Source organism: Lolium perenne, chromosome 6 (genome assembly GCF_019359855.2).
Source record: "Lolium perenne isolate Kyuss_39 chromosome 6, Kyuss_2.0, whole genome shotgun sequence".
NCBI classification, from domain to species: Eukaryota; Viridiplantae; Streptophyta; class Magnoliopsida; order Poales; family Poaceae; genus Lolium; species Lolium perenne.
Window position 1 is genome coordinate 143,138,983 of NC_067249.2, and position 288,358 is coordinate 143,427,340.

The 288,358-nt window shown below is 41.7% G+C and overlaps 1 protein-coding gene and 1 long non-coding RNA gene across 2 annotated transcripts; both read left to right on the forward strand.

Annotated features, from left to right (window-relative positions):
* Positions 1 to 139,936: 139,936 nt before the first annotated feature.
* Positions 139,937 to 141,932, forward strand: LOC127307374 (uncharacterized). Its single transcript, XR_007855437.2, has 2 exons — positions 139,937 to 140,805; positions 140,920 to 141,932. It is a non-coding gene; the product is annotated as an uncharacterized lncRNA (long non-coding RNA).
* Positions 141,933 to 148,388: 6,456 nt separating this feature from the next.
* Positions 148,389 to 151,007, forward strand: LOC127307372 (uncharacterized). Its single transcript, XM_071822288.1, has 4 exons — positions 148,389 to 148,594; positions 149,881 to 150,012; positions 150,097 to 150,196; positions 150,279 to 151,007. Exons 1-4 carry the CDS (start codon positions 148,389 to 148,391, stop codon positions 150,837 to 150,839), a joined length of 999 nt encoding a protein of 332 aa, XP_071678389.1. The 3' UTR covers positions 150,840 to 151,007.
* Positions 151,008 to 288,358: the final 137,351 nt, after the last annotated feature.

Sequence of the window (288,358 nt, forward strand, 5' to 3'; positions counted from 1 at the left end):
TAGGATTTCTGAAACCAAAAACAGCAGAAAACAGGAACTGGCACTTCGGCATCTCGTTAATAGGTTAGTTCCGGAAAATGCATCAAAATGATATAAAGTGTGAACAAAACATGTAGGTAATGTCATAAAACTAGCATGGAACATAAGAAATTATAGATACGTTTGAGACGTATCAAGCATCCCCAAGCTTAGTTCCTACTCGCCCTCGAGTAGGTAAACGATAACAAGGATAATTTCTTAAGTGACATGCTATTAACATGATCTTGATCAATACTATTTTAAAGCATATGAGATGAATGAAGTGATTCAAAGCAATGGTAAAGACAATGATTAAACAACTGAATCATATGGCAAAGACTTTTCATGAATATTACTTTCAAGACAAGCATCAATAAGACTTGCACAAAAGTTAACTCATAAGCAGTAAATCCAAAGTAAAAGGCATTGAAGCAACACAAAGGATGATTAAGTTTCAGCAATTGCTTTCAACTTGTAACATGTATATCTCATGGATAGTTGTCAACATAAAGCAATATAACAAGTGCAATAGGTAAACATGTAAGAATCAATGCACACAATTGACACAAGTGTTTGCTTCTAAGATAGAAAGAAGTAGGTAAACTGACTCAACATAAAGTAGAAGAATGGCCCTTCGCAGAGGGAAGCATGGATTACTATTTTTGTGCTAGAGCTTTTCATTTTCAAAACATAGAAACAATTTTGTCAACGGTAGTAATAAATCATATGTGTTATGTATAAGACATCCTATAAGTTGCAAGCCTCATGCATAGAATACTAATAGTGCTCGCAGCTTGTCCTAATTAGCTTGGATTAACACGGATTATCATTGCATAACACATGTTTCAACCAAGTGTCACAAAGGGGTACCTCTATGCCGCCTGTACAAAGGTCTAAGGAGAAAGTTCGCATTGGATTTCTCGCTTTTGATTATTCTCAACTTAGACATCCATACCGGGACAACATAGACAACAGATAATGGACTCCTCTTTAATGCATAAGTGATGACCCACAAGTATAGGGGGTGTATCGTAGTACTTTCGATAAATAAGAGTTTCGAACCCAACGAGGAGCAGAAGGTGTTGACAAGCAGTTTCGATGAAGGATTCACTGTAAATGCTCACAGACAAGTATTCAGGGGATTTTGATATAGCAGATGAATAAAGTACGAGTAAGTAAAATGCGAGAGAAATAATTGCAGCGAGTGGCCCAATCCTTTTTAGCACAAAAGACAAGCCGGTTTGTTTACTTATAATGACCAAATGTTCTTGAGGACACACGGGAATTTAGTCTAGTGCTTTCGCTTCATACAGCTAATTAATCTTCATTGTTTTGATAAGTGTTGTGTGGGTGAACCTATGCTAATGCACCGCCCTTCCTAGGACTAATACATACTTGTGATTATACCCCTTGCAAGCATCCGCAAATACAAGAAAGTAATTAAGATAAATCTAACCACAGCCTTAAACTCTGAGATCCTGCTATCCCTCCTGCATCGATATACCAACGGGGGTTTAGGTTTCTGTCACTCCGGCAACCCCGCAATTGGCAAACGAGTACAAGATGTATTCCCCTAGGCCCATAAAGGTGAAGTATCATGTAGTCGACGTTCACATGACACCACTAGAAGAATAACACCACAACTTAAATATCATAACATTGAATATTACTCAACCATAATTCACTACTAACATTTAGACTTCACCCATTTCCTCAAGAACTAAACGAACTACTCACGAGACATCATATGGAACATGATCAGAGGTGATATGATGATGAATAACAATCTGAATATAAACCTTGGTTCAATGGTTTCACTCAATAGCATCAATAACAAGTAGAAATCAACACCGAGAGAGTTTCCCCTATTAAACATTCAAGATCCAACCCAAATCGTTACAGCGGTGACGAGGTGCAGCGGTGGAGATGGCGGTGATGATGATGGAGATGATGACGATGGTGATGGAGATGATGTCCAGCTCGATGACGGTGACGATGGCGTCGATTTCCCCCTCCGGGAGGGAATTTCCCCGGCGGATTCCTGCCCGCCGGAGAGCTCTTTTCTCTCTGGTGTTTTCCGCCCCGCAGAGGCGGCTGTGACTATTCGCGACTATCCCCTGGAGCTTAGGTTTTCGGGGCGAAGAAGTACGCGAAGGAGAGGAGGCCAGAGGGGGTCGTGGGCCCCCTCCTCACAAGGTGGCGCGGCCAGGGCAGGGCCCGCGCCGGCCTATGAGGTGGGCCCATGGCGGCCCTCCTCGGCTCCCCTTTCTGGCTCCCTTCGTCTTCTAGAAAAATAGTATTTTTCGTATAATTTCCGTCAATTGTTGATCTTCCGAAATACTGCATTCTGACGGTGCTTTTTCCAGCAGAATCCTGACTCCGGTGCGCGATCCTCCAATAATCATGAAACATGCAAAATAGATGAAATAACATAAGTATCATCTCCAAATATGAAATATATCAATGAATAACAGTAAATTTTGATATAAAATAGTGATGCAAAATGGACGTATCAACTCCCCCCAAGCTTAGACTTCGCTTGTCCCCAAGCGAAACTGAACTCAGTAAACAAGACCACATGTTTATGGAGTGAAGAGTCGATAAATAAAATACAGACAAGAAGCATCATATTAATTCACACAAGACATTCTAGTGAACAACTTCCTCATATAATTCAACTTGAAACAAGTAAAAGGAAATCACAAGTAAAGGTGCATAGGAAATCATAATTGGTGATGGCAAACTTCGTTCTTGGTCAAAGAACAGTTAACAGATTATACTTATCTATCGAGCGGAGCTCTTATATTAAAGCTTATATAGCACAACTTGCATACTCAATCATAATAATCTCCTCATAATCATTAATAATCTTCAAAGCTATATTCATCAGATAAAACTTGTACTAAACAAGGAAGAATAAAAGGCATGACTAAATAAATCACAATATAGATGGTCGGATCACAACAACTCAAATGCTTGCTTAAGATGGAGGGAAATAGGTTTACTAACTCAACATAAAGTAAAAGAGAGGCCCTTCGTAGAGGGAAGCAGGGATTAAATCATGTGCTAGAGCTTTTCAAATTTTGAAATCATATAAAGAGCATAAAGGTAAAGTTTTGAGAGGTGTTTGTTGTTGTCAACGACTGGTAGCGGCTACTCTAACCCCCTTGCCAGACAAACTCTCAAAGAGCGGCTCCCATAAAGTTTTATTTTTGGTTAACACTCCTTCCAACCTCTGCTTTCACAAACCATGGCTAACCGAATCCTCGGGTGCCTGCCAGCAATCTCATACCATGAAGGAGTGTCTTTTTATTTTAGTTTTATTTAGATGACACTCCTCCCCACCTTTGCTTTCTCAAGCCATGGCTAACCGAATCCTCGGGTGCCTGCCAGCATTCACATACCATGGAGGAGTGTCTATTTGTAAAATTACGAAAGTTAATTAATTTGGGACTGGGAACCCCATTGCCAGCTCTTTTTGCAAAGTTATTGGATAAGTGGATGAAGCCACAAGTCCATTGGTTAAAGTTGCCCAACAAGATTGAAAGATAAAACACCACATACTTCCTCATGAGCTATAAAACATTGACACAAATAAGGGACGATAAATTTTGAATTGTTTAAAGGTAGCACATGAAGTATTTACTTGGAGTGGCGCAAAATACCACATAGTAGGTAGTTATGGTGGACACACATGGCATTGGTTTTGGGTTAAAGGTTTGGATGCACGAGAAGCATTCCCTCCCAGTACAGGTCTTTGGCTAGCAAGGTTAATTAGCAAGCACGAGAGTTGAGGGAAGCAAACAAATATACATGTGATAGAAACAATCATGCATCTTCCTTGTAAGCACACACAATTTTAACTTCAGAATACTAAACTCATAGCTAACAAGAAGGAAAGATAATGAAACAACATATCTACATGTATTTGTTCTCTACTTAAACTCAAAGTGTTGTTGCTATTGACCAATGCTAAGTTTGCCAAAACCAAATAGATTTACTCAATGCTCCCAAAGTGATACCAATACTAACAACAAGATCAATCACATAATAGAGATGGCAAACTAAAATAAGATGTGCAATATGTAAATGATAAAACTTCCCATTAATATTCCATAACGATAACTCACACCAAGGGATACATAGATAACCAACTAAAGAGAGATACTTCCATACCACAACACATCTTATATGATAACTTCCCTACTCATGATATGACACTACTTGATAATAAAAAGGTAAAAGATAGTGATGATGTGATACCGCGGCACTCCCCCAAGCTTGGAACAAACCAAGGGGATGCCAATACCGATGATGAATTACTCCTTCGGTGATGATGGTGATGGTCCGTTCCTGCGATCCTTAAGGATCTCCTTCAGCTTCAGCTTTTCAGTTTGGCAATTCTGCACTAAGACTCGAAGAGATTCATTCTTATCTGAAAGTGGCGGTGGCAGCCTTGTGATAGGAATCGAGTAATACTCCAGCATTCTGCGAAGTCGGTTGTTCTCCTCAAGAAGTATCTCCACTTCCCTTCTCAGAGCACGGTATTGATCACAAAAATCATCGGTAACCCGTAGTGCTTCTTCCACGCAAGGGAAAGAGTCGAGGCCAAGAGCAGGCGGTAGAGGTCCCTGCAAGTTATGAGAAAAAGAACGTCCAGTGTTAACCGATCCCACCAATATTGGCTTACTCCCCACAGTTTGCCGCTTCCTTTTCATTGATGACGTCTCCTTCACTTCCTCCTTGAATTCTTCTTTCAGCTCGAAATCTTGAATATCTTCCTCCATAGGCTCCTTGTCTTTGTTGTTGGAGACCATGATGCTTCTAGATCAAAAACAAATCCTGGCAGAAAACAGCTCGAAACAAAACACGACGAGAAAACGATATACGGACCTCCAGGGGTCCGGGGGATTATATAGCAGAAATTTTCACGACACAAGGAAAGTACCAGGTCGAACAAGAGTCGGAGAGGGACAACGAGGGGCTCCCCTCATAGGGCGGCGAGGCCAGGCTGGGGCCCGCGCCGGCCTGTGGGGGCACGCCCTCGTGCGTCTCCTCCACTCCGTTTCGATCTCGTAATTTTTCATATTTTCCAAAAGTTGCAAAAACATTGTTCAAAAAGTTAAACGCGGACTTTTTCTTACCAGAACTGTTACCTATTCAAAGTCGAACTCTGCAGAACTGTCAGTTTGACCTTTGATGAAAGCTTCCGGAGTTACCACTTGAATAACATCAACATCTTCATTATAAGAATCTCCAGAAATATAGTGCTTGAATCTTTGTCCATTCACTACTTGTGTGGCATCACCTTGCAGAGAGCTAATTTTAATTGCCCCTGAACGATACACCTCCACAATGACATATGGTCCTTCCCATTTTGAGAGCAATTTCCCTGCAAAGAATCTAAGACGAGACCGATACAATGGGACTTTATCTCCAACATTAAATTCTCTTTTGATAATTCTTCTATCATGCCATTTCTTAACTTTCTCTTTAAAGAGTTTAGCATTTTCATAAGCTTCACTTCTCCATTCATCTAGAGAACTCAATTGTAGCAATCTCTTCTTACCGGCAAGTTTGAAATCTTTATTAAGTTCCCTTACAGCCCAATAAGCTTTGTGCTCTAGTTCTAAAGGTAAATGACAAGCTTTCCCATAAACCATTTTATAAGGCGACATACCCATGGGATTTTTATAAGCAGTTCTATAAGCCCATAGTGCGTCCTTCAATTTAATAGCCCAGTTCTTTCTAGATTTATTAACAATCTTTCCCAAAATAGATTTAATCTCTCTATTTGATAATTCTACTTGCCCGCTAGTTTGAGGATGATAAGCAGAAGCAATTCTATGATTAATACCATACTTAGCAAGAGTTTTTCTAAAACCTCCATGAATAAAATTAGAACCTCCATCAGTCATAATATATCTAGGTACTCCAAATCTAGGAAAAATAATTTCTAAAAGCATTTTTAAAGAAGTCTCACCATCAGCACTTTTTGTGGGTATAGCTTCTACCCATTTATTAACATAATCAACAGCGACGAGTATATGAGTGTTACCTTCTGAAGAAGGGAAAGGACCCATGAAGTCAAATCCCCAACAATCGAATGGTTCAATAACAAGAGTATAATTCATAGGCATTTCATTGCGTCTGGAGATATTACCAACCCTTTGACATTCATCACAAGATAAAACAAACTTCCTTGCATCTTTGAAGAGAGTTGGCCAATAAAAACCTGATTGTAGAACCTTCTGTGCAGTTCTATCTCCGGCGTGATGTCCTCCATAAGCACTACCATGACACTTACTCAATATCTCTTGTTGTTCATATTCGGGAACACATCTTCGCATAATACCATCCACTCCTTCTTTATATAAGTGTGGGTCATCCCAAAAATAATGCCTCAAGTCATAAAAGAATTTCCTCCTTTGCTGAGCTGAAAAGGTTGGAGGCAAGTACTTGGAAACAATAAAGTTAGCCTAATCAGCATACTAAGGGCTATCTCGCGAGCTCACCTTTATTACAGCCAATTGTTCATTTGGAAAACTATCATTAACAGGAACAGGATCATAAGTAATATTTTCCAATCTAGATAAATTATCAGCAACGGGATTATCAGCACCTTTCCTATCTATAATATGTAAATCAAATTCTTGCAAAAGAAGTACCCATCTAATAAGCCTTGGCTTAGCATCTTTCTTTGTCATAAGGTATCTAATTGCAGCATGATCAGTATGAATCGTAACTTTTGAATCAACAATATAGGATCTAAACTTGTCACAAGCAAAGACTACAGCTAACAATTCTTTTTCAGTTGTAGCATAATTTCTTTGAGCAGCATCAAGATTTTTGCTAGCATAATGAATAACATTTAATTTTTTATCTACCCGCTGTCCAAGAACAGCGCCTACAGCAAAATCACTAGCATCACACATAATTTCAAAAGGTAAATTCCAATCAGGAGGTTCAACTACAGGAGCAGTTGTTAAGGCTTTCTTTAGAGTTTCAAAAGCTTCCTTACAATCATCATCAAAAACAAAATGTACATCTTTTTGAAGAAGATTAGTAAGAGGCTTTGAAATCTTGGAAAAATCTTTAATAAATCTCCTATAAAACCCAGCATGACCAAGAACACTACGAATACCTTTAACATCCCTCGGATAGGGCATCTTCTCAATTGCTTCAACTTTAGCTCTATCAACTTCAATACCGCTCTCAGAAATTTTATGTCCCAATACAATTCCTTCATTAACCATAAAGTGGCATTTCTCCCAATTAAGAACAAGGTTAGTTTCTTCACATCTCTGCAAAACTTTATCGAGGTTTCGCAAGCAATTATCAAAAGAATTCCCATAGACAGAAAAATCATCCATGAATACCTCTACAATACTCTCACAAAAGCCATGAAAAATAGCAGACATGCATCTTTGAAAAGTAGCAGGAGCATTACATAAACCAAAAGGCATACATCTATAAGCATAAGTTCCATAGGGACAAGTGAAAGTGGTTTTCTCTTGATCTTTAGTTTTAACAGCAATTTGTGAGAACCCAGATTAACCATCAAGAAAGCAAAAATGAGTATTTTTAGACAACCTCTCTAACATTTGATCAATAAAGGGTAAAGGGTAATGATCTTTCTTAGTAACCTTATTAACTTTTCGATAATCAATGCACATTCTGTACCCTACAACTACTCTTTGAGGGATGAGCTCATCATTATCATTAGGCACAACAGTCAATCCTCCTTTCTTAGGAACACAATGCACAAGACTAACCCATCTACTATCAGCAATAGGATATATAATACCTGCTTCAAGAAGTTTTAATACCTCATTCCTTACCACATCCTTCATCTTAGGAATCTGACGACGTTGATGTTCAACAACAGGCTTTGCATCATCTTCCATATTGATAGTATGTTGGCAAATAGAGGGAGAAATCCCCTTCAAATCATCAAGAGTGTAGCCAATAGCTCCTCGGTGTTTCTTCAATATTTCCAATAACCTTTCTTCCTCAAATTCTGAAAGCTTAGAACTAATAATAACAGGATATATTTTCTTATCATCAATATGAGCATACTTAAGATTATCAGGAAATGGTTTTAAATTAAAAACAGGATCTTCCTTTGGTGGTGGTGTTGTACCTAAATCTTCTACCGGTAAATCATGCTTAAGAATAGGTTGACGAAGGAAAATTTCATCAAGCTCATTTCTTTCTTCCCTAAAGACTTCACTCTCACTATCCTCCAAATGTTGCTGCAAACGATTATTAGGAGCAAGAGCAATAGACACACACTGTTCAACTCTAAAATCATTATTAGGCGAATCAGCTTTATAAGGGGTTTTGGAAAATTTAGAGAAATTAAACTCATAAGATTCACCAGCAAATTTAGTCAAAATTTTCTCCTTCTTGCAATCTATAACAGCTCCACAAGTATTTAGAAAAGGTCTACCAAAAATGATAGGACAATACTTACTAGCAGCAGAACCAAGTACCAAAAAGTCAGCAGGATATTTAATCTTACCACATAGAACTTCCACATCTCGAACAATACCAATTGGAGAGATAGTTTTTCTATTAGCTAGCCGAATAACCACATCAATATCTTCAAGTTCACAAGAACCAATTTCGTGCATAATCTCCTTGTAAAGCTCATAAGGAATAGCACTAATACTTGCACCAATATCACATAAACCATAATAACAATGATCACCAATTTTAACAGATAGCATAGGAACACTAGTTTTTCTAGACTTATTAGGATGCGAAACAATATTATAAGCATCTTCACAGAAAATAATATGACCATCTTCCACATTTTCAGTCACAAGATCTTTAACTATTGCAATAGCAGGTTCAACTTTTATTTGCTCTTCAGGTTCTATAGGTTTCTTTTCACTTTTATTAACCGCACTATTTATAACAGAGTACTCCATCATTTTAGCAGGGAAAGGAGTTTTTTCAATATAAGCTTCAGGAATAACATGATCAATAGTTTCAATTACAACACATTTGTTTATAGTTGAATCAATTTTATCTTTATACGGTTCATGATACTTATCAAAATTCTTCTTAGGCAATTCATAATGAGAGGCAAAAGCTCTATAAAGATTTGCAACAACTTGAGAATCAAGACCATAAGTAGCACTCATATTACGAAATTTATCAGTATCCATAAAAGCTTCAATGCATTTATAATCATAATTTATACCTGACTCTCTATCTTTGTCGTTCTCCCATCCTTCAGTATTCTCCTGAATCCGATTTAGAAGGTCCCTTTTAAACTCTTCTTTGTTGTGTGTAAATGATCCAGAACAAGAAGTATCCAGCAAGGTCTTGTCTTGAAAAGATAGTCTTGCATAGAAATTATCAATAATAACATTACCAGGAAGCTCATGAATGGGGCATTTGAGCATTAAAGACTTCAATCTCCCCCATGCTTGGGCAATACTCTCTCCATCATGAGGCCAGAAATTATATATGCGGTTCCGATCTCTGTGAATTTCACTTGGAGGATAGAATTTAGAATAAAATAAGGGCACAATGTCCTCCCAATCAAGAGAATCACCATTCTTCAGCAATTTATACCAATGCGCCGCTTTACCAGACATCGATATAGAGAATAGTTTCTTTCTAACTTCATCCATAGCAATACCTGCACATTTGAATAACCCGCATAATTCATGTAAAAACAGTAAATGATCACCAGGATGGACAGTTCCATCCCCTTCATAGCGGTTATCCATAACACGTTCAATAATTTTCATAGGTATTTTGTATGGGACTTCTTTCTCACCTGGCGCCTCATCCACTACCTTTGCAGTAGTAGTAGATTTTCCAAACAGGAATTCAAGAGAAGATCTCTCCATAATGAATTATAGCAGCAGGAAGAATTAAAATCAGCACAAACAGTAAAGGTTTTCCTTACCAATTCCACTTACCAATAGCGCTTCACTCCCCGGCAACGGCGCCAGAAAATAGTCTTGATGACCCACAAGTATAGGGGGTGTATCGTAGTACTTTCGATAAATAAGAGTGTCGAACCCAACGAGGAGCAGAAGGTGTTGACAAGCAGTTTCGATGAAGGATTCACTGTAAATGCTCACAGACAAGTATTCATGGGATTTTGATATAGCAGATGAATAAAGTACGAGTAAGTAAAATGCGAGAGAAATAATTGCAGCGAGTGGCCCAATCCTTTTTAGCACAGAAGACAAGCCGGTTTGTTTACTTATAATGACCAAACATTCTTGAGGACACACGGGAATTTAGTCTAGTGCTTTCGCTTCATACAACTAATTAATCTTCATTGTTTTGATAAGTGTTGTGTGGGTGAAACTATGCTAATGCACCGCCCTTCCTAGGACTAATACATACTTGTGATTATACCCCTTGCAAGCATCCGCAAATACAAGAAAGTAATTCAGATAAATCTAACCACATCCTTAAACTCTGAGATCCTGCTATCCCTCCTGCATCGATATACCAACGGGGGTTTAGGTTTCTGTCACTCCGGCAACCCCGCAATTGGCAAACGAGTACAAGATGTATTCCCCTAGGCCCATAAAGGTGAAGTATCATGTAGTCGACGTTCACATGACACCACTAGAAGAATAACACCACAACTTAAATATCATAACATTGAATATTAGTCAACCATAATTCACTACTAACATTTAGACTTCACCCATGTCCTCAAGAACTAAACGAACTACTCACGAGACATCATATGGAACATGATCAGAGGTGATATGATGATGAATAACAATCTGAATATAAACCTTGGTTCAATGGTTTCACTCAATAGCATCAATAATAAGTAGAAATCAACACCGGAAGAGTTTCCCCTATTAAACAATCAAGATCCAACCCAAATCGTTACAGCAGTGACGAGGTGCAGCGGTGAAGATGGCGGTGATGATGATGGAGATGATGACGATGGTGATGGAGATGATGTCCAGCTCGATGACGGTGACGATGGCATCGATTTCCCCCTCCGGTAGGGAATTTCCCCGGCGGATTCCTGCCCGCCGGAGAGCTCTTTTCTCTCTGGTGTTTTCCGCCCCGCAGAGGCGGCTGTGACTATTCGCGACTATCCCCTGGAGCTTAGGTTTTCGGGGCGAAGAAGTACGCGAAGGAGAGGAGGCCAGAGGGGGTCGTGGGCCCCCTCCTCACAAGGCGGCGCGGCCAGGGCAGGGCCCGCGCCGGCCTATGAGGTGGGCCCATGGCGGCCCTCCTCGGCTCCCCTTTCTGGCTCCCTTCGTCTTCTGGAAAAATAGGATTTTTCGTATAATTTCCGTGAATTGTTGATCTTCCGAAATACTGCATTCTGACGGCGCTTTTTCCAGCAGAATCCTGACTCCGGTGCGCGATCCTCCAATAATCATGAAACATGCAAAATAGATGAAATAACATAAGTATCATCTCCAAATATGAAATATATCAATGAATAACAGTAAATTATGATATAAAATAGTGATGCAAAATGGACGTATCAATAAGCATTCAACAACAGATAAAATTCTCATTAGAGATTGAAAATTGATGTCCAAACTGAAACTTCCACCATGATTCATGGCCTTAGTTAGCGGCCCAATGTTATTCTCTAACAATATGCATACTCAAACCATTTGATCATGAAAATCGCCCTTACTTCAGACAAGACGAACATGCATAGCAACTCACATGATATTCAACAAACATGGTTACCGCTCAACAAGCAACTTATAAGAAATAAGATACATAAGCTACATATTCAATACCACAATAGTTTTTAAGGCTATTTTCCCATGAGCTATATATTGCAAAGACAAGGAATGAAATTTTAAAGGTAGCACTCAAGTAATTTACTTTGGAATGGCAGAGAAATACCATGTAGTAGGTAGGTATGGTGGACACAAATGGCATAGTTTTTTGCTCAAGGATTTGGATGCACGAGAAGAAATCCCTCTCAATACAAGGCTTAGGCTAGCAAGGTTGTTTGAAGCAAACTCAAGTATAAACCGGTACAACAAAACTTACATAAGAACATATTGCAAGCGTTATAAGACTCTACATTGTCTTCCTTGTTGTTCAAACACCTTAACCAGAAAATATCTGGACTTAGAGAGACCAATCATGCAAACCAAATTTTAACAAGCTCTATGTAGTTCTTCATTAATAGGTGCAAAGTACATGATGCAAGAGCTTAAAAATGATCTATATGAGCACAACAATTTCCAAGTATCAAATTATTCAAGACATTATACCAATTACCACATGAAGCATTTTCTGTTTCCAACCAAATAGCAATCAACGAAGCAGTTTCAACCCTCTCCATGAACATTAAAAGTAAAAGCGAAGAACACTAGTGTTCATATGAAAAAGCGGAGCGTGTCTCTCTCCCACACAAGCATGAATTTATTCAGAGAATGAAAATAACAAAACGAAAATAAAAGCACACAGACGCTCCAGGTAAAGTACATAAGATGTGATGGAATAAAAATATAGTTTCGCTAGAGATGACCTGATAAGTTGTCGATGAAGAAGGGGATGCCTTGGGCATCCCCAAGCTTAGATGCTTGGGTCTTCTTGAAATATGCAGGGATGAACCACGGGGGCATCCCCAAGCTTAGACTTTTCACTCTTCTTGATCATAGTATATCATCCTCCTCTCTTGACCCTTGAAAACTTAATCCACACCAAACTCAAAACAAACTCATTAGAGGGTTAGTGCATAATCAAAAATTCACATGTTCAGAGGTAACACAATCATTCTTAACACTTCTGGACATTGCCCAAAGCTAGTGGAAGTTTATGGAACAAAGAAATCCATTCAACATAGCAAAAGAGGCAATGCGAAATAAAAGGCAGAATCTGTCAAAACAGAATAGTCCGTAAAGACAAATTTTTCTGGGGCACATAACTTGCTCAGATGAAAAAGCTCAAATTGAATGAAAATTGCGTACATATCTGAGGATCACGCACGTAAATTGGAAAAAATTTCTAAGTTACCTACAGAGAATTCTACTTAAATTCGTGACAGCAAGAAATCTGTTTCTGCGCAGTAATCCAAATCTAGTATCAACATTACTATCAAAGACTTTACTTGGCACAACAATGCAATAAAATAAAGATAAGGAGAGGTTGCTACAGTAGTAACAACTTCCAAGACACAACAAAACAGTAGCAAAATAAAAACATGGGTTATCTCTAAAGAAGTGCTTTCTTTATAGCCATTAAGATGGGCTCAGTAATTTTAATGATGCTCACATAAGGATGAGAGTTGAAGCAAAAAGAGAGCATCAAAAAGCAAGTACGAAACAAATTTAAGCCTAACCCACTTCATATGAAAAGGAATCTTGTAAATAAACAAGTCAATGAAGAACAAAGTGAATAGCATAGGAAGACAAAACAAGTGTAACTTCAAGATTCTCAACATAAAGAGGGGAAACTTAATATTATTAAGATGCATATAACCATGTTTCCCTCTCTCATAATAACTTTCAGTAGCATCATGAACAAACTCAACAATATAACTATCACATGAAACATTCTTATTCACATGCATAAAAGTATCATTACTCTCCACATAAGCATAGTCATTATTATTAATTGTAGTGGGAGCAAATTCAATAAGACAGCTATCATTATTATTCTCATCACCATAATCATCATATATAGGAGGCATATTGTAATCATAATTAATCTTCTCCTCAATAGTAGGTGGACTGAAAATATCGTAGTCATCATTGTAATCATCATATATAGGAGGTAAAGTATCATCAAAGTAAATTTTCTCCTCCATGCTTGGGGGACTAAAAATATCATGCTCATCAAAACCAGCTTCCCCAAGCTTAGAATTTTCCATAGCATTAGCAACAATGGTGTTCAAAGCATTCATACTAATAACATTCCCATTAGCATGCATATAAAGTTCCATGGGTTTTTTAGTTTTCTCTTCAAACACATCATGTCCTAATTCAAGATAAAGTTCATAAAGATCTCTCAATTTGTTGTTGTTTTCCATTAAGCCTAACTAGTGAAAACAAGAAACAAAAAGATATAATTGCAGGATCTAAAGGAAATATCTTCGAGCACTCACACACCGGCAACAGTGCTAGGAAATAGCTTAGTAGTCGGAGGATGTGAATACCTTTTACCTTACCTCCCCGGCAACGGCGCCAGAAAATAGCTTGATGTCTACGCACGCTTCTATTCCTGTAGACAGTGTTGGGCCTCCAAGAGCAGAGGTTTGTAGAACAGCAGCAAGTTTCCCTTAAGTGAATCACCCAAGGTTTATCGAACTCAGGGAGGTAGAGGTCAGAGATATTCCTCTCAAGCAACCCTGCAATTAAGATACAAGAAGTCTCTTGTGTCCCCAACACACCTAATACACTTGTCAGATGTATAGGTGCACTAGTTCGGCGAAGAGATAGTAAAACACAGGTGGTATAGATTGTGGTAATATTGCAGGAAGTAAAGATGCAGTAAAATAGTAAACAAGCGAGGCCAGAAAATAGCTTGCTAGCGTGGGAAGCAATTCTCTGTGGTGTAACTTTCTATTAGAAAAACAAGGCCTAGGGATCATACTTTCACTAGTGGACACTCTCAACATTGATCACATAACTGAATAAACAAATACTACTTTCTCTACACTCTCTTGTTGGATGACAAACACCATTCATTGTGTAGGGCTACAAGAGCTCCCTCAAGCCGGAGTTAACAAGCGCCACAACATTCGGTGTTCATATTTAAGTAACATTAGAGTGCATGATAGACCATTGCAATTATACCGAGTACTAACATAGCATGCACACTGTCACCGTCAGGCTATGAAAGGGGGAATAGATCGCATCAATACTATCATAGTAATAGTCAACTTCATAATCTACAAAAGATCACAATCATAGCTTATACCAAGTACTACATGATGCATACACTGTCACCATTACATCATGAAGGAGGAATGGACTACTTTAATAACATCACTAGAGTAGCACATAGATGATATTCAACTAGATCACAAAGCTCATGATCACATAAAGATCACATGGGAGAGAGAGATGAACCACATAGCTACGGTACAACCCTTAGCTTTGATGCAGAACTACTCCCTCCTCATCATAGGAGACAGAAGCGGTGATGAAGATGGCGGTGGTGTCGATGGAGATGCCTTCCGGGGGCAATTCCCCGTCCCGGCGGCATGCCGGAACAGAGACTTTTGTCCCCCGAATCTTGGCTTCGCGATGGCGGCGGCTCTGGAACTTTTCTCGTATCGTGGCTTATTCGTATCGAAGATTTAGGTCACGACGACTTATATAGGCGAAGAAACGGAGTCGGAAGGGGTCTAGGGGTCCCACACACCAGGGGGCGCGCCCCCCCTCTGGCCGCGCCGCCATACTGTGTGGGGGCCCTAGGCCTTCCCTCTGGTCCCTCTCTGGTGTTCTGGAAGCTTCATGGAAATATAAGATCGTGGGCCTTGATTTCGTCCAATTCCGAGAATATTTCCTTACTAGGATTTCTGAAACCAAAAACAGCAGAAAACAGGAACTGACACTTCGGCATCTCGTTAATAGGTTAGTTCCGGAAAATGCATCAAAACGATATAAAGTGTGGACAAAACATGTAGGTAATGTCATAAAAATAGCATGGAACATAAGAAATTATAGATACGTTTGAGACGTATCAGTTGGTTATCCCAGAGAATTGATTGGGAATTCTTTCCACTATGGAGACAAAGACAAAATTGTTTGTCGATGTTTCTTACTTATTTCCAAGAAATTGTTTCTTGCGAAGTATTTGAGTGGAAGGACAATGGAACTCAATAAGGTTTATGAACCTGAGCATGATGATCAGAGTAGCGCAGCATCGGAAATGGTTCTGGAAGCGGCCACGAAGATCATAGCTCCCATGTCTACAAAGAGTTATAGTCATGGAGATCAAAGTACCCATTGAACCTTGTAGGTATGGTTTACTTTGTGATCAAATAAATGATTTGTGGACAAAGGATTGATTTTGAACAATAATGAACCAACTACATACAAAGAAGTTATGATGGGCCCTAACTCCGTTAAAATGGCTACGCACCATGAAATCCAAGATAGGTGAATACTTTTTGAAAATAAATGGATCTATAAAATTGATGGACTTGGATGGAATATCCTTGAAAGAAGCTCGACTTGTCGAAAAATTGTTTACGACAAAGTTCAAAGAGTTGACTACGATAAGATTAGATCTTTCGTAGCAATGCTTATAGTCTATGTGGATTATTCTAGGAATCGCTACATATTTCTTTTATGAGATAGGATAGTATGATGGCAGAAATACATTCCTTACCAGAAGTGTGTATGAAGGATGTATGCTAGATACAAACCAAAAGTTTTGCTAGTCTGTGGGATACTAGATAGGTATACAAACTTCACTGGATGAAGTAAGTATCACAGAGTTGGAGTCTTCACCGGATGAAATAATCAAAGAGTTTTAATTTCATCAGAAACGATGAAGATGCTTGCATTTGCAAGAAATTAAGTGGGAGCACTGAGACATAGTTATAATATTATATGTGGATCACATATCATTGATTATAAATGATATAATTATATACTTGATGTGATTAAAAGGTTTCATTGAAAATTAACTTCAATGAAAGGATATGGACGAAAACATATTGAGTGTCAAGATCTATGAAGATAGAATGAAACACATAATAAGTTTAAGTCAAAGTACATAGAATGAATATTGAAGTAGTTCAATATAAAAATATAAGAAGGTGTTATTTTCCATGTGAAAGTTTAACAAGACTTGAGTGTATTTTACACTCAATGAGTAAGAACACATGAGTGATTTTAGATCATGAATAATATGTACACAATGAGATGTCCTGTGCTCTAAAGTGTTACGAGCATATACCGGAATGATTCATGTAATGATCATTGGACAACAGTAAGAATATCCCTGAGTACTTTAGAAGAACCAATGATATATATAGTTTTGTATGGGGTAATGACAAACAAATCACTGTAAGGTGTTGCACCGATATTAGTTTGGACACATATAAAAATGAATTTCAAATCTCAATTAGGATAAGTGTTGATTCAAAGGTAGCACAATGAGCTAGAATAAGTCTATGCTAGATTTAGATGAGTTCTAAATATTGTGACGGATTCTACAAACAAAGGCAGAGTAAGTCATTGTTTTGACAATGACCAAGAGTGTTTGAGTCGAAGAGTTCTTGGAGAACTTGGTGTAGTTCCGATAGTGTCAGAACTTTGAAGCTATATTGTGTGTGACAATATTAGTGACATATTTCAGACTGCGGAATTAAGGTTCCACTAGAAGACTGAACATAATGCCGACTCATTTAGAAAATAAGTGATGCGTGGAGATGCAAATGAATTGCAAAATATATACGTTTCTGAGCGTGTCAGATTCGTTGACTGAAACCTCTCCCGTGAGCAAAACATGATAAGCACCAGAAGGCCAAGGTGTTATATCTTTACAAATGTAAACTAGATTATTGACTCTAGTGCAAGTGGGAGACTGTTGGAGATATGCCCGAGAGGCAATAATAAATTAGTTATTGTTATATCTTAGTTTTCATGATAAATGTTTACACCCCATGCTATAATTGTATTAACGGCAAACATTAATACATGTGTGTTGTGTAAACAACCATAGTCCCTAGTAAGCCTCTCGTTTAACTAGCTTGTTGATTAATAGATGATCATGGTTTCCTGATCATGAACATTGGATGTTATTAATAACAAGATCATATCATTAGGTGAATGATGTGATGGACACACACCCATAGTAAGCATAGCATGAGATCAAGTTATCCAGTTCAACTTGCTATAAGCTTTCAGATACATAGTAACCTAATCCTTTGACCATGAGATCATGTAAATCACTTATACCGGAAGGGTACTTTGATTACATCAAACGCCACTGCGTAAATGGGTGGTTATAAAGGTGGGATTATGTATTCAGAAAGTATGAGTTGAGTCATATGGATCAAGAGTGGGATTTGTCCATCCCGATGACTGATAGATATACTCTGGGCCCTCTCGGTGGAATGACATCTAATTATCTTGCAAGTTGTAACATCCCAAATTTTCAAACAAAGAAGAAACATGAATTTCCTTTTCCAAAAATTGGAACCAACAAAAACTTTATTTGAGTTCCATAATGTGCCTAGTGCTCAAGCATAAATATTGTGAGTTTTTCCATGATGCTTATGTGAACTACTTTGAAATGTTCCTAAACCCTAAACCTTGCTCATCTTTTCACCATCCAAGATAAAACAAAGAAAAGAAATTAAAATAAAAGAAAAGGCTCATGTGAGCTTATGGATATTTTTGCAAATAATAAACTATGCCATGTTCTACCATGTTTAGATGGTTTGAAAAACCTCAACAAACCCAACCTAGTACTTACCAACTAAATCAAAGGTGAAACAAAAAATAAAATGAAAATATACATAGAGGCATATGTGCCATATAGCCATAATGGCAAATCTTGACCTATGCCCTCATACTTTACCCAAATGATTTGAAACCATTACAAAACCCAATCTAACACTAGATGAACACTAAACCATGCCTAGGTGAATCAAAGAAAAACAAATGGAAAGAAAAGAAAATTGGAATATCAACCCATATGTGCTTATGGCCATTTTTGTAAATCTTTAACCTAGGCCATTTTGAATTGTGCCAATGGTTGGGAAACATCAATGAACCAATAAAAAACACTTTTGAATCAAAGAAACCCAAATCAAATCAAAGGAAAATTAAAAAAACAAGTTACATGTGATAATGGTCACATATGGCAATTTTAACATCTTACCCTCTTTGAGTCCCTGCGTTAAGAGTTTTCTAAACCAAACCCTCTCAAATCTTTGCACCTCATCCAAGACCTCATCAAGGTGAACAACTATGGTAAAGGCCAACATAGCAAAATCTTTCTCCATTGCTTAATATAAGGATGCCAAGTGGCAACACCCAATCTGATTTAAGATCATGCCTATTTTGAATTTTCACAAACCACTTCCATTTTGCACTCCACCACCAACATTGTGTGCCAAATAATATTTGAATCAACTCCACCAAAAATCTTTGAAAAATTCAAAAACAAGTCTCTTGCGGCCATTAACACAATCACCTCGTGTGCAATATTCAGTAAAGTTAATACTCTCTAAAACCCACTGGATTTTAGACTAAACCAACCCCACTCTGATCATCATTGACCTCCTCTTACACCCAGTACACCATGCCAGGCCTTGGAGACAATGGTCAAGCCAGGGTATGATCACAACTCAACCATGCCGAGCCCCTTTTCACTCATCATGCCATTTCCATCTCCTCTCCCATCCAGCCTACGCCACCATGTCATTGACCTCCCTCTCTCCCTCCTGAACTCGATGGTACCAGCCCTAGGAAAAGACGAGCACGGCACTGGCAAGAACATGACATGCCCAGACACGCCCAGGCCATGCCGGACGCGCACGGGCACGACACTGGACGCGCCAGAGCATGCCTTCGCGCCGTTGCATCCGTCCTCCCCTCGCTCCCTCCTCTCGCACGTGCAATCACCACCGCACCAGCTAGCTCCTGGACAACCCCACTGGCTCGCGGATGCCATGTCGCCGTCGTCCTCTTCCAAAGTCTCCGCCACGGTACTGCGGAGACATGGATGTCGCCTGCACGCCTCCGTCCACCCCCTGTCGCGCCAGCACGCTCGCTTCGCTCACCATGATGCCAGCAAGCCTACGCGCCCCCTCCCTTGCCCCTTAATCTCTCCAAACGCCATCGCCACCATGCACCTGCCCGCTCCCCCTCGGCCACCTCGTGCCCCTATAAATAGAGCCTCCCCCGAGCCATTTCTTCACACCATCGCCTTCCCCTCTCCTCTCTGACTCTCCTCGACTCCTCCCCACCCCACATTGCCGCCGGTAGCCACTCAATTTCTCACCGGAGTCTGCGGAGCCGCCGCAGACGCAGCCATCAATTGGAGCCACCTCTGGCGACGCCACCTGTACCAGACGCTCTGCCGTCCTCGACAACCTCCTCCTGCATCAACGCCGATGACCGCCGGCCTCCGGTGAACTCACCAACCCCCTACCCTCGCCGCGCTAGTAGCCTCCTCTCGCCAGAGACGACGACACCTCTTGTCCGTTCGATCCTACTCTAATCCAACGCTCCCTGGCTCACGTACCGTTTCGGTGGGTTAAGACCCGCTGACAAGCGGGGGCCACTGTCAGACGGCCCGTATGCATCGTGAGCATAGCTGGGCCGGCCCAACTCCTTTCCCGCGCGCCCATTTCGTTTGAATTTCGTTTAAATGAATTTAACCCAAATTTGAATACTGGTGCTTTGCTAGAAATTGAATAACTTCAAATCTACTGAGCCAAATTTGATGAACTTTATATCATTGGAAAGCTTGTGAAATTATCTAGCAAACCCCACTAGTCTCAAATCCTAGTTCGTTATAGATAACCTGCAATAAAAATAACAAGACAGTCACTTTTCAGAATTCAAACATTTTTATAAAATGAACCATGAATTATTTTGAGATGATTCCAACTCTCAAAAATCAAATTTCATATTGTATGTTTGAATATGTAAAAATATAACATAGTTGTTTCAGATGATCATGGGTTAGAATCAAATAATGGCTATGTAGTCATTACTAGCCCATTTAAATTATTTCAAATTTAGTAATTCAAATCTATGAGGTGTAGCATCTCATTTAAATCACTTTCACAAGTAATTCAAGTGAGTAGATGACATTAGTCTTCTTGACCTCATATGTTATTACTTGAGGATATTAAATCAAAGTAGTATTTAAATTGTATGAGAGGAGTACCTCATTTAAATCATTTTCCCCAAATGATAAATATGAAATGTTGACCTTGGTCAACTTGTACTCATAATTTATTATTTGAGGAGATTAAATCTTAACAAGATTCAATGAGAGGAAATTGTTTCTCAAAAGGAAGTAAATAGAAACCCTAGTAAATATTTCAATGAGAGGAAATTACTTTTCAAAGTAAATAAAAGTAAAACCCTAGTATGGATGATTGTGATGATAATAGGTCATCTTCTGTGAACCATTATGGTTACTAGTTTACTTAAGTATTTGTTTGTTGATTGTGTATCTCGTATTCATTTATAGACGCTAGTCCCGAGTGCTACGAGGAAGAAGAAGTCTACGAGGAAGAAGAATAAAACTTTGATCACTACACCAATCAAGGCAAGCTAGACTAATGCAAGCTATACTCTTGCAAGCTACACTAATTCCAAGCTCTACAAGAGCAAGGCACCCTTACATGTTACTTTGTGTTTAATGGCCCCAACCCAAGTTTTTACCTTGCAAGTTTTTGACTTGGTTTATCAAAGTTTATTTTTGATTCATGATTCACTTGGTCTAGATATGGAGTAGTACAAGAGCATCACACTTAGCCTAGAGAGCTACAAGTTAATTTGTAGCCCTCGTGACTAGTTGCTAGTGCTAAAACTAAAAGTGCCTACTCTAGATGGGAACATGTGAAAACCAATGACTTTGAAAACCATGGAATGATGAGTCATTCTATTGAAAGATTTTTGAAGGTGAATATGACAAGAATGACATGGTGACTTCGACAAAAACTGATGATTGGGTTCGGATGCGATACCATTCCAATTTTACAAGTACCCCCACAATACCTGATTATGGGTAGGGCTTAACTGGAAGTTTATGTATTTTAGTATGGGTTCCCTCTAAACAAGCGTCATAGGGGTTATGCCGAGGCTGCCTCCGTTGAAAGTGAAATGACGTGAAATGAGGTGAATGTCCGACCCAAGCGTTGTGCAGTTCCCAGGTTGACGGTTTGTCTTCACTGGGAGGCCAAGCTCATGGGGAGAGGTGCCTATACTTGGGTATGTAGGTGAAAGGTTATGGTTGATGATCCGCATACTGAGTATGATTATTCATGGCTATCCCTGACGGATGTAATCAAAAGTTGTGGCACAAGTGTACAACCTCTACAGAGTGTAAACCTATTCGAATAGCCGTGTCCACGGTTATGGACGGTTGGAAAGGCCATACTGTTCCGTCATCAGACCATTTTCAAAAATGTGACATGTGAAGGGTGACTTGTGACTTGAACTGGAAAGGTGAATTTGAATTGATCACAACAAAGTTGTGGGAATGACACTAATGTTCCCACTTGAGTAAGTTAGGCAAATGAAGAGTCTTTTATTACTAAAGTGCTTATGAAATAAAACTGGCTTTATGCAAATGAACCTAGAGCTTAGCACCCCCTTACCATAGTTGATAGTACTTACATTAGCATTAGTTTGTGAGTACTTTAAAGTACTCATGGCTTTGTCCCTGGCTATTCAAATGGCCAGACTATGAAGAGGAGCACCAGTACCATGAAGATGGACAGCATGACGTCTATGATAACTAGGACCACTCCTGACGTCAAAAGTTGCCTGTGGAACAGATGGACCGTGACCGCTACTTCGCTTCCGCTATGTGTTTTGTAATTGGATCTCTAGATCCACTGTGTTGTAGGACTGGATCATGTGATCCCTTGATGTAAGACAATTATAAGCTGTAATGAATGATGTTCTGTGATATCAATCTATTGTGTCTCACAAAAAGAATATTCCTGGGATTGCGATGTATGGCATAATAGGCATCTGGACTTAAAAATCCGGGTGTTGACACAAGCATGTGACAAGGTCACAAGAGATGACATACCACGGTAACGAGTAAAGAGTACTTGTCAGAAACGAGGTTGAACTAGGTATGGAGATTGTCAACACCCGTATTTTTAAGTCCAGATGCCTGTTATGCCATACATCGCAATCCCAGGAATATTGTTTTTGCGAGACATAATAGTTGATATCACAGAACATCATTCATTACAAACCATAATCGTCTTACAACAAGGGATCACATGATCCAGTCTTACAACAACAGTTGATCTAATGATCAATTACAAAACACATAGAGGAAGAAACGTAGTAGCGGTCCATATGTTCCACAGGCAACGCTTGACGTCAGGAGGTGGTCCTAGTTATCATAGACGTCCTGATGTCCATCTTCCTGGTACTGGTTCTCCTCTTCATAGTCTGGCCAATTGAATAGCCAGGGACAAAGCCATGAGTACTTTTAAAGTACTCGCAAACTATCACTAATAGAAGTACTGATAGCTCTAAGCATGGTTCTAAGCTTCTAGGTTTATTTGCATAAATCCAGTTTTATTTCATTAACACTTTATAGCAAAGACTCTTTACTTACCTAGACTTACTCAAGTGGGAACATTTGTGTCATTCCCACAACTCTATTGTGATTCAAGTCAAATTCATCTTTCAATTCACCATTCATTATTAGAAAATATCTGACAACGGAACAGTATGGCCTTTCCAACTGTCCATGACCGCGGACGCGGCTATTCGAATAGTTTTACACTCTGTAGAGGTCGTACACTTGTGCCACAATAATTGAAATAATCCGTTAGGGGTAACTGGCCCTGATTTATCACACTCAGTGTGCGGACTACCAATCATAACCTTTCATTTACATACCCTAGTACATGCACCTCTCCCTATGAGTTTGGCCTCCCAGCCATGGCAAACCGCCATCCTGGGAACTGCAAAGGGCTTGGGTCAGACATTCACCTCATTTCACGTCATTTCACTTTCAACGGAGGCAGCCTCGGCATAACCCCTATGACGCTTGTTCAGAGGGAACCCGTACTAACATACATAAGTTTCCAGTTAAGCCCTACCCAGATTCAGGTATTGTGGGGGTACTTAAAGATTGGAATTTTATCGCATCCGAACCCAACCATCAGTTTTTGTCAAAGAGTCACCTTGTCATTCAAAGATCACATTCACCTTCAAAACTTTCAATAGAACGAATCATCATTCCAAGGTTTTCAAAATCCTTTGCTTCACAAGTTCCCATCTAGAGTAGTCAATTTTAGTTTAGCACTAGCAACTAATCATGAGGGGTGCGAACTAAGTGTTAACTCTCTAGGCTAAGTTTGAAGCTCTTGTAGTATTCTACCTCTAGACCAATATCAATTATAATAAAAAGCTTTGGTAAACAAGGTAAATGATTGCAAGGTAAAAACTTGGGTTTGGACAAAACTCTTAAACAAAAGAATATTGCAAGAGTATCTTGCAAAGGTATAGCTTGTAGTATGGGAGCTTGTATTGGTAATAGCTTGCCTTGAGTGGTATAGTTGTCAAAGTGTTCCTCTTCTTCTTCGTAGAAGAACTCCTCCTCCTCGTAGCCTTCGGTACTAGCGTCTATAAACGAATACGAGGTATACAATCACCAAACAAGACTTAAGTACTTAACATTCAAGTGGCTCACTCAAGATAATCTATCAACACACCATTTTTAATATTGTGGTTGGCTTTGTTTTCTTTTTAAGAAAAATAATTTCCTCTCATTGAAATATTTATTAGGGTTTCTATTTATTTCCTTTGAGAAATAATTTGCTCTCATTGAATTTTACTAAGGTTTAATATCCTCAAATAATAAGTATGAGATCATGTTGACCAAAGTCAACACTTCATATTTACCATTTGGGAAAATGATTTAAATGAGATACTACATCTCATACAATTTAAATACTACTTTGGAAAATGATTTAATATTCTCAAGTAGTAACATATGAGGTCATGCGGACTAATGTCATCACCTCACATTGAATTACTTGGCATGATGATTTAAATGAGATGCTATATCTCATAGATTTCAATTACTATTTTTGAAATAATTTAAATGAGCTAGAAATGGCCACATGGCCACTATTTGAATTTAGCCCATGATAACATGAAACAACTATGACATATTTTTGCATAATCAATTAGAGTTTTTGAAATGTGGAATATGAGAGGTGGAAACACCTCAAAATTCATTATGGTTGATTTTTAATAATTGTTTGAATTTTGAAAAGGTGCTGACTTGTTATTTTCATTGTAAGTGATCTAAAATGATCTAGGGTTTGAGACTAGTGGGGTTTGCTAGATAATTTCATAAGCTTTCCAGAAATATAAAGTTTATCAATTTTGGCTTGGTATATTTTGTTTTATTGAATTTTGAATCAAGCACCAGTATTAAAATTTGGTTTAAACAAATAAACGAAATTCAAACAGGTGGGATTTGGCGGGAAACTAAACGGGCCATAGAAGGGGAGGGGTTAGCAGGCCGGCCTAGCTACGCGTCTTGCACGCAGCAGGCCGCCTGATAGCGGGTCCCGCCCGTTAGTGGCTCATCAACACCGAATCGGTAAGTTTGAAAGGGGGCCGTAGGATTAGAAAGGGGATCGACGGCCGAGGCTCATCATCCTCGACGGCGAGAGCAAACCCTAGCAGCGGCGGACCTAGGGGGTCGGCGGCACACCTGGGATCCGGCGATGATCGGTGACGAGGTAGGTCGGGGTTGTCGACGACGGCGAGGCAGATGGTGGTCGTGGGAGAGGCTAAGGTGGACGAAATTGTCGGCTTCGTCTAGCTACTACCGCGGCGGTCTCCGATGAAATTCCAGCGAGGGAGATGGCAATGTGGAGGGGCGAGGGGTCGAGGAGGCTCAGAGAGGAGAGGAGAGGCGAGTGGTGTGCAGAAATCAGCAAGGGGACGGCTCCTTTTATAGGGTCGCGAGGTGCTGCGGCGCACGGGCATGGCGGTGGCGTCGATGATGCTACAGAGAGGGAGGAGCGTGGGCGAGGATGCGATGCTGTTCAAGGCGTCACTGCGATCATCACAGGCGTCATGGCACGGAGAATGGTGGTCTGACGCGGCGGGGAACGTGATGGAAGCTGGTAGTGCCGTGGCGGAAGTCGTCGATGAGGACGAGGACGACAGTGCTAGCGCGGGCAGGTGACCGCATCTGGGAGCTTCCTGGTGTCGTGGCGAGGCTATGGGTGAGAGGAGAGGGCAGGGGAGGGCGACAGCGATGAGGCGAGGCGACGCTCTGGCGTGTCCATGCCGATCCTGGCGCGCCTGGACGTCATTGGGCACGTGTTGGCCAGGGCTTTGCTGTGCTCTTCTTGATCGATGGCGTGCACGAGCGTGTCCAGGGAAGTGAGGTGAGTCTCCAGGACAGGCTGATGTAGGCTAGATGGGAGAGGAGAGGGAGTTAGCAAGGTGATGGCATGAGCTCACTGCGTGGCAAGGGTTTAGTCAATTTTCTCTCATGAACAGTGGTGCAAGTGCTTGGCTTTGCTCAATGGGTGCAAGGAGAAGTCAATGATGACATAAGGAAGGAGGGTTTAGTCTAAAACCCTTTGGTTAATTGCATGTATGATCATTCTAGGTTAGTGCACACCAGGTGCTCGACACAATGGCCGCATGAAAAGTATTTTTGAATTTTGCCAAACTTTTTTATGGGTGTTATTCAAATAATGTTTGGTATCTATTGGTGGCCTTGGTTTGCAATTTGAAGTTGGTTTGAGAAAATTCATGTTTGATATGATCTTAATTTTGATTCAATGTTGCAACTTTGCAAGTTTATAATAAACAATTAAAAGGAATTTGCAGGGTTGGTCAACACCAAATATGTTCACCTTGATGAGTTTTTGGATGAGGTGCAAAGAGTTGAGCAAGTTTAGTTTATAAATCTCTGAATACAGGGGCTCAAAGTGGGTAAGATGTTAAAATTGTCACATATGACCATTATCATATGTGACTTGATTTTGATACTTTTGATTTGTTTTGCATTTCTTTGATTCAAATGTTATTATTTTGAGTTTAGTAATGTTTCTAAATCATCAACACAAGATAAAATGGCCTAGGTGAAAGATTTGCAAAAGTGTCCATAGGCTCATATGTGAATTCCATTTTTTTATTTTATTTTATTTTTCTTTATTTCTCTTTGATCCAAAAGTCATTGTTTGGGGTTGCTTGAGTGTTAGGTTGAGTTGAATAATGGTTCACATCCATTTTGTTAAAGTAAATATGGCATAGGTCATTATTTGCAAAAATAGCCATAACACTACAAGAAAAGTTCTGATAGACAACGTCTCAAAATCGTCCGCTAAGGGGTATTTTTCGTCGCCTATGGGCCTAACCCGACGATATGGGTTCTGTTGTCGAAACTGCGTCAGGCAAAGTCCTACGACGATTTTTTCGGTCCGTCGCGCTTGGGCGCCCTTCCGCCACGGAAAATCGGACCGTTGCAGAAGTGTTTCCGGGAGCCCGTTGACTGCTGACGTCATGCAAACTGACACGTGGCAGACGCCGTTAACTGGCAGTTAAAGGCGTTAACCGGCTGAAACCCCGTGGTAGATGGTAGGCCCACACGAGGCCTGCCACATCTTAAGCGGGCTGGCCCATTAAGTTTGCGGGCCGGGCCAGCTGACTTAGTTTGACCGGTCAACTATATAGCTGGGCTGGTCCATTAGTTACGTGGGCCTAACCTCTAAGGTTGACTGGTCAAAACATTAATGGGACGGCCCACTAAGCATGTGGGCCGGGCCGAATGCCCTCGTTTGACCGGTCAACAGGCAAAAGGGTCGGCCCACAAGACATGTGGGACCCACTTTCATGGTATCGGGCCGGCCCATTTACCAAGTGGGGTCCACCTTAAAGCAAGTGGGCCGGCCCAAGAAGTTATTGGGCCGGCCCAATTAGCATGTGGGTCCCACTTTCCTGCTATCGGGCCGGCCCATTTAGTACGTGGGGTCCACATTAGATCAAATGGGCCGGCCCAACAAGCCAGTGGGCTGGGCCAAAAGCACAGGTGGGTCCCACTTTCCTGTTAAAGGGCCGACCCATTTAGTATGTGAGGTCCACCATATAGCAAGTGGGCCGGCCCAACAAGATAGTGGGCCGGGCCAAAAACACAGGTGGGTCCCACTTTCCAGTTAAAGGGCCGGCCCATTTAGTATGTGGGGTCCACCATATAGCAAGTGGGCCGGCCCAACAAGATAGTGGGCCGGGCCAAAAGCACAGGTGGGTCCCACTTTCCTGTTAAAGGGCCAGCCCATTTAGTATGTGGGGTCCACCATATAGCAAGTGGGCCGGCCCAACACGCTAGTGGGCCGGGCTAAAAACACAGGTGGGTCCCACTTTCCTCTTAAAGGGCCGGCCCATTTAGTATGTGGGGTCCACCATGTAGCAAGTGGGCCGGCCCAACAAGATAGTGGGCCGGGCCAAAAGCACAGGTGGGTCCCACTTTCCTGTTAAAGGGCCGGCCCATTTAGTATGTAGGGTCCACCATATAGCAAGTGGGCCGGCCCAACAAGATAGTGGCCGGGCCAAAAACACAGGTGGGTCCCACTTTCCTCTTAAAGGGCCGGCCCATTTAGTATGTAGGGTCCACCACAAAAGCAATTGGGCTGGCCCAACTAGTTAGTGGGCCGGCCCAGTAGTTGGTGGGGTCCACCTTAAAGCAAGTGGGCCGGCCCAATTAGAGTGTGGGGTCCACCGTAAATCAAGTGGGCTGGCCCAATAAGTAAGTGGGCCAGCCCGTTTAGTTGTTGTTTATATCTTTTAGGCATAATAGTGACTTTAGGATTTTGCGGGCCGGCACATATGTGATTTCGCTTAATTGGGTCGTTTAAGGGATGGGAATTCGTGATTTAGATACTGAGAATATTTACGCAGCATTGATTTCTGTCGGATAGCCTCACTTACCACAAGCACCAAAGAAAAAATGTGCGAAAGAACTATAAAAACCAACTAAATATTACATCAGCTGCAAGGCTTTGAAAAAATATTACAGAACCCGGAGAAATTGAATGGTAATTAAACCTAGCAATACAATGAAGCGATCCGGCAATCTTTTAAGTTGTCCATGCAGCACCTATATCTGAAACAAAGACATTACAAGTTAAGACAGCAACAATGGAAAGGCAAAGACACTACAATATTGTTTGCCAAAGAATTTGGAACTCATCATTTCGTCGTTATAACAAGATCATTGTAATGCGCACAATAAGCAAACAAAGAGTGCATGCCGCATACCAACATCCAATATAACAGAGCATGTTAGAATGAAACAGCAGACTTACTACTGTCGAGTCCCATGCAAAACAAAATGTTCAGGGAGTACAAAATTGGCATGAACAACATAGTAGCAGGCTATAAATTTTGTAACAAAGACTGAGCAAGATGAAGTTATGATGGCTACATCTATAGAGCAGGGAATGTAAACCAAAAATAGAAGTTACGATGGCAAAAGCTAAAGAGGAGGGAATGTGAACCAACATGTGCCAAGTGCAATTACTTCATTTTGGCCGTGAACTAAATAATACTCCTGAACTTATAGTGAAGGGGATGCAAATCAAGATGTTTCGAGATATAAACTTGTAATGAGCAACACATAGAGGATAGTTAATGCTGGAGCTTAGGATGGACCAGATACAGAATATAGTGGGATCACCTGTGAACTTCTATAAGAGGGAATGCAAACCAATATGTTCAGCATTCCATATGTGAGCGTCATGCCAAGTCAGAGAAACAAGTCAATAATGCAGCTTTTGAAGAACAAGATGGCACGCAAAATTATTATCTAGTAGTATGACAAGTTTATTTGTACTACAGGCTAGATAGCAGAGTGATAGCATGCCAAACTAAGTCCTTACTTTGTTAGCTTACAATGAACTAGATACAAAACAATGGTATCACCTGTAGTACAGGGAATGCAAGCCAACATGTTCATGGAATAAAAAATTGGCACAAACAACATAGTAGCAGGCCATAATTTTTGTAACAACGACTAGGCAAGATAAAGTTATGATGGCTAGATCTACAGAGCAGGCAATGTAAACCAAATATAGAAGTTATGATGCCAAAAGCTATAGAGCAGGGAATGCGAACCAACACACTACAAGAAAAGTTGCCATGGCCGATGAAGTTGAAGTCGCGCCGTGGTTGCTGGTGTACCATGGCCGACGATTTTTGGTCTCTCCGTTGTGCATGTCAAAACGTTTTTTTTTCTCGTTTTTGAGGCCACCTAGCCCGACGAAAACGGCCAAAACGTGGCGTATGGTGTCCCGGGACGTGGTGCATCTCGAAATCTCGGGTTCGCCGGCCGAGTGAACGCAAATCCGCACCGCCGAGGGATGTAGGGCCCAGATGGCAGCCTCTCTGGCATTGTTTTTTTTCTCGATCGCGCCATCCCGTTCAACGCTCTCCGATCGAGCCGTTTACGATGCAGGATCATGGGTCCCGCATGTCATCCTCTATGAACCAAAATTCTTTCTATTCTTGGATTTTTTTGACCCCCTGATTTCTGGCTACTTCCTTTTTCTTTTGATCCCTTGCCGCCTTGGAAACGTTGAGACCGCTGCTGCTAAATGGGACCCGCATGTCATCCTCTATGTGCAATCAACTTTCTTTTCTTGGAGTTTTTTTTGGCACCTCATATTTGGTCACTTGCCTTTTTCTTTCGATCCCCTGCCGCCTCTCAAACGGTGATACCGCTGCTGCTAAATGGGACCCACATGTCATCATCTATGTAATATAAAACTTTCTTTTCTTGAATTATTTTTGGCTCCTCATATTTGGTCACTTGCCTTTTTCTTTCGATCCCCTGCCGCCTCTCAAACGGTGATACCGCTGCTGCTAAATGGGACCCGCATGTCATCCTCTATGTACTATAAAACTTTCTTTTCTTGAATTATTTTTGGCTCCTCATATTTGGTCACTTGCCTTTTTCTTTCGATCCCCTGCCGCCTCTCAAACGGTGATACCGCTGCTGCTAAATGGGACCCGCATGTCATCCTCTATGTACTATAAAACTTTCTTTTCTTGAATTATTTTTGGCTCCTCATATTTGGTCACTTGCCTTTTTCTTTCGATCCCCTGCCGCCTCTCAAACGGTGATACCGCTGCTGCTAAATGGGACCCGCATGTCATCCTCTATGTACTATAAAACTTTCTTTTCTTGAATTATTTTTGGCTCCTCATATTTGGTCACTTGCCTTTTTCTTTCGATCCCTGCCGCCTCTCAAACGGTGATACCGCTGCTGCTAAATGGGACCCACATGTCATCCTCTATGTACTATAAAACTTTCTTTTCTTGAATTATTTTTGGCTCCTCATATTTGGTCACTTGCCTTTTTCTTTCGATCTCATGCCACGTTTGAAACGTTGAGGAACCTGCTGGCTCATGGGACCCGCATATCATCCTCTATGTGCTATAAAAGTTTATTTTCTTGGATTTTTTTTCACCCTCTGATTTTTGGTTATTTCATTTTTCTTTTGATCCCCTGCCGCCTTGGAAACGTTGAGTAAGCTGCTGACTCATGGGACCCGCATGTCATCCTCTATGTACTATAAAACTTTCTTTTCTTGAATTATTTTTGGATCCTGATATTTGGTCACTTGCCTTTTTCTTTCGATCTCATGCCACGTTTGAAACGTTGAGGAACCTGCAGGGTCATGGGACCCGCATGTCATCCTCTATGTACTATAAAAGTTCATTTCTTGGTTTTTTTTCACCCTCTGATTTTTGGCTATTTCCTTTTTCTTTTGATCCCCTGCCGCCTTTGAACGTTGAGGACTCTGCTGGCTCATAGGTCCCACATGTCAGCCTCTATGTACAATCAAGTTTCTTTTCTTGAATTATTTTTGGATCCTGATATTTCGTCACTTGCCTTTTTCTTTCGATCTCATGCCACGTTTGAAACGTTGAGGAACCTGCTGGCTCATGGGACCCGCATGTCATCCTCTATGTACAATAAAACTTTCTTTTCTTGGATTTTTTTTGGCACCTGATATTTGGTCACTTGCCTTTTTCTTTCGATCTCATGCCGCCTTTGAAACGTTGACTAAGTTTTCTTTCTTGGAGTTATTTTTGACCCCTAATTTCTGGCTATTTGCCTTTTTCTTTTGATCTCCTGCCCCCTCTGAAACGATGAGGACGCTGTTGGCAGGTCGGTCCCACATGTCATCCTCTATGAACAATAAAAGTTTCCTTTGATGGATTTATTTTGAAACCCTAATCAATTTCTGGATATTTCCTTTTTTTCTTTTGATCCCCTGCCGCCTTGAAATCGCTAAGGATGCTGCTGCCTCATTGGTCCCGCATGTCATCCTCTCAGAACGGTAAATGTTTTCTTTTCTTGGATTTTGTTGACCAAACGATTTTTGGCTTATTTTTTCTTTCGATCTCCTGCAGCCTTTAAAACGTTGAGGACGCTGCTGGCTCACGGGTCCCACATGTCAGCCTCTATGAACAATAAACGCTGAGGATGCTGCTGCCTCATGGGTCCCGCATGTCATCCTCTTAGAACGAAAATGTTTCTTTTCTTGGATTTTTTACCCACAGATTTTTGGTTTATTTTTTCTTTCCATCCCCTGCCGCCTTTAAAACGTTGATGACGCTACTGGCTCATGGGTCCCCGATGTCAGCCTCCCCGTACAACAAACATGTGATATCTTGATTATTTTGCAGACAATAAACAGTGTATTGCGCTCTGAGCTATTTCAAACGGATAAAATAAATCTTTATTTTTACATAAACAAACTTATATGTTGAATCTCCTTGTTTTTTTGTTTTTGCGAAGCATAGGACTTTCCTGTTTTTTTTAGAAAATTCCGAACTTTCCTGTTTTGGAGTGGGCTGAAATTGTACGAGTCAAAAGGCCAAGCAGGATAGTTCGAAGGCCCAGATGTCCAGATGCAGCCCAATTGAAACCTTTCTTCTTGGATTTTTTTTCACCCCCTGATTTCTGGCTACTTCATTTTTCTTTTGGTCCTGTGCCGCCTTGGAAACGTTGAGACCGCTGCTGCAAAATGGGACCCGCATGTCATCCTCTATGTACAATAAAATTTCTTTTTTTGGATTATTTTTGGCACTCATGGGTCCCGCATGTCATCCTCTATGAACCAAAATTCTTTCTATTCTTGGATTTTTTTTGACCCCCTGATTTCTGGCTACTTCCTTTTTTCTTTTGATCCCTTGCCGCCTTGGAAACGTTGAGACCGCTGCTGCTAAATGGGACCCGCATATCATCCTCTATGTGCAATCAACTTTCTTTTCTTGGAAAATTTTTTGGCACCTCATATTTGGTCACTTGCATTTTTCTTTCGATCTCGTGCAGCCTCTCAAACGGTGATACCGCTGCTGCTAAATGGGACCCGCATGTCATCCTCGATGTAAAACTTTCTTTTCTTGGATTATTTTTGGCTCCTGATATTTGGTCACTTACCTTTTTTTCTTTCGATCTCATGCCACGTTTGAAACGTTGAGGAACCTGCTGGCTCATGGGACCCGCATGTCATCCTCTATGTGCTATAAAAGTTTATTTTCTAGGGTTTTTTCACTCTCTGATTTTTGGCTATTTCCTTTTTCTTTTGATGCCCTGCCGCCTTGGAAACGTTGAATAAGCTGCTTACTCATGGGACCCGCATGTCATCCTCTATGTACAATCAATTTTCTTTTCTTGAATTATTTTAGGCTCCTGATATTTCGTCACTTGCCTTTTTCTTTCGATCTCATGCCGCCTTTGAAACGTTGAGTAAGCTGCTGGCTCATAGGTCCCGCATGTCATGCTCTACGAACAATAAAAGTTTCCTTTCTTGGAGTTATTTTTGACCCCTAATTTCCTTTTTATTTTGATCCCCTGCCCCCTTTGAAACGATGAGGACTCTGTTGGCAGGTCGGTCCCACATGTCATCCTCTATGAATAATAAAAGTTAACTTTGGTGGATTTATTTTTGACCCCTAATTAATTTCTGGCTATTTCCTTTTTTTATTTTGATCCCCTGCCGCCTTGGAAACGTTGAGGATGCTGCAGCCTCATCGGTCCCGCATGTCATCCTCTCAGAACGATAAATGTTTTCTTTTCTTGGATTTTTTACCAACTGATTTTTGGTTTTTTTTTTATTTTCGATCCCCTGCCTTTGAAACGTTGATGACGCTGCTGGCTCATGGGTCCCTGATGTCAGCCTCCCCGTACAAGAAACATGTGATATCTTGATTATTTTGCACACAATAAACAGTGTATTTCGCTCTGAGCTATTGCAAACGGATAAATTAAATCTTTATTTTTACAACTTATATCTTGAATCTCCTTGTTTTTTGTTTTTGTGAAGCATAGGACATTCCTGTTTTTTTTTTTTGAGAAAAATCCGAACTTTCATGTTCTGGAGTGGGCTGAAATTGTACGAATCAAAAGGCCCAGAAGGATAGTTCGAAGGCCCAGATGTTCAGATGCAGCCCAATTGAAATCTTTCATTTCTTGGATTTTTTTTCACCCCCTGATTTCTGGCTACTTCATTTTTCTTTTGGTCCTGTGCCGCCTTGGAAACGTTGAGACCGCTGCTGCAAAATGGGACCCGCATGTCATCCTCTATGTACAATAAAGTTTCTTTTTTTTGGATTATTTTTGGCTCCTGATATTTGGTCACTTGCCTTTTTCTTTCGATCTCATGCCATGTTTGAAATGTTGAGGAATCTGCTAGCTCATGGGACCCGCATGTCATCCTCTATGTACAATAAAAGTTTGATTTCTTGGATTTTTTTTCATCCTCTGATTTTTGGCTATTTCCTTTTTCTTTTGATCCCTTGCCGCCTTTGAAACGTTTAGTAAGCTGCTGGCTCATAGGTCCCACATGTCAGCCTGTATGAACGATAAAGCTTTCCTTTCTTGGAGTTTTTTTTGACCCCCTAATTTCTGGCTACTTTCTTTTTCTTTTGATCTCAAGCCGCATTAGAAACGTTGGGACCCGCATGTCATCCTCTATGTACAATCAACTTTCTTTTCTTCGAGTTTTTTTTTACCCCCTAATTCCTGGCTACTTTCTTTTTCTTTTGATCTCAAGCCGCATTTGAAACGTTGGGACCTCTGCTGCAAAATGGGATAGCATGTCATCCTCTATGTACAATAAAAGTTTCTTTTCTTCGATTATTTTTCACCCTCTAATTTTTGGCCACTTGCCTTTTTCTTTCGATCTCATGCCGCCTTTGAAAATGTTGCGGAACCTGCTGGCTCATGGGACCCGCACGTTATCCTCTATGTACTATAAAAGTTTCTTTTCTTGGATTTTTTTCACCCTCTGATCTTTAGCTATTTCCATTTTCTTTTGATCCCTTGCCGCCTTGGAAACGTTGAGTAAGCTGCTGACTGATGGGACCCGCATGTCATCCTCTATGTACAATCAAGTCTCTTTTCTTGGATTTTTTTTACCCCCTTATTTTTGGTCACTTGCCTTTTTCTTTCGATCTCATGCAGCCTCAGAAACATTGAGGAAGCTGCTGGCACATGGGACCCACATGTCATCCTCTATACTATAAAAGTTTCTTTTCTTGGATTTTTTACCCTCTTATTTTTGGGTATTTCCTTTTTCTTTTGATCCCCTGCCGCCTTGGAAACGTTGATTAAGCTGCTGACACAAGGGGCCCGCATGTCATCCTCTATGTACAATCAACTTGCAAGATCTTGGAGCGAAAGAGCTTGTATAAGTGGGACCCATATGTCATCCTCTATGTACAATAAAAGTTTCTTTTCTTGGATTATTTTTTGCTCCTGATATTTGGTCAGTTTCCTTTTTCTTTTGATCTCATGCCGCCTCTGAAACTTTGAGTAAGGTGCTGGCTCATGGGACCCGCATGTCATCCTCTATGTACAATAAAGTTTCTTTTCTTAGATTTTTTTACCCCCTGATTTTTGCTAACTTGCCTTTTTTCTTTTCGATCATATGCCGCCTTTGAAATTGAGGTCGCCGCTGGCTCATGGGTCCCACATGTCAGCCTCTATGAACAACAAACCTTTCTTTTGTTGGATTTATTTTTTACCCCTAATTTCTGGCTATTTGCTTTTTTTTCTTTTGATCCCCTGCGACCTTTGAAACGATGAGGACGCTGCTGGCAGGTCGGTCCCACATGTCATCCTCTATGAAGAATAAAAGTTTCCTTTTTGGATTTATTTTTGACCCCTAATTTCTGGCTATTTGCCTTTTTCTTCTGATCCCTGCCGACTTCGAAATGATGAGGATGCAGCTGGCAGATCGGTCCCACATGTCAGCCTCTATGAACTATAAATGTTTCCTTTGTAGGATTTATTTTTTACCCCTATTTTCGGGCTACTTGCTTTTTTCTTTGAAACGTTGAGGACGCTACTGTCTCATGGGTCCCACATGGCATCCTCTCTGAATGATAAACCTTCATTTCTTGTTAACGATGTGTTTATCGCATTATTTTCGCAGACTAATACAAGCTCTTTCGCTCCAAGATCTTGCAAGTTAATAGAATAAATCATGGAATTATTAGGATATGTTTTAAATTTCAAATCCACTTTATGAATTTTTGAAAATACCGTGATCTATGTTGGTATGGAGCGATCAAGGATTTTCATATTGGCCATGAGCAGTTTCAAAAATTGCAACCCAATAATTCAAAATAAATACAAACAACTTTTATGTAGAATCTCCGTGTTTTTGTTTTTTTCCCAATCATAGGATCTGTGGTTCTTTAGAAAAGGGCCAATATTGCATGAGCAGAAAGGCCCATTTGTAGTTATTGGGCTTCGACAGCCGGAGCAAGTAGGCCTATAGAAAATACCTTGTAGATGCCCGTTGGAACCCAAAAGTATTTGTTGCCTAGACTTAGATGCCAAACTCAGCCTTATTGACATGAACCTTGCTATGCACACGACAATTTCAGTCCGATCCATGTACGAAACACAAGATCCAACCCTTCGTGTGAGGAAGGAGGTGGCAGCACACCTCCAGATGCTCAATCGTACATACGCATATCATATAGGAGTTGTCGTATGTACATCAGTTCCGTATTGACATGTTTTTTTCTTTGGTTCACATGTGGGGTCCGCACAGTCACCTAGGTCGCACATCTACTTCCTTGCTCGTAGTTGATGCATGTTCGGTTTGGGGATAGGGTGGAACCGAACACACCCCCGTGCCAGTGGATGTACTTTACCCTTTAGCGGCGAAAAAAATAGGAATGGTCCTCTCATGAGTATGATCAACAAGAGGTGGCTATATTATAAAGGACGTACACACATTGTAATTATAGTGCTGAAATAAGGTCAATCCTAAAACAGCCATGCATGGGTTATAATATGAAGGCAACACGAAATACAAAAGCAGGGCAGTGTTCAAATAAACTGATTCAAACTAGTACATACTAAAAACAGTGTACTACTTCTCAACACTTCAAGCATAATAAAAAAGTGTGTCACTGTTTTTTTAAAGGTAACACCGAACGGGCAATGTTTAAAGCAGGCTTAAACCACATAGCCGCTTGTCGGACACTATCCCAACCATCCTTGGGAAGGCTGATAACTCCCACAGTCTCACCTTCATCTGGCTGGAGGTTGCAGCGCAAAATTTTAGGGTATTGATTATGACGAATATTCATATGCCGTGTAGACGCAGCTTTTCCTCATGAATGGAACCAATGTGCCATCGGGAGCTTTGGATTCACGCTTCTTCAGGTTGGCAATGATCGGGTAATTGAGTCCGAGGAACAGAGAGTGGTCGCTGAGGCTGTTAACCTGCCTCCAAAGAAAGTCCCCTGCACGTGCAGTAGATAAGGGATCCGGCTCAAAGACGTAGGTGGCAACAGGAGGATACTGCCGTAGCTGAAGCCCATTAGCAGCATAGGGAATGTCAGGAGGTACTTCAGCATTGGCAATCCCAATCTTGTTTACTGTAAGGATGATCATCAATCGCTTGCCATCAGCAGATGGAGCGAGGAACCACGCGTACTGTTGATCATCCACCACCGGTGGCGGGATTACAAACGGGAGCATCAGGTTTTTTGCAATATTAGAAATGGAGACGAATAGGGTGTTACTGGCAACCATATTCAAACAGCAGCATTGTTCATCGTTCATGCTCACAGTATAAATACGACTATGTAAGCTAAGGACATTGGTCATTCATGTGTTCAAATCGAGTGTCCAATATCAGTTATACTACATCCATCCCACGAAACTAGTCTAAACTTCGCCAAAACTAGACAATAGTTAGTGTATACACAGTTATATACTACCTCTGTCCCACCGAAAGTGTCTGAGATTTGTCCAAATTCAGATGTATCTAGACAGTGAAAGCATATAGATACATTCAAATTTTGACAAATATATATCATCTTAAGTTTAAGTCCTGTGCTGTAGTTAATTCCCTTTGTCTTAAGTGATCTATTAGAGAGCTTCCCTGCGACCACCCGAAGGGTAAGAAATGTTGAACTGTATAAGTGGATTGCCTAGACCTTTCCATCAGTTCAGACTTTTGGTTGCGTTGGCTAGTCCATGAAGCTTTACATGGTGTCAGAGCCAGGGTCTCGAGTTCGAGTCCTGGCTTTCGCAATTTATCCTAAAATTGTTGTTGCCCCCTCGGAGTCCACGTATATTCCTCTTGAGCTATACCTCTGAGTCTTTCCACATGTTGACTTGTCTCCCATCACACATGAGGGGGGTGTTGAATTGTATAAGTGGATTGCCGCCCTTGCGAGCAGTTCGGACTTTTGGTTGTGTTGGTAGTGCATGAAGCTTGATAAGAAAGAAATGCTCTTTGTAGCTAACCCCAAGTCTGGTAACATTTGCAAAATAGGTATCAGATGCAGCTATCCATTCAGTAGAAGAATTTGCATTTTAGAGTTGAAGGTTCATAATCTCTTCTCTACTATTGATAGTAAAGGGTACACATGGTATTTGTTTACCTCATTTTCACGTTCTAAAAAAGGTACGCTATATGGTTGTGCTAAGTTAAACTGATTTAAGTCTGTTCAAGTTTATCGAAAATTATACTACCAACATCTAAAACATCAATATAGGTTCATATATTACAAAAGATGTTTAGATTTTCTTTTCTCGAACACATGCCTAGTCGTGCATCATTATATAGTAGAGCATACAGGGTTGTAGCAAGGCTACGAAAAACTGAGAAAGCAAAAAGAAAGAACTATACAGGGGACTAGAGGCAGCTAACTTTGTTAGGCCTGCAGTTGCTAAATCTTATATATATATGAGGTTGTAGATATTAGTCGTAAACTTACTCAAACTTAAATATCATTGAATTAGGAAAAAGATAACCTGAGTTATTTTGAATGAGGGGACGTCACAATCACTAATGAAAGATAATTGTGGGAAACTGAAATCTATTCAAGAAAATGGGAGAAAGAATGTATCAAAAACAAAATTAATTATACCATTCTGCAGATTGTTCACCGATATAAACAAAGAACTATTTGATCTGCATGTAGGTACATCCAATCAAGGCTTTTTCCCCGATCTCTAGAAAATATACGCTACGCATGTAATTACAAACGATTTTCTTCTATTTTTCTGTTTCTACGTTAACATTTGAGATACTTGTTAATTACATCCATATTCTGCAGTTGCATAGAGTTACTAATTCAGGAATGTATTCACATACGGAGTATACTATGTTTGTTGATGACTGACTAGTACTAATTCATTGCAAGCAACGGTTCATTCATATTCAGATAAAGGATGTGATCGTTAAGTCATATACTTATGAAAGTCCTTATGCATCTCTCTGATGCAGATGGCGGGGGTCTCTCGTCCTCCTTTTGGAGGCAAAATCAATTAGTTATATATGAAATAATGGGTGTAAAAGGTTATCAAAAAGGGTGCCTTCATAGTGCTACGTTATCTTTTGAGATACTGGTTAATTACACCCATATTCTCGATGGCGTAGAGTTACTAATTCAGGAATGCAATCACATACTGAGCATACTATGTTTGTTGGTGACTAATTAGTACTACTAATTCATTGCAAGCAACGGTTCATTCATATTCAGCAAAAGGGGGTGTGATCATTAAGTCATATAAGAAAGGTAAAATATAAACAAGGTAGTTCATGAATAACTTCATTGGTTAAGGCAGTGTATCATGCAATGCAACATAAGGACTGAAAAATACCATTTGCGGTGTTCCAGAAGTACGTGGAGCCGTCAGTTTTGTCCACCGCAAAAACGTGGCCACGGAGTTCAATGGCATCACAGTAATTTGGATAATCAGGTGCAGGTGTAAGGGCCTCCAGCATTCTCCAGTCGCCACCCCCTTCAAGGTAGAAAATCAATTTGTCGAACAAGGCGATGAGCTTGTAATCTGCGTACCTCCCACCTTTTGTGGGCACTTGACAGATTACAATCTTCAACAAATAAATTGCTGGACCCCAGTTAAAAGAGTATGCAGGTCGATATGAAACAATACTATGATGAATCTTCGAAGCAGGTAGGGATGGAAGGGAGATATGTCGCTCGGTGTAGACGTTCAAGAGGCACCACCCATGATGATCGGCGGCGGCGATCCAGTAGCCGTTCGCGCCAAGCCATTTTCTGTCTTGCATGAACGGCAGGGCGACAAAACAGCGAGGATGGTCGAGGGGCACCAGGTCGTACACGGTATCATGCAGACGAGATGTTGTCGCCATGTCCCAGTGTTCATCGAACCAATAAGCAGGCGGAGGCATCAGCAGGCAGGGTTCATACCAATGGTGCATCTTACCTTCATCCTTGCTGATCTGGTCGTAGAGCTCCCTGGAACATGCGGCAAGTCGGACGGTGTAGGTAACGTCCAGATGCGTAGCGATGAGGTCGATGTTGTCGCCGGTGAGAGCCTCCAAGTGGCCATCCCCGCCGCCCCGGCAAAGCCTATAATATTCCATCACGTGAAGATGGATTTAGGTGGATGGCGGATGCAACTGCGCTTGGGGTTTTCGGGGGAGAGGGCAAGCGCTATGGAAGGAACGATGCGGCGCGCGGCCGGCTGGGGTGAGGAGAGAAAGGTATAGTACTAGTGATGCGGCGTGGTGGGGATCGAGATCCTGCGCGTGCGCGTGATTCTGGGAGGGTGAAGAAGAAGATGATAGACATGCAAGGGGCAAAAACTAGGTAGTACTCTAGGCTGCTGCTGCGACTGGGCGCCGATTTGACTGTTGGTATACTAGCACGCCACCCATCTATAAATTTGCGATGACGTTTGGTGCAGTGATGTTTCGTCACATCAGGTTGACCAGAGAGCGGTTTTTTTACAGTTTCCATTTCGATATATTTTTCGCCAATAATCGTAGTTCTCTACATGCCAGAGACACGTACCTTAACACGTGGGCAGCATGCAACCGCACGAGTACCAAAATGAAATGAGAGATGTTTTAGAGCAGAACTTCATTTTTAATGCCTTTCCTATCTTGGTTTGGAAACCGGACAGAGCTTCAGTGACTTGATGCTTCCAAGATACATTGTGACTGTGTGCCACCATCTACCATCCATTTGAGATCCAACGTTCCAAACTATCTCTTATTTCGAAGCTAAAAAGGAAAAACTATACAGAAAATTTTGAAAAAATTCAGTAATATGTAGATGCCTTGTTTTAAAATCTATGAATATTTCTTCCCATTCGGACGACTAGCTGTGATTAAATAGCTTCTTACGTATTCGAGCACTAGTTTAAACTAAATATATATTTGCTCACAAACCTATGATTCAAATCGAATGAAACTTCACCAAAATATAAATCGAAATATGCATGATTTACTGGAAGTTTTTCAAATTTTTCATGGTCCATGGGGTCCTCCAAAGTGCAAGTTTTTTTTTCTTGGTTGGTACTTCAAAATCGAGTTTGGATGGTGGCAAGACTTGCACAAAGAGGATGTCAAAATTTTGGCCTTTGTGAACTTTGCAATCAACATCAAGTGTCGGACTCTCGAGAAAAAAATAAGAGTTGGCGCCCACCTTTCTTTCAACCGTTGGTTCTCAATCCGAGGGTGGTCCAACTAGCTCACAAAATTGGCTTGGTATTCATGGTCTTGAACCAATGATTTGGCATGGCTTTCAATCGGTATGAGAGGTGATGTATGGAGGTGATTCATATGAGAGGGCAATAAAGAAATGTTTTGTTCTCCTCGCAAAGCTAGTCTAGTTGGAAAGAAATGAATAATTGTTTTTCGCAACGTTGCATGATACTAATTCATGATACTACGCATTGAAGGTGTTGTATCATAAACTAGTATCATATGTATATGATACTAGTCTACGATACTTCCCATTGTGACTAGTCTAAGTGCTTTTGCACCATGAACACTAGCTATGCACAGACCTCAAAAAACACTTCTCCATTATTCTACTATTCACACTTTCTTTTTCTAATAGAACTACCATTGTTTTTAATATAATCTTGTGACGACAATATATATTTATAAATAGTCATTTATGTTTCGCATAAGCTCAAAGAGGGGTACTTAATTATGAGAGATATCTTTCAACTAATATGTTGTAGGGGTACTTTAATTATGTGAGTTATCGTGTGAAATGCTTACTAGAATGAGTACAAAAGGTGTTTGATAACATTACAGGCCACACGCCCAGTGTAGCCTGCATTGTAGGAGCATTACATGAATTTAACAACTACGGAGGAGTAGCCTAGGTAGAGATAACAGACAAAGGAAATAGTTCAACAGATAGTACAACACAACTACGGAACGGGAGTAGCCTAGGTAGAGATAAACATGCAAATGAAATAGTTCAACAGATACAAATCTTGCATTGCAACACGAGTATTACATAAAGTACATCAGCCTTTCTTTCTGGACCTGTGACGCGAAGGCAGGTTCCATTGCCGGGCGTTGACGAAGCTTGGGATGAACCACAACGGAACCTGCCGCCATGTCCATCTAATGTTGGTTTGGAAAGCAACAGTACAGTCTTCATTCAAACTGAAGCGGCAAATTTCTGGACAAGGAGGATATACAAGGCCTACTGCATGGTGCGATGTGTAAACAGAGTTGCGTCTCGCCATATTTGGACGGTCATGTTCTGCCCCGTCTTCTACTGGAATGATAATCGGATAGTTCACTCCAAGGAAGAGAGAATATGATCCAAGGGAATTAATCCTCCTCCATGGCCTCGGTGGCATCAACTGACTGGTGTCCATGCTGTACACCTCGCGGCCAAGTAAACCCTTACCATACCCGCGAATAGTGCGACCATGACGACCCTCAGAGGTAGCAGCAGCAGGTAAATTCCGAACCAGTCCAGTATAATCCCGCCCGTCAGCAAGAACGCCCTGTATGGACCAGAAAAAGTCTAGAACCATCAGGAGATCGTGCTAACCACCAGGAGCCAAGATTGTACGGAACTTGTTCATCAAGTTCTGGCAGAATAGGTGCCGTTCTGATCAACAAAGGACCTTGCAAAGGAAAGCACAGCTTGAAGTTAGTTCAGCAAAACTTGATTAGTTGATTACATACATGAATAATGATACTAGCTAAAATACTGCCTCCGATCCAAATTAATTGACTCAACTGGATGTGTCTAGCTAGATATGCACAAATTAATTGACTCAAGTTTGTCTAGCTAGATGCACTCGCTAGACAAAGCTGAGTCAATTTGATTTGGATCGGAGGGAGTACTTTATTTTGACTCAAAGGCATATCGCTGCTGATTTTGATTGAATATAGAGGGGGAAAGGTACAGGCATGACACGGAAACTGCACAACAAAAAGAAAAAGGCTAAAGCTAAATCTGAAACTAGCAGCTAATAGAGAAAACACATCATATGAGATGAGAAAAATTACCCCAAGAAAGTTGAGTCCATGCATAAACTTCGCCTGTCTGAGTTACAGCAAATACAATACCCTTGTGGATGATTGCATTGGAGTAGCCGAACCCTAAGAACTGGTTGTCAAGAACTATCCATCTGCTAGAAGCACAGTGAAGGACTGCAATTGCCGCGTTGAAGATGGTAAGAACAGAGAAACTAGTATAATTTTAAGCAGCTGTTGGAACTCGGCAAATAGCTATCTTCAGTAGTTGAAGATGTTGATCATTAGACTCGAACACAAGTTTATCCGGGGTGGATTTAAACTCATGTATTGGTGGTAGAGGAATCCGGCGACCAGTGTACACATTGACAAGCTCCCAATTCCAGGGGAAGCCAAGAAGGGCGATCCAATCTCCATTCGCGCCTGCCCACATGCCCGTACCACCATCTGGAATCACGGCATCGGAAGAGATCCTGTCTAGTGGCGTCAGTTGGCACAAGGTACCCTTGCGCTCTTTCGCATCATGCTGCTTGTCCTTCTGCGCACCCTGCTGCTTGAACTTGTGGACGCGGGAGAAGGGATTGTGCGCGGGCGGTACCTCACTTTGGTGAGTATGAAGAACACAGGGCATGCCAAATGGCTAAGATGCAGGCAGAGCTACACTTTGTGTTGCTGAATCATGATAAAACTTGCATGAACCGACGAGGCTCGCGGCGGTGATGACATCGCATCGGGATGCGATTTCTTCAAGGGGGCCATCAGGAAACACCCAAGAACTGCCACTCTCATTGATCGAACTCGCCATTGGAAGGATGCGGTCAAGTGGGTGTGGGGGTGTGGGAGTGGGAGGCTGGCGTTTGGGTATGAGGTATTGGAGGACAGTGCGAGCGGCAGCTGGTAGAGCGATATGGATAAAAGTCCACAACTCCTACTAGTACCATCAAACAGGTGGCTCGAGATGATCCGAAAAAGGCATGGCGGCGGTGGTGCAGGGGCTGATGGTGTAGGCGGGGTCGCCAGAGAAGATGGAGATGAAGAAGACGGAGAGGCAGGCAAAAAAACAATTTGAATTGAAATCAATATACGAGTACTACGGGCGTGCCTTCTCTCTCTGGTCTCTGCTGCACTTACTGCACCTGTCGTGAAGGCGTGTGACCCGAGAAGAAGCTAATGTACTGTATAGCTATCCTTGCACGCCATGGAGCTGTATTTTGTCTCATCAAATCAGCTCTAGACAGTTTCAGCAGAGAAAAGATCCTTTGCCATCATCATGATATATTACCACGGGCCCATGGCAGTGCACATTCATCTTGTACTACCATATACTGTACTGCTCTATATGTTGCACAAACCACCACTTGGACATTTTTTTTGCAGATTCCGCCAGTGCCTCCCGCTGTCCTCGTTTTTTCGGCAAAATAGACAGAAATAACCCAAAGTCAACAAGATTGGGAAAACAAAATTTCGACATACTAGTAGCAAGATTGGGTTATTTTGTCCAAATTCTCTTTTTTTTCTCTTGGCTGCCCTACCCTTGAATCCATGTCACTTACGTGTGTTGCCCATGCGTCAGGTCCCACACTTCAGTGAGCACAAGTGACGTGCTGTACCTACGCAAACTCCCAGCGATCTTCTTTGTCAAGAGAAGACGCATCAAGATTCAAGACCCGATCGCATTTCTTGCTTTCAGCCTGGGGTCCTCCTTGTAAAAGTTAGGGATTTAGATGTAATCTCATGCTTATTTTGTGTGCTGTTGTAAACTGTTGATTTTTTTATGTCCATTTGAATCTTGGTCAAATCCTAGGTTTGACCTAGATTTAAACAAGTTTAAAACATGAAAATGAAAAAGTAAGCCTGGATCCTTCTTAGTCACTCTAAAATGAAGCTTTTGGGAGGTTCTTGAAATTTCCATGCATGTTTGAAACCCAACACCACTCTTCTTCATGCTTGACTTCATAAGACAGAGTTTAGGGTTAGGGGTAGATACATGATTTTTTGTTTTGAATATGTCTAGACCTTGTTTATCAACTTGAATGTTTACTATATGACATAATTAAGAAGGCTATGTGCTTTGGTTTTCATTCTTTAGATTTTTTGTCTGGATTTCTATGCCCATTTGAATCTTGGTCAAATCCTAGGTTTGACCAAGATTTAAATAAGTTTAAAACATGAAAATGAAAAGGTAAGCATCGATCCTTCTTAGTCGCTCTAAAATGAAGCTTTTGGGAGGTTTTTGAAATTTCCATGTTTGAAACCCAAAACAACTTCTCTTCATGCTTGACTTCATTCATAAGATAGAGTTTAGGGGTTAGGGATATAGATACATGATTTGTCTGGTTTGAATATGTCTAGACCTTGTTTATCTATTTGAATGTTTACTATATGAGATAAGAAGAGGCTATGTGCTTTGGTTTTTCATTTTTTCGATTTTTTTCTGAATTTTTATGCCCATTTGAATCTTGGTAAAATCCTAGGTTTGACCAAGATTTAAACAAGTTTAAAACATGACAATGAAAAGGTAATTAATCATGGATCCTTCTTAAGTAATCAGTCAGTCTAATTAAAATGAAGCTTTTGGGAGGTTTTTCAAATTTCCATGTTTGAAACCTAAAACCACACTTCTTTTCATGCTTGACTTCATTTATACGGCACACAGTTTAGGGTTAGGGGATACATGACTTGTTTGATTTGAATGTGTCTAGACCTTGTTTATGAACTTGAATGCTTACTATATGACATAAGAAGCTTTTGAGATGTTCTTGAAATTTCCATGTTTGAAACCCAAAACGACTTCTCTTCATGCTAGACTTCATAAGATCGACCGAGTTTAGGGTCAGGGGGTAGATACATTATTTGTTTGGTTTGAATATGTCCAAACCTTGTTTATCAACTTTTGAATGCTTACTATATGACATAAGAAGATTATGTGCTTTCGTTTTTATTTTTTTATTTTTTATTTTATGCTCATTTGAATATTGGTCAAATCCTAGGTTTGACCAAGATTTAAACAAGATTAAAACATGAAAATGAAAGGGTAAGCCTGGATCCTTCTTATGCACTCTAAAATGAAGCTTTTGGGGTTTTTTAAAATGATCCTTCTTAGTCCATGTTTGAAACCCGAAACCACTTCTCTTCATGCTTGACTTCATAAGACAGAGTTTAATTAGGGGTTAGGGGTATAGATACATGATTTGTCTGGTTTGAATATGTCTAGATCGACCTTGTTTAACAACTTGAATGCTTACTATATGACATAATAAGACTATGTACTTTGGTGTCATTTTTTCATTTTTTTAATTTTCTGCCCATTTGAATCTTGGTCAAATCCTAGGTTTGAACAAGATTTAAACAAGTTTAAAACATGAAAATAAAATGGTAAGCATGGATCCTTCTTAGTCTCCCTAAAATGAATCTTTTGGTTTTTTTTTGAAATTTCGATGTTTCAAACCCAAAATCGCCACTTCTCTTTCATGCTTGACTTCATAAGACAGAGTTTAGGGTTAGGGGTAGATATATACATGATTTTTCTGGTTTGAATATGTCTAGACCTTGTTTATCATCTTGAATGCTTACTATATGGCATAAGAATGCTATGTGCTTTGGTTTTTCATTCTTTTGATTTTTTCTGAAGAATCGTGGTCAAATCCTAGGTTTGACCAAGATTTAAACAAGTTTAAAATATGAAAATGAGAAGGGGAGCCTGTATCATCCTTTTTATTAATTAGTCACTCTAAAATGAAGCTTTTGGGAGGTTTTTGAAATTTCCATGTTTAAAACCCAAAACCACCTCTCTTCATGCTTGACTACATAAGACAAAGTTTAGGGGTTAGGGGGTAGATACATGATTTGCATAGGTTGAATATGTCTAGACATTGTTTCTCAACTTTAATGCTTAGTACTATATGACATAAGAAGCTTTTGAGATGTTCTTGAAATTTCCATGTTTGAAACCCAAAACGACTTCTCTTCATGCTAGACTTCATAAGATCGACCGAGTTTAGGGTTAGGGGGTAGAGATACATTATTTGTCTGGTTTGAATATGTCCAAACCTTGTTTATCAACTTGAATGCTTACTATATCCAAGACTATATGCTTTTGTTTTTCCTTTTTCTGAGTTTTTTTTTTGAATTTTATGCCGATTTGAATCTCTTGGTCAGATCCTAGGTTTGACAAATTAAGATTTAAACATGTTTAAAATATGAAAATGAAAAGGTAAGCATGGATCCTTCTTAGTCACTCTAAAATGACGCTTTTGGGAGGTTTTTGAAATTTCCATGTTTCAAACCGAAAACCACTTCTCTTCATGCTTGACTTCATAAGACAGAGTTTAGGGTTAGGGGGCAGATACATGATTTGTCTGGTTTGGATATATCTAGACCTTGTTTATCAACTTGAATGCTTACGATATGACATAAGAAGACTATGTGATTTGGTTTTTCATTTTTTCGGATTTTTTTTGAATTTTGTGCCCACCCATTTGTATCTTGGTCAAATCCTAGGTTTGATAATAATTTAAACAAGTTTAAAACATGAAAATGAAAAGGGAAGCATGTATCCTTCTTAGTCACTCTAAAATGAAGTTTTTGGGGGGTTTTTGAAATTTCCATGTTTGAAACCCAAAACCACTTCTCTTCATGCTTGACTTCATAAGACAGAGTTTAAGGGTTAGGGGGTAGATACATGATTTGTCTGGTTTGAATATGTCTAGCCCTTGTTTATCAACTTTAATGCTTACTATATGACATAAGAAGACTATGTGATTTAGTTTTTCATTTTTCTGTTTTTATTTTATTTTTCTGCCCATTTGAATCTTGTTGGTCAAATCCTAGGTTTGACCAAGATTTAGACAAGTTTAACACGTGAAAACGAATAAGTAAGCCTGGACCCTTCTTAGTCACTCCAAAATGTACCAACTGATAGATGTGTTAACTTTGCTTCATGGAAAAAATAATGTCATGTAATTAAATGAGTTAACTTGGATTTCCTACGCTTGAATCCATAGGAAACTTTGTTCTAATGCACTATAATAATCAACCGATTTTTTACACCAACAGGTCTGTCACTTACGTGTGGTGCCCACGCGTGAGGTCCCACACTTCAGTGAGCACAAGTCACGTGCAATAGGTACGCAAACTCCCAGCCATCTTCTTTGTCAAGAGAAGACGCATCAGGATGCGTATTGGAAGTCTCTGGGTCCTTCAGGATCCTTCGGTTGTCCCTCTCACACAAAAAAAACAAATCTCTCTCATTCTCGGCCTCGCTCAACTCGCTCGCTCACTCGCTCGCACCTCCCTGCTCACTGACAAACCCTGCACAATCGTCAACATCGTCACCCGAAAAAGGGGAGACACCATAATGCTCTCCCTTCTTCTGACCTTCCGAGGGATCCCTCTTCCTCCGAGTTTCACTAGCTAGACGGGAAAACACACATGTGATGCATAGTAATAATAAAAAGGTAGAAAAATCGATATACGAATCTATAATTAAACAGGTTAAACTAGGGTTTTGCCTAGTACTACAGATCAAGGTTCAAAAAAATCCAACTACGGGGTTCGAACAACACGATTCTAATCCAAGAATTTTTTCTACCTCATCCAAATGGCCTCAAACTATAGGGTTAGCATCTATCTAGTGCAGTATGTGTGAAAATGTATGCACTACGTGTGCTATAACTTGTATGTCTTTCAAATTTGAACCAAATTTGAATAAGTTTGAAATATTTGAAAAGGGGCTTTTGGCTTAAACGTTTGAAACCCAAAATGACTTCTCTTCATGCTAGACTTCATAAGACCGAGTTTAGGGTTAGGGGGTAGATACATGATCTGTCTGGTTTGAATATGTCTAAACCTTGTTTATCAACTTTAATGCTAACTATATGACATAAGAAGACTATGTGCTTGGGTTTTTCATTTTTCTGATTTTTTTAATTTTATGCCCATATATTTGAATCTTGGCCAAATCCTAGGTTTGACAAAGATTTAAACAAGTTTAAAACATGAAAATGAAAAGGGAAGCCTGTATCCTTCTTAATTAGTCACTCTAATATGAAGTTTTTGGGAGGTTTTTGAAATTTCCATGTTTGAAACCCAAAACCACTTCTCTTTATGCTTGACTTCATAAGAAAGAGTTTAGGGTTAGGGGGTAGATACATGATTTATATGGTTTGAATATGTCCAAACCTTGTTTATCAACTTGAATATGCTTACTATATGACGTACATAAGAAGACTATGTACTTTGGTTTTTCAGTTTTCTATTTTTTTAAATTTTCTGCCCACTTGAATCTTGGTCAAATTAATCCTAGGGTTGACCATGATTTAAACAAGTCTATAACATGAAATGAAAAGGTAAGCATGGATCCTTCTTAGTCACTCTAAAATGAAGCTTTTGGGATGTGTTCTTGAAATTTCAATGTTTGAAACCCAAAACGACTTCTCTTCATGCTAGACTTCATAAGATTGACCGAGTTTAGGGGTTAGGGTATAGATACATGATTTGTCTGGTTTGAATATGTCTAGACCTTGTTTATCAATTTGAATGCTTACTATGTGACATAAGAAGAGGCTATGTGCTTTGGTTTTTCATTCTTTTGATTTTTTTCTGAATTTTTATGCCCATTTGAATCTTGATCAAATATATCCTAGGTTTGACCAAGATTTAAACAAGTTTAAAACATGACAATGAAAAAGGTAATTAATCATGGATCCTTCTTAATTAATCAGTCAGTCTAATTAAAATGAAGCTTTTGGGAGGTTTTTCAAATTTCCATGTTTGAAACCCAAAACCACACTTCTTTTCATGCTTGACTTCATTTATAAGACACAGTGTAGGGTTAGGGGTACATGACTTGTATGATTTGAATGTGTCTAGACCTTCTTCATGAACTTTTGAATGCTTACTATATGACATAAGAAGATTATGTGCTTTCGGTTTTTTTATTATTTTATTATTTATTTTATGCTGATTTGAATATTGGTCAAATCCTAGGTTTGACCAAGATTTAAACAAGATTAAAACATCAAAATGAAAGGGTAAGCCTGGATCCTTCTTATGCACTCTAAAATGAAGCATTTGGTTTTTTTTTTCAAATGATCCTTCTTAGTCCATGTTTGAAACCCGAAACCACTTCTCTTCATGCTTGACTTCATAAGACAGAGTTTAATTAGGGGTTAGGGGTATAGATACATGATTTGTCTGGTTTGAATATATCTAGATCGACCTTGTTTAACAACTTGAATGCTTACTATATGACATAAGAAGACTATGTACTTTGGTTTTCATTTTTTTCACTTTTTTAATTTTCTGCCCATTTGAATCTTGGTCAAATCCTAGGTTTGAACAAGATTTAAACAAGTTTAAAACATGAAAATAAAATGGTAAGCATGGATCCTTCTTAGTCTCCCTAAAATGAAGCTTTTGTTTTTTTTTGAAATTTCCATGTTCCAAACACAAAACCGCCACTTCTATTTCATGCTTGACTTCATAAGACAGAGTTTAGGGTTAGGGGTAGATATATACATGATTTTTCTGGTTTGAATATGTCTAGACCTTGTTTATCATCTTGAATGCTTACTATATGACATAAGAATGCTATGTGCTTTGGTTTTTCATTCTTTTGATTTTTTCTGAAGAATCTTGGTCAAATCCTAGGTTTGACCAAGATTTAAACAAGTTTAAAACATGAAAATGAGAAGGGGAGCCTGTATCATCCTTCTTATTAATTAGTCACTCTAAAATGAAGCTTTTGGGAGGTTTTTGAAATTTCCATGTTTGAAACCCAAAACCACCTCTCTTCATGCTTGACTACATAAGACAAAGTTTAGGGGTTAGGGGGTAGATACATGATTTTCATAGGTTGAATATGTCTAGACCTTGTTTCTCAACTTTAATGCTTAGTACTATATGACATAAGAAGCTTTTGAGATGTTCTTGAAATTTCCATGTTTGAAACCCAAAACGACTTCTCTTCATGCTAGACTTCATAAGATCGACCGAGTTTAGGGTTAGGGGGTAGAGATATATTATTTGTCTGGTTTGAATATGTCCAAACCTTGTTTATCAACTTGAATGCTTACTATATGACATAAGAAGACTATATGCTTTTGTTTTTCCTTTTTCTGAGTTTTTTTTTGAATTTAATGCCGATTTGAATCTCTTGGTCAGATCCTAGGTTTGACAAATTAAGATTTAAACAAGTTTAAAATATGAAAATGAAAAGGTAAGCATGGATCCTTCTTAGTTACTCTAAAATGAAGCTTTTGGGAGGTTTTTGAAATTTCCATGTTTGAAACCGAAAACCACTTCTCTTCATGCTTGACTTCATAAGACAGAGTTTAGGGTTAGGGGGTAGATACATGATTTGTCTGGTTTGGATATATCTAGACCTTGTTTATCAACTTGAATGCTTACGATATGCCATAAGAAGACTATGTGATTTGGTTTTTAATTTTTTCTGATTTTTTTGAATTTTGTGCCCACCCATTTGTATCTTGGTCAAATCCTAGGTTTGATAATAATTTAAACAAGTTTAAAACATGAAAATGAAAAGGGAAGCATGTATCCTTCTTAGTCACTCTAAAATGAAGATTTTGGGAGGTTTTTGAAATTTCCATGTTTGAAACCCAAAACCACTTCTCTTCATGCTTGACTTCATAAGACAGAGTTTAAGGGTTAGGGGGTAGATACATGATTTGTCTGGTTTGAATATGTCTAGACCTTGTTTATCAACTTTAATGCTTACTATATGACATAAGAAGACTATGTGATTTAGTTTTTCATTTTTCTGTATTTATTTTATTTTTCTGCCCATTTGAATCTTGTTGGTCAAATCCTAGGTTTGACCAAGATTTAGACAAGTTTAACACGTGAAAACGAATAAGTAAGCCTGGATCCTTCTTAGTCACTCCAAAATGTACCAATTGATAGATGTGTTAACTTTGCTTAATGGAAAAAATAATGTCATGTAATTAAATGAGTTAACTTGGATTTCCTACGCTTGAATCCATAGGAAACTTTGTTCTAATGCACTATAATAATCAACCGAGTTTTTACACCAACTGGTCTGTCACTTACGTGTGGTGCCCACGCGTGAGGTCCCACACTTCAGTGAGCACAAGTCACGTGCAATAGGTACGAGAACTCCCACCCATCTTCTTTGTCAAGAGAAGACGCATCAGGATGCGTATTGGAAGTCTCTGGGTCCTTCAGGATCCTTCGGTTGTCCCTCTCACACAAAAAAAACAAATCTCTCTCATTCTTGGCCTCGCTTGACTCGCTCGCTCGCTCGCTCGCACCTCCCTGCTCACTGACAAACCCTGCACAATAGTCAACATCGTCACCCGAAAAAGGGGAGACACCATAATGCTCTCCCTTCTTCTGACCTTCCGAGTGATCCCTCTTCCTCCAAGTTTCACTAGCTAGACGGGAAAACACACATGTGCTGCATAGTAATAATAAAAAGGTAGAAAAATCGATATACGAATCTATAGTTAAATAGGTTAAACTAGGGTTTTGCCCAGTACTACAGATCAAGGTTCAAAAAATCCAACTACGGGGTTCGAACAACACGATTCTAATCCAAGAATTTTTTCTACCTCATCCAAATGGCCTCAAACTATAGGGTTAGCATCTATCTAGTGCAGTATGTGTGAAAATGTATGCACTATGTGTGCTATAACTTGTATGTCTTTCAAATTTGAACCAAATTTGAATAAGTTTGAAATATTTGAAAAGGGGCTTTTGGCTTAAACGTTTGAAACCCAAAATGACTTCTCTTCATGCTAGACTTCATAAGACCGAGTTTAGGGTTAGGGGGTAGATACATGATCTGTCTGGTTTGAATATGTCTAAACCTTGTTTATCAACTTTAATGCTAACTATATGACATAAGAAGACTATGTGCTTGGGTTTTTCATTTTTCTGATTTTTTTAATTTTATGCCCATATATTTGAATCTTGGCCAAATCCTAGGTTTGAGAAAGATTTAAACAAGTTTAAAACATGAAAATGAAAAGGGAAGCCTGTATCCTTCTTAATTAGTCACTCTAATATGAAGTTTTTGGGAGGTTTTTGAAATTTCCATGTTTGAAACCCAAAACCACTTCTCTTCATGCTTGACTTCATAAGAAAGAGTTTAGGGTTAGGGGGTAGATACATGATTTATATGGTTTGAATATGTCCAAACCTTGTTTATCAACTTGAATATGCTTACTATATGACGTACATAAGAAGACTATGTACTTTGGTTTTTCAGTTTTCTATTTTTTTTAAATTTTCTGCCCACTTGAATCTTGGTCAAATTAATCCTAGGGTTAACCATGATTTAAACAAGTCTATAACATGAAATGAAAAGGTAAGCATGGATCCTTCTTAGTCACTCTAAAATGAAGCTTTTGGGATGTGTGATGTCTACGGGTGCTTCTATTCTTGTAGACAGTGTTGGGCCTCCAAGAGCAGAGGTTTGTAGAACAGTAGCAAGTTTCCCTTAAGTGGATCACCCAAGGTTTATCGAACTCAGGGAGGAAGAGGTCAAAGATATCCCTCTCATGCAACCCTGCAACCACAAAGCAAGAAGTCTCTTGTGTCCCCAACACACCTAATAGGTGCACTAGTTCGGCGAAGAGATAGTGAAATACAAGTGGTATGAATGAATATGAGCAGTAGTACGGCGCCAGAAAAGTGCTTGCCGGCGTGCAGTTGATGGTAGTAATATTGCAGGAAGTAAAGATGCAGTAAAACAGTAAACAAGCAGCGATAGCAGTATTTAGGAACAAGGCCTAGGGATCATACTTTCACTAGTGGACACTCTCAACATTGATCACATAACAAAATAAATAAATAGATGCTAGACTCTACACCCTCTTGTTGGATGATGAACACCACTAACTGTGTAGGATTACACGAACCCTCAATGCCGGAGTTAACAAGCTCCACAATATTCAATGTTCATATTTAAGTAACCTTAGAGTGCATGACAGATCAACATAACCAAACCAAGTACTAACATAGCATGCACACTGTCACCATCACACTACGAAAGGAGGAATAGATCACATCAATACTATCATAGCAATAGTTAACTTCATAATCTACAAGAGATCACAATCATAGCCTACGCCAAGTACTACACGATGCACACACTGTCACCATTACACCGTGCAGGAGGAATAAACTACTTTAATAACATCACTAGAGTAGCACACAGATATATTGTGATACAAAACACATTGCAATCACAAAGAGATATAAATAAGCACTTCACTATGCCATTCATAACAGTGAATACGTATTCTGTGAAATATAGCCTAAGAGACCCACACGGTGCACACACTGTCACCTTTACACACGTGGGACAAGGAGTCTCCGGAGATCACATAAGTAAAATCCACTTGACTAGCATAATGACATCTAGATTACAAGCATCATCATATGAATCTCAATCATGTAAGGCAGCTCATGAGATTATTGTATTGAAGTACATAGGAGAGAGATGAACCACATAGCTACCAGTACAGCCCCGAGCCTCGATGGAGAACTACTCCCTCCTCATGGGAGACAGCAGCGTTGATGAAGATGGTGGTGGTGTTGATGGAGAAGCCTTCCGGGGGCACTTCCCCATCCCGGCGGCGTGCCGGAACAGAGAGTCCTGTCCCCCAGATCTTGGCTTCGCGATGGCGGCGGCTCTGGAAGGTTTTCTCTGGTTTCGTCGAACGTGATAGGGTTTTCGCGACGGAGACCTTAAGTAGGCGGAAGGGCAGGTCAGGGGGCCACACGACAGGCCGGCGCGGCCAAGACCCAGCCCGCGCCGCCCTGGTGTCTGGCCACCTCGTGGCCCCACTTCGTAAGTCCTCCGATCTTCTGGAAGCTTCGTGTAAAAATAGGCCCCTGGGCATTGATTTCGTCCAATTCCGAGAATATTTCCTTACTAGGATTTCTGAAACCAAAAACAGTAGAAAACAGGAACTGGCACTTCGGCATCTCGTCAATAGGTTAGTTCCAGAAAACGCATAAATATGACATAAAGTATGCATAAAACATGTAGATATCATCAATAATGTGGCATGGAACATAAGAAATTATCGATACGTCGGAGACGTATCAGCTTCCCCAAGCTTAGTTCCTGCTCGTCCCGAGCAGGTAAACGATAAAAAAGATAATTTCTGGAGTGACATGCCATCATAACCTTGATCATACTATTGTAAGCATATGTAATGAATGCAGCGATCAAAACAATGGTAATGACATGAGTAAACAACTGAATCATAAAGCAAAGACTTTTCATGAATAGTACTTCAAGACAAGCATCAATAAGTCTTGCATAAGAGTTAACTCATAAAGCAATAAATCAAAGTAAAGGTATTGAAACAACACAAAGGAAGATTAAGTTTCAGCGGTTGCTTTCGACCTATAACATGTATATCTCATGGATATTGTCAATGTAAAGTAATATAACAAGTGCAATATGCAAGTATGTAGGAATCAATGCACAGTTCACACAAGTGTTTGCTTCTTGAGGTGGAGAGAAATAGGTGAACTGACTCAACATAAAAGTAAAAGAAAGGCCCTTCGCAGAGGGAAGCAGGGATTAAATCATGTGCTAGAGCTTTTCAAGTTTTGAAATCATATAGAGAGCATAAAAGTAAAGTTTTGAGAGGTGTTTGTTGTTGTCAACGAATGGTAGCGGGTACTCTAACTACCTTATCAACCAGACTTTCAAGAGCGGCTCCCATGAAGGACGTTATCTCTACCAGCAAGGTAGATCATCCCTCTTCTCTTTTGTTTACACATGTACTTTAGTTTAGTTTTTATTTTTTTATTTTTTAGATGACACTCCTCCCAACCTTTGCTTTCTCTAGCCATGGCTAACCGAATGCTCGGGTGCCTTCCAACAATCACATACCATGAAGGAGTGTCTATTTGCAAAATTAAGTTGCTTACTGATGAATCAGAGCAAAACATGTGAAGAGAATTATTAATGAAAGTTAATTAATTGGGGCTGGGAACCCCATTACCAGCTCTTTTTGCAAAGTTATTGGATAAGCGGATGAAGCGACTAGTCCATTGTGAAAGTCTGTCAGAAGTAAATGACAAGATTGAAAGATAAACACCACATACTTCCTCATGAGCTATAAAACATTGACACAAATAAGAGATAATAGCTTTTGAATTGTTTAAAGGTAGCACATGAGCAATTTACTTTGGAATGGCGGCGAAATACCATGTAGTAGGTAGGTATGGTGGACACAAATGGCATAGTGGTTGGCTCAAGGATTTTGGATGCATGAGAAGTATTCCCTCTCGATACAAGGTTTAGGCTAGCAAGGTTTATTTGAAACAAACAGAAGGATGAACCGGTGCAGCAAAACTCACATAAAAGACATATTGTAAACATTATAAGAATCTACACCATCTTCCTTGTTGTTCAAACTCTTCACTAGAAATTATCTAGACTTTAGAGAGACCAAATATGCAAACCAAATTTTAGCAAGCTCTATGTATTTCTTCATTAATGGGTGCAAAGTATATGATGCAAGAGGTTAAACATGAGCACAACAATTTCCAAATATCAAATTATTCAAGACATTTTACCAATTACTACATGTAGCATTTCCCGTTTCCAACCATATAACAATTAACGAAGCAGTTTCAACCTTCGCCATGAACATTAAAGCTAAGAACACATGTGTTCATACGAACCAGCGGAGCGTGTCTCTCTCCGACACAAGCATTTATTCAAACAAAAACACAAACAAAAGCACACAGACGCTCCAAGTAAAGTACATAAGATGTGACCGAATAAAAATATAGTTTCAACAGAAGAAACCTGATAAGTTGTCGATGAAGAAGGGGATGCCTTGGGCATCCCCAAGCTTAGATGCTTGAGTCTTCTTGAAATATGCAGGGATGAACCACCGGGGCATCCCCAAGCTTAGAGCTTTCACCCTTCTTGATCAGCGTTGTATCATCCTCCTCTCTTGACCCTTGAAAACTTCCTCCACACCAAACTCAAAACAAACTCATTAGAGGGTTAGTGCATAATTAAAAATTCACATGTTCAGAGGTGACACAATCATTCTTAACACTTCTGGACATTGCCCAAAGCTACTGGAAGTCAATGGAACAAAGAAATCCATCCAACACAGCAAAAGAGGCAATGCGAAATAAAAGGCACAATCTGTCAAAACAGAACAGTCCGTAAAGACGAATTTTAAAGTGGCACCAGACTTGCTCAGATGAAAATGCTCAAATTTAATGAAAGTGGCGTACATATCTGAGGATCACTCACGTAAATTGGCATATTTTTCTGAGTTACCTACAGAGAATTAGGCCCAGATTCGTGATAGACAGAAATCTGTTTCTGCGCAGTAATCCAAATCTAGTATCAACCTTTCTATCAAAGACTTTACTTGGCACAACAATGCAATAAAATAAGATAAGGAGAGGTTGCTACAGTAGTAACAACTTCCAAGACTCAAATACAAAATAAAAGTACTGTAGCAAAATAAACACATGGGTTATCTCCCAAGAAGTTCTTTCTTTATAGCCATTAAGATGGGCTCAGCAGTTTTAATGATGCACTCGCAAGAAATAGTAGTTGAAGCAAAAGAGAGCATCAAGAGGCAAATTCAAAACAAATTTAAGCCTAACATGCTTCCTATGCATAGGAATCTTGTAAATAAACAAGTTCATGAAGAGCAAAGTAACAAGCATAGAAAGATAAAACCAGTGTAACTTCAAAAATTTCAGCATATAGAGAGGTGTTTTAGTAACATGAAAACTTCTACAACCATATTTTCCTCTCTCATAATAATTTTCAGAGGCATCATGAACAAACTCAACAATATAAGTATCACATAAAGCATTCTTATTCACATGCATAAAAGTATCATTACTCTCGACATAAGCATAATCAATTTTACTAGTTGTAGTGGGAGCAAATTCAACAAAGTAGCTATCATTATTATTCTCATTATCAAATATAGGAGGCATATTGTAATCATAATCAAATTTATCCTCCATAACAGGTGGTACTAAAAGACCAATATCATTATAATCATCATAAATAGGAGGCAAAGTATCATCAAAGTAAATTTTCTCCTCAATGCTTGGGGGACTAAAAATATCATGCTCATCAAAGCCAGCTTCCCCAAGCTTAGAATTTTCCATATCATTAGCAACAATGGTGTTCAAAGCGTTCATACTAATATGTTCCATAGGTTTTTTAATTTTCGCATCAAACCATCCATGTCTTAAATCAGGAAATAGAATAAGAAGCTCATTGTTGTCCATTATGCCTAACTAGTGTAAACAAGAAACATAAAGATGCAATTGCAGGATCTAAAGGAAATAGCTTCGAGCACACACACTACGGCAACAGAAAAGTACTTCGTTACCTGGGACCGGAGTATGAGTGCCTTTTACCTTTCCTCCCCGGCAACGGCGCCAGAAAAGTGCTTCGTTGCCGGGATCCGGTGTGTGTGTGCCGTTTACCTTTCCTCCCCGGCAACGGCGCCAGAAAAGTGCTTGATGTCTACGGGTGCTTCTATTCTTGTAGACAGTGTTGGGCCTCCAAGAGCAGAGGTTTGTAGAACAGCAGCAAGTTTCCCTTAAGTGGATCACCCAAGGTTTATCGAACTCAGGGAGGAAGAGGTCAAAGATATCCCTCTCATGCAACCCTGCAACCACAAAGCAAGAAGTCTCTTGTGTCCCCAACACACCCAATAGGTGCACTAGTTCGGCGAAGAGATAGTGAAATACAAGTGGTATGAATGAATGTGAGCAGTAGTACGGCGCCAGAAAAGTGCTTGCCGGCGTGCAGTTGATGGTAGTAATATTGCAGGAAGTAAAGATGCAGTAAAACAGTAAACAAGCAGCGATAGCAGTATTTAGGAACAAGGCCTAGGGATCATACTTTCACTAGTGGACACTCTCAACATTGATCACATAACATAATAAATAAATAGATGCTAGACTCTACACCCTCTTGTTGGATGATGAACACCACTAACTGTGTAGGATTACACGAACCCTCAATGCCGGAGTTAACAAGCTCCACAATATTCAGTCTTCATATTTAAGTAACCTTAGAGTGCATGACAGATCAACATAACCAAACCAAGTACTAACATAGCGTGCACACTGTCACCATCACACTACGAAAGGAGGAATAGATCACATCAATACTATCATAGCAATAGTTAACTTCATAATCTACAAGAGATCACAATCATAGCCTACGCCAAGTACTACACGATGCACACACTGTCACCATTACACCGTGCAGGAGGAATAAACTACTTTAATAACATCACTAGAGTAGCACACAGATATATTGTGATACAAAACACATTGCAATCATAAAGAGATATAAATAAGCACTTCACTATGCCATTCATAACAGTGAATAAGTATTCTGTGAAATATAGCCTAAGAGACCCACACGGTGCCCACACTGTCACCTTTACACACGTGGGACAAGGAGTCTCCGGAGATCACATAAGTAAAATCCACTTGACTAGCATAATGACATCTAGATTACAAGCATCATCATATGAATCTCAATCATGTAAGGCAGCTCATGAGATTATTGTATTGAAGTACATAGGAGAGAGATGAACCACATAGCTACCGGTACAGCCCCGAGCCTCGACGGAGAACTACTCCCTCCTCATGGGAGATAGCAACGTTGATGAAGATGGCGGTGGTGTTGATGGAGAAGCCTTCCGGGGGCACTTCCCCGTCCCGGCGGCGTGCCGCAACAGAGAGTCCTGTCCCCCAGATCTTGGCTTCGCGATGGCGGCGGCTCTGGAAGGTTTTCTCTGGTTTCGTCGAACGTGATAGGGTTTTCGCGACGGAGACCTTAAGTAGGCGGAAGGGCAGGTCAGGGGGCCACACGAGGGCCCCACACGATAGGCCGGCGCGGCCAAGGCCCAGACCGCGCCGCCCTGGTGTCTGGCCACCTCGTGGCCCCACTTCGTAAGTCCTCCGGTCTTCTGGAAGCTTCGTGTAAAAATAGGCCCCTGGGCGTTGATTTCGTCCAATTCCGATAATATTTCCTTACTAGGATTTCTGAAACCAAAAACAGCAGAAAACAGGAACTGGCACTTCGGCATCTCGTCAATAGGTTAGTTCCAGAAAACGCATAAATATGACATAAAGTATGCATAAAACATGTAGATATCATCAATAATGTGGCATGGAACATAAGAAATTATCGATAAGTCGGAGACGTATCAATGAGTTCTTGAAATTTCAATGTTTGAAACCCAAAACGACTTCTCTTCATGCTAGACTTCATAAGATTGACCGAGTTTAGGGGTTAGGGTATAGATACATGATTTGTCTGGTTTGAATATGTCTAGACCTTGTTTATCAATTTGAATGCTTACTATGTGACATAAGAAGAGGCTATGTGCTTTGGTTTTTCATTCTTTTGATTTTTTCCTGAATTTTTATGCCCATTTGAATCTTGATCAAATATATCCTAGGTTTGACCAAGATTTAAACAAGTTTAAAACATGACAATGAAAAGGTAATTAATCATGGATCCTTCTTAATTAATCAGTCAGTCTAATTAAAATGAAGCTTTTGGGAGGTTTTTCAAATTTCCATGTTTGAAACCCAAAACCACACTTCTTTTCATGCTTGACTTCATTTATAAGACACAGTGTAGGGTTAGGGGTACATGACTTGTATGATTTGAATGTGTCTAGACCTTCTTCATGAACTTTTGAATGCTTACTATATGACATAAGAAGATTATGTGCTTTCGTTTTTTTTATTTTTTTATTTTTTATTTTATGCTGATTTGAATATTGGTCAAATCCTAGGTTTGACCAAGATTTAAACAAGATTAAAACATCAAAATGAAAGGGTAAGCCTGGATCCTTCTTATGCACTCTAAAATGAAGCTTTTGTTTTTTTTTAACATGATCCTTCTTAGTCCATGTTTGAAACCCGAAACCACTTCTCTTCATGCTTGACTTCATAAGACAGAGTTTAATTAGGGGTTAGGGGTATAGATACATGATTTGTCTGGTTTGAATATGTCTAGATCGACCTTGTTTAACAACTTGAATGCTTACTATATGACATAAGAAGACTATGTACTTTGGTTTTCATTTTTTTCACTTTTTTAATTTTCTGCCCATTTGAATCTTGGTCAAATCCTAGGTTTGAACAAGATTTAAACAAGTTTAAAACATGAAAATAAAATGGTAAGCATGGATCCTTCTTAGTCTCCCTAAAATGAAGCTTTTTTTTTTGAAATTTCCATGTTTCAAACCCAAAACCGCCACTTCTATTTCATGCTTGACTTCATAAGACAAAGTTTAGGGTTAGGGGTAGATATATACATGATTTTTCTGGTTTGAATATGTCTAGACCTTGTTTATCATCTTGAATGCTTACTATATGACATAAGAATGCTATGTGCTTTGGTTTTTCATTCTTTTGATTTTTTCTAAAGAATCTTGGTCAAATCCTAGGTTTGACCAAGATTTAAACAAGTTTAAAACATGAAAATGAGAAGGGGAGCCTGTATCATCCTTCTTATTAATTATTTACTCTAAAATGAAGCTTTTGGGAGGTTTTTGAAATTTCCATGTTTGAAACCCAAAACCACCTCTCTTCATGCTTGACTACATAAGACAAAGTTTAGGGGTTAGGGGGTAGATACATGATTTCCATAGGTTGAATATGTCTAGACCTTGTTTCTCAACTTTAATGCTTAGTACTATATGACATAAGAAGCTTTTGAGATGTTCTTGAAATTTCCATGTTTGAAACCCAAAACGACTTCTCTTCATGCTAGACTTCATAAGATCGACCGAGTTTAGGGTTAGGGGGTAGAGATACATTATTTGTCTGGTTTGAATATGTCCAAACCTTGTTTATCAACTTGAATGCTTACTATACGACATAAGAAGACTATATGCTTTTGTTTTTCCTTTTTCTGAGTTTTTTTTTCAATTTAATGCCGATTTGAATCTCTTGGTCAGATCCTAGGTTTGACAAATTAAGATTTAAAAAAGTTTAAAATATGAAAATGAAAAGGTAAGCATGGATCCTTCTTAGTCACTCTAAAATGAAGCTTTTGGGAGGTTTTTGAAATTTCCATGTTTGAAACCGAAAACCACTTCTCTTCATGCTTGACTTCATAAGACAGAGTTTAGGGTTAGGGGGTAGATACATGATTTGTCTGGTTTGGATATATCTAGACCTTGTTTATCAACTTGAATGCTTACGATATGACATAAGAAGACTATGTGATTTGGTTTTTCATTTTTTCTGATTTTTTTGAATTTTGTGCCCACCCATTTGTATCTTGGTCAAATCCTAGGTTTGATAATAATTTAAACAAGTTTAAAACATGAAAATGAAAAGGGAAGCATGTATCCTTCTTAGTCACTCTAAAATGAAGATTTTGGGAGGTTTTTGAAATTTCCATGTCTGAAACCCAAAACCACTTCTCTTCATGCTTGACTTCATAAGACAACGTTTAAGGGTTAGGGGGTAGATACATGATTTGTCTGGTTTGAATATGTCTAGACCTTGTTTATCAACTTTAATGCTTACTATATGACATAAGAAGACTATGTGATTTAGTTTTTCATTTTTCTGTTTTTATTTTATTTTTCTGCCCATTTGAATCTTGTTGGTCAAATCCTAGGTTTGACCAAGATTTAGACAAGTTTAACACATGAAAACGAATAAGTAAGCCTGGATCCTTCTTAGTCACTCCAAAATGTACCAATTGATAGATGTGTTAACTTTGCTTCATGGAAAAAATAATGTCATGTAATTAAATGAGTTAACTTGGATTTCCTATGCTTGAATCCATAGGAAACTTTGTTCTAATGCACTATAATAATCAACCGAGTTTTTACACCAACAGGTATGTCACTTACGTGTGGTGCCCACGCGTGAGGTCCCACACTTCAGTGAGCACAAGTCACGTGCAATAGGTACGCAAACTCCCAGCCATCTTCTTTGTCAAGAGAAGACGCATGAGGATGCGTATTGGAAGTCTCTGGGTCCTTCAGGATCCTTCGGTTGTCCCTCTCACACACAAAAAAACAAATCTCTCTCATTCTCGGCCTCGCTCGACTCGCTCGCTCGCTCGCACCTCCCTGCTCACTGACAAACCCTGCACAATAGTCAACATCGTCACCCAAAAAAGGGGAGACACCATAATGCTCTCGCTTCTTCTGACCTTCCGAGTGATCCCTCTTCCTCCGAGTTTCACTAGCTAGACGGGCAAACACACATGTGCTGCATAGTAATAATAAAAAGGTAGAAAAATCGATATACGAATCTATAGTTAAATAGGTTAAACTAGGGTTTTGCCCAGTACTACAGATCAAGGTTCAAAAAAATCCAACTACGGGGTTCGAACAACATGATTCTAATCCAAGAATTTTTTCTACCTCATCCAAATGGCCTCAAACTATAGGGTTAGCATCTATCTAGTGTAGTATGTGTGAAAATGTATGCACTATGTGTGCTATAACTTGTATGTCTTTCAAATTTGAACCAAATTTGAATAAGTTTGAAATATTTGAAAAGGGGCTTTTGGCTTAAACGTTTGAAACCCAAAATGACTTCTCTTCATGCTAGACTTCATAAGACCGAGTTTAGGGTTAGGGGGTAGATACATGATCTGTCTGGTTTGAATATGTCTAAACCTTGTTTATCAACTTTAATGCTAACTATATGACATAAGAAGACTATGTGCTTGGGTTTTTCATTTTTCTGATTTTTTTAATTTTATGCCCATATATTTGAATCTTGGCCAAATCCTAGGTTTGACAAAGATTTAAACAAGTTTAAAACATGAAAATGAAAAGGGAAGCCTGTATCCTTCTTAATTAGTCACTCTAATATGAAGTTTTTGGGAGGTTTTTGAAATTTCCATGTTTGAAACCCAAAACCACTTCTCTTCATGCTTGACTTCATATGAAAGAATTTAGGGTTAGGGGGTAGATACATGATTTATATGGTTTGAATATGTCCAAACCTTGTTTATCAACTTGAATATGCTTACTATATGATGTACATAAGAAGACTATGTACTTTGGTTTTTTAGTTTTCTATTTTTTTAAAATTTCTGCCCACTTGAATCTTGGTCAAATTAATCCTAGGGTTGACCATGATTTAAACAAGTCTATAACATGAAATAAAAAGGTAAGCATGGATCCTTCTTAGTCACTCTAAAATGAAGCTTTTGCGATGTGTTCTTGAAATTTCCATGTTTGAAACCCAAAACGACTTCTCTTCATGCTAGACTTCATAAGATTGACCGAGTTTAGGGGTTAGGGGTATAGATACATGATTTGTCTGGTTTGAATATGTCTAGACCTTGTTTATCAATTTGAATGCTTACTATGTGACATAAGAAGAGGCTATGTGCTTTGGTTTTTCATTCTTTTGATTTTTTCTGAATTTTTATGCCCATTTGAATCTTGATCAAATATATCCTAGGTTTGACCAAGATGTAAACAAGTTTAAAACATGACAATGAAAAGGTAATTAATCATGGATCCTTCTTAATTAATCAGTCAATCTAATTAAAATGAAGTTTTGGGAGGTTTTTCAAATTTCCATGTTTGAAACCCAAAACCACACTTCTTTTCATGCTTGACTTCATTTATTAGACACAGTGTAGGGTTAGGGGTACATGACTTGTTTGATTTGAATGTGTCTAGACCTTCTTCATGAACTTTTGAATGCTTATTATATGACATAAGAAGATTATGTGCTTTCGTTTTTTTATTTTTTTATTTTTTATTTTATGCTCATTTGAATATTGGTCAAATCCTAGGTTTGACCAATATTTAAACAAGATTAAAACATCAAAATGAAAGGGTAAGCCTGGATCCTTCTTATGCACTCTAAAATGAAGCTTTTGGTTTTTTTTTGAAATGATCCTTCTTAGTCCATGTTTGAAACCCGAAACCACTTCTCTTCATGCTTGACTTCCCAAGACAGAGTTTAATTAGGGGTTAGGGGTATAGATACATGATTTGTCTGGTTTGAATATGTCTAGATCGACCTTGTTTAACAACTTGAATGCTTACTATATGACATAAGAAGACTATGTACTTTGGTTTTCATTTTTTTCACTTTTTTAATTTTCTGCCCATTTGAATCTTGGTCAAATCCTAGGTTTGAACAAGATTTAAACAAGTTTAAAACATGAAAAGAAAATGGTAAGCATGGATCCTTCTTAGTCTCCCTAAAATGAAGCTTTTGTTTTTTTTTTGAAATTTCCATGTTTCAAACCCAAAACCGCCACTTCTATTTCATGCTTGACTTCATAAGACAGAGTTTAGGGTTAGGGGTAGAAGTATACATGATTTTTCTGGTTTGAATATGTCTAGACCTTGTTTATCATCTTGAATGCTTACTATATGACATAAGAATGCTATGTGCTTTGGTTTTTCATTCTTTTGATTTTTTCTGAAGAATCTTGGTCAAATCCTAGGTTTGACCAAGATTTAAACAAGTTTAAAACATGAAAATGAGAAGGGGAGCCTGTATCATCCTTCTTATTAATTAGTCACTCTAAAATGAAGCTTTTGGGAGGTTTTTGAAATTTCCATGTTTGAAACCCAAAACCACCTCTCTTCATGCTTGACTACATAAGACAAAGTTTAGGGGTTAGGGGGTAGATACATGATTTGCATAGGTTGAATATGTCTAGACCTTGTTTCTCAACTTTAATGCTTAGTACTATATGACATAAGAAGCTTTTGAGATGTTCTTGAATTTTCCATGTTTGAAACCCAAAACGACTTCTCTTCATGGTAGACTTCATAAGATCGACCGAGTTTAGGGTTAGGGGGTAGAGATACATTATTTGTCTGGTTTGAATATGTCCAAACCTTGTTTATCAACTTGAATGCTTACTATATGACATAGGAAGACTATATGCTTTTGTTTTTCCTTTTTCTGAGTTTTTTTTTTGAATTTAATGCCGATTTGAATCTCTTGGTCAGATCCTAGGTTTGACAAATTAAGATTTAAACAAGTTTAAAATATGAAAATGAAAAGGTAAGCATGGATCCTTCTTAGTCGCTCTAAAATGAAGCTTTTGGGAGGTTTTTGAAATTTCCATGTTTGAAACCGAAAACCACTTCTCTTCATGCTTGACTTCATAAGACAGAGTTAAGGGTTAGGGGGTAGATACATGATTTGCCTGGTTTGGATATATCTAGACCTTGTTTATCAACTTGAATGCTTACGATATGACATAAGAAGACTATGTGATTTGGTTTTTCATTTTTTCTGATTTTTTTGAATTTTGTGCCCACTGATGACCCACAAGTATAGGGGTGTATCATAGTATCTTCGATAAGTAAGAATGTCGATCCCAACGAGTGGCCCAATCCTTTTTAGCACAAAGGACAAGCCGGTTTGTTTACTTATAATGACCAAACGTTCTTGAGTACACACGGGATTTTAGTCTAGTGCTTTCGCTACATACAGCTGATTAATCTTCATTGTTTTGATAAGTGTTGTGTGGGTGAACCTATGCTAATGTACCGCCCTTCCTCGGACTAATACATACTTGTGATTATACCCCTTGCAAGCATCCGCAACTACAAGAAAGTAATTAAGATAAATCTAACCACAACCTTAAACTCTGAGATCCTGCGATCCCTCCTACATCGATATACCAACGGGGGCTCAGGTTTTTGTCACTGCGGCAACCCCGCAATTAGCAAACGAGTACAAGATGTATTCCCCTAGGCCCATAAATGGTGAAGTATCATGTAGTCGACGTTCACACGACACCACTAGAAGAATGACACCACAACTTAAATATCATAACATTGAATATTACTCAACCATAATTCACTACTAACATTTAGACTTCACCCATGTCCTCAAGAACTAAACGAACTACTCACGAGACATCATATGGAACATGATTAGAGGTGATATGATAATGAATAACAATCTGAACATAAACCTTGGTTCAACGGTTTCACTCAATAGCATCAATAACAAGTAGAAATCAACACTGGGAGAGTTTCCCCTATCAAACAATCAAGATCAAACCCAAATTGCTATAGCGGTGACGAGGTGCTGCGGTGGAGATGGCGGTGATGATGATGAAGATGATGGTGATGGCGATGGAGATGATGTCCAGCTCGATGGCGGTGACGATGGCGTCGATTTCCCCCTCCGGGAGGGAATTTCCCCGGCGGATTACTGCCCGCCGGAGAGCTCTTTTCTCTCTGGTGTTCTCCGCCCCGCAGAGGCGGCTGTGGCTCTTCGCGACGTACCCTCTGGAGCCTAGGTTTTCGGGACGAAGGGTTTCGCGAAGAAAAGGAGGCGAAAGGGGCTGTGGGGCCCCCACACCACAAGGTGGCGCGGCCAGGCCATGGGCCGCGCCGGCCTGTGGTCTGGCCCCACCTTGGGTATTCTCGACTCCCCCTTCTGGCTTTCTCCGTCATCTGGAAAAATAGGATTTTTGGTATAATTTCCTTCCACAGTTGATCTTCCGAAATATTGCATCCTGACGGTGCTTTTTCCAGCAGAATCCTGGCTCCGGTGCGCGATCTCCAAATAATCATGAAACATGCAAAATAGATGAAATAACATAAGTATTGTGTCCCAATATGAAATATATCAATGAATAACAGCAAATTATGATATAAAATAGTGATGCAAATTGGACGTATCAACTCCCCCCAAGCTTAGACTTTGCTTGTCCCCAAGAGAAACTGAACTCGGTAAACAGGACCACATGTTTATGGAGTGAAGAGTCGATAAATAAAATACGGACAAGAAGCATCATATTAATTCACACAAGGCATTCTAGTGAACAACTTCCTCATATAATTCAACTTGAAATAAGTATAAGGTAATCACAAATAAAGGTGCATAGGGAATCATAATTGGTGATGGCAAACTTTGTTCTTGGTCAGAGAACAGTTAACAGATTATACTTATCTATTGAGCAGCGCTCTCATATTAAAGCTTATGGTAAACTTGCATACTCAATCATATTAATCATTGATGACTTTCAAAGCTATATTCATTCAGGTAAAACTTGTACTAAACAAGGAAGAGTAAAGACATGATGAAGCAAATCACAATATAATAGTTTGATCACAACAACTCAAATGCTTGCTTGAGATGGAGGGAAATAGGTTTACTGACTCAACATAAAGTAAAAGACAAGCCCTTCGCAGAGGGAAGCAGGGATTAAATCATGTGCTAGAGCTTTTTCAGTTTTGAAATCATATAAAGAGAATAAAAGTAAAGTTTTGAGAGGTGTTTGTCGTTGTCAACGACTGGTAGCGGGTACTCTAACCCCCTTGCCAAACAGACCTCCAAAGAGCGGCTCCCATGAAGGACGTTATCTCTACCAGCATGGTAGATCATCCCTCTTCTCTTTTGTTTACACATGTATTTTAGTTTATTTAAGGATGACACTCCCCCCAACCTTTGCTTACACAAGCCATGGCTAACCGAATCCTCGCGTGCCTTCCAACAATCTCATACCATGGAGGAGTGTCTATTGCAAAATTAAGTTGCTTACTGATGAATCAGAGCAAAACACGTGAAGAGAATTATTAATGAAAGTTGATTAATTGGGGCTGGGAACCCCGTTGCCAGCTCTTATTGCAAAACTATAGGATAAGTGGATGAAGCCACTAGTCCATTAGTGGAAGCTGCCTAACAAGACTGAAAGATAAAACACCACATACTTCCTCATGAGCTATAAAACATTGACACAAATAAGAAGTAATAAATTTTGAATTGTTTAAAGGTAGCACATGAAGTATTTACTTGGGATGGCAGGAAATACCACATAATAGGTAGTTATAGTGGACACACATGGCATGGGTTTTGGTTTAAAGGTTTGGATGCACGAGAAGCATTCCCTCTCAGTACAGGCCTTTGGCTAGCAAGGTTAAATAGCAAGCATAAGAGTTGAGGGAAACAAACAAATATACATGTGATAGAAACAATCATGCATCTTACTTGTAAGCACAAACAATCTTAACTTCAGAATAATAATCTATGAGCTAACAAGAAAGGAAGACAATGAAACAACTATATGTATTTCTCTTTTTCTACTTAAACCTCAAGGTGTTGTTGCTATTTGACCAATGCTAAGTTTGCCAAAACCAAATAGATTTACTCAATGCTCCCAAAGTGGTACCAATACTAAAATCAAGATCAATCATATAGTAGAAATTGCAAACTAAAATAAGGTGTGCAATATGTAAATGATAAGACTTCTCATTAATATTTCATAACGATAACTCACACCAAGGGATACATAGACAAACTAAAGGAGAGATACTTCCACACAGCAACCCATCTTATACGATAACCTCCCTACTCATGATATGACACTACTTGATAGTAAAAAGTAAAAGGTAGTGATGATGTGATACCGCGGCACTCCCCCAAGCTTGGAACAAACCAAGGGGATGCCAATACCGATGATGAATTACTCCTTTGGCGATGGTGGTGATGAATTCCCGTCTTCAGACTTCGTCCTTCCTGCAATGTTAGAACGATCTATATCCCAATTGCTAGGCAATGTTGCCTTGGGAGTCCTTTCAATTTGATTATTGTAGATTAGATTGCGGAAGGGATGGTAAGTGCCTGAAGAAGATGTCTTTGGAGCTAGGTAATGGCGTGGAACTCCTCCTCCGGTGCTAATCCGTGCGCTCTTCTTGGCGTTGAACGGGTTTGACACCACTCCGATGCTTGCAATGGTGGTGCGCGGGCGTACTTGCGGAACTTCTTCGACTTCCTCTTCATCCTCCTTCACTTCTTCCTTCAAGTCGGGGTCTTGAATACCTTCCTCCGAAGGCTCCTTGTCTTTGTTGTGGGAGACCATGGTGCTTCTAGATCAAAGACAAATCCTGGCAGAAACAGCTCGAAACAAAACACGTCGAGAAAACGATATACGGACCTCCAGGGGTCCGGGAGATTATATAGTAAAAAATTTCAGAACAAACAGAAAATACCAGGTCGAACCAGAGTCAGAAAGAGGCGACGAGGCGGTGTCCTCATAGGGCAGCGCGGCCAGGCTGGGGCCCGCGTCGGCCTATGGGGGCACGCCCTCGTGCGTCTCCTCCACTCCGTTTCGATCTCGTAATTTTTCATATTTTCCAAAAACAGCAAAAAACATTGTTCGGAAAGTAAATTGCGAACTTTTCATTACCAGTACTGTTACCTATTCAAAGTCAAGTTTTGGCGGACTGTCAATTTGTCCTTTGATGAAAGCCTCCGGTGTTTCCACTTGAATAATATCAACATCAACATTATAAGAATCACCCGAGATATAATGCTTGAGTCTTTGTCCATTCACCACTTGCGTAGCATTGCCTTGGAAAGAGCTAATTTTAATTGCTCCTGAACGATACACCTCCTCAACAACATATGGTCCTTCCCATTTCGAGAGTAATTTCCCTGCAAAGAATCTGAGACGAGACCGATACAATAGGACTTTATCCCCAATATTAAACTCTCTTTTGATAATCCTTCTATCATGCCATTTCTTAACTTTCTCTTTAAAGAGTTTAGCGTTTTCATAAGCTTCACTTCTCCATTCATCTAGAGAACTTAATTGCAGCAACCTCTTATTACCGGCTAGTTTAGGATCTTTATTTAATTCTCTAACAGCCCAATAAGCTTTGTGCTCTAGTTCTAAAGGTAAATGGCAAGCTTTTCCGTAAACCATTTTATAGGGTGACATTCCCATGGGATTTTTATAAGCAGTTCTGTAAGCCCATAGTGCTTCCTTCAATTTACTAGCCCAATTCTTTCTAGATTTATTAACGGTCTTTCCCAAAATAGATTTAATCTCTCTATTCGATAATTCTACTTGACCACTAGTTTGAGGGTGATAAGCGGAAGCAATTCTATGATTAATACCATACCTAGCAAGAGTTTTTCTAAAACCTCCATGAATAAAATGAGAACCTCCATCAGTCATAATATATCTAGGAACTCCAAATCTAGGAAAAATAATATCTAAAAGCATTCTTAAAGAGGTCTCACCATCAGCACTTTTTGTAGGTATGGCTTCCACCCATTTAGTAACATAATCAACAGCAACAAGTATATGAGTGTTACCTTCTGAAGACGGAAAAGGTCCCATGAAGTCAAATCCCCAACAATCAAATGGTTCAATAACAAGAGTATAATTCATAGGCATTTCATTGCGTCTGGAGATATTACCAACCCTTTGACATTCATCACAAGATAAAATAAACTTCCTTGCATCTTTGAAGAGAGTTGGCCAATAAAAACCTGATTGTAGAACCTTTTGCGCGGTTCTATCTCCGGCGTGATGTCCTCCATAAGCACTACCATGACATTTACTCAATATTTCTTGTTGTTCATATTCGGGAACACACCTTCGCAGAATACCATCCACTCCTTCTTTATATAAGTGTGGGTCATCCCAAAAATAATGCCTCAAGTCATAAAAGAATTTCCTCCTCTGCTGAGCTGAAAAAGTTGGAGGCAAGTACTTGGAAACAATAAAGTTAGCATAATCAGCATACCAAGGACTGTCTCGCGAGCTCACCTTTATTACAACCAATTGTTCATTTGGAAAACTATCATTAACAGGAACAGGATCATAAGTAATATTTTCCAATCTAGATAAATTATCAGCAAAAGGATTATCAACACCTTTCCTATCTACAATATGTAAATCAAATTCTTGCAAAAGAAGTACCCATCTAATAAGCCTCGGCTTAGCATCTTTCTTGTCATAAGGTATCTAATTGCAGCATGATCAGTATGAATTGTGACTTTTGAATCAACAATATAGGATCTAAACTTGTCACAAGCAAAGACTACAGCTAATAATTCTTTTTCAGTTGTAGCATAATTTCTTTGAGCAGCATCAAGAGTTTTACTAGCATAATGAATAACATTCAGTTTTTTATCTACTCGCTGTCCAAGAACAGCGCCTACAGCAAAATCACTAGCATCACACATAATTTCAAAAGGAAAATTCCAATCAGGAGGTTCAACTACAGGAGAAGTTGTTAAGGCTTTCTTTAGATTTTCAAAAGCTTCCTTACAATCATCATCAAAAACAAAAGGTACGTCTTTTTGAAGAAGATTAGTAAGAGGCTTTGAAATCTTGGAGAAATCTTTAATAAATCTCCTATAAAACCCAGCATGACCAAGAACACTACAAATACCTTTAACATCCCTCGGATAGGGCATCTTCTCAATTGCTTCAACTTTAGCTCTATCAACTTCAATACCTCTCTCAGAAATTTTATGTCCCAATACAATTCCTTCATTAACCATAAAGTGGCATTTCTCCCAATTAAGAACAAGGTTAGTTTCTTCACATCTCTGCAAAACTTTATCAAGGTTTCGCAAGAAACTATCAAAAGAATTCCCATAGACAGAAAAATCATCCATGAATACTTCCACAATACTCTCACAAAAGCCATGAAAAATAGCAGACATGCATCTTTGAAAAGTAGCAGGAGCATTACATAAACCAAAAGGCATACGCCTATAAGCATAAGTTCCATAGGGACAAGTAAAAGTGGTTTTCTCTTGATCTTTAGTTTTAACAGCAATTTGTGAAAACCCAGAATAACCATCAAGAAAGCAAAAATGAGTATTTTTAGACAACCTCTCTAGCATTTGATCAATAAATGGTAAGGGGTAATGATCTTTCTTAGTAACTTTATTAACTTTTCGAAAATCAATGCACATTCTATACCCTACAACTACTCTTTGAGGGATGAGCTCATCATTATCATTAGGCACAACAGTCATTCCTCCTTTCTTAGGAACGCAATGCACAGGACTAACCCATCTACTATCAGCAATAGGATATATAATACCAGCTTCAAGAAGTTTTAATACCTCATTCCTTACCACCTCCTTCATCTTCGGAATTAGACGACGCTGATGTTCAACAACAGGCTTTGCATCATCTTCCATATTAATAGCATGTTGGCAAATAGAAGGAGAAATCCCCTTCAAATCATCAAGAGTGTAGCCAATAGCTCCTCGGTGTTTCTTCAATATTTCCAATAACCTTTCTTCCTCAATCTCTGAAAGCTTAGAACTAATAATAACAGGATATATTTTCTTATCATCAATATGAGCATATTTAAGATTATCAGGCAAAGGCTTTAAATCAAAAACAGGATCTTCCTTTGGTGGCGGTGTTGTACCCAAATCTTCCACCGGTAAATCATGCTTGAGAATAGGTTGGCGAAGAAAAATTTCCTCAAGCTCATCTCTTTCTTTCCTAAAAACTTCACTCTCGCTATTCTCCAAATGTTTCTGCAAAGGATTATTAGGGACAAGAACAATAGATGCACACTGCTCCATTTTAAAATCATCACTAGGCAAATCAGCTTTATAAGGAGTTTTGGTAAATTTAGAGAAGTTAAACTCATAAGATTCACCATCAAATTTAGTCAAAATTTTCTCTTTCTTGCAATCTATAATAGCTCCACAAGTATTTAGAAAAGGTCTACCAAAAATGATAGGACAATAATCACTAGCAGCAGAACCAAGTACCAAAAAGTCAGCAGGATATTTAATCTTACCACATAGAACTTCCACATCTCGAACAATACCAATTGGAGAAATAGTTTCTCTATTAGCCAGCTGAATAACCACATCAATATCTTCAAGTTCACAAGAATCAATTTCGTGCATAATCTTTGTGTAAAGCTCATAAGGAATAGCACTAACACTTGCACCAATATCACATAAACCATAATAGCAATGATCACCAATTCTAACAGATAGCATAGGAACACTAACTTGTTTGGGTTTATTAGGATGTGAAACAATATTAGAAGCATCTTCACAGAAAATAATATGACCATCCTCCACATTTTCAGTCACAAGATATTTAACTATTGCAACAGCAGGTTCAACTTTTATTTGTTCTTCAGGTTCTATAGGATTCTTTTCACTTTTATGAACTGCACTATTTATAACAGAGTACTCCTTCATTTTAGCAGGGAAAGGAGTTTTTTCAATATAAGCTTAAGGAAGAACATGATCAACAGTTTCAACTACAACGCATTTATTAATAGATGAATCAATTTTATCTTTATACGTTTCAGGATACTTATCAAAATTCTTCTTAGGCAATTCATAATGAGAGGCAAAAGCTTTATAAAGATTTGCAGCAACTTGAGAATCAAGACCATATGTAGCACTCATATTACGAAATTTATCAGTATCCATAAAAGCTTCAATGCATTTATAATCATAAATTATACCTGATTCTCTATCCTTGTCGTTCTCCCAACCTTCAGTATTTTCTTGGATCCGATCAAGAAGGTCCCTTTTAAACTCTTCTTTGTTGCGTGTAAATGATCCAGAACAAGAAGTATCCAGCAAGGTCTTGTCTTGAAAAGAAAGTATTGCATAGAAATTATCAATAATAACATTACCAGGAAGCTCATGAATGGGGCATTTGAGCATTAAAGACTTCAATCTCCCCCAAGCTTGGGCAATACTTTCTCCATCATGAGGCCAGAAATTATATATGCGGTTACGATCTTTGTGAATTTCACTTGGAGGATAGAATTTAGAATAAAATAAAGGCACAATGTCCTCCCAATCAAGAGAATCACCATTCTTCAGCAATTTATACCAATGCGCCGCTTTACCAGACAGCGATATAGAGAATAGTTTCTTTCTAACTTCATTCATAGCAATACCTGCACATTTGAATAACCTGCATAATTCATGCAAAAACAGTAAATGATCACCAGGATGGACAGTTCCATCCCCTTCATAGCGGTTATCCATAACACGTTCAATAATTTTCATAGGTATTTTATATGGTATCACTTCCTCACCTGGCGCCTCATCCACTACCGTTGCAGTAGTAGTAGATTTCCCAAATAGAAATTGAAGAGAAGATCTCTCCATAATGACTTATAGCAGCGAGAAATAAAATCAGCACAAACAGTAAAGGTTTTCCTTACCAATTCCACTTACCAATAGCGCTTCACTCCCCGGCAACGGCGCCAGAAAATAGTCTTGATGACCCACAAGTATAGGGGGTTGATACGTCTCCAATGTATCGATAATTTCTTATGTTCCATGCCACATTATTGATGTTATCTACATGTTTTATGCACACTTTATGTCATATTCGTGCATTTTCTGGAACTAACCTATTAACAAGATGCCGAAGTGCCAGTTGTTGTTTTCTGCTGTTTTTGGTTTCAGAAATCCTAGTAACGAAATATTCTCGGAATTGGACGAAATCAACGCCCAGGGTCCTATTTTGCCACGAAGCTTCCAGAAGACCGAAGAGGAGACGAAGTGGGGCCACGAGGCGCCCAAACCATAGGGCGGCGTGGCCCAGGCCTTGGCCGCGCCGACCTGTGGTGTGGGGCCCTCGTGCCCCCTCCTGACTTGCCCTTCCGCCTACTTAAAGCCTCCGTCGCGAAACTCCCAGTACCGAGAGCCACGATACGGAAAACCTTACTGTGACGCCGCCGCCGCCAATCCCATCTCGGGGGATTCAGGAGATCGCCTCCGGCACCCTGCCGGAGAGGGGATTCATCTCCCGGAGGACTCTACGCCGCCATGGTCGCCTCCGGAGTGATGTGTGAGTAGTCTACCCCTGGACTATGGGTCCATAGCTGTAGCTAGATGGTTGTCTTCTCCCCATTGTGCTTCATTGTCGGGTCTTGTGAGCTGCCTAACATGATCAAGATCATCTATCTGTAATTCTATATGTTGCGTTTGTTGGGATCCGTTGAATAGAGAATACTTGTTATGTTGATTATCAAAGTTATATCTATGTGTTGTTTATGATCTTGCATGCTCTCCGTTACTAGTAGATGCTCTGGCCAAGTAGATGCTTGTTACTCCAAGAGGGAGTATTTATGCTCGATAGTGGGTTCATGTCTCCGTGAACCTGGGGAAGTGACAGAAATCTCTAAGATTATGGATGTGTTGTTGCCACTAGGGATAAAACATTGGTGCTATGTTCAAGGATGTAGTAACTGATTACATTACGCGCAATACTTAATGCAATTGTCTGTTGTTAGCAACTTAATACTGGAGGGGTTCGGATGATAACCTGAAGGTGGACTTTTTAGGCATAGATGCATGCTGGATAGCGGTCTATGTACTTTGTCGTAATGCCCAATTAAATCTCACAATACTCATCATAATATGTATGTGCATGGTCATGCCCTCTTTATTTGTCAATTGCCCAACTGTAATTTGTTCACCCAACATGCTGTTTATCTTATGGGAGAGACACCTCTAGTGAACTGTGGACCCCGGTCCAATTCTCTATACTGAAATACAATCTACTGCAATACTGTTTTACTGTTTTCTGCAAACAATCATCATCCACACTATACATCTAATCCTTTGTTACAGCAAGCCGGTGAGATTGACAACCTCACTGTTTCGTTGGGGCAAAGTACTTTGGTTGTGTTGTGCAGGTTCCACGTTGGCGCCGGAATCTCTGGTGTTGCGCCGCACTACATCCCGCCGCCATCAACCTTCAACGTGCTTCTTGGCTCCTACTGGTTCGATAAACCTTGGTTTCATACTGAGGGAAAACTTGCCGCTGTACGCATCACACCTTCCTCTTGGGGTTCCCAACGGACGCGTGTTGTACGCGTATCAAGCACTTTTTCTGGCGCCGTTGCCGGGGACCTGAAGAAAAGTTACACCACAAAGATTTAGATCTCCCACGTCAACTGCACGCCAGAAGCACTTTTTCTGGCACCGTTGCCGGGGAGATCAAGACACGCTGCAAGGGGAGTCTCCACTTCCCAATCTCTTTACTTTGTTTTTGTCTTGCTTTATTTTATTTACTACTTTGTTTGCTGCACTAAATCAAAATACAAAAAAATTAGTTGCTAGTTTTACTTTATTTTGCTATCTTGTTTGCTATATCAAAAACACAAAAAAAAAATTAGTTACTTGCATTTACTTTATCTAGTTTGCTTTAGTTACTACTGCTGAAATGAGTAATCCTGAAGTTGAAGTTCGTTCATTTAAGCAACAAGGGGGAGAATGTTTAAAAGATGCTTGGTATAGAATCAGTGATGCCCATAATAGGTGCACTAAGAAACACTCCACACTATCCTACTCAGGAATTTTTATGTTGGTATCTCTAGCTGGAATAGATATGTTCTTGATTGTCTCGCGGGAGGTAACTTCCTAGGCGCTCCCGCTTTAGAAGCTAGTTGCATTATTGAGAGTTTATTTGGAACACCACCTGTTAATGAAACTAAAATTGAAATCTCTCTTGAGGATGTTATGAAAAAATTGGAAACCATAGAGAAAAATTTTCCGAGTGTAGAAACTAAATTGGAGATGTTACTTGATAAAACTGATGAACTTGATAAATCCTTAGGACGAATTGATGAAAGAATTAGTGTCCTAGGAACTTGTGTTGCCCATGATGATCAAATCAATAGGATTGGTGAGCTTGAAAAAGCTATGGGAACCTTGGGTTCAACCTTTTCATCTATAAAGTTTAGAGAAAAAGCTTATGTGGGTAAGGAGCAAAAGTTTATGTATGTCTCTAAAGTGCCTAAACCAAAGAAAAATTATTATAGGCCTAAAATTGACAAAGCCCTTAGTACCACTACAGATGGGGGAAATTATGATGCCAATGCATCATCTCTTGATAATACTTGATACACACTTTCTGCGCCTAGCTGAAAGGCGTTAAAGAAAAGCGCTTATGGGAGACAACCCATGTTTTTACCTACAGTATTTTGTTTTTATTTTGTGTCTTGGAAGTTTTTTACTACTATAGCAACCTCTCCTTATCTTAGTTTAGTGTTTTATCGTGCCAAGTAAAGTCGTTGATAGAAAAGTTCATACTAGATTTGGATTACTGCGCAGTTTCAGATTTCTTTGCTGTCACGAATTCCGACCTGCCTCCCTGTAGGTAGCTCAGAAAAATATGCCAATTTACGTGCGTGATCCTCAGATATGTACGCAACTTTCATTCAATTTGGGAATTTTCATTTGAGCAAGTCTGGTGCCATTTTAAAATTCGTCTTTACGAACTGTTCTGTTTTGACAGATTCTGCCTTTTATTTCGCATTGCCTCTTTTGCTATGTTGGATAAATTTCTTTGATCCATTAATATCCAGTAGCTTTATGCAATGTCTAGAAGTGTTAAGAATGATTATGTCACCTCTGAACATGTTAATTTTTATTGTGCACTAACCCTCTGATGAGTTGTTCTAAGTTTGGTGTGGAGGAAGTTTTCAAGGATCAAGAGAGGAGTATGATGCAACATGATCAAGGAGAGTGAAAGCTCTAAGCTTGGGGATGCCCCGGTGGTTCACCCCTGCATATATCAAGAGGACTCAAGCGTCTAAGCTTGGGGATGCCCAAGGCATCCCCTTCTTCATCGACAACATTATCAGGTTCCTCCCCTGAAACTATATTTTTATTCCATCACATCTTATGTGCTTTGCTTGGAGCGTCGGTTTGTTTTTTTTTGTTTTGTTTGAATAAAATGGATCCTAGCATTCATTGTATGGGAGAGAGACACGCTCCGCTGTAGCATATGGACAAGTATGTCCTTAGGCTCTACTCATAGTATTCATGGCGAAGTTTCTTCTTCGTTAAATTGTTATATGGTTGGAATTGGAAAATGATACATGTAGTAATTGCTATAATGTCTTGGGTAATGTGATACTTGGCAATTGTTGTGCTCATGTTTAAGCTCTTGCATCATATACTTTTCACCTATTAATGAAGAAATACATAGAGCATGCTAAAATTTGGTTTGCATATTTGGTCTCTCTAAGGTCTAGATAATTTCTAGTATTGAGTTTGAACAACAAGGAAGATGGTGTAGAGTCTTATAATGTTTACAATGTGTCTTTTATGTGAGTTTTGCTACACCGGTTCATCCTTGTGTTTGTTTCAAATAAACCTTGCTAGCCTAAACCTTGTATCGAGAGGGAATACTTCTCATGCATCCAAAATACTTGAGCCAACCACTATGCCATTTGTGTCCACCATACCTACCTACTACATGGTATTTCTCCGCCATTCCAAAGTAAATTGCTTGAGTGCTACCTTTAAAATTCCATCATTCACCTTTGCAATATATAGCTCATGGGACAAATAGCTTAAAAACTATTGTGGTATTGAATATGTACTTATGCACTTTATCTCTTATTAAGTTGCTTGTTGTGCGATAACCATGTTTCTGGGGACGCCATCAACTACTCTTTGTTGAATATCATGTGAGTTGCTATGCATGTTCATCTTGTCTGAAGCAAGAGCGATCTACCACCTTATGGTTAAGCATGCATATTGTTAGAGAAGAACATTGGGCCGCTAACTAAAGCCATGATCCATGGTGGAAGTTTCAGTTTTGGACAAAATCCTCAATCTCATATGAGAAAATTATTAATTGTTGTTACATGCTTATGCATAAAAGAGTAGTCCATTATCTGTTGTCTATATTGTCCCGGTATGGATGTCTAAGTTGAGAATAATCAATAGCGAGAAATCCAATGCGAGCTTTCTCCTTAGACCTTTGTACAGGCGGCATAGAGGTACCCCTTTGTGACACTTGGTTAAAACATGTGCATTGTGATGATCCGGTAGTCCAAGCTAATTAGGACAAGGTGCGGGCACTATTAGTATACTATGCATGAGGCTTGCAACTTGTAAGATATAATTTACATGATACATATGCTTTATTACTACCGTTGACAAAATTGTTTCATGTTTTCAAAATCAAAGCTCTAGCACAAATATAGCAATCGATGCTTTTCCTCTATGGAGGACCATTCTTTTACTTTCATTGTTGAGTCAGTTCACCTATTTCTCTCCTCCTCAAGAAGCAAACACTTGTGTGAACTGTGCATTGATTCCTACATACTTGCATATTGCACTTATTATATTACTCTATGTTGACAATATCCATGAGATATACATGTTATAAGTTGAAAGCAACCGCTGAAACTTAATCTTCCTTTGTGTTGCTTCAATGCCTTTACTTTGAATTATTGCTTTATGAGTTAACTCTTATGCAAGACTTATTGATGCTTGTCTTGAAGTGCTATTCATGAAAAGTCTTTGCTATATGATTCACTTGTTTACTCATGTCATATACATTGTTTTGATCGCTGCATTCACTACATATGCTTTACAAATAGTATGATCAAGGTTATGACGGCATGTCACTCCAGAAATTATCTTTGTTATCGTTTTACCTGCTCGGGACGAGCAGAACTAAGCTTGGGGATGCTGATACGTCTCCAACGTATCGATAATTTCTTATGTTCCATGCCACATTATTGATGTTATCTACATGTTTTATGCACACTTTATGTCATATTCGTGCATTTTCTGGAACTAACCTATTAACAAGATGCCGAAGTGCCAGTTGCTGTTTTCTGCTGTTTTTGGTTTCAGAAATCCTAGTAATGAAAAATTCTCGGAATTGGACGAAATCAACGCCCAGGGTCCTATTTTGCCACGAAGCTTCCAGAAGACCGAAGAGGAGACGAAGTGGGGCCACGAGGCGCCCAAACCCTAGGGCGGCGCGGCCCAGGCCTTGGTCGCGCCGACCTGTGGTGTGGGGCCCTCGTGCCCCCTCCTGACTTGCCCTTCCACCTACTTAAAGCCTCCGTCGCGAAACTCCCAGTACCGAGAGCCACGATACGGAAAACCTTACTGAGATGCCGCCGCCGCCAATCCCATCTCGGGGGATTCAGGAGATCGCCTCCGGCACCCTGCCGGAGAGGGGATTCATCTCCCGGAGGACTCTACGCCGCCATGGTCGCCTCTGGAGTGATGTGTGAGTAGTCTACCCCTGGACTATGGGTCCATAGCTGTAGCTAGATGGTTGTCTTCTCCCCATTGTGCTTCATTGTCGGGTCTTGTGAGCTGCCTAACATGATCAAGATCATCTATCTGTAATTCTATATGTTGCGTTTGTTGGGATCCGATGAATAGAGAATACTTGTTATGTTGATTATCAAAGTTATGTCTATGTATTGTTTATGATCTTGCATGCTCTCCGTTACTAGTAGATGCTCTGGCCAAGTAGATGCTTGTAACTCCAAGAGGGAGTATTTATGCTCGATAGTGGGTTCATGTCTCCGTGAATCTGGGGAAGTGACAGAAATCTCTAAGATTATGGATGTGCTGTTGCCACTAGGGATAAAACATTGGTGCTATGTTCAAGGATGTAGTTACTGATTACATTACACGCAATACTTAATGCAATTGTCTGTTGTTAGCAACTTAATACTGGAGGGGGTTCGGATGATAACCTGAAGGTGGACTTTTTAGGCATAGATGCATGCTGGATAGCGGTCTATGTACTTTGTCGTAATGCCCAATTAAATCTCACAATACTCATCATAATATGTATGTGCATGGTCATGCCCTCTTTATTTGTCAATTGCCCAACTGTAATTTGTTCACCCAACATGCTGTTTATCTTATGGAAGAGACACCTCTAGTGAACTGTGGACCCCGGTCCAATTCTCTATACTGAAATACAATCTACTGCAATCTTGTTTCTTGTTTTCTGCAAACAATCATCATCCACACTATACATCTAATCCTTTGTTACAGCAAGCCGGTGAGATTGACAACCTCACTGTTTCGTTGGGGCAAAGTACTTTGGTTGTGTTGTGCAGGTTCCACGTTGGCGCCAGAATCTCTGGTGTTGCGCCGCACTACATCCCGCCGCCATCAACCTTCAACGTGCTTCTTGGCTCCTACTGGTTCGATAAACCTTGGTTTCATACTGAGGGAAAACTTGCCGCTGTACGCATCACACCTTCCTCTTGGGGTTCCCAACGGACGCGTGCTGTACGCGTATCAGGGGCGTATCGTAGTATCTTCGATAAGTAAGAATGTCGATCCCAACGAGGAGCAGAAGGTGTTGACAAGCAGTTTCGATAAAGGATTCACTGTAAATGCTCACAGACAAGTATTCAGGGGGTTTTGATGTAACAGATGAATAAAGTACAAGTAAGTAAAATGCGAGAGAAATAATTGCAGCGAGTGGCCCAATCCTTTTTAGCACAAAGGACAAGCCAGTTTGTTTACTTATAATGACCAAACGTTCTTGAGGACACACGGGATTTTAGTCTAGTGCTTTCGCTACATACAGCTGATTAATCTTCATTGTTTTGATAAGTGTTGTGTGGGTGAACCTATGCTAATGTACCGCCCTTCCTAGGACTAATACATACTTGTGATTATACCCCTTGCAAGCATCCGCAACTACAAGAAAGTAATTAAGATAAATCTAACCACAGCCTTAAACTCTGAGATCCTGCGATCCCTCCTGCATCGATATACCAACGGGGGCTCAGGTTTCTGTCACTGCGGCAACCCCGCAATTGGCAAACGAGTACAAGATGTATTCCCCAGGCCCATAAATGGTGAAGTATCGTGTAGTCGATGTTCACACGACACCACTAGAAGAATGACACCACAACTTAAATATCATAACATTGAATATTACTCAACCATAATTCACTACTAACATTTAGACTTCACCCATGTCCTCAAGAACTAAACGAACTACTCACGAGACATCATATGGAACATGATCAGAGGTGATATGATAATGAATAACAATCTGAACATAAACCTTGGTTCAACGGTTTCACTCAATAGCATCAATAACAAGTAGAAATCAACACTGGGAGAGTTTCCCCTATCAAACAATCAAGACCAAACCCAAATTGCTACAGCGGTGACGAGGTGCTGCGGTGGAGATGGCGGTGATGATGATGAAGATGATGGTGATGGCGATGGAGATGATGTCCAGCTCGATGGCGGTGACGATGGCGTCGATTTCCCCCTCCGGGAGTGAATTTCCCCAGCGGATTCCTGCCCGCCGGAGAGCTCTTTTCTCTCTAGTGTTCTCCGCCCCGCAGAGGCGGCTGTGGCTCTTCGCGACGTACCCTCTGGAGCCTAGGTTTTCGGGACGAAGGGTTTCGCGAAGAAAAGGAGGCGAAAGGGGCTGTGGGGCCCCCACACCACAAGGTGGCGCGGCCAGGCCATGGGCCGCGCCGGCCTGTGGTCTGGCCCCTCCTTGGGTCTTCTCGACTCCCCCTTCTGGCTTTCTCCGTCATCTGGAAAAATAGGATTTTTGGTATAATTTCCTTCCACAGTTGATCTTCCGAAATATTGCATCCTGACGGTGCTTTTTCCAGCAGAATCCTGGCTCCGGTGCGCGATCTCCAAATAATCATGAAACATGCAAAATAGATGAAATAACATAAGTATTGTGTCCCAATATGAAATATATCAATGAATAACAGCAAATTATGATATAAAATAGTGATACAAATTGGACGTATCACCCACCCATTTGTATCTTGGTCAAATCCTAGGTTTGATAATAATTTAAACAAGTTTAAAACATGAAAATGAAAAGGGAAGCATGTATCCTTCTTAGTTACTCTAAAATGAAGTTTTTGGGAGGTTTTTGATATTTCCATGTTTGAAACCCAAAACCACTTCTCTTCATGCTTGACTTCATAAGACAGAGTTTAAGGGTTAGGGGGTAGATACATGATTTGTCTGGTTTGAATATGTCTAGACCTTGTTTATCAACTTTAATGCTTACTATATGACATAAGAAGACTATGTGATTTAGTTTTTCATTTTTCTGTTTTTATTTTATTTTTCTGCCCATTTGAATCTTGTTGGTCAAATCCTAGGTTTGACCAAGATTTAGACAAGTTTAACACATGAAAATGAATAAGTAAGCCTGGATCCTTCTTAGTCACTCCAAAATGTATCAATTGATAGATGTGTTAACTTTGCTTCATGGAAAAAATAATGTCATGTAATTAAATGAGTTAACTTGGATTTCCTACGCTTGAATCCATAGGAAACTTTGTTCTAATGCACTATAATAATCAACCGAGTTTTTATACCAACAGGTCTGTCACTTACGTGTGGTGCCCACGCGTGAGGTCCCACACTTCAGTGAGCACAAGTCACGTGCAATAGGTACGCAAACTCCCAGCCATCTTCTTTGTCAAGAGAAGACGCATCAGGATGCGTATTGGAAGTCTCTGGGTCCTTCAGGATCCTTCGGTTGTCCCTCTCACACAAAAAAAACAAATCTCTCTCATTCTCGGCCTCGCTCGACTCGCTCGCTCGCTCGCACCTCCCTGCTCACTGACAAACCCTGCACAATAGTCAACATCGTCACCCGAAAAAGGGGAGACACCATAATACTCTCCCTTCTTCTGACCTTCCGAGTGATCCCTCTTCCTCCGAGTTTCACTAGCTAGACGGGCAAACACACATGTGCTCCATAGTAATAATAAAAAGGTAGAAAAATCGATATACGAATCTATAATTAAATAGGTTAAACTAGGGTTTTGCCTAGTACTACAGATCAAGGTTCAAAAAAATCCAACTACGGGGTTCGAACAACACGATTCTAATCCAAGAATTTTTTCTACCTCATCCAAATGGCCTCAAACTATAGGGTTAGCATCTATCTAGTGCAGTATGTGTGAAAATGTATGCATTATGTGTGCTATAACTTGTATGTCTTTCAAATTTGAACCAAATTTGAATAAGTTTGAAATATTTGAAAAGGGGCTTTTGGCTTAAACGTTTGAAACCCAAAACGACTTCTCTTCATGCTAGACTTCATAAGACCGAGTTTAGGGTTAGGGGGTAGATACATGATCTGTCTGGTTTGAATATGTCTAAACCTTGTTTATCAACTTTAATGCTAACTATATGACACAAGAAGACTATGTGCTTGGGTTTTTCATTTTTCTGTTTTTTATTTATTTTATGCCCATATATTTGAATCTTGGCCAAATCCTAGGTTTGACAAAGATTTAAACAAGTTTAAAACATGAAAATGAAAAGGGAAGTGATACGTCCAATTTGCATCACTATTTTATATCATAATTTGCTGTTATTCATTGATATATTTCATATTGGGACACAATACTTATGTTATTTCATCTATTTTGCATGTTTCATCATTATTGAAGGATCAAGCACCGGAGCCAGGATTCTGCTGGAAAAAGCACCGTCAGAACGCAATATTTCGGAAGATCAACTGTGGAAGGAAATTATACCAAAAATCCTATTTTTCAAGATGACGAAGGAAGCCAGAAGGAGGAGCTGAGAAGACCCAGGGTGGGCCCACACCATAGGGCGGCGCGGCCCATGGCCTGGCCGCGCCACCATGTGGTGTGGGGGGCCCACAGCCCCTTTCGCCTCCTTTTCTTCGCGAAATCCTTCGTCCCAAAAACCTAAGCCACAGAGGGTACCTCGCGAAGAGTTACAGCCGCCTCTGCGGGGCGGAGAACACCAGAGAGAAAAGAGCTCTCCGGCGGGTAGGAATCCGCCGGGGAAATTCCCTCCGGGAGGGGGAAATCGACGCCATCGTCACCGTCATCGAGCTGGACATCATCTCCATCACCATCATCATCATCTCCACAATCATCACCGCCGTCTCCACCGCTGGACACCATCACCGCCGTAGCAATTTGGGTTTGATCTTGATTGTTTGATAGGGGAAACTCTCCCGGTATCGATCTCTACTTATTGTTGATGCTATTGAGTGAAACCATTGAACCAAGTTTATGTTCAGAATGTTATTCATCATCATATCACCTCTGATCATGTTCCATATGATGTCTCGTGAGTAGTTCGTTTACTTCTTGAGGACATGGGTGAAGTCTAAATGTTAGTAGTGAACTATGGTTGAGTAATATTCAATGGTATGATATTTAAGTTGTGGTGTTATTCTTCTAGTGGTGTCATGTGAACGTCGACTACATGACACTTCACCATTTATGGGCCTAGGGGAATGCATCTTGTACTCGTTTGCCAATTGCGGGGTTGCCGGAGTGACAGAAACCTAAACCCCCGTTGGTATATCGATGCAGGAGGGATCGCAGGATCTCAGAGTTTAAGGCAGTGGTTAGATTTATTCTTAATTACTTTCTTGTAGTTGCGGATGCTTGCAAGGGGTATAATCACAAGTATGTATTAGTCCTAGGAAGGGCGGTACATTAGCATAGGTTCACCCACACAACACTTATCATAACAATGAAGATTATTTAGCCGTATGTAGCGAAAGCACTAGACTAAAATCCCGTGTGTCCTCGAGAACGTTTGGTCATTATAAGTAAACAAACCGGCTTGTCCTTTGTGCTAAAAAGGATTGGGCCACTCGCTGCAATTGTTACTCTCGCACTTTACTTACTCGTACTTTATTCAACTGTTACATCAAAACCCCCTGAATACTTGTCTGTGAGCATTTACAGTGAATCCTTCATCGAAACTGCTTGTCAACACCTTCTGCTCCTCGTTGGGATCGACATTCTTACTTATCGAAAATACTACGATACACCCCCTATACTTGTGGGTCATCAAGACTATTTTCTGGCGCCGTTGCCGGGGAGTGAAGCGCTATTGGTAAGTGGAATTGGTAAGGAAAACCTTTACTGTTTGTGCTGATTTTATTTCTGCCTGCTGCTAGAAGTCATTATGGAGAGATTTTCTCTTCAATTTTTATTTGGGAAATCTACTACTACTGCAACGGTAGTGGATGAGGCACCAGGTGAGGAAGTGATACCATATAAAATACCTATGAAAATTATTGAACGTGTTATGGATAACCGCTATGAAGGGGATGGAACTGTCCATCCCGGTGATCATTTATTGTTCTTACATGAATTATGCAGTTTATTCAAGTGTGCAGATATTGCTATGGATGAAGTGAGGAAGAAACTATTCTCTTTATCGCTGTCTGGTAAAGCGGCGCATTGGTATAAATTATTGGATAATGGGGATTCTCTTGAATGGAATGATATTGTGCCCCGGTTTTATTCTAAGTTCTATCCTCCAAGTGAAATTCACAAGGATCGGAATCGCATATATAATTTTTGGCCTCATGATGGAGAGAGTATTGCCCAAGCTTGGGGGAGATTGAAGTCTTTAATGCTCAAATGCCCCATTCATGAGCTTCCTGGTAATGTTATTATTGATAATTTCTATGCAAGACTTTCTTTTCAAGACAAGACCTTGCTGGATACTTCTTGTTCTGGATCATTTACACGCAACAAAGAAGAGTTTAAAAGGGACCTTCTTGATCGGATCCAAGAAAATACTGAAGGTTGGGAGAACGACAAGGACAAAGAATCAGGTATAATTTATGATTATAAATGCATTGAAGCTTTTATGGATACTGATAAATTTCGTAATATGAGTGCTACATATGGTCTTGATTCTCAAGTTGCTGCAAATCTTTATAAAGCTTTTGCTTCTCATTATGAATTGCCAAAGAAGAATTTTGATAAGTATCATGAACCTTATAAAGATAAAATTGATTCATCTATTAATAAATGCGTTGTAGTTGAAACTGCTGATCATGTTATTCCTGAAGCTTATATTGAAAAAACTCCTTTCCCTGCTAAAATGAAGGAGTACTCTGTTATAAATAGTGCGGTTCATAAAAGTGAAAAGAAACCTGTAGAACCTGAAGAACAAATAAAAGTTGAACTCTTTGTTGCAATAGTTAAAGATCTTGTGACTGAAAATGTGGAGGATGGTCATATTATTTTCTGTGAAGATGCTTCTAATATTGTTTCACATCCTAATAAACCCAAACAAGCTAGTGTTCCTATGCTATCTGTTAGAATTGGTGATCATTGCTATTATGGATTATATAATATTGGTGCAAGTGTTAGTGCTATTCCTTATGAGCTTTACACGGAGATTATGCACGAAATTGATTCTTGTGAACTTGAAGATATTGATGTGGTCATTCAGCTGGCTAATAGAGAAACTATTTCTCCAATTGGTATTGTTCGAGATGTGGAAGTATTATGCGGTAAGATTAAATATCCTGCTGACTTTTTGGTACTTGGTTCTGCTGCTAGTGATTATTGTCCTATTATTTTTGGTAGACCTTTTCTAAATACTTGTGGAGCTATTATAGACTGCAAGAAAGAGAAAATTTTGACTAAATTTGCTGGTGAATCTTATGAGTTTAACTTCTCTAAATTTACCAAAACTCCTTATAAAGCTGATTTGCCTAATAATGATTTTAAGATGGAGCAGTGTGCATCTATTGTTCTTGTTCCTAATAATCCTTTGCAGCAACATTTGGAGGATAGCGAGAGTGAAGTTTTTAGGAAAGAAAGAGATGAGCTTGAGGAAATTTTTCTCCGCCAACCTATTCTGAAGCACGATTTACCAGTGGAAGATTTGGGTACAACACCACCACCAAAGGAAGATTCTGTTTTTGATTTAAAGCCTTTGCCTGATAATCTTAAATATGCTCATATTGATGATAAGAAAATATATCATGTTATTATTAGTTCTAAGCTTTCAGAGATTGAGGAAGAAAGGTTATTGGAAATATTGAAGAAGCACCGAGGAGCTATTGGCTACACTCTTGATGATTTGAAAGGGATTTCTCCTTCTATTTGCCAACATGCTATTAATATGGAAGATGATGCAAAGCCTGTTGTTGAACATCAGCGTCGTCTAATTCCGAAGATGAAGGAAGTGGTAAGGAATGAGGTATTAAGACTTCTTGAAGCTGGTATTATATATCCTATTGCTGATAGTAGATGGGTTAGTCCTGTGCATTGTGTTCCCAAGAAAGGAGGAATGACTGTTGTGCCTAATGATAATGATGAGCTCATCCCTCAAAGAGTAGTTGTAGGGTATAGAATGTGCATTGATTTTCGAAAAGTTAATAAAGTTACTAAGAAAGATCATTACCCTTTACCATTTATTGATCAAATGCTAGAAAGATTGTCTAAAAATACACATTTTTGTTTTCTTGATGGTTATTCTGGGTTTTCACAAATTGCTGTTAAAGCTAAAGATCAAGAGAAAACCACTTTCACTTGTCCCTATGGAACTTATGCTTATAGACGTATGCCTTTTGGTTTATGTAATGCTCCTGCTACTTTTCAAAGATGCATGTCTGCTATTTTTCATGGTTTTTGTGACAGTATTGTAGAGGTATTCATGGATGATTTTTCCGTTTATGGGAATTCTTTTGATAGTTGCTTGCGAAACCTTGATAAAGTTTTGCAGAGATGTGAAGAAACTAACCTTGTTCTTAATTGGGAGAAATGCCACTTTATGGTTAATGAAGGAATTGTATTGGGACATAAAATTTCTGAGAGAGGTATTGAAGTTGATAGAGCTAAAGTTGAAGCAATTGAGAAGATGCCCTATCCAAGGGATGTTATAGGTATTCGTAGTGTTCTTGGTCATGCTGGGTTTTATAGGAGATTTATTAAAGATTTCTCCAAGATTTCAAAGCCTCTTACTAATCTTCTTCAAAAAGATGTACCTTTTGTTTTTGATGACGATTGTAAGGAAGCTTTTGAAACTCTTAAGAAAGCCTTAACAACTGCTCCTATAGTTGAACCTCCTGATTAGAATTTACCATTTGAAATTATGTGTGATGCTAGTGATTTTGCTGTAGGCGCTGTTCTTGGACAGCGAGTAGATAAAAAACTGAATGTTATTCATTATGCTAGTAAAACTCTTGATGCTGCTCAAAGAAATTATGCTACAACTGAAAAAGAATTATTAGCTGTAGTCTTTGCTTGTGATAAATTTAGATCTTATATTGTTGATTCAAAAGTTACTATTCATACTGATCATGCCGCAATTAGATACCTTATGACAAAGAAAGATGCTAAGCCGAGGCTTATTAGATGGGTACTTCTTTTGCAAGAATTTGATTTACATATTGTAGATAGGAAAGGTGCTGATAATCCTGTTGCTGATAATTTGTCTAGATTGGAAAATATTGCTTATGATCCTGTTCCTGTTAATGATAGTTTTCCAAATGAACAATTGGCTGTAATAAAGGTGAGCTCGCGAGACAGTCCTTGGTATGCTGATTATGCTAACTTTATTGTTTCCAAGTACTTGCCTCCAACCTTTTCAGCTCAGCAAAGGAGGAAATTCTTTTATGACTTGAGGCATTATTTCTGGGATGACCCACACTTATATAAAGAAGGAGTGGATGGTATTATGCGAAGATGTGTTCCCGAATATGAACAACAAGAGATATTGAGTAAATGTCATGGTAGTGCTTATGGAGGACATCACGCCGGAGAAAGAACCGCGCAAAAGGTTCTACAATCAGATTTTTATTGGCCAACTCTCTTCAAGGATGCGAGAAAGTTTATTTTATCTTGTGATGAATGCCAAAGGGTTGGTAATATCTCCAGACGTAATGAAATGCCTATGAATTATACTCTTGTTATTGAACCGTTTGATTGTTGGGGATTTGACTTCATGGGACCTTTTCCGTCTTCAGAAGGTAACACTCACATACTTGTTGCTGTTGATTATGTTACTAAATGGGTGGAAGCTATACCTACAAAAAGTGCTGATGGTGAGACCTCTTTAAGAATGCTTTTAGATATTATTTTTCCTAGATTTGGAGTACCTAGATATATTATGACTGATGGAGGTTCTCATTTTATTCATGGAGGTTTTAGAAAAACTCTTGCTAAGTATGGTATTAATCATAGAATTGCTTCCGCTTATCATCCTCAAACTAGTGGTCATGTAGAATTATCAAATAGAGAGATTAAATCTATTTTGGGAAAGACCGTTAATAAAACTAGAAAGAATTGGGCTAGTAAATTGAAGGATGCACTCTGGGCCTATAGAACTGCTTATAAAAATCCCATGGGAATGTCACCATATAAAATGGTTTATGGGAAAGCTTGTCATTTACCTTTAGAACTAGAGCACAAAGCTTATTGGGCTGTTAGAGAACTAAATAAAGATCCTAAACTTGCCGGTGATAAGAGGTTGTTGCAATTAAGTTCTCTAGATGAATGGAGAAGTGAAGCTTATGAAAATGCTAAACTCTTTAAAGAGAAAGTTAAAAAATGGCATGATAGAAGGATTATCAAAAGAGAATTTAATATTGGGGATAAAGTCCTATTGTATCGGTCTCGTCTCAGATTCTTTGCAGGGAAATTACTCTCGAAATGGGAAGGACCATATGTTGTCGAGGAGGTGTATCGTTCAGGAGCAATCAAAATTAGCTCTCTCCAAGGTAATGCCACGCAAGTGGTGAATGGACAAAGACTCAAGCATTATATCTCAGGTGATTCCTATAATGTTGATGTTGATATTATTCAAGTGGAAACACCGGAGGCTTTCATCAAAGGGCAAATTGACAATCCGCTTAACTCGACTTTGAATAGGTAACGATCGGTAATGAAAAGTACGCAATTTACTTTCCGAACAATAATTTTGCTGTTTTTGGAAAATATGAAAAATTATGAGTTCGAAACGGAGTGGAAAGGACGCACGAGGGGGTGCCACCATAGGGCGGCGCGGCCTGACCTGGGCCCGCACCGACCTATGGTTTGGCCGCCTCGTCGCCCCTTTCCGACTCTGGTTCGATCTGGTACTTTCCTTGTGTCATGAAAATTTTTGCTATATAATCCCCCGAACCCCTGGAGGTCCGTATATCGTTTTCTCGACGTGTTTTGTTTCGAGCTGTTTCTGCCAGGATTTGCTTCGGATCTAGAGCCATCATGTCTTCATCGGAAACTCCGAAGGACAGCTCCTGCAAGGATGTTGGCAACTTGTACATGGAGGAGCTGAGGATGCACCCCAAGGAGTTGCTGCTCGTTGAAGGAGAACTGCAGGTCAAGGATGTCTAGGGTCCTAAAGGAGAAGGAAGCTTGGAAGACAGGATGGAGAAGCTAGAACAAGAGGTTTTCAAATACAAGAAGATGGCTGAGCGTGAGGTGGATATCTTCCACAGGATTGTGTCTGAACTCATTGCTGAACATGAGAAGGAAACTGCAAAGCTTTGGAGCGACATCCTCTCACTTCACGACACCACCAAAAAGCTCCAAGCACAACTCTATGATGTTCAGAATCAGAACTGTGAGTATGAAAACAGGTTTAAATACATAAGCCGTGCTGCTAGTTTTAGGATTCCCGAGACCAAGATGTCGTTTCTTGATGGAGAGCCTCTTCCTTGGAAGTTTGATGACGGGAGTTCATCACCACCATCGCCGCAGGAGTAATTCATCATCGGTATTGGCATCCCCTTGGTTTGTTCCAAGCTTGGGGGAGTGCCACGGTATCACATTATCACTACCTTTTACTTTTATTGTCAAGTAGTGTCATATCATGAGTAGGGAAGTTATCATATAAGATGGGTTGCAGTTTGGAAGTATCTCTCCTTTAGTTGGTTATCTATGTATCCCTTAGTGTGAGTTATCGTTATGGAATATTAATGAGAAGTCTTATCATTTACATATTGCACATCTTATTCTAGTTTGCAATCTCTATCATATGATTTACTTTGTTGTTAGTATTGGTATGACTTTGGGAGCATTGGACAAATCTATTTGGTTTTGGCAAACTTAGCATTGGTCAATAGCAACAACACTTTGAGGTTTAAGTAGAAAAGAGAAATACATGTAGATGTTTCACTGTCTTTCTTTCTTGTTAGCTCATAGCTTATTATTCTGAAGTTAAAATTGTTTGTGCTTACAAGGAAGATGCATGATTGTTTCTATCACATGTATATTTGTTTGTTTCCCTCAACTCTTATGCTTGCTAATTAACCTTGCTAGCCAAAGACCTGTACTGAGAGGGAATACTTCTCGTGCATCCAAACCTTAACCCAAACATATGTCATTTGTGTCCACCATACCTACCTACTACATGGTATTTTCTGCCATTCCAAGTAAATACTTCATGTGCTACCTTTAAACAATTCAAAACTTAGTATTTCTTATTTGTGTCAATGTTTCATAGCTCATGAGGAAGTATGTGGTGTTTTATCTTTCAATCTTGTTGGGCAACTTTCACCAATGGACTAGTAGCTTCATCCGCTTATCCAATAATTTTGCAAAAAGAGCTAGCAATGGGATTCCCAGTCCCAAATTAATTAAACTAAATAGACACTCCTCCATGGTATGTGATTGATGGACGGCACCCGAAGGATTCGGTTAGCCATGGCTTGTGTTAGCAAAGGTTGGGGGGGGAGTGTCATCATCATAATAAAACTAAAATAAAAAGGCACTCCTTCATGGTATGAGATTGTTGGCAGGCACCCGAGGATTCGGTTAGCCATGGTTTGTGAAAGAAAGGTTGGAAGGAGTGCCACACAAAATAAAAATAATATGGGAGCCGCTCTTTGAAGGTTGTTTGGCAAGGGGGTTAGAGTACCCGCTACCAGTCGTTGACAACAACAAACACCTCTCAAAATGTTACTTTTATTATCTCTATATGATTGCAAAACTGAAAATGCTCTAGCACATGATTTAATCACTGCTTCCCTCTGCGAAGGGCCTATCTTTTACTTTATGTTGAGTCAGTAAACCTATTTCCCTCCATCTCAAGCAAGCATTTGAGTAGTTGTGATCAAACCATTATATTGTGATTTGCTTCATCATGTCTTTTATTCTTCCTTGTTTAGTACAAGTTTTATCTGAATGAATATAGCTTTGCACGTTATCAATGATTATGAAGAGACCATTATGATTGAGTATGCAAGTTGTGCCTTATAAACTTTAACATGAGAGCGCTGCTCAACGAGATAAGTATAATCTGTTAATTGTTCTCTGACCAAGAACGAAGTTTGCCATCACCAATTATGATTTCTTATGCACCTTTACTTGTGATTACCTTATACTTGTTTCAAGTTGAGTTATATGAGGAGGTTGTTTACTATAATGTCTTGTGCGAATGAATATGATGCTTCTTGTCCGTATTTTATTTATCGACTCTTCACTCCATAAACATGTGGTCCTGTTTATCGAGCTCAGTTTCGCTTGGGGACAAGCGAAGTCTAAGCTTGGGGGGAGTTGATACGTCCAATTTGCATCACTATTTTATATCATAATTTGCTGTTATTCATTGATATATTTCATATTGGGACACAATACTTATGTTATTTCATCTATTTTGCATGTTTCATCATTATTGGAGGATCAAGCACCGGAGCCAGGATTCTGCTGGAAAAAGCACCGTCAGAACGCAATATTTCGGAAGATCAACTGTGGAAGGAAATTATACCAAAAATCCTATTTTTCAAGATGACGAAGGAAGCCAGAAGGAGGAGCTGAGAAGACCCAGGGTGGGCCCACACCATAGGGCGGCGTGGCCCATGGCCTGGCCGCGCCACCATGTGATGTGGGGGGCCCACAGCCCCTTTCGCCTCCTTTTCTTCGCGAAATCCTTCGTCCCGAAAACCAAAGCCACAGAGGGTACCTCGCGAAGAGTTATAGCCACCTCTGCGGGGCGGAGAACACCAGAGAGAAAAGAGCTCTCCGGCGGGCAGGAATCCGCCGGGGAAATTCCCTCCGGGAGGGGGAAATCGACGCCATCGTCAACGTCATCGAGCTGGACATCATCTCCATCACCATCATCATCATCTCCACCATCATCACCGCCGTCTCCACCGCTGGACACCGTCACCGCCGTAGCAATTTGGGTTTGATCTTGATTGTTTGATAGGGGAAACTCTCCCGGTATCGATCTCTACTTATTGTTGATGCTATTGAGTGAAACCATTGAACCAAGTTTATGTTCAGATTGTTATTCATCATCATATCACCTCTAATCATGTTCCATATGATGTCTCGTGAGTAGTTCGTTTACTTCTTGAGGACATGGGTGAAGTCTAAATGTTAGTAGTGAACTATGGTTGAGTAATATTCAATGGTATGATATTTAAGTTGTGGTGTTATTCTTCTAGTGGTGTCATGTGAACGTCGACTACATGACACTTCACCATTTATGGGCCTAGGGGAATGCATCTTGTACTCGTTTGCCAATTGCGGGGTTGCCGGAGTGACAGAAACCTAAACCCCCGTTGGTATATCGATGCAGGAGGGATCGCAGGATCTCAGAGTTTAAGGCTGTGGTTAGATTTATTCTTAATTACTTTCTTGTAGTTGCGGATGCTTGCAAGGGGTATAATCACAAGTATGTATTAGTCCTAGGAAGGGCGGTACATTAGCATAGGTTCACCCACACAACACTTATCATAACAATGAAGATTATTTAGCCGTATGTAGCGAAAGCACTAGACTAAAATCCCGTGTGTCCTCGAGAACGTTTGGTCATTATAAGTAAACAAACCGGCTTGTCCTTTGTGCTAAAAAGGATTGGGCCACTCGCTGCAATTGTTACTCTCGCACTTTACTTACTCGTACTTTATTCAACTGTTACATCAAAACCCCCTGAATACTTGTCTGTGAGCATTTACAGTGAATCCTTCATCGAAACTGCTTGTCAACACCTTCTGCTCCTCGTTGGGATCGACATTCTTACTTATCGAAAATACTACGATACACCCCCTATACTTGTGGGTCATCAGGAAGCCTGTATCCTTCTTAAATAGTCACTCTAATATGAAGTTTTTGGGAGGTTTTTGAAATTTCCATGTTTGAAACCCAAAACCACTTCTCTTCATGCTTGACTTCATAAGAAAGAGTTTAGGGTTAGGGGGTAGATACATGATTTGTATGGTTTGAATATGTCCAACCTTGTTTATCAACTTGAATATGCTTACTATATGACGTACATAAGAAGACTATGTACTTTGGTAAGCATGGATCCTTCTTAGTCACTCTAAAATGAAGCTTTTGGGATGTGTTCTTGAAATTTCCATGTTTGAAACCCAAAACGACTTCTCTTCATGCTAGACTTCATAAGATTGACCGAGTCTAGGGGTTAGGGGTATAGATACTTGATTTGTCTGGTTTGAACATGTCTAGACCTTGTTTATCAATTTGAATGCTTACTATGTGACATAAGAAGAGGCTATGTGCTTTGGTTTTTCATTCTTTTGATTTTTTTCTGAATTTTTATGCCCATTTGAATCTTGATCAAATATATCCTAGGTTTGACCAAGATTTAAACAAGTTTAAAACATGACAATGAAAAGGTAATTAATCATGGATCCTTCTTAATTAATCAGTCAGTCTAATTAAAATGAAGCTTTTGGGAGGTTTTTCAAATTTCCATGTTTGAAACCCAAAACCACACTTCTTTTCATGCTTGACTTCATTTATAAGACACAGTGTAGGGTTAGGGGTACATGACTTGTTTGATTTGAATGTGTCTAGACCTTCTTCATGAACTTTTGAATGCTTACTATATGACATAAGAAGATTATGTGCTTTTGTTTTTTTATTTTATTTTATGCTCATTTGAATATTGGTCAAATCCTAGGTTTGACCAGGATTTAAACAAGATTAAAACATCAAAATGAAAGGGTAAGCCTGGATCCTTCTTATGCACTCTAAAATGAAGCTTTTGTTTTTTTTTAAATGATCCTTCTTAGTCCATGTTTGAAACCCGAAACCACTTCTCTTCATGCTTGACTTCATAAGATAGAGTTTAATTAGGGGTTAGGGGTATAGATACATGATTTGTCTGGTTTGAATATGTCTAGATCGACCTTGTTTAACAACTTGAATGCTTACTATATGACATAAGAAGACTATGTACTTTGGTTTTCATTTTTTTCACTTTTTTAATTTTCTGCCCATTTGAATCTTGGTCAAATCCTAGGTTTGAACAAGATTTAAACAAGTTTAAAACATGAAAATAAAATGGTAAGCATGGATCCTTCTTAGTCTCCCTAAAATGAAGCTTTTTTTTGAAATTTCCATGTTTCAAACCCAAAACCGCCACTTCTATTTCATGCTTGACTTCATAAGTCAGAGTTTAGGGTTAGGGGTAGATATATACATGATTTTTCTGGTTTGAATATGTCTAGACCTTGTTTATCATCTTGAATGCTTACTATATGACATAAGAATGCTATGTGCTTTGGTTTTTCATTCTTTTGATTTTTTCTGAAGAATCTTGGTCAAATCCTAGGTTTGACCAAGATTTAAACAAGTTTAAAACATGAAAATGAGAAGGGGAGCCTGTATCATCCTTCTTATTAATTAGTCACTCTAAAATGAAGCTTTTGGGAGGTTTTTGAAATTTCCATGTTTGAAACCCAAAACCACCTCTCTTGATGCTTGACTAGATAAGACAAAGTTTAGGGGTTAGGGGGTAGATACATGATTTGCATAGGTTGAATATGTCTAGACCTTGTTTCTCAACTTTAATGCTTAGTACTATATGACATAAGAAGCTTTTGAGATGTTCTTGAAATTTCTATGTTTGAAACCCTAAACGACTTCTCTTCATGCTAGACTTCATAAGATCGACCGAGTTTAGGGTTAGGGGGTAGAGATACATTATTTGTCTGGTTTGAATATGTCCAAACCTTGTTTATCAACTTGAATGCTTACTATATGACATAAGAAGACTATATGCTTTTGTTTTTCCTTTTTCTAAGTTTTTTTTGAATTTAATGCCGATTTGAATCTCTTGGTCAGATCCTAGGTTTGACAAATTAAGATTTAAACAAGTTTAAAATATAAAAATGAAAAGGTAAGCATGGATCCTTCTTAGTCACTCTAAAATGAAGCTTTTGGGAGGTTTTTGAAATTTCCATGTTTGAAACCGAAAACCACTTCTCTTCATGCTTGACTTCATAAGACATAGTTTAGGGTTAGGGGGTAGATACATGATTTGTCTGGTTTGGATATATCTAGACCTTGTTTATCAACTTGAATGCTTACGATATGACATAAGAAGACTATGTGATTTGGTTTTTCATTTTTTCTGATTTTTTTTTTAATTTTGTGCCCACCCATTTGTATCTTGGTCAAATCCTAGGTTTGATAATAATTTAAACAAGTTTAAAACATGAAAATGAAAAGGGAAGCATGTATCCTTCTTAGTCACTCTAAAATGAAGTTTTTGGGGGGTTTTTGAAATTTCCATGTTTGAAACCCAAAACCACTTCTCTTCATGCTTGACTTCATAAGACAGAGTTTAAGGGTTAGGGGGTAGATACATGATTTCTCTGGTTTGAATACGTCTAGACCTTGTTTATCAACTTTAATGCTTACTATATGACATAAGAAGACTATGTGATTTAGTTTTTCATTTTTCTGTTTTTATTTTATTTTTCTGCCCATTTGAATCTTGTTGGTCAAATCCTAGGTTTGACCAAGATTTAGACAAGTTTAACACGTGAAAACGAATAAGTAAGCCTAGATCCTTCTTAGTCACTCCAAAATGTACCAATTGATAGATGTGTTAACTTTGCTTCATGGAAAAAATAATGTCATGTAATTAAATGAGTTAACTTGGATTTCCTACGCTTGAATCCATAGGGAACTTTGTTCTAATGCACTATAATAATCAACCGAGTTTTTACACCAACAGGTCTGTCACTTACGTGTGGTGCCCACGCGTGAGGTCCCACACTTCAGTGAGCACAAGTCACGTGCAATAGGTACGCAAACTCCCAGCCATCTTCTTTGTCAAGAGAAGACGCATCAAGATGCGTATTGGAAGTCTCTGGGTCCTTCAGGATCCTTCGGTTGTCCCTCTCACACAAAAAGAAAAACAAATCTCTCTCATTCTCAGCCTCGCTCGACTCACTCGCTCGCTCGCTCGCACCTCCCTGCTCACTGACAAACCCTGCACAATAGTCAACATCGTCACCCGAAAAAGGGGAGACACCATAATGCTCTCCCTTCTTCTGACCTTCCGAGTGATCCCTCTTCCTCCGAGTTTCACTAGCTAGATGGGCAAACACACATGTGCTGCCTAGTAATAATAAAAAGGTAGAAAAATCGATATACGAATCTATAATTAAATAGGTTAAACTAGGGTTTTGCCCAGTACTACAGATCAAGGTTCAAAAAAATCCAACTACGGGGTTCGAACAACACGATTCTAATCCAAGAATTTTTTCTACCTCATCCAAATGGCCTCAAACTATAGGGTTAGCATCTATCTAGTGCAGTATGTGTGAAAATGTATGCACTATGTGTGCTATAACTTGTATGTCTTTCAAATTTGAACCAAATTTGAATAAGTTTGAAATATTTGAAAAGGGGCTTTTGTCTTAAACGTTTGAAACCCAAAACGACTTCTCTTCATGTTAGACTTCATAAGACCGAGTTTAGGGTTAGGGGGTAGATACATGATCTGTCTGGTTTGAATATGTCTAAACCTTGTTTATCAACTTTAATGCTAACTATATGACATAAGAAGACTATGTGCTTGGGTTTTTCATTTTTCTGTTTTTTTAATTTTATGCCCATATATTTGAATCTTGGCCAAATCCTAGGTTTGACAAAGATTTAAACAAGTTTTAAACATGAAAATGAAAAGGGAAGCCTGTATCCTTCTTAATTAGTCACTCTAATATGAAGTTTTTGGGAGGTTTTTGAAATTTCCATGTTTGAAACCCAAAACCACTTCTCTTCATGCTTGACTTCATAAGAAAGAGTTTAGGGTTAGGGGGTAGATACATCATTTGTATGGTTTGAATATGTCCAAACCTTGTTTATCAACTTGAATATGCTTACTATATGACGTACATAAGAAGACAATGTACTTTGGTTTTTCAGTTTTCTATTTTTTTAAATTTTCTGCCCACTTGAATCTTGGTCAAATTAATCCTAGGGTTGACCATGATTTAAACAAGTCTATAACATGAAATGAAAAGGTAAGCGTGGATCCTTCTAAGTCACTCTAAAATGAAGCTTTTGGGATGTGTTCTTGAAATTTCCATGTTTGAAACCCAAAACGACTTCTCTTCATGCTAGACTTCATAAGATTGACCGAGTTTAGGGGTTAGGGGTATAGATACATGATTTGTCTGGTTTGAATATGTCTAGACCTTGTTTATCAATTTGAATGCTTACTATGTGACATAAGAAGAGGCTATGTACTTTGGTTTTTCATTCTTTTGATTTTTTTATGAATTTTTATGCCCATTTGAATCTTGATCAAATATATCCTAGGTTTGACCAAGATTTAAACAAGTTTAAAACATGACAATGAAAAGGTAATTAATCATGGATCCTTCTTAATTAATCAGTCAGTCTAATTAAAATGAAGCTTTTGGGAGGTTTTTCAAATTTCCATGTTTGAAACCCAAAACCACACTTCTTTTCATGCTTGACTTCATTTATAAGACACAGTGTAGGGTTAGGGGTACATGACTTGTTTGATTTGAATGTGTCTAGACCTTCTTCATGAACTTTTGAATGCTTATTATATGACATAAGAAGATTATGTGCTTTCATTTTTTATTTTTTATTTTTTATTTTATGCTCATTTGAATATTGGTCAAATCCTAGGTTTGACCAAGATTTAAACAAGATTAAAACATCAAAATGAAAGGGTAAGCCTGGATCCTTCTTATGGACTCTAAAATGAAGCTTTTGTTTTTTTTTAAATGATCCTTCTTAGTCCATGTTTGAAACCCGAAACCACTTCTCTTCATGCTTGACTTCATAAGACAGAGTTTAATTAGGGGTTAGGGGTATAGATACATGATTTGTCTGGTTTGAACATGTCTACATCGACCTTGTTTAACAACTTGAATGCTTACTATATGACATAAGAAGACTATGTACTTTGGTTTTCATTTTTTCACTTTTTTAATTTTCTGCCCATTTGAATCTTGGTCAAATCCTAGGTTTGAACAAGATTTAAACAAGTTTAAAACATGAAAATAAAATGGTAAGCATGGATCCTTCTTAGTCTCCCTAAAATGAAGTTTTTTTTTTTGAAATTTCCATGTTTCAAACCCAAAACCGCCACTTCTATTTCATGCTTGACTTCATAAGTCAGAGTTTAGGGTTAGGGGTAGATATATACATGATTTTTCTGGTTTGAATATGTCTAGACCTTGTTTATCATCTTGAATGCTTACTATATGACATAAGAATGCTATGTGCTTTGGTTTTTCATTCTTTTGATTTTTTCTGAAGAATCTTGGTCAAATCCTAGGTTTGACCAAGATTTAAACAAGTTTAAAACATGAAAATGAGAAGGGGAGCCTGTATCATCCTTCTTATTAATTAGTCACTCTAAAATGAAGCTTTTGGGAGGTTTTTGAAATTTCCATGTTTGAAACCCAAAACCACCTCTCTTCATGCTTGACTACATAAGACAAAGTTTAGGGGTTAGGGGGTAGATACATGATTTGCATAGGTTGAATATGTCTTGACCTTGTTTCTCAACTTTAATGCTTAGTACTATATGACATAAGAAGCTTTTGAGATTGTCGTCGTGGTGAACGAGCAGATGCCATAGGATGGCTTAGATTGGGGCCGAATGGACGCTAGAGGATTCGGGGGAGGGTTTGTGATCAGGTAGGATGAACTTCCGGATGGTTTCCTCAAGAACTTGGCCAAGGCCAGAGGTTGAAGAAGAAAGACACAAGGAAGAACTCGCTCTAGATCACCATGTTCATTGATTCTCACAAGTTACAGGTTTGTGATTCTCATGTTCCGCTCGTGCATGCCCGTAAGGAGGGCTGCCCACTCTCCTTATATAGGGGAGAGGGTGGCTTACAATGCAAGAAACCCTAATGGCATCTTTGACTAGACAAACTACTTTACAAAGTTACTTTACAAAGCTACTTTAATCATAGATGACACCGGAGTCCTCTTTAATCGGGGAGGCTGACGTCCTCCGGCTTCTTTCTCCGTCATCTTCTTCTTTATCGTCAGCCCTTCGTTTAAAGCTACTTTGCTTAGCTCATCTTTGTCTTCTAGCTCTGGAGAGGATCTTTGACCAGCCTTGCCGACAAGCTCTTCCTTCCGGTGGCCCGGTACCTTTTCTATCCGGTTCCGGTATCCCTCCTCTGAGGATACTGGCTTAGCCTGTTCAGCCAAACGCCTATCTTAGACTCCGGCATGAACATCTAACCGGTATCCTGATGGCTCAAACCATCCGGTTTGGATGCCTTTGGCATACCGGGGGTCATCCCCCCAACATTAGTCCCCGAAGCTGGTATAGTCTGGCGGATTCTATCCAACAGACCATGCCAGGTTCTCATGTCTTTGGATACCGGTTTAATCCATCCGGCCTTGGGCTTGGATCCGGCATCTTTGCCCGGATTTTCATTATCTTTCTTTTCAAGTCATTCTCCGGTGTCTTTTCTTCCGGTATCTTAGTCATTTAACGCATCCTCGGCGAAGTCGAGAATATCTCGGGCCCCGCGCGTGACAGAGACATGCGCACTGTGACTGACGCGCCAGTGTCAGTTGTCACTTCGCTTCGACTCCCGCGCGCCCATTTAATGCACCGCTGCGGATCCCACTAGCCGTTTTGGATCCCGTGTGTGCCTCCGTGTGGCCTCCTATTTTCTCGCGTGTACCTCTCCGCCACGTGGCGGCCCATGGTGCGAACCGCCGCGGCCCGCGAGGCGAACCGCCGCGGCCCAGCGGTTTTCAGCCCGCCTCCTTTCTTCTTTATAAGCGCAACCGCCGCTCCTTCTTCCTCTTCTCGCATTCTCCACTTCCTCGCGCATAGTGCTCATCGCCTCTGCGCCTTCGCCGTTCTCCGTCCGCCGTTGCCTGCTTGAGCTCCGTCGTCCGGCGAACTCACGCCGCACTTCCGCCGGACTTCGTCGCGCGGGAACCTTCTCCAGCGCCCTCACCGCATCCGCTGCATTCGCGCTTCCTCGAGTTCTTCCTCACCTCGCCGTCGGCGGACTTCCTCGCCGGCCGCAGGCTCACCGTATCTCCAGCGAACCTCTTCTTTTGCGACTCCGCCGCCTCAGGTTAGGCCCGATGCACCTCTATCTCTTCTCTTCTTGCATTTTCGATCTTGGGGGCGGTAGAGTATTTATCCCTTCTTTATTTTGCTTTTCCTCTTACTCGTAGATCTTCGTGCGAGGGTCTCTTTGGGGAAAACTGTTTTTGGTAGATCCCGGCGTCGCCTAGATCCATATGTCTAGCGAAGGGTCTCTCCCTGCCACCACCTCTAGTAATCAAGGCAGTAGCACTTCTGACGGGTTAACCGAAGATCTCGCCCGGATGGATCTGGCATCTAGCCGAGACCAAGAGGCCGGCACATCTAGCCGGGCCTCCGGAAAGGATAAGACACGCGGAGCCTGGAGGGGTTCTGACGTGACTCAGTTTGAGATCGACTGGCTCTACCGGTCTAGGAGGATTCCGGAAGGAGTCATCTGCCGGCTTCCAGGTGACGAGATTGAACCGGTGCTCGAACCCGGTGAGATCGTTGTTTTCCTTGCTCATTTTGAGCGTGGCTTCGGCCTTCCTGCCTCCGATTTCTTTCGCCAACTCCTTGACTTCTATCGACTCCAACCTCACCACCTTCCCGGCAATGCCGTTTTTTATCTTTCTTGTTTTGTGGCCTTCATGGAGGGCTACATTGGCATCCGTCCCGCTCGCGAGACGTTTGCCCGCTTTTTCTCTCTCCGGATCAACTCGGTCCAGGGCAAGGACATTCCCAAGCCCAAACCTCCCGTTCAATGCGGGTCTTGTATCATCGGCTCCCGCCAAGGGAGCCCCTTTTTTAAGTTTAACGGCCTCGAGTCTTGCCGCTTGTGGCAGACTACATTCTTCTATGTGAAGAACAAGAGCGCCACCGACCTCATCAACTTGCCGGCGTTCAACCCGGCACCGCCCGCCAAGACCAACTGGCAGTACAACCCTGGTACGGATCACAGCGAGACGAACCGGGTGGTACGCTTCATGTTGAAGTTGATGAAGGACACCAAAATCTGCTCCGACGATATCATCCGTGCCTTCATCTGCCGCCGGGTGCTTCCCCTTCAGCAGCGCGCTCACAAGATTAGTGAGATGTACGGCCCCGGTGATCCCACCAAGATCACCGGCCTGCCCTTGAGCAAGGAAGATGTAGTCCTAAAGGCTAGCCAAATCTGCCAAACGGACATGCCGGATGACTGGGAGTGGGGCCTTTGCCCTCTCTGCTCCAGAAATCCTCCATCCCAAGAAGTAAGAAATTGTGCGGCTCGGGTCGTGATACCGGTAACTTTTATTCTCGCAACTAATCCTCGTTTTTTCCTTTGTTTTCAGGCTAAGGCCCGCTTCCCCCGGATTGACTCAGACCGGCGAGGCCCTTGCCGGAAGAGGCCTCTGGACAAGTACGATCCGGATCCTGTCATTCATTGGCTGGATCTGAGGATGGGCCGCACTCCAGCTTCGCGCCTCGGCAAGTCTCCGCCGGAGCCAGCTGGTTCGTCTGATGACTTGACCTTGCTTGAGGTAGCTTTTCTATTCGTGTTCTTATATTCTTTTTGTTACTACCATTCTGTAGACATTCCCTCAGCCAGCATCAACCCACAGGTCCATGAGCATGTGCCCCCCCTGCAGGCCGAGGTTGGGGATGATTTTCTGGACAAACTCATGGCCGAAGGCCAGAAGAATGATCCTCCAGCTGCTGGCGCCGGCCCTAGCCATGCCCCCCCCTGCCAAACGCCCTCGGACAGAAGTCATTGGAGGGAAGCAGGTTAGCACCAAGCGCTACAAGCAGAAACGGATGCCGGTTTCTTCCGGGTAAGTTCTTCTTTTCTTTTTTGTGTTTTCCCCATCTTCACCAAGTCCCTTTCCGGTTGCTTTTTTCCAATCCGCTCTCTTTTTCTCTCTTTCAGTCCTGCGCTTGAGCTTGGCTCCAAGCCGGAGGGCTCTGCCGGCTCCGCAAGGACCTCAACTCCTCCTCCTCACTCAAGTCCGGTACCATCTGGTGCCGGCAACAGCTCTGCCTCCCCCTCGGGAGGCACTACAAGTTCGGGATGCGCGGCCCCAACACCTCCTGATCACCGCGCGGAGGAGGACTTCACCTCCCCTCCAGAAGCCCAAGACACCGGTGCCAGCAACATCGGCGCCGGCCAGACAGATGCCGGGCAGGCGGAACCTCTGGTTCCTCCTCCCCCGAAGAAAAAGAAGAAGCAGTCAAGCTCTTCCCCCACAGCGCCGGATACTTCCGCGCCGGTATCTTCTCCTCCTCCTGGGGCCACGCCGACACCGCCGCCAAGCCAAGGACCTTCCGTGGCCAAGCGAATGGCGCCAGCAGAGACCCCCAAGATCACCAAGTTCCTCAAGCCCGGGGCTTCCCGTGGCAAGGCTGTGGAGGGCGACGCCTCAGGCCGTTCGCGGGACGTGGTGTTGCACGTCGGGCCTGCTGCTGCTGCTGTCCAGGACAAGCCTACCGGCCTCCTAGGCTGGATCGTTGAGCTGAAACGCGCGGGCAAAGATCTGGGGCACCTTCTCCCCTACGCCCAGAAGTGGAATGAGGCGGATATCTCCGCATCTACCCGCGGCCTGGGGAAGGACCGCCTTCCGGCACCAGACCCTGCTGGGCCTCGGTCCACTGAAGAACACTTCACGCGGCTTAAACGCGCCGTGAAAGAGTTTGACAGTGCATGGTACGATGCTACCAACAACGTGGTGGTAAGTTTTGCTAAACCTCTTGTATTTTTGTTGATGCCGGTTTCTTTTCTTTCCGGATCTTGTCTATCCTCCCAGTCCCCGAGTTTCGTGTTGAGAGCGTAGCTCTTAGCGCGAAACTTCAACTAGAAACGCGCGAAACCGGCATAGCCAGTCCCCGAGTTTCGGGTTAAGATCTCTTGTTTCTTTCTTTCTCACAACCATCTTCCTTTGAACAGAGCACTGCTGACGCCCGGAAGCAACTCTTTGAGGAGCTTCTGTGGGAGCATCGGGACCTTGCCGAGGCCCACAGCCACTGCCAAGGTTTGTTTTGTTTCTTTTTCCTCCGGCATCTTTTCACCGGAATGTTTCCTTCTTTGATATTTACGCATCCTTTTGTTTAACAGTTGTTCCGGAAGCTACCATCGAGGCCCTGAAGGCCCAGGTTACCAAGCTTCAAGTTACCATCCTTTCTTTTTCCGCTAACCCGTTCGTTTTTTCATTTCATCTATTGTCGCTTGCTAAAACCTTTCTTTCCGGTACTTAGGCGAGAAAGAGCAGCTTCTCAAGGAGCACAACGAGGCACTGGACGCCCAGAAGACCGCCTTGAGGGAGCTGAAGGAACAGGCTATGCAAGCCGCGCTCCAGCACGATCAAGCTCTGAAGGACGCCCGGGTTGCAGCCGAGGCCAGGTTGGCGGAAGTCGTGGAGGATTCCACGAACTCCAATACCGTACTGACGGCAGAGCTGGAGGAGGAGAGGAAATCGCGGAAAGCAGCGGAGCGCCTTATTGATACCATGACCACTGATCACCGGGAATACGATCGGTTGGTTATGAAGATTGACGCGCTGGCTCTCCGTAAGTCCCTGCCTTGCCCCTTCTTTCGCTTATAAGCTTTCTCCTTCTGAAAATGTACTTTCGTTCCTTGTTCTTCCGACATGCTTTTTTCCGGTGTCTTGTGTTTATGCTTTTTCCTTCTTCCTGTAGAGCATTTCCCGGAATCCCAGGTCTACGCCGTGAAGAAGGTGAGGGAGGATCGGGTGGCGCGGGAATTTCCCAATTTGGACGCGCACTGGGATGGGTACGACTATCTTGTCGCCCTCTCCGCGCGAGTTCAACACATGCGCTCCGTCGACCGGCTCCTTGCCGACCTACCAGACGGCGCCATCCAAATCTTCAAGGTGCTGTGGCCTGAGGAGGAGCTGCCGGAGAACATCACGCTTACTGCCAACCGGCTCAAGGATGTCGGGCACCGGATTCGCGAGTGGCAATGCTCCGCGGCTCGTGCCGGAGCTGATACGGCACTGCGCTCCGCATGCTCCTGGTACCCTGATCTGAATCTGGATGCCCTTCAAGGCGTACGCGAAGATGCTCCTACGGACACGGATCCGGCGCTCACCGCGAAGCGGCAGGACCGGGCCTACCGGCTAGCTGAGTATGCCGAGGTCCGCACCTTCATCCCTCCCCCTCCTGGTGTCAGGGACTACCTCAGCGATGAGGAAGAAGAAGACGAGGGGGATGAAGATGAGGTTGCTGAGGACGTGCCACCGGAAGCTCCCGAGGCCGGCGCTGCGCCCCCTGAAGACGCTGAGGCCGGTGCCGCTCCACCTGATGCCCCCATCGCCTGAACAAGTTATCTGCTTCTGCTTGCTTCACAACAAACTTTGTTAAATTTGACCCCGGTATGCCGGGGTGTTTGATGTAAAACCTTATGTCCGCTTTTGCTTGCCACACAACATTTTATACCGGTAAGTTATACCGGTAGTTAATTATCTTAAGCTTGCGTTATCACATTTGCCTCTGGTTTTGCTTTTATCCTGCACCGCAAAGATTTCTAGATTGTTTCCGCATCCAATTCGATGCATACTTGGTTCTTTTGCCTTGGCTCTGCCTGCCTTCTCTGGGCGTTCTTTGGTGTATGAGCACAAGGTTCTTTCACCAAACAAGCATTTTCTTGAACTTAGAAATAACTTCGAAAATTTTGCAAAAAACCGGTTAAACCGGGGTTAGTTAAATTTTCCGGATTGTTCTTTCCTGCTCTCCCTCTTCGCAGTTCATGTGCTTATCTCCTACCGGTTTATCTTGCTTGCCATGAAGCCAGTTTGCGGACAGCAGCAGAGTCGAAGACTCCGGTAGGATTTAGCACACTACTAAACCGGAAAGAAAAAACATTCAATAAGCAACCGGTAAACTGAAAAAATAAACAAGTTACATGCAACCTTATTGGGGTAGTCCCCGAGATTCATTCAAGGTTCCGGCATCTTTTATTCATAGCATGTAAGGTACAAAAAGGAACTTCTTACACCACCACTTCAAGAGTAGAAAGGACGCAACAGAGCTACGTTCCATGGACGCTTGCTCTCCTCTCCGGATCTGTCCGCCTTTCCTTTTTTCCACTCCTGTGCATCGATCAGGTAATATGCATCATTGTGAAGCACCTTGCTTACAATGAAGGGACCTTCCCATGGTGGCAAGAGCTTATGCCGGCCTTCAGTGCGCTGCACTAGGAGAAGCACAAGATCTCCTTCCCGGAAAACTCTCGGGTTAACCTTCCGGTTATGATAGCGTCTGAGGTTTTGCTGGTAAATGGCTGTTCTTGCCAAAGCCAGCTCTCTTGCTTCTTCTAGCAAGTCCACATCGTTTTCTCTGGCCTCTTTGACCTCTTGCTCAGTATAGAGCTGTACCCTTGGTGAATCATGAATGATGTCGGTTGGTATGACCGCTTCTGCTCCGTAAACCATGAAGAACGGAGTGTATCCGGTAGACCGGTTTGGAGTTGTTCTTATACTCCACAGTACCGATGGTAACTCATCGAGCCAACATCCCGGTGACTTTTCCACTGCATCAATGAGTCTAGGCTTGATACCGGAAAGCACCAAAGCATTCATTCTTTCCACTTGGCCATTGCCTTGTGGGTGTGCCACTGAGCACAAATCCAACCGGATGTTGTTGTCCTCACAGAACCGTTTGAACTCACCTTGAGCAAAGTTGGTTCCATTGTCCGTGATGATGCTGTGCGGGTATCCATACCGCAAAATGACATCTTTTAAGAATTTTACTGCGGTATGCCCATCACACTTTGCGATAGGTTTTACTTCTAGCCATTTGGTGAACTTATCCACCATAACCAAGATGTGAGTCATGCTGCTTCTTGCAGTTTTGAATGGGCCAACCATATCGAGGCACCAAACGGCAAACGGCCATGTTAATGGTATTGTTTTTAAACCGGATGCTGGGGTATGATTTTGCTTGGCGTACCTCTGGCAGCCGTTGCATTTTCTTACCAAATCCTCAGCGTTTTCCAAAGCAGTGGGCCAATAAAATCCATGCCGGAATACTTTAGCTACCAGCGCCCTTGATGAAGCATGATGCCCACACTCTCCTTGGTGAGTTTCCTCAAGCATTTCTTTCCCTTCTTCCGGTTCCACACATCTTTGAAGGACACCGGTAACGCTTCTCTTGTACACCTCACCATTGATGAATGTATATGCTTTGGACCTTCTTTGTATCCTCCTTGACTCATTTTCGTCATCCGGCAAGGTGCCGTTGATCAGGAATTCCTTAATAGGTTTAACCCACGACGGTGTCTCTCGAACCAAAAACACCGGTGCATCTATCTCCATGCTATCTACCAGCATCATTTCTTCCGGTATGGGTACAGTAGTCCCCGAGCTTGTCGAAGCAGTCCCCGGGTTTACCGGTGCAGTCCCCGGGTTTCCTTCATCAATATCCATGGGTACTACGTGCGATTCCGGTACGAAAATTGATTCCGATTCTGGGCTTGGTTTGATTGATGGTGCTCTTAAGTGAGCTAGAGCTATTCCGGGAGGAATTTCTTGCCTGGACGAGCCCAGCTTGGACAAAGCATCCGCGGCCTCATTTTCTGCGCGCGGCACATGGTGAAACTCACATCCTTCGAAGAATCCGGCAATCTTTTGCACGTGAAACCGGTACGAGGCCATGTTGGCATCTTTTGCATCCCAATCCCCGGAACACTGCTGTACCACAAGATCTGAATCTCCATAGCAAATGATCCGGTGTGCACCGATTTCTTTTGCAACCTTGAGCCCATGGATCAAAGCTTCATATTCAGCGACATTATTCGATGCCCTGAAATGTACTTGCAAAACATACCGGAGGTAATCTCCTTTTGGCGAGGTGAGCACCACACCGGCACCCAGACCCTCTTTGAGCTTGGATCCATCAAAGTGCATTTTCCAGTATTCTATTCTCTGATCTGGCGGTTTGTATTGCATCTCCGCCCAATCAACGAGGAAATCAGCCAAAGCTTGTGACTTGATGGCATCCCTTCTTTCGTATGCCGGCACGTATGGTGATATCTGGATTGCCCACTTTGCAATCCTTCCGCTAGCATCCTTGTTGCACATGATATCGGAGATTGGTGCTTCACTTACCACTTTCATAGGATGTTCCTCAAAGTAGTGCTTGAGTTTTGTGGCGGCCATGTACACGCCATAAGTCATCTTTTGGAAATGAGGGTAGTTTTGTTTTGAGAGGGAGAGCACCTCGCTCAGGTAGTATACCGGCCTCTGGACGGTTTTTCCTTCCTCTTCTCTTTCAACTACAACCACTACGCTCACAACCCGGTTTGTTGCCGCTATGTATAATAGCATAGGCTCTCTTTCTAGAGGTGAAGCCAGTATAGGCATCGTGGCTAGCATTGTTTTCAGTTCCTTAAACGCTGTGTCTGCCTGAGGGGTCCAGACGAACTTGTCGGATTTTTTCATCAGAGCATAGAGTGGCAGAGCTTTTTCTCCCAACCTGCTCACGAACCGGCTTAGCGATGCCAAGCTTCCGGTAAACTTTTGCACATCTTTTAGCTCTCGAGGGACAGTCATTCTTTCTATCGCCCGGATCTTAACCGGATTGACTTCTATGCCCCGGCTTGACACCAGGAAACCGAGCAGCTTGCCGGCAGGGACACCGAAGGTGCATTTTGCCGGATTGAGTTTCATCCGGAACCGTCTTAGGTTATCGAATGTTTGCCGGATGTCATCGATTAAGGTGTTCTTTACCTTAGTTTTTATCACAATGTCGTCTACATAGACTTGCACATTTTTTCCAATTTGATCGAACAAGCATTTTTGCATACAGCGCTGGTACGTTGCACCAGCGTTGCGCAAACCAAAAGGCATAGTGACATAGCAATAAGCCCGTGCGGGGTAATGAACGCAGTTTTTATTTGATCTTCCTTTTTCAAGGGAATTTGGTGGAAACCGGAATAGGCATCCAAGAAGGACAACAACTCACACCCAGCAGTTGAATCAATCACTTGATCGATCCGTGGCAGAGGAAAAGGGTCTCTTGGGCAAGCCTTGTTTAGGTTGGTGTAGTCGATGCACATGCGCCACACCTTCGGAGCTTTTGCCTCCAGGTTCTCATCTTTTTTCTTTTCAACCATTACCGGATTGGCCAGCCACTCTGTGTGCGTGACCTCCACAATGAATCCGGCAACAAGCAGTTTGGTTACCTCTTCTCCTATGATTTTTCTTCTATCTTCAGCGAACCGGCGCAAGGGTTGTCGCACCGGCTTGGCATCTTTCCGGACATTCAAGGAGTGCTCAGCCAGCTCCCTCGGAACACCTACCAAATCATCAGTTGACCAGGCAAAGATATTCCGATTCTCACGGAGGAAGCTGACGAGCGCGCTTTCCTATGCTTGATCGAGTCCGGCACCGATACGAACGGTGCGCTCTGGGTAAGCCGGATCCAGCACAATGTCCTTTGTTTCATTCGTTGGCTTGAATGCCGGTGAGCCCAAGTTTCCACTCATTGCCGCTAAGCTCAATTGTGAGGACTGAGCCAGCGCAACAGCTGTTTGCATTCTTTTCTTTTCCTCCACGATCACCAGCGACTCCGCTAGGTTTGATCCGGCAGACGCAGTTTCCAGTGAGACCTTATAGTTTCCCACCACTGTCAAGGGCCCACGAGGTGCCGGCATCTTCATCTTGAGGTAAGCCGTATGAGTGGTAGCCATGAAAGCTGCCAGTGCTGGTCTTCCCAACAACGCATGGTAAGGACTGTCTAGATCCACCACCTCAAACTCAACATTTTCAACCCGGCAATTGTCACGTCCTCCAAATGCCACGTCCACCCGGACTTTTCCTATCGGGGCACAGGACAAGCCAGGAACGATCCCGTGGAACGTTGTGCGTGTTGGCTGAAGCATGTTTTCTGTTATGCCCAACGTACGCATGGTGTGCTTGTACATGATGTTTATGCTGCTGCCGTTATCTATCAGCACCTTGCTGAACTTAACTCGAGTTTGCGGCCCCTTCATGATTGGGTCCACAACAAGAGCGTATCCACCGGGTTCGGCATGATTTTAGGGTGATCCTTGAATGACCAGGTAATTTCCTGATTGGACCACAGCATGTACTTGGGGACTGCCGGCATCACAGCATTGACCTCCATGGAGCGGCGGTGTACACTTTGCCTGTCTGTTGGCTCAGTGACAAAGACAACACAGCACATATCCGGACCCTCGTAAACATTCCGGCCTAAAGGTGCCGGTGGAGGTGGTTGATCATCTTGCTCCACCCGGTTAACTTGCTGGTACTGCTGCCGGTTTGGCTGCACCGGTAAGGCGTTTGCCCCATTAAGTGGCGGTGGTGGTGGTAGCTGTTGTTTCCGCGGCATGTCTTGTGGTGGCTGTGCATCTTTTACCGTTCCCTTTTGCATCAAGTACTTGGTCCAGGTACAATCCTTCGTCAGATGGTTTGACGGGTGTGCCGGATTCGGTGTGTGCCACTGGCAAGGTTGGTCCATGGCAGCTTCCATGGTGTACTTTGCGGGTTCTTGCCAGTTTCTTTTCTGGACCCAGGGTTTCTTTTCCACCCATTGTTTCTTAGGACCCGCCCACGGCTGCGATCCGGTTCTTTGCCTTTGACTGCCGCTGGCCTCAGAGTTTTCCTGCACAGCAGCAACTTGCTACGGACCGTACCTTCGATCCGGAAAATCTTCCCTTCTTTTGTTATTCCGGTTATCCCGGTGTTGCTCGTGGCGCAGCTGCTCCGGCTCAGGTTGCACTGCCGGCTGCGTTGGGTCTCCCAACGCATAGCTATCTGCCACACGTATCATCTCTGCCAACGTTGTCGGCATGTTTCGCTGCAGCTTTTGCCACAACGGTGAACCTCTTCTGCACCCACTGCTAAACCAAGCAATGGCCTGTGCCTCGATTACCCCTTCAGAGGAGTTCCTTGTGGTGTTCCACCGGGCCAGATAATCCCGGTCTGTTTCGTTCGGGCGCTGTACGCACAGAGCAAGTTGCTGCGGCCTGTTCGGCCTTTGATAGGTGCTGCTGAAATTGCTCACAAAAGCTTCCTCAAAATCCAGCCAGCCATTTATGCTTCCTGCCGGCAAGTTGTTTAGCCAGATTCTTGCCGGTCCAACCAAAAACGATGGTATGATCCTCACGGCCCAACCCGATTTCCTCCTCCTGCTACGGTTCCTCCACCGCCTGCGACATATACCGCGGTCACGTAATCCGCGAGCCAATCTTCCGGCTTCGTAGTGCCATCGTATGTTTTTGTGTCACGTGGCAACATAAAGTTGCGAACTGGTGGTTTTTCTTTCATGATCCTTGGGCCAAAGCACTTTGGGCCTGGAGGACCTTCCTCCTCGATTATTTCTGACAAGTACACTCTATCCAGACGGTGCCTCGCATCCCGTTCCGGTAGGTATCGCTCTCCCAGGAGCTCTCCCAATGCATTCCGGAAAGCTACCGGTCTTGCAGAATCAGCTTCATCGTAACATTCCGGTACCGCGGCCCTTGCCTGCCGGTACCTCGGGGGATCTATTTCCTCCTCATCGTACGCTGCCCTTGCAGGTCGATAATTTTGCCCGGTCTCATATCTACCGGCATGATTGTTTCCGGCATAGCCGCCTCTGGCGTAGCCTCGTTCTGCCCCTTGGCTTTTTCTACCGGCATCATGTTGCCCGGCTTGTTGCTTTCCGGCAAGAACCGGATCATACACAGTCATCTGCTGTGCGTTCATGTCTTTTTCCCTTCTTCTGTCCGGATGGGGGGGCGATGCCTGCCCATGGGACTTGCTTCCGGCATTCTTTGTTGAACGCGCGGACTTTGAGGCCGCAGCCTTGTTCAGCTTAGCCAGCTGCTCAGCATTTTGCTGCTCAATAGTTTCCAGTAGCTCTCTAACACGCTCTTGCTGTTTTGCCAAAGCATCTCCGGAAAGCGACTCGCATAGCTCTACCGCAGCTTTAGCAGCTTTTATAGTTTTATCCGGGCTGCTATACTTAGGCTTTTCCACGATGCTAACAGATGCAGAGGTACTTTTGCCGGCATGAATCTCCTTGCGCAAATCCTGATCTAGGTTGCGAGCTTTTAGCCGGTTTTCCGGCATCCTAGCAGCATGCGCGCTAACAGAAGCAAAGCCATGGGCAGCGTTGTACTCACGTAGGGTAAGGTTCAGCTCGCGCTGCGCCCGGATGATGTCCTTGCCGCTCTCGAGCACCTTTTGGCGCTGCGCCTCCAGCTCCGCCTGAGCTGCTGCCGGATCGACGTTCTGCGCGATGGGGGTGGCGAGGACGTTCATCGCCGCTTGAAGCGGTGTTTCCGGTGGCGCGGATGACGCTCCCGCTGCGCCTGCGTCGCGCTCCAGCGGCGGCTTGGCCGCACGGGTCGAAATCGCGCGACCAGCACCTTCACCCACAGCTTCTTTTCCTGCACCAACCACACCGGTCATCATTACCTCGACGCTGCCGGCGGCGCGGCCAGCACAGAGCCATCTTGGCGGGTCCGGTGCCACCAGCACCGGCGAGAGGCGCTGGCGCACAGGGACGGTGCCGAGGTAGACGCGGTGGCTGCCAAACTCGATGATGCGGCCGTTCTTGGGGAAGATGCCGCCGTTGGCGAAGCAGCCCGCGTTGTCGTTGATGAAGTCCATGGCGTAGATGCGCTGCACCAACGCGGACACCGTACGCTCGCCGGAGATCTCGAGGACGCCCGCCCGAATGTGAACTCCATCAAGCGCCACTTCATGCCCCACGGTGGGCGCCAACTGTCATCGTGGTGAACGAGCAGATGCCATAGGATGGCTTAGATTGGGGCCGAATGGACGCTAGAGGATTCGGGGGAGGGTTTGTGATCAGGTAGGATGAACTTCCGGATGGTTTCCTCAAGAACTTGGCCAAGGCCAGAGGTTGAAGAAGAAAGACACAAGGAAGAACTCGCTCTAGATCACCATGTTCATTGATTCTCACAAGTTACAGGTTTGTGATTCTCATGTTCCGCTCGTGCATGCCCGTAAGGAGGGCTGCCCCCTCTCCTTATATAGGGGAGAGGGTGGCTTACAATGCAAGAAACCCTAATGGCATCTTTGACTAGACAAACTACTTTACAAAGTTACTTTACAAAGCTACTTTAATCATAGATGACACCGGAGTCCTCTTTAATCGGGGAGGCTGACGTCCTCCAGCTTCTTTCTCCGTCATCTTCTTCTTTATCGTCAGCCCTTCGTTTAAAGCTACTTTGCTTAGCTCATCTTTGTCTTCTAGCTCTGGAGAGGATCTTTGACCAGCCTTGCCGACAAGCTCTTCCTTCCGGTGGCCCGGTACCTTTTCTATCAGGTTCCGGTATCCCTCCTCTGAGGATACTGGCTTAGCCTGTTCAGCCAAACGCCTATCTTAGACTCCGGCATGAACATCTAACCGGTATCCTGATGGCTCAAACCATCCGGTTTGGCATGCCTTTGGCATACCGGGGGTCATCCCCCCAACAGAGATGTTCTTGAAATTTCCATGTTTGAAACCCAAAACGACTTCTCTTCATGCTAGACTTCATAAGATCGACTGAGTTTAGGGTTAGGGGGTGGAGATACATTATTTGTCTGGTTTGAATATGTCCAAACCTTCTTTTCATGCTTGACTTCATTTATAAGACACAGTGTAGGGTTAGGGGTACATGACTTGTTTGATTTGAATGTGTCTAGAACTTCTTCATGAACTTTTGAATGCTTACTATATGACATAAGAAGATTATGTGCTTTCGTTTTTTTATTTTTTTATTTTTTATTTTGTGCTCATTTGAATATTGGTTAATCCTAGGTTTGACCAAGATTTAAAAAAGATTAAAACATCAAAATGAAAGGGTAAGCCTGGATCCTTCTTATGCACTCTAAAATGAAGCTCTATGTTTTTTTTAAAATGATCCTTCTTAGTCCATGTTTGAAACCCGAAACCACTTCTCTTCATGCCTGACTTCATAAGACAGAGTTTAATTAGGCGTTAGGGGTATAGATACATGATTTGTCTAGTTTGAATATGTCTAGATCGACCTTGTTTAACAACTTGAATGCTTACTATATTACATAAGAAGACTATGTACTTTGGTTTTCATTTTTTTCACTTTTTAAATTTTCTGCCCATTTGAATCTTGGTCAAATCCTAGGTTTGAACAAGATTTAAACAAGTTTAAAACATGAAAATAAAATGGTAAGCATGGATCCTTCTTAGTCTCCCTAAAATGAAGCTTTTGTTTTTTTTTGAAATTTCCATGTTTCAAACCCAAAACCGCCACTTCTATTTCATGCTTGACTTCATAAGTCAGAGTTTAGGGTTAGGGGTAGATATATACATGATTTTTCTGGTTTGAATATGTCTAGACCTTGTTTATCATCTTGAATGCTTACTATATGACATAAGAATGCTATGTGCTTTGGTTTTTCATTCTTTTGATTTTTTCTGAAGAATCTTGGTCAAATCCTAGGTTTGACCAAGATTTAAACAAGTTTAAAACATGAAAATGAGAAGGGGAGCCTGTATCATCCTTCTTATTAATTAGTCACTCTAAAATGAAGCTTTTGGGAGGTTTTTGAAATTTCCATGTTTGAAACCCAAAACCACCTCTCTTCATGCTTGACTACATAAGACAAAGTTTAGGGGTTAGGGGGTAGATACATGATTTGCATAGGTTGAATATGTCTAGACCTTGTTTCTCAACTTTAATGCTTAGTACTATATGACATAAGAAGCTTTTGAGATGTTCTTGAAATTTCCATGTTTGAAACCCAAAACGACTTCTCTTCATGCTAGACTTCATAAGATCGACCGAGTTTAGGGTTAGGGGGTGGAGATACATTATTTGTCTGGTTTGAATATGTCCAAACCTTGTTTATCAACTTGAATGCTTACTATATGACATAAGAAGACTATATGCTTTTGTTTTTCCTTTTTCTGAGTTTTTTTTTGAATTTAATGCCGATTTGAATCTCTTGGTCAGATCCTAGGTTTGACAAATTAAGATTTAAACAAGTTTAAAATATGAAAATGAAAAGGTAAGCATGGATCCTTCTTAGTCACTCTAAAATGAAGCTTTTGGGAGGTTTTTGAAATTTCCATGTTTGAAACCGAAAACCACTTCTCTTCATGCTTGACTTCATAAGACAGAGTTTAGGGTTAAGGGGTAGATACATGATTTGTCTAGTTTGGATATATCTAGACCTTGTTTATCAACTTGAATGCTTACGATATGACATAAGAAGACTATGTGATTTGGTTTTTCATTTTTTCTGATTTTTTTGAATTTTGTGCCCACCCATTTGTATCTTGGTCAAATCCTAGGTTTGATAATAATTTAAACAAGTTTAAAACATGAAAATGAAAAGGGAAGCATGTATCCTTCTTAGTCACTCTAAAATGAAGTTTTTGGGAGGTTTTTGAAATTTCCATGTTTGAAACCCAAAACCACTTCTCTTCATGCTTGACTTCATAAGACAGAGTTTAAGGGTTAGGGGGTAGATACATGATTTGTCTGGTTTGAATATGTCTAGACCTTGTTTATCAACTTTAATGCTTACTATATGACATAAGAAGACTATGTGATTTAGTTTTTCATTTTTCTGTTTTTATTTTATTTTTCTGCCCATTTGAATCTTGTTGGTCAAATCCTAGGTTTGACCAAGATTTAGACAAGTTTAACACGTGAAAATGAATAAGTAAGCCTGGATCCTTCTTAGTCACTCCAAAATGTACCAATTGATAGATGTGTTAACTTTGCTTCATGGAAAAAATAATGTCATGTAATTAAATGAGTTAACTTGGATTTCCTACGCTTGAATCCATAGAAAACTTTGTTCTAATGCACTATAATAATCAACCGAGTTTTTACACCAACAGGTCTGTCACTTACGTGTGGTGCCCACGCGTGAGGTCCCACACTTCAGTGAGCACAAGTCACGTGCAATAGGTACGCAAACTCCCAGCCATCTTCTTTGTCAAGAGAAGACGCATCAGGATGCGTATTGGTCAAATCCTAGGTTTGACCAAGATTTAAACAAGTTTAAAACATGAAAATGAGAAGGGGAGCCTGTATCATCCTTCTTATTAATTAGTCAGTCTAAAATGAAGCTTTTGGGAGGTTTTTGAAATTTCCATGTTTGAAACCCAAAACCACCTCTCTTCATGCTTGACTACAGAAGACAAAGTTTAATTAGGGGTTAGGGGGTAGATACTTGATTTGCATAGTTTGAATATGTCTAGACCTTGTTTCTCAACTTTAATGCTTAGTACTATATGACATAAGAAGCTTTTGGGATGTTCTTGAAATTTCCATGTTTGAAACCCAAAACGACTTCTTTTCATGCTAGACTTCATAAGATCGACAGGGGTAGATACACGATTTGTATGGTTTGGATATATCTAGACCTTGTTTATCAACTTGAATGCTTACGATATGATATAAGAAGACTATGTGATTTGGTTTTTCATTTTTCTGTTTTTTTGAATTTTGTGCCCACCCATTTGTATCTTGGTCAAATCCTTGGTTTGATAATGATTTAAACATGTTTAAAATATGAAATGCAAAGCTAAGCATGGATCCTTCTTAGTCACTCTAAAATGAAGCTTTTTGGAGGTTTTGAAATTTCCATGTTTGAAACCCAAAACCACTTCTCTTCATGCTTGACTTCATAAGAGTTTAGGGTTAGGGGGTAGATACATGATTTGTATGGTTTGAATATGTCCAAACCTTGTTTATCAACTTGAATATGCTTACTATATGACGTACATAAGAAGACTATGTACTTTGGTTTTTCATTTTTCTAATTTTTCTAATTTTCTGCCTATTTGAATCTTGGTTAAATCCTAGGGTTGACCATGATTTAAACAAGTTTATAACATGAAATGAAAAGGTAAGGATGGATCCTTCTTAGTCACTCTAAAATGAGCCTCTTGGGAGGTTTATGAAATTTCCATGTTTGAAACCCAAAACCACTTCTCTTCATGCTTGACTTCATTCATAAGATAGAGTTTAGGGGTTAGGGGTATAGATACATGATTTGTCTGGTTTGAATATGTCTAGACCTTATTTAACAACTTGAATGCTTACTATATGACATAAGAAGACTATATACTTTGGTTTTTTATTTTTCTGATTTTTTAAATTTTCCGCCCATTTGAATCTTGGTCAAATCCTAGGTTTGACCAAGATTTAAACAAGTTTAAAACATGAAAATAAAATGGTATACATGGATCCTTATTAGTCTCCCTAAAATGAAGCTTTTGGGGTTTTTTGAAATTTCCATGTTTGAAACCCAAAACCACTATTTATCAACTCTAGGTTTGACAATGATTTAAGCAAGTTTAAAATATGAAAATGCAAAGGTAAGCATGGATCCTTCTTAGTCACTCTAAAATGTGGCTTTTGGGAGGTTTTTGAAATTTCCGGCCATGTTTGAAACCCAAAACCACTTCTCTTCATGCTTGACTTCATAAGACAGAGTTTAGGGGTTAGGGGTTTATAGATACATGATTTGTCTGGTTTGAATATGCCTAGACCTTGTTTAACAAATTGAATGCTTACTATATGACATAAGAAGACTATGTACTTTGGTTTTTCATTTTTCTGATTTTTTTTTATTTTTTGCCCATTTGAATCTTGGTCAAATCCTAGGTTTGACCAAGATTTAAACAAGTTTAAAACATGAAAATAAAATGGTAAGCATGGATCCTTCTTAATCACCCTAAAATGAAGGTTTTGGGGGGTTTTGAAATTTATATGTTTTAAACCCAAAACCACTTCTCTTCATGCTTGACTTCATAAGACAGAGTTTAGGGTTAGGGTTGAGGTAAAATTGAGTATATTGCACTAGGCAGTATTAGTACTCAAGGGGAAAACTGAGCACACAAAAAATGCTAAATTTCCAGGGTTAGACTCGAGTACGCGTGTTGCGGTGCAGAAGTGGAAGACGTGCAATTGTTGACGCGTAGACGCGGGTCGCGGTGCAGAAGTCGAAGACGTGCAATCGTGGACGCGTGTCGCGTTGCAGAAGCCCAAGACGTGCAGACGATCAATGGTGGACGCTTAGGACGCGGGTTGCATTAACCAGCCCTCGCCTTTATAGACGCCTCCTCGCACTCTCTCTGTCACTCACACTAGCTGATGCAACGCCTCCTCTCACGTCCCATCATCTTCTCCAAAGCAAAAAACCCTCTCCCTCTCTGCCAGCGAGATGTGCAAGGAGAATGCGAATCCCATCGTTAATGACGCCGTCGGCTCCAAGCGCGACGCCTCCCTCTTCGATGCCGTCCCCTCAACGGTCGTCGCCCCGGCAGGTGGCGATCGGATCCCGCCGGGATGGGATCCCTTTTTTGTTCCCCATTCCTCTTTGAACCCTATTTTTCCTGGTTCCCTAGTAACTATTAGTGCCGATCTGTAGATGGTTGAGTATTGGGTTAATATTTGCGCCGATTTTATTCCATTTTGCTTTGATCCTTCTTGATTTCGTTTAAGATTTGGAGTTCGGCCGTTCGGTTAATTTATGCAAGTAATAATGGGATCTCAATCAGTTAATTTATGGGATCTCAGTCAGTTATTTTATGCTCGAATCAAAAGATATCAACCGTTTAATTTTGCAAATATTCTGGAATCTGTTCAAAATCAGATCTGGAATCTGTTTCTTTGCCTATGATGAATCGTTGGGCACAAATTTTTACAGAGTGGGTTCAGCGAACCATTGCTGTGTACAAATCTGTTGTGCATGAGCTATGGTTCGCTAACACCATCCCTGTAGACATATAATCGTGTCCACTCTAACTGAGGCTGGCTCTGTTTTTCCTTACTTTGTTATCATGCACGTTAGTCATCGTTGCATCTCATTCACTAATAGTTCCCGTTTGATATGGATCAGCTGTCTGGCAGCGACGTCGGCAGCGACGACGAGCACCATGACGTCAAGACTCGCCAGGTGCTGCGGAGGCTGCAGGTCGGCCAGTACGTCTCCTACTTCGCCAAGGGTGTCTACAGGTGCCCCTTCTGCACTAGGAGGCTCGGCGGCACTGACTTCAACTGCCTCCTCACGCATGCCGAGAACATCGGCAACACCAACCCCAAGGTCGGCGCGTCGGTGAACCCCCACTCCTTCCGCGCCAAGCACATGGCGCTCGGCATGCACCTCCGCAGCATCCAGCGGGTGGAGATCTCCGCCGGGCGCATGCCTCCGCTCAAGCCCAAGGCTCCCAAGGGGAGCAACAAGTGGAGGCAGAGGCAGATGGGGTAGGCGGAGTCCTGGACGTGTGCTGCTGCTGCAAAGCAGCTTCTATTTTGTTGTTAGCTAGGGATCCCTTGTTGTTATGTTGTTAGTATGATGGTGTTGTGAAGAACCTCGAACCTGTTACTATGTTGGCTGCTGTGTATGCAGCTTATTATCTAGGGAGGGATCCCTATTATCTATCCCTATTCTACTATATTTTGTTGGCCCAACTTAGTTTTCTCGATTTACTATGACTGTGAATTTGTCGTACGGAGTACATTACCCTGGAGATTTGCTTCTAGATTTAACTACATACATATGGACCAGAGGGAGTACTAGATTTGCTGCCATATTGGGCAAACAACGAGGGCCAAAAGGCACAAATAATTGAAGAAAGACAGAAATGCAAGCTTCTCTAGATTTGATACTAATTTGGTTAAAAAAGACAAAGAGACAGAGGGGGAAAAGGTGCTCTTAAAATGCCAATTCACGCCGAGAGAGACAGAACCCAGCTCCTGCTCACGTACAACCAAACGCGGTCTCGTCCTGTCCCACGCGGTCCCTTTCTACTAGCCCCACACGTCAGCACGGAACGGTCAACTAAACGGGAATCCTCCCGTCTGAGCTCCTTCTGCGGGTTACAAATAAGGGCTTGGGGAAAACTGAGGAAAAACATAAGGCAATCTTATTGACTAATATAGCTGCTTAATTAATAAAAGGATTAGCTACAACGTGCTCAGTTTGCCCATTTATTAAGGTATAAGACTGGCAGGAGAGAAAGTAATCGCTAGTTTCCTCATTTTGCCCCTGCATGCTCGCACGATTAAAGCACCTTCCGCACGCGCTGGACTCCTCGTTTCCTTAAACCTCCTCGTTTCTCGGGATAGACCAACAGTTTTTCAGGATCTTGGGGTTTTTTTTTGACAATCAATACCACATATATTCATAGCAAAAAATAGTACATGGTAGAGATACATGAACTGACTCCAACGATTACAAAATAAAGTCTAAAAGATAGTAACAAATCTTCGAGGTCTTCAATTTTTTTCTTCTTCCAGAACACAATCTTGTACTTTTCTGAAGGCAGCCAAAAATAGATAACTAACCATAGACATGTAGATACCGATGAAAGTTCTCCCATAATTTTTTGAGCTGCAATGCCAAAGCTGCGTGCACGCGCGCAACCATTAAAGCAGTCATACAACATCGGCAAGAGTACCAACACCAGTATATCAGGGAATAATAACCGACTAGCTTTGTCATCGTCGATGGAGAGCCGAGAGTACGAATCACCATTGTCGAGGACGTAGCAGCCGGGACAAAAACTGCGAGGATAATCCTCCCCGTGGCAACAAAGACAAAAGATCCAAAATCGATCTGGAGAAGCAAGATCCAAAGGCCCATACTTAGAAAATTGTGATCGTTCAAAACCACCATTGACGCCGGGAAGAAGATCTCGTCGCCGAACGAAAGGCCGAAGATCACTTATTGCAGACGATGCCATCTCCATTGAGGGGAAACCAACAAGAAGGCGGCTACCAAAATCCTAACATAATCTAATATAATCTAATGAAAACAATACTTTTATTCGAAACTCCACGCATAGATCGGGTTCCCCACTCCTCCTGACGCCGGCGAAGCCAACCGGAGGAGGGGGAACCAATCTATGGAGGAGGAAGAACTGGAGGCGGCTAGGGTTGAGGCGGCGGCTTCAGGATCTTGGGTTAATGTGGCCAGGTTTCGACTTTCGACTAGTGGAAACGGGAAAGCAGGTGCAAATTAGGGAGATAACTGAACCACAACCACCCGCGCCTTAAGCATCGAGTAATATCGGGAAAAAATGCGCCTTTTGGCTATGATTACGATTTGACAAGGGCTCCCATCAGTATGGGGTGAACAAGCCCTCCCATCAGTATATCAGAGGAATTTGACAAGGGCTACAGGACGACTAGATACATCACCAAAAAAGGTGATGCATGTCTCCTTCACCAAAACAGCTGAAACAAGTACATGAACGCAAGTACACCACCATAATAATACTACTACATTAACACAAGTACGAGTAATAAAGTAAGAGTACTACTCCCTCTAATCTAATTTAAACCAAAATAAAACTTAAACTTCATCCTAAATTTGAACTAGTGCCTCGTCCTCGTTCTTCGCTCATTTTCTGATCCAAGACGGCGCAGAGTGCCAGAGTGCATGGCACGGAACTCTTCATCGGTGGCATGCCATGGGCATGTCACCGGATGCATGATTTTTTCGCAATGTTTAAATTTGAATTTAGGCCGCATGTCACACGGTGACATGCAAAAGGTGCATGTCACCTGGTGGTGGTAGGCAACTACCCTCATTTACGGCGGCGTAGGCGACTAGACGCCGCGTGGCCAGCCGCTGCCTCGTGGCCGCCTCGGTTTCCACGCGGGAGACCATTAAACGCCGACGACCAACCTTCCCGCGTCACGGTTAGCGACTATGACTATAAGGGCAAAACGCTAAACTCTCTCGTTCCATTCACTTTCTTCCTCTCTCCACCTAACAAACATTTGTTCGTCGCTCTCTCCTCCAGCAATATCTTCAAAATTCAGGTCGTCGGCGGTCAAGTACGCGGAGAAAAAACGCCGGCTCGAAATTTCGAGAGACGCTTCCAGAAACCAAGTGGGCTCGCCGTCGCCGCCGCCTGTGGTGACCCGGCATACCACTGCATGGTGTAGTATGCAAGTCTGATATAACACCAATGAAACACCGTTCCACTAGTATTATATCGCTCAGAGTGGTACAACAGAAACATATGCGGGTCCAAGGTATGTCTATAGAATTACAACACTGACTCTGTTACATAAGATCATCACAGCCTCCTACTTTACAATGAGGTAAAACTGCAAATAACTCCAGAAGAACGACTCGTAGTCTAGTCTTATCACGAACTCTATTTGTAGAGTATTTAACTAGCTATAGAGGCTAAGCATAGATTCTAGCTAAATAGGAGCTAGGTTTAGGAAGAAAGTTCCTTTCTATTGCTAATCTAGGTTTTCTCCTTGTTGGATGTGGTATCTGACTCATCTGACAGGGTCCTGTCTCTTGAAGTAGTTGTTGACTCCTCAGCCTTCGAGTTGCACTGTAGATCCTCCTTCGATGCCTCCATATCTAAGCAGGGGATTTAAGAGTGGTATGAGTACGAGCGTACTCAACAAGTTCATTATAGGAAAGAGGTGTTTAATGCACTAGCTATGGCATTAGACCAGAAAGTCTAATACCAATGCAGGTTTTCATAATCATTTCTTCAAAGGGTTGCTTTTATTCAGAAGAACTATGTCCGTCAGCCTTCACCGGTTTACTAGAACTTCATGGAGCTCCTTTCCGGCCGCGTTCGCAGTTCCATATCCCGGAACAGGGAGTGACAGGTCACGGTTCTTTACACTCTGCAGAGGTGTGTTGCTTTACCCATAAGAGATCTTAACCTTGGTGCCAACCGAGCCGCGTGCTCGTCCACACTTCCTTTGGTGTGAGGCCCGATATAAGGTCATAGCCAATCATATTCCTCCGCTGCCTCATACACCCACCCGTTGTTGCAAACTCCGACCCTGGGTCCTCGTCGGTCCACTTACACCCCTTAGGGACGGACCCCGACCACGACAACAGTTCAGGTCTCTACCATGAACTCCTTCGCCGGCAGCTGCAACCCATCAGAGACCGCAATTACCGTGGGGACTTTATCTGGACCCCCACCCTACCACTTGTCCTCTCTTGGATCAAGGGTACCACTTGTCCGTTCTTGGATCAAGGGTCTACGGTTGACATAGGCATCCCAAATGGGCTTGCCGAAGATGGTACCCGGGGTTTACTAGAGGCCCAATACCCGAAGAATAAGAAGATTCGGGAGCCCAAGATCTATTAAGGAAAGATAGAGTTGTAATAGGAAGTGTTATTTGTAATCTGGCGGGATGAGTTAGAAACCGTCCCGGACTCTGTAAACTTGTATAACACGAATCCCTCGGCTCCACCTCCTATATAAAGGGGGAGTCGAGGGACGACGAATCAATCGAATCATTGTCTGCAAACCCTAGTTTTCATAATCGTCGAGTACTTTTCGGCTGAAACCTTCGAGATCTACTTACCCTCTACTTCCAACTAAACCCTAGCCTACAATCCATAGGCATTGACAAGTTGATACCTTGTCAATTGGCGCCGTCTGTGGGAACTAGAGGCGTAAGGAGCTGATCTCGATGGCACGCTCAAGATCTTCGACATCGTCAACCGCAAGCAACACAATGGATCGAGGTAAACAGATCGCTGCTGGTCTTGTCGATTTTGTTCCTCACCCACCCTCCCGTTTGGATGCATATGCGTATCTGGCGGAGCCCATGGAGATGACGTTCGGAAGGTTTCACTTTCGCGTCGAGAAGGAAGGATCGTATCGTGTCGAGATTCCGATTTCGTCGGGATCGTCGGTGGTCGATTCCGATTTTTCAAACTATGCATCGTCAACCGAGTCAGGAGAAGAAGAAACCTCGGCGACACGCTACGTCAGCACCAGAGCAAGAGAGAAACTCGCCAAGATCTTCAACGACATGTCGTTTGAGTCATCTGCGGACTCATATATAAGCGATGGCTCAAGCGATGTCGACAGTTACGACTTCATCGACAAATCTCTCACAAGGCAAGGTCTTCATCAATCTCAACGATGATGTCACCAAACCCAACGTAGATCTGAGTACAAAGTATCATCAGATTTACGCAATTGAAGATCAAGAGGAAACATTCGAGGCTTTCGACACCGGGGAAATCCATACGTCGATCCCTCCAATCTGCGACAAGGCTCGGGCAACAAATACGTCGGGCCAGAGCCGCGAGATAGAGTTCAACTTTCACAAGCAGCGTGGGACAGAGCCGCGAGAGCTATGAACGGCACAGAACCAATGGCTACCACAGCCACACCAGAAGAACTGCAAGCATATCAATATAGGCTCGCAAGAGCTGCCAGGGAATTGGAAAAACAGACAGCTGAGTTGAACAGGAGAAAGGAGGCAGCTTCTGCATCCAGCAGGAGAAGGGCAGATCTAAGTCGACAATTTAGAACTACGGGTGATAGCCATCGGGAGGCGCGGAACAGAGCAAGATCAAGGCTGCAACACATACCCGAAGCAGAAAGAGAGCACTTGGTCCAAAACCTCGACATGTCCTTTATGTCGATAGATACAAGAGGAAACATCATCCCTAAGACACCAGAGGCTGGGTATATGGCGACACATGCTTTTATCCTTGCATCTAAACCACCTCCAGGTGATCCAAGGGAAACACTGTACAATATGGCGGTAGCAGGAGTTGGAGCTATGGGGACAGCGTTTGTATCAACGCCTCCCGAAGGAGCGGCAAGGCAAAATAGTCCACGACCCGCAGCAGCAACAGCGGCAGCACCTGAAGGGCCAAGTGGAGCAAGAGACACAGTAGCACAAGCAAGAGTCGACAGAGCGCGGCAGAGCAGAAGGGATCATCGGCAATCTCCGGAACTGAACGATGAAGATATGTGTGGCTTGCCATGCTTTACGAGGAGAGTCCGAAAAACTCGAGTCCCCTCAGGATTCAAGTTACCCGATAATTTCAAGAAGTTCGACGGTCTTCAAGATCCAGAGGATTGGCTAGTCGACTATCTGGAGACGGTGAAGCTCACAGGAGGAACCAGGGCAACAGCCATGCAAAGCATACAGGTGCACTTGAGTGGAGCCGCACGATCTTGGATAAAGAAACTCGCTCCAGGGTCCATCGACAGCTGGGAAAGTTTCGAGGATGTGTTCGTCAAGAACTTCAGATCCACGTGCAAAAAACCCGCATCGTTAGAGGAGTTGAGAGCGTGTCGACAAAAGCCAGATGAGCCAATGAGAAAGTACATCCAGAGGTGGAATATCATCAAAAACTCCTACAGAAAATATATCCGACGAGAGAGCAATAGATGCGTTTGTCGCAGGAGTCGCGTGGAGATTTTGTCGAGGACTTGGGAAGGACCAATCCAAAGACAGTATCCGCGTTAATGGAGATAGCAAATAAATGGGCAGATGGAGAAGACGCTGTCCACAACAAACGACACAGGTCGCCAGAGGAGGACCGCGGTCAAAACTATCAACCGAGGCGAAGATTTCCTCGGACGTACCAGAACTATGACGCTCCAGGACAAATTTCGGCAGGTTTTCGGACAAATACAGGAGGAAGCAACAGAGATGATTACCAGAGAAGCAGTGAACAGCGAGGTGATAACAGAGATGATTCACGCAACAGGCAAAATAGCGGGCCTAGGTTCCCAAGACCTTTCGTGTCCCCTGAAGAGATGATGAACGGACCGTGCCAGATGCACTTTTTCCTCGACAGTAACGGCAAAAGGCAGTCAGGGCACTTGCAGAAGGACTGTCGAAATTTTCAAGCAATGTTGCGGTATGCAGAGAACGCTAATGCGCGGGCAGCACAGAGAAATCCTCGAGAACCCAGAAGCGAGATTCACTTGCCGCCTCCTCCCGCGATTACAGAAGACAATCGGCATCAGCTGTAATAGCGGCAGCACTCGCACCACCACCTTATGTTGATCCTAACTCCAATGGAGCAGTGTCGATGATTCAGAAGGGAAGGCCGTCCAATAGAGCTCAGAAAGTAATCTCACGACAGGTGTTTATGGCAGAGAAAATGCCTCCACCAACAGTTGAGTACCTTAATTGGTCAGGACAAGATATCGGCTTCACGATAGCAGATCATCCGCAGCAAGTTCCTCGACCAGGGCAGTCAGCACTTATTCTGCCAGCAGTTATCGCGGGATTTGATGTCTCTCGAGTATTCATAGACGGCGGCAGCAGCTTAAACCTTATGTATGCAGATACATTGAGGAAGATGAACATATCCTTAGCAAACTTGAAACCAACAGACACAAGGTTCCACGGCATCACACCGGAGAAACCAAGTTATCCATTGGGAAAGATCAATCTCGACGTTCAGTTTGGGACCCGAGAAAATTATAGAATCGAGAGGCTCGAGTTTGAAGTCGTGGATTTTCCGTCGCAATATCACGCTCTGTTGGGACGACCAGCATATGCTAGATTTATGGCAGTGCCACACTATACATACTTGTTGTGGAGGATGCCTGGACCAAAGGGACCAATCACAGTCAAAGGAAGCTTTGCCTTAGCCGATAAGTGCGACAAGGATTTCCACCGGTTGTCAGAAAATTTCGGGATGCAAGCTGAGTACTTGGCGTCAAAAAGCATGACTGATTACGACGTACTGCCAGACGTTGGAAGGCCAAACAAAGAATCAACTTTTAGTACCGAGAAAAATTCAAAAGAGGTGCAGATTCACCCGACAGATCCAAAAAGACGACATCTATCGCAAACGACATGGATATCGCATAGGAAAGCGCGCTCGTCGAGTTCCTCCGTGAGCACTGGAAAATCTTCGCATGGTGTCCAGCTGACATGCCAGGAGTACCCAGGGAACTTGCCGAGCACCACCTAAACTTGGATCCACTAGCGAGACCAATCAAACAACCTTTGCGGCGTTTTTCGGAACCAAACCGCAAAGCCATCTTTGTCGTAAATCAATCGACTACAAGAAGCTGGATTTATCAAAGAGATATTCACAGAAGCCACATGGGTAGCAAATCCTATGCTGGTGCCGAAGAAAAACACTAAGGTCCTTCGCATGTGCATCGACTTTACGTGTCTCAATAAACATTGTCCAAAGGATCACTTTCCCCTCCCAAGGATCGATCAAATTATCGACTCCACGGCTGGATGTGAACGTCTTTCCTTCCTGGATGCATACTCTGGTTATAACCAGATCAGATTGAAAGAAGAAGATGAAGTAAAAACTGCGTTTATTACACCTTACGGCGTGTTTTGCTACAGAACAATGCCCTTTGGTCTAAAAAATGCGGGAGCAACATATCAGAGGATGATGCAGAAGTGTTTGGCGACACAGATTGGGAAGAACGTGCAAGTATACATTGATGATGTCGTCATAACATCAAAAAAGGGGGCAACGCTGATCGAGGATCTCAAGGAAACCTTCGACAATCTTGATAAGTTCTGCCTCAAACTGAACCCGACGAAATGTTCTTTCGGCGTCCCAGCAGGAGAACTTCTGGGGTTCCTAGTCTCAGCAAGAGGGATTGAAGCAAATCCCGATAAAATACAAGCTATCGTAACAATGAGGAAGCCAACAAAGTTGAAAGAAATACAACAGCTAACTGGGCGAGTCGCAGCTTTGAGCAGATTCGTCGCAAGGTTGGGAGAAAAAGCGCTGCCGTTCTACGCCTTGATAAAACAAGGAGATAAATTCCAGTGGAACGAAGAAGCCGACAGAGCTTTCGAGGATTTGAAGCGCACAATTTCGACACCACCAATTTTGGTGGCACCAAAAGAAAGGGAACCCCTCCTACTGTATATCGCAGCCACGCCCCAAGTGGTGAGCACGGTGCTAGTTGTCGAAAGGGAAGAAGAAGGAAAACTCCACGGCGTCCAGAGGCCAGTATACTTCGTAAGCGAAGTTCTATCGCCTTCAAAACAAAGGTATCCTCAGTACCAAAAGATAGCATATGGAGTGTTCACGACAGCACGAAAATTGCGCCACTACTTTTCGGCACATCCGATCGTAGTGGTCAATGAAGCTCCTTTGTCAAATATATTGAACAACCCAAAAGCTACGGGTCGTGTCTCCCTTTGGGGAATAGAACTTTCCCCTCGGGACATCACGTATGAAAAAAGAAAAGCAATCAAGTCGCAAGTTCTGCCGGACTTCATCGCAGAGTGGATGGAGTTGCAAAACACAGGACCCCCAGACTTATCGAGAACCTGGACCATGAACTTTGATGGGTCCAAGAGACTAGAAGGGGCTGGCGCAGGAGTAGTACTCATATCACCTGAAGGTGACAAGTTGAAGTACATCCTTCGGATGACGTTCCCTAACGCATCTAACAATGAAGCAGAATATGAGGCTCTCATACACGGGATGAAGATGGCGAAAGCCTGCGGTGCAACTCGACTAAAAATCTTTGGCGACTCACAGTTGGTGGCACAGCAAGTTATGAACCAATGTGATGCAGTCAATGATAGCATGATGGCATACAAGGAGGTGTATAACGAGCTCGAGAAGTTGTTCGATGGATGCGAAGTAAATCATATCAGTAGATTGAGCAACGACGAAGCCGACGTTCTTGCAAACATCGGGTCGCAATGCCTGGCAGTCCCGCCAGGTGTATTCTGGGAAGAGATAACAGAGAGATCCACTAAGTCGACAAAATCAAAAAAGAAGGAGAAGAAACCCTCGGGGGCTACCAAGGAAAAGCAAGAGGATGAAGAAGAAGATCAGGACCTGGTCATGGTGATACAGATACCGTGGATGCAGCCGTACATATCATACATCCTCAGGAAAGAAATACCCGACGACCCAGTTGAGGCAAGGCGAGTAATTCGACGCTCCAAAGCTTTCACGGTGGTCAAGGGAGAATTGTATAAGCGAAGTATTTCAGGCGTCTTGCAAAGGTGCGTCACACCCGAAGAAGGAAGAATAATTCTAAAGGATGTACACGAAGGAATATGTGGCCACCACGCAAGTAGTCGAGCTATCGCAGCCAAGGTTTTTCGGGTAGGATTCTACTGGTTGATAGCAATCGAGGACGCCAAGGACATAGTAAGAACTTGCGACGCGTGTCAAAGGTTTGCCGCAAAACCTCACTCTCCAGCAGCAGAGCTAGCACCAATACCATTGTCATGGCCCTTTGCTCAATGGGGACTTGATATGGTGGGCAAGTTACACAAATCCTGGCCAGGAGGAAAGGAGTACATGTTAGTAGCTGTCGATAAATTTACAAAGTGGATAGAAGCGAAGCCGATAAATTCACCAGACGGAGCATCCGCAGTAAAATTCGTAAAAGGCCTCGTCTTCAGATTTGGAGTGCCCCACAGCATCGTCACAGACAACGGCAGTAACTTCACATCCCATGAATTCAAAGATTATTGTGAAGAGGTGGGTATCAAGCTGAACTTTGCGTCAGTTGCACATCCTCAAACCAATGGGCAAGTCGAGAAAGCCAATGGCATCATCTGCAATGGCATCAAGAAGCGCTTGTTAGGACCACTGGAAAAAGCTCGACATACCTGGCCAGAAGAACTACCAAGCGTGTTGTGGAGCATCCGAACAACACCAAACACAGCAACGCAGGAAACTCCGTTTTTCCTGGTTCATGGAGCAGAGGCAGTACTACCAATCGAGATAGAGCACAACTCTCCACGTGTCGCTGAATATGATGAAGAAACGTCGAGAAGAGCGCTAGAAGACGACGTCGACGCACTTGATGAAGCTCGAGATGAAGTATTATCTCGGGTAACCAAATATCAACAGGACTTGAAGAATTACCACAGTCGACGTTTGCGGCCAAGATCTTTTCAGGTGGGAGACCTAGTTCTTCGGCTCACGCAAAAAAGTCATGAAAAACTCGAGTCACCATGACTTGGCCCTTACATTGTCACGGAAGTAATCGGAGGAGGAGCATACAGGATAAAGGACAAGAAGACAGGGGTGGAGGAGCCAAACCCCTGGAACGTGGCGCAACTTAGGCGGTTCTACGCCTAGAGTCGAAATATAGTCCTTGTAAAACTTCAATGTACTGAAACGCCCGCGAGTTTTCAGACGCACTCTTTTCCTTTTTCGGGGCACCGAGTGGGGCCGGAGAAGGTTTTTAATGAGGCGGGCTCGCGGTGCTGCAATATAATAAAGATAGTGTCAAAATAACTTTTCTTCTTTATCGACATGATCAAAGTCTTTGCTCCGACGAATTTCAATATAGTTCATCGACAAAAGAAAAGCCTTGCCTTGGTATTCAAATACCTCGTGAGTCAATAAAAATACAAAATAGTACTCAATAAAAAGCTCGGGGGCTCATATTCGCCATAAATATATAAATGCCTTGGTTCAAAACCTCGCAAATATACAAATACAGTAAAGAGTCACCGAAACACTCGGGGGCTAGACAAACAGAGAAATATAATGATTGCTTTACAATATAGTCATGAATTACAAAGAAGAAATATCTACAAGAAGAAACTAACTAGTCTTGATTCAATATGTCATCAAGAGTAACTCTGTTTTCCTCAGGAGCAGCACCAAGAAAATCGGCATAATGGCCATCGGCAAAAAAGTCGGCGTCCATCCGAAGAAGGTCCTCAATCATTTCTTCGGCTATAGGCGTAACCTTCGTGTTAATTCTGTCAACACCAACTCTCCGACGTTTTACCTTTTGGTGAACCTTCGCGACAACTTGGGTAAGGTCAAGATTCGAGTGGCAGATCTGGAGCATGATAAGAGCAAATCTAGCGCCAGCTACTAGTTGAGCTTTGACAAAATCATGGATACTGCGAGCATCCTTGAACCTTTCCATCAATTCAGGAAGAGTTTTTGGTTGGACGTTCCGAGGAAACATGGAGTTGTAAACCATGGACAAGGTCTTGGTACAGAAGTCAAGGAAATCGCGAGTTTGAGAGGTGCGATCTTGAAATCTGACAATTTGGCGGGTCCTCTCTGGGGTAGCCCAAAACAAAGAACCATGGTCCAGGGAAAGATTAACAAGGAGGTTTGTCCTAGCATTTACCCTCTCCTCCTCGGCAGCAGCATCAGTAAAGGCACCTATCAAAACAAAGAAGTGGAAACCTTTAAGAAACAATAGCATGAAGATGAAAGATATCAGCGGATGAAACAGGCATACCCGACATATCTGCACTGGCTTCATTCATTAATTCGAGCATGAAATTTTCTCGAGTAGTCGCCTTTTCAGCCTCGGAAGCAGCAATTTCCTTAGCAGCCACGGCCTCGTGAGCTTGCTGAAGAGCAACTTTTTCGGCTTCAGATGACTTACGAGATTGCTCCATCATCACAAGTGTTTGCTTCTTCGCATACTAAAGTTGCTGTCGAAGTTCATCCAGTTCTTGCGACAAGGTATCGTCGACAGGAGCAGTATCAGCAAAAGCTCCCCTCGCGCGAGAAGAAGAAGGCGAAACATTGGAAGGAGCGGAAGATGGAGTATAGTTATCAAATATCAACTGAAATTTAAACAAGACAACATCAAACAACAAGCAAAGATAGAATTTTTCATTAATCTCTTGGAATAATTACAAGGGCATTACAGTGGAGCTAAGGAAATACGTGTCACCAAATGACTACTTTGGCGACAAGAGCAAAAGAAACAGAAAGAAAAACAGAGGCATGCAACTAGACCTCCGGCCTTGACGAGCTAGGAGTCGACGATGGCTTAATCCCGAGATAGGCCAAGATCTTCTTTGTGTTGGGCTTGGCTGCCTTAATCAGCGACTTCCACCTTGACTGCTCTATTTGCTCGGTGTCGCCAACTTTCATCCAGTCAATAGTCTGTCGACTGTCAGCAACCAACGCGACAGTGTTCTCAACGGCAACCTTCATATTTTCTTGGCGCATCTTCAGTCCAAGGTCTTCCGGTGTATTGAACATCTTGGCAAGGTTGAGGAAAGTCGCAGGCTCCTCTTTCTTCGGGAAGAAGTAGGGGAACAATGCCGACAACACTGCGCTAGCATTCGACACACCTTCACGAATCTCGGACCCATGAAGCTCCAGATAGGAAAGTGCGTCAAGGACAGGGTCATTGACAGGATTCGTCAGATCAAAATCCTGGTTTGTTTGGGCTGTCAAGGAAACAAAGCATTAGTGAAAAGACAAGAAACAATGATTCTCATAAAAATAGAAGGGATCAGCAAACTTACTGAAAGTGCGGCGACTCTGAGATTTCAGGCGCTTGAGGATTCCTTCTTCACGAGAAGCTTGCGCAGCTTTGTGCTCATCTAAGGCAGTTGTAGCATCCTCAAGTTTTTTCTGCAATTCCTCGACACCAGCAGCTTTCGCCTTGGCTTCATCAGCTTCGGCCTTGGCTTTGCTAGCAGCGAGGTCAGCTTTCTTGCGAGCCGCCTCACTTTGCTCAAGTTTTCGAGCAAGTGCGTCGGCGCGTTCGTTGGCCTCTGCAAGTTTCTCTGTCGAGATATGGAAAAGAGAGAGAAGAAAGATCAAAAATCGCGACAAGCAACAGGAGTAAAAAATCAAGGAAAAACAGCAAGTATAAAAGTCGTTACCTTCGGCTCTATTAGCATATTCACGGTACCCAATAAATTGGGAACCGATGCGGAGAAGATCCTTGATCATAGGCTGTTCAACGTGAACACAGCAAGAGAAACATCGGCATGAAAAAGAGAAAAGGTGTGGAAAAACAAAATAAGGAAAATATAGATGTCGACAAGCTTACATCATCTAGGAGCAGAGTCGACGAACTGCCCAACTGAGGGGCAGGTTCAACAATCTTTTCAACCCTTGTCCTTTTTGGTGAAGGAGCAAGGGGGCTTGATGGTGGAGTAGTGGTGACGACGTTTTGTTGAGGAGGCGACGTTTCTTCTCCTTCAACTAGCGTGTCTGAGGCAAGTACAGTACGTGACGTGCTTGTCCGAGGAGCCACATCAGTAGTTGGTACTTCTTCTTCCTCATCACTGTTGATCAAAAAATCGGCAGCATAAAAAGCAAGACAAGATAAATATTTCGAGTACAAAAATAGGGAGAAATAAAGACGACTTACGAGCTGACGAGGGATTCAACATAAGGATCGTAAGCTGCCTTCGGATGAGAAGGAACAACTTCTTCAGCCTTAGAGGTGCCAGAATCCTCGGCATCATTCCTTTTCCTTTTGTTCCTTGGAGAAACAGCAGGAGGAAGGGATTGCGTCGATTCACTGGCTTCAGACTCAATTTCTTTGTCACGAGAAGCCGCAGATTTGTGAGAACCCGCGACTTCACTTTCGTGAAACGTAAGAACCTTGAGTATCTTTGGCAACGATGGCCTGTTCTTCAACTTCTCCACCCTCAGGAAGAGGAGGAAGGGAAGTCATAGTAGGATGGTTCTGTAAAAAATAGTGACAAAAGGGAAATTAAAGAGATGACAATACAATGAGATGCAGAGAAAGTGCGGAACAGGATAAAAACTCGGGAAGACAAAATACCTCGGGGAGTGGATTGGTGGAGCTGTACGGTTCCACGCGACAAGAGGAAGGAACTGGGTCCTTGCCTAGGCGAGAAAGTCTTCGAACCAACTTCTCCAAGTCCTTGGTGGAAAGATCACCGGAGATTCTGTTGGCATCATTTTTACCAGAGTACGTCCAAAGGGGATTTTTGTGAGCCTGAAGAGGCTGCACTCTAATCCTAAGGAAGTAGGCAGTGATTTGAACACCAGACAGCTCCTTGCCTCGAGTATTTTGAAGCTGACGAATGCGAGACATGAGTGCCTCTGTCGCCTTTTTCTCTTCCTCAGAAGCTTCAGCATCCCAGGAGCGGCGGCGCTGAATTCTGGCACTTCCGTCGAAAGGAATTATGTTGTGCTCAACGGAGTTGGCGCTTTCTTCGTGAATGTAGAGCCACTTTTTGCGCCATCCTTGGACAGAATCAGGAAACTTGACGTCGAAATAGTCGACATCAGTACGAACACAGATAACAACGCCACCTATGTTATAAGTGACGTTGTGGGAGCCATTGCGGCGGAGGCAGAAAATGCGTTTCCACAGAGCCCAATTGGGAGGGATTCCGAGGAAACATTTGCAAAGCGTGATAAAAATAGAAATGTGAAGGATGGAATTGGGGGTCAACTGGTGCAGTTGAATCCCATAAACGAAAAGAAGGCCGCGGAGGAAATCGTGGATTGGGGTCGAAAGGCCGCGGATTAGATGATCAACAAAACTAACCCGGTACTCCATTGGAGGATTGGGGTAGCTTTCTTCGCTAGGAAAGCGAATGGCGTCCTCCTTCTTCATGAGGCCAAGCCTCTTCAGCATGTTGGTGTCTTGGTTGGAGATTTTGGATCTCTCCCACTCAAGATCCTCGGCGGCCATCTTGGATTCCGGAGTGCTGTGGCGAGTCAGACGCGCGCGCGGTGGCATCAACGGCAATGGGCAGAGCAATGTATGTGCGTGCGGAAGATCGGAGAGAGTTGGGCGCAGGGGAAGTTTTGCGAAGAGGAACAGGTGAGCGGCGCAAGCGAGGGGATGAACGGAGGTTGAAGAAAGGTTTATATAAGAATCGGGTGAAGCAGTGTGCCGTTGGATGAAGAAATCGTGTGGTGAGAATAGATCTTCTAGATACAAGGGCAAAAAAGTATTTTTACTGAGATAGGCGTTACCGTACGTGCGCCAGAAAAAGCGGAGGACGTGTGTCCCCCACTTGCATGACGTGTCAACGTGGTGGAAGCAATGGACCCACAGGGCAGAAAAATCACGACTATTCGAGAAGGATGAAGTAAATTTGATTAAGGGAAGCATGTCGACAAGAAAAATAAAAGAAGATTGGCGATAGGAAGAATTATTCAATACTTCGGGAGCCTTTGATCAAAAAACAAGTTTTTGCCCAAATGCTCGGGGGCTACTTCGACAAAAAGTAAAATTTCGACTATGGCAATATAGAAATTGCGGGAGCCTACAACCAAGCACAAGTCCTTGGCTGTAGCCTCGGGGGCTACTCCCATCGGGAACGCTGTTCGCGTGCCCGATGAAATTAACAAAGGAAAAATAGAAAAGCAAGAGAGCATATTTCGAGTTATAATTAACTCGACATATACTCCCATCGGGAGAACAATATAAGTCATATTTGACTCGGTAAAATGTGCCATTCCAACAGCCGGAAAAGCACTCGACAATATATTCTCAGAACGCCGAAGTTGCGATCAATTTCTGAATGCCGCAAATTTGCGAAGGTAAGACCCCAGATCCGTTCTGCTGGGCGTGGCATCGCCAAAGACTGCGCTCTGCTGCCTTTATCCGTATCAACAGATACGAAGAAAAATCCTAACGGACGCGTTAGGTACCCGATAAATTTGACTGGGACTCGACAGAATGGTAAGACCTTAAGCGGCACCTGTCGAAGTTTGCACCAGTATCCCGAGATCATGTCCAGGGACGTGATTTTGAAGTAGGTTTTTGCGGATTGCCACTAGAGCAGTTAACTAGTACCTGATCCGTCAGATGAACTAGCCCCAACTACCATTATCCCCTGTACAATATAGAATTTTATGTGAAGAAATATAAAACAGTTAAAGCTCTCGAATAAAAATAAACGGTGGAGATTTTCCACTGATTCTACGATTCAAGCAAAATCTCGGGAGACTCGACATAGGCATCCCAAATGGGCCTGCCGAAGATGGTACCCGGGGTTTACTAGAGGCCCAATACCCGAAGAATAAGAAGATTCGGGAGCCCAAGATCTATTAAGGAAAGATAGAGTTGTAATAGGAAGTGTTATTTGTAATCTGGCGGGATGAGTTAGAAACCGTCCCGGACTCTGTAAACTTGTATAACACGAATCCCTCGGCTCCACCTCCTATATAAAGGGGGAGTCGAGGGACGACGAATCAATCGAATCATTGTCTGCAAACCCTAGTTTTCATAATCGTCGAGTACTTTTCGGCTGAAACCTTCGAGATCTACTTACCCTCTACTTCCAACTAAACCCTAGCCTACAATCCATAGGCATTGACAAGTTGATACCTTGTCAACGGTAAAGCGCATCCATTGATGTACAAGAGGTGGAAATACAATTGACTATTCCGTCCCACTCCAGATCTTATGGTTAACACGGGTATTACGGCACAAGAATCACTGGCGACATTTGTTGTTTAATCCTAGATGGATATAAACCCTTGCAATGGAACCTCCACCATATCAACACAATCCATGGTTCCATTGCCCACCACATAGTCATATTCATAGTTATGAAAGTAGTGGTTTTGATTTTTATGCAATAGTGATAATCATAGTACTTTGCAAGTAATTTGATAAAGATACTCAAATGACATGAGCAAGTGATGAACTTGCCTTTCTTGACTGCAAGATTATGTAGTCAAGGTCTTCGATACGCAATAACTCCAAATTCTGAAATAGCATCATCGTCCGGTAAGGACGATGTTTAAAAGATTGGCAAGGATGCAATAATGCATAAGTAGGAGATGCAATCGCTCTAAGCGTGACCTAACCCCGATGATTTAGGATTAGTGAGTTGAAATGATTTGTTTAGGGTGTGTTGCACTTTTACAGTGGTTCACAAACAAGGTTCTTATTAGGGTTGTGTTGTTTTAGAATCATAAGCAAGTGGTAAAATGCATAGTAACAATCATACACACTAAAGGATAGTAGTTGTATAATAAGTGGAAGACAATTGTCAATTTTAAGTCCTATAGTGTATGGTTGATGATTATTTGTTATATACTTCAAAAGAATAACTTTTGAAGAACATGTTGTTTAATAAAGAACAAGTATGATAATTATGGTTGTGGTTTCTATGGTTTAGTATGGTTTCAAAATTAGCTTCTTGAGTAAGTATTAGATGGATCCTAACAAGGTTGGAAGCACATCTTAGGCGATTCATTAAACTTGGGTGCTATCAAGGTTGGTATACCTTGCTGGTGATAGTCAAGCTAGGGTTTATAGATCCTATTAAGAAGGTTTGATGGCTACTTCTTATTTACTTCAAAAGAATAACTTTTGAAGAACATACTTCTTAAGCAATAAGAAGTATATCAATTAGGGTTGAGGTTGTCTAAGTTTTATTATTGGATTCACTAAGTTAGGAATAGTTGGTTCCTAAACAGGATGGTTCATAATCATCTAGTAGTTGCATGGTTTAGTTAAATAGGACCATATAGAGTGAATTAATACATAAGGTTTCTACTTTAGTTGATCAAAGTGGTGTGCTATTAATCAATGATGATTAATGGTGATGGCATGAAAATAACAAGTTTGGGTTCCCTTTTCATTAATACTACATGGTTGCTATTAGAGTTTTAATCAAATTGGTATACAAAGCATAACAATATATGAGCATACAATTAATAATAGTTGACACCATCTTAGCATGTAAAGAATAATTGTTAGCTTTAGGTACATGTGTTAAATTTGGGACTTAATAGATTATCTACCATAATAAAATAAGTAACACATAAATTCTAGCTATGACCTTCTACATAACATCCAATCCGACATGTCTTATAGGCAACTATCAGATCATGATCATGTAAAGTTAAATCAAACAATTCCAAGAGATGTGTAAGTGTATGACTTAAAGTGTGGTTGGATTTTATATCTTTAGGTTTAATGGTAACTCATAATATTGTTTTAGAAAATAGAAGGGATAGCAACTTATAGTATATTTTGGTTCAAGTAATATATTTTTAGGGTTGAACGAATTTCCTACAAAGTATTAAATTGTTTTGAATTTAATTTACTAGTTTAAGTTAAAGAAGATATTCATCAAAAATATATGCAAATGCTAGAATATAGTTTCACATTGGCCAATATTTATTTTATATGTTTTATGCAAATTTTAAATGACATTTATGAATTCAAAAATAAAAATCTATGTTTTGTTTATTAAATCATGTCAAGATTATAATAAGAAAATTATTACATGATTAAGGTTGACATACAATTTTAACATTTTTTTAAATCAATTAGTATTAATATGAATAATATTCCTATTTTTCTTTAGAAATTAGATTGCCAGGGATATACATACATACGAGTGGATTAGTTATTATGATTAGAGTTATTTGGGCCAATAGCATACACGTGTCAATTAATCTAGATGGATTGGACCCAGCTCAAGTGCTCGCACGCACACGAACCTGATGCGCACTCTTCCTATCGCTATCCTCGCCTCTTCGCACGCACGCGAACAGCACGCCTCCGCGATGCAGCCGCCGCCTGTCGTCACTCCGGTCATCGCCGGCCGTCTCCGGCGCCGCTGTCCGTCAGCGAAGCTCCGCCATCCTCTCCTCCCCTGGTTTCCCTTCACCACGACGCCCGGTCGCCAACATGCGCGCGCCCGCGAGGATCCCAGCCCCGCCATGCCGCCACTTTCTTCTGGCCGGTTCCGGCCATCTCTGGCGCTGGCTTGGTATGGATTTGTTTCGCCTCACCTCTCTCTACCCCTCACCCTGGTCGATTTGATTCTCGTGGCCTCTCCCGTTTGCCCCCAACTTGAAAACCCTAGCTACTGCCGGCCGATTTGGCCATCGCCGGCCTCCTCCTCCGACGCTGTTCCCCGGCGTGGCCTCACCACAGACCTCCCTGCCATATACCACTGCCTCAGCGCCGCCCCTTTCCCGCACGCGTGCTTCACGGCAACCCTAGCCCACGGTTGGCTCGGTCGCCGGCGTGTTTCCGTCGCCGCCGCGGGCAGACTGCTGCGATGACGGTGAATTGGTGGTGTTGTGCTGTGGTGTTGTTGTACTGGTGGAGCGGTGTGGTGTTGGTGGTGACTACTGCATCCACGACGCCGGCCGGACGGCGTCTACGACTGCAACCCCGACGTCCGTGTACTGGTGGTGATGCACTGGTGGGGAATTGCTGTTGTGCTGGTGATGATTATTTCATCCTCGACGCCGGCTGGACGGTGCCGCGGACGCAACCCCGGCGTCGGCCTCTTCCTCTATTCGACTACACCACTGTGAGCTATTCCCCCTCTCTCTCTCTGTATTCTCTATGGCTATGAATTTGTTGACCAAGAACTTGAGTGTGCTTGGCCTCTTGACTTGGAAATAAACCTCCTTGTGGTTGACAGCCCGCTCGTCCTTGCTTCTTCATATTCTTCCTGGTGATCTTGCTCATCTTGGTGTTCTAGCTGGTTAGACTAGTGCAAGTGGTTGCTAGTGTAACTTTTCTACATGGAGCAGGTTGTGGTACGGTTGAGCTGATCCTTTTATGCACTAGTGCTATTGCTGTGGCTGAGACAGCTCACGGTTTGCATGTAGTGTGTGTGCTGCCTGTGTGTATGGTTCCTTTATCTAGTGCAAGAAGACAATCTTGCTTTCTCTTTCTCCTTGTGCAAGCAATGACTGTTTGCTTTTATCCCGTGTTGGCCTTTCTGTTGTGTAGACTAAGTGAAACTAGCTAGTTGTATGGTACTGCTACATATGGACCTTCCTGACTAATATAATTCAGTGAGCTAAACAACTCAAGTGTAACTTTCATGTTAATCAAGCTTCTGCTTAATTAAAAAAAATGTTGTTAAATGTTATGATCATTTTGACTTTTCAATGTCAAACATGATCTAGATAAATACTTTTGTGGGCTTTATGGTTTCTAGCTAGATTAGAGGGAGATTAAGATAATATCGCATGGTTGCCTAGAATTGAACGGAATCAATCAATTGTTGTCTGCTTGTCCCTTGTTGCCTGAGAGATGATTAGTGATTGTCAATGAAAATGCCTCGTTGTTGCCTTTTATAGAATAGTGATCACCCTTCTCGGATTGTCTCTTGTTGCCTATTAAAGATTTACTCCCTCTAATCACCGTTTGGGTATTAAGACAAGTTCTTAATTCCTAATAGCTAGTTTCCAATATTAAAATGTCTCCCAAAATGCGGAGACAGACATTTTAACCTTAACACAACATTTCTTTGTCTTTATTGTTTATTTTGCAGCTAGAGGATAAGAAAATTGGGAAGATTTGGAATATGAAGATTTAGTTTAGAAATTTCTTGTATTCTTTTATAATTTTCTATTTCTTTTCTAACTTGTAATTTATTGAATAATGTTATTTGTAATAAAGTTTGAATTATTTATTCATTTGGAATTATCAAATGTGTTTACTATTACATATTATGTTTATATACTTGTTTAGGTTTAAAGTTCCAATTCAAATTCTTATTTGAATTTCTACCTTTCATATTTGAATTTGAATTCAAATTGTTCCCCTAAAACACATGAATTCACAAAGATCATGTCGAAATTTGTCACACTCACATCGATGACTAACTCAATTCCACCGATGTAAGAGAAACCTCGATCACTTTGGAGGTTTTAAACAAAAACGCGAAAATTCCCCGGATTTTCTATGCATGAATGCAATGCACACATCTGTTTCCTCTATTTTTGTAACCCCATTACCTGGGATATTACAGTCTCTACCCCTTAAACTAAACTTCGTCCTCGAAGTTTGAACTCTCTCACGTTTCTGGAGTGTGGATCTGACTTGTATAGACTAAAACTTTTCTCGAACTCCATATTGATCTCACTGGATATAATTGAATATATCCCTTGTCCAGATTCTTCCTGGAATCCATTAGGGTTTGTCTCTGAACCATGGTTCTTTACTTCAATTCCATGATTTCTTTTTAATATTATAATCTTGTTTCATTTTCCATTGAAGATTCAATGATTGAGACTTCTTCTTGTCCTAACAGTCTTAATTGAGGACTAATTGGATAACATTTTCCTATTTGATAAAATAGGTCTTTGTTTTCCCTTACTACCAAAAGTGCAATAAAGGTACTTGGTAAGGTACTTACCATGGAAATGGTCGTGATGGTTTATTTCCCTAATAATAGATTAGACTCATTTGGTCCATCCAATCATGGTTTATAGTTGATACCTATAACTATTTTGGGTTCTTTAGGTTCCATGAAAGGAATCATTCGATTAGTCTTTGATATTGGTATGTTCAATTGTCTTCATTCTTTGGCCATCTTGGGATTTATTGGTCTACGGTATTTCCTTCGTCCAACTTCATTAAACTTAGCTTACTTGAGCTTCCGTACTTCTGAGTAAATTTTACTCACTTTCTCAATTTATAGTCCACTTCTTACTTCCTCGAGATATGCACCTCGGCTTCTGGTCTGACATCCTTCTGAAAGTAGTGTTCAACACTCTTATGAAAATAAGATCGAACTTCCTCTCAGTTCAGACCTTCTTCTTCTATCTTGCTTAAAAATATTGAGTTATTGTACATCCAACTCAATCTTTACTCTACCCCTTAGAGTTTTCTTATGGTCTTCAACTCCTTTTTCTTCCAATCATAGAACTTATGGTTAGAATATTGGTCTAGGTGTAGCTTATGGTTTATATTCTTCTAAGGTCTCGCGAAGAATATCTATGGTGTATCCACTCAATTGTGGACATCCAATGCGAATCCTTCGATTAAATGATTATAGGTCATTGCTATTTGGTTAACAAAATTATTTGTTCACAACTTCTTGGTAAAAATAATCCAATGGTGGACTACTTGATACCAGTTGTGGCTATTTGTTATCTAAAAATGGATTCTATTATGGGTTCTGATCAACTAAACGAGACATCTTCTACTTTATCTCGCAGTATTGATTCTATACCAATTGGGGTCTTCTGATATCAACTATGGTCTTCTTATATCTGCTATGGTTTCATATATTATCTTCCTTTATACAGGGTTTATTTTGCAAGAAAACCACTAGCTGACACTATGAATATAGTATCCTAAGTGATTTCCCCTGCATTCCCTCTTCTATAATGACTATGGTTCTACTTCTACTTCTCCATAGTCATCATATTTCTCACCTTCATGCTTCTAATGTACTAAAGTACTCCTCTGTTGAGGTAAAGCATGAGTTTTGATTGGTACTTCCTTCTGAATATTGTGGTTGCTTCCCACAACTTTGTTTCCTTTATCTGATGAACCTTCATCTTGTCTTCAGAATCTTCAGTATTCGTCACTTCCTCACACGTTTACCATTACCCTCTAGATCTATAACACCAAGTGAGGACTTGATATTGCAACATGCATTTGCATATCAACGCCAAACTTCATGTATGGATCTAGTCAAACAATGAAAATCCATTAAAATCCAAGAAGATTTAGCTTTGTGTTTATAGTACACACCATCATAAGCCTGAATATAATACTTGAGTATGACATCTCTAAACATCAGGCTGAGATGTGTAGTATATAACACCACATAAGATAGGTTTATATCGTGATACTTAGCACGAATATAGGGGACTCTACTATTTGTCTCAACATTTAACTTAATTGCACATTTGCAATGAGATAAACTTGAAACAAAGTGGCCTAGGATAGTTAAGGTTAACCTAGTTTTGTTTGGAAGTACTAACAAAATATTATACCATATATAAGTGCTATTGAGGACTACTTTGTATGATACCACTAGTTTTAATATGGTTACTCTGAATACATATTTATTAGGATCTAGTTCCTATACTTCTAAGCATTTCTACCATAAGCATATGGTCATGATGTGCTTGGCACACTTCCCATATTTTTGGAATACAATTCTTACACTATTGTTGAACAACTGGCTTCTTATTGTTCTTCTCCTAATATTGATGTTCTAGTCCATCACATAATGATTCTCAGGTGAATCATATATGATTACTATCACTACTTTGTAAGTAGACATGTTTTATTTCTATCTCTCTTGCTTACCTCCCATGATTGACTCATCATGGTCTATACTACCTCATATGACTCATAGTTATCATTTACTATCAATTGTTTCACATGTCTAGATAATTTTAACTTACTCATTACTTATCTGGGTCTACATCTTCTATTAGGATATCTTAATTATCTAACTTGATATCACTCCTATTACATGTCTGAATAATTCTTACTTAACCATAACATGTGTTGATACACATCTTCCAATAGGATATCTTCCTTATGGTTGTATCCTCTCTTTGGACTATCATGTATTGTATACCAACTGTGATCTACTCATCTATTGTTTAAGGACTTCATGGTGTACTATATGTTTGGGATTAGCTAACTTTACTTAGTAAAGATAGATAAAAAAATGTTGACTCAAGTGTGTCAGGATTATTCTCAAGTGAATACCCATCTCAAGTCATAAGAATATTTCGTTTAACTAAGACAACTTCCTATAGACACTACCAATCCTATAGGTCTCATTTAAAGGGTTTTAATCCTAGGTCAAAGCATTTGCTCTGATACCAGCTGTGGTGACCCGGCATACCACTGCATGGTGTAGTATGCAAGTCTGATATAACACCAATGAAACACCGTTCCACTAGTATTATATCGCTCAGAGTGGTACAACAGAAACATATGCGGGTCCAAGGTATGTCTATAGAATTACAACACTGACTCTGTTACATAAGATCATCACAGCCTCCTACTTTACAATGAGGTAAAACTGCAAATAACTCCAGAAGAACGACTCGTAGTCTAGTCTTATCACGAACTCTATTTGTAGAGTATTTAACTAGCTATAGAGGCTAAGCATAGATTCTAGCTAAATAGGAGCTAGGTTTAGGAAGAAAGTTCCTTTCTATTGCTAATCTAGGTTTTCTCCTTGTTGGATGTGGTATCTGACTCATCTGACAGGGTCCTGTCTCTTGAAGTAGTTGTTGACTCCTCAGCCTTCGAGTTGCACTGTAGATCCTCCTTCGATGCCTCCATATCTAAGCAGGGGATTTAAGAGTGGTATGAGTACGAGCGTACTCAACAAGTTCATTATAGGAAAGAGGTGTTTAATGCACTAGCTACGGCATTAGACCAGAAAGTCTAATACCAATGCAGGTTTTCATAATCATTTCTTCAAAGGGTTGCTTTTATTCAGAAGAACTATGTCCGTCAGCCTTCACCGGTTTACTAGAACTTCATGGAGCTCCTTTCCGGCCGCGTTCGCAGTTCCATATCCCGGAACAGGGAGTGACAGGTCATGGTTCTTTACAATCTGCAGAGGTGTGTTGCTTTACCCATAAGAGATCTTAACCTTGGTGCCAACCGAGCCGCGTGCTCGTCCACACTTCCTTTGGTGTGAGGCCCGGTATAAGGTCATAGCCAATCATATTCCTCCGCTGCCTCATACACCCACCCGTATTTGCAAACTCCGACCCTGGGTCCTCGTCGGTCCACTTACACCCCTTAGGGACGGACCCAGACCACGACAACAGTTCAGGTCTCTACCATGAACTCCTTCGCTGGCAGCTGCAACCCATCAGAGACCGCAATTACCGTGGGGACTTTATCGGGACCCCCACCCTACCACTTGTCCTCTCTTGGATCAAGGGTACCACTTGTCCTCTCTTGGATCAAGGGTCTACGGTAAAGCGCATCCGTTGATGTACAAGAGGTGGAAATACAATTGACTATTCCGTCCCACTCCAGATCTTATGGTTAACACGGGTATTACGGCACAAGAATCACTGGCGACATTTGTTGTTTAATCCTAGATGGATATAAACCCTTGCAATGGAACCTCCACCATATCAACACAATCCATGGTTCCATTGCCCACCACATAGTCATATTCATAGTTATGAAAGTAGTGGTTTTGATTTTTATGCAATAGTGATAATCATAGTACTTTGCAAGTAATTTGATAAAGATACTCAAATGACATGAGCAAGTGATGAACTTGCCTTTCTTGACTGCAAGATTATGTAGTCAAGGTCTTCGATACGCAATAACTCCAAATTCTGAAATAGCATCATCGTCCGGTAAGGACGATGTTTAAAAGATTGGCAAGGATGCAATAATGCATAAGTAGGAGATGCAATCGCTCTAAGCGTGACCTAACCCCGATGATTTAGGATTAGTGAGTTGAAATGATTTGTTTAGGGTGTGTTGCACTTTTACAGTGGTTCACAAACAAGGTTCTTATTAGGGTTGTGTTGTTTTAGAATCATAAGCAAGTGGTAAAATGCATAGTAACAATCATACACACTAAAGGATAGTAGTTGTATAATAAGTGGAAGACAATTGTCAATTTTAAGTCCTATAGTGTATGGTTGATGATTATTTGTTATATACTTCAAAAGAATAACTTTTGAAGAACATGTTGTTTAATAAAGAACAAGTATGATAATTATGGTTGTGGTTTCTATGGTTTAGTATGGTTTCAAAATTAGCTTCTTGAGTAAGTATTAGATGGATCCTAACAAGGTTGGAAGCACATCTTAGGCGATTCATTAAACTTGGGTGCTATCAAGGTTGGTATACCTTGCTGGTGATAGCTGGCTAGGGTTTATAGATCCTATTAAGAAGGTTTGATGGCTACTTCTTATTTACTTCAAAAGAATAACTTTTGAAGAACATACTTCTTAAGCAATAAGAAGTATATCAATTAGGGTTGAGGTTGTCTAGGTTTTATTATTGGATTCACTAAGTTAGGAATAGTTGGTTCCTAAACAGGATGGTTCATAATCATCTAGTAGTTGCATGGTTTAGTTAAATAGGACCATATAGAGTGAATTAATACATAAGGTTTCTACTTTAGTTGATCAAAGTGGTGTTCTATTAATCAATGATGATTAATGGTGATGGCATGAAAATAACAAGTTTGGGTTCCCTTTTCATTAATACTACATGGTTGCTATTAGAGTTTTAATCAAATTGGTATACAGAGCATAACAATATATGAGCATACAATTAATAATAGTTGACACCATCTTAGCATGTAAAGAATAATTGTTAGCTTTAGGTACATGTGTTAAATTTGGGACTTAATAGATTATCTACCATAATAAAATAAGTAACACATAAATTCTAGCTATGACCTTCTACATAACATCCAATCCGACATGTTTTATAGGCAACTATCAGATCATGATCATGTAAAGTTAAATCAAACAATTCCAAGATATGTGTAAGTGTATGACTTAAAGTGTGGTTGGATTTTATATCTTTAGGTTTAATGGTAACTCATAATATTGTTTTAGAAAATAGAAGGGATAGCAACTTATAGTATATTTTGGTTCAAGTAATATATTTTTAGGGTTGAACGAATTTCCTACAAAGTATTAAATTGTTTTGAATTTAATTTACTAGTTTAAGTTAAAGAAGATATTCATCAAAAATATATGCAAATGCTAGAATATAGTTTCACATTGGCCAATATTTATTTTATATGTTTTATGCAAATTTTAAATGACATTTATGAATTCAAAAATAAAAATCTATGTTTTGTTTATTAAATCATGTCAAGATTATAATAAGAAAATTATTACATGATTAAGGTTGACATACAATTTTAACATTTTTTTAAATCAATTAGTATTAATATGAATAATATTCCTATTTTTCTTTAGAAATTAGATTGCCAGGGATATACATACATACGAGTGGATTAGTTATTATGATTAGAGTTATTTGGGCCAATAGCATACACGTATCAATTAATCTAGATGGATTGGACCCAGCTCAAGTGCTCGCACGCACACGAACCTGATGCGCACTCTTCCTATCGCTATCCTCGCCTCTTCGCACGCACGCGAACAGCACGCCTCCGCGATGCAGCCGCCGCCTGTCGTCACTCCGGTCATCGCCGGCCGTCTCCGGCGCCGCTGTCCGTCGGCGAAGCTCCGCCATCCTCTCCTCCCCTGGTTTCCCTTCACCACGACGCCCGGTCGCCAACACGCGCGCGCCCGCGAGGATCCCAGCCCCGCCGTGCCGCCACTTTCTTCTGGCCGGTTCCGGCCATCTCTGGCGCCGGCTTGGTGTGGATTTGTTTCGCCTCACCTCTCTCTACCCCTCACCCTGGTCGATTTGATTCTCGTGGCCTCTCCCGTTTGCCCCCAACTTGAAAACCCTAGCTACTGCCGGCCGATTTGGCCATCGCCGGCCTCCTCCTCCGACGCTGTTCCCCGGCGTGGCCTCACCACAGACCTCCCTGCCATATACCACTGCCTCAGCGCCGCCCCTTTCCCGCACGCGTGCTTCACGGCAACCCTAGCCCACGGTTGGCTCGGTCGCCGGCGTGTTTCCGTCGCCGCCGCGGGCAGACTGCTGCGATGACGGTGAATTGGTGGTGTTGTGCTGCGGTGTTGTTGTACTGGTGGAGCGGTGTGGTGTTGGTGGTGACTACTGCATCCACGACGCCGGCCGGACGGCGTCTACGACTGCAACCCCGACGTCCGTGTACTGGTGGTGATGCACTGGTGGGGAATTGCTGTTGTGCTGGTGATGATTATTTCATCCTCGACGCCGGCTGGACGGTGCCACGGACGCAACCCCGGCGTCGGCCTCTTCCTCTATTCGACTACACCACTGTGAGCTATTCCCCCTCTCTCTCTGTATTCTCTATGGCTATGAATTTGTTTACCAAGAACTTGAGTGTGCTTGGCCTCTTGACTTGGAAATAAACCTCCTTGTGGTTGACAGCCCGCTCGTCCTTGGGTGTTTATTTTGCAGCTAGAGGATAAGAAAATTGGGAAGATTTGGAATATGAAGATTTAGTTTAGAAATTTCTTGTATTCTTTTATAATTTTCTATTTCTTTTCTAACTTGTAATTTATTGAATAATGTTATTTGTAATAAAGTTTGAATTATTTATTCATTTGGAATTATCAAATGTGTTTACTATTACATATTATGTTTATATACTTGTTTAGGTTTAAAGTTCCAATTCAAATTCTTATTTGAATTTCTACCTTTCATATTTGAATTTGAATTCAAATTGTTCCCCTAAAACACATGAATTCACAAAGATCATGTCGAAATTTGTCACACTCACATCGATGACTAACTCAATTCCACCGATGTAAGAGAAACCTCGATCACTTTGGAGGTTTTAAACAAAAACGCGAAAATTCCCCGGATTTTCTATGCATGAATGCAATGCACACATCTGTTTCCTCTATTTTTTTAACCCCATTACCTAGGATATTACACCGCCGCCGCCGAAACGCGTCCGTGCTGTGCTCACCGGGTTAGTTTCCTTCGCCATGTACTTTCGTTTCTTTCGTCGCTCTCTCCTCCAGCAATTAATGTGTTCAAACTTCAGGTCGCCGGCGGTCAAGTACGCGGATAAAAAACGCCAGCTCGAAATTTCGAGAGACGGTTCCAGAAACCAAGTGGGCTCGCCGTCGCCGCCGCTGCCGCCGCCGCCGAAACGCGTCCGTGTTGTGCTCACCGGGTTAGTTTCCTTCGCCATGTACTTTCGTTTCTTCTTGCCCGGGCTCAAGCTCTTTAAGAGTCTCTATGGTTATACATCTTAAAGGGTTGGAAGTTCCAACGACGCCCGTACTGCACCAACTTCCACGACCAAGGAATCATCGTCGTCCGATGATTTCAACCCGGCCCTACCCCGGCGAAATGAGGTAGCACCAAGCACTGTGTAGTTATCTTCTTCTTTTTCTTCTTCCTTTGCGCTTACTTGCTACCGATGATTTCGCCCTGAAGGAAGCGGCACCGACTATCGACACCACTGTCGCCATCTTGATGGAAAAAAACGAGGAGCTCAGCTTAGAGTGTGATCGCCTCCGAGACGATTTGGCTGCCAAGAAGAAGAATTCGAAAACTCTTGTGGAGCTCATTTGCAGCCTTCGCAATGAGCGCGACATGTTGAAGAACGAGCTGATTAAGCAGAAAGAGAGGAACATTGCATCAGCAGAGAAAGCCAGCAGCATACTCAAGATTGTGTGCCTCGAAAGAGACAAGTCTGATATAGAGTACAAAATCCTTCTTCAGGACAAAGTACAGCTCCAAAAGTTGAACCTTGAATATGCTGACATCGCCATCCTTGCCCTTCTCGAGAGGCAGAAGGCACAAGATAAGTTGATGCACCTGATGTTGGAGAGCTGCAGTGAAAGAGAAGAGACATTGAAAGAAGTGAGCAGTTTGGTGGGATACATGAGTGACGTCGGGCGAACTTCGCAGAATCCGCCCCGGCTGAGCTCAAATTCCAGCAGAACCAGCTTTCAGCAATGCATGTTATGCGCACCTACAACTTCTACTCATTGATTAGAGGTCGCACGACATGCCATTTTCCCTCGAAATAGTAGTATTGTACTAATAGTTGTACTACTTAATATGTACCTTTTTGTAAAATAATTTCTTACATGTATTAGAAACTACCCCTCTCATTTCTAGATGCACCCGGGACATTGTCATCTGGCCCTCTTCTGGACAAACCCCCTCGGGAATGACGGTATATTTTGCACATTTCTCTACCAGTACTTCTAATTCCACCGCTTATTTTTATAATCCGTTTAATCGTTAATTAGATGACCAACTGATGGAAGCTGCGATAGATTAGACCAACAAGTTGTGAATTGTGCAAAAGATATGTCCGTGTTTTATGCAAAAGAGTGATATGGGGATCCGGTGGAATCTTGAATTTCCTCTTCAGTGGTAGGCATTCTTCACTTATAGCTGGAGTACATTGCGGACCTGGTGCATTTCGTCAGTACCGATCAGCTATTTTTGCTTATCCGGGAAGAAAAGGTAGTACTAGCCTTTTCTGTGAGATGTCTTTTCAGTGCTACGGAGTTGTCTGTTCACTGTTTGCTTTGTCTGTCGGTCACTTTGCCAAGCTGACTTTGCCATGACTTTGGGTGAATGATATGTGGACCACAGTTGTAATTGACTCAAAGTCACTGAGTTTGGGGACTCCTGAATGCTTCGTATATTTCTGACGGTTTCTGAATTATGTACTCCGTACAACTTTTGTAATATTGGTCAAACTAGTTTTGACCAGGGTTTGTGTAGGGTGGTTTTTTTTTGGTTGGTCCAAATGGTGTTGTGTGGTCCAAATGTGATGTATCATCACACCACCATGTGCCCCCTTCCCCCACCCCACCCCTAGGTTTTGGTAATGCCATTCTGATACATGCTTCTTAGAAGGAGTACATTTTTTCCGTTAGGGCATGACAATTTTGAAAAATTCAAAAAAAATGGGAAGACAGAATGGTAACATCATTTTCCATGTGATGATGCACCCATGTGCAAAATTTTGGTTCATTTTAAGAATGTAAGGTGACAAATTACTCGAGGAAGCTAGTTGGAGTAGACGGGCATGATCGGATTGGCATAGGGGATTTATTTTTTGAAGGATGTTATTTTTCATAGACAATATCTGACACAAAAAATAAAATGTTAAGGTCTCATATTATTCTGAATGATTTTGAATTACTTATGACGCTTGGAAGCATTGGTATACATGAGTCCCACATGAAGTTAAATGGTCCAAAAAAAAAGTTTCGTACACGTCTCCCAGAAAGTGGAAAGTCGAGTACATGCATGACTTGACGCGTCCACTAATGGATACAGAGAGTCAGAGGCTATAAAATAATCGGCCTCATCATCTCTCGCGAGCTCGTCCTCTCCACTCCCCCAACTTGCCTCCCCCACACTGTGAAAAACCCCCATCCACTCACCGCACCTTTGAGGCATCGACTTTCCCGTTTCCAACCGCAGCAGCATGAAGACAGGTATTGCATACGAGGCGGAGCAATAGGCGACCGCCCACGCAGAGGATGCCTCTACGGTAGTGGCCGTCGCGGTGGGTGAGGCTTCACCGGGCACCCAGGCCGCTCGTCTCCTCTGCTTGTCTGATTCTTCGACCTCGGTCGAAATGGGCGTCCTGGCCGTCACGACGGGTGAGGCTTCAACGGGCACCCATGCCGCTCGTCTCCTCTGCTTGTCTGATTCTTCGACCTCGGTCGAAACGGGCGTCCTGGCCGTCGAGCAGAAGGTGGATACCAACGTTGTTTATCCCGCCGAAGATGTGCACGGCGTTGCAGGCCACCACGGCGAGGTCTTCCTAGGCCCGATGCTGGACGCGAACCTCGACCCCTTCGATGATTTCGGCCCAAACGTTCAGTTCCAGGAGGATGTTGAGGGTGATGACGAGGAGGTACTTCACTTTTACTGAAACTGTCCCAATCCTCTTTGTGTCATATTGCTGTTCACATGGTTTGCACGAGCCTGGTTCTTGATTGATTTGATATCCTACCTTGTTCTTGTAGATGTAATTTATTCTACGACTCGTAAGATCAGATTCTAGTTTAATTTCGACTAATCTACCATGTAGTCATATAATCAATTTATGTGTTCATACTTAGTGGACTTGCAATTGTTGTGGCTTATGTTCATGGTTGTTCATAGGGTTTCTCATGATTTATTACGATTTATTCTGCCATTTACTTGTTCTACACATTTAATTTTAGGGTTTCTAAGGTTTGATTATGTTAGTGGAGTATTTATTCGATCTGTCATAAAAAACCTGATTATGTAGTACTTAATAATTCATAGGAGTATTCTGATGACATGGACAACAACAAGGTGTGCAGGGACCGGAAAAGCCGCTATGTTCTCAAGCGGCTGAAGGGTGGTGAAATTCGTTTATGCATGCGCGGGGAGCTATTTTGCCCATTATGTGGCAAATTTCTCTAGAAGGACATCCAAAGCCTGATCCAACATGCGATGGGTGTAGGCCTAAGTACATAGGGGGAAGCACCGCCCTGCAACCAAGGCCAAGCACGCATCATATGGCCTCTTCCTCCAGAATTACGTCTTGCCTAGCTTGCTCCACGTCAACGCCCCTGCTGCTAGCCCTCATGCTCCTGGTCATGTTTAAAGTTCATATGTGTAATCTTAATCCCTTTGGAAGTTCAGCATTAAACTCTACTAGTACAACCGTGGTGGTCTTGTGATGTAGTACCCTTTTGATGCATTTGTCATGTAGTAGTACTTTTTTTCAAATGATATAGTACTATCTAAGAAAAGTACTCCCTCCGATTCACATTCATTTCACACCAAGAAACAAGGATCAGAGCGAGGGAGTAAATTAAACATGGCATCTCGTGCATGAAGCTTGACATATCGATCAGGTTGGCTAGAATAGCAATACAATGCTGCTCATTAGGCAAATGCATGCCATGTACGATAGTATACATCCAGTAAAGAAGTCTATACTGACATAAAAAACTACTTTGGGGATGAGAGTCAATTGGGGCATCTACAATATAGAAAATCTTGCTCGTAGATGATTTTGGCTAAGAGGGTTTTACTCACATTACACGTGCCACTTTCCTTGTCTGCAAAACAAGTTCCAATAAAGGGAGAGGAAAGAAGATGGTATTGTGGGCGAGATTGAACACCTTTTTTATGTGTTAAGCTGAGGCCTCGTTTAGATGAGGATTTCGACTTATGCCTAACAGCTCAACACACCCACAAATAATTCTGCTTGCGCGCACCACCGTTCATTAAAAATAACAATACTAGCTCGTAAGATTAAGAACTTAAGTAACTTGGTAAGCTTTTCAAGCAATATATTCAGAGAAAGAGCACACATGTTCGGCTCAAAATAATCATAAGAGAAGAACAATAAATCTAAGGCACCCACTTCATTGGCAGAAGGGGCGCGACACCACATGGATTCATACCTTGAGTCGACGCTGGCTCGTAGAAGGGCGGCCGCGCCTCGAGGATGCCGGGGACGTCTCCACCTCGGTCTCACATGTGACTGCTTATCGGCGGGTGGTGCGTCGCGCCATGTAGAAGATATATCAAGAGAGGAGAGCCCGATGACGCTACCGATGCCTCAACCTTGATAGCACCGACCTGTTGCTCCGCACCGAGATGCGCCATGTGCAAGATTTAGCGGATGCACCAATTTTAGAGATATGTCATGATCACTGTAACAAATTTCAACGTGATGATGATTTGATCTTGTACTCGGCCTTGAACATAAGAACTAGTACAATCTCACATTTTTTTTTATCATTATCCTTCGCGAGATTTAGCGGATGCGCTAAATTTAGAGAAATGTCATGATCATGGTAACACAATTTTCAATGTAATGATGATTTGATGTTGCACTCGACCTTGAACATAAGTACTAGTACGGTCTCAAAAATTTGTATCATTATACTTTGCAAGTTTTAGTGGATGCGCCCATTTTCAGAGGTAGATCATGATCATGGTAAGTTGGTAACAAATTTTCAACGTGATGATGATTTGATGTTGCACTCGGCCTAGAAGAGAAGTACTAGTACGGTCTCACAATTCTTTTTATCATTACACTTTGCAAGATCTAGCGGATACACTAATTTCAGAGATAGATCATGATCATGGTACTGACCGATATTCAAGGTGATGATGATTTGATTTTGCACTCGGCCTTGAACAGAGGTACTAGTACTGTCTCACAATTTTTTATCATTATACTTGGACCTTAGCCAAATTCAAAATCTCATAGCGACAAAACTTCCCGCCCACAAAATACAAAAATTTCACACGCTTCCAAACTCCCATTCTACCCCTGTGGAGATGGCAGCAAAGTCGGTTGGTGGGGGGGTATGCCCGTCATTTTTTGGATCACCACCTCCCTAGCCCGGAAACCCTGCCCAAAAAAATTCATTTCCCTCAGACCACCCACCGGAACTTCCCAAGTCCCTCTCTCCCACCTCCACGACCACCGCACCGGAACATCCACGCCGGACTTCCCTGGCCTACCCGAGCCCTCGCGATCCTCGTCATCCGGCTGCCTGCCGGAGCCGCTTCATCGACGCCTTCATCAACCGGACCGGATCATCCCCGCCGAACCTCGAAACCATATACTCATCCAGCAGTCTACCGCAGTCGCTTCAGCTGCGGTATCGTCCACCCCACCGGAGCCGCTTCGCCGGATCCGTCTTCCACCGCATCGGATCTTGCTCACCGACACCATTGTGCATGAACCAGATCTGCTTCACCGGCGCCGTGCATGATCTAAACTCTTCTACTGTCGCTTTTCTATTGCTTGCCTGCAAGTTTTTGTTTAATCTTGGGGGAACCTGTTTGTGCTAATGACGCGCCGTTACGTTTTTGCAGATGAGATGAGTAACCATGAAGTGTAATGGCCTTCTCTCCAACCCTAAGTAGCACATGTAGCGTACTTCATCACCGGATCTATCAACCCCAGGAAGATCTGCTGTGACTCCCACAGAGTGCTTCTCCTAATGTAAGTCCCTTGTCTTAGCGCCATGTTCTGGGTTCAGATGCTTGTTTGTCTGAAGCTCTTTTAGTTCATTCCTAGCTATGACCGTAATACCTTGCTATTTTCTACTTCATTGCTAACTTTAAGCGATTGAACATTTTGGTTTGCATTCCCTGCTCTGTAGATGTAGCCATCATAACTTCTATCTTGCTCAGTCGTTGTTACAAAAATTATAGGCTGGTACTATTTTGTTCATGCCAATCTTGTTCTCCCTGAACATGTTGGTTTGTATTCCCTGTACTACAGGTGATGCCATTTTTATTTCTATCTACTTCATCGTAAGCTAACAAAGTAACTGCCCATATGTGTTGCTCATTACAAATTTATATCCCGAAACAAATTGATTTGTTTCCCTTATCTACAAGTTTATGAGTGATGCCATTATAACTCCTATCTGTTTTATTCCTAGCTATTATAGTAACATCATGCTATTTTTTAGTTCATGGCCAATTTTAAGTAATTGCACATGTTGTATCACATTCCCTGCTCTATAGCTTTTGGCATCGTAACTTCTATATTTAGTTTACATTCCCTGCTCTGTAGATCTAGCCATCATAACTTTATCTTGCTCAGTCGTTGTTACAAAAATTATGGCCTGCTACTATGTTGTTTTTGCCAATTTTTTACTCCATGAACATGTTGGCTTGCATTCCCTGTACTACAGGTGATGCCATTGTTTTGTATCTAGTTCATTGTAAGCTAACAAAGTAAGGACTTAGTTTGGCATGCTATCACTCTGCTATCTAGCCTGTAGTACAAATAAACTTGTCATACTACTAGATAATAATTTTGCGTGCCATCTCGTTCTTCAAAAGCTGCATTATTGACTTGTTTCTCTGACTTGGCATGACGCTCACATATGGAAAGCTGAACATATTGGTTTGCATTCCCTCTTATAAAAGTTCACAGGTGATCCCACTATATTCTGTATCTGGTCCATCCTAAGCTCCAGCATTAAGTATCCTCTATGTGTTGCTCATTACAAGTTTATATCCCGAAACATTTGCATCCCCTTCACTATAAGTTCAGGAGTATTATTTAGTTCACGGCCAAAATGAAGTAATTGCACTTGGCACATGTTGGTTCACATTCCCTCCTCTTTAGCTTTTGCCATCGTAACTTCTATTTTTGGTTTACATTCCCTGCTCTGTAGATGTAGCCATCATAACTTCATCTTGCTCAGTCGTTGTTACAACATTTATAGCCTGCTACTATGTTGTTCATGCCAATTTTGTACTCCCTGAACATGTTGGTTTGCATGGGACTCGACAGTAGTAAGTCTGATGTTTCATTCTAACATGCTCTGTTATATTGGCTGTTGGTATGCGGCATGCACTCTTTGTTTGCTTATTGTGCGCATTACAATGATCTTGTTATAACGACGAAATGATGAGTTCCAAATTCTTTGGCAAACAATATTGTAGTGTCTTTGCCTTTCCATTGTTGTTGTCTTAACTTGTAATGTCTTTGTTTCAGATATAGGTGCTGCATGGACAACTTAAAAGATTGCCGAATCGCTTCATTGTATTGCTAGGTTTAATTACCATTCAATTTCTCTGGGTTCTGTAATATTTTTTCAAAGCTTTGCAGTTGATGTAATATTTAGTTAGTTTGTATAGTTCTTTCGCGCATTTTTTCTTTGGTGCTTGTGGTAAGTGAGGCTATCCGACAGAAATCAATGCTGCGTAAATATTCTCAGTATCTAAATCACGAATTCCCATCCCTTAAACGGCCCAATTAAGCGAAATCACATATGTGCCGGCCCGCAAAATCCTAAAGCGCCTATTATGCCGGCATATAAACAGCAACTAAACGGGCTGGCCCACTTACTTATTGGGCCAGCCCACTTGAATTACGGTGGACCCCACACTCTAATTGGGCCGGCCCACTTGATTTAAGGTGGGCCCTACCCACTACAGGGCCGGCCCACTAACTAGTTGGGCCAGCCCAATTGCTTTTGTGATGGACCCCACGTACTAAATGGGCCGGCCCTTTAAGAGGAAAGTGGGACCCACCTGTGTTTTTGGCCCGGCCCACTATCTTGTTGGGCCGGCCCACTTGCTATATGGTGGACCCTACATACTAAATGGGCCGGCCCTTTAACAGGAAAGTGGGACCCACCTGTGCTTTTGGCCCGGCCCACTATCTTGTTGGGCCGGCCCACTTGCTGCATGGTGGAACCCACATACTAAATGGGTCGGCCCTTTAACTGGAAAGTGGGACCCACCTGTGTTTTTGGCCCGGCCCACTGGCTTGTTGGGCCGGCCCACTTGCTATATGGTGGACCCCACATACTAAATGGGCTGGCCCTTTAACTGGAAAGTGGGACCCACCTGTGTTTTTGGCCCGGCCCACTATCTTGTTGGGCCGGCCCACTTGCTATATGGTGGACCCCACATACTAAATGGGTCGGCCCTTTAATAGGAAAGTGGGACCCACCTGTGCTCTTGGCCCGGCCCACTGGCTTGTTTGGCCGGCCCATTTGATCTAATGTGGACCCCACGTACTAAATGGGCCGGCCCGATAGCAGGAAAGTGGGACCCTCATGCTAATTGGGTCGGCCCAATAGCTTTTTGGGCCAGCCCATTTGATCTAATGTGGACCCCACGTACTAAATGGGCCGGCCCGATAGCAGGAAAGTGGGACCCACATGCTAATTGGGCCGGCCCAATAACTTTTTGGGCCGGCCCAGTTGCTTTAAGGTGGACCCCACTTTGTAAATGGGCCGGCCCGATAACAGGAAAGTGGGTCCCACATGCCTTGTGGGCCGGCCCTTTTGCCTGTTGACCGGTCAAACGAGTGCATTCGGCCCAGCCCACATGCTTACTGGGCCGGCCCATTAATGTTTTGACCAGTCAACCTTAGAGGTTAGGCCCGGCCCACGTAACTAATGGACCAGCCCAGCTATATAGTTGACCGGTCAAACTAAGTCAGCTGGCCCGGCCTGCAAACTTAATGGGCCGGCCCGCTTAAGACGTGGTAGGCCTCGTGTGGGCCTACCATCTACCACGGGCTTTCAGCCGGTTAACGCCGTTAACTGCCAGTTAACGGCGTCTGCCACGTGTCAGTTTGCATGACGTCAGCAGTCCACGGGCTCCCGGAAACACTTGGGCAATGGTCCGATTTTCCGTGGCGGAAGGGCGCCCAAGCGCGACGGACCGAAAAAATCGTCGTAGGAATTTGCCTGACGCAGTTTCCACAACAGAACCCATATCGTCGGGTTAGGCCCATAGGCGACGAAAAATACCCCTTAGCGGACGATTTTGAGACGTTGTCTATCAAAACTTTTCTTGTAGTGACATGTGCAATTACTTAAAATTGGCCATGAACTAAATAATAGCAGGATGTTACTATAATAGCTAGGAATAAAACAGATAGGAGTTATAATGGCATCACTCATAAACTTGTAGATAAGGGAAACAAATCAATTTGTTTCGGGATATAAAGTTGTAATGAGCTACACATATAGGCAGTTACTTTGTTAGCTTACGACGAAGTAGATAGAAATAACAATGGCATCACCTGTAGTAAAGGGAATGCAAACCAACATGTTCAGGGAGAACAAGATTGGCATGAACAAAATAGTAGCAGCCTATAATTTTTGTAACAACGACTGAGCAAGATAGAAGTTATGATGGCTACATCTACAGAGCAGGGAATGCAAACCAAAATGTTCAATCGCTTAAAGTTAGCAATGAAGTAGAAAATAGCAACGTGTTACGGTCATAGCTAGGAATGAACTAAAAGAGCTTCAGACAAACAAGCATCTGAACCCAGAACATGGCGCTAAAACAAGGGACTTACATTAGGAGAAGCACTCTGTGGGAGTCACAGCAGATCTTCCTGGGGTTGATAGATCCGGTGATGAAGTACGCTACATGTGCTACTTGGGGTTGGAGAGATGGCCATTACACTTCATGATTACTCATCTCATTTGCAAAAACGTAACGGCGCATCGTTAGCACAAACAGGTTCCCCCAAGATTAAACAAGAACTTGCAGGCAAGCAATAGAAAAGCGACAGTAGAAGAGTTTAGATCATGCACGGCGCCGGTGAAGCAGATCCGGTTCATGCACAACAGTGTCGGTTAGCAAGATCCGATGCGGTGGACGACGGATCCGGCGAAGCGGCTCCGGTGGGGTGGACGATACCGAAGCTGAAGCGACTGCGGTAGACTGCTGGATGAGCATATGGTTTCGAGGTACGGCGGGGATGATCCGGTCCGGTTGATGACGGCGTCGATGAAGCGGCTCCGGCAGGCAGCCGGATGACGAGGATCGGGAGGGCTCGGGTAGGCCAGGGAAGTCCGGTGGGGATGTTCCGGTGCGGTGGTCGTGGAGGTGGGAGAGAGGGACTTGGGAAGTTCCGGTGGGTGGTCTGAGGGAAATGAATTTTTTTTGGGAGGGTTTCCGGGCTAGGGAGGTGGTGATCCAAAAAATGACGGGCATACCCCCCACCAACCGACTTTGCTGTCATCTCCACAGGGGTAGAATGGGAATTTGGAAGCGTGTGAAATTTTTGTATTTTGTGGGCGGGAAGTTTTGCCGCTATGAGATTTTGAATTTGGCTACCGTCCAAGTATAATGATAAAAAATTGTGACACCGTACTAGTACCTCTGTTCAAGGCCGAGTGCAAAATCAAATCATCATCACATTAAATACCGGTTACTATCATCGTGATCTATCTTCTTATCCCATTCAAAAACCCGTCTGAAATATTTCAGGATTGGCGGGAGATTTTGCCGCCCGACTGAGATTTGATTTTGAATATGGCTATGTTCAAGTAATATAATATAATACTAATATAAAGATGGTACACCTGGTTAAGTACTAATTGCTCTGCTCTGGCAGTCAAGGCCAGCAGCCACATCAAGCCATCATCATTACAAACAAAATCAGTCAAATCTAGAAGCTAGTATAGAAAAAAGCATAGCAGCATAATAAATCCAGAAAACTAAGTACGGAGTATAATACATAAACTGCATACAACAGCCAAAAGCACCCAATAACAATGTTAATGTTCACGACAAACTAATCTGAAAATAATACAAGACGCAATGCATGGCTAACATGAAGATTAGGATACCCCAGGATGAATGAATCTGATCTTCATTCAACATATATTTCTTCGTCACTCCGTTCTCTGATCTGAAGGAAATATTCATTGAATTCCTTCCGTCTGCAGTGTGCAGCCAATACATCCTCCAAACGGTATGGCCTTTGTTCATTTCTCATACCGTAGTTTCCTAATCTATCCACACGTATTGTCCACTCATCCCAGGCCTTTATATCATCAAAGTACTCTCTGATATAACCCAAATCTGCGTAGTAGATGCAGCCAGGTCGAAGTGTTGGGTGCACTCTGGTGTCGACAGAGATACACCGGATATAATGGACGATGAAGGCACGACTGCCAATGTTATTGACGGCATGGAGAGAGCGGCTCTCAGTGTCCACACGGTACACCAATGGTTGACCTTCCTCAAAATGCTTGTTGTCCAACAACACAAGCAGCAAAGCACCATCCGACTTCACAAGGTAGAACTTGTTATTTCCAAGTTCTGGAAATGAAAATAGTGTATCCATGTTGACACTGCTCGCGCGCTGCTCCAACTGGACATTGTTGGTGCACACTAATTTTCCGAACTCAAAATTGTTCACAGCTATTGCATACAATTCACCGTTGAACGGGGTAATGCAACGCAGAGAATGGTGCTCGGTCGAAAATCTTCCTTCTCCCCAATCTTCATCTATACCCTTAGTTGGAGTGCTCTCATCGACCCAAGCAATTTCTGCCGGGTAGTCTTTGGAAACGAAGACCATAGTCGAGGACTTCATTACAGCGACTGACTTCAGAATAACATATGGCATATGCGCCTCAAACCTAGTATTCAATGTATTTGTGAGTGGGTTCAGAAGTCGTATCTTGTGCGGCTGGTTCTTCTGGGCAAGCACGATGATGCCACGGTAAAAGCCGACGAAGTAGTATCTAAAATATATTGATGAAGATAACATTCAGCACTAAGATGTTTACGATTGAAAATAAAAATAGAATAACTCTATAGATATGGAGGAATTGAACCTTGCATGAACTTCCGTTAGATCGATGGTGACGTAGCAGGATGTGCTGAGGTGGAGGAAGGTGAAATCAGCAGTGCGTGGAAGGGCGTGTTCTACCATGATCCATTCATGCAGGTGCACGTCGGGTTCTGGTAAACCTGAGCGCCAATTTCTACAAACTTTCCTCAAAGCAGAGTAGGTGTCCATGTACTCCTCGTTTGCCAGTAAGCAGTCCCCGATCTTGTGAAGTGGTCCGTCAGCCCTGAGAGAGGCCCAGTCCACGGAGGCGCCGCGCTTGGATGCGCCGCCCTCGGAGGCGACGGTCTCGGGGGGCGACGGCCGCCGGCGCATTCTTCTTGTCCATCGCCGGCAGGGAACGCGCGTAGGGCGGTTGGTGTTTTTTCATTCGATTTGGAGAAGTTGATGGGACATGAGAGGCGTGGTTGCGTGTGTGAGTGAGAATGAGACTGTGTGCAGAGGGAGGGACAGAGGGGCTCTGTACAGGCAACGTGACGGTTGGTCTCGGCAGTTTCTCAAAAAAGCTAGACGTTTGGTCTGAACACGCGCACCGCCTAACCGCTGCGCACCACGACACGCGTCCGTGGTACTGCACGTCTGCACCGTTATGTGTACTCAGTTCTACCGTCGAGCCTTACACTGGAAAAATATATGTACTCCATACTCAGTTTTCCCCTCGAGTACTAATACTGGCTAGTGCAATATACTCAGTTTTACCCTCAAGTGGCTGGTCAACAGTGAGTCAACAAACGGGATTAAGCTGTCTAATTGAGTAATTTCATGCGCAAAAGAATAAAATCATAGTGCCTCCTACTCATGGAGTCTTATTAAGAAGAGGAGGTCTAACACGTGGAAAACAGAATAGCACACCACATGTCCGAAATGATGGAAAGGGCTAGGCAATCCACTTATTATAGATCTCAACAAAAAACACATGGAACTAGTATATTAAACTTATGCAGTAGCCAACGCAACCAAAAGTCAGAAGTGCAGGCTGAGTCCCAAAGGCACAACACAATACGGAAAATTGCAAACTTATATAAAAGGGGCTATGCAACCCACTTATACACACATTAATAGCCATCCTCGTGTGTGACAAGATAAATTCAACACTGGATTCGGAGGTAGGCACATGAAGCTTTACAAGGGCCAATGGGGCACCAACAAATTAAGGATGAATTGAACCACACCATCAACAATTCAAACTCGAGACCTTGGCTCTAATACCATTTAAGTTCAAACTAATTGAAAAGGCTAGACAACCAATTTATAAAACATCCACAGAGTTGATCCCAGCCGCAGATAAATGCATCCACCGACAAAATAGGAACATTGCCTCAGTCTCAGGAAAATTTCACAATACCAAGGTACTCACATGTCAATGTCAGTGTTCATCTCTAATTATCTATGGCATTTTATTAGTCTTTGAGAGATTATAACGAACTTGATTGGCCTCCTGCAGTAGGGCATCACATGCTTCCGATCTCGATCTCAACATATCAACTTGGGGTCTTAACACATCTGCTGTAGCTCGTTCTCTTTGGAGTTGTTCCTCCAGAACTTGTGCAGAGAAAGACTTGGACTTGGACTTGGACTTGGACTGCAAAAACCCAGCATTTCGCAGGAAAGTGTTTTTGGTGATATCTTTATTTAAGTACCATGGTAAATGTCTCCATACATTCTTCTAGAGTTTTTTCCATACCGTCTTTCCCGGGTTTTGCCATCTCCAATTTCATATTTGCCTGAAAAGTTTGCAGTCGTGTAAAAATTAAAGTTATTACAGAGAAACATGCAGACGGTAGATTTAATGTGTATGAACTACTTTTAATCCTACAAGTTGGTATGCCTGATTACACATCAAATGCATTTTCACAAAAAAGCCTAAAAGATCATATTGACATGCCCATTATTGCTCCTACAAATTGGCAAGTGTGTCGTTAAAAAAATTAAATCATAAAGAAGACTTACAATAACACTTTCTGCGAGTTCTCCTATCACATTATGTTTGTTCTTCTGGCATGCCTCGAACTGCTCTGCCAGAGTCATCTCTTTGTCTGGTTGCATGTTGTTTGCATGATCTACTTTCTGCATTTTTGTACAATCATATAGAAATCAAATAACGTGGTTAAAATGGAGGATGGAAATATAACATGCACATGGAGTTCTACACAATTTACGAGTAACATATGTAGCAGTACAGACCAGCGGGGCATTACTTTTTGCCAGAGATGCCCAACCAAGTGATGAGATCCTGTACGGCTTGGTAAACGTTGTTTCAAGTGGTTAGCCTGGTTCCTTCTAGACAACGTCTGCAAAAGGAGACTAGTGAGACACTGGCGCAAAATAAGTATTCGGAATTTAATCTGGTTTCACGGTCCTCATAAGCCATACCACATTCTTTGGATCAGACCAGTGCTTGACAAGATCTCCCCACTGCTCGTCAGTCATACAGGGTGCAGGAGACTTTGTTCGAACATTGGCAGTAATCTGGCCAGTGAAGTATGTCGCCTTAAGCTTATAGCGGTGCTGGCGCAACAATTCTTTGAATATGGAAGCGATGACAAACTTTACATCCTCATTATCCTCATCGAATTCAAACCTTAACTGCTCACAACGGTGGAATGATTGGTGAGTTATATAGCATAGAAACAACAGTAAGCTACAAGAAATGGGACAGATCAACGTGGAATAATTTATCATTACCAGGAGAAGCATGACTTACATGTAAATTATGCACTAAACTCTCGAACTGTGAAGGGGTGTCAATGTGTTGCTTCCACAATGGGAAGGTAGGAAGTTCATTCCTGATAAAATAGCCAATATGTGATACAAGATATGAAGATTCATGCGGATGAAGTGGCCTTCTGCCACCTACAATAGATGTGATGCAAAATCTTGAACCCATTCCGGAAATCTTAGCTGCAAGTTTTCTTCCTACCGTTGGCCCCCTCGTTTTTATTGATCGTGGCAAACCTACCAAGTTAAGCATTACATTAAGCTATCATGGTATATAGATACATAAGGGAGCATTAAACTACAAGTCTTGAAAAAAGTATTACCTTTTTTGGCGTGGGTCTCGTCATCGGGAGAGGAGTTGTCTTTCGCAGGACTAAGGGTCGGAGGGAGATCATCACCAGTTTGCTGGTGTTGTGGCAGCACTGTTTGGACATTTGAGGCTGTATCATCTGGGACTAGCATCATGTGTCCTTGGCCATTATTACCTACCACCACTCCTGATGATGCCAATTGTTGGCTCGAATTTGCTGTGGAAACTGGTTCTGTTGGCAATTGTTGCTGAGAAACAGTATTGGCAACTGGTGGTTGTGAAATGTGTGGGCTGGTACATGTCGGGGCTACATGTCGATTCGATGGTTTGTGGTTTTTACGAGACCTTTTACTGTTATCATTCTCGGCCTGTTTGCCACCTCGTGTCAGTCTTTTGTTAGACCTTGTAATAGGAGGAGCAGCACGAGCATCAGGCTTAACCCTTTTTTTATTACGCATTGTCACCTATCCTCCGGTATCAGCCTGAGGTTCCTGTTGAGTGTTCTTCCTCCTGTTCGTTCTTGAAAAGTTCTTGCCCGAATCTGCAGATGCCTGTCACAAATAAATGATATTTCAATGTACAATATTATATGATGATGATATGCAGATGGAATGGAAAAACAGTAAGGCAACATATGCCAAAACATATATGATGCGTTAACTAAGCAGGAAAAATTGTAGTAATGAGATTGAACATGGCATGGGTAACATATTTGGTAGGACTGGGATACAACAAATGGAAGTTGGGACAAATAATTCAATGACAAGACAGAGAAAACTCACCTTGTTGTGTTGCAGAGGATAGTCGACCAGGGCATCTTCCTAAGTCAGCTCGCCATCACAATCAGCAGGATCAAATTCTGAATCAGAGGAATGTTCTGTATCCTTTGTGAGGGAGGTGGGTGGCGTTTTTGCACTAGACCTTGTAGAAGGATGTAGTGTTAGGCCCAACGAGGCTGCAACTCAGCTATTATGCAGGATAGTTTGCCTCCTTTGCACTTCGTACTCATTCTCGAGTGGAAGACCTAACATGCATTGGCGAGAAATGCAGATGAGATTTATCATGGAACTGTGCATGTAAGAACAAATTAATAGTAGCAGTGAGACTGCCCAAAAGGTGTAATGACAAACAAACTATGGCTCAAAAATAATTGATGTTCATATTGTCAAGCTTCATGCACTAGCCAACGCAACCGGAAGTCCGGACTGATGGAAAGGGCAAACAAATTATGGCTCAAAAATAATTTACGTTGGGCAACAGAGGGCAGCAGCAACAATTTTTAGGATAAGTATGAATGTCAAGCTTCATGCAGTAGCCAACGCAACAAAAAGTCCGAACTGATGGAAAGGGCTAAGCAATCCACATATACACTCAAACATATATAAGTGTCATTTCATGCCAATGGTTAACCATATGGAATGGCGTGTGCTTAATATAATTGCCTAGGGTCTTCCAAGTTCCAACAGATCGGTCTATTGGATGAACTTGCTAGAGCATGCAATTCGAAATGGTATCAGACCTACAAGGTCCTGAGTTCAAATCCTAGCAAGTAGCAATGCAGTATTCAAAATAAATATTTCCAGCCTTCCTAAAAAATATCTAATGATACATGCCTAAGGCTCGGTCTATTGAATGAGCGGTTTTATCACTTAGCACCACAAGTTGGGGATTTTTTATCACAAAACACTAACATTTGGGGAAATTATTTCACATAACACATTATTTGTCATTAGTTGGCTTGACAAGAGCATCACCCTACAGCGTGACACCAATTTACAGTACATGAGCATGTTTGCTACAAACAAATGAATTTTGGTGTGAAATTTTGTAGACACTCTGTGGAAATGAGAATATGAGTCACACTTGTTACATATGCTACACACAAAATGAATTACCATATGACAAATATCCATTGAAATTATAACCACACAAGAACATGAGATTTGGGTAATATATTCTGTACCAACATAAGGTTTTGATAATGTGTACCAATACAACTACCCTGGACATAAGATTTTTTTGAACTGTCTGGACATAAGATTAAACTACTAGTGTTGACAAACAGCTTTGTATTTAGCGTTTAACAGAAAATACCACAAAATAAAGTCTAATTGTCTTTCACCTGCTGTCACTCTTAAACTGACGGTGTCCTGAAGTCACTAATGGGCTATCAAACAGAGATCATGTATTCTGCGAAACAATTACCCCAAATGTTGGTGTTTTGTGATACAAATTTCTAGGGTTGTGGTTCTGTGATAAAATAAAATCCCGAACTTCTGGTGTTAAGTGATAAAACCTCATTGGATGAACTGGCTAGAGCATGCAATTCCACATGGCGCACAAAGAGTTGCAAATAGAAAAAATACAGGCAGTTTAATACTATCAATAAATTGCTCTGCTAGCTTGACTGCTATCATAACCTTTGTAAAACGTACTACCACCATCCCGAAGTTTTTACCAAAAATCATTATTAACATGCAAAATACAAATTTAATATCATTAAATAGATAATGAATATATTTTCGTATGGTATCTACGAAATATTATATTTCTTGATAGATTGTTCTGAAAGTTTGGTCAAACTTTACTTGGTTTGACTTTTATAAATAAGCCTTCAGGTTTGGGGTGGAGGTAGTATACTTCAAACCCCAAAAAAGTACCGCACAGAAGTGATATTTGGAAAAGAAAAGTGTAACGAAAGCGGACATAAGCTCTGCCTCTTCATCAGCAGATGTAAGGTTACGATCAGCAGAATTCCGAGATAAAAAAAAATACAGGCAGTTTAATACTATCAACAAATTGCTCTGCTAGCTTGACTGCTATCATAACCTTTGTAAAATGCATACTTCAAACCCCCAAAACATATCACACAGAAGTGATTCTCGGAAAAGAAATGCACAGCGAAAGCGAACATAACCTCGATCTTCCTCTCGATCAGTAGATGTAAGGTTGAGATCTCATATAGCTAGGCGGCAAACAACTATCTACACTGATCTAATATCAGCAAGAAGGCATTGCAAGAAAGCAACGAAAACTAGTGTCAGAAATCAAATGCATATAACAAAAGCGGACATGTAAAGTATTCATCAACCTTCGTCTGAGGCCAGGGCGGATTTACTCTTTGGTTGGGGGTGGTCGACTTTGGGGCCGCGTTTTTTGCCCATCTCGATCTCCGGTGAGGTGGACTACAGAGTCGGGGAAGCAGATCCGGAGCAGATATGGCGCGGTCAACGTCGGCGTCGAGGAAGCTAATTCGGCTTGTTAGACAGCAAGGGAGGTCCACCGGTAAAAAGTGGTCGGTCACTACGGTGGCCGGTGAGGAGGCAGTGATGGTGAGGAGGGGCGGTAGGCACGGCCGTCGTCGTGGGAGTGTGCCTGGTAGAAGCATGAGAAAGATGTGGTGTTTGAATTGTGCTCTACAGGGAAATATCCTCTGTTGACCGATGTTTTATAGGCCGACGGGCAAACCGCAGGTTTTGGGGTAGCTTGAAAATGGGACGCGCCAACAATTTCGGCGCGTGTTTTGCGGCAGAGATGAAAGTCACCCATAAGAAACTTTCCTCATGGAATACCTTTTTCTTGTTGGTTGGTCGTGTGGACAACATATATAGTGGGAGATGCCCATAGCTAGCTAGGCCATTCATATCAAACTCGAGTGATTATCACTAAGTTTACAATGAATATATTTCACGACACTCACTATTGGCCGGATAGTAGAAAATATATTTCATGAATATCCCATATTAGTTAATTTATATTATTTCAATTGCTAAAATATTTTCATATTCTTTTAGAGTTCTAAAAACACACTACACAATGACAATGGATATTACCACTACCTTCTAGGTCCCGGCCATCAGATTTAGGGCTCCTTTGATTCATAGGATTTGCATAGGAATTGTGTAGGATTTGGTTCCTATGGAAAATTTTCCTATACATGTTGTTTGATTCATAGGAATATATCCTATAGGAAAAATTCCTATGGAAATCTTGTAGTGTAATTCCTATAGGAAAAAAACATTAGCTCATACCTCATGAAAAATTCCTTTGCTTCAATCAAACATACTTCATCTTCCTATGGGATTCAAATAGACATGCCATTTAATCCTATGACTTTCCGATTCCTATGCTTTTTCTATCCTTTGAATCAAAGGAGCCCTTAGAGAAAAGTAGCTTAGCCAGAGATTTAGACCTTTGTGCAACAAATACATGAGTGGGTGATATGTGCAAAAGAACAGGTTAACTGAGTGTTCTGTGCAACAATGACAACAATAAGTGGAGTTTCGTGCAAAGGATAAAAGGTGCAAAAGGGATCACACGGAAGGAGAAAGAGAAAGGGAGAGCAGTGCCTCACGGGGCCGCTGTTATTTATGGTGAAAAGAAATGCTTCACTTTTTTCGGTGAGTAATGTTGACTGGCACACAGGGTTTCAGTTCTGTAGACCTGCAGTGCAGGCTACGCGCCCGTCTAATATTATTTTTTTTCAGCGACAAATGGGAGAGAGAGAGAGAGAGAGAGTCTTGACGATGCATCTTTACTTGACAAAGAAGATTGCTGGGAGTTTGCCTACCTACCGCATGTGACTTGTGCTCACTGATGTGTGGGACCTACACGCATGGGAACCACACGTAAGTGACCGACCTACTTTATTCTAGGGGTGCCCGTCAAGCTAATACATAGTCTGCAACATGAAACTCTATTCGCTTATAAAATCTGAACTTTGAAATCCAATTTAATTTAAGTCTATTATTGGTCATATCAAGTAAAAAATTACATTCTGAAACTTGTTCAATGCTTTCTCATAAATTATTATGGTAGTTTTTTAAAATCAAATGCTAATTGATTTGAGATAAAAACATATATTATTGCACAACAATGAGATATTAAAATATCTATTTGTAAATAAAAATAAGAAGTCAATGTTGTGGTAAGTTAGGAGGTTCAAAGGGTAAACCAAATATAACGTTTTGTTCAATCTCATAGTTAATATTACCAAGTTTGATTCTCCCTGGACAACACTGTTTGTTATAGTGTTCCCTAATTGGACATGGTGGTGCATCTTGCCATTTCTAACACTGTTGATGACTAGACTTTTCAAGTTTTCGGTATACAAAATCGTTTTTCATTTTCTAGATGATAAAATATGTTTATTTTGTACATGGGGTAGATAAAATATGGGTCAAAATTGCGCATCTACATTTTTAAAATAAATTAGGCCATATTTTAATGCCAATTCCCATATTTACGGTTTTTAGTGCTTTCTAGCTAGTTTCGCACATTTAAATGACTTTATGCTGATTTATTGAAAGTAAATCAAATTTGAATTGTAGGTGTGTTATAACTTGGTCCTACAAGTCCCCACAAATCATTTTTAGATACATATTACTTACTATATATAGAAACCAGTGATAGTACTAAAATATTCAACCCCTTTGCAAGGATAATCATGTCGACCATTTTGACCTGGTTTTAAAATAAATAAATGAAAATGAAGAAAACCTCAAAAATGAAACCCTTCTGCATGGAGTGTGCTTGTATGTGTTAGTTGACAGGGAAAATAATAAGCATGTGATAGGGTAGTGAAAAACAAAATGTCTTGACACAAAGCAGACTATCGTGTATGAAGATTCCTGGTTTGCAAGCCAAATGATATAGTTATGGCCATATTTGTGGCATAGTTTGTTACAATGTGCCCAAATTAGGCATGGTGGTGCATCTTGCCATTCCCAACAATGTTGCTGACTAGACTTTTCAACTTTTCGGTATATAAAACTCATTTTTCAATTTCTAAATGACAAAATAGGTTTATTTTGTGAATGGGGTACATAAGATATGGCTCAAAATGGCGCCTCTACATTTTTAAGATAAATAAGGCCACATATTAGTGAAAATTCCCAACGCTTTACGTTTTTAGTGCTTTCTAGCTAGTTTCACACATTTAAATGACTTTATGCTGATTTATTGAAAGTAATTCCAATTTGAAATGTAGGTGTGTTATAACTTCGTCCTATAAATCCCCAAAAATCATTTTTGGATACATATTACTTACTATATACAGAAACATGTGATAGGGTAGTAAAAAACAAAATGTCTTCACAAGACGGACTATAGTGTGTATGAAGATTCATGTGCTTTGGTTTTCATTTTTTTGATTTTTTCTGAATGTTTGACCAAGATTTAAGCAAGTTTAAAACACATGAAAATGAAAAGGTAAGCCTGGATCCTTCTTAGTCATTCTGAAATCTCAATGTTTGAAACCCAAAACCACTTTTCTTCATGGTTGGCTTCATAAGAAAGAGTTTAGGGTTAGGGGTAGATCGATACATGCTTTTTTCTGTTTTGAATATGTCTAGACCTTGTTGATCAACTTGAATGCTTACTATATATGACATAAGAAGGCTATGTACTTTGGTTTTCATTTTCTGGTTTTTTTGAATTTTATGCCCATTTGAATCTTGGTCGAATACTAGCTAGGTTTGACCAAGATTTAAACAATTTTAAAACATGAAAATGAAAAGGCAAGCATGGATCTTTTTTAGTCACTCTAAAATGAAGCTTTTGGGAGGTTCTTGAAATTTCCATGTTTGAAACCAATAAGACTTCTCTTCATGCTAGACTTCATAAGATCGACCGACTTTATGGTTAGGGGGTAGATACATGCTTTTTCTGTTTCGAATATGCCTAGAACTTGTTCATCAATTTGAAATTTCCATGTTTGAAACCCAAAACCACTTCTCTTCATGCTTGACTCCATAATATAGAGTTTAAGGTTAGGGCCAGGGTAGATACATGATTTTTCTAGTTTGAATATGTCTATACCATGTTTATCAACTTGAGTGCTCATGCATTATATGACATAAAAAGGCTATGTGCGTTTTTTTATTTTCTTATACCTGATAACCCACAAGTATAGGGGATCGCAACAGTCTTCGAGGGAAGTAAAACCCAAATTTATTGATTGGACACAAGGGGAGGTAAAGAATACTTATAAGCCTTAACAACTGAGTTGTCAATTCAGCTGCACCTGGGAAAGCACTAGTAACAGGGGTGATGTGAAAGCAACAGTAATATGAGAGCAGTAGTAACAGTAACACAGTAGCAGTAACAGTAATATGAGAGCAATGGCACCAGAAAATAGTTGATACTACTTCCAATGTCATGTAGAACGAGTATATGATGATGAGAGATGGACCGGGGTTCCCAGCTATCTACACTAGTGGTAACTCTCCAATAACAAGTGTTGGGTGAACAAATTACAGTTGGGCAATTGATATGATTGAAATAGCATTAAGACAGAACATCAAGATTATTAATCATGTAGGCATGTTTCCCATATATAGTCATACGTGCTCGCAATGAGAAACTTGTACAACATCTTTTGTCCTACCAGTCGGTGGCTGCCGGGCCTCTAGGGAATCTACTGGAAATTAAGGTACTCCTTTTAATAGAGTACCGGAGCAAAGCATTAACACTCTGTGAAAACATGTGATCCTCATATCTAAGCCTTCCCCTCTAGTTGTCCCAATTTCTGTCACTTTGGGGCCTTTGGTTCCGGACATAGACATGTGCAAACAACTTGTAGATACAATCTAAGCAATAAGTATAGAGCTTAAATCTAAGATCATGCCACTCGGGCCCTAGTGACAAGCATTAAACACAACAAGATTGCAGCAACAATAACTTCACAAACTTTATAGATAGACTAATCATAATGTAACAATCCATCGGATCCCAACAAACACAACACCGATTACATAAGATGAATCTCAATCATGTAAGGCGGCTCATGAGATCATTGCATTGAAGTACATGTGGGAGAGAATACCAACTAGCTACAGCTAGAACCCGTAGTCCATGGGGGAACTACTCACGGAGCATGATGGAGGCGGTGGCGTTGATGGAGATGGCTTCCGGGGGCACTTCCCCGTCCCGGCCGGGTGCCGGAACAGAGACTTCTGTCCCCCGAATTGGAGTTTCGCGGTGGTGGCGGCGCCCCTGGAGTCTTTCTGGAGTTTCGTCAATCGGTATCGAGGTTTTAGGTCACAAGGGCTTAAATAGGCGAAGAGTCGGAGTCGGAGGGGCCACGGGGCCACCTCACACTAGGGCGGCGCGCCCCCCTCCTGGGTCGCGCCGGCCACACGTGTGGGGCCCCCAGGGCACCCCTCTGGTCCCCCTTTGACTTTCTGGAAGGTTCCGGGAAAAATAAGGTTCTGAGCGTTGATTTCGTCGAATTCCGAGAATATTGCCCGAACAGCCTTTCTGGAACCAAAAACAACAGAAAACAGCAACTGGCCCTTCGGCATCTCGTTAATAGGTTAGTTCCGGAAAATGCATAAAAACATTATAAAGTGCAAGCAAAACATGTAAGTATTGTCATAAAACAAGCATGGAACATCAGAAATTATAGGTACGTTGGAGACGTATCAGCATCCCCAAGCTTAGTTCCTGCTCGCCCTCGAGTAGGTAAGCTTAATTTCTGTAGTGACATGTTACTTACATAATCTTGATCATCCTATTATAAAGCATATGAGATGAATGCAGTGACTCAAGGCAATGATCTATAGTTGCTAACAAATAGATAACATATAGCAAAACTTTTCATGAATAGTACTTTCAATACAAGCATCAAAAGTCTTGCATAAGAGTTAACTCATAAAGCAATAAATTCAAAGTAAAGGCATTGAAGCAACACAGAGAAAGATTCAAGTTTCAGCAGTTGCTTGCAACTTTCAAAATGCATATCTCATGGATAATTGTCAGCACAAAGTAATATGATGAATGCAAATAAGCAAGTATGTAAGAATCAATACACAGTTGACACAAGTGTTTGCTTCTAAGATGGAAGGAAGTAGGTAAACTGACTCAACATAAAGTAAAAGAATGGCCCTTCGCAGAGGGAAGCAGGGATTAAATCATGTGCTAGAGCTTTTTAAGTTTTGAAATCATATAGAGAGCATAAAAGTAAAGTTTTGAGAGGTGTTTGTTGTTGTCAACGAATGGTAATGGGTACTCTAACTACCTCGTCAACCAAACTTTCAAGAGCGGCTCCCATGAAGGACGTTATCTCTACCGACAAGGTAGATCATCCCTCTTCTCTTTTGTTTACACATGTACTTTAGTTTCATTATTTATGGATGACACTCCTCCCAACCTTTTGCTTACACAAGCCATGGCTAACCGAATCCTCGGGTGCCTTCCAACATTCACATACCATGAAGGAGTGTCTATTTGCAAAATTAAGTTGCTTACTGATGAATCAGAGCAAAACATGTGAAGAGAATTATTAATGAAGGTTGATTAATTGGGGGCTGGGAACCCCGCGCCAGCTCTTTTTGCAAAATTATTGGATAAGGGATGAAGCCACTAGTCCATTGTGAAAGTCTGTCAAAAGTAAATGACAAGATTGAAAGATAAAACATCACATACTTCCTCATGAGCTATAAAACATTGACACAAATATGAGATAATAGCTTTTGAATTGTTTAAAGGTAGCACATGAAGTATTTACTTGGAATGGCAGGAAATACCACATAGTAGGTAGATATGGTGGACACAAATGGCATAGGTTTTGGCTCAAGGTTTTGGATGCACGAGAAGCATTCCCTCTCAGTACAAGGCTTTGGCTAGCAAGGTTGTTTGAAGCAAACACAAGTATGAACCAGTACAGCAAAACTTACATAAGAACATATTGCAAGAATTATAAAACTCTACACTGTCTTCCTTGTTGCTTAAACACTTCTACTAGAAAATATCTAGACCTTAGAGAGACCAATCATGCAAACCAATTTCAACAAGCTCTATAGTAGTTCTCCACTAATAGGTTTAAACTACATGATGCAAGAGCTTAATCATGATCGACTTGAGAGCTCAAAACAATCGCCAATTATCAAATTATTCAAGACAATATGAAGCATTTTCTGTTTCCAACCAAATATCAATAAGTGCAATAGCTTTCAACTCCGCCATGAACATTAAAATAAAGCTAAGAACACAGTGTTCATATGAAAAAGCGGAGCGTGTCTCTCTCCCAAACAAGGATTGCTAGGATCCAAATTTATTCAATCATAAACAAAAATAAAAACAAACAGACGCTCCAAGTAAAGAACATATGATGTGACCGAATAAAAATATAGTTTCAATAGAAGAAACCTGATAAGTTGATGAAGAAGGGGATGCCTTGGGCATCCCCAAGCTTAGACGCTTGAGTCTTCTTGAAATATGCAGGGATGAACCACGGGGGCATCCCCAAGCTTAGACTTTTCACTCTTCTTGATCATATATCATCTTCCTCTCTTGACCCTTGAAAACTTCCTTCACACCAAACTTCTCATAAACTTCATTAGAGGGGTTAGTACTCAAAAAACTTTAATCCACTTTAGTCCTGTAGTGACACATTGCAAGAACTCAATAAAACATTAGCTACAGCTCTCCACTTCTAGAAAGCCTCACTTAAAGTCCACAAGAGACAATGCAAAAAACAGAGACAGAATCTGTCAAAACAGAACGGCCAGTAAACACGAATTTTTAGAAGGTACTTCCGTTGCTCAAATCAGAAAACTCAAAGCTAATGAAAGTTGCGTACATATATGAGGAACATGCACGTAAATTGGCAGATTTTTCTGTTTTACCTACACAGAGCCCTGCCCAAATTCATGACAGATAGAAATCTGTTTCTGCGAAAAATTCCAAATCTAGCATCAACCTTCTATTAGAGACTTTACTTGGCACAACATTGCAATAAAATAAAGATAAGGAGAGGTTGCTACAGTAGTAACAACTTCCAAAACACAACAAAACAGTAGCAAAATAAACACATGGGTTATCTCCCAAGAAGTGCTTTCTTTATAGCCATTAAGATGGGCTCAGCAGTTTTAATGATGCACTCGCAAGAAATAAGAGTTGAAGCAAAAGAGAGCATCAAAAAGCAAGTTCAAAACACATTTAAGTCTAACCCAGTTCCTATGCATAGGAGTCTTGTACACAAATAAATTCATGAAGAAGAAAGTGACAAGCATAGAAAGATAAAACAAGAGTAACTTCAAAATTTTCAGCATATAGAGAGGTGTTTTAGTACCATGCAAATTTCTACAACCATATTTTCTCTCTCATAATAATTTTCAGTAGCTTCATGGATAAACTCAACAATATAACTATCACATGCAGCATACTTTTCATGATCCATAAACATATAATTCTTATAAAGCTCAAAAATAGCGGGATTAAAACTTTCAAATCCACTTTTATCAATAATATAATAAGATGATTGATCAATCTCAAAAGATATGGGACTCATAGATAAAGTCAAGAACTCTCCAATCCCATTATCATTAGTAGTACAATTAATATTATCAAGTAACATAGGACCATCATCTAGAGATTTATCATAAACATTTGCTAAGCAAAACTCTTTAGTACCATGCATTTCGACATCAGGCATAAACAAAGAATTATCATAAAATTTATCAAAGTAGCATGGATTATCATAAATAACAGTAGCATAATCATTTTCACAAGTTTTACTCATAGGGAATATTTCAAGAGAATCCACAGGAACATAACATTCAACCTCCTTTGGTAAGCGTGGAGGACAATCAAATAGTGTAAGAGATAAAGAGTTACTCTCATTAGAAGGTTGGCATGGGTAGCTAATCCATTCTTCTTCCTTTTGTTCATCACTCCCCTCTTCTTTTTCATCCAATGAGCTTTCAGGTTCATCAATTTCCTCCTCTTTTTCATCCAATGAGTTTTCAGGTTCATCAATTTCTTCTTCCACTGGTTCCTGCAAATTGTGAGTGCATTCTTGTGCATTAATGAGTATCTCTTTATAATCAATGATATAAGGATTATCACTCTAACTTTCTATGCAAAAATTAAGGATAGAAGAGACATAATCTTTAAGGTCCTTACAAACAACACAAGTTTCATAATTTTTAGCAATGAAGGATTCTATTTCAGAGGCTCCCATAAATATGACAAATTGTTCTACCTCTTTGAACCCAAAATGAAGATATATATTCCAATTATAGTTCTTAATTAAAACTTCCTCACTAAAGCCACATTGAAATTTAAGATGTTTAGTATCCTGTTTAGAGCAACAGTTTATATCATGGCGTTTAAGCAAGATTTTAGCAAATGTATTCAATTTTTCTATCACAGCACTCATAACTTTTCCCGTTCTAGATTCTCTATAATTATTACATAATTCAATAAGCTCCAAATAGGTTGTAGGTTCTCCCATAGCAACAGTTTTTAATTTTTTGGTTTTTCAAAATTTTATGGATTTTTGGGTATATGAGGAAAATAAAACAAGACAAAAACAAACTAGACAAAAGTAAACTAAGCAAAATAATACTAGACAGAAATAAACTAAGCACAAATAAACTAGATAGAAGTAAACTAAGTAAAACAAAATAAAATAAAACAGAGAGAGAGGTAGAGTGTACTCCCTAGGTGAACTTATGAGTAGAGCTATGCCTCCCCGGCAACGGCGCCAGAAAATAGTCTTGATAACCCACAAGTATAGGGGATCGCAACAGTCTTCGAGGGAAGTAAAACCCAAATTTATTGATTCGACACAAGGGGAGGTAAAGAATACTTATAAGCCTTAACAACTGAGTTGTCAATTCAGCTGCACCTGGAAAAGCACTAGTAACAGGGGTGATGTGAAAGCAGCAGTAATATGAGAGCAGTAGTAACAAAGTAACACGAGTAGCAAGAATAATATGAGAGCAATGGCACCAGAAAATAGTTGATACTACTTCCAATGTCATGTAGAACGAGTATATGATGATGAGAGATGGACCGGGGTTCCCAGCTATCTACACTAGTGGTAACTCTCCAATAACAAGTGTTGGGTGAACAAATTACAGTTGGGCAATTGATAGGATTGAAATAGCATTAAGACAGAACATCAAGATTATTAATCATGTAGGCATGTTTCCCATATATAGTCATACGTGCTCGCAATGAGAAACTTGTACAACATCTTTTGTCCTACCAGCCGGTGGCTGCCGGGCCTCTAGGGAATCTACTGGAAATTAAGGTACTCCTTTTAATAGAGTACCGGAGCAAAGCATTAACACTCCGTGAAAACATGTGATCCTCATATCTAAGCCTTCCCCTCCAGTTGTCCCAATTTCTGTCACTTTGGGGCCTTTGGTTCCAGACATAGACATGTGCAAACAACTTGTAGATACAATCTAAGCAATAAGTATAGAGCTTAAATCTAAGATCATGCCACTCGGGCCCTAGTGACAAGCATTAAACACAACAAGATTGCAGCAACAATAACTTCACAAACTTTATAGATAGACTAATCATAATGTAACAATCCATCGGATCCCAACAAACACAACACCGATTACATAAGATGAATCTCAATCATGTAAGGCAGCTTATGAGATCATTGCATTGAAGTACATGGGGGAGAGAATACCAACTAGCTACAGCTAGAACCCGTAGTCCATGGGGGAACTACTCACGGAGCATGATGGAGGCGGTGGCGTTGATGGAGATGGCTTCCGGGGGCAATTCCCCGTCCCGGCAGGGTGCCGGAACAGAGATTTCTGTCCCCCGAATTGGAGTTTCGCGATGGTGGCGGCACCCTTGGAGTCTTTCTGGAGTTTCGTCAATCGGTATCGAGGTTTCAGGTCACCAGGGCTTAAATAGGCAAAGAGTCGGAGTCGGAGGGGCCACGGGGCCACCTTACACTAGGGCGGCGCGCCCCCCTCCTGGGCCGCACCGGCCACACGTGTGGGGCCCCCAGGGCACCCCTCTGGTCCCCCTTTGACTTTCTGGAAGGTTCCGGGAAAAATAAGGTTCTGGGCGTTGATTTCGTCGAATTCCGAGAATATTGCCCGAACAGCCTTTCTGGAACAAAAAACAACAGAAAACAGCAACTGGCCCTTCGGCATCTCGTTAATAGGTTAGTTCCGAAAAATGCATAAAAGCATTATAAAGTGCACGCAAAACATGTAAGTATTGTCATAAAACAAGCATGGAACATCAGAAATTATAGGTACGTTCGAGACGTATCAATACCCATTTGAATCTCGTTCAAATCCTAGTTTTGACCAGGATTTAAACAGGTTTAAAACATGAAAATGAAAAGGTAAGCCTGTATCCTTCTTAGTCACTCTAAAATGAAGCTTTTGGAAGGTTTTTGAAATTTCCATGTTTGAAACCCAAAACCATTTCTCTTCATGCTTGACTTCATAAGATAAAGTTTAGGGTTAGGTGTAGATACATGATTTGACTGGTTTGAATATGTCTAGACCTTGTTTATCAACTTCAATTCTTACTATATGACATAAGAAGACTATGTGCTTTGGTTTTTCATTTTTTTGATTTTTTCTGAATGTTTATGCCCATTTGCATCTAAAGGTGAGAGAACACGTTAAAGGTTATTCTAACAAAGGTCATGCTTGGAATCTTACCTATGTATTATTGTACATCACAAATGTGAAATGAAAATATGTGCATCTCTATAAACCATAAACCCTAACCCTAACTATATAGAAAAAGATGAACAATCGATGCTTTTCGATTGCCTTTTTTGATCCACCTTTGGCTGGATTTCAAATTTGGGGGGGGGGGTAGGGGACGAGTGTGTTTCTTTGGATGCCTCTCTCGTATTTGCTAGTTTTTGGGGGTCACAAAAATTCAAGGTAGCATCATGCCCACCCCCTCCCTTCACGCGCGGAAAAAGTGTTAGGCGAGTAGTAAAATGGCATGAACAACAAGTTTCAAGTAAATTTCGAATATAACCAGAATGTACCAATTGATAGATGAGTTAACTTGGCTTCATGGAAAAAATAATGTCATGTAAACGAGTTAACTTGGCTTTCCTACCCTTGAATCCATAGGAAACTTTGTACTAATACAGTATAATGATCACCCGAGTTATTACACCAACAGGTCTGTCACTTACGTGTGGTTCCCATGTGTGAGGTCCCACACTTCAGTGAGCACAAGTCATGTGCGATCGGTAGGCAAACTCCCATCTTCTTTGTCAAGAGAAGACGCATCAAAACTCCCCCTCTCTCTCTCTCTCTCTCCAGTTATCCACCTCCGCTGGCTGCTGGTTTTGGCATTGCGTTTCTACCTCAGCTCGGAGGCCATGGTGTGCACGCACTGTAGCCATGGCGATTTGGTCGCGCTAAGTGGTTCGTCCCCGGCTGCGACGAGGATCAATCTGGGCGGTGGCTGTTAAGGACCCGATCGCATTTCTTGCTTTCAGCGTGGGGTCTTCCATGTAAAAGTTAGGGATTTATATGAAATTTCCTGTTTATTCTGTGTCTTGTTGTAAACTGTGCTCTGGTGCGTATTGGAAGTTTGAGTCCTTCAAGATCTTTCGGTTGTCCCTCTCTCTCTCTCAAAAAAAGAAAAAAACATCTCTCTCATTATCGGCCTCGCTCGCTCGCACCTCCTGCGCACTGACAAACCCTGAAAAAGGTCAGACACCATAAATAAGAGGGGCCCCCTCACTTCTCTCCTTTCATCTCCTTCCATGTGATCCCTCTTCCTCCGAGTTTCACTGGACGGGCAAACACATGTGCTGCCTAGAAATATTCGACCCCTTTGCATGGATAATCATGTCGACCATTTTTACCTGGTTTTGAAATAAATAAATAAAAAAAATGAAGAAAACCTCAAAAATGGAACCCTTCTGCATTGAGTGCTTATAGGTGTACTAGTTGACAGGGAAAATAAGAAACCTGTGATAGGGTAGTAAAAAACAAAATGTCTTCACAAAACGGACTATCGTGTATGAAGATTCATGGGTTTCAAGCCAACAAATGGCGTAGTAATGGCCATATTTGTGGCATAGTTTGTTATAATGTGCCCAAATTGGGCATGGTGGTGCATCTTGCCATTCCCAACAATGTTGCTGACTAGACTTTTCAACTTTTCAGTATATAAAAAATAAATTTTCATTTTCTACATGTAAAAATAGGTTTATTTTGTGAATGGGGTACATAAGATACGGCTCAAAATGGCGCCTCTACATTTTTAAGATAAATTAGGCCACATATTAGTGGAAATTCCCAACTCTTTATGTTTTTAGTGCTTTCTAGCTAGTTTCACACATTTAAATGACTTTATGCTGATTTATTAAAAGTAATTCCAATTTGAAATGTAGGTGTGTGTTATAACTTCGTCCTATAAATCCCCAAAAATCATTTTTACATACATATTACTTACTATATGTCTAGACCTTGTTTATCTACTTGAATATGCTTACTATATATATATGACGTAAGAAGACTATGTGCTTTGGTTTTTCATTTTTTTTATTTTTCCTGAATTTTTTTGCCCATTTGAATCTTGTTCAAATCCTAGGTCTGACCAATATTTAAACAAGCTTAAAACATGAAAATGAAAAGGTAAGCTTGGATCCTTCTTAGTCACTCTAAAATTAAGCTTTTGGGAAGTTTTTGAAATTTCCATGTCTGAAACCCAAAACCACTTCTCTTCATGCTTGACTTCATAATTAAGACAGAGTTAAGCGTTAGGGGGTAGATACATGCTTTTTCTGTTATGAATATGTCTAGACCGGCCATGTTCATCAAGTTGAATGCTGCTTACTATATATGACATAAGAAGGTTGTGTGCTTTGGTTTTTCATTTTTTTGTTTTTTTTTTGAATTTTTATGCCCATTTGAGTTTTGGTCAAATCCTAGGTTTGACCAAGATTTAAACAAGCTTAAAACATGAAAATGAAAATGTAAGCATGTATCCTTCTTAGTCACTCTAAAATGAAGCTTTGGGGGGGGGGTCATGAAATTTTCATGTTTGAAACCCAAAACCATTTCTCTTCATGCTTGACTTCATAAGACAAAGCTAGTTTAGGGTTTTAAGGGGTAGATACATGATTTGTCGGGTTTGAATATATCTAGACATGCTTGTTTATCAACTTGAATGCTTACTATATGACATAAGATCGAAGACTATATGTGCGTTGGTTTTTTATTTTTTAATTTGTTCTAAATGGATGACCATTTGAATCTTGGTTAAATCCTATGTTTGACCAAGATTTAAACAAGTATAAACATGAAAATGAAAAGGTAAGCTTGGATCCTTCTTAGTCACTCTAAAATTAAGCTTTTGGGAAGTTTTTGAAATTTCCATGTTTGAAACCCAAAACCACGTACTTCTCTTCATGCTTGACTTCATCAGACATAATTAAGGGTGTTAGGTGGTAGATACATGCCTTTTCTGTTTTGAATATGTCTAGACCTTGTTCATCAACTTGACTGCTTACTATATATATATATATATGAAATAAGAAGGCTATGTGCTTTGGTTTTTCATATTTTGATTTTTTTGAATTTTTATGCCCATTTGAATCTTGGTTAAATCCTAGGTTTGACCAAGATTTAAACAAGCTAGCTAGTTTAAAACATGAAAACGAAAAGGTAAGCATGGATCCTTCTTAATTAGTCATTCTGAAATGAAGCTTTTGGGATGTTTTTGAAATTTCCGTCTCTGAAACCCAAAACCATTTCTCTTCATGCTTGACTTCATAAGACCGAGTTTAGGGTTAGGGCCAGCTAGGGTAGATACATGATTTTCTAGTTTTAATATTTCTAGACCATGTTTATCAACTTGAATGCTCATTATATGACATAAAAAGGCTATGTGCTTTGGTTTTTTTTTTTTTTTTTTTTTTTTTGAATTTTTATGCCGATTTGAATCTTGGTCAAATCCTAGATTTAAACAAGTTTAAAACATGAAAATGAAAAGGTAAGCCTGGATCCTTCTTAGTCATTCTAAAATGAAGCTTTTGGGGGGGTTCTTGAATCTCAGTATAATGTTTGAAACCCAAAACCACTTCTCTTCATGGTTGACTTCATAATACATATAGTTTAGGGTTAGGGGTATATACATGATTTGTCGGGTTTGAATTTGTCTAGACATGCTTGTTTATCAACTTGAATGCTTACTAGCTATATGACATAAGAAGACTGTATGTGCGTTGGTTTTTCATTTTTTGTTTTTCTGAATGTTTATGCCCATTTGAATCTTGGTGAAATCCTAGGTTTGACCTAGATTTAAACAAGTTTAAAACTAGGTATTTAAAAAGGTAAGCCTGTATCTTTCTTAGTCACTCTAAAATGAAGCTTTTGGGAGGTTTTTGAAATTTCCATGTTTGAAACCCAAAACCATTTCTCTTCATGCTTGACTTCATAAGACAAAGTTTAGGGTTAGGTGTAGATACATGATTTGTCTGGTTTGAATATGTCTAGCCTTGTTTATTAACTTCAATTCCTACTATATGACATAAGAAGACTATGTGCTTTGGTTTTTCATTTTTTCATTTTTTCTGAATGTTTATGCCCATTTGAATCTAAAGGTGAGAGAGAACACGTTAAAGGTTATTCTAACAAAGGTCATGCTTGGAATCTTACCTATGTATTATTGTACATCACAAATGTGAAATGAAAATATGTGCATCGATCTCTATAAACCATAAACCCTAACCCTAACTATATAGAAAAAGGTGAATGTTTATCGGGTTTGAGTTTTTATGCCCATTTGAGTCTTGGTCAAATCCTAGGTTTGACCAAGATTTAAGCAAGTTTAAAACACATGAAAATGAAAAGGGTAAGCCTGGATCCTTCTTAGTCATTCTAAAAATGAAGCTTTTGGGGGGTTCTTGAAATCTCAATGTTTAAACCCAAAACCACTTCTCTTCACGGTTGACTTCATAAGACAGAGTTTAGGGTTAGGAGTAGATACATGATTTGTCAGGTTTTAATATCTCTAGACCTTGTTTATCATCTTGAATGCTTATATATGACGTAAGAAGATTATGTGCTTTGGTTTTTCTTTTTTTTTGTTTTTTCTGAATTTTTATGCTCATTTGAATCTTGTTGGTCAAATCCTAGGTTTGACCAAGATTTAAACAAACTTGAAACATGAAAATTAAAAGGTAAGCCTGGATCCTTTCCTAGTCACTCTAAAATTAAGCTTTTGGGAAGTTTTTGAAATTTCCATGTTTGAAACCCAAAACCACGTACTTCTCTTCATGCTTGACTTCATCAGACATAATTAAGGGTGTTAGGTGGTAGATACATGCCTTTTCTGTTTTGAATATGTCTAGACCTTGTTCATCAACTTGACTGCTTACTATATATATATATATATGAAATAAGAAGGCTATGTGCTTTGGTTTTTCATATTTTGATTTTTTTGAATTTTTATGCCCATTTGAATCTTGGTTAAATCCTAGGTTTGACCAAGATTTAAACAAGCTAGCTAGTTTAAAACATGAAAACGAAAAGGTAAGCATGGATCCTTCTTAATTAGTCATTCTGAAATGAAGCTTTTGGGATGTTTTTGAAATTTCCGTCTCTGAAACCCAAAACCATTTCTCTTCATGCTTGACTTCATAAGACCGAGTTTAGGGTTAGGGCCAGCTAGGGTAGATACATGATTTTCTAGTTTTAATATTTCTAGACCATGTTTATCAACTTGAATGCTCATTATATGACATAAAAAGGCTATGTGCTTTGGTTTTTTTTTTTATTTTATTTTTTTTGAATTTTTATGCCGATTTGAATCTTGGTCAAATCCTAGATTTAAACAAGTTTAAAACATGAAAATGAAAAGGTAAGCCTGGATCCTTCTTAGTCATTCTAAAATGAAGCTTTTGGGGGGGTTCTTGAATCTCAGTATAATGTTTGAAACCCAAAACCACTTCTCTTCATGGTTGACTTCATAATACATATAGTTTAGGGTTAGGGGTATATACATGATTTGTCGGGTTTGAATTTGTCTAGACATGCTTGTTTATCAACTTGAATGCTTACTAGCTATATGACATAAGAAGACTGTATGTGCGTTGGTTTTTCATTTTTTGTTTTTCTGAATGTTTATGCCCATTTGAATCTTGGTGAAATCCTAGGTTTGACCTAGATTTAAACAAGTTTAAAACTAGGTATTTAAAAAGGTAAGCCTGTATCTTTCTTAGTCACTCTAAAATGAAGCTTTTGGGAGGTTTTTGAAATTTCCATGTTTGAAACCCAAAACCATTTCTCTTCATGCTTGACTTCATAAGACAAAGTTTAGGGTTAGGTGTAGATACATGATTTGTCTGGTTTGAATATGTCTAGCCTTGTTTATTAACTTCAATTCCTACTATATGACATAAGAAGACTATGTGCTTTGGTTTTTCATTTTTTCATTTTTTCTGAATGTTTATGCCCATTTGAATCTAAAGGTGAGAGAGAACACGTTAAAGGTTATTCTAACAAAGGTCATGCTTGGAATCTTACCTATGTATTATTGTACATCACAAATGTGAAATGAAAATATGTGCATCGATCTCTATAAACCATAAACCCTAACCCTAACTATATAGAAAAAGGTGAATGTTTATCGGGTTTGAGTTTTTATGCCCATTTGAGTCTTGGTCAAATCCTAGGTTTGACCAAGATTTAAGCAAGTTTAAAACACATGAAAATGAAAAGGGTAAGCCTGGATCCTTCTTAGTCATTCTAAAAATGAAGCTTTTGGGGGGTTCTTGAAATCTCAATGTTTAAACCCAAAACCACTTCTCTTCACGGTTGACTTCATAAGACAGAGTTTAGGGTTAGGAGTAGATACATGATTTGTCAGGTTTTAATATCTCTAGACCTTGTTTATCATCTTGAATGCTTATATATGACGTAAGAAGATTATGTGCTTTGGTTTTTCTTTTTTTTTGTTTTTTCTGAATTTTTATGCTCATTTGAATCTTGTTGGTCAAATCCTAGGTTTGACCAAGATTTAAACAAACTTGAAACATGAAAATTAAAAGGTAAGCCTGGATCCTTTCCTAGTCACTCTAAAATTAAGCTTTTGGGAAGTTTTTGAAATTTCCATGTTTGAAACCCAGAACCACTTCTCTTCATGCTTGACTTCATAAGACAGAGTTAAGGGTAAGGGGTAGATACATGCTTTTTCTATTTTGAATATGTCTAGACCTTGTTTATCAACTTGAATGCTTATTTTATATGACATAAGAAGGCTATGTGCTTTGGTTTTTCATTTTTCTGGTTTTTTAAATTTTATGCCCATTTGAATCTTGGTCAAATACTAGCTAGGTTTGACCAAGATTTAAACAATTTAAAAACATGAAAATGAAAAGGCAAGCCTAGATCTTTTGTAGTCACTCTAAAATGAAGCTCGTGGGAGGTTCTTGAAATTTCCATGTTTGAAACCAATACGACTTCTCTTCATGCTAGACTTCATAAGATCGACCGAGAGTTTATGGTTAGGGGGTAGATACATGATTTGTCTGGTTTGAACACATGTCTAAACCTTGTTTATCAACTTGAATGCTTACTATCTATATGTCATAAGAAGCTAGACTATGTGCTTTTGTTTTTCATTCTTCTAATTTTTTTGAATTTTATGCCTATTTGAATCTTGGTCAAATTCTAGGTTTGACCAGGATTCAAACAAGTTTAAAATATGAAAATGAAAAGGTAAGCCTGGATCCTTCTTAGTCACTCTAAAATGAAGCAGCTTTTGGGATGTTCTTGAAATTTTCATGTTTGAAACCCAAAACCACTTCTCTTCATGCTTGACTTCATAAGACAGAGTTTAGTGTTAGGGGTAGATACATGATTTGTCTAGTTTGAATATGTCTAGACCTTGTTTATCAACTTGAATTCTTACTTTATGACATAAGAAGGCTATGTGCTTTGGTTTTTCATTTTTCTGATTTTTTTGAATTTTATGCCCATTTGAATCTTGGTCAAATACTAGCTAGGTTTGACCAAGATTTAAACAAGTTTAAAACATGAAAATGAAAAGGTAAGCCACGGTCCTTCTTAGTCACTCTAAAATGAAGCTTTTGGGAGGTTTTTGAAAATTCCATGTTTGAAACCCAAAACCACTTCTCTTCATGCCTTACTTCATAAGACAGAGTTTAGGGTCGTTAGGGAGTACATACATGATTTGCCTGGTTTGAATATGTCTAGACCTTGTTTATCATCTTGAATTCTTACTATATGACATAAGAAGACTATGTGCATTGGTTTTTCATTTTTTCGTTTTTTTATTTTCCTGCCCATTTGAATCTTGGTGAAATCCTAGGTTTGAGCAAGATTTAAACAAGTTTAACACGTGTAAACGAATAAGTAAGCATGGATCCTTCTTAGTCACTCCAAAATGTACCAATTGATAGATGTGTTAACTTTGCTTCATGGAAAAATTAATGTCATGTAAATGAGTTAACTTGGATTTCCTACCCTTTAATCCATAGGAAACTTTGTTCTAATGCACTATAATAATCAACTGAGTTTTTACACAACAGGTCTGTCACTTACGTGTGGTGCCCATGCGTGAGGTCCCACACTTTAGTGAGCAAAAGTCACGTGCAGTAGGTACGCAAACTCCCATCCATCTTCTTTGTCAAGAGAAGACGCATCAGGATGCGTATTGGAAGTCTCTGGGTCCTTCAGGATCCTTCGGTTGTCCCTCTCACACAAAAAATCTCTCTCATTCTCGGCCTCGCTCGACTCGCTCGCACCTTGATACGTCTCCGACGTATCGATAATTTCTTATGTTCCATGCCACATTATTGATGATATCTACATGTTTTATGCACACTTTATGTCATATTCGTGCGTTTTCTGGAACTAACCTATTAACAAGATGCCGAAGGGCCAGTTGCTGTTTTCTGCTGTTTTTGGTTTCAGAAATCCTAGTAAAGAAATATTCTCGGAATCGGACGAAATCAACGCCCAGGTTCCTATTTTCCCCGGAAGCATCCAGAACACCCGAGAACCGCCAGAGAGGGGGCACAGGCCCACCAAACCCTAGGCCGGCGCGGCCAAGGGGGGCCCGCGCCCCCCTATAGTGTGGTCGCCCTGTTGACCTCCTGACGCCGCCTCTTCGCCTATATAAAGCCCCTCGACCTAAAACCTCGATACGGAAAAGCCACGTTCGACGAAACCCACAGAAATCTTCCAGAGCCACCGCCATCGCGAAGCCAAGATCTGGGGGACAGGAGTCTCTGTTCCGGCACGCCACCGGGACGGGGAAGTGCCCCCGGAAGGCTTCTCCATCGACACCACCGCCATCTTCATCAACGCTGTTGTCTCCCATGAGGAGGGAGTAGTTCTCCATCGAGGCTCGGGGCTGTACCGGTAGCTATGTGGTTAATCTCTCTCCTATGTACTTCAATACAATGATCTCATGAGCTGCTTTACATGATTGAGATTCATATGAGTTTTGTATCACAATTCATCTATGTGCTACTCTAGTGATGTTATTAAAGTATTCTATTCCTCCTGCATGGTGTAAAGTGGACAGGGTGTGCATCATGTAGTACTTGGCGTAGTTTATGATTGTGATCTCTTGTAGATTATGAAGTTAACTATTACTATGATGGTATTGATGCGATCTATTCCTCCTTTCATAGTGTGAAGGTTACGGTGTGCATGCTATGTTAGTACTTGGTTTGGTTGTGTTGATCTATCTTGCACTCTAAGGTTATTTAAATATGAACATTGAATTGTGGAGCTTGTTAACTCCGGCATTGAGGGTTCGTGTAATCCTACGCAATGGTGTTCGTCATCCAACAAGAGTGTAGAGTATGCATTTATCTATTATGTTATGTGATCAATGTTGAGAGTGTCCACTAGTGAAAGTATGATCCCTAGGCCTTGTTCCTAAATACTGCTATCGCCGCTTGTTTACTGTTTTACTGTGTTTCTACTGCCTGCTATATCACCATCCATCACTACGCGCCAGCAAGCACTTTTCTGGCACCGTTGCTACTGCTCATATATATTCATACCACCTGTATTTCACTATCTCTTCGCCGAACTAGTGCACCTATTAGGTGTGTTGGGGACACAAGAGACTTCTTGCTTTGTGGTTGCAGGGTTGCATGAGAGGGATATCTTTGACCTCTTCCTCCCTGAGTTCGATAAACCTTGGGTGATCCACTTAAGGGAAAACTTGCTGCTGTTCTACAAACCTCTGCTCTTGGAGGCCCAACACTGTCTACAGGAAAAGGAGGGGGGGCGTAGACATCAAGCTATTTTCTGGCGCCGTTGCCGGGGAGGAAAGGTAAAAGGTACTCACACTCCGGATCTCGGCTACTAAGCTATTTTCGCCGTTGTAAGTACTCGAAGCTATTTCCTTTAGATCCTGCAATTGCATCTTTTTGTTTCTTGTTTACACTAGTTTGGCATAATGGACAAGAATGAGCTTCTTATTCTATTTCCTGATTTAAAACATGGATTGTTTGATGCGAAAATTAAAAAACCTATGGAATCTTATTTGCATGCTGGTAGTAATATTAGTATGAACGCTTTGAACACCATTGTTGATAATAATATAGAAAGTTCTAAGCTTGGGGAAGCTGGTTTTCATGATCTTTTTAGTCCCCCAAGCATTGAGGAGAAAATTTACTTTGATGATACTTTGCCTCCTATATTTGATGATGAGAATAATAATGATAGCTACTTTGTTGAATTTGCTCCCACTACAACTAATAAAATTGATTATGCTTATGTGGAGAGTAATAATTTTATGCACGAGACTCATTATAAGAATTCTTTATGTGATAGTTATATTGTTGAGTTTGCTCATGACACTACTGAAAGTTATTATGAGAGAGGAAAATATGGTTGTAGAAATTTTCATGTTACTAAAACACCTCTCTATATGCTGAAATTTTTGAAGCTACACTTGTTCTATCTTCCTATGCTTGTTACTTTGCTCTCCATGAACTTGTTTATTTACAAGATTCCTTTTCATAGGAAGCATGTTAGACTTAAATTTGTTTTGAATTTGCCTCTTGATGCTCTCTTTTTGCTTCAACTACTATTTCTTGCAAGTGCATCATTAAAACTGCTGAGCCCATCTTAAAGGCTATAAAGAAAGAACTTCTTGGGAGATAACCCATGTGTTATTTTGCTACAGTACTTTGTTTTATATTTGTGTCTTGGAAGTTGTTTACTACTGTAGCAACCTCTCCTTATCTTAGTTTTGTGTTTTTTTGTGCCAAGTAAAGTCGTTGATAGCAAGGTTGATACTAGATTTGGATTACTGCGCAGTTTCAGATTTCTTTGCTGTCACGAATTCCGACCTGCCTCCCTGTAGGTAGCTCAGAAAATTATGCCAATTTACGTGCGTGATCCTCAGATATGTACGCAACTTTCATTCAATTTGGGTATTTTCATTTGAGCAAGTCTGGTGCCATTTTAAAATTCGTCTTTACGTACTGTTCTGTTTTGACAGATTCTGCCTTTTATTTTGCATTGCTTCTTTCGCTGTGTTGGGTGGATTTCTTTGTTCCATTACCTTCCAGTAGCTTTGTGCAATGTCCAGAAGTGTTAAGAATGATTGTGTCACCTCTGAACATGTGAATTTTTGATTATGCACTAACCCTCTAATGAGTTTGTTTTAAGTTTGGTGTGGAGGAAGTTTTCAAGGGTCAAGAGAGGAGGATGATATACTATGATCAAGAAGAGTGAAAGCTCTAAGCTTGGGGATGCCCCGGTGGTTCATCCCTGCATATTTCAAGAAGACTCAAGCATCTAAGCTTGGGGATGCCCAAGGCATCCCCTTCTTCATCGACAAATTATCAGGTTCCTTCTCTTGAAACTATATTTTTATTCGGTCACATCTTATGTACTTTACTTGGAGCGTCTGTTTGTTTGTTTCTATTTTTGTTTTTGTTTGAATAAATGCTTGTGTGGGAGAGAGACACGCTCCGCTGGTTCGTATGAACACATGTGTTCTTAGCTCATAATATTCATGGCGAAGTTTCCTCTTCGTTAAATTGTTATATGGTTGGAATTGGAAAATGCTACATGTAGTAATTGCTATAATGTCTTGGGTAATGTGATACTTGGCAATTGTTGTGCTCATGTTTAAGCTCTTGCATCATATACTTTGCACCTATTAGTGAAGAAATACATAGAGCATGCTAAAATTTGGTTTGCATAATTGGTCTCTCTAAGGTCTAGATAATTTCTAGTAAGGTGTTTGAACAACAAGGAAGACAATGTATAGTCTTATAATGCTTGTAATATGTCTTTTATGTAAGTTTTTCTGTACTAGTTCATACTTGTGTTTGTTTCAAACAACCTTGCTAGCCTAAAACCTTGTATCGAGAGGGAATACTTCTCATGCATCCAAATCCTTGAGCCAAACAACCACTATGCCATTTGTGTCCACCATACCTACCTACTACATGGTATTTCCTGCCATTCCAAAGTAAATTGCTTGAGTGCTACCTTTAAACAATTCAAAATTTATCACCTCTGATTTGTGTCAATGTTTTATAGCTCATGAGGAAGTATGTGGTGTTTATCTTTCAATCTTGTTGGGCAACTTTCACCAATGGACTAGTGGCTTCATCCGCTTATCCAATAATTTTGCAAAAAGAGCTGGCAATGGGATTCCCAGTCCCAAATTAATTAACAAAAATAGACACTCCTCCATGGTATGTGATTGTTGGACGGCACCCGAAGGATTCGGTTAGCCATGGCTTGTGTAAGCAAAGGTTGGGAGGAGTGTCATCATAATAAAACTAAAATAAAAAGGCACTCCTTCATGGTATGAGATTGTTGGCAGGCACCCGAGGATTCGGTTAGCCATGGTTTGTGAAAGAAAGGTTGGAAGGAGTGCCACCCAAAAATAAAATAAAATGGGAGCCGCTCTTTGAAGGTTTGCCTGGCAAGGGGGTTAGAGTACCCGCTACCATTCGTTGACAACAACATACACCTCTCAAAACTTTATTTTTATGCTCTCTTTATGTTTTCAAAACCAAAGCCCTAGCACAAATATAGCAATCGATGCTTTCCTCTTTGAAGGACCATTCTTTTACTTTTATGTTGAGTCAGTTCACCTATTTCTCTCCATCTCAAGAAGCAAACACTTGTGTGAACTGTGCATTGATTCTTACATACTGGCATATTGCATTTGTTATATTACTTTACATTGACAATTATCCATGAGATATACATGTTATAAGTTGAAAGCAACCGCTGAAACTTCATCTTCCTTTGTGTTGCTTCAATGCCTCTACTTTGAATTATTGCTTTATGAGTTAACTCTTATGCAAGACTTATTGATGCTTGTCTTGAAAGTACTATTCATGAAAAGTCTTTGCTTTATGATTCAGTTGTTTACTCATGTCATTACCATTGTTTTGATCGCTGCATTCATTACATATGTTTCCAATATGATCAAGTTTATGATGGCATGTCACTTCAGAAATTATCTTTGTTATCGTTTTACCTGCTCGGGACGAGCAGAAACTAAGCTTGGGGATGCTGATACGTCTCCGACGTATCGATAATTTCTTATGTTCCATGCCACATTATTGATGATATCTACATGTTTTATGCACACTTTATGTCATATTCATGCGTTTTCTGTAACTAACCTATTAACAAGATGCCGAAGGGCCAGTTGCTGTTTTCTGCTGTTTTTGGTTTCAGAAATCCTAGTAAAGAATTATTCTCGGAATCGGACGAAATCAACGCCCAGGTTCCTATTTTGCCCGGAAGCATCCAGAACACCCAAGAACCGCCAGAGAGGGGGCACAGGCCCACCAAACCCTAGGCCGGCGCGGCCAAGGGGGGGCCGCGCCCCCCTATAGTGTGGTCGCCCTGTTGACCTCCTGACGCCGCCTCTTCGCCTATATAAAGCCCCTCGACCTAAAACCTCGATACGGAAAAGCCACGTTCGACGAAACCCACAGAAACCTTCCAGAGCCGCCGCCATCGCGAAGCGAAGATCTGGGGGACAGGAGTCTCTGTTCCGGCACGCCGCCGGGACGGGGAAGTGCCCCCGGAAGGCTTCTCCATCGACACCACCGCCATCTTCATCAACGCTGCTGTCTCCCATGAGGAGGGAGTAGTTCTCCATCGAGGCTCGGGGCTGTACCGGTAGCTATGTGGTTAATCTCTCTCCTATGTACTTCAATACAATGATCTCATGAGCTGCTTTACATGATTGAGATTCATATGAGTTTTGTATCACAATTCATCTATGTGCTACTCTAGTGATGTTATTAAAGTATTCTATTCCTCCTGCATGGTGTAAAGTGGACATGGTGTGCATCATGTAGTACTTGGCGTAGTTTATGATTGTGATCTCTTGTAGATTATGAAGTTAAATATTACTATGATGGTATTGATGCGATCTATTTCTCCTTTCATAGTGTGAAGGTTACGGTGTGCATGCTATGTTAGTACTTGGTTTGGTTGTGTTGATCTATCTTGCACTCTAAGGTTATTTAAATATGAACATTGAATTGTGGAGCTTGTTAACTCCGGCATTGAGGGTTCGTGTAATCCTACGCAATGGTGTTCGTCATCCAACAAGAGTGTAGAGTATGCATTTATCTATTCTGTTATGTGATCAATGTTGAGAGTGTCCACTAGTGAAAGTATGATCCCTAGGCCTTGTTCCTAAATACTGCTATCGCTACTTGTTTACTGTTTTACTGCGTTTCTACTGCCTGCTATATCACCATCCATCACTACGTGCCAGCAAGCACTTTCCTGGCACCGTTGCTACTGCTCATATATATTCATACCACCTGTATTTCACTATCTCTTCGCCGAACTAGTGCACCTATTAGGTGTGTTGGGGACACAAGAGACTTCTTGCTTTGTGGTTGCAGGGTTGCATGAGAGGGATATCTTTGACCTCTTCCTCCCTGAGTTCGATAAACCTTGGGTGATCCACTTAAGGGAAAACTTGCTGATGTTCTACAAACCTCTGCTCTTGGAGGCCCAACACTGTCTACAGGAAAAGGAGGGGGGGCGTAGACATCACACCTCCTGCTCACTGACAAAACCTGCACAACAGTCAACATCATCACCCGAAAAAGGGGAGACACCATAATGCACTCCCTTCTTCACTCCTTCCGAGTGATCCCTCTTCCTTAGAGTTTCACTCGACGGGCAAACACACATGTGCTGCATAGTAATAATAAAAAAGTAGAAAAATCGACCTACGAATCTATGATTAAATAGGTTGATCTAGGGTTTTGCCCACTACTACAGATCAAGTTCAAAAATATCCAACTACTGGTTAGATTTTGGGCTACTAATGTGCGTTGGTTTTTTATTTTTTATTTTTTTCTGAATGTTTATGCCCATTCGAATCTTGGTCAAATCCTATGTTTGACCAAGATTTAAACACGCATAAACATGAAAATGAAAAGGTAAGCTTGGATCCTTTTTAGTCACTCTAAAATTAAGCTTTTGGGATGTTTTTGAAATTTCCATGTTTGAAACCCAAAACCACTTATCTTCATGGCTGACTTCATAAGACAGAGTTAAGGGTTAGGGGGTAGATACATGCTTTTTCTATTTTGAATATGTCTACACCTTGTTCATCAACTTGAAGGCTTACTATATATATATGATATAAGAAGGCTATGTGCTTTAGTTTTTCATTTTTTTATGTTTTTTGAATTTTTATGCCCATTTGAATCTTGGTCAAATCCTAGGTTTGACCAAGATTTAAACAAGATTAAAACATGAAAATGAAAAGGTAAGCCTGAATCCTTCTTAATTAGTCACTCTAAAATGAAGCTTTGGGGGGGGGGGGTCTAGAAATTTCCATGTTTGAAACCCAAAACCATTTCTCTTCATGCTTGACTTCATAAGACAAATCTAGTTTAGGGTTAGGGGGTAGATACATGATTTGTCGGGTTTGAATATGTCTAGACATGCTTGTTTATCAACTTGAATGCTTACTATATGACATAAGAAGACTATATGTGCGTTCGTTTCTTATTTTTAAATTTTTTCTGAATGTTTATGCCCATTTGAATCTTGGTCAATCCTATGTTTGACCAAGATTTAAACAAGTTAATTTAAAACATGAAAATTAAAAGGTAAGCATGGAACCTTCTTAGTCACTCTAAGATGAAGTTTTTGGGTGGTTATTGAAATTTCCATGTTTGAAACCCAAAACCACTTCTCTTCATGTTTGACTTCATAAGACAGATCGAGTTTAGGGTTAGGGACATGGTAGATACATGATTTTTCTTGTTTTAATATGTCTAGACCATGTTTATCAACTTGAATGCTCATTATATGACATAAAAAGGCTATGTGCTTTGGTTTTTCATTTTCTGGTTTTTTTAATTTTTATGCCCATTGAATCTTGGTTAAATCCTAGGTTTGACCAAGATTTAAAAAAGTTTAAAACATGAAAATGAAAAGGTAAGTCTGGATCCTTCTTAGTCATTCAAAAGTGAAGCTTTTTGGGGGTTCTTGAAATCAAAATGTTTGAAACCCAAAATCACTTCTCTTCATGGTTGACTTCATAAGACAGAGTTTAGGGTTAGGGGGTAGATCGATACATGATTTGTCGGGTTTGAATATGTCTAGACATGCTTGTTTATCAACTTGAATGCTTACTATATGACATAAGAAGACTATATGTGCGTTGTATTTTCATTTTTTTGTTTTTTCTGAATTAATGTTTATGCCCATTTGAATCTTGTCAAATCCTAGGTTTGACCAAGATTTAAACAAGTTTAAAACATAAAATGAAAAGGTAAGCCTGGATCCTTCTTAGTCATTCTAAAATGAAGCTTTTGGGGGGTTCTTGAAATCTCAATGTTTGAAACCCAAAACCACTTCTCTTCATGGTTGACTTCATAAGACAGAGTTTAGGGTTAGGGGTAGATACATGATTTGTCGGGTTAATTTGAATATGTCTAGACATGCATGCTTATTTATCAACTTGAATGCTTACTATATGACATAAGAAGACTATATGTGTGTTGGTCAAATCCTATGTTTGACCAAGATTTAAACAAGCATAAATCCTGAAAATGAAAAGGTAATTAAGCTTGGATCCTTCTTATTCACTCTAAAATTAAGCTTTTGGCGGGAAGTTTTTGAAATTTCCATGTTTGAAACCCAAAACCACTTCTCTTCATGCTTGACTTCATAAGACATAGTTAAGGGCTAGGGGTAGATACATGCTTTTTCTGTTTTGAATATGTCTAGACCTTGTTCATATCGATCAACTTGAATGCTTATTATATATATATGACATAAGAAGGCTATGTGCTTTGGTTTTCATTTTTTGATTTTTCTGAATGTTTATGCCCATTTGAATCTTGGTGAAGTCCTAGGTTTGACCAAGATTTTAGCAAGTTTAAAACACATGAAAATGAAAAGGCAAGCCTGGATCCTTCTTAGTCATTCTAAAATGAAGCTTTTGGGGGGTTCGATCTTGAAATCTCAATATAATGTTTGAAACCCAAAACCACTTCTCTTCATGCTTGACTTCATAAGACAGAGTTAAGGGTTAGGGGTAGATCGATACATGCTTTTTTCTGTTTTGAATATGTCTAGACCTTGTTGATCAACTTGAATGCTTACTATATATGACATAAGAAGGCTATGTGCTCTGGTTTTCATTTTCTGGTTTTTTTGAATTTTATGCCCATTTGAATCTTGGTCGAATACTAGCTAGGTTTGACCAAGATTTAAACAATTTTAAAACATGAAAATGAAAAGGCAAGCATGGATCTTTTTTAGTCACTCTAAAATGAAGCTTTTAGGAGGTTCTTGAAATTTCCATGTTTGAAACCAATAAGACTTCTCTTCATGCTAGACTTCATAAGATCGACCGACTTTATGGTTAGGGGGTAGATACATGCCTTTTCTGTTTTGAATATGCCTAGAACTTGTTCATCAATTTGAAATTTCCATGTTTGAAACCCAAAACCACTTCTCTTCATGCTTGACTCCATAATACAGAGTTTAAGGTTAGGGCCAGGGTAGATACATGATTTTTCTAGTTTGAATATGTCTAGACCATGTTTATCAACTTCAGTGCTCATGCATTATATGACATAAAAAGGCTATGTGCGTTTTTTTATTTTTTTATACCCATTTGAATCTCGTTCAAATCCTAGTTTTGACCAGGATTTAAACAAGTTTAAAACATGAAAATGAAAAGGTAAGCCTGTATCCTTCTTAGTCACTCTAAAATGAAGCTTTTGGGAGGTTTTTGAAATTTCCATGTTTGAAACCCAAAACCATTTCTCTTCATGCTTGACTTCATAAGATAAAGTTTAGGGTTAGGTGTGGATACATGATTTGACTGGTTTGAATATGTCTAGACCTTGTTTATCAACTTCAATTCTTACTATATGACACTAGCTAAATACCCGTGCGTTGCTACGGAAAACATAATTGAATAAATAGTAAGTGAGAATAAAATCATATAATCCAGTTGAAAATATAATAACATAATATCGAAGCAACAGTTTCCTTTGCTCCTACAAAGTGTCGTTGCTGGCTTCTCCCCTCGTGCATCCCACGTCCCATATTTATGTTCATCTTACCTTCAATTCTTGTGGCTTTGTCTAGTTACTTCTATTTGAACCTCCAGAAGGATAAACAATTACCAAGTGAAGAAAACACTTGAAAATCTGCCAGGGAAATTTGAATTGTTTTATGTACACTATAATAGTTACATGTTTCGAATCTTATGCATGTTTAAATGTTTAATAGTACCGCTCCGCATGTTGAAGCTGATGCACAATCGATTATTCTCTTCGTTACAACAACAAAACGATGTATCAGGTAAAAGAAAAACCGGATAATTGAACACGGTGAACATACCTGCTTATGGCGGAACGGGGCACTGCAGGAATCGACCGAAGTGCTGACGATAGGGTACCCTCGTCGTAGCCATAAAGGGTCATCGGCGTAGACTACGCCGGAGGTTGCCTTCGGTGTAGCTCCTCGGCGAAGGTCCTCATCGGCGGAAACACGTGGGCCGTCAACGTAGACACGGCCCTCGGCATAGCCCGTTTACGCTGATGATCAGAGCGGGCCCTCGACGTCTGGACCATTAGCGCAGGAATGGCCGGTGGCGTCGTCCATTAACGGACATTGTCGCTATGCCGACGGCATTGCCCTCGGCATAAGAGGACGCGTGGCGCGAGCAGGGATGCCCAGGGCAGCCGCTACACTGACGGCCTTGCCCATGCCTACGTCGATGGCCGGCGATGCGCCGAGGGCAGCCGTCGGCGTAGCGTTGCCTACGCCGACAACTCTTTTGGCGGGCTGGTCTGGCAGGCCCATACGCTTACGGCCCCGACTTTTGGCCGTCGGCGTATGAGCAGGACGTCGGCGTCCGCCATTCCTGTAGTGAGGTCAAACACCATTTGAATTTTTTTTAGGCAGCACCATGTCAGCCTAGGTATTAGATTTTTTCTAACCGCTCGTATTGCCAGTCTTAATTTGTTCTGACATTGTATTTGATAGATGAATGTTCCCTGCGTTGCTGCGAATTGAAGGATTTTTGTGGATTCGTAGAAGTACTGGTTTTCTCATGCCAGTGATAAATACTACTGAAAAACAGTTCGCGTGCCCCAAAATATTGATATACAGCGACGATGGATTGATTGTGGGAGAAATTTAGTAGAAGAAATCATCCAAATATTTGTGAAGCCCTCCAGCGTTTTACGTAAAATAATAAAAACCCAAATGCAATAGATTATTCTCTTCTTATTGAATGATTTTTGACACCTAATAACTCATAGAAGTGTAGCTCAACCTGCTATATGCACTTGTTCGATTAGTATCAACCTTGTAGTCAATGAGTCACACACACGCGTGGCAAGCATACGAGCAGATCATCTCAAACCTAGATAGCAGTTATTACCTTAATTGATTAGAGAACAGATCTGTGAAAGAAATCTGAAGCTGGCGACACATGTGTGCCAAGGAAGCTAGCTCCAGGATGATCGATCGTATTTTTGCCGTGGGGTAGCGACAACAGCAAAGCAGCTCGGCCTCCCCTCCTTCCGCCCCTGTGCCTTCTCTTCCCTCGTGTCCTGGCTTCAACCAAGCTCGTGATCCGTTTAGCCGGGCGGTATGCCAGCTGTGGAGGGAAACATATGCAGGGCTAGGGGAAGCGGGGCGGAGGAGGCCACCTCCCACGGTAGGAGTGTTCATCTGGGAGCTCGGATGCGGTGTCGCCGGCGTCGGGGGAGAGAAAGGCGACGATCTTGTGTTCATAATCGAGCTCTTAAGCCAAAATCGTAGGATGCCAGGGCAACCGGCAACGACTATCAGGGATGAGTCAGGTCGTGCAGCTCTTGAATTGTTCCCGTGAGCGTCATGTGGCCTGGTTGGATTGTGGGTTGATTTGTCATGTATTGAGGGGCTAAGAGGCAAAATGATTTTTATGATCCGCGATTTTCGCGAGAGAACCAAATCCAAGTTGGTGAAGATCATGATTTGGGCTGGCATAGTAGTTATTACCTTTGCAATTGCGGTTCGAATCTATCCGATCTTTATCTTTTTGCTCAAAGAACGAAGAAAACCCCTTGTCGAAGCCCTTTATGATAAGCTTCATCTCAAACCTAGATAGCAGTTATTACCTTAATTGATTAGAGAACAGATCTGTGAAAGAAATCTGAAGCTGGCGACACATGTGTGCCAAGGAAGCTAGCTCCAGGATGATTGATCGTATTTTTGCCGTGGGGTAGCGACAACAGCAAAGCAGCTCGGCCTCCCCTCCGTCCGCCCCTGTGCCTTCTCTTCCCTCGTGTCCTGGCTTCATCCAAGCTCGTGATCCGTTTAGCCGGGCGGTATGCCAGCTGTGGAGGGAAACATATGCAGGGCTAGGGGAAGCGGGGCGGAGGAGGCCACCTCCCACGGTAGGAGTGTTCAACTGGGAGCTCGGATGCGGTGTCGCCGGCGTCGGGGGAGAGAAAGGCGACGATCTTGTGTTCATAATCGAGCTCTTAAGCCAAAATCGTAGGATGCCAGGGCAACCGGCAATGACTATCAGGGATGAGTCAGGTCGTGCAGCTCTTGAATTCTTCCCGTGAGCGTCATGTGGCCTGGTTGGATTGTGGGTTGATTTGTCATGTATTGAGGGCCTAAGAGGCAAAATGATTTTTATGATCGGGAGGACGCACACGTACCAACAACGGGTTCCAATTTAATAGTTAATTAAGAAGATTTTGAATTGGATCGGATTAAAAGATTGGGCCCAAATAAAACCTCCCACGGTAGGAGTGTTCATCTGGGAGCTCGGATGCGGTGTCGCCGACGTCGGGGGAGAGAAAGGCGACGATCTTGTGTTCATAATCGAGCTCTTAAGCCAAAATCGTAGGATGCCAGGGCAACCGGCAACGACTATCAGGGATGAGTCAGGTCGTGCAGCTCTTGAATTGTTCCCGTGAGCGTCATGTGGCCTGGTTGGATTGTGGGTTGATTTGTCATGTATTGAGGGGCTAAGAGGCAAAATGATTTTTATGATCGGGAGGACGCACACGTACCAACAACGGGTTCCAATTTAATAGTTAAGAAGATTTTGAATTGGATCGGATTAAAAGATTGGGCCCAAATAAAAATCAGGCCCAAGTGTGACACCAGGCAGCCACCTATTGCAATTTAATAGTAAAGATAAGAAGACTATGTGCTTTGGTTTTCAATTTTTTTTGATTTTTTCTGAATGTTTATGCCCATTTGAATCTAAAGGTGAGAGAACACGTTAAAGGTTATTCTAACAAAGGTCATGCTTGGAATCTTACCTATGTATTATTGTACATCACAAATGTGAAATGAAAATATGTGCATCTCTATAAACCATAAACCCTAACCCTAACTTTATAGGAAAAGATGAGCAATCCATGCTTTTTGATTGCCTTTTTTGATCCACCTTTGGCTGGATTTCAAATTGGGGGGGGGGGGGTAGGGGACGAGTGTGTTTCTTTGGATGCCTCTCTCGTATTTGCTAGTTTTGGGGGGTCACAAAAATTCAGGGTAGCATCATGCCCACCCCTCCCTTCACGCGCGGAAAAAGTGTTAGGCGAGTAGTAAAATGGCATGAACAATGATGTCTACTCACGCTTCTATTCCTATAGACAGTGTTGGGCCTCCAAGAGCAGAGGTTTGTAGAACAACAGCAAGTTTCCCTTAAGTGGATCACCCAAGGTTTATCGAACTCAGGGAGGAAGAGGTCAAAGATATCCCTCTCAAGCAACCCTGCAATCACGATACAAGAAGTCTCTTGTGTCCCCAACACACCTAATACACCTGTCAGATGTATAGGTGCACTAGTTCGGCGAAGAGATAGTGAAATACAAGTGGTATGAATGAATATGAGCAGTAATAACGGCGCCAGAAAAGTGCTTGCTGGCGTGCAGTTGATGGTAGTAATATTGCAGGAAGTAAAGATGCAGTAAAACAATAAACAAACGATGATTGCAGTATTTGGAAACAAGGCCTAGGGATCATACTTTCACTACTGGACACTCTCAACATTGATCACATAAATAAATAAGTTCTCTTCCTTTGTGCTACATATACTCTTGTTTGATAATGAACACCATTCGTTGTGTAGGGCTACAAGAGCACCTCAATGCCGGAGTTAACAAGCTCCACAACATTCGGCATTCATATTTAAGTAACCTTTAGAGCATAATAGATCTTTGCAATTTAAACCGAGTACTAACATAGCATACACACTGTCACCTTTACACTATGAAGGGGGAATGAATCACATCAATACTATCATAGTAATAATTAACTCCATAACCTACAAGAGATTATGATCATAGCCTACGCCAAGAACTACACGATGCACACACTGTCACCATTACACCGTGAAGGAGGAATAGACTACTTTAATAACATCACAAGAGTAGCACATAGACTAATAGTGATACAAAGCTCATATGAATCTCAATCATGTAAAGCATCTCATGAGATCATTGTATTGAAGTACATAGGAGAGAGATTAACCACATAGCTACCGGTACAGCCCTTATCCTCGAGGGAGAACTACTCCCTCCTCATGGGAGACAGTAGCGGTGATGAAGATGGCGGTGGTGTCGATGGAGATGCCTTCCGGGGGCACTTCCCCGTCCCGGCGGCATGCTGGAACAGAGACTCCTGTCCCCCAGATCTTGGCTTCGCGATGGCGGCGGCTCTGGAAGGTTTCTCGTACCGTGGCATTTCCGTATCGAAGATTTAGGTCAGGGGGCTTCTAATAGGCGAAGAGGCGGAGTCGGAAGGGTTACGGGGGCGCCACACAATAGGGGGGCGCGCCTGGCTCCTTGGCCGCGCCGCCCTACTGTCTGGTGGCCCTGTGGCTCTCCTCTGGCCCCCCTCCGGTGTTCTGGAAGCTTCGTGGAATTATAAGATGCTGGGCGTTGATTTTGTCCAATTCCGAGAATATTTCCTTACTAGGATTTCTGAAACCAAAAACAGCAGAAAACAGGAACTGACACTTCGGCATCTCGTCAATAGGTTAGTTCCAGAAAACGCATCAAAACGATATAAAGTGTGAACAAAACATGTAGGTATTGTCATAAAACTAGCATGGAACATAAGAAATTATAGATACGTTTGAGACGTATCAAGCATCCCCAAGCTTAGTTCCTACTCGCCCTCGAGTAGGTAAACGATAACAATGATAATTTCTTAAGTGACATGCTACTTACATAATCTTGATCATACTATTGTAAAGCATATGAGATGAATGCAGCGATTCGAAGCAATGATGAAGACAATGAGTAAACAAATGAATCATATTTAAAAAGACTTTTCATGAATAGTACTTTCAAGACAAGCGTCAATAAGACTTGCATAAGAGTTAACTCATAAAGCAATAGATTCAAAGTAGAAGGCATTGAAGCAACACAAAGGATGATTAAGTTTCAGCAATTGCTTTCAACTTGTAACATATATATCTCATGGATAGTTGTCAACATAAAGCAATATAACAAGTGCAATAGGTAAACATGTAAGAATCAATGCACATAGTTGACACAAGTGGTTGCTTCTAAGATAGAAAGAAGTGGGTAAACTGACTCAACATAAAGTAGAAGAATGGCCCTTCGCAGAGGGAAGCATGGATTAAATCATGTGCTAGAGCTTTTTAAGTTTTGAAATCATATAGAGAGCATAAAAGTAAAGTTTTGAGAGGTGTTTGTTGTTGTCAACGAATGGTAATGGGTACTCTAACTACCTTATCAACCAGACTTTCAAGAGCGGCTCCCATGAATGACGTTATCTCTACCAGCAAGGTAGATCATCCCTCTTCTCTTTTGTTTACACATGTATTTTAGTTTTATTATTTATGGATGACACTCCCCCCAACCTTTTGCTTACACAAGCCATGGCTAACCGAATCCTCGGGTGCCTTCCAACATTCACATACCATGGAGGAGTGTCTATTTGCAAAATTAAGTTGCTTACTGATAGATCAGGGCAAAGCATGTGAAGAGAATTATTAATGCAAGTTAATTAATTGGGGCTGGGCACCCCATTGCCAGCTCTTTTTGCAAAATTATTGGATAAGCGGATATGCCACTAGTCCATTGGTGAAAGTCTGTCAGAAGTAAATGACAAGGTCGAAAGATAAACACCACATACTTCCTCATGAGCTATAAAACATTGACACAAATAAGAGATAATAGCTTTTGAATTGTTTAAAGGTAGCACATGAAGTATTTGCTTGGAATGGCAGAGAAATACCATGTGGTAGGTAGGTATGGTGGACACAAATGGCATAGTTTTTGGCTCAAGGATTTGGATGCACGAGAAGAATTCCCCTCAATACAAGGCTAGGCTAGCAAGGTTGTTTGAAGCAAACTTAAGTATAAAACGGTGCAGCAAGACTCACATATGAACATATTGTAAGCATTATAAGACTTTACATCGTCTTCCTTGTTGTTCAAACACCTTAACCAGAAAATATCTAGACTCTAGAGACCAATCATGCAAACCAAATTTTAACAAGCTCTATGTAGTTCTTCATTAATGGGTACAAAGTACATGATGCAAGAGCTTAAACATGATCTATATGAGCACAACAATTGCCAAGTATCAAATTATTCAAGACACTATACCAATTACCACATGCAGCATTTTCTGTTTCCAACCATATAACAATGAACGAAGCAGTTTCAACCTCCGCCATGAACATTAAGAGTAAAGCTAAGAACACATGTGTTCATATGCAACAGCGGAGCGTGTGTCTCTCCCACATAAGCATGGATTTATTCAAACATAAACAAAAAAATAAAAATAAACAGGCGCTCCAAGTAAAGTACATAAGATGTGACCGAATAAAAATATAGTTTAAATAGAAGAAACCTGATAAGTTGATGAAGAAGGGGATGCCTTGGGCATCCCCAAACTTAGACGCTTGAGTATTCTTGAAATATGCAGGGATGAACCACGGGGGCATCCCCAAGCTTAGGCTTTTCACTCTTCTTGATCATATATCATCCTCCTCTCTTGACCCTTGAAAACTTCCTCCACACCAAACTCGAAACAAACTCATTAGAGGGTTAGTGCATAATCAAAAATTCACATGTTCAGAGGTGACACAATCATTATTAACACTTCTGGACATTGCCCAAAGCTACTGGAAGTCAATGGAACAAATAAATCCATCCAACACAGCAAAAGAGGCAATGCGAAATAAAAGGCAGAATCTGTCAAAACAGAACAGTCCATAAGATGAATTTTTCAGGGGCACTTAACTTGCTCAGATGAAAATGCTTAAATTGAATGAAAGTTGCGTACATATCTGAGGATCACGCATGTAAATTGGAAGATTTTTCTGAGGTACCTACAGAGAACCCTGCCCAAATTCGTGGAAGACAGAAATCTGTTTCTGCGCAATAATCCAAATCTAGTATGAACCTTGCTATCAAAGACTTTACTTGGCACAACAATGCAATAAAATAAAGATAAGGAGAGGTTGATACAGTAGTAACAACTTCCAATACTCAAATATAAAACAAAAGTACTGTAGTAAAATAAACACATGGGTTATCTCCCAAGAAGTGCTTTCTTTATAGCCATTAAGATGGGCTCAGTAATTTCAATGATGCACTCCCAAGAAATAAGAGTTGAAGCAAAAGAGAGCATCAAAAAGCAAATTCAAAACACATTTAAGTCTAACCCACTTCCAATGAAAAGGAATCTTGTAAATAAACAAATTCATGAAGCATAATGCAACAAGCATAGAAAGATGAAACAAGTGTAACTTCAAGATTTTCAGCAAAAAGAGGTGTTTTAGTAACACGAAAATTTCTACAACCATATTTTCCTCTCTCATAAAGATTTTCAGTAGCATCATGAACAAACTCAACAATATATCCATCACTTAAAACATTCTTATCATGGTTCATGTGCATAAAATTATTACTCTCCACATAAGAATAATCAATTTTATTAGTTGTAGTGGGAGCAAATTCAACAAAGTAGCTATCATTATTATTCTCATCATGAAATATAGGAGGTATAGTATCATCATAATAAACTTTATCCTCCATAGTAGGCGGCACCAGAAGACCACTATCATTATAATCATCATATATGGGAGGCATATATGAGATCATTTTCATCAAAACCGACCTCCCCAAGCTTAGAATTTTCTATATCATTATCAACAATGGTGTTCAAAGCGTTCATACTAATATTACTACTAGCATGCAAATAAGGTTCCATAGGTTTTTTAATTTTTGCATTAAACCATTCATGTCTTGACTCAGGAAATAGTTTAAAAAGCTCACAGATGTTTTCCTTTATGCCTTACTAGTGTTTAACAAGAAACAAAAAGATGCAATTGCAGGATCTAAAGGAAATAGCTTCGAGCACACACACAACGGCAACAGAAAAGTACTCAGTTACCTGGGACCAGAGTATGAGTGCCTTTTACCTTCCTCCCCGGCAATGGTGCCAGAAAAGTGCTTGATGTCTACGCACGCTTCTATAACTGTAGACAGTGTTGGGCCTCCAAGAGCAGAGGTTTGTAGAACAGCAGCAAGTTTCCCTTAAGTGGATCACCCAATGTTTATCAAACTCAGGGAGGAAGAGGTCAAAGATATCCCTCTCAAGAAACCCTGCAATCACGATACAAGAAGTCTCTTGTGTCCCCAACACACCTAATACACTTGTCAGATGTATAGGTGCACTAGTTCGGCGAAGAGATAGTGAAATACAAGTGGTATGAATTTTCACCATGTGCCGCGCGCAGAAAATGAAGCCGCGAATGCTCTGTCCAAGCTGGGCTCATCCAGGCAAGAAATTCCTCCCGGGATAGCTTTAGCTCACCTAAGAGCACCATCAATCAAACCAAGCCCGGAATCGGAATCAATTTTTGTACCGGAATCACATGTAGTACCCATGGATATTGATGAAGGAAACCCGGGGACTGCACCGGTAAACTCGGGGACTGCTCCGGCAACCTCGGGGACTGTTGTACCCATACCGGAAGAAATGATGATGGTAGATAGCATGGAGATAGATGCACCAGTGTTTTTGGTTCGAGAGACACCATCGTGGGTTAAACCTATTAAGGAATTCCTGATCAACGGCATCTTGCCGGATGACGAAAATGAGTCAAGGAGAATACAAAGAAGGTCCAAAGCATACACATTCATCAATGGTGAGGTATACAAGAGAAGCGTTACCGGTGTCCTTCAAAGATGTGTGGAACCGGAAGAAGGAAAAGAGATGCTTGAGGAAATTCACCAAGGAGAATGTGGGCATCATGCTTCATCAAGGGCGCTGGTAGCAAAAGTATTCCGGCATGGGTTTTATTGGCCCACTGCTTTGGAAAACGCTGAGGATTTGGTAAGAAAATGCAATGGGTGCCAGAGGTACGCCAAGCAAAATCATACCCCAGTGTCCGGTTTAAAAACAATACCGTTAACATGGCCGTTTGCTGTTTGGTGCCTCGATATGGTTGGCCCATTCGAAACTGCAAGGAGCAGCATGACTCACATCTTAGTCATGGTGGATAAATTCACCAAATGGCTAGAAGTAAAACCTATCGCAAAGTGTGATGGGCATACAGCGGTAAAATTCTTGAAAGATGTCATTTTGCGGTATGGATACCCGCACAGCATCATCACTGACAATGGAACCAACTTTGCTCAAGGTGAGTTCAAAAGGTTCTGTGAGGACAACAACATCCGGTTGGACTTGTGCTCAGTGGCACACCCACAAGGCAATGGCCAAGTGGAAAGAATGAATGTTTTGGTACTTTCCGGTATCAAACCTAGACTCATTGATGCAGTGGAAAAGTCACCGGGATGTTGGCTCGATGAGCTACCATCGGTACTGTGGAGTATAAGGACAACTCCAAACCTGTCTACCGGATACACTCCGTTCTTCATGGTTTATGGAGCAGAAGCGGTCATACCAACTGACATCATTCATGATTCACCAAGAGTACAACTCTATACTGAGCAAGAGGTCAAAGAGGCCAGAGAAAATGATGTGGACTTGCTAGAAGAAGCAAGAGAGCTGGCTTTGGCAAGAACAGCCATTTACCAGCAAAACCTCAGACGCTATCATAACCGGAAGGTTAACCCGAGAGTTTTCCGGGAAGGAGATCTTGTGCTTCGCCTAGTGCAGCGCACTGAAGGCCGGCATAAGCTTTTGCCACCATGGGAAGGTCCCTTCATTGTAAGCAAGGTGCTTCACAATGATGCATATTACCTGATCGATGCACAGGAGTGGAAAAAAGGAAAGGCGGACAGGTCCGGAGAGGAGAGCAAGCGCCCATGGAACGTAGCTCTGTTGCGTCCTTTCTACTCTTGAAGTTGTGGTGTAAGAAGTTCCTTTTTGTACCTTACATGCTATGAATAAAAGATGCTGGAACCTTGAATGAATCTCGGGGACTACCCCAACTTAAGTTGCATGTAACTTGTTTATTTTTTCAGTTTACCGGTTGCCTATTGAATGTTTTTTCTTTCCGGATTAGTAGTGTGCTAAATCCTACCGGAGTCTTCGACTTTGCTGCTGTCCGAAACTCGGCTTCATGGCAAGCAAGATAAACCGGTAGGAGATAAGCACATGAACTGCGAAGAGGGAGAGCAGGAAAGAACAATCCGGAAAATTTAACTAACCCCGGTTTAACCGGTTCTTTGCAAAATTTTGAAGTTATTTCTAAGTTCAAGAAAATGCTTGTTTGGTGAAAGAACCTTGTGCTCATACGCCAAAGAACGCCCAGAGAAGGCAGGCAGAGCCAAGGCAAAAGAACCAAGTGTGCATCAGATTGGATGCGGAAACAATTTGGAAATCTTTGCAGTGCAGGATAAAAGCAAAACCATGAGCAAATATGCTAAGGCAAACATAATATAATTAACACCGGTGTAACATACCGGCATGAACTGTTGTGCAACAACCAAAAGGAGACTTAAAGTTTTACATCATAATCCCCGGCATACCGGGGCAGAATTTAACGAACATTGTCTTGAGGCACGCAGGGCCAAACAGCACGACAAGGTAAATTTTAAGGCAGGTAATCAGGCAGCAGGAGCTTCCGGAGGAGCGTCGCCAGCACCAGCGTCGTCTAGAGGCTCCTCCTCGGCTTCATCCTCCTCCTCGTCGAGATAGTCCTTGACGTCAGGAGGGGGAGGGATGAAGGTGCGCATGTCGGCGTACTCCGCAATGTGGTACGCACGATCCTGCCGCTTAGCAGTGAGGATCGGGTCCAGATTGGTTTCCGCGCCTTCGCGCACGCCGGTAAGGGCGTCCAGGTTAAGCTTCGGGTACCAGGAGCAAGCGACGCGGAGAGCGGAGTCCGCTCCAGCACGGGCAGCAGAGCACTGCCACTCGCGGATCCTCTTGCCGGCGCCCATGAGACGATCGCTGATGAGGGAGAAGGTGTCCGGCACCACCTCGCCAGGCCACAGAATCCTGAAGAGCTGGGTAGCTACATCAGGAATGTCAGATAAATTGCGATCTATTGCGCGCATGTGAGACACCCGCGCATTCAGCGCGACCAGATGGTCATAGGGCGTCCATGGCACGGCGAGATTCGCTTGGCCTTGGGCAGTGCGGTGCTCGTCAACTCTCTTGACAGCATACCTCTGGGAGTCCGGAAAGAGGCCTGTGCAAAGAAAGAAAAAGGCTAAGGAAAGGAATTCGGAAGAAAATGCATCCGGAAGAAAGATGCATCCGGAAGGAAAGATGTAACCGGGAGGCAAGATAGCGAAAGAGAAAATGAAGTCGGAAGAAAAAACGATCGTGTGCAGTAGTCAAAGGATGCAAAAGGAAATAACTTACGGTAGGCAAGGGTATCAGTTTGCTGGATCAACTAGTTGCACCCCTTCTGCTCCTCCTCCAGGCGTGCAGCTCTCTCCTCGGCACCCTTCCGGGCCTTGGCCAGCTCCTCCAGCTCAGCTCGCAATACCACAGTGGCATTGCTGGCGTCCTCCAGAGCCTCGTCCAACTTGGCCGCTGCATTCGCTTCAGCGGCTTTGAGGGCCTTGGCATGATCAAGCCCCAGCTGGATGAGCTGGGACTTGAGCTCCTGGTAGCTGGTCTTGTGGGCGCTCAGCTCCTCCTGATGCTGCCGGATGAGCTGGTCCTTCTCCCCTACAAACCGGAAAAGAGGGTGTTAACAAAGTTATGCTAGTAAAGATGAAAAGGAAACCAAGTAACAGGAGAAAGGAGAAAATCATACGTTGGGCGGCGGCGAGCTGCTCCCTGAGAGCATCGATGGAAGCTTCCGGGATCACTGTTAAGCAAAAATTATAAATGTCAGAAGAAAAAAAAAGGTTTCCGGTAAAAAGATGCCGGTTGTACAAAATTACCTTGGCACTTATCGTGTGCCTCAGCGAGCTCCCGATGCTCCCATAGAAGCTCCTCGAAGAGGGCCTTCCGAGCGTCAGCCGTGAGCTGTTCAAGAAAAAGAAATAAGTTCAGTGTTGCGCTAAAAACAAAGTTCTTAACCCGAAACTCGGGGACTGGCAGTGCCGGTTTCGCGCATTTCTAAGATAAGTTTTGCGCTAAGAACAAAGTTCTTAACCCGAAACTCGGGGACTGGCAGTGCCGGTTTTGCGCGTTTCTAAGACAATTTGTGCGCTAAGAACAAGGTGTTTAACCTGAAACTCGGGGACTGGCAGTACCGGTTTCACGCTAAGTCTTTAAGTTAAGTTTTGCGCTAAGAGCTGCGCTCTCACCACAAAACTCGGGGACTGGGAAGATAGACAAGAGAGAAACCGGCATGAACTAAAGATAGAGCAAAGCCGGAAGCAAGGAAACCGGTAAAGATTGAAGAAAGTTAGTAGAACGTACCATCAAGTTGTTCGTGGAATCGTACCACGCGCTGTTGAGCTCTTTCACGGCGCTGCGAAGCCGCATAAAGTGCTCCTCGGAAGACCGGTCCTCGACAGGGTCAGGTGCCGGCAGCCTGTCCTTGCCCAGGCCGCGGGTCGCCGGAGTCATGTCCGCGGCATTCCACTTTTGGGCGTAGGGCAGAAGGTGCCCCAGGTCCCGGCCTTGGCGCTGGAACTCAGTAATACGGCCAAGGAGGCCGGTGGCCTTTGTGGCGGTATCCTTGGCGGCCTTGGCGACGTGCAGCACCAGGGGCTGCTGGCCGCCGAAAGGGGCGCTGGAGGCCGTCGCCTTCCCCTTGATCAGCCTGGAGGTCTTGGGCGGCGGCGCAGTTGGAGCAGCCCTGGAGGGCTTGGCGCGAGGAGCGTCTGGCGGTGGCATGAGGATGGTTCGTGGAGAAGGGGGAGCGCTAGGCGCGTCACCCGATTTGGAGCCTTCCGGCGCGGAAGATTCCGGCGCGGAAGTTGTCGTCTTTTCAAGGACGGGGGGAGCCGGAGGCTCCGCACGCCCGGCAGCTTCTTCTTCTTCGACGCCGATGTTGCTGGCGCCGGTGTCTTGGTTCTCAGGGAGAAAGGAAAGATCCTCCTCCGTGCGGTGATCTGACGATGAAAGGGCCGCACGCCCCGAATTTGTTGTGCCCCCCGAGAGGGAGGCAGAGGTGTTGCCGGCACCAGATGGTGCCGGGCCTGAGTGAGGAGGAGGGGTTGAGGTCCTTGCGGATCCTTCAGAGCCCGATGGCCTTGGGCCAAGCTTGAGCGCAGAGCTGAAAAAAAAAAGACAAATAGTTGGGAAAAAGCAACCGGAGGAAGAACTTGGCAAAAAAGAGGCGAGTCAGAAAATGAAAAACTCACCCGGAAGCAGTTGGCATATGTTTGCGCCCGTAGCGGCGCACACCCACTTCCTTCTCCCCCACGGGCTCAGTCCGGAAGCGCTTGGAGGGAGGGGCCTGGCTGGAACCGGCATTAGATGCCGGCTGCTTGTTCTTTTGGCCCTGGGCCATGAGTTTGTCCACAAACTCAGAGCCGGCCTCGGCGCGCAGGGGCGGCACGCGCTCATGGATCTATGAGTTGAAAATGGTTAAGAGGCAACTCGCAACGAAGCAATAACGGTAAAGTACAAGAAACCGGAAAAGAAAGTACCTCGAGCATGGTCAGGTCATCGGAGGACCCGGTTGGCTCCGGCGGGTCCCGGCCAAGGCGCGCAGCTGGGGTCTTGCCCATCTTCAGATCCTTCCAAAAAATGTAGGGATCTGGGTCGAAGGAGTCAAGGGCGCGCTTCACCGGAATCCCACGTCGCTCGGCTTGGATCAGGGGGAAGCGGTCCTTGGCCTGAAACACGAAAAAAGGAAAGTTAACAAAAGCAGAAAGTTGCCGGCAAAAAACTACCCCAATTGCGTAATCCCTTACTTCTTGGGTCGGAGGGTTAGTGGTGCTGAGGGGAAGGAGGCCCCATTCCCATTCAAACGGCATAGCAGTTTGGCAAATCTGCTTAGCCTTGCGAACAACATCCTTCTTGCTAAGAGGACGGCTTGTGATCTTGGTAGGATCGCCAGGGCCGTACATCTCGCTCATCCTATGCACGCGGCGCTTCAGAGGAAGCACCCGGCGCGATATAAAAGTGCGGATGATATCATCAGAGCAGATCTTGGTCTCCTTCTTCAGAGAAGCCAAGAAGCGTACTACCCGGTTGGTTTCGGCGTGATCCGTCTTCGGGTTGTAGCTCCAATTGGTTCTACTAGGAGGCCCCGCTTGGAACGGAGGAAGATCAATAAGATTGGCGCGGCCCTCGTTCTTCACATAGAAAAAGGTTCCTTGCCAAGCGCGGCAAGACTCGAGGCCGGCAAACTTAAGAAAAGTGCTCCCTTGACGGGAGCCAACGATGCAAGATCCGCACTCCACGGGCGGTTTGGGCTTAGGGATTTCCTTGCCCTGGACGGAGTTTATCCGCAAACAAAAGAAGCGGGCAAACGTCTCGCGAGTGGGACGAATGCCGATATAGGCCTCCATGAAGGTGGCATAGCAAGAAAGGTAGAAGATGGCGTTGCCAGGAAGGTGGTGAGGTTGGAGTTTACAGAAATCTAAAAACTCCCGGAAGAAAGGGGAGGCAGGAAGGCCGAAGCCGCGCTCAAAGTGAGCGAGAAAAACAACATATTCACCGGGCTCGGGGTCCGGTTCGATTTCGTCACCGGGAATCCGGCAGACTACTCCTTCCGGAATCCGGCGGGACCGGTATAACCAGTCGATCTCATACTCAGTAACATTGGAGCCCATCCAGGCTCCGCGAGTGATTGGGGAAGGCTCTGCGCCGGAAGATTGGCTAGAGCTACAAGAGGCTTGGCCAGAGCTACTCGCTTCTTGGCTACCGGAAGCTTGGCTAAAGCTACCGGATTCTAGATGGCCACCGGACTCTTGGCGGCTACCAGATTCCTGCTGGTTGCCGGAATCGGTGTCCATCGGATCTGAGGCCGTGGATTCGCCGGGAGATTGTCTACGGCGCATAACGGAAAAAGAAGAAGAAGATGCGGAGGAAGATTCCTCGTCAGACATTGGATGGCTAGGCAGAAAAACAGAAATCCCACACTTGGACCCCGCGTGAAGATCTACGAGTAAGAAGAAAACCAAAGAAAAGGAGGAAATAAGAACAGCGTAGACCCAAGATCTGAAAAGCAAGCAGATGGTGAGCAAAATAAGATTGCTACCAACCTTGAGCGGTGCGGTCGCTGAGGAAGACTTTCACCGGCGACGGAGAAGACCTGCGGTCGCCAACGACCACCGTCGACGGCGAGGCGGAGAAGCTCGCGAAGAAGTGCGAATGCAGCGGGCGCGGTGAAGGTGCTGCTGAAGATTCCCGCACAGTGAAGTCCGGCGGAAGCACGGCGTGAGTTCGCCGGGCGCTGGAGCTTGAGCGAGCGACGGCGGACGAAGAGCGGCGGAAGAGCAAAGGCGAGGAGCACTGTGCGCGAAGAATGGGGAATGCGAAGAAGAGGAAGAAGAAGGGGCGGTTGTGCTTATAAAGGAGAGAGAATGTGGGCTGAAAACCGCTGGGCCGCGGCGGTTCGCCTCGCGTCCCGCGACGGTTCGCGCCTTGGGCCGCCACGTGGCGAAGAGGTACACGCAAGAAAATGGGACGCCACACGGAAGCACACACGGGATCTAAAACGGCTAGTGGGATCCGCAACGGGGCATTTAATGACCGCGCGGGAGTCGAAGCGAAGTGACAACTGACACTGGTGTGGCAGTTAACAGTGCGCATGTCACTGACAGGCGCGGGGCCCAAAATATTCTCGACTTCGCCGAGGAAGGAGTAAATGCGAAGGATGCCGGAAAAGAGAGATGCCGGAAGAAGCCTTGCAAAGAAAGAAGAGACAAAAAGGGCAAAGATGCCGGATCCAAGCTCAGGCCGGAGAGGTTAAACCGGTATCATGAAAAGATGAAAACCTGGCATGGTCCGTAGGATAGAATCCTCCAGACTATACCAGCTTCGGGGACTAATGTTGGGGGGATAACCCCCGGTATGCCAAAGGCATGCCAAACCGGATGGTTTGAGCCATCGAGATACCGGTTTAATGTTCTTACCGGAAAGTAAGGTAAGGGTTTAGGCTAAGTGAAGCTAAGCCGGCATCCCCAAGGGGGTATGCCGGAACCCGGTAAAGAAGATACCGGACTGAAGGGCCTGTCGGCAGGACTGGTCAAAGATTCTCTTCAGAGCTAGAAGACAAGGATGAGCTAAGCAAAGTGGCTTTAATCAGAGCCCTGGAGCCAAAGAGGGGGATGACGCTAAAAGAAGCCAGAGGACATCAGCAGCCCTGATTAAAGAGGACCCCGGCGTCATCTATGATTAAAGTAGCTTTGTAAAGTAGTTTGTCCAGTCAAAGATGCCATTAGGGTTTCTTGCACTGTAAGCCACCCTCTCCCCTATATAAGGAGAGGGGGCAGCCCTCCTTACGGGCGACGCACGGTAGTAGGAAGGCACGAACCACAACCTTGTAACCATGTTGAGATGAATGAAGCTCGCGATCTAGTAAAGAGTTCTTCCTCTTGTCTCTCTTCTTGTATACCGGCCTTTGGTTGTGTTCTTGAGGAAAGCATCCGGAAGTTCTTCCCATCTAATCGCAAACCCTCCCCCGAATCCTCTAGCGTCCATTCGGCCCCAATCTAAGCCATCCTATGGCATCTGCTCGTTCACCACGACGACAACAACACAATCCAAATACTTTGCCCCAACTTAACAGTGAGGTTGTCAATCTCACCGGCTTGCTGTAGTTCACCCAACATGCTATTTATCTTATCGGAGAGACACCACTAGTGAACTGTGGACCCCGGTCCATTCTTTTACATCGAATACAATCCACTGCAATACATGTTCTTACTGTTCTTCGCAAATATCATCTTCCACACTATACATCTAACACAGTTCACTAGTGGTGTCTCTCCGATAAGATAAATAGCATATTGGGTGAACAAATTACAGTTGGGCAATTGACAAATAAAGAGGGTATGACAATGCACATACATATCATGATGAGTAGTGTGAAATTCAATTGGGCATTACGACAAAGTACATAGACCGCTATCCAGCATGCATCTATGCCTAAAAAGTCCACCTTCGGGTTAGCATCCGCACCCATTCCAGTATTAAGTTGCAAACAACAGACAATTGCATTAAGTATGGTGCGTAATGTAATCAACTCAAATATCCTTAGACAAAGCATTGATGTTTTATCCCTAGTGGCAACAGCACATCCACAACCTTAGAACTTTCTGTCACTATCCCAGATTAAATGGAGGCATGAACCCACTATCGAGCATAAATACTCCCTCTTGGAGTTACAAGTATCAACTTGGCCAGAGCCTCTACTAGCAACGGAGAGCATGCAAGATCATAAACAACACATATATGATAGATTGATAATCAACATAACATAGTATTCCATATTCATCGGATCCCAACAAACGCAACATGTAGCATAAAAAATAGATGATCTTGATCATGTTAGGCAGCTCACAAGATCCAACAATGATAGCACATGAGGAGAAGACGACCATCTAGCTACTGCTATGGACCCATAGTCCAGGGGTGAACTACTCACACATCAATCCGGAGGCGATCATGGCGATGAAGAGTCCTCCGGGAGATGATTTCCCTCTCCGGCAGGGTGCCGGAGGCGATCTACTGAAACCCCCGAGATGGGATTGGGGGCGGCGGCGTCTCCGAAAGGTTTTCCGTATCGTGGCTCTCAGTACTGGGGTATTCGCGACGAAGGCTTTAAGTAGGCGGAAGGGTAGGTTTAGGGGCATCACGAGGGGCCCACACATCAGGGCGGCGCGGGCCCCTCCTTGGCCGCGCCGCCTTAGTGTGGTGCCACCTCATGGCCCCACTTCGTATCTCCTTCGGTCTTCTGGAAGCTTCGTGGAAAAATAAGACCCTGGGCATTGATTTCGTCCAATTCCGAGAATATTTCCTTTGTAGGATTTCTGAAACCAAAAACAGCAAAAAACAACAACTGGCTCTTCGGCATCTCGTCAATAGGTTAGTGCCGGAAAATGCATAAATATGACATAAAGTATGTATAAAACATGTGAGTATCATCATAAAAGTAGCATGGAACATAAGAAATTATAGATACGTTGAGACGTATCAAGCATCCCCAAGCTTAGTTCCTACTCGTCCTCGAGTAGGTAAACGATAACAAAGATAATTTCTGAAGTGACATGCTATCATAATCTTGATCAATACTATTTGTAAACATATGTAATGAATGGTAAAGACAATGATTATACAACTGAATCATATAGCAAAGACTTTTCATGAATAGTACTTTCAAGACAAGCATCAATAAGACTTGCATAGGAGTTAACTCATAAAGCAATATATTCTTAGTAGAAAGTTTTGAAGCAACACAAAGGAAGATATAAGTTTCAGTGGTTGCTTTCAACTTCAACATGTTTATCTCATGGATAATTGTCAACACAAAGTAATATGATGAATGCAAATAAGCAAGTATGTAAGAATAAATGCACAATTAACACAAGTGTTTGCTTATAAGATGGAAGGAAATAGGTAAACTGACTCAACATAAAAGTAAAAGAATGGCCCTTCGCAGAGGGAAGCAGGGATAAAATCATGTGCTAGAGCTTTTCAAGTTTTGAAATCATATAGAGAGCATAAAAGTAAAATTTTGAGAGGTGTTTGTTGTTGTCAACGAATGGTAGTGGGCACTCTAACCCCCTTGCCAGACAAACCTTCAAAGAGCGGCTCCCATGATTATTTATTTTTGTGTGACACTCCTTCCAACCTTTGCTTTCACAAACCATGGCTAACCGAATCCTCGGGTGCCTTCCAACAATCTCATACCATGAAGGAGTGTCTATTAAGGTTAATTAATTTGGGGCTGGGAAACCCATTGCCAGCTCTTTTTGCAAAATTATTGGATAAGCGGATGAAGCCACTAGTCCATTGGTGAAAGTTGCCCAACAAGATTGAAAGATAAACACCACATACTTCCTCATGAGCTATAAAACATTGACACAAATAAGAGATAATAAATTTTGAATTGTTTAAAGGTAGCACACGAAGTATTTACTTAGAATGGCAGAAAATACCATGTAGTAGGTAGGTATGGTGGACACAAATGGCATAGTTTTTGGCTCAAGGATTTTGGATGCACGAGAAGTATTCCCTCTCAGTACAAGGCTTAGGCTAGCAAGGTTATTTGAAGCAAACACAAGTATGAACCGGTACAGTAAAACTTACATAAGAACATATTGCAAGCATTATAAGACTCTACACTGTCTTCCTTGTTGTTCAAACCCTCACCAGAAAATATCTAGACTTTAGAGAGACCAATCATGCAAAACCAAATGTCAACAAGCTCTACAGTATTTCTTCACTAATCGGTGCAAAGTATATGATGCAAGAGCTTAAACATGAGCACAACAATTGCAAGTATCAAATTATTCAAGACATTATACCAATTACCACATGTAGCATTTTCTGTTTCCAACCATATAACAATTAACGAAGCAGTTTCAACCTTCGCCATGAACATTAAGAATAAAGCTAAGAACATATGTGTTCATATGCAACAACGGAGCGTGTCTCTCTCCCACACAATGAATGATACGATCCAATTTTATTCAAATAAAACAAAAACAAGAACATAAAGACGCTCCAAGTAAAGCACATAAGATGTGACGGAATAAAAATATAGTTTCACTAGAGGTGACCTGATAATTTGTCGATGAAGAAGGGGATGCCTTGGGCATCCCCAAGCTTAGATGCTTGAGTCTTCTTGAAATATGCAGGGATGAATCACGGGGGCATCCCCAAGCTTAGAGCTTTCACTCTCCTTGATCATATTGTATCATCCTCCTCTCTTAATCCTTGAAAACTTCCTCCACACCAAACTCAAAACAAACTCATTAGAGGGTTAGTGCATAATCAAAAATTCACATATTCAGAGGTGACATAATAATTCTTAACATTTCTGGACATTGCACAAAGCTACTGAAAGTTAATGGAACAAAGAAATCCATCAAACATAGCAAAACGGGCAATGCGAAATAAAAGACAGAATCTGTCAAAACAGAACAGTCTGTAAAGACGAATTTTTCTGGGGCACTAAACTTGCTCAGATCAAAATTCTCAAATTGAATGAAAGTTGCGTACATATCTGAGCATCACACACGTAAATTGGCAGATTTTTCTGAGTTACCTACAGAGAATACTACTCAAATTCGTGATAGCAAGAAATCTGTTTCTGCGCAGTAATCCAAATCTAGTATGATCTTTACTATCAAAGACTTTACTTGGCACAACAATGCAATAAAATAAAGATAAGGAGAGGTTTCTACAGTAGTAACAACTTCCAAGACTCAAATATAAAATAGAAGTGCAGAAGTAAAATAATGGGTTGTCTCCCATAAGCGCTTTTCTTTAACGCCTTTCAGCTAGGCGCAGAAAGTGTGTATCAAGTATTATCAAGAGACGAAGCATCAACATCATAATTTGTTCTAATAATAGAATCAAAAGGTAACTTCATTCTCTTTCTAGGGAAGTGTTCCATACCTTTCTTGAGAGGAAATTGATATTTAATATTACCTTCCTTCATATCAATAATAGCACCAACAGTTCGAAGAAAAGGTCTTCCCAAAATAATGGGACAAGATGCATTGCATTCAATATCCAAGGCAACAAAATCAACGGGGACAAGGTTATTGTTAACCGTAATGCGAACATTATCAATCCTCCCCAAAGGTTTCTTTGTAGAATTGTCAGCAAGATTAACATCCAAATAACAATTTTTCAATGGTGGCAAGTCAAGCATATTATAGATTTTCTTAGGCATAACAGAAATAATTGCACCAAGATCACATAAAGCATTACAATCAAAATCATTGACCTTCATCTTAATGATGGGATCCCAACCATCTTCTAACTTCCTAGGAATAGAAATTTCAAGTTTTAATTTCCCTTCTCTAGCTTTAATGAGAGCATTTGTAATATGTTTTGTAAAGGCCAAATTTATATCACTAGCATTAGGACTTTTAGCAAGTTTTTGTAAAAACTTTATAACTTCAGAGATGTGACAATCATCAAAATCTAAAACATTATGATCTAAAGCAATGGGATCATTGTCCCCAATATTTTGAAAAATTTCAGCAGCTTTATCACAAGAAGTTTCAGCAGTTTTAGCAGTTTCAGGCAGTTTTTCACGCTTTGCATTAGGAGTAGAAACATTGCCAACACCAATTATTTTACCATTGATAGTAGGAGGTGTAGCAACATGTGAAGCATTAGCATTACTAGTGGTGGTAATAGTCCAAACTTTAGCTACATTATTCTCTTTAGCATTTTCTTCTTTTTCCCACCTAGCACGCAATTCAGCCATCAATCTAATATTCTCGTTAATTCGAACTTGGATGGCGTTTGCTGTAGCAAATGACTTAATATATTTATTTTCATTAGGCATAACTTTCAATTTTAAAAGATCAACATCAGCAGCAAGACTATGAACCTTAGAATCAAGAATATCAATTTTACCAAGCTTTTCTTCAACAGATTTGTTAAAAGCCGTTTGTGTACTAATAAATTCTTTAAGCATGGCTTCAAGACCAGAGGGTACATTCCTACTGTTGTTGTAAGAATTCCCATAAGAATTACCATAACCATTACCATTATTAGAAGGATATGGCCTATAGTTGTTACTAGAATTATTCCTATAAGCATTGTTGTTGAAATTATTATTTTTAATGAAGTTCACATCAACATGTTCTTCTTGAGCAACCAATGAAGCTAAAGGAACATTATTAGGATCAACATTAGTCCTACCATTCGCAAGCATAGACATAATAGCATCAATCTTATCACTCAAGGAGGAGGTTTCTTCAACAAAATTTACCTTCTTACCTTGTGGAGCTCTTTCCGTGTGCCATTCAGAGTAGTTGGTCATCATATTATCAAGAAGCTTTGTTGCGGCGCCTAGAGTGATGGACATAAAAGTACCTCCAGCAGCTGAATCAAATAGGTTCCGCGAAGAAAAATTCAATCATGCATAAAAGGTTTGGATGATCATCCAAGTAGTCAGTCCATGGGTAGGGCAATTTTTAACCAAAGATTTCATTCTTTCCCATGCTTGAGGAACATGCTCATTATACAATTGCTTAAAATTCATTATGCTACTTCTCAAAGATATAATTTTAGCAGGAGGATAATATCTACCAATGAAAGCATCCTTACATTTAGTCCATGAATCAATACTATTCTTAGGCAAAGATAGCAACCAATCTTTCGCTCTTCCTCTTAAGGAGAAAGGAAACAATTTCAATTTTATAATGTCACCATCTACATCCTTATACTTTTCCATTGCACATAGTTCAATAAAATTATTAAGATGGGCAGCAGCATCATCAGAACTAACACCGGAAAATTGCTCTCTCATAACAAGATTCAGTAAAGCAGGTTTAATTTCAAAAAATTCTGCTGTAGTAGCAGGTGGAGCAATAGGTGTGCATAGGAAATCATTACTATTTGTGCTAGTGAAGTCACACAACTTAGTATTTTCAGGAGTACCCATTTTAGCAATAGTAAATAAAGCAAACTAGATAAAGTAAATACAAGTAACTAATTTTTTGTGTGTTTTTAATATGGAGAACGACAAACAAGATAGTAAATAAAGTAAAGCAAGTAACTAATTTTTTTGTATTTTGATTTAAGAGAGCAAACAAAGCAGTAAATAAAATAAAGTAAAGCAAGACAAAAACAAAGTAAAGAGATTGGAAGTGAGAGACTCCCCTTGCAGCGTGTCTTGATCTCCCCGGCAACGGCGCAATAAATTTAGCTTGTTGACGCGTAAAGCACATGCCCGTTGGGAACCTCAAGTGGAAGGTGTGATGCGTACAACAGCAAGTTTCCCTCAGTAAGAAACCAATGTTTATCGAACCAGTAGGAGTCAAGGAGCACGTGAAGGTTGTTGGTGGCGGAGTGTAGTGCAGCGCAACACCAGGGATTCCGGCACCAACGTGGAACCTGCACAACACAATCCAAATACTTTGCCCCAACTTAACAGTGAGGTTGTCAATCTCACCGGCTTCCTGTAAAAAAGGATTAGATGTATAGTGTGGAAGATGATATTTGCGAAGAACAGTAAGAACAAGTATTACAGTGGATTGTATTCGATGTAAAATAATGGACCGGGGTCCACAGTTCACTAGTGGTGTCTCTCCAATAAGATAAATAGCATGTTGGGTGAACAAATTATAGTTGGGCAATTGACAAATAAAGAGGACATGACAATGCACATACATATCATGACGAGTAGTGTGAAATTCAATTGGGCATTACGACAAAGTACATAGACCGCTATCCAGCATGCATCTATGCCTAAAAAGTCCACCTTCGGGTTAGCATCCGCACCCCTTCCAGTATTAAGTTGCAAACAACAGACAATTGCATTAAGTATGGTGCGTAATGTAATCAACTCAAATATCCTTAGACAAAGCATTGATGTTTTATCCCTAGTGGCAACAGCACATCCACAACCTTAGAACATTCTGTCACTGTCCCAGATTAAATGGAGGCATGAACCCACTATCGAGCATAAATACTCCCTCTTGGAGTTACAAGTATCAACTTGGCCAGAGCCTCTACTAGCAACGGAGAGCATGCAAGATCATAAACAACACATATATGATAGATTGATAATCAACATAACATAGTATTCCATATTCATCGGATCCCAACAAACGCAACATGTAGCATTACAAATAGATGATCTTGATCATGTTAGGCAGCTCACAAGATCCAACAATGATAGCACATGAGGAGAAGAAGACCATCCAGCTACTGCTATGGACCCATAGTCCAGGGGTGAACTACTCACACATCAATCCGGAGGCGATCATGGCGATGAAGAGTCCTCCGGGAGATGATTCCCCTCTCCGGCAGGGTGCCGGAGGCGATCTCCTGAATCCCCCGAGATGGGATTGGCGACGGCGGCGGCGTCTCTGGAAGGTTTTCCGTATCGTGGCTCTCGGTACTGGGGTATTCGCGACGAAGGCCTTAAGTAGGCGGAAGGGTAGGTTTAGGAGCGTCACGAGGGGCCCACACAACAGGGCAGCGCGGGCTCCTCCTTGGCCGCGCAGCCTTAGTGTGGCGCCACCTCGTGGCCCCACTTCGTATCTCCTTCGGTCTTCTGGAAGCTTCGTGGAAAAATAAGACCCTGGGCGTTGATTTCGTCCAATTTCGAGAATATTTCCTTTGTAGGATTTCTGAAACCAAAAACAGCAGAAAACAGCAACTGGCTCTTCGGCATCTCGTCAATAGGTTAGTGCCGGAAAATGCATAAATATGACATAAAGTATGTATAAAACATGTGAGTATCATCATAAAAGTAGCATGGAACATAAGAAATTATAGATACGTTTGAGACGTATCAGTTGCTCCTAGAGGCGCTCCCGAGAGTAGGTAGCCCCCTTCGTCGCTCGCTCGATAGATCGGTAGCCTGCCGACGTCGATCAAGGTCAGCTTGCTCTTTAGCTAACCGAGCTCGGTTTTTCTCTAGAATGACATGATAAGCACTAAGGGTGCCTGCCGATACTCCGATGGGGAGTCGGGTGTTATTGATTACGGTGTTGCAAGTCGCATCCCACTCTTCCCTAGAGACAGTGAAAGTGCTATCGGAATTGCTGCCGCTGGCTTCGCCATCTCGTCGTCGCTCGCCATTGGCGTGCGGGGTGTGCTCACCCGTGGAGATATCATCTCCTGTTTGAGAGTTGATGATGACGCAGATTTGGTGATGAGTCGCTTGCATCGTGACTGAAGGGATGGCGTTGTCGATGAGTTATTCGTCAGACGAATACTTGACACCACACACGAACGGAGAGGCGTCCAAGCCAAGTCCATGTCCGGTGTCGCAGTCGAGGCATTAGTACAATGTCAGATCCGATGAGATAGAATCATTAGACCCGACAGACATGGTGGACATGGTTCGTCGTGATGACGATGATGACATAGAGGCCGGAGTCGACACCGAAGGTGCGGTTGATAGATCGACCACGGTTGGTGATGAAGCAGTGGACGTAGTTGTCGATGAAGTCGTAGATTTTGCTGCGCCAGAAGCAATCGGGTCCGGGAGCCGAAGAACACCTCCAGAGTCGACGCGGAAGTGAACGCTCCCGAACGTCATGTCCATCCCGCCGCGCAGGCCTGAAAAGGCTGAACGCGACGCCTCGGTGTGTGGAGCGAACTCGAAGGACCCGAAGCAGATCGTGTTCCCCAAGTTTGGTGACGATGGAGCCGATGGTTGTGGTGATACCGGTGAAGATGTAACTGACACGATCGGAACAGTCGATGAAGTGCCTTGTACCAGCAAGTGATACGTCTCAAACGTATCTATAATTTTTGATGTGCTATCCTTGTTTTACACCAATTTATATATGTTTTGCTCATGCTTCGTTGCACTTTTATACATTTTCCGGCACTAACCTATTAACAACATGCCACAGTGCCAGTTCCCTATTTTCTGTTGTTTTGTATATCAGAAAAGTTGTACATGAAATATTCACAGAAAATCCGAAGTCACTATTTTACCGTAACGAAGACAGAGTCCGGAGGGAGACGAAGAAAGGCTACAGGACGGCTAGACCAACCCTACGCGCGGCCTAGGTGTGGCCCGCGCCTAGGGGTGGTGTGGCCCCCCTGGCCTCCACCGACCTCGCCCTTCCGCCTATTTATTCATGATCTCGGGGAAACCCTGAACACCCGAGCCTCCATCCACGAAAAGTTCCTCCCGGCATCCTGCCGGAGGGGGAAATCATCATTGGAGGCATCTACATCACCATGCCCGCCTCCAAAGTGATGCATGAGTAGTTCATCCATGGACTATGGGTCCATAGCAGTAGCTAGATGGTTGTCTTCTCCAATTTGTGCCTCATGTTTAGATCTTGTGAGCTGCCCTACATGATCAAGATCATCCTTATGTAATGCTACATGTTGTGTTTGCTGGGATCTTATGAATATTGAGTACTATGTTGAGATCGCTCATATTCTTGTCATATGTTATTTGTGATCTTGCATGCTCTCCGTTGCTAGTAGATACTCTGGCCAAGTAGATGCGTGTGACTCCAAGAGGGAGTATTTATGCTCGATAGTAGGTTCATGCCTCTAGTTTTCGGGAAGAGTGACAATAACTTCGAAGATTGTAGATGTGGTGTTGCTACTAGGGAGAAAACAACAATATTATCCAACGGTAATTCTATTCTTTACTTTACACACATTGCTTAATGGGATAATATGTTGCTTGCAACTAAATACTAGAAGGGGTTTGAACGATAACCGGAAGGTGGATTATTAGTCATAGACGAAGTTGGATTATGGTCTATGTATTATGTTGTAATGCCCAAATCTCATAGTAATCATCTTGTCATGTATGGTCGGTATTCTGTTAATTGCCCAACTGTAATTTGTTCACCCAACATGTTATTTGTCTTTATGGAGAGACACCTCCAGTGAACTATGGACCCCGGTCCTTTCCTTTACACAAATAAATTCATCTACTGCAATCCTGTTAAGTTTACTTACTGCAAGCACTGTTCTCTTTAATTAATGCAAACATCTCCTTCCACTCGATACATTTAATCCTTTGTGTTAAGTTTACTTACTGAAAACCTCACTGTAAGTTGGGGCAAAGAATTTTGGTTGTGTTGTGTGTGGGTTCCACGTTATTGCTGACGCCGGTAGTGCGCCCTGCCACTAGTCAGCTAGAAACACCTTCAGAAGTAACGCCTTTCTCTTAATGGTCAATTAAATCTTGGTTTCTTAGTGAGGACTTGTTGTTGTGCTCATCATACCTTCCTCTTGGGGTTCCCCAACGGTTTGCAATATGCGCTCATCAGTAGGGTTCCCACAGACGGCGCCAATCGACGAAGGAGCTCCTCGACAATGCCCACCATGAGGGGCTTAGGGTTGGTGTCCTGCAGGTTAACACGAGACATCGGATACCAAACGAACAGGGAGCGAGATTTACGCAGGTTCGGGGCCCTCGATGAGGTAAAACCCTTACTTCCTGCTTGTCTGATCTTGATTTATCGAGTAAAAATAGGTTACAATGGGGTAGTCGATAGACTGCTATGGTGAACTCACCGAGAGGCAAGGTTTCTAGGGTTTGTGTCTGCTAGATTGTGCGGGTTTCGTGTGTTGTTGTTCGACAGGCCCTCTCCTGGCCTTTATATAGTAGTGCAGGTCCCGAGAGTCCTGTCCAAACTCGACTAGGTTACATCAAGATCCAATCTACTCTTTCCTTTATTAACACCGTGTCACCATGTTCGTCAAGAATCCGTCTTCTTGTAAGTTTTCTCCGTTGTAACCGACGAATTGGCCCACCTTAGATCAGGGCAATCTTCATGGGCCCCTTGTTGGGCCAAAGGAGGTAGACTAATGTCAGGTACCCGAAAGGGTAATGCCCACATCACTCCCCGAGTCGAAATAGGTGGCAATCGAATACTTGGGGAAATGGAGATGAGTGTGTTGGAACAGGATGTTGGAAAAGATCAATTGAAACAAATATATTAGACGGCTAGCGGATGTGTACTTACTCGGGAAAGAAAGGCAAAAGGATGTTGTCCTTCCTCTTGTTGTCCAAGAAGAACTTCTGTAGGTACAACTTCGTCCGGGCCTATGTCGTTGATCCGACCAACTAGATGTCACACATGTAGTAGGGATCCGCTACCGCGATGTACGGGGTACTCTCTCTCTCTCTCTTGATCCTCATCGCCAGATTGAGCGCGAAATAGGCAAACCAAGTTATAGTCCAACCTTCTCGAGTGAAACAGCTTAAAGATGTCCTCGTACGCTATAAAGAACAGATCCGTGGGGGCATCCGTGACGAAGCCATATCCCTTGGCACCTTGACCGTGAAATCCGGGTAATTCGGATCTTTGTCCTTAAGAAGGAGTTCCTCTAGGTGCAGGATACCCTCATGCAAAGACAACATAGGTTCGGAAACGCCGTGCTAGGGCAGAAGAAGGGCCTCCCTTGTGGTACGTCGGCCAGGAGGTTGAAAAAAGATGACGCATGCAGGCTAGCAACAGAGCTCGGAGCAGCCGCCCTTCGGCTATGTGAGTCGGCGGCGGGACGGCCTGAGACCGTCGAAGGGCCACCGATGATGTGCTCCAGGTCGCAATACCACTGGATCCCCGTCGAGCACCAGACCCATACCAGCAAGGGAGGCATCCCCAACCTCGCTCATCACCTCGACGGCTAGAGAATAAGAATCCAGCCAGGCCAGGACGTCCGGAACCGCAGCAACAATTATTGAAGGAAGAGAAATGGGAATAGAGGTGTGAGAGTGATGACAGCCTAAGCAACGCTTCAACATGGATTTGGATGAGGGGTGCCGGCATAGATCTGCTGCAAATCTTTCTCTGGTCTTCCATCCCACAGCCATGGCCATGAAGAAGGTTGATTGAAGAAATAATCCAACACATTCGGATCCGACCACCCGATTATTTGCCTTGGAGAAGAAAAGAAAGAGAAGCCCTAAAGCTACTAGAAACCAGGCCCCTCTCCCACCCGTCGCCGGCCACCTTGGTCGTTGGCGGCGAGGGAGAGAGAGGCTGGCATTGAGATATGGAGAAAGGTTCAAAGAAAAAAAGAGACCACACGTACGGGTCAAGTCTCCACGGGGTAGGTGTTCTCGAAAGAACTCTGCTGGTCAAATCTTGACATGTCACCACAATTTTACATTGCATCATTTGCACCTAATTAAGATAATTCAGATGAGTTAGGTGTTCAATTTATAGCATTGCAGCTTGCTGCCATAATAGATTTTTTTGCACGTGTAGAAGTACCACAAGATTGCCCTGATATGAATGTAGCAGCCACACGCCCGGCTCACGATTTATACACCACCGCCTATATATCGAGTGCTTTCTCTCCGATCATCAAGAATCATGTCTATCATCACCTACACTCATGTCCTGCGAGGAACTATTAGAAGAGAAAGAAAGAAAATGCAAGAAGAGCAACAAGGCAATGAGCTTGAGAATATGAGACATCGGCAAAAGTACTCCTCCAACGAAGATGGAGCGTTGTAAGCGTAACGCACTGCCCGTTTCTCCGATGCTACGATCCCGTATATTCCACTCGTACTTAAGAGCTCTAGCCGGTGGGCAAGCATGACGAGTATAGCCACTAGTCAGATCCTTGCACCAGGCTAGAATAATGGGAATATAATTAATTCATGTGTAATGGCATTATGTGAAAACCTGTGGATCAAAGTTTACATAGTTTTTTTTACTCTACATAGAATGAAATTATATGTAGGACTCATTTTAGGGCATGGTGGGATCACCGAGTTGCCCAGCGAAGCTAGGAGTACTTGTGGTTGGAATCTTCCATTTGTAGGTAAGCGCTCTAGCCTCTAGCTAGCCAGTGGCAGAAAGCAATGCACGTACTACTCGCCATTGGTCAGTAAAATATATTCGCGAAACCGTACCGTCCAGCCACAATGCAAAAACTCATGAGACGGAGCACTAGGCTGCCCCCAACGGAACGGAACCGGCTCAAAATCGGAACGAGCTCCTTTGCCACTTGTCCCCGTAGGAAACGGAAGTGCCAGTACTAGCTAGGAGCATCGTTTTCTGTGGTACAGCCTTGCATGTGCGACTGAAATGAAATAAACGATGGTACTACCGGCCCTCGATCTGTTTTGATTATCCGGGAACGAGCGAGGTCAGAGATGGGGAGCCGCGCGCGGTCTTGGGCGGGACTCTAAAAATAATCGTCCGGGCTCGGCATCCAAGTCTCGTGTGTGCCATCGAGATCCAAGCGAAACAAAAGACTAGACGCTCTCAAGGCGATCTAGGGTTTCTGACCTGGGCACGGAATTTTTTTCCGACGAGGGTTCGTTTCTCAGCCTCGTACGACTGAAGCGCCCCTGCATCCCACGGTGGCCGCCACAGCTTGGTTTCCTCTCGATCCCGACGGTAGCAAGGTTTCCCAGGGCGGCTAGGGTTCTGGCCAGGAAGATCTTTTCCGTCCAAGGAAAGATGGGCAGTACAGCGAAATCAAACAATCAGGCTAGCGGATCTGGAGGAAAGAAAGAAGAAGCGATCGGGGATATGCTGACCCGGTTAGGTATTGAAGATGATGAGCTGGATGATCTGATCTTTGAAGAGGAGGAGTCTGCTCCAAAGCAGGGGATCAAGTGGATGGCTCTAGCGAGGATACACACAACGAACAACTTCAGTCCTATAACTTTTGAACAACATATGCTAAACGCATGGTCCCCAGCTCAGAGGATAGAATTCAACCATCTTGAAGGGAATCTGTTCACGGTGCAGTGTTTTTGTCTGGGGGATTGGTTGAAGGTAACTGAAGGCGGGCCGTGGCTGTTTCGCCAGAATATTGTCTGTATAGAGGAATATGATGGTCTGGTAGATCCTGATACTATTGATCTCCATTGTTTTGATACATGGCTTCAAATTCATAAATTGCCGGTTGGATACCGTAATGTTGCTCTGATCAAGAACCTCACAGAAAAGAAAGTTGGGAAGGTGATCAAGATTGAAACAGATGTGCAAGGGATGGGCAATTTTGTTCGTGTCAAAATAAGATTGGATGTGAGGAACGTTCTGGCCAGATTTGTTTCCATTGTGCGAGAAGGTCAACGTGAATTCTATAAAATACAATATGAGAAGGTTCCTCGATTTTGTGGGGCATGTGGTCTGTTTGGCCATAGCCACTTGGAATGTGGCACTGGAGAGCATGATGAGGACAATCTTAAGTGGGGGGATTTTCTGAAAGCTGATTGGGAGACCTGGTACGGGCGTAGTTTCAACAACTCTCGTGGAGGAGGACGTGGTGGTGGCCGCCCGGGCAGGTTTGGAGGAGGGTTTGCAGCCAGGGGAGGGCGTGACCCAGGGGGACGTGGTCAAGCTCTGGTTCCTTGGCGACACAATGCTTTGGGAGCCACGGTTGCTAATCCGGAGGCTGATTTGGAGGATACGGCTTCTAGCCCGGGTAAAGTGAAGGATATGGATCTAGACAAAAATGGTTTGAATAACCCAGCTGCTAAGAGATCTCTTGAGATGGGAGAATTACATGATACTGATAAGGGTATTCTGCCTGATATTGATATTCCAAGTGGTACTGCGATGTTGGTTAAGGACGGAAATAATGATGTTGATCTTCCAAAGGGGGAGGTAGAGAAGGACATATCGAAACGCACAAAGAAGGATGGAGCTAACTCCCCTTCACTAGGATCGGCGGAGTCCCGTGAGGGCTCTGTCCGGTCGCAATGAGGATATTAGGCCTGAACTGTCAAGGTCTTGGCAACGACCCGACAGTTCGTACGCTTGTGGACCTTCACAAGCGATGTTGCCCGGATGTGATGTTTTTGTCGGAGACACATCTGGATGTTTACCCAGCTGAATGTTTAAGGAAAAGGTTGAAGATGGATTCTAAAATCTGTAATCCGAGTGATGGCAGGAGTGGTGGTTTACTAATGCTGTATAAGAAAGATATAAAAGTGGAGTTAATCTTCTCGGCACCCATGTATATAGATGTGAAGATTATCGAGAGAGATGATAAAGTCTGGAGGTTTACTGGCATCTATGGGGAGTCTCGTTGGGAGCACAAATACAAAACTTGGGATAAGATCAGGGAACTCAAAAATAACTCTCAGCTTCCTTGGGTCATTTTAGGAGATTTCAACGAACTTTTGTATTCTCATGAGAAGGAGGGAGGTAACCCCAGACCGCAGAGGTGTATGCAGGCTTTTAGAGATTGTCTGGTGGATTGTTCTCTGGAAGATATGGGGTTTTCGGGTGACAGTTTTACTTGGAAGAGAGGGAAAATTCGTGAACGGTTGGACAGAGCTGTATCAAATGGAAGCTGGACTGCCATGCACCCTGGAGCAGTTGTGCAGCATCTAGGATATATTAAATCTGATCATAGACCAATTCTTCTTGACACTGATTTTCAGAATGTACAGGTTCATCCTAAATCGGGACCCCAACGGTTTGAGGCAAAGTGGTTGATGGAAAGTGAGTTCAGAGAGGAAGTGAGACGTGCATGGGACTCAGCAGCGTCGGTAGATGACGGTGTGATGGGCCGGCTGGGCCGTATGCATTCGGCCTTGCATGCATGGGATAGCCAAATTCTCAGGAAGCCGAAAAGACGGCTACGCAAAGCTCAGCGCGAATTGGAAAAAGCTATGAATGGCCCTTTATCAGATGAGAATGAAGCAAAAGCTAAGGAAATGGCTAATCTTATTGAGCTCCTTTTAGAACAGGATGAAGTATATTGGGCGCAGCGATCGAGGTCAAATTGGTTGCATCAGGGGGATCGAAATACTACTTTTTTCCATAATTATGCTTCGGCCAGACGCAAAAAGAACTTCATCTCCAGGCTGAAAAATGAAAACAATGAATGGGTTGATGGTACTGACTCTCTTAAGCCCCTTATTCTTGATTATTTCTCCAATTTGTTTTCTTCTGAGATTAATCATGTAGACCCGGATATGATGGAGAAGGTTTTGCCGAGAGTGGATGCAGATATGAATGAGGTTCTGTTGGCTCCTTTTGCTGAAGATGATGTGAAGAAAGCAATTTTTAGTATCGGAGACCTGAAAGCTCCTGGGCCGGATGGACTTCATGCTGTCTTTTATAAAAAATTCTGGGATATTTGTGGTACTGAAATAACAACGGAAGTCCTACAGGCGCTGAATTCTGGAGTCATCCCGGAGGGATGGAATGATACTACAGTGGTTCTTATCCCAAAGATTGACGATCCAGAAAATATCTCCCAATTCCGCCCTATCAGTTTATGTAACGTTATTTACAAAATTATTTCGAAGATCCTTGCTCATAGGCTTAAAGGAATTCTTCCGGAGGTAATCTCGCCAACCCAGAGTGCATTTGTCCCTGGTCGCTTGATAACTGATAATGTGCTGGTGGCCTATGAGTGTGTTCATGCTATTAAAAATAAGAGAAGTGGTTCCAATGGTACTTGTGCAGTAAAACTGGATATGCACAAGGCGTATGACCGTGTAGAGTGGGTTTTTTTGGAAAATATGATGAGAAGAATGGGGTTCGCTGAGAGATGGATTGGACTGATGATGGCTTGTGTGTCCTCTGTGAGATACCAAGTCAGGTTTAACTCGGAGGAAACGGAGATGTTTGTACCTACCAGGGGGCTAAGACAAGGGGATCCACTATCTCCTTATTTGTTCCTGTTATGTGCGGAAGGATTATCTAGTCTCTTATTGCATGAAGAAGAAGTTGGTGGCATCGATGGGGTAAGGGTGTGCAGGAATGCACCATCAGTCTCACATTTACTTTTTGCTGATGATTCTCTTATCCTTATGAAGGCAGATATGAATAATGCAACTTCCCTGCAATATGTTCTTGATACCTACTGTGCTAATTCTGGACAATTGGTGAGTGTGGCCAAGTCTAGTATTTTTTTCTCTCTGAATACCAATGTGTTGGTTAGGGCAGAGATGTGTGTTGCTCTACATATTGATACTGAGGCGATTTCTGATAAGTATTTGGGGCTACCAGCTCTTGTTGGTGCTGATAAAAGTGATTGTTTCCTCCACCTAGTGGAGAGGATTATAGAACGTATTAATGGATGGAAGGAAAAATTGCTGTCTATGGGTGGGAAGGAAATTTTGTTGAAATCAGTGGCCCAAGCGATCTCAGTTTATGCTATGTCTGTCTTTGAAATTCCGAAAGGTGTCTGCAAACGAATGATGTATGCTATCTCTAGTTTCTGGTGGGGAGATGATGAAAACAGTAATCATATGCACTGGTTTGCCTGGTGGAAACTTTGTTATCCAAAGAAGGAGGGCGGCATGGGCTTTAGAGACTTTCACTCCTTTAATCTTGCAATGCTCGCCAAACAAATTTGGAGGCTGATCTCATACCCAGAATCACTATGTGCAAGGGTACTGAGAGCAAAGTATTTCCCAGATGGAGATATTCTGAAAGCAGGACCAAAGGCAGGGGCTTCTTATACTTGGCGCTGTATTCTTGCGGCCTTGCCAACTTTCAAAAGAGGGTACATATGGCGTGTTGGGACTGGTGAGGCAATTAACATCTGGAATGATCCGTGGATCCCCTCGAGCCCGGATAGGAAAATTGTCTCTCCTAGAGCTGGAGCAGTTTACACAAAGGTGAGTGAGCTTATTTCCCCGGTTACTGGTAGATGGGATGAACAATTGCTAGGGGAGCTTTTTAATGAAGTTGATCTTTGGACCAGATAACTCGAATTCCTTTAAATGTACATGGTTTCGATGATTTTATTGCTTGGAATGCAAACTCCCATGGACGCTTTACGGTGCGATCAGCCTATTACTTACAATGGAAGCACCAAGCACATCAGCTTGCTTTACCGGGCTCTTCCTCTTTAAACCCGGTATGGAAAAACATTTGGAGTTTGAAGCTACCAAGTAAAATTAAAATTTTTGTTTGGAGGAGTTTACATGGCATCATTCCTCTGAAGAGTATTTTAACAAACCGGCATGTTGGGACTAGTGGTGAGTGCCCGATATGTCACTTGGAGGCTGAAGATGTGCGGCATCTCCTTTTCAAATGTCCGGCGTCAATCCAGATTTGGGAGGCGCTGGAGTTACATAATGTTATTCAAGATGCTATGTCTGTGGACAGAGATGGCTCGGCAATTTTGGAGCATCTCATGTGTAGAACAGAAAATGAATTTGAAGGATTTACAGAGATTCAACTGAAGGAGGTTGTGGCGACGACATGTTGGTATTTGTGGTGGCTACGTCGGCGGAGAACTCATGATGAGCCGACTCCACCACCAAATAGATGCAAGTTCTCCATCCTTTCTATAGTGACAAACTCTGGTAATGTATATGGGAAAAAGAAGCTCACAAATGTTAAGTGGGTCAGACCTGAGGTTCGACATGTGAAGCTTAATGTTGATGCCTCCTTTCATGAAGATGCTAAAGCCGGATCAATGGGTGCTATTCTTCGGGATTATAGGGGAGAATGCATTGCAGCATCATCCTCTTATATCGAAAATGTGAATTCGGCAACAATGGCTGAGGCTTATGCTATGAAGGAGGGTCTTGACCTGGCTTGTCGTATGGGGTGCAATAATATTATTGCGGAATCGGATTCCCTGGAAGTGATCGCAGCTATGAATGATTCTGAGACTTGGTGGTGTGAGGCGGCTGCTGTGTTTGCAGAATGTGTGGACAAAGTGACTACTATCGGCGCTGTTTCTTTTATGCATATTGGGAGGGAAGCCAATCAAGTTGCTCATGAACTAGCTAGGGACTCTTATTCTTCTAAATTATCTTGTACTTGGGTCGATGAGCCCCCTAGATTTATTTTAGAGAAACTCCTAAACGATGTAATCATGTGATTTGACGGCAGCAGGTTCCAGACGCACTCTTTTCCTTCCAGGGTACCGAAGGGGGCTGGAAGGTTTTTAATGAGGCGGCCTGCTTGCGTAATATAGTGCTTTAAAGTTTCAAAAAAGTCTCGTGTGTGCCGGCTTCTGGCGCGTTGGACGGCCGCCGGGCGCCGAGCGGCGGGCGGCGCGAGCCAAATGGACGATCTCCTCCCCGCTGCAGCTACGGCACGTACTCCCATCATCGGGCGCGCGCGAGCCAAATGCAGCATGGGCCGAGAGCGGTCGACCAAGAGCGAGCGTGTCCGTCCGGACTCCGGCCAATCACAGGGGCTCATCACTCCGATCAGGACGCGCGCCTATCGCACGCACCGGCAGGCCACGGGATCTCGGCTGATGATCCCAGCGGCATTGTCGACACGCGACGTTTCTTAACTGCAGCTCGATCATGAAAACGGAGTAAACTAACCTGCACACAGATCCGGACTCAGGTAGGTTTGTAGAGTAGAGCCGTACTCAATGGATAAGACTTTAGAGCATCTCCAACGGAGGCTCTAAAATTTGGCGCTGTAAAAGTTGTTTGCAGCGCGCTCGATCCGGATATAGCGCGCGACGCTGGCGCGAGCTTCGCCGGAGGCTCTATTTTACAGCGCAACCAAAAAAGCCAAAAACAGCCCTTCGCCAGAGGCTGTAAAATAGAGCTCCAGAAACAAGTTTTTTCAACATACATACAACAAACAAGATCAAACACCCACAAATAAATCTGAAAAAATCAACTAAATTACTGTGAATTATCCATTAGCTAGAAATTGATCTCAAGCTAGCAATCGAATCCCCGGGCGCGGCCGAAATCAGTCTGTGCGTGTGTGCGCGGCGACAGCAATCGAGTCCGTTGCCGCGGTCCGTTGCGTGCCGCGCGAGCTTCAGCTCTAGCTCCGCCAGCGAGTGCCGCAGCCGCGCCGTCTCCTCCACCGCATCGTCCCGCACCAGGCGCCACTGCTCGCCTCCGTCGCCGCCCTCCGAGGCCGAGGCTGAGGTCGCCATCGTCGACGGCGACGAGCGCGGGGTGGAGCACCGGGTGAGGGACACGAAGAGCGAGCGGATGACGGCCCCCGGCGATGCGGACGCCACGGCGCGCTGCTTGAAGAGGCAGTTGGAGCAGGACACCCGCGCGGGAGATGGGGAGGTTCTGGCGGGGCGGCCGTGGCGCGGCGGCCCTGGTGGCGCGGGAAATGGGGGAGGTCGGGCGCAGCAGCCCTGGCGGCGGGAGATGGGGGAGGTTGGGCGCGTCGGCCATGGCGGCGGGAGATGGGGGAGGTTGGGCGCGGCGGCCCTGGCGGCGGGAGATGGGGAGGTTGGGCGCGGCGGCCCTGGCGGTGGGAGATGGGGGAGGTTGGGCACGTCGGCCATGGCGCGGCGGGAGATGGGGCAGGTCGACGGGGCAGCCATGGCGCATGAGGCGAGGGGGAGCTCGAGCGGGGCGTGGCATCGGCTTGGATTTCAGCGTCAGTTTTCTTCCCGCGGTGGAGAAGCCAACTTACAGCACGCGCCAGTTGACGCACCAAATATACAGCTTTGGATAGCGCAAACTACAGCGCGCACTAAAATATTTACAGCGCGGCCTACTTTGCAGCGTCTGCTGGAGGGCGCAAAAACGCGTTTGGCGCTGTATATTGGCAGTTTTTTTAGCGCGCGTCCAGTTTACAGCCTCTGTTGGAGATGCTCTTACTAATTAGTAAATCCAAGTAGTATGATAGTATTAGTAGGAGTATTCACTAGTACTACTACTACTACAACATAGTACTATGTGAATAGTATATTTTATTGTGTGTCTAATGATATTGAATTAGTATTTTACATGTTAATATCTTTGTGTAAGAGCTTGGTTAAACTTTGCATGGTTTGGCTTTTGTGAAAATATTATAAAAGGCTCATTCATTGGAAAGGACACAGTGTAGTACTTGATGATGAGACTCATCATACGCCGCGCGTGAAACATAAACCAAGTCTGCTCATAGTGGAGAGTAATTTAGACTAGTAACATATGTCATGTTACTAGTCTAGGTTACTACTCCCTCCATACCGGATTAAAAGGCAATTAACTTGACGCAGCAGGATTAAGGCAAACGTGGATTGGTTGAGATTTGCTTCGTTAGTCCATTAGCGGGAGTAATTAGAGGAGCTGAACCATCTGTTGGGCCCACAGGCGCTCCCTGCATGGAGTAGAGATTGTGCATGCATTGGCCGAAGGCAAGTCGCGCGCTAGAGAAAGGGAAAGGATGAGCGGAAAGGTAGGAAACCACCCCATGCGGTACAGTAATTGAGGAGAGTAAATTCTCCTAATTGCCTAATAATTCAGTTTGCCTTCTATGGGGAAATTTGGGTTATTATCCGGTATCACTACAAGAAAAGTTCTGATAGACAACGTCTCAAAATCGTCCGCTAAGGGGTATTTTTCGTCGCCTATGGGCCTAACCCGACGATATGGGTTCTGTTGTGGAAACTGCGTCCGGCAAAGTCCTACGACGATTTTTTCGGTCCGTCGCGCTTGGACGCCCTTCCGCCACGGAAAATCGGACCGTTGCCCAAGTGTTTCCGGGAGCCTGTTGACTGCTGACGTCATGCAAACTGACACGTGGCGAGGCAGATTAAGCGCGATTAACGGCGTTAACCAGTGAAACCCCGTGGTAGATGGTAGGCCCACACGAGGCTGCCACGTCTTAAGCGGGCCGGCCCATTAAGTTTGCGCCGGGCCGGTGACTTAGTTTGACCGGTCAACTATATGGGGGCTGGTCCATTAGTTACGTGGGCGGGCCTAACCTCTAAGGTTGGTGGTCACAACTTTAATGGGCCGGCCCACTAAGCATGTGGGCCGGGCCGAATGCACTCGATTGACCGGTCAACAGGCAAAAGGGCCGGCCCACAAGACATGTGGGACCCACTTTCCTGGTATCGGGCCGGCCCATTTACAAAGTGGGGTCCACATTAAAGCAACTGGGCCGGCCCAAGAAATTATTGGGCCGGCCCCCTGAGCATGTGGGTCCCACTTTCTGCTATCGGGCCGCCCATTTAGTACGTGGGGTCCACATTTGATCAAATGGTGCAGCCCAACAAGCCGATGGCGGGCCAAAAGCACTTAGGTGGGTCCCACTTTCTGTTAAAGGGCCACCCATTTAGTATGTGGGGTCCACCATATAGCAAGTGGGCGGCCCAACAAGATAGTGGGCAGGCCAAAAACACGAGTGGGTCCCACTTTCCGGTTAAAGGGCTGGCCCATTTAGTATGTGGGGTCCACCATATAGCAAGTGGGCCGGCCCAACAAGATAGTGGGCGGGCCAAAACACCGGTGGGTCCCACTTTCTGTTAAAGGCGGCCCATTTAGTATGTGGGGTCCACCATATAGCAAGTGGGCGGCCCAACACGCTAGTGGGCGGGCCAAAAACACAGTGGGTCCCACTTTCCTCTTAAAGGGCGGCCGTTTAGTATGTGGGGTCCACCATATAGCAAGTGGGCGGCCCACCAAGATAGTGGGCACGGCCAAAAACACTGGTGGGTCCCACTTTCGTCTTAAAGGGCCGGCCCATTTAGTATGCGGGCTCCACCGCAAAAGCAATTGGGCTGGCCCAACTAGTTAGTGGGCCGGCCCAGTAGTGGGTGGGGTCCACCTTAAAGCAAGTGGGCCGGCCCAATTAGAGTGTGGGGTCCACGATGTAAATCAAGTGGTGGCCCAATAAGTAAGTGGGCCAGCCCGTTTAGTTCTTTGTTTATATGCGGCGTAAAAGGCGCTTTAGGATTTTGCGGGCGGCACGTATGTGATTTCGCTTAATTGGGCCGTTTAAGGGATAGGAATTCGTTATTTAGATACCGAGAATATTTACGCGACATTGATTTCTGTCGGATAGCCTCACTTACCACAAGCACCAAAGAAAAAAAATGCGCAAAAGAACTATAAAAACTAACTAAATATTACATCAGCTGCAAGGCTTTGAAAAAATATTACAGAACCCAGAGAAATTGAATGGTAATTAAACCTAGCAATACAATGAAGCGATCCGACAATCTTTTAAGTTGTCCATGCGGCACCTATATACGAAACAAAGACATTACAAGTTAAGACAAAGCAACAATGGAAACGCAAAGACAACTCTTTGCCAATATTGTTTGCCAAAGAATTTGGAACTCATCATTTCGTCGTTATAACAAGATCATTGTAATGCGCACAATAAGCAAACAAAGAGTGCATGCCGCATACCAACAACCAATATAACAGAGCATGTTAGAATGAAACAATGAGACTTACTACCTGTCGAGTCTCATGCAAACCAACATGTTCGGGGAGTACAAAATTGGCATGAACAACATAGTAGCAGGCTATAAATTTTGTAACAACGACCGAGCAAGATGAAGTTATGATGGCTACATCTACGAAGCGAGGGAATGTAAACCAAAAATAGAAGTTACGATGGCAAAAGCTAAAGAGGAGGGAATGTGAACCAACATGTGCCAAGTGCAATTACTTCATTTTGGCCGTGAACTAAATAATACTCCTGAACTTATAGTGAAGGGGATGCAAATCAAGATGTTTCGGGATATAAACTTGTAATGAGCAACACATAGAGGATAGTTAATCTTTGGAGCTTAGGATGGACCGGATACGAGAATATAGTGGGACCACCTGTGAACTTGTATAAGAGGAAATGCAAACCAATATGTTCACCTTTCCATATGTGAGCGTCATGCCAAGTCAGAGAAACAAGTCAATAATGCAGCTTTTGAAGAACAAGATGGCACGCAAAATTATTATCTAGTAGTATGACAAGTTTATTTGTACTACGAGGCTAGATAGCGAGTGATAGCATGCCAAACTAAGTCCTTACTTTGTTAGCTTACAATGAACTAGATACAAAACAATGGCATCACCTCAGTACGGGGAATGCAAGCCAACATGTTCATGGAGTAAAAAATTGGCACAAACAACATAGTAGCGAGGCCATAATTTTTGTAACAACGATCGAGCAAGATAAAGTTATGATGGCTAGATCTACGAGAGCGGGGAATGTAAACCAAATATAGAAGTTACGATGCCAAAAGCTATAGAGCGAGAATGCGAACCAACATGTGCAATTACTTAAAATTGGCCATGAACTAAATAATAGCAGGATGTTACTATAATACCTATAATTTTTGTAACAACGACTGAGCAAGATAGAAGTTATGATGGCTACATCTACAGAGCAGGGAATGCAAACCAAAATGTTCAATCGCTTAAAGTTAGCAATGAAGTAGAAAATAGCAACGTGTTACGGTCATAGCTAGGAATGAACTAAAAGAGCTTCAGACAAACAAGCATCTGAATCCAGAACATGGCGCTAAAACAAGGAACTTACATTAGGAGAAGCACTCTGTGGGAGTCACGGCGAGATCTTCACAGGGTTGATAGATCCGGTGATGAAGTACGCTACATGTGCTACTTGGGGTTGGAGAGACGGCCATTACACTTCATGATTACTCATCTCATCTGCAAAAACGTAACGGCGCGTCGTTAGCACAAACAGGTTCCCCAAGATTAAACAAGAACTTGCGGGCAAGCAATAGAAAACGACGGTAGAAGAGTTTAGATCATGCAAGGCGCCGGTGAAGCGAGATCCGGTTCATGCACAGCGGTGTCGGTGAGCAAGATACGATGCGGTGGACGATGGATCCGGCGAAGCGGCTCCGGTGGGGTGGACGATACCGCAGCTGAAGCGGCTATGATGGCTGTTGGATGAGCATATGGTTTCGAGGTTCGGCGGGGATGATCCGGTCCGGTTGATGACGGCGTCGATGAAGCGGCTCCGGCAGGCAGCCGGATGACGAGGATCGCGAGGGCTCGGGTAGGCCAGGGAAGTCCGGCGGGGATGTTCCGGTGCGGTGGTCGTGGAGGTGGGAGAGAGGGACTTGGGAAGTTCCGGTGGGTGGTCTGAAGGAAATGTATTTTTTTTGGGAGGGTTTCCGGGCTAGGGAGGTGGTGATCCAAAAAATGACGGGCAGACCCCCCCACCAACCGACTTTCTTTGCCATCTCCACGGGGTAGAATGGGAATTTGGAAGCGTGTGAAATTTTTGTATTTTGTGGGCGGGAAGTTTTGCCGCTATGAGATTTTGAATTTGGCCACCGTCCAAGTATAATGATAAAAAATTGTGAGACCGTACTAGTACCTCTGTTCAAGGCCGAGTGCAAAATCAAATCATCATCACGTTGAAAATTTGTTACCAACTTACCATGATCATGATCTACCTCTGAAAATGGGCACATCCACTAAAACTTGCAAAGTATAATGATACAAATTTGTGAGACTGTACTAGTACTTATGTTCAAGGTCGAGTGCAACATCAAATCATCATTACATTGAAAGTTGTGTTACCATGATCATGATATTTCTCTGAATTTGGCGCATCCGCTAAATCTCGCAAAGGATAATGATAAAAAAATGTGAGATTGTACTAGTTCTTATTTTCAAGGCCGAGTACAAGATCAAATCATCATCACGTTGAAATTTGTTACAATGATCATGACATATCTCTAAAATTGGTGCATCCGCTAAATCTTGCACGTGGCGCATCTCGGTGCGGAGCAACAGGTCGGTGCTATCAAGGTTGAGGCGTCAGTAGCGTCATCGGGCTCTCCTCTCTTGATAGATCTTCTACATGGCGCGGCGCACCACCCGCCGATAAGCAGTCACATGTGAGACCGAGGTGGAGACGTCCCCGGCATCCTCGTGGCGCGGCCGCCCTTCTACGAGCCAGCGTCGACTCAAGGTATGAATCCATGTGGTGCCTTAGATTTATTGTTCTTCTCTTATGATTATTTTGAGCCGAACATGTGTGCTCTTTCTCTGAATATATTGCTTGAAAAGCTTACCAAGTTACTTAAATTCACTTCGTTCTTAATCTTGCGAGCTAATATTGTTATTTTAATGAACGGTGGTGCGCGCAAGCAGAATTATTTGTGGGTGTGTTGAGCTGTTAGGCATAAGTCGAAATCCTCATCTAAACGAGGCCTCAGCTTAACACATAAAAAAGGTGTTCAATCTCGCCCACAATACCCTCTTCTTTCCTCTCCCTTTATTGGAACTTGTTTTGCAGACAAGGAAAATGGCACGTGTAATGTGAGTAAAACCCTCTTAGCCAAAATCATCTACGAGCAAGATTTTCTATATTGTAGATGCCCCAATTGACTCTCATCCCCAAAGTAGTTTTTTTATGTCAGTATAGACTTCTTTACTGGATGTATACTATCGTACATGGCATGCATTTGCCTATTGAGCAGCATTGTATTGCTATTCTAGCCAACCTGATCGATATGTCAAGCTTCATGCACGAGATGCCATGTTTAATTTACTCCCTCGCTCTGATCCATATTTCTTGATGTGAAATGAATGTGAATCGGAGGGAGTACTTTTCTTAGATAGTACTATATCATTTCAAAAAAAAAGTACTACTACATCACAAATGCATCAAAAGAGTACTACATCACAAGACCACCACGGTTGTACTAGTAGAGTTTAATGCTGAACTTTCAAAGGGATTAAGATTACACATATGAACTTTAAACATGACCAGGAGCATGAGGGCCAGCAGCAGGGGCGTTGACATGGAGCAAGCTAGGCAAGACGTAATTCTGGAGGAAGAGGCCATATGATGCGTGCTTGGCCTTGGTTGCAGGGCGGTGTTTCCCCCTATGTACTTAGGCCTACACCCATCGCATGTTGGATCGAGTTTGTGGATGTCCTTCTAGAGAAATTTGCCACATAATGGGCAAAATAGCTCCCCGCGCATGCGAAACGAATTTCACCACCCTTCGACCGCTTGAGAACATAGCGGCTTTTCCGGTCCTGCGCACCTTGTTGTTGTCCATGTCATCAGAATACTCCTATGAATTATTAAGTACTACATAATCAGGTTTTTTATGACAGATCGAATAAATACTCCACTAACATAATCAAACCTTAGAAACCCTAAAATTAAATGTGTAGAACAAGTAAATGGCAGAAGAAATCGTAATAAATCATGAGAAACCCGATGAACAACCATGAACATAAGCCACAACAATTGCAAGTTGATGCTGTCCAGGACTGGCGCGTGGTTGACGAGGGAGGAAATTCCTGTTGTGTAGCTTTCTGGTCCCCGGCAACGGCGCCAGAAAATAGCTTGATGTCTACTTCCCCCTCCTTTTCCTGTAGACAGTGTTGGGCCTCCAAGAGCAGAGGTTTGTAGAACAGCAGCAAGTTTTCCCTTAAGTGGATCACCCAAGGTTTATCGAACTCAGGGAGGAAGAGGTCAAAGATATCCCTCTCATGCAACCCTGCAACCACAAAGCAAGAAGTCTCTTGTGTCCCCAACACACCTAATAGGTGCACTAGTTCGGCGAAGAGATAGTGAAATACAGGTGGTATGAATATATATGAGCAGTAGCAACGGTGCCAGAAAATAGCTTGCTGGCGTGTAGTTGATGGTGGTAGTATTGCAGCAGTAGTAACACAGTAAAACAGTAAACAAGCAGCGATAGCAGTATTTAGGAACAAGGCCTAGGGATTACACTTTCACTAGTGGACACTCTCAACATTGATCACATAACAGAATAGATAAATGCATACTCTACACTTTTGTTGGATGATGAACACATTGCGTAGGATTACACGAACCCTCAATGCCGGAGTTAACAAGCTCCACAATTAATGTTCATATTTTAGTAACCTTATAGTGTAAGATAGATCAACAGACTAAACCAAGTACTAACATAGCATGCACACTGTCACCTTCATGCATATGTAGGAGGAATAGATCACATCAATATTATCATAGCAATAGTTAACTTCGCAATCTACAAGAGATCATGATCATAGCATAAACCAAGTACTAACACGGTGCACACACTGTCACCTTTACACACGTGCAGGAGGAATAGAACTACTTTAATAACTTTGCTAGAGTAGCACATAGATAGTAGTGATACAAAACTCATATGAATCTCAATCATGTAAAGCAGCTCATGAGATCATTGTATTGAGGTACATAGGAGAGAGATTAACCACATAGCTACCGGTACAGCCCCGAGCCTCGATGGAGAACTACTCCCTCCTCATGGGAGCAGCAGCGGTGATGAAGATGGCGGTGGAGATGGCAGCGGTGTCGATGGAGGAGCCTTCCGGGGGCACTTCCCCGCTCCGGCAGCGTGCCGGAACAGAGACTCCTGTCCCCCAGATCTTGGCGTCGCGATGGCGGCGGCTCGGAAGGTTTCGTGGTTTTCGCCAATCGTATCGGGGTTTTCGATCCAGGGGCTTTATATAGGCGAAGAGGCGGCGCAGGAGGGTCGAAGGGCGACGACACCATAGGGCGGCGCGGCCAGGGCTGGGCCGCGCCGGCCTATGGTCTGCAGGGCCAGTGCCCCCTCTGGTCCTTCCGGGTGTTACGGATGCTTCCGGTGAAAATAGGAACTTGGGCGTTGATTTCGTCCGATTCCGAGAATATTTCGTTACTAGGATTTACGAAACCAAAAACAGCGAAAACGAGACGGCACTTCGGCATCTTGTTAATAGGTTAGTTCCAGAAAATGCACGAATATGACATAAAGTGTGCATAAAACATGTAGATAACATCAATAATGTGGCATGGAACATAAGAAATTATCGATACGTCGGAGACGTATCAGCATCCCCAAGCTTAGTTCTGCTCGTCCCGAGCAGGTAAAACGATAACACAGATAATTTCTGGAGTGACATGCCATCATAATCTTGATCATACTATTTGTAAAGCATATGTAGTGAATGCAGCGATCAAAACAATGTATATGACATGAGTAAACAAGTGAATCATAAAGCAAAGACTTTTCATGAATAGCACTTCAAGACAAGCATAAATAAGTCTTGCATAAGAGTTAACTCATAAAGCAATAATTCATAGTAAAGGTATTGAAGCAACAGAAAGGAAGATGAAGTTTCAGCGGTTGCTTTCAACTTGTAACATGTATATCTCATGGATAGTTGTCAATGTAAAGCAATATAACAAATGCAATATGCAAATATGTAAGAATCAATGCAAAGTTCACACAAGTGTTTGCCTCTTGAGGTGGAGAGAAATAGGTGAACTGACTCAACAATTAAAGTAAAAGAATGGTCCTTCAAAGAGGAAAGCATCGATTGCTATATTTGTGCTAGAGCTTTGATTTTGAAAACATAAAGAGAGCATAAAAATAAAGTTTTGAGAGGTGTATGTTGTTGTCAACGAATGGTAGCGGGTTCTCTAACCCCCTTGCCAGACAAACCTTCAAAGAGCGGCTCCCATTTTATTTTATTTTGGGTGGCACTCCTTCCAACCTTTCTTTCACAAACCATGGCTAACCGAATCCTCGGGTGCCTGCCAACAATCTCATACCATGAAGGAGTGCCTTTTTATTTTAGTTTTATTATGATGACACTCCTCCCAACCTTTGCTTACACAAGCCATGGCTAACCGAATCCTTCGGGTGCCGTACAACAATCACATACCATGGAGGAGTGTCTATTTTTGTTAATTAATTTGGGACTGGGAATCCCATTGCCAGCTCTTTTTGCAAAATTATTGGATAAGCGGATGAAGCCACTAGTCCATTGGTGAAAGTTGCCCAACAAGACTGAAAGATAAACACCACATACTTCCTCATGAGCTATAAAACATTGACACAAATCAGAGGTGATAAATTTTGAATTGTTTAAAGGTAGCACTCAAGCAATTTACTTTGGAATGGCGGAGAAATACCATGTAGTAGGTTGGTATGGTGGACACAAATGGCATAGTGGTTGGCTCAAGTATTTGGATGCATGAGAAGTATTCCCTCTCGATACAAGGTTTAGGCTAGCAAGGTTGTTTGAAGCAAACACAAGTATGAACTAGTACAGCAAAACTCACATAAAAGACATATTACAAGCATTATAAGACTATACATCGTCTTCCTTGTTGTTCAAACTCAATACTAGAAATTATCTAGACCTTAGAGAAACCAAATATGCAAACCAAATTTTAGCATGCTCTATGTATTTCTTTATTAATGGGTGCAAAGCATATGATGCAAGAGCTTAATCATGAGCACAACAATTGCCAAGTATCACATTACCCAAGACATTTATAGCAATTACTACATGTATCATTTTCCAATTCCAACCATATAACAATTTAACGAAGAAGAAACTTCGCCATGAATATTATGAGCTAAGAACACATGTGTTCATACGAACCAGCAGAGCGTGTCTCTCTCCCACCCAAGCATGATGTAATCAAACACAAACAAAAATAAAAGCATACAGACGCTCCAAGTAAAGCACAAAAGATGTGACCGAATAAAAATATAGTTTCAAGAGAAGGAACCTGATAATTTGTCGATGAAGAAGGGGATGCCTTGGGCATCCCCAAGCTTAGACGCTTGAGTCTTCTTGATATATGCAGGGGTGAACCACCGGGGCATCCCCAAGCTTAGAGCTTTCACTCTTCTTGATCATAGTATATCATCCTCCTCTCTTGACCCTTGAAAACTTCCTTCACACCAAACTTCTCATAAACTTCATTAGAGGGGTTAGTACATAATCAAAAACTCACATGTTCAGAGGTGACACAATCATTCTTAACACTTCTGGACATTGCTCAAAGCTACTGGAGTTTAATGGAACAAAGAAATCCATCCCACATAGCAAAAGAGGCAATGCGAAATAAAAGGCAGAATCTGTCAAAACAGAACAGTCCGTAAAGACGAATTTCTAATAAATACTTCCGTTGCTCAGATCAGAAAACTCAAAACTAATGAAAGTTGCGTACGTATCTGAGGAACACGCACGTAAATTGGCATATTTTTCTGATTTTTCTACAGAGAGAAAATCCCAGATTCGTGACAGATAGAAATCTGTTTCTGCGCAGAAATCCAAATCTAGTATCAACCTTCGATTAGAGGCTTCACTTGGCACAACAAAACACAAAACTAAGATAAGGAGAGGTTGCTACAGTAGTAAACAACTTCCAAGACACAAATATAAAACAAAGTACTGTAGCAAAATAACACATGGGTTATCTCCCAAGAAGTTCTTTCTTTATAGCCATTAAGATGGGCTCATCAGTTTTAATGATGCACTCGCAAGAAATAGTATTTGAAGCAAAAGAGAGCATCAAGAGGCAAATTCAAAACACATTTAAGTCTAACATGCTTCCTATGCATAGGAATCTTGTAAGTAAACAAGTTCAAGAAACATAATGCAACAAGCATAGAGAGATAAAACAAGTGTAGCTTCAAAAATTTCAGCACATAGAGAGGTGTTTTAGTAACATGAAAATTTCTACAACCATATTTTCCTCTCTCAAAATAACTTTCAGTAGTGTCATGAGCAAACTCAACAATATAACTATCACATAAAGCATTCTTATCATGAGTCTCATGCATAAAATTATTACTCTCCACATAAGCATAATCAATTTTATTAGTAATAGCGGGAGCAAATTCAACAAAGTAGCTATCATTATTATTCTCATCAAGTGTAGGAGGCATAGTATAATCACAACAAAATTTACTCTCCATAGTAGGTGGCACCAAAAGACCACTATCATTATAATCATCATATATGGGAGGCAAAGTATCATCAAAGAAAATTTTCTCCTCAATGCTTGGGGGACTAAAAATATCATGCTCATCAAAGCCAGCTTCCCCAAGCTTAGAATTTTCCATATCATTAGCAACAATGGTGTTCAAAGCGTTCATACTAATATCATTGCTACTAGCATGCAAATAAGATTCCATGGGTTTTTTAATTTTTGCATTAAACCATTCATGTCTTGACTCAGGAAATAGAATAAAAAGCTCACAGATGTTTTCCATTATGCCTTACTAGTGTAAACAAGAAACAAAAAGATGCAATTGCAGGATCTAAAGGAAATAGCTTCGAGTACTTACAATGGCGCCGGAAAATAGCTTAGTAGCCGAGATCCGGAGTGTGAGTACCTTTTACCTTTCCTCCCCGGCAACGGCGCCAGAAAATACTTGATGCTGTCCAGGACTGGCGCGTGGTTGACGAGGGAGGAAATTCCTGTTGTGTAGCTTTCTGGTCCCCGGCAACGGCGCCAGAAAATAGCTTGATGTCTACTTCCCCCTCCTTTTCCTGTAGACAGTGTTGGGCCTCCAAGAGCAGAGGTTTGTAGAACAGCAGCAAGTTTTCCCTTAAGTGGATCACCCAAGGTTTATCGAACTCAGGGAGGAAGAGGTCAAAGATATCCCTCTCATGCAACCCTGCAACCACAAAGCAAGAAGTCTCTTGTGTCCCCAACACACCTAATAGGTGCACTAGTTCGGCGAAGAGATAGTGAAATACAGGTGGTATGAATATATATGAGCAGTAGCAACGGTGCCAGAAAATAGCTTGCTAGCGTGTAGTTGATGGTGGTAGTATTGCAGCAGTAGTAACACAGTAAAACAGTAAACAAGCAGCGATAGCAGTATTTAGGAACAAGGCCTAGGGATTACACTTTCACTAGTGGACACTCTCAACATTGATCACATAACAGAATAGATAAATGCATACTCTACACTTTTGTTGGATGATGAACACATTGCGTAGGATTACACGAACCCTCAATGCCGGAGTTAACAAGCTCCACAATTAATGTTCATATTTTAGTAACCTTATAGTGTAAGATAGATCAACAGACTAAACCAAGTACTAACATAGCATGCACACTGTCACCTTCATGCATATGTAGGAGGAATAGATCACATCAATATTATCATAGCAATAGTTAACTTCGCAATCTACAAGAGATCATGATCATAGCATAAACCAAGTACTAACACGGTGCACACACTGTCACCTTTACACACGTGCAAGAGGAATAGAACTACTTTAATAACTTTGCTAGAGTAGCACATAGATAGTAGTGATACAAAACTCATATGAATCTCAATCATGTAAAGCAGCTCATGAGATCATTGTATTGAGGTACATAGGAGAGAGATTAACCACATAGCTACCGGTACAGCCCCGAGCCTCGATGGAGAACTACTCCCTCCTCATGGGAGCAGCAGCGGTGATGAAGATGGCGGTGGAGATGGCAGCGGTGTCGATGGAGGAGCCTTCCGGGAGCACTTCCCCGCTCCGGCAGCGTGCCGGAACAGAGACTCCTGTCCCCCAGATCTTGGCGTCGCGATGGCGGCGGCTCTGGAAGGTTTCTGTGGTTTTCGCCAATCGTATCAGGGTTTTCGATCCAGGGGCTTTATATAGGCGAAGAGGCGGCGCAGGAGGGTCGAAGGGCGACGACACCATAGGGCGGCGCGGCCAGGGCCTGGGCCGCGCCGGCCTATGGTCTGGGGGCCCGGTGCCCCCTACGGTCCTTCCCGGGTGTTCTGGATGCTTCCGGTGAAAATAGGAACTTGGGCGTTGATTTCGTCCGATTTCGAGAATATTTCGTTACTAGGATTTCTGAAACCAAAAACAGCAGAAAACAGGAACTGGCACTTCGGCATCTTGTTAATAGGTTAGTTCCAGAAAATGCACGAATATGACATAAAGTGTGCATAAAACATGTAGATAACATCAATAATGTGGCATGGAACATAAGAAATTATCGATACGTCGGAGACGTATCACAAGTCCACTAAGTATGAACACATAAATTGATTATATGACTACATGGCAGATTAGTCGAAATTAAACTAGAATCTGATCTTACGAATCGTAGAATCAATCACATCTACAAGAACAAGGTAGGATATCAAATCAATCAAGAACCAGGCTCGTGCAAACCATGTGAACAGCAATATGACACAAAGAGGGTTGGGACAGTTTCGGTAAAAGAGAAGTACCTCCTCGTCATCACCCTCAACATCCTCCTGGAACTGAACGTTTGGGCCAAAATCGTCGAAGGGGTCGAGGTTCGCGTCCAGCATCGGGCCTAGGAAGACCTCGCCGTGGTGGCCTGCAACGCCGTGCACATCTTCGGTGGGATAAACAACATTGGTATCCACCTTCTGCTCGACGGCCAGGACGCCCGTTTCGACCGAGGTCGAAGAACCAGACAAGCAGAGGAGACGAGCGGCATGGGTGCCCGGTGAAGCCTCACCCGTCGTGACGGCCAGGATGCCCATTTCGACCGAGGTCGAAGAATCCGACAAGCAGAGGAGACGAGCGGCCTGGGTGCCCGGTGAAGCCTCACCCACCGCGACGGCCACTACCGTAGAGGCATCCTCTGCGTGGGCGGTCGCCTATTGCTCCGCCTCGTATGCAATACCTATCTTCATGCTGCTGCGGTTGGAAACGGGAAAGTCGATGCCTCAGAGGTGCGGTGAGTGGATGGGGGGTTTTCACAGTGTGGGGGAGGCAAGTTGGGGGAGTGGAGAGGACGAGCTCGTGAGAGATGATGAGGCCGATTATGTTATAGCCTCTGACTCTCTGTATCCAGTAGTGGACGCGTGAAGTCATGCATGTACTTGACTTTCCACTTTCTGGGAGACGTGTACGAAACTTTTTTTTGGGACCATTTAACTTCATGTGGGACTCATGTATACCAATACTTCCAAACGTCATAAGTAATTCAAAATCATTCAGAATAATATGAGACCTTAACATTTTATTTTTTGTGTCAGATATTGTCTATGAAAAATAACATCCTTCAAAAAATAAATCCCCTATGCCAATCCGATCATGCCCGTCTACTCCAACTAGCTTCCTCGAGTAATTTGTCGCCTTACATTCTTAAAATGAACCAAAGTTTGGCACAGGGGTGCATCATCACATGGAAAATGATGTTACCATTCTGTCTTCCCATTTTTTTTGAATTTTTCAAAATTGTCATGCCCTAACGGAAAAAATGTACTCCTTCTAAGAAGCATGTATCAGAATGGCATTACCAAAACCTAGGGGTGGGGTGGGGGCCCGGGGCACATGGTGGTGTGATGATACATCACATTTGGACCACACAACACCATTTGGACCAACCAAAAAAAACCACCCTACACAAACCCTGGTCAAAACTAGTTTGACCAATATTACAAAAGTTGTACGGAGTACATAATTCAGAAACCGTCAGAAATATACGAAGCATTCAGGAGTCCCCAAAGTCAGTGACTTTGAGTCACTTACAACTGTGGTCCACATATCAGTCACCCAAAGTCATGGCAAAGTCAGTTTGGCAAAGTCACCGACAGACAAAGCAAGTAGTGAACAGACAACTCCGTAGCACTGAAAAGACATCTCACAGAAAAGGCTAGTACTACCTTTTCTTCCCGGATAAGCAAAAATAGCTGATCGGTACTGACGAAATGCACCAGGTCCGCAATGTACTCCAGCTATATAAGTGAAGCATGCCTACCACTGAAGAGGAAATTCAAGATTCCACCAGATCCCCATATCACTCTTTTGCATAAAACACGGATATATCTTTTGCACAATTCACCACTTGTTGGTCTAATCTATCGCAGCTTCCATTAGTTGGTCATCCAATTAACGATTTAACGGATTAGAAAAATAAGCGGTGGAATTAGAAGTACTAGTAGCGAAATGTGCAAAATATACCGTCCTTCACGAGGGGGTTTGTCCAGAAGAGGGCCGGATGACAATGTCCCGGGTGCATCCAGAAATGAGAGGGGTAGTTTCTAATACATGTAAGAAATTATTTTACAAAAAGGTACATATTAAGTAGTACAACTATTAGTACAGTACTACTATTTCGAGGGAAAATGCCATGTCGTGCGACCTCTAATCAATGAGTAGAAGTTGTAGGTGCGCATAACATGCATTGCTGAAAGCTGGTTCCGCTGGAATTTGAGCTTAGCCGGGGCGGATTCTGCGAAGTTCGCCCGACGTCACTCATGTATCCCACCAAACTGCTCACTTCTTTCAGTGTCTCTTCTCTTTCACTGCAGCTCTCCAATATCAGGTGCATCAACTTATCTTGTGCCTTCTGCCTCTCGAGAAGGGCAAGGATGGCGATGTCAGCATATTCAAGGTTCAACTTTTGGAGCTGTACTTTATCCTGAAGAAGGATTTTGTACTCTATATCAGACTTGTCTCTTTCGAGGCACACAGTCTTGAGTATGCTGCTGGCTTTCTCCGCTGATGCAATGTTCCTCTCTTTCTGCTTAATCAGCTCGTTCTTCAACATATCGCGCTCATTGCGAAGGCTGCAAATGAGCTCCACAAGAGTTTTCAAATTCTTCTTCTTGGCAGCCAAATCGTCTCGGAGGCGATCACACTCTAAGCTGAGCTCCTCGTTTTTTTCCATCAAGATGGCGACAGTGGTGTCGATAGTCGGCGCCGCTTCCTTCAGGGCGAAATCATCGGTAGCAAGTAAGCGCAAAGGAAGAAGAAGAAGAAGAAGAAGAAGAAGAAGATAACTACACAGTGCTTGGTGCTACCTCATTTCGCCGGGGTAGGGCCGGGTTGAAATCATCGGACGACGATGATTCCTTGGTCGTGGAAGTTGGTGCAGTACAGGCGTCGTTGGAACTTCCAACCCTTTAAGATGTATAACCATAGAGACTCTTAAAGAGCTTGAGCCCGGGCAAGAAGAAACGAAAGTACATGGCGAAGGAAACTAACCCGGTGAGCACAGCATGGACGCGTTTCGGCGATGGCGGCAGCGGCGGCGACGGCGAGCCCACTTGGTTTCTGGAACCGTCTCTCGAAATTTCGAGCCGGCGTTTTTTATCCGCGTACTTGACCGCCGGCGACCTGAAGTTTGAACACATTAATTGCTGGAGGAGAGAGCGACGAAAGAAACGAAAGTACATGGCGAAGGAAACTAACTCGGTGAGCACAGCACGGACGCGTTTCGGCGGCGGCGGCGGCGATGGCGAGCCCACTTGGTTTCTGGAAGCGTCTCTCGAAATTTCGAGCCGGCGTTTTTTCTCCGCGTACTTGACCGCCGACGACCTGAATTTTGAAGACATTCTTTGGAGGAGAGAGCGACGAACAAATGTTTGTTAGGTGGAGAGAGGAAGAAAGTGAATGGAACGAGAGAGTTTAGCGTTTTGCCCTTATAGTCATAGTCGCTAACCGTGACGCGGGAAGGTTGGTCATCGGCGTTTAATGGTCTCCCGCGTGGAAACCGAGGCGGCCACGAGGCAGCGGCTGGCCACGCGGCGTCCAGTCGCCTACGCCGCCGTAAATGAGGGTAGTTGCCTACCACCACCAGGTGACATGCACCTTTTGCATGTCACCGTGTGACATGCGGCCTAAATTCAAATTTAAAACATTGCGAAAAAAATCATGCATCCGGTGACATGCCCATGGCATGCCACCGATGAAGAGTTCCGTGCCATGCACTCTGGCACTCTGCGCCGTCTTGGATCAGAAAATGAGCGAAGAACGAGGACGAGGCACTAGTTCAAATTTAGGATGAAGTTTAAGTTTTATTTTGGTTTAAATTAGATTAGAGGGAGTAGTACTCTTACTTTATTACTCGTACTTGTGTTAATGTAGTAGTATTATTATGGTGGTGTACTTGCGTTCATGTACTTGTTTCAGCTGTTTTGGTGAAGGAGACATGCATCACCTTTTTTGGTGATGTATCTAGTCGTCATGTAGCCCTTGTCAAATTCCTCTGATATACTGATGGGAGGGCTTGTTCACCCCATACTGATGGGAGCCCTTGTCAAATCGTAATCATAGCCAAAAGGCGCATTTTTTCCCGATATTACTCGATGCTTAAGGCGCGGGTGGTTGTGGTTCAGTTATCTCCCTAATTTGCACCTGCTTTCCCGTTTCCACTAGTCGAAAGTCGAAACCTGGCCACATTAACCCAAGATCCTGAAGCCGCCGCCTCAACCCTAGCCGCCTCCAGTTCTTCCTCCTCCATAGATTGGTTGCCCCTCCTCCGTTGGCTTCACCGGCGTCAGGAGGAGTGGGGAACCCGATCTATGCGTGGAGTTTCGAATAAAAGTATTGTTTTCATTAGATTATATTAGATTATGTTAGGATTTTGGTAGCCGCCTTCTTGTTGGTTTCCCCTCAATGGAGATGGCATCGTCTGCAATAAGTGATCTTTGGCCTTTCGTTCGGCGACGAGATCTTCTTCCCGGCGTCAATGGTGGTCTTGAACGATCACAATTTTCTAGGTATGGGCCTTTGGATCTTGCTTCGCCAGATCGATTTTGGATCTTTTGTCTTTGTTGCCGTGGGGAGGATTATCCTCGCAGTTTTTGTCCCGGCTGCTACGTCCTCGACAATGGTGATTCGTACTCTCAGCTCTCCATCGACGATGACAAAGCTAGTCGGTTATTATTCCCTGATATACTGGTGTTGGTACTCTTGCCGATGTTGTATGACTGCTTTAATGGTTGCGTGCGTGCACGCAGCTTTGGCATTGCGGCTCAAAAAATCATGGGAGAACTTTCATCGGTATCTACAGGTCTATGGTTAGTTATCTATTTTTGGCTGCCTTCAGAAAAGTACAAGATTGTGTTCTGGAAGAAGAAAAAATTGAAGACCTCGAAGATTTGTTACTATCTTTTAGACTTTATTTTGTAATCGTTGGAGTCAGTTCATGTATCTCTACCATGTACTATTTGTTGCTATGAATATATGTGGTATTGATTGTCAAAAAAAAAAAACCAAGATCCTGAAAAACTGTTGGTCTATCCCGAGAAACGAGGAGGTTTAAGGAAACGAGGAGTCCAGCGCGTGCGGAAGGAGCTTTAATCGTGCGAGCATGCAGGGGCAAAATGAGGAAACTAGCGATTACTTTCTCTCCTGCCAGTCTTATACCTTAATAAATGGGCAAACTGAGCATGTTGTAGCTAATCCTTTTATTAATTATAAGCAGCTATATTAGTCAATAAGATTGCCTTATGTTTTTCCTCAGTTTTCGCCAAGCCCTTATTTGTAACCCGCAGAAGGAGCTCAGACGGGAGGATTCTAGTTTAGTTGACCGTTCCGTGCTGACGTGTGGGGCTAGTAGAAAGGGACCGCGTGGGACAGGACGAGACCGCGTTTGGTTGTACGTGAGCAGGAGCTGGGTTCTGTCTCTCTCGGCGCGAATTGGCATTTTTAAGAGCACCTTTTCCCCCTCTGTCTCTTTGTCTTTATTAACCAAATTAGTATCAAATCTAGAGAAGCTTGCATTTCTGTCTTTCTTCAATTATTTGTGCCTTTTGGCCCTCGTTGTTTGCCCAATATGGCAGCAAATCTAGTACTCCCTCTGGTCCATATGTATGTAGTTAAATCTAGAAGCAAATCTCCAGGGTAATGTACTCCGTACGACAAACTCACAGTAATAGTAAATCGAGAAAACAAAGTAGGGCCAACAAAATATACTCCAGTAGAATAGGAATAGATAATAGGGATCCCTCCCTAGATAATAAGCTGCATAGTGCATACACAGCAGCCAACAGGTTCGAGGTTCTTCACAACACCATCATACTAACAACATAACAACAAGGGATCCCTAGCTAACAACAAAATAGAAGCTGCTTTGCAGCAGCAAGACTACGTCCGTAGACTCCGCCTACCCCATCTGCCTCTGCCTCCACTTGTTGCTCCCCTTGGGAGCCTTGGGCTTGAGCGGAGGCATGCGCCCGGCGGAGATCTCCACCCGCTGGATGCTGCGGAGGTGCATGCCGAGCGCCATGTGCTTGGCGCGGAAGGAGTGGGGGTTCACCGACGCGCCGACCTTGGGGTTGGTGTTGCCGATGTTCTCGGCATGCGTGAGGAGGCAGTTGAAGTCAGTGCGGCCGAGCCTCCTAGTGCAGAAGGGGCACCTGTAGACACCCTTGGCGAAGTAGGAGACGTACTGGCCGACCTGCAGCCTCCGCAGCACCTGGCGAGTCTTGACGTCATGGTGCTCGTCGTCGCTGCCGACGTCGCTGCCAGATAGCTGATCCATATCAAACGGGAACTATTAGTGAATGAGATGCAACGATGACTAACGTGCATGATAACAAAGTAAGGAAAAACAGAGCCAGCCTCAGTTAGAGTGGACATGATTATATGTCTACAGCGATGGTGTTAGCGAACCATAGCTCATGCACAACAGATTTGTACACAGCAATGGTTCGCTGAACCCACTCTGTAAAAATTTATGCCCAACGATTCATCATAGGCAAAGAAACAGATTCCAGATCTGATTTTGAACAGATTCCAGAATATTTGCAAAATTAAACGGTTGATATCTTTTGATTCGTGCATAAAATAACTGACTGAGATCCCATAAATTAACTGATTGAGATCCCATTATTACTTGCATAAATTAACCGAACGGCCGAACTCCAAATCTTAAACGAAATCAAGAAGGGATCAAAGCAAAATGGAATAAAATCGGCGCAAATATTAACCCAATACTCAACCATCTACAGATCGGCACTAATAGTTACTAGGGAACCAGCAAAAATAGGGTTCAAAAAGGAATGGGGAACAAAAAAGGGAGCAAACCATAGTTACCTCGTTCCATGGGTCGTCCATGCAGGTGTCGTAGGGGTTCGGAGGCGAGATGTACGGCACCGGGTCATAGGGGTCCCATCCCGGCGGGATACGACCGCCACCGGCGGCGGCGACGGCCTTTGAGGGGACGACGTCGAAGAGGGAGGCGTCGCGCTTGGAGCCGACGGCGTCATGGACGATGGGATTCGCATTCTCCATGTCCATCTCGCCTGCAGAGAGGGAGAGGGTTTTTTGCTTTGGAGAAGATGATGGGACGTGAGAGGCGGCGTTGCATGAGCGAGTGAGAGTGACAGAGATAGTGCGAGGAGGCGTCTATAAAGGCGAGGGGTGGTTAATGCGACCCGCGTCCTACGCGTCCACCATTTAACGTCTGCACGTCTTGGGCTTCTGCAACGCGACACGCGTCCACGATTGCACGTCTTCGACTTCTGCACCGCGACTCGCGTCAGTACCCGTCAACAATTGCACATCTTCCACTTCTGCACCGCAACACGCGTACTCGAGTCTAACCCTGGAAATTTAGATATACTCTCGAGTCTTATACTGTAGCATTTTTTGTGTGCTCAGTTTTCCCCTTGAGTACTAATACTGGCTAGTGCAATATACTCAGTTTTACCTCAAGTGCCTGGTCAACAGAGAGTCAACAAATGGGATTAACTAGTTAAATGAGTCAACAAATGGGATTATCGATTCGTTTTCACGTGTTAAACTTGTCTAAATATTGGTCAAACCTAGGATTTGACCAAGATTCAAATGGGCAGAAAATTAAAAAAAAACAGAAAAATGAAAAACCAAAGCACATAGTCTTCTTATGTCATATAGTAAGCATTAAAGGTGATAAACAAGGTCTAGACATATTCAAACCATACAAATCATGTATCTACCCCCTAACCCCTAAACTCTGTCTTATGAAGTCAAGCATGAAGAGAAGTGGTTTTGGGTTTCAAACATGGAAATTTCAAAAACCTCCCAAAAACTTCATTTTAGAGTGACTAAGAATGATACATGCTTCCCTTTTCATTTTCATGTTTTAAACTTGTTTAAATCTTGGTCAAACCTAGGATTTGACCAAGATTCAAATGGGCATCAAAATTTAAAAAAATCAGAAAAATGAAAAACCAAAGCACATAGTTTTCTTATGCCATATAGTAAGCATTCAAGTTGATAAACAAGGTCTATACATATTTAAACCAGACAAATCATGTATCTATACCCCTAAACCTTAAACTCTGTCTTATGAAGTCTAGCATGAAGAGAAGTCGTTTTGGGTTTCAAACATGGAAATTTCAAGAACATCCCAAAAGCTTCATTTTAGTGTGACTAAGAAGGATCAAGGCTTAGCTTTTCATTTTCATGTTTTAAACTTGTTTAAATCCTGGTCAAATATAGGTTTGACCAAGATTCAAATGGGCATAAAATAAAAATATAGAAAAATGAAAAACCAAAGCACATAGTCTTCTTATGTCATATAGTAAGCATTAAAGTTGATAAACAAGGTCTAGTCTTATTCGAACTAGACAAATCATGTATCTACCCGCCAACCCCTAAACTCTGTCTTATGAAGTCTAGCATGAAGAGAAGTCGTTTTGGGTTCAAACATGGAAATTTCAAGAACATCCCAAAAGCTTCATTTTAGTGTGACTAAGAAGGATCAAGGCTTACCTTTTCATTTTCATGTTTTAAACTTGTTTAAATCCTGGTTAAATCTAGGATTTGACCAAGATTCAAATGGGCATAAAATAGAAAAATAGAAAAATGAAAAACCAAAGCACATAGTCTTCTTATGTCATATAGTAAGCATTAAAGTTGATAAACAAGGTCTAGACTTATTCAAACTAGACAAATCATGTATCTATCCGCAAACCCCTAAACTCTATCTTATGAAGTCAAGCATGAAGAGAAGTGCATGGTTTTGGGTTTCAAACATGGAAATTTCAAAAAACTCCCAAAAAATTCATTTTAGAGTGACTAAGAAGGATACATGCTTTCCTTTTCCTTTTCATGTTATATACTTGTTTAAATCTTGGTCAAACCAAGGATTTTACCAAGATTCAAATGTGCATCAAAATTCCAAAAAAATCAGAAAAATGAAAAAACAAAGCACGTAGTTTTCTTATGTCATATAGTAAGCATTAAAGTTGATAAACAAGGTCTAGACATATTCAAACAAGAAAAATCATGTGTCTACCCCTAACCCTAAACTCTGTCTTATGTAGTCAAGCATGAAGAGAAGTGCTTTTGGGTTTCGAACATGGAAATTTCAAAAACCACCCAAAAGCTTTATTTTAGAGTGACTAAGAAGGATCCATGCTTATCTTTTCATTTTCATATTTTAAAATTGTTTAAATCATTGTCAAACCTAGGATTTGACCAAGATTCAAATGGGCATAAAATTAAAAAAATTAGAAAAATGAAAAACTAAAGCACATAGTCTTCTTATGTCATATATATAGTAAGCATTTAAAAGAAGATAAATAAGGTCTAGACAATTCAAATAATACAAATCATGTATCTACCCCTAACCCTAAACTCTATCTTATGAAGTCAAGCATGAAGAGAAGTGGTTTTTGGTTTCAAACACGAAAATTTCAAAAACCTCCCAAAAGCTTCATTTTAATTAGACTAACTTATTAATTATGAAGGATCCAGGATTGATTACCTTTTCATTGTCATGTTTTAAACTTGTTTAAATCTTGGTCAAACCTGGGATTTGACCAAGATTCGAATGGGCATAAGAATTAAGAAAAAAGTCGTAAGAATGAAAAACTAAAGCACATAGCCTTCTTATGTCATATAGTAAGCATTCAAATTGATAAACAAGGTCTAGACATGTTCAAACCAGAAAAATCATGTATCTACCCCTAACCCTAAACTATGTCTTATGAAGTCAAGCATGCATGAAGAGAAGTGGTTTTGGGTTTCAAACATGAAAATTTCAAAAACCTCCCAAAAGCTTCATTTTAGAGCGACTAATAAGGATCGATGCTTACCTTTTCATTTTCATGTTTTTACTTATTTGAATCTTGGTCAAATCCTAGGTTTGACCAAGATTTAAACAAGTTTAAAACATGAAAATGAAATGGGAAGTGTGTATCCTTCTTAGTCAGTCTAAAATGAAGCTTTTGGGATGTTCTTGAAATTTCCATGTTTGAAACCCAAAACCACTTAAGACAGAGTTTTTGGTTAGGTGTAGATACATGATTTTTCTTGTTTGAATATGTCTAGACCTTGTTTATCAACTTGAATGCTTATGACATAAGAAGGCTATATATGTGCTTTGGTTTTCCATTTTTTCATTTTTATGCCCATTTAAATATTGGACAAATCCTAGGTTTGACCAAGGTTTAATCAAGTTTAAAACATGGCAATGAAAAGGTAAGCATGAATCCTTTCTTAGTCACTCTAAAATGAAGGTACTTGAAATTTTTATGTTTGAAACACAAAACCCCAGTTCTCTTCATATGTTTGACTTCATAAGAGAGAGTTTAGGGTTAGGGGTAGATATGATACATGATATTTCTGGTTTGAATATGTCTAGACCTTGTTTATCAACTTGAATGCTTACTATATGACATAAGAAGGCTATATATGTGCTTTTGTTTTTCATTTTTATTTTTTGAATTTTTACGCCAGTTTGAATCTTGGTCAAATCCTAGGTTTGACCAAGGTTAAAACAAGTTTAAAACATGGCAATGAAAAGGTAAGCATTGATCCTTCTTAGTCACTCTAAAATGAAGCTTTTGGGAGGTTTGTGAAATTTCCATGTTTGAAACCCAAAATCACTTCTCCTCATACTTAACTTCATAAGACAGAGTTTGGGGTTAGGGGTAGATACATGTTTTGTGTGGTTTGAATATGTCTAGACCTTGTTTATCAACTTGAATGCTTACTATATGACATAAGAATACTATGTGCTTTGCTTTTTCATTTTTCTGATTTTTTAATTGTTAAACCCATTTGAATCTTGGTCAAATCCTAGGTTTGAGCAAGATTTAAACAAGTTTAATACATGAAAATGGAAAGCTAAGCATGAATCATTCTTAGTCACTCTAAAAATCTTTCGGTCTGCAGAAGAGTCGAATCTGCAATCAGTAGTTACAAAAGCGACCCACCTTAGGGATGGATAATAAGACTTGGGCAATATAAACGTTGATACTTACTTTGTGATACTAAAATATGTGTATCTAGACATATTTCAGTTGTAGATACATCCATTTTAACATCAAGTAATATGGATCGGAGGACTAGCTAAAGAACAATGAGAGGCAGTGTTTCTCTCCCCCAGCCTACTTGGCGGAGTGGCCCTCCATCAGGACGTACAGGTGGTGATTCCGCTTCTCTCGTTGGAATTCCTTATCCCCCAGCCTACTCGGCGACGTGCGCTCCTCAGTGACCTGCGCGAGGGCGCCTCGGTGACCTACGCAAAGGTGGCTGGACTCGGAGCGCATCGACTTCCTTCTGCGGTGCCTGGATTGGATCGACCATCCCGCGCGTGTCCTCCACCATATTGTTTTTCTTCAAGATGCTGTCATCCATCATCTTCTTCACCGCATCATGTTGGGTGTTGAGGCTCCCGTTGAGAGCTTGAACGCACCTGTTTGATAGCTCGACGTTTTCTTCGTGAAGAAAGCCGCACTCGATCTTAAGCATCAAATTCTCGCCCTTGAGCTTCTTGATGACAGAGTTCGTTTCCTCACTTGATGGAACGCTCACATCATGCAGCTTGCCCCGGCCGGTGACCTCGTCCTTCAAAGTATCGACATCATCGCGAAAGTTGGAGGCGAGTTCCACGAGAGTTTTAAGCTCATCTCTGAAACACACCGATGCTTCCTGCATGGCAATATCATCAGTACCGAAACAAAGTGACGAGAGGAAGACGAAAATGTCCAATCAGTGGTAACCTCTAAGCGCAGGAGACAGGGGTTGAAGTCGTCATGAGAAGATGTCAGGGTGCGTCGTGGGGCACTGAGATATGTATAAAAAGGATTAATACGGAATAAAGAGTTGGGACCTCCGGGCCAGGAAGAATCAAGAAACATGGCGATGGAAACCAACCAGGAATCTTCGACCGCACGACTGACGCCGTTCCGAGACGAGCGCGAAGCAGGGCCTTCGTTTTCTGGCGGGCCCTTTCTCGCGGCCAGCATCTGGATAGACCGCCGGTGAGAACTCTCCGCGTCCTTGGTCAACACTAGATGGTGCTTCTTCAAGCGAGATGGTGGCCTTGACTTCGGAGGCATCGCTGGAAGTCGAAGGAGACTGGAAGTGAAGCAAGAAGGGGATGGAAGAAGTACTCCCCCCTATTAAAACCAGACAACCGTCTACTGCCCTCGCTTCGAGCAACCTGGTCCGCCCATCCTAAATCAACGGCCGAGAGGGGGCTCCCTTGCGAACTGAGATCCAGTGACTTTACCCAACAGAAGTTACCATGAACTTTACCTATACGAGCCATCAGGTTAAGATCCAACGAACATGGTCGATCTAAAATTTGAAATTAAAATTTATGTAGCTCAGAAAAAAACAGAAAAACTTTACATTAAGACGTATTCTCGGAAAGTTCCAGTCCATTTAAAATATTAGTTTAGTTTAAGTTCGAAATTTGGATCAACCGCGAGCGTTGGATCTTGATCGAATGGCTCACGTGTGTAAAGTCGCATGGTGACTTCTCTTAGTGAAGTCACTGGATCTCAGTCCGCGAAGGGTCAGGACGCGGGAGCAGAAGCAAATGAATCGAGAGCGGTCCGGAGTATCCTGTCCGTCCACCGTAAATCAACGGGACAGAGCGGCTACCTTCTCTTCGAAGGCTCTGGCGCGCAACCCGAGGAATGGACATCTGTCGGCTAGTATAGAATTTTATAGCACGCCATTAATCGAGCTAGCAGTACTGTACTACTGGAGTACAACTCTGATGGACGTCCAAAGCTCTGAATAGTCAGGGGAAACAATGAATGCGAGCTAGGGTAGTACAGTACTACTGTAGTAGTGAAGCAATGGGGATTATCTGGAGCAAGTACGGAGTACCGAGTACAGTACTACAAAAGTGTTGTTCGTTGTTTTCGCAGTTCATTTTAGCGTAACGTCAGTGTTGTCGAACCAGTTGTTAGATTTTGGGTAATTATTGTTAAGTTGTTGCTTCTTAATTAAAATTTATCAAAGTCATGTACTAGACTAGATCGATTTGTGAGAACATCCCAAAAGCTTCATTCATTTTAGAATGACTAAGAAGGATCCATTCTTACCTTTTCTTTTCATGTTTTAAACTTGTTTAAACCTTGGTCAAACCTAGGATTTGACCAAGATTTAAATGGGCATAAAAATTCAGAAAAAATCAAAAAATGAAAAACCAAAGCACATATATAGCCTTCTTATGTCATATAGTAAGCACTGGAGTTGATAAAAACTCTGTCTTATGAAGTCAAACATATGAAGAGAACTGGTTTTGGGTTTCAAACATGGAAATTTCACAAACCTCCCAAAAGCTTCATTCTACAGTGACTAAGAAGGATCCAGGCTTACCTTTTTCATTTTCAATTTCTTAACTTGTTTAAATCTTGGTCAAACCTAGGATTTGACCAAGATTCAAATGGGTATAACAATTCAAAAAAAACGGAAAAAAACCAAAGAACATAGTCTTTTGATGTCATATAGTAAGCATTCAAGTTGATAAACAAGGTCTAGACATATTCAAACCAAACAAATCATGTATCTACCCCCTAACCCTAAACTACGCCTTATGAAGTCAAGCATGAAGAGAAGTGATTTTGGGTTTCAAACATGGAAATTTCAAAAACCTCCCAAAAGCTTCATTTTAGAGTGACTAAGAAGGATCCATGCTTACCTTTTCATTGCCATGTTTTAAACTTGTTTTAACCTTGATCAAACCTAGGATTTGACCAAGATTCAAATGGGAGTAAAAATTCAGAAAAATTCAAAAAAAATGAAAAACCAAAGCACATATATAGCCTTCTTATGTCATATAGTAAGCATTCAAGTTGATAAACAAGGTCTAGACATATTCAAAGCAGAAATATCATGTATCATATCTACCCCTAACCCTAAACTCTGCCTTATGAAGTCAAACATATGAAGAGAACTGGGGTTTTGGGTTTCAAACATAAAATTTTCAAGTACCTTCATTTTAGAGTGAGTAAGGAAGGATTCATGCTTACCGTTTCATTTTCATGTTTTAAACTTGTTTAAACCTAGGATTTGACCAAGATTAAATAGGCATAAAAAATTCGAAAGAAATCAAAAAATGAAAAACCAAAGCACATATATATAGCCTTCTTATATCATATAGTAAAAAATTCAAGTTGATAAACAAGATCTAGACATATTCAAACAAGAAAAATCATGTATCTACACCTAACCATAAACTCTGTCTTAAGTGGTTTTGGGTTTCAAACATGGAAATTTCACAAACCTCCCAAAAGCTTCATTTTACAGTGACTAAGGAGGATCCATGCTTACCTTTTGGATTAAACGTTTGAAACCAAAAACCACTTCTCTTCATGCATGCTTGACTTCATAAGACAGAGTTTAGCTAGGGTTAGGGGGTAGATACATGATTTCCTGGTTTGAATATGTCTAGACCTTGTTTATCAACTTAATTGATTGCTTACTATATGACATAAGAAGACTACGTGCCTTGGTTTTCATTTTTTTTGTTTTTTTTTAATTTTATGCTCATATATTTGAATCTTGGTCAAATCTTAGGTTTGACCATGATTTAAACAAGTTTAAAACATGAAAATGAAAAGGGAAGCATGTATCCTTCTTAGTCACTCTAAAATGAAGCTTTTGGGATGTTCTTGAAATTTCCATGTTTGAAACCCAAAACGACTTCTCTTCATGCTAGACTTCATAAGATCAACAGGGGGTAGATACATGATTTGTCTGGTTTGGATATACCTAGACCTCGTTTAACTTGAATGCATACGATATGACATAAGAAGACTACGTGCTTTTGTTTTTCATTATTCTGATTTTTTTGAATTTTGTGCCCACCCATTTGTATCTTGGTCAAATCCTAGGCTTGATAATGATTTAAACAAGATTAAAATATGAAAATGCAAAGGTAAGCATGGATCCTTCTTAGTCACTCTAAAATGAAGCTTTTGGGAGAAAAACCACTTCTCTTCATATGCTTGACTTCATAAGACGGAGTTTAGGGGTTAGGGTGTATAGATACATGATTTGTCTAGTTTGAATATGTCTAGACCTTGTTTATCAACTTAATTGGCTTACTATATGACATAAGAAAACTATTTGCTTTGGTTTTTCTTTTTCCTGATTTTTTTCAATTTTGATACCCATTTGAATCTTGTCAAATCCTAGGTTTGACCGAGATAATTTAAACAAGCTTAAAACATGAATATGAAAAGGGAAGCATGTATCCTTCTTTGTCATTCTAAAATGAAGTTTTTGGGAGGTTTTTCAAATTTCCATGTTTGAAACCCAAAACCACTTCTCTTCATATGCTTGACTTCATAAGACAGAGTTCAGGGGTTAGGGGGTATAGATACATGATTTGTCTAGTTTGAATATGTCTAGACCTTGTTTATCAACTTTAATGCATACTATATCACATAAGAAAACTATTTGCTTTGGTTTTCTTTTTTCTGACTTTTTTTTCAATTTTGATGCCCATTTGAATCTTGTCAAATCCTAGGTTTGACCAAGATAATTTAAACAAGCTTAAAACATGAATATGAAAAGGGGAGCATGTATCCTTCTTAGTCACTCTAAAATGTAGTTTTTGGGAGGTTTTTGAAATTTCCATGTTTGAAACCCAAAACCACTTCTCTTCACATGCTTGACTTCATAAGACATAGTTTAGGGGTTAGGGGTATAGATACATGATTTGTCTGGTTTAATATGTCTAGACCTTGTTTATCAACTTTAATGCTTACTATATGACATAAGAAGACTATGTGATTTGATTTTTCATTTTTCTGTTTTTTATTTTTCTCATTTGAATCTTGGTCAAATCCTAGGTTTGACCAAGATTTAGACAAGTTTAACACGTAAATGAGTTAACTTGGATTTCCTACCCTTGAATCCATAGGAAACTTTGTTCTAATGCACTATTATAATCAACCGAGTTTTTACACCAACAGGTCTGTCACTTACGTGTGGTGCCCACGCTTGATGTCCCACACTTCAGTGAGCACAAGTCACGTGCAATAGGTACGCAAACTCCCAGCCATCTTCTTTGTCAAGAGAAGACGCATCAGGATGCGTATTGGAAGTCTGTGGGTCCTTCTGGATCCTTCCGTTGTCCCTCTCACAAAAAAACAAATCTCTCTCATTCTCGGCCTCGCTCGACTCGCTCGCTCGCTCCCTCGCACCTCCTGCTCACTGACAAACCCTGCACAAAAGTCAACATCATCACCCAAAAAAGGGGAGACACCATAATGCTCTCCCTTCTTCTCTCCTTCCGAGTGATCCCTCTTCCTCCGAGTTTCACTCGACGGGCAAACACCCATGTGCTGCATAGTGGAGTAATAAAAAGGTAGTACTCGTAGAAAAATCGATATACGAATCTATAATTAAATAGGTTAAACTAGGGTTTTGCCCAGTTCTACAGATCAAGGGTTCAAAAAAATCCAACTACGGGGTTCGAACAACACGATTCTAATCCAAGAATTTTTTCGACCTAGGTCACCCAAATGGCCTCAAACTATAGGGTTAGCATCTAGTGTAGTATGTGTGAAAATGTATGCACTATGTGTGCTATAACTTGTATGTCTTTCATATTTGAACCAAATTTGAATAAGTTTGAAATATTTGAAAAGGGGCTTTTGGCTTAAACGTTTGAAACCAAAAACCACTTCTCTTCATGCATGCTTGACTTCATAAGACAGAGTTTAGCTAGGGTTAGGGGTAGATGCATGATTTTCCTGGTTTGAATATGTCTAGACCTTGTTTATCAACTTAATTGAATGCTTACTATATGACATAAGAATACTATGTGACTTGTTTTTTATTTTTTGATTTTTTTAAAATTTATGCCCATTTGAATCTTGGTCAAATCCTAGGTTTGAACATGGTTTAAACAAGTTTAAATCATGAATATGAAAAATTAAGCATCTATATATCCTTCTTACTCACTCCAAAATGTAGCTCTTGGGAGGGTTTTTCGAAATTTCCATGTTTGAAACCAAAACCACTTCTCTTCATGCATGCTTGACTTCATAAGACAGAGTTTAGGGTTAGGGGTAGATATATACATGATTTTCTGGTTTGAATATGTCTAGGCCTTGTTTATCAACTTGAATGCTTACTATATATATATGACATAAGAATGTTATGTCCTTTGTTTTTTCATTCTTTTGATTTTTTATGAATTTCCATGCCCATTTGAATCTTTTGGTCAAATCCTAGAGGTTTGACCAAGATTGAAACAAGTTTAAAACATGAAAATGAAAAGGGAAGCTTGTATATCCTTCTTAGTCACTCTAAAATGAAGTTTTTGGGAGGTTTTTGAAATTTCTATGTTTGAAACCCAAAACCACTTCTCTTCATGCTAGACTTCATAAGACAATTTAATTAGGGGTTAGGGGGTAGATACATGATTTGTCTTGTTTGAATATGTCCAAACCTTGCTTGTTTATCAACTTTAATGCTTACTATATGACATAAGAATGCTTACCATATGTTTGAATTTTAAAAGCATATAGTCTTCTTATGTCATATAGTAAGCATTCAAAAGTTTTTCTTTGAGAGAGTAGCATGCATGCATTCAAAAGTTGATAAATAAGATTTGTACATATTCAAACCAGACAAATCATGTATCTACACCCCTAACCCTAAACTCTGTCTTATGAAGTCAAGCATGAAGAGAAGTGCTTTTGGGTTTCAAACATGGAAATTTCACAAACCTCCCAAAAGCTTCATTTTACAGTGACTAATTAAGAAGGATCTAGGCTTACCTTTTCATTTTCATTTTTTAAACTGCTTGTTTAAATCTTGATCAAACCTAGGATTTGACCAAGATTCAAATGGGCATAAAAAATCAGGAAAAAATGAAAAAATGAAAAAACAAAGCACATATATAGCCTTCTTATGTCATATATATAGTAAGCATTCAATTAAGTTGATAATTTTAAACAAGGTCTATACATATTCAAACCAGAAAAAAGCATGTATCTACCCATGCATATATATATAACCCTATACTTTTGTCTTATGAAGACGTCTAGGATGAAGAGAAGTGGATTTGGGTTTCAAACATGGAAATTTCAAAAACCTCCCAAAACATGTATATATCTACCCCTAAACCCTAATCTTTGTCTTATGAAGCCAAGCATATGAAGAGAAGTGATTTTGGGTTTCAAACATGGAAACTTCAAAAACCTCCCAAAAGCTTCATTTTAGAGAGACTAAGAATGATCCATGCTTACCTTTTCATTGCCATGTTTTAAACTTGTTTTAACCTTGGTCAAACCTAGGATTTGACCAAGATTCAAATGGGAGTAAAAATTCAGAAAAATTCAAAAAAATGAAAAACCAAAGCACATATATAGCCTTCTTATGTCATATAGTAAGCATTCAAGTTGATAAACAAGGTCTAGACATATTCAAAGCAGAAATATCATGTATCATATCTACCCCTAACCCTAAACTCTGTCTTATGAAGTCAAACATATGAAGAGAACTGGGGTTTTGGGTTTTAAACATAAAATTTTCAAGTACCTTCATTTTAGAGTGAGTAAGGAAGGATTCATGCTTACCGTTTCATTTTCATGTTTTAAACTTGTTTAAACCTAGGATTTGACCAAGATTTAAATAGGCATAAAAAATTCGAAAGAAATCAAAAAATGAAAAACCAAAGCACATATATATAGCCTTCTTATATCATATAGTAAAAAATTCAAGTTGATAAACAAGGTCTAGACATATTCAAACAAGAAAAATCATGTATCTACACCTAACCATAAACTCTGTCTTAAGTGGTTTTGGGTTTCAAACATGGAAATTTCACAAACCTCCCAAAAGCTTCATTTTACAATGACTAAGGAGGATCCATGCTTACCTTTTGGATTAAACGTTTGAAACCAAAAACCACTTCTCTTCATGCATGCTTGACTTCATAAGACAGAGTTTAGCTAGGGTTAGGGGGTAGATACATGATTTCCTGGTTTGAATATGTCTAGACCTTGTTTATCAACTTAATTAATTGATTGCTTACTATATGACATAAGAAGACTACGTGCCTTGGTTTTCATTTTTTTTTTTTGAATTTTATGCTCATATATTTGAATCTTGGTCAAATCTTAGGTTTGACCAAGATTTAAACAAGTTTAAAACATGAAAATGAAAAGGGAAGCATGTATCCTTCTTAGTCACTCTAAAATGAAGCTTTTGGGATGTTCTTGAAATTTCCATGTTTGAAACCCAAAACGACTTCTCTTCATGCTAGACTTCATAAGATCAACAGGGGGTAGATACATGATTTGTCTGGTTTGGATATACCTAGACCTCGTTTAACTTGAATGCATACGATATGACATAAGAAGACTACGTGCTTTTGTTTTTCATTATTCTGATTTTTTGAATTTTGTGCCCACCCATTTGTATCTTGGTCAAATCCTAGGCTTGATAATGATTTAAACAAGATTAAAATATGAAAATGCAAAGGTAAGCATGGATCCTTCTTAGTCACTCTAAAATGAAGCTTTTGGGAGCAAAACCACTTCTCTTCATATGCTTGACTTCATAAGACAGAGTTTAGGGGTTAGGGTGTATAGATACATGATTTGTCTAGTTTGAATATGTCTAGACCTTGTTTATCAACTTAATTGGCTTACTATATGACATAAGAAAACTATTTGCTTTGGTTTTTCTTTTCCTGATTTTTTTCAATTTTGATGCCCATTTGAATCTTGTCAAATCCTAGGTTTGACCGAGATAATTTAAACAAGCTTAAAACATGAATATGAAAAGGGAAGCATGTATCCTTCTTTGTCACTCTAAAATGAAGTTTTTGGGAGGTTTTTCAAATTTCCATGTTTCAAACCCAAAACCACTTCTCTTCATATGCTTGACTTCATAAGACAGAGTTCAGGGGTTAGGGGGTATAGATACATGATTTGTCTAGTTTGAATATGCCTAGACCTTGTTTATCAACTTTAATGCATACTATATCACATAAGAAAACTATTTGCTTTGGTTTTCTTTTTTCTGACTTTTTTTTCAATTTTGATGCCCATTTGAATCTTGTCAAATCCTAGGTTTGACCAAGATAATTCAAACAAGCTTAAAACATGAATATGAAAAGGGGAGCATGTATCCTTCTTAGTCACTCTAAAATGTAGTTTTTGGGAGGTTTTTGAAATTTCCATGTTTGAAACCCAAAACCACTTCTCTTCACATGCTTGACTTCATAAGACAGAGTTTAGGGGTTAGGGGTATAGATACATGATTTGTCTGGTTTAATATGTCTAGACCTTGTTTATCAACTTTAATGCTTACTATATGACATAAGAAGACTATGTGATTTGATTTTTCTTTTTTCTGTTTTTTATTTTTGTGCCCATTTGAATCTTGGTCAAATCCTAGGTTTGACAAAGATTTAGACAAGTTTAACACGTAAATGAGTTAACTTGGATTTCCTACCCTTGAATCCATAGGAAACTTTGTTCTAATGCACTATTATAATCAACCGAGTTTTTACACCAACAGGTTTGTCACTTACGTGTGGTGCCCACGCTTGAGGTCCCACACTTCAGTGAGCACAAGTCACGTGCAATAGGTACGCAAACTCCCAGCCATCTTCTTTGTCAAGAGAAGACGCATCAGGATGCGTATTGGAAGTCTGTGGGTCCTTCTGGATCCTTCCGTTGTCCCTCTCACAAAAAAAACAAATCTCTCTCATTCTCGGCCTCGCTCGACTCGCTCGCTCGCTCGCTCGCACCTCCTGCTCACTGACAAACCCTGCATAAAAGTCAACATCATCACCCGAAAAAGGGGAGACACCATAATGCTCTCCCTTCTTCTCTCCTTCCGAGTGATCCCTCTTCCTCCGAGTTTCACTCGACGGGCAAACACCCATGTGCTGCATAGTGGAGTAATAAAAAGGTAGTATTCGTAGAAAAATCGATATACGAATCTGTAATTAAATAGGTTAAACTAGGGTTTTGCCCAGTTCTACAGATCAAGGGTTCAAAAAAATCCAACTACGGGGTTCGAATAACACGATTCTAATCCAAGAATTTTTTCGACCTAGGTCACCCAAATGGCCTCAAACTATAGGGTTAGCATCTAGTGCAGTATGTGTGAAAATGTATGCCCTATGTGTGCTATAACTTGTATGTCTTTCATATTTGAACCAAATTTGAATAAGTTTGAAATATTTGAAAAGGGGCTTTTGGCTTAAACGTTTGAAACCAAAAACCACTTCTCTTCATGCATGCTTGACTTCATAAGACAGAGTTTAGCTAGGGTTAGGGGGTAGATGCATGATTTTCCTGGTTTGAATATGTCTAGACCTTGTTTATCAACTTAATTGAATGCTTACTATATGACATAAGAATACTATGTGACTTGTTTTTTATTTTTTGATTTTTTTAAAATTTTATGCCCATTTGAATCTTGGTCAAATCCTAGGTTTGAACATGGTTTAAACAAGTTTAAATCATGAATATGAAAAATTAAGCATCTATATATCCTTCTTACTCACTCCAAAATGTAGCTCTTGGGAGGGTTTTTCGAAATTTCCATGTTTGAAACCAAAACCACTTCTCTTCATGCATGCTTGACTTCATAAGACAGAGTTTAGGGTTAGGGGTAGATATATACATGATTTTCTGGTTTGAATATGTCTAGACCTTGTTTATCAACTTGAATGCTTACTATATATATATGACATAATAATGTTATGTCCTTTGGTTTTTCATTCTTTTGATTTTTTATGAATTTCCATGCCCATTTGAATCTTTTGGTCAAATCCTAGAGGTTTGACCAAGATTTAAACAAGTTTAAAACATGAAAATGAAAAGGGAAGCTTGTATATCCTTCTTAGTCACTCTAAAATGAAGTTTTTGGGAGGTTTTTGAAATTTCCATGTTTGAAACCCAAAAACACTTCTCTTCATGCTAGACTTCATAAGACAATTTAATTAGGGGTTAGGGGGTAGATACATGATTTGTCTGGTTTGAATATGTCCAAACCTTGCTTGTTTATCAACTTGAATGCTTACTATATGACATAAGAATGCTTACCATATGTTTGAATTTTAAAAGCATATAGTCTTCTTATGTCATATAGTAAGCATTCAAAAGTTTTTCTTTGAGAGAGTAGCATGCATTCAAAAGTTGATAAATAAGATTTGGACATATTCAAACCAGACAAATCATGTATCTACACCCCCTAACCCTAAACTCTGTCTTATGAAGTCAAGCATGAAGAGAAGTGCTTTTAGGTTTCAAACATGGAAATTTCACAAACCTCCCAAAAGCTTCATTTTATAGTGACTAAGAAGGATCCAGGCTTACCTTTTCATTTTCATGTTTTAAACTTGTTTAAATCTTGGTCAAACCTAGGATTTGACCAAGATTTAAATGGGCATAAAAAATCAGAAAAAACAGAAAAAATGATAAACCAAAGAACATAGCCTTCTTATGTCATATAGTAAGCATTCAAGTTGATAAACAAGGTCTAGACATATTCAAACCAGAAAAAGCATGTATCTACCCCTAACCCTAAACTCTGTCTTACGAAGTCAAGCATGAAGAGAAGTGGTTTTGGGTTTCAAACATGGAAATTTCAAAAACCTCGCGAAAGCTTCATTTTAGAGTGACTTAGAAGGATCCATGCTTACCTATTCATTTTCATGTTTTAAACTTGTTTAAACGTTGATAAAACCCAGGATTTTACCTATTTAATCATAGATTCATAGGTCGATTTTTTACTTTTTATTATTACTATGCAGCACATGTGTGTTTGCCCGTCCAGTGAAACTCGGAGGAAGAGGGATCACACGGAAGGAGAAGAAGGGATAGCAGTGACGGGGCCCCTCTTATTATTTATGGTGTATATCTTTTTTCTGGTGATGTTGACTGTTGTGCAGCGTTTGTTAGTGCGCAGGAGGTGCGAGGCTGCGAGCGAGCGAGTCGAGCGAGGCCGAGAATGAGAGAGATGTTTTTTTCTTTTTCTTTTCCGTGAGAGGGACAACAGAAGGATCCAGAGACGACTTCCACTACGCATCCTGGTGCGCGTCTTCTCTTGACAAAGAAGATGGCTGGGAGTTTGCGTACCTACTATAGTACTACTACACAAGAAACATATACATGTCAAACTTTTCAATCATGACCCACATGCATTTTATGTATATATTCACAACTTTTAATGCATGCATGAAAACTCAGCAAAATATGTGCATTTTGGGTTGTCGCACATAAATGTGCTTTTACTTGTCTGCCACCAATCCAATTTTCATGTGAGGGGGAAACATGACACACGATGGACATTTCCAATGTTTCACGAATTAATTATCTCAATTTGCATCCATATATATATGCGCACAGTTCTTGAAAGATCGAACCAAAGGTGAACTTGAAACATTTTCATTTTCATGTTTTAAACTTGTTTAAATCTTGGTCAACCCTTGGATTTGACCAAGATTCATAAAAAATTCAAAAACATAGTCTTCTTATGTCATACAGTCAACATTCAAGTTGATAAAACAAGATCTAAACATATTAAAAGAAGAATCATGTATCTACCCCCTAACCCTAAACTCTGTCTTTTGAAGTCAAACATGAAGATACGTGGTTTTGGGTTTACAAGATGGAAATTTCAAAAACCTCCGAAAAGCTTAATTTTGGAGTGACTAAGAAGGATACATGCTTACTTTTTCATTTTCATGTTTTAAACTTGTTTAAAGCTTGGTCAAACCTAGCTAGCTAGGATTACCAAGATTCAAGTGCGCATAAAAAATTCAAAAAAACCCCCAAAAATGAAAAACCATAACACATAGTCTTCTTGCGTCACATATATTGTAAGCATTCAAGTGTTGATAAACAATATCTAGACATATCAAACAAGAAAAATCATGTATCTATACCCCTAACCCTAAATTTGTCTTATGAAGTCAAGCATGAAGAGAAGTGGTTTGGGTTTTCAAACATGGAAATTTCGAAAACCGCCCAAAAGCTTCATTTCTGACTGACTAAGAAGGATCCATGCTTACCTTTTCATTTTCATGCTTTAAACTTGTTTAAATTCTTGTTCAAACCTAGGATTTGACCAAGATTCAAATGGGCATAAAAACAATCGAAAAAATCAAAAATGAAAAACCAAAGCACATAGTCTTCTTATGTCACATAGTAAGCCATTCAACTTGATAACAAGGTCTAGACCTATTCAAACCAGAAAAATCATGTATCTACCCCTAACCCTAAACTCATCTGTCTTATGAAGTCAAGCATGAAGAGAAGTGGTTTTGGGTTTCAAACATAGACATTTCAAAAGCCTCCCAAAAGCTTCATTTTGGAGTGACTAAGAAGGATCCATGCTTAATTTTTCATTTTAATGTTTTAAACTTGTTTAAATCTTGGTTAAACCTATGATTTGACCAAAATTTGATTCGGCATAAAAATTCAAAACAAATCAAATAAATGAAAAACCAATGCACATAGTACATCTTCTTATGTCATATACTAAGCATTCAAGTTGATAAGCTAGGTCTAGACATATTCAAACTAGAAAAATCATGTATCTACCGCTAACCCTAAACTCGATTTGTCTTATGAAGTCAATCATGAAGAGGTGTTTTGGGTTTCAGACATAGGATTTGACCAAGAAACAAATGGGCATAAAAATTCAGGGTAGCATCATACCCCCCTCCTTCCCGCGTAGAAAAAGTGTTAGGCGAGTAGTAGAATGGCATGACCAACAAGTTTCAAGTAAAATTTTTAATATGACCAAAATATACCAATTGATAGATGTGTTAACTTGGCTTCATGGGTGTGTGACCTAAGATTGAGCCATGGTACATTTTGCCAACAAAGTAGCAATTGAGTTGGCTTTCTACCTTAGTAGGCGTTCATTGGAAGGATGCATTATGCCGGCAAAGTTTTCAAACGTTCAAACTTTTCCGGTTTCTCATACAGTATTTGGCTCCTTGAGAAGCATTGATGTCATCATATAAGGTTATGCAAAACTTCGCCTTTCCCGTACTTACCCGAGCACTCGACACCCCTCGTCCCATGGCGACTCCTCCAGCCATAGCCCCGTGCACCCAAGCTCCATGACTCAGCCTCGGAGGGGTGTGCGCTAAAAGCTCGCAAATGTCTGTGTGCCATTGGTGTGCGATGAAGCAGGCGGCTCTGTGTCTTGCTGTGGCTAGACTCCTGGCGCCCTTTGATCTAGGAGAGGGAGAGGAGGGAGGGGGGTCCCATGAAGCGGTGGTGGCCCAGGTATCGGCGGCAGCCCAGGCAGCAGCGGCAAAGTGGGCTGGTCGGAGCATAGGAATGCGCCGGGGGTGAACCTCGCCGGGTGAGGATGCTTCCATTGTGAAGAAGCACTTGCCATCCAGGGCTTCGGGTTCGCCAACAAACTCAGCGCCTCGGTCCATGGCGTTGCCGTCGTGGGGACGTTGGGGGCGGCGGCGACGTGCTGCAGCCCCAGCCTTTAGTGGGGACCAAAGTGCGACCGACCACATCACGGCGTCGGCAGCATTGGGGATGCCGATGGGCATCCAATGCCACACACAGATTTGGGAGGTTCTGGCCGGGCCGAGTTCCAAACTTCCATCATCGGAGCCGAGGGCTTGGTACTTCAAATTCCGAATCAGGCAATCCTTCGACCCCAATCAGCTTACGCCTGTGGTCCAAATCCGAGATATCTTGGCGGCAGCTATGCTGGTTAAGCTTAGCCAGGACAGCGGCAATCGACGATCTGCAAAACCTAGATGCCTTCCGAGGATTTGCGGCGATCGTCAATGCACTCGTGGAGGCATCGCATCTTTGGTAGCAAGCGGCGAATGCGGGTATGTTGTTTTACTCCCTTTGTATGCTTTTGTCATAAAAATCAATTTGCTAATTCTCATTCGATTGAAAATTAGACCCATTCACCATCAACTCTCAAACAGTGGACACTAGTAATATGTAGAACTAGAAATTACACAAGATTTCTGTACTCCTAGTACTATTACTTTGATGCTACATGTTGTTTACACGAGGAAATTGCACAAACTACCCCTTATTGCTGCCTTCGTTGCGTAAAACACTTTTTTAAACTGTAATTTTTTTCCGCACAAACCACCAACTATCGTGTTACATTGCAGGGAGGTTCAAATTTAGGATTGAGCTGTTTAAGAGCAAATCAGATGATCGGGGACCACCAACTACTATAGTTTTAATTGCAAATAGAATCGATTTTGCAAAATTATGAAACGCACATAACGTTTGAATTACTACAATTTTTTTGATGGTTTGATATTTTCATCATTTTTGTGTGAATCTTACACCAAGTAACACAACTTTCAGACGGAATACAAAATATTTTCAAACTTCCTAGATTTGATAGCTCAAATATTTTTAATTACTAGTTTTTCAGTATTTTAAAAAGTCGAAACACTATATTTTGGCTGAATGTTAGAAAATATATTTCATGATTATCCCATATTAGTTAAGAAGTACATAAACTAGTAGTAGTAATAAAAAACAGAGGGAGTTTATGGAGATACATCCATTAAGGGCATGTTAGTGTATGTTGGTGTATTACTTATGCCTTCTTTGGTTAATACACTTCTCAAGTGATCCCCGCAAACCCTCTATTCTTGCCTAGAATACAAAAACTCCCCATCAAAGTATTAGTGCATTTTTTGGATGAGTATTCGAGAGGATTGGGTGAACACCAATGATTTGCATAGGAAATTGGTACAATTGAATCCTTGGCTGTTTGATTTGTAGGATTGTTTCCGATAGGAATTTTTCCTAAGGATTTCTTTGCACAGATTCCATAGAAAATTAAACATCTACTCATGCCTCTTTTTAAGAATGCTTTACTTTTCCTATGGTGGAATCAAACAAAGTTTGGATTCTATGAATTCCTATAGGATTGGAGTGGACATGACATTGCAATCCTACATTTCCCTATTCCTACATCTTTCGGTAGGCATTTGCCTAGAATAAATAACCATGTGTATTACGGAGTAGCAATAAAATATAGGTTTATTTCTCTAAAGCATCTTGCACTGTACTAGTACATGGCTTAAGAGACAATATTTTTACCATTTTTTTTGCGAGAAGACAATATTATTACCATAGTTACTAAGTACATTTTATTGGATGATGAAGTGATAGCCCTCATCAATGCATTGTGAATTATTAGGGCATGGGTCGCACGTGATTTACGAGTACACCGCACGATCGAGAGCCGCCGTCCCTCTTTGCTTTCTACCGATGCGGCGGAGCTCCTCCCCACACCCACGAATAAGCGAAAGCCACAAGCTGGGGAAAAGTCTTGCGCCGAGAAAATCTACAACCGTGGTTGAGTACATGTGTTTCTTAAGATACGAGTGCTCCAATGCATTTTTTCTTTCCTTTTACTAATTTACCTTGAAAATCCCGCACGTCCACTTATTTGTGGACGGAGGGAGTATCACGCCAAGAGGAAGTAGGACAATAGTGGGCGCTTATAGCCCGCCTACGTGGTACTTTTGCCAGCTGTTGGCTCTTCTATTGTTCTTGCTCTAAAGAAACCCCGATTGTGAAAGGCCAAGGCGTACTTCTTTTGGTCACGCAAAATTCAAAATACTGCCATGGACATTGAATTGACATGACAACACATAGCTTGGGATGTCCAAATTTGCACGTTAGACCAGTGACTTGTTCTTCACCTTTTCAGAGGGAACAGTGACTTTTTATTATGGGTCTATACACTTTCCAAGAAACGGGAGGAGATCTTTGTAGAGTGTAGAGGAGCGAAGTCAAGCGCCCCGCCCCCACCTGCCCTATTTCGGTTCACCTCCATCGTCTACCTCCGCCCCCGCCCGCACCAATCGACCACCTTCCATAGCACGCGCCAGTGCCGCCGCCATGCAGCTTTAGAATCAATTCCACCGCCCAGTTTGAGAGCCTCCGTTCTTCATCTTCCCCGCCACCTGCCGCCATCGAACCCAAATTAAACTCCAATCAGTTGAACCCAAACCTCATAGACCCACCCCCTGCCCTGCGATGGCGGCATCGAACAAGGAAAATGATGACTCTGAACTGTTTCAGAAGGTCTTTTCCGAAGGTCCCCTTGAAGAACTCGTAACAAGATGCGACGTCATCACCGCCGCGAGCCTCGTCGGTTCGTCCAAACTATTTTTCGACTCTGCAAATGATAGTGCAACTTGATCTTTTTCTCTCCCGTTTGGCCTGCCATGTGTTCTTCATTCTCACCCGATGAAGGTAGCACGGGATTGCAAGCTGACGCCACTGGACAGGTTCTCCTCCGACGCTGTGATGCCAGACGGTACGGGTAAGCAGTGGGTAGGTGCCAATGGAGATAGGGTTGCCATGGTTGACACTGGCTTTCCTGCTTGCAAATGGAAACTTGTCAATGTCTACACTCGCCGTGAAATTCCTCTCCCTGTGCCGTTTGAAACCACCCACATCCAAATATATACCACCACAACCTTCGTGCTATTATATTTCACAAGATATATATTTGCCAAGTTCCCACAGCTGCTGGGGGGGTACAAAAATTTCTCTCTTGTTGCTGTTTTTGACATCAGAGTTGCCCTCCTTTGCGGCGAAGATTCTGGATGGACAGTTCTTACAGAGCCCAAGTCCCACATCTTTTACAATTACATCGATGCAATTCTCCACAATGGGCTTGTGTTTGCCACAACTCATACTGGCACTGTTCACGCATGGAATCCTCAGCAAGCTGGTAATTTTCCTCCGGACGTAGTGTATGATGAGCTTCATTATTGATGGCTGTAAAGATAATTTTAATGCACAAACTTATTAATTTTCGAACTTTGGACTGATCGACTTGGAGGCTTGGGGCATATTTGCTTCGGATGAAATTTCATTGGTATTTAGACTTTTTATTCGAGATGATTACCATAGAAAAATTTGAGGATTGTATAATAGGAGTTTTATTCTCAGATTGAATTATGTTGGATTTTGACCTCTACTTGAACTTCTTGAAATGAATCCTTTGGTTTCCCATGTGATGTACTCAAATACACCAATATCTTTTGTATTATTGAATGGAAATGCCATTATATCATCCCATCTGAATCCTAATGCGTTTTCCCAATTCTTACGTTTTCAGATTTGTGCAAACCAAACATACCCTTCTTAACAGTAATTTCGTTTTCAAGCAGGTCCTCCGCTGATCGTAGAGCCACCGCCCATTGTGTTTGAATGGCGGTGTGCACTTGATGATGCTCTTGGCCATGATCACGAGGTCGATTATGGCATGTGGTGGTTAGCAAGATCTATAGATGGTTCTAGACTTCTTCTGATCCATACACTGGGCATTCTTGATGAAAGGGAATATTCTGTAAAGTTTGCCATCTTGCTTCTGATCGTCGTGTTCATCATGGTCGCACTGTTGGCAACTATGCTTCTGGGTTTGGTTGCCTGGTGTTCACGAAGGACACTAGTAAGTTAAATGAAGGTATTCCATGGGAAAAGATTGATGACCTTGGAGAATATTCTCTTTTCCTTGGAGTGAACTATCCGATTATGCTGCCATTAGGCGGTGCAGATGTTGTCCCAGGATGTCTGACGAGAAGAAATTGTGTGTACACCTTGCCGAATGAAGCATGGCTTCGCAATTCGCAGCTGCCTGAAATATGCCGATTCAGTCTGAATCGTGAAGATTGCGCCGTTGGTTTCCAAACCAACGCCTTGGAGAAAACATGCAAAACAAAAAAAAGATAGGTACCTGGTAAAGACACCGCTTTGGTTCATCCCAAACTTCGCCAACGCCCCGGATTGGAACAAGTGTGATGTTTAATTCTGAAACAGGGCCTGCAGCCATTGTAGCTACTGATAGTATGTAATTTCATAGCTAATGAACGAGGCAATTGTGGTCTACTAATTACAACTGTTTTGTAAAGAGGTGGTCTATAAGTATACCCCTCTCTTCATTGATGCATTTGTGGTCTACATGATGGTACTCTTAAATATATTGGTGTGGCTCCTCAACACATAATGTGGGGGTATTATTGTGTTAAAGTTGAAGGCTTGATCAACTATAGGTTCACTTCTCTAGTTACATTACTAGGTACTCCGGTTACCTATGTTGTGATGAACACATTGTGTTCTGTTGTTCGGTGAAGACAAAAGTAGAACTAGGGTATGCTTATGTTTAAGAGCAAGCGAGGGTTTAGCTTGAGATGTTAAAATTCAGATTTGAACTATTTTTTGATATGGAAATTTGAAATATATATGGTACTGTATATGATTATGTATAACAACAAGCGATGAAGGGCTGATGCTCCTATTCCTTGTCGGTGGGAGGACTATGTGTGCGGCGACTTGAGCCAAATTAGAAGGCCATAGCTATGTTGATTGGTCCTTGAAGTTGGAGGGGCTAGGATTTCGGATGAGCGGAGTGGGGGAAGTTGTTGCTCATGGAACAAAAGTCCTTAAAATAGTAATGTTAGTATATAGGAGTACAAGGTATATACTTGTACTATTTTAGTACTATAATAAGTATATCGGGTTCATCAAAAAGAATTATCTCGGGTTCACAACCACGTGGGGTCAAGGTGAGGGAAAGTTGGTCAATACCTCTTACCGCTATATCCCCGCCCCAAGTTCTAATGCGCAAGTGCTGTTATTTTTTTAAAGGGAAATAGTGGTTCCTCTCCCCCGGAAACATGCCCCGCATCTCCACCTCCTAGTATCGTAGTACTACTACTGCATCTTCTCCAAAAAAAAACCCTCTTCTGTCTCTTTCTCCCGTTCACCCCTCTCTCCCTTGCATTAGATTACCGACTCCAATGAAGCAGAAGCGTAAGGTTGAGGAGATTCCTGATTGCTACCACCAGTCCATGGGGTGGGGCAACCTCCACTACCCACTGGTGGAGAACATAGCCGAGCGGGCGGATATCCTCAGCACTGGTCGCCTCGCTCGAGGCATGATCGGCATGCGGCATGCCATCCGCGGAGCGCATAAGGTTTCGTTCGGTTTACCGAGCCTGCTCCACTGCGACCCCGAGACATGGCCAGACGACCGCGACAATACTGTAAGAGTATTTATTTATTTACTCATCTCGTTTCAGCTTGTGTTTTTTCAATCAACTTTTCTTATTGCCAAACATCATGCATGAATTTAGACTCAACATCATCACCTGATTTGGGAGTACTGTAAGGTTTGCTGCCTTCACTATGCACATGTACTCTTCGGAATTGCTTTATTTATCCATTACATCTGTGCTTCAGTTCTGCACAATCCGCTCTTCATTCTGTCGAATACCTTGCATGCATAGACAATTTTGAAACAAATCCTATTTGCAGGGCATTAACGCGTTGCTGATGCCATTAGACAAGCCGATAGTTCCAGCATTTATCCATACCAAGGAGGAACTGGATGGACATGGACCCATGCACTGGGTGGGTTGTAATGGCGACTGGGTGGCATTTGTCCAGCAGGACGGGCACTTGACGATCCGCAACATATACATATTAGATACTATTATACCTCTTCCATCTCTGCAAGATGCAGGAATTTCTTTGGGCCCTACTAGTGAATGGTGGCATGGCAGCCCACCATTCCTGTTCAAATACAAAATAGATAAAAGTTTGGAACTGCTCAAAGTACGGATCGTCAAGAGGCCGTACAAAGATGATCTAGCAGGGCCATGGCATTACGAGGTAATCGTTGTATTTGACGAATTGATCGCTATCCTACAAGCGCCCCTAGAAAAGGAGTGGAATATCCTGAAAAACCCTGAATTCTTTGATAGAAACAGCTATGTCGATGCCATGGGCATTCCTGGATATGGTACAAGTTCACACCTACATCGTGTATACGCAGTTACATATCCGTATGGAGATGTTCTGGTTTGGGAACCATATACCTGTGGTGAGTCTTTGTTTTATGTCTTAACTAGTAAATGGCATGCTGCACATGTTGGACCAATTACGATTCGCAATACTGATGTATAAAAGTTGCGTTCTAAATGTTGTTCAAACTTTCAATACAACGAATAATTTGGTTATACCATCAAAATAAGTGTGAGCATACAGTTTATAAATATGAACAAAAATTTGGAACCTTTCTTAATCACTATCAAGTGGGACGTGTGATATCGGTGTGAGACTGCTCTGATTTTTCTTCACAATGGAAACATGACGGTTCTAGAAACAGTGGACACTGGTGTGGTATTTTTTTCACGCGAATACCTCTAATCCCAACCGTTAGATTTTGGACACCAACAGTTGGAATTGCTGCTATATGTCTTGTTAAAAACTGGTGCCTTATAGTAGTAGAAAATAGAAGATAGAAGAGAAGAGATAATTTTCAGTGTAGTTCCTACTTGCTGCATTGTGGTTGATCTTTGTGCATTGCAGGGACACATGCAGCCCCGCGTCTCATTGACGCCCCTGTCATTGAAGATGAAGAAGCAGAAGTGGCTGCAATTTTCGCTCAAATCGAGGGAGATGCTGTCATGGAAGATGATGAAGCAAATGTGGCTCAAGGCGATGGAGGTGCCGATGAAGATAATGATGCTGATGAAGAAGAATTAGAAGAAGAAGAATTAGAAGAAGATGAATTCGATGATGAAGAATTAGATGATGAAGAATTAGATGATGATGGTGATAATCATAATTATGAAGATGAAGATGTATTTCTTGGATTTTCTGACCAGTGCACTTGGTTCCTGGCAACAATGAGAGCAGAGTCCATTACTGGTGAATCTGATCTCGCGTGGATTCAGGTTAAAGGTTATCAGCCCATCCTCGGTCCTTCAATATTACATATGGGTAACAAGCTGAGGTCTTATCCTTTGGTACGGTGCTACGTTTTCTTGAGATCTGCCCATACCTTGGACCCAGACGAAGAGGCAAGGTAGGAAAGATTGAACAATTTGAAGGGGCGTTCTTTATTTCTTGGACTCAATCACCCAATTTTCATGCTACCCCCGCCAATCGACGCAGAGGCTGCAGAACCAGATTTCCAATTGTTCAAACCTGACTGTGTCTTTGCTACCCACAATCGCGCCCGTGATACATGGATACGTCCAAGGCCAAATTGGTGCAGAATGCACGTCAATGGAGGTCCTGCCATAGGCTCAAGATTGCAGTACAAAAAAGAGAAGATTGAACATAGAGCCGAAGCACCCATGTGGTTCGTCCCAACACTTCCACCTGTTTTTCCTTGAGAAATAAAGAGGCAGAGATGGTGACCTTATTTTATAGAGAAAACATAGTGTTCGTGAACTTAACCTCATGAACATTCGCTGTTCGGTTTTTGCTGAAATCAAAATTTTGCAGAGATGAAGATCTTTGTTTGAATCCCGTCTTTGAACATATTTTTCAGAAATTAGCTACCCGTATTGTGATGAATACATGCTGGTTTGTTGTTTGGTGCGATATGAGACATGAAGATCTTTGTCCTGAATACCACAATGGACATCTTTTTTTTCTTCAAAAATTAGCTAAGCTCACGCTATTAGGCGCAAATGCCTATTAAGAGATTTGGTGCTCTTGGGCACCAGTGCTCCTGCTATTTTAGAAAAAATAAAAAATATATTTATTTGTTCAAAAAATTAGAAAAAAAATCATGGAGTAGCTAATGAATTGTCCCATAAACGTGCAAAATTTCAGTTTCAAATACAAAAAATTCTGGGCTACACAAAAGTAACAAACGTGTGGATCTGGGTATGCATATTTCAAATCTCCAAATTTCAACAGATTTTGTCTTTTTTGTGTAGTCTACAATATAAAGAATGTCAGATTAAAATTTTACACGCTTGTATTTATTATGTCTACATTCATTTTCAAATTTTTTTGAAACAAATATGTATGATATTTGATTTTTTTTTAAACAGCAGGAGCACTGGTGCCCATTAGCCAAAGACACTTTTCACAAATGCCTTCAATAAAGGAACGGATGGTGACCTTATTTTATAGAGAAACCATAGTGTTTCTGAACTTAAAGTCATGAACACACGCTGTTCGGTTTTTGGTGAAATCAAAATTTAGCAGAGATGAAGATCTTTGTTGAATCCCGTGATGAACACATTTTTCCTAAATTAGCTACCAGTATTGTGATGAATACATGCCGGTCTGTTTTTCGGTAGAGTAGCAGACATGCAGGGGATCGAAAGAAACGGCAAAGTAGCCAGAAATCAGGGGTCAAATATAAATTCGAGAAAGGAAACGTTTATTCAACGATCGGTGACATGTGGGACGTATCTTGCAGCCGCGGCCTCAACATTTATCATTCAGAGAGGATGACATGTGGGACCCACGAACCAGCATCGTTCTCGATGTTTCTCAAAGGGGGCAGGAGATCGAAAGAAAAAGGCAAGTAGCTCGAAATCAGGTGTCCAAAAAATCCAAGAAAGGAAAGGTTTATCGCACAAAGAGGCTGACTTATTGTACCCAGTTTGCAGCAGCGTCATCAACGTTTCAAAGGCGGTGGAGTTCGAAAGAAAAAGGCAAATAGCCAGAAATTAGGGGTCAAAAATAAATCCAGCAAAGGAAACTTTTATCGTACAAAGAGGCTGACATGTGGGACCCAGCCAGCAGCGTCCTCAACGTTTCTAAGGTGGCAGGCAATGGAAAAAAGGCAAATAGCCAGAAATTAGGGGTCAAAAATAAATGCAACAATAGAAACTCTTATTGTTCATAGAGGCTGACATGTTGGACCCATGAGCCAGCAGGGCCCTCAACGTTTCAAAGGCGTCACGGGATCAAAAGAAAAGAACCAAGTAGTCATTAATTAGGTGTCAAAAATAAATCCAAGAAAGTAAATGTTTTACTTTTCATAGAGGCTGTCATATGGGACCCATGAGCCAACAGCGTCCTCAACGTTTCTAAGGCGGCTGGGGATCGGAAAAAAAAGCGAAGTAGCCATTAATTAGGGGTCAACAATAAATCCAAGAAAAGAAATGTTTATTGTTCTTAGAGGCTGACATGTGGGAGCTATGCGCCAGCAGCGTCCTCATCGTTTCAAAGGCTGTCGGGGATCCAAAGAAAAAGGCAAATAGCCAGAAATCAGGGGTAAAAAAAATCCAAGAAAAGAAATATTATTGTTCATAGAGGCTAGCATGTGGGACCCATGAGCCAGCAGCGTCCACAATTTCAAAGGCGGCACAGGATCGAAAGAAAAAGGCAAGTGACCAAAAATCAGGGGGTAAAAAATCCAAGAAAAAAACTTTATTGTACATAGAGGATGAGATGCGGGTCCCATGAGCCAACAACTTACTCGTCGTTTCAGAGGGCCGAGGCGGCATGAGATCGAAAGAAAAAGGAAAGTGACCAAATATCAGGAGCAAAAAATAATCCATGAAAAGAAACTTTCATTGTACATAGAGGATGACATAGGGTCCCATGTTGTAGCAGCGGTCTGAACGTTTCAAAGACGGCATGAGATCGAAAGAAAAAGGCAAGTGACCAAATATCAAGAGCCAAAAATAATCCAAGAAAAGAAACTTTTATTGTACCTTTGAGAGTCGGCATGAGATTGAAAGAAAAAGGCAAGTGACCAAATATCAGGAGCCAAAAACCAATTAAAGAAACTTTTATTGTACATAGAGTATGACATGCGGGTCCCATGACGCTGCAGCATCCTCAACGTTTCCAAGGCGGCAGGGGATCAAATGAAAAGGAAATAGCCAAAAAGCAGAGGGTGAAAAAAATCGAAGAAAAGAAACTTTTATTGTTCATAGTGGATGACATGTGGGACCCATGAGGCAGCAGCATCCTCAACGTTTCCAAGCAGCAGGGGATCGAAAGAAAAAGGAAATAGCCAAAAATCAGAGCGTGAAAAATAATCCAAGAAAAGAAACTTTTATTTTACATAGAGGATGACATGAGGGTCCCATTTTGCGACGGTCTCAACGTTTCAAATGCGGCTTGAGATCAAAAGAAAACGAAAGTAGCCCGAAATTAGGGGGAATAAAACTCCAAGAAAAGAAAGTTTTTTGTACATAGAGGATGACATACGGGTCCCAAGGCGGCAGGGGAACAAAAGAAAAAGGAAATAGCCAAAAATCAGAGGGGTGAAAAAAAATCCAAGAAAAAGAAACTTTTAGAGTTCATAGTTCATAGAGGATGACATGCGGGTCCCATGAGGCAGCAGCGTCCTCAACGTTTCCAAGGCGGCACACAGGACCAAAATAAAAAGGATGTACCCCTGCTGGGCCTTTTGATCAAAAAATAATCCAAGATAAGGAAGATATAAATTGGGGCTGCACAGCCATCTGGCCTTCTAACTCTTGGACATCTTTTGACTCGTACAATTTCAGCCCACTCCAAAACAAGAAAGTCCTATGCTTCGCAAAAACAAAACAAAAACAAGGAGTTTCATATTATTTAGTTTATGTTAAAATTAACATTTAATTTATCCGTTTGCAATAGCTCGAGAGCGAAATACACTTTTTATTGTACGCAAAATAATCAAGATATCACATGTTTCTTGTACGGGAGGCGACATCGGGACCCAAGAGCCAGCGGCGTCGTCAAAGTTTTAAAGGCGGCGAGGATCGAAAGAAAAAATAAATCAAAAATCAGTTGGTAAAAAAATCGAAGAAAAGAAACATTTATCGTTACGAGAGGATGACATGCGGGACCCATGTGGCAGCGGCATCCTCAACGTTTCCAAGGCGACACGGGATCCAAAAAAAGGCAAAATAGCCGTAGAAATTAGGGGTCAAAATAACTCCAAGAAAAGAAAGGTTTATCGTCCATAGAGGCCGACATGTGGGACCCATTAGCGAGCAGATTCTTCAACGTTCAAAGGCGGCGAGGATCAAAAGAAAAAGGAAGTAGCCAGAAATTAGGGGTAAAAAATAACTCCAACAATGGAAACTTTTATTGTTCATAGAGGATGACATGCGGGACCCATGAGCCAGCAGCTTCCTCAACGTTTCAAAGGCGGCATGGGATCGAAAGAAAAAGGCAAGTGACCAAATATCAGGAGCCAAAAAAAATCCAAGAAAAGAAAGTTTTATAGTACATAGAGGATGACATGCGGGTCCCATTTTGCGGCGGTTGTATCACCGTTTGAGAGGCGGCAGGGGATCGAAAGAAAAAGGCAAGTGACCAAATATGAGGTGCCAAAAATAATCAAGGAAAAGAAAGTTTTCAACGTTTCAAAGGCGGCAGGGGATCAAAAGAAAAAGGAAGTAGCCAGAAATTAGGGGTCAAAAATAACTCCAAGAAAGGAAACTTTTATTGTTCATAGAGGATGACATGCGGGACCCAAGCGCCAGCAGCTTCCTCAACGTTTCAAAGGCGGCATGAGATCGAAAGAAAAAGGCAGGTGACCAAATATCAGGACCCGAAAATAATCCAAGAAAAGAAATTTCTGTACATAGAGGATGACATGTGGGACCCATTTTGCACGGGACCAAAAGAAAAATGAAGTAGCCATAAATCAGGGGGTGAAAAAAAATCCAAGAAAAGAAAGATTTCAATTGGGCTGCATCTGGACATCTAGGCCTTCGAACTATCCTGCTGGGCCTTTTGACTCGTACAATTTTAGCCCACTCCAAAACAGGAAAGTTCGGTTTTTTCTCAAAAAAAAAACAGGAAAGTCCTATGCTTCGCAAAAGCAAAAAACAAGGACACTCAACATATAAGTTTGTTTATGTAAAAATGAAGATTTAATTTATCCGTTTGCAATAGCTCAGAGCGAAATACACTGTTTATTGTCTGGAAAATAATCAAGATATCACATGTTTCTTGTACGGGGAGGCTGACATCGGGGACCCATGAGCCAAGCCGGCGTCGTCAACGTTTCAAAGGCGACAAAGCGATCGAAAATAAAATAAAAAACTAAAAATCAGTTGGTAAAAAAATCCAAGAAAATAAAACATTTATCGTTCTGAGAGGATGACATGCGGGACCCATGAAGCAGCAGCATCCTAACGTTTCCAAGGCGACACGGGATCAAAAGAAAAAAAGGAAATAGCCAGAAATTAATTAGGGGTAAAAAATAAATCCACCAAAGGAAACTTTTATTGTTCATAGAGGATGACATGTGGGACCGACCTGCCAACAGCGTCCTCATCGTTTCAAAGGGGGCAGGGGATCAAAAGAAAAAGGCAAATAGCCAGAAATTAGGGGTCAAAAATAACTCCAAGAAAGGAAACTTTTATTGTTCGTAGAGGATGACATGGAGACCCATGAGCCAGCAACTTACTCAACGTTTCAAAGGCGGCATGAGATCGAAAGAAAAAAAACGCAAGTGACCAAATATGAGGTGCCAAAAATAATCCAAGATTTATTGTACATAGAGGATGACATGCGGGTCCCATTTTGCAGCAGCGGTCTCAATGTTTGAAATGCGGCTTGAGATCAAAAGAAAAAGAAAGTAGCTAGAAATTAGGGGGTCAAAAAAATCCAAGAAAAGAAAGTTGATGGACATAGAGGTTGACATGCGGGTCCCATGTGCCAAACACTTACTCAACGTTTCAAAGGGGCCGAGGGGATCAAAAGTAAAAGGCAAATAGCCAAAAATCAGAGGGTGAAAAAAAATCCAAGAAAACAAACTTTTATAGCACATAGAGGATGACATGCGGGTCCCATGAGCCAGCAGGTTCCTCAACGTTTCAAACGTGACATGATATCGAAAGAAAAAGGCAAGTGACGAAATATCAGGAGCCAAAAATAATTCAAGAAAAGAAACTTGATTGTACATAGAGGATGACATGCGGGTCCCATGTGTAAGCAGCTTACTCAACGTTTCCAAGGCGGCAGTGCATCAAAAGAAAAAAGGAAATAGACAAAAATCAGAGAGTGAAAAAAAAACCATAGAAAATAAACTTTTATAGCACATAGAGGATGACATGCGGGTCCCATGAGCCAGCAGGTTCCTCAAAGTTTCAAACGTGGCATGAGATCGAAAGAAAAAAACGCAAGTGACCAAATATCAGGAGCCAAAAATAATCCAAGAAAAGAAAGTTTTATAGTACATAGAGGATGACATGCGGGTCCCATTTAGCACCAGGTTCCTCAACGTTTCAAACGTGGCATGAGATCGAAAGAAAAAGGCAAGTGACCAAATATCAGGAGCCAAAAATAATTCAAGAAAAGAAACTTGATTGTACATAGAGGATGACATGCGGGTCCCAATTAGCGGAGCGGTATCACCGTTTGAGAGGCTGCACGGGATCGAAAGAAAAAGGCAAGTGACCAAATATCGAGCCAAAAATAATCCAAGAAAAGAAATTTTATTGTACGTAGAGGATGACATGCGGGTCCCATTTTGCAAGCAATGGTCTCAACGTTTCCAAGGCGGCACAGAACCAAAAGAAAAATGAAGTAGCCGAGAAATCGGGGGTAAAAAAAATCCAAGAAGAAAGATTTCAATTGGGCTGCATCTGGACATACGGGCTTTCGAACTATCCTGCTTGGCCTTTTGACTCGTACAATTTCAGCCCACTCCAAAACAGGAAAGTTCAGAATTTTCTAAAAAAACAGGAAAGTCCTATGCTTCGCAAAGACAAAAAAACAAGGAGATTCAACATATAAGTTTGTTTAGTAAAAATAAATATTTAATTATCCGTTTGAAATAGTTCAGAGCGCAATACATTGTTTATTGTCTGCAAAATAATCAAGATATCATATGTTTCTTGTACGGGAGAGGTGACATCGGGGACCCATGAGCCAACGAGCGTCGTCCAACGTTTTAAAGGCGGCGGGGGATGGAAAGAAAAAATAAACCAAAAATACGTGGCAAAAAATCCAAGAAAAGAAACATTTTCGTTACGAGAGGATGACATGCGGGACCCATGAGGCGACATCCTCGGCGTTTATTGTTCATAGAGGTTGACATGTGGGACCCGTGAGCCGGCGGCGTCCTCAACGTTTTAAAGGCTGCAGGTGATTGAAAGAAAAAATAAGCCAAAAATCGTTTGGTCAACAAAATCCAAGAAAATAAACATTTACGATTACGAGAGGATGACATGCGGGACCCATGAGGCAGCGGCATCCTCAACGATTCCAAGGCGGCGGAAATATCCAGAAATTAATTAGGGGTTCAAAATAAATCCATCAAAGGAAACATTTATTGTTCATAGAGGATGACATGTGGGACCGACCTGTCAACATCGTCCTCATCGTTTCGAGAGGGGCAGGAGATCAAAAGAAAAAGGCAAATAGCCGTAAATTAGGGGTAAAAAATAACTCCAAGAAAGGAAACTTTTATTGTTCGTAGAGGATGACATGCGGGACCCATGAGCCGGCAGCTTACTCAACGTTTCAAAGGCGGCATGAGATCGAAAGAAAAAGGCAAGTGAAAAAAGATCGGGAGCAAAAGATAATCCAAGAAAAGAAACTTTATTGTACATAGAGGATGACATGTGGGTCCCATTTTGCGGCTGGTCTCAATGTTTGTAATGCGGCTTGAGATCAAAAGAAAAAGAAAGTAGCTAGTAATTAGGGGTGAAAAAAATCCAAGAAAAGAAAGTTGATGGACATAGAGGATGACATGCGGGTCCCTTGAGCCAACGGCTTACTCAACGTTTCAAAGGGGGCGGGGATCAAAAGAAAAAGGCAAGCCATAAATCGGAGGGTGAAAAAAATCTAACAAAGGAAACTTTTATAGCACATAGAGGATGACATGCGGGTCCCATGAGCCAGCAGGTTCCTCAACGTTTCAAACGTGGCATGAGATCGAAAGAAAAAGGCAAGTGCCCAAATATGAGGTGCCAAAAAAAACTCCAAGAAAAGAAAGTTGATTGCTCATAGAGGATGACATGCGGGTCCCATTTAGCTGCAGCGGTCTCACGGTTTGAGAGGCGGCAGGGGATCGAAAGAAAAAGGT

Bases quoted from the DNA above. Each gene is read 5' to 3' on its own strand.
- LOC127307372 (XM_071822288.1), top strand. From the start codon at position 148,389: ATGCAGCCGCCGCCTGTCGTCACTCCGGTCATCGCCGGCCGTCTCCGG. The intron at 148,595-149,880 runs GTGTGGATTTGT...TTCAAACTTCAG, and splicing joins CCATCTCTGGCGCCGGCTTG to GTCGCCGGCGGTCAAGTACG. The intron at 150,013-150,096 runs GTTAGTTTCCTT...TACATCTTAAAG, and splicing joins GTCCGTGTTGTGCTCACCGG to GGTTGGAAGTTCCAACGACG.